Source organism: Leptinotarsa decemlineata, unplaced genomic scaffold (genome assembly GCF_025532065.1).
Source record: "Leptinotarsa decemlineata unplaced genomic scaffold, Ldec_3_MD MMD2_tig00002082_RagTag_RagTag, whole genome shotgun sequence".
Classification (NCBI taxonomy): domain Eukaryota; kingdom Metazoa; phylum Arthropoda; class Insecta; order Coleoptera; family Chrysomelidae; genus Leptinotarsa; species Leptinotarsa decemlineata.
This window is the reverse complement of record NW_027412573.1, coordinates 148,117-405,697: the sequence shown is the minus strand read 5'-3', so window position 1 is coordinate 405,697 and position 257,581 is coordinate 148,117. Positions and strand designations below refer to the sequence as shown.

General features: G+C 34.7%; 12 protein-coding genes, 2 long non-coding RNA genes and 2 other non-coding genes across 24 annotated transcripts; 8 read left to right on the top strand and 8 right to left on the bottom strand.

Annotated features, from left to right (window-relative positions):
- Nucleotides 1-68,507: 68,507 nt before the first annotated feature.
- TRNAH-GUG (transfer RNA histidin (anticodon GUG)) lies at nt 68,508-68,579 on the bottom strand. The gene has a single exon. It is a non-coding gene; the product is annotated as a tRNA-His (tRNA).
- Nucleotides 68,580-81,954: 13,375 nt separating this feature from the next.
- Nucleotides 81,955-86,051, bottom strand: amos (absent MD neurons and olfactory sensilla). Its single transcript, XM_074176742.1, has 2 exons — nt 85,234-86,051; nt 81,955-83,116 (listed from the first exon to the last, which is right to left on the bottom strand). The coding sequence occupies exon 2, from the start codon at nt 83,035-83,037 to the stop codon at nt 82,486-82,488; it is 552 nt and encodes a 183-aa protein (XP_074032843.1). The 5' UTR covers nt 83,038-83,116; nt 85,234-86,051; the 3' UTR covers nt 81,955-82,485.
- Nucleotides 86,052-99,098: 13,047 nt separating this feature from the next.
- TRNAG-GCC (transfer RNA glycine (anticodon GCC)) lies at nt 99,099-99,169 on the bottom strand. Its single transcript has one exon. It is a non-coding gene; the product is annotated as a tRNA-Gly (tRNA).
- A 7,781-nt stretch (nt 99,170-106,950) lies between these two features.
- On the top strand, nt 106,951-108,691 carry LOC141482866 (uncharacterized). The gene is made up of 3 exons (XM_074176741.1): nt 106,951-107,193; nt 107,253-107,474; nt 107,533-108,691. The coding sequence occupies exons 1-3, from the start codon at nt 107,023-107,025 to the stop codon at nt 108,178-108,180; spliced, it is 1,041 nt and encodes a 346-aa protein (XP_074032842.1). The 5' UTR covers nt 106,951-107,022; the 3' UTR covers nt 108,181-108,691.
- A 5,649-nt stretch (nt 108,692-114,340) lies between these two features.
- On the top strand, nt 114,341-138,251 carry CAH1 (Carbonic anhydrase 1). Of its 3 annotated transcripts, none has more exons than XM_074176750.1 (7): nt 114,341-114,499; nt 126,895-126,929; nt 129,126-129,317; nt 131,434-131,552; nt 131,971-132,066; nt 136,810-137,031; nt 137,528-138,251. In XM_074176750.1, exons 2-7 carry the CDS (start codon nt 126,896-126,898, stop codon nt 137,663-137,665), a joined length of 801 nt encoding a protein of 266 aa, XP_074032851.1. In that variant the 5' UTR covers nt 114,341-114,499; nt 126,895; the 3' UTR covers nt 137,666-138,251. The 3 variants fall into 3 exon arrangements, with proteins under 3 accessions (XP_074032851.1, XP_074032852.1, XP_074032853.1); XM_074176751.1 differs by lacking the exon at nt 114,341-114,499 and adding an exon at nt 123,127-123,147; XM_074176752.1 differs by lacking the exon at nt 114,341-114,499 and adding an exon at nt 124,733-124,755.
- Nucleotides 131,975-172,096, bottom strand: LOC111509117 (facilitated trehalose transporter Tret1). 3 transcript variants are annotated; one of them, XM_074176749.1, is made up of 4 exons: nt 171,860-172,096; nt 141,383-142,288; nt 139,740-140,151; nt 131,975-132,097 (listed from the first exon to the last, which is right to left on the bottom strand). In XM_074176749.1, the coding sequence occupies exons 2-4, from the start codon at nt 142,281-142,283 to the stop codon at nt 132,079-132,081; spliced, it is 1,332 nt and encodes a 443-aa protein (XP_074032850.1). In that variant the 5' UTR covers nt 142,284-142,288; nt 171,860-172,096; the 3' UTR covers nt 131,975-132,078. The 3 variants fall into 3 exon arrangements, with proteins under 3 accessions (XP_074032850.1, XP_074032848.1, XP_074032849.1); XM_074176747.1 differs by lacking the exon at nt 171,860-172,096 and adding an exon at nt 145,162-145,370; XM_074176748.1 differs by lacking the exons at nt 131,975-132,097; nt 171,860-172,096 and adding exons at nt 137,907-138,411; nt 145,162-145,369.
- On the top strand, nt 146,247-156,924 carry LOC111509118 (facilitated trehalose transporter Tret1). The gene is made up of 4 exons (XM_074176746.1): nt 146,247-146,421; nt 148,247-148,567; nt 153,344-153,730; nt 155,693-156,924. Exons 1-4 carry the CDS (start codon nt 146,346-146,348, stop codon nt 156,337-156,339), a joined length of 1,431 nt encoding a protein of 476 aa, XP_074032847.1. The 5' UTR covers nt 146,247-146,345; the 3' UTR covers nt 156,340-156,924.
- On the top strand, nt 159,109-166,372 carry LOC111509123 (facilitated trehalose transporter Tret1). The gene is given in 4 exon segments (XM_023164817.2): nt 159,109-159,451; nt 161,947-161,988; nt 161,991-162,308; nt 165,148-166,372. Coding segments are annotated over 4 exon segments (1,398 nt in total). The 5' UTR covers nt 159,109-159,384; the 3' UTR covers nt 166,119-166,372.
- A 1,263-nt stretch (nt 172,097-173,359) lies between the features above and the next one.
- On the top strand, nt 173,360-199,612 carry LOC111509119 (uncharacterized). The gene is given in 8 exon segments (XM_074176705.1): nt 173,360-173,726; nt 179,445-180,808; nt 189,805-189,850; nt 191,830-192,112; nt 193,332-193,477; nt 194,669-194,965; nt 197,888-198,079; nt 198,082-199,612. Coding segments are annotated over 8 exon segments (2,850 nt in total). The 5' UTR covers nt 173,360-173,650; the 3' UTR covers nt 198,528-199,612.
- Nucleotides 199,613-200,695: 1,083 nt separating this feature from the next.
- LeuRS-m (Leucyl-tRNA synthetase, mitochondrial) lies at nt 200,696-209,489 on the bottom strand. The gene is given in 10 exon segments (XM_074176734.1): nt 200,696-200,946; nt 201,872-202,102; nt 203,498-203,730; nt 203,799-203,990; nt 204,793-204,870; nt 204,873-205,493; nt 207,073-207,587; nt 208,346-208,569; nt 208,679-208,891; nt 209,257-209,489. Coding segments are annotated over 10 exon segments (2,622 nt in total). The 5' UTR covers nt 209,344-209,489; the 3' UTR covers nt 200,696-200,718.
- Nucleotides 209,490-210,079: 590 nt separating this feature from the next.
- Nucleotides 210,080-213,660, top strand: Usp39 (Ubiquitin specific protease 39). The gene is made up of 7 exons (XM_023164819.2): nt 210,080-210,417; nt 210,504-210,758; nt 210,813-210,988; nt 212,130-212,355; nt 212,487-212,773; nt 213,134-213,324; nt 213,381-213,660. Exons 1-7 carry the CDS (start codon nt 210,396-210,398, stop codon nt 213,622-213,624), a joined length of 1,401 nt encoding a protein of 466 aa, XP_023020587.2. The 5' UTR covers nt 210,080-210,395; the 3' UTR covers nt 213,625-213,660.
- A 1,129-nt stretch (nt 213,661-214,789) lies between these two features.
- LOC141482865 (uncharacterized) lies at nt 214,790-215,427 on the top strand. The gene is made up of 2 exons (XR_012465766.1): nt 214,790-214,911; nt 214,997-215,427. It is a non-coding gene; the product is annotated as an uncharacterized lncRNA (long non-coding RNA).
- On the bottom strand, nt 214,900-236,915 carry Tbh (Tyramine beta hydroxylase). Of its 4 annotated transcripts, none has more exons than XM_074176736.1 (10): nt 236,819-236,915; nt 223,325-223,539; nt 223,062-223,208; nt 222,719-222,985; nt 222,155-222,352; nt 218,544-218,628; nt 218,317-218,483; nt 216,329-216,514; nt 216,079-216,266; nt 214,900-215,313 (listed from the first exon to the last, which is right to left on the bottom strand). In XM_074176736.1, exons 2-10 carry the CDS (start codon nt 223,427-223,429, stop codon nt 215,082-215,084), a joined length of 1,575 nt encoding a protein of 524 aa, XP_074032837.1. In that variant the 5' UTR covers nt 223,430-223,539; nt 236,819-236,915; the 3' UTR covers nt 214,900-215,081. The 4 variants fall into 4 exon arrangements, 3 of the variants coding, with proteins under 3 accessions (XP_074032837.1, XP_074032836.1, XP_074032838.1); XM_074176735.1 differs by lacking the exon at nt 236,819-236,915 and adding an exon at nt 224,067-227,470; XM_074176737.1 differs by lacking the exon at nt 236,819-236,915 and adding an exon at nt 224,854-227,470.
- LOC111509128 (casein kinase II subunit alpha) lies at nt 229,530-233,700 on the top strand. 2 transcript variants are annotated; one of them, XM_074176739.1, is made up of 4 exons: nt 229,530-229,752; nt 230,872-231,282; nt 231,398-231,744; nt 233,241-233,700. In XM_074176739.1, the coding sequence occupies exons 1-4, from the start codon at nt 229,730-229,732 to the stop codon at nt 233,531-233,533; spliced, it is 1,074 nt and encodes a 357-aa protein (XP_074032840.1). In that variant the 5' UTR covers nt 229,530-229,729; the 3' UTR covers nt 233,534-233,700. The 2 variants fall into 2 exon arrangements, with proteins under 2 accessions (XP_074032840.1, XP_074032839.1); XM_074176738.1 differs by lacking the exon at nt 229,530-229,752 and adding an exon at nt 230,626-230,788.
- LOC111509127 (ribonuclease H) lies at nt 236,774-240,256 on the bottom strand (the record flags this gene model as incomplete). The annotated part of the gene is made up of 5 exons (XM_023164820.2): nt 236,774-236,918; nt 237,065-237,240; nt 238,773-238,864; nt 239,131-239,388; nt 240,093-240,256. Coding segments are annotated over 5 exons (786 nt in total), but the record flags the coding sequence as incomplete, so codon positions are not given.
- Nucleotides 240,257-250,806: 10,550 nt separating this feature from the next.
- Nucleotides 250,807-251,590, bottom strand: LOC141482859 (uncharacterized). The gene is made up of 3 exons (XR_012465760.1): nt 251,115-251,590; nt 250,959-251,051; nt 250,807-250,902 (listed from the first exon to the last, which is right to left on the bottom strand). It is a non-coding gene; the product is annotated as an uncharacterized lncRNA (long non-coding RNA).
- Between the last annotated feature and the right edge of the window lie 5,991 nt (nt 251,591-257,581).

The window sequence follows — 257,581 nt, the reverse complement described above, 5'->3', positions numbered from 1 at the left end:
TCATTAAGAAAATTTCAAATCCCATGAATTTCAAAAATAGCGTTAAAAGCATTCTCTACAAAAATGCCTTTTATTCACTTGATGAATATTTTCAAACTGATCTGGTTGCTTGACATCACTATTGTTTGCTTGTTTACTATTCTACTGTTTATACTATGCACACACATCGGAAAAGTCTAGGGATATTTTTAAAAATGGCTTAATGGATTATTAAACGAATGTAACTTACAACAAAATTTATTAAATGGTCAAAAATACTGAGTGCGCATATAAGCAAAACTAAAAAAAATATGGCTCTTCTTTGGCACCCCGAAAAAACATCATAATACAAAAAAAATTGGAATCAGTACAAAGTATGGCCTCCACGCTGGTTTATTACGGCCCTACATTTATCGTGCATCGACAAAATGAGATTGTCAATGTCTTGTTGAGATACATTTGCCCATTCAGCGATTAAAAGCTCTGTTCCCCATATGCGGAGTAATCCTTCGTTGAAGCATGTCCCACACATGCTCGATGGGATTCAGGTCCGGTGATTGTGCTGGCCATGGCAATACATCAACTCCTTCGTTGGTGAGCCAGTCAGTCACTAGACGCGCGACATGTGGACGAGCATTATCGTGCATTAGGTGGAAGTTTTCACCAACAGCACCAGCAAACGGACGGACGATAGGTAGAGGAATGGTGTCGAGGTACTGTCGATCTGTGAGGGAGCGATTTGGAAAAACGAGATCGGTTCTGCCGCCGATCATGATTCCGCCCCATAGCATTACTGTACCACCTCTGTATGTGTGGACTTCCTGGACGTGTCTCAAACGTTCATTATTTCCAGGTTGCCTCCACAGCCTTACTCGACGAGAATCTGGATGAAATCCAAATCTGGATTCGTCTGTAAACTGTGGCCCAATCATTTGCATCCCAGTTTTGATGCTCTTGACACCACTCTAATCTTCTACCGCGATTGCCTCTCGACAAAGGTGGACATCTAAGTGGCCTTCTGTTGTGGAGATCTGCTTCATGCAGTCGATTTCTGACAGTATCACGACCAATGGTTACCTGGTGCGTCTGCTGCAACACGTTAACCAACTCAGGTGCTGTGATTGTCGGTTGTCTTCTTGCGGTTAAGACCAAAAATCGGTCTTGAACTGCAGTTGTAGCGCGTCCTCGCCCTGGATGTTGTTCGGCTGGACTGCCAGTTTCACGGAAACGCCGCCACAATCGACTGATAACACTTTGGGAGACCCCCAAACGAAGAGCTACATCATTTTGTCGCATGCCACCTTGAAGAAGCCCTACAGCTCTATTCATCTCAGCCGATGGTAAGTGATGGCGTTCCATGTTAAAGCACAATATTTCCAGTTTAATTGCTGAGCAAGAACTGCATAGAATGTACAAACTCGACACTTTCAGATTATTCATTTTAGCCGAAAACCTACAGTTTGTAAAAAATTTGATAAAAGATTAGTTACCGATTTTGCAGGCTTTGTTCAACCCATAGAAATCTACAGGGTGGTCAAGTGTACCAATTCAATCGAAATTAAACGACCTCATGCATTTATTTTTATGATATTTAGTGTGTTATAAAAATATCCCTAGACTTTTCCGATGTGTCTATTTTTTAATTGCTTTATATAATTATCTGCTACATCTGCTATTGATTCAAATTTTTTCATGTATATTCCATATTTTATCACTTGATACTTTTTAACTACAATCTTTACTGTGTACGTGACGATTTCCATGCTAGTAAAAATAAAGTATTGTATTGTATTAGTGTTTTTTTCCTACAAACATAGGATCACGCGAAGGAAAAAATTTTTAGAAAGATTTTTATCTTGTTTCGCCCAAGAAGTTTAACTTCTTACGGACGTACAGAAGTAGGTACAAACACAAAATTTTTCGTAAATTACTACGCCGACTAGATGGAATACGTCTTCAATTTTCAATTCATTGAATTTTTCACCAACGGAGCTTATATCAGGTTGAAAATATGAAAAAAATCAAGCCCTTTCAATGAGTATACCTCCCGCCTATATCCATAATTGATGATGACTTTATGAAATCAGACTTCACGTGCACTCTTATGAATCACTTCTTCTTGTGTAATTTCTAATCAATGTTTTTCCGCTTTGATATCATCAGTGTTTCGAATCTGTTCTTTAATGAGTAAAGCGTGATATTCCAGAGAAGCTGTTCCTCAGATGAATAATATGAGCTTTTAATTAATGTTTTGTGTAGGATTTGAGCGATGAAGATGGCATGTAAGGTATGGACATGCAAACAAATATAATTCGTGTACTGATTTGAGAAAAGTTCATGACGCTTCAATAGAAGATAAACAGTGCGGTTCAGGAGTAGAGGATACATTCATTTCTACGTAATTCTACATATACATTGTGAAAAACACCAATTTTTGTTTCGAATATGACGTTTTTGGACCATAACTTTACACCTTCCCTTTCAAACCTCTTGAAGTGAGAGCATTCAAAACGTTTAAATACAATGAGGATGCGAGTAATAATCTATTCGAAACGAATTTTATTTTCATTACAGGCTCTATATTAGTTTCACCTGTATGTATGTATGTTTGTTTGTTTGTAACTCTCAAGCTCGGGATCTGTATTTGACAGAATTATCGACATTATTGCTTGATCTATTCGCGGGCAGATGGCGCAAGTTTCGACTTCTGAGAATTGTCGTTCGTAGGGGTGCGATAGCTGGTTAACGGAAAAACAGATTTTATCATACTATATGTTGAGAAAACTTACAAAGCGTACAAATAGTATTCAAACAAATCAAAGAGAAGTTCACTTTCTAAATTATTCACATTATTATAATTATTATAAAATATTGGTTCTGAATTGGATGAGAACTTACCTCGAGAGTCCTATTATCGATAGTTGCTGATTTTGCCGCGATATCGTAAATTGGCATGCAAAACGGTGTCTGTTTGCACGTCGGCGTATAAAATTATGTTTTCATGTCAATTGTCGATAATTTCTAGTATGTGTCTACTACTTTCTCTGCGTTATTACAAATGAACCGTTTCGTTCTCGAACAACAATCGGATTTGAAAAGTTTTCGCTTCTGGCTGTATGTCATTGGAACTGTTATCATTATCATTCGGCTTCACGTTTCGGTTTTGATGTAAGGCTGCTCTGAAAGAAACGACACGACGCAGGAAATGCTTGAAATGTACAATTTTCTTGATTTTGGAATCTTCATAAGTAATATTGGCTGATGCTCCATCTACAGGAGGTTTAGAGAGGTGCAATACACTATTTTATGTATCTCTGTACGTGGCAAACTGGTAATGTAGTCATTTAATCGTTTTTTAAATTCATTTTGGTTTTTTGAGCTTTTCATTTGATTGGGTAGTGAATAAAAAAATTTGGGGCTGAGGTAGCTGTAGCTTTTTTGTCCTACAACTTTATTCATAAACGGCATTTTGAAGTTAAGTTGTTTTGTTCGAGTGTTGTATTCGTGTTCTATCATCGGGTTTTTTTTGTTTTGAATTGGTAGGTAATACGTTTTGCTGAAATTTATTGTGAGGAGTTTATGTGAAAACCATTTTCTGATATATCCGAGATCAACCTCTACTTTATTTTTCAGGTGGTGTCCTCATAAAAACTGGCTGTGTCATCAGCATATGTGAAAATTTTTCCGATTGTTGGAACTATAGTTTCCTTTTTTGGTAAAGTCATTGATATAAAGCTAAAAACCAATTTGTACTCGTATTTCGAAAAAAACAATCATTGCTTTAGTAGATCCCTGTTTGGGTTTCGGCAAAATCGTTCCACACTGGATGCTATCTTGAAAATTGTAACTAATGTAGTTGAGTGCTCAATCCCATGGTAATCACATTCTGTAATCTCTCGAAAGCTTTCGATTGTGTCTCTAATGATATATTGATAGAAAAGTTGTATAAAATAGTGGGAGCCTTGAAAGAAGACCAAAGTATGTTTCCAATGATAGGAAGAAATGGTGGCAAACTTTCAGCTGGGAAAAACACAACAAAAAATCGCTCTTGATTGAAAATAATTACATAATTTGCTGGAGAAGACGTAGCCTAAGGAAGATAAGAGAGTGTCGACGTGAGAATAATTGACGTTTAGGAAACAGACATAAACGTTAGTTTGTTTCGAGGTTATTAATAGATGTGTATACCCACCAGGCAACATACCAACTCATCCCCATTCACTAGATAACCTTGATTTACAAATAAATACTTCTCTTTCGAAACTTTTCACAAATAGTTAGTAGGAATACTGGCTATAAACCATAATATGTAAAATGGACTGACACCTTTCAGAAAACAACTACTCCCCTGACTAGTACTATCCGACCTTATAGATTATATAACTTCAATATGAAATAATCAACATTAAATATTCAACCACCACTTCATAAAAGTTACTGAAGTAGAGCTAATTTTCCAAAGAATGCATGTATCGGAACCCAATATTCATCCACCCATATACGAAGTGTCAGCGTGTGTCGAGAGAATAAAGGAATTATTAATAATATAAACCCCACACAACCATATGGGACAGCCGGGATCGTTTTCATACCAACCGCTTGTTTGTAAACAGGGTAACAGTTGTTATTGTATTATCATGAGTATCGTTTTCAAAAGGGAAGTAAATTGCAATGGTGTTTGTTGTCAGGTAGATATAACTTTCAGTTGAGGGGTTTGCATGAGAGGGTAGTTGGAAGAAAAATTGGGATTTCCTCTTTGAAGGTATATATTTTTCTTTCATAAAGGCTCTGTAAACTTTTTTGGAAAGTAGTTTCTCTATTAATTCAACTTTGAATCTGTTTTTTACTGCAATTTGTTGAATTATATTGAGTTTTTTTATCGAACTTATCTATTGATAGAGGAATACCGACTAATCTGTGAATCATGCTATTATAAGATGCTATTTTGTGTTGATACAGATGGGTAGAATCCTAATGAATTGAAGAATCACGTTTGTTGTTCATTGTACTAATTGTTAAGTCAAAGAAATTGATTGACTTTGAATTGTCTGACTTTACTTCAATCAATCAGAGATGATTCTGATTACCAAATAAAAGTTGAAGACTTCAGGATGTCTGATTATTATGCTCAAGTCATAAATTCAAAGATATAAAAAAGCAAATAATAATGTTTGAAACGTTCGGCGTTTTTTTTTCAGAAGAAAACATTAGAAACTTCAAGCCTGTCCTACAGTCGTGGGATGACGTCTATAAGGAAATATACCCAAACAAAGCATATGAAAGTTTCAACAATATTCTTCAATATTATATTAATTGATTTTCCCGGTGAAACGTTTCTGAAAACAGAGAAAAAAGCATAATTTTGATATTTTCACTCCGGAACTTCACGAACTGAAACACCAAGTAAACCTCTATTCAGAATGTGCTAAAGTTGATAATAATTTACGGAGATATACAGCGTGACTCACGGTCGATGGTAGGTTAGACGTTTCTGGAAAACGCAAAGCATGATTTTTCTGAAAATTTCACCTTTCACATTTCCTTACCTGTTCTATCGATCTAAAATATTTTCAGCATTGCGGCGTTGCCACTTCTATCAAAAAGTCCTAGCAATTCTATTTTTTTAAATGGAACACCCCGTATATTGATACATTTTTGGAATTGCTCTAGTATTTTAATACTTTTTTGTTAATAATGTCCTATACCTATCTCTATCCGTTTTTGAGATAAAAAATAAATTGTGCTAAATATGGTCCAAAACATAGTACATCAGTACTCTCAATTCATGAAAAGTTGATATTTTGATGATAGTTTGTACAAACTCGAAATATTCAAATATCACCAAGAAATCAACTCCATATCATACAGGGCGTGCTAAAATTACTATTATTTCCATTGTGCATAAAAGTAGTCAAAAGTTCATTTTTTCAAATGAAACCCCCTGTATATTACTCGGTAAATTGAAAGATGGTGAAAAATGCTTCAAGATAATATGTCATGTCCCTATACCTAAATCGTCAAGTTTTCTCAATAAAGTCGCTTCTTCTAGAAACATTATTTTTTTTTAGAATTTGGATTTAGGTAGCAGTGGAATTATCAAGCTCATAGCAGTGCGATTACTTTTATAAGTAATTTACAAAGAGTTATCGACGGTGTTTCGAATCATCTTCCAAAATGAATGCAAATATCGATTATTCAAACGAAGTTCTTATGAAATTATTTATAATACACATGAACAAAGTAATCAAATCATTGTCAGAACGTGTAAAAAATTGAACCAAATGTATCCTGAATTAACACCAATGAACGAGAGGAAGTTTGTAAGGGTACAAAATAATTTCCTTAACTATGGCTCAAAGTTTCCAGGGAACAACTGTACCAAAAATCGGTCATTTCTAGGTAAAAAGTAAGATTTTGTGGGCTACAACATGTGAAAGTACAGACAATAACAGAATAGGATGATTCAAAATAACAAAATTGTAAACAAAATATCATTTTCACAATAAATGCTGAAAATGTTGTCCATTACATTCTAAACACTTTAAAATGTTTTTTTGTACGCGACTTGTAGTGGCTTTTTCAATTTCCTGGGGATCTAGATCTTCAATACTCCGAACTATTTGTCGTCGCAATTCTTCTTTGGTAGGCACTGGAGTACTGTATACCCTTTCTTTTAAAACACCCCATAAAAGTGGCGTGAGATCGGGTGATCTCGGTGGCCAATCCCACGGCCCTAAACACCTAAACCAACAATCGTCGAAGAGTTTGTCAAGTTTCCTGGAAACTTCCTGGGTGGAATGAGCTGGCGCTCCGTCCAGTTGAAACCACGAATTCCTATATTCCTCTAAAGGCAAATTTTCAAGAAAATCGGTTACAGTCGTCCTTAATATTTGGAAATATCTCTCTGTATTCCGTGTGTCTTCATAAATAAAAAAGCTAATTTTATTGTTCTTCAGAATACATAAAACATTCAGGTCAAATTTTTCTTGAAAACTCATTCCTTTTGTAACATGAGGATTATGGTCAGCCCAAAAATGTTTATTCCTTCTATTGAAAATAATCCCTCGTAAATTTTGATTCGTCGCTTCAAATTATTTTTGACAAAAAATCCCGATATTCCTGTGTATGAATCAAAAGGGATTCACAAAAATGCATTCTACGTTCGAAGTCTTCTGCTTTCAGAGCTTGAACTTTGGTAAATTTATACGGATGCATTCCGTGATTTTTCTAAATTCGTTGTACTGAAGCATGTGATACACCTAAATCTTTTTCTGCACTGCGAATGGAAGCTTCTGGATATGCATAAATGCCAAAATGTTAACAGTATTGTCCTCATTTGAAGTAACATATTTTGGTAATGTTGACGGCGCTTTCAACATGGAGCCATAGTTAAGGAAATTATTTTGTAATCTCACAAACTTCCTCTCGTTCATTGGTGTTAATTCAGGATACAGTTGGTTGAATTTTCCACAAGTTCTGGCAATGATTTGATCACACTGTCCGTGTATAATAAATAATTTCATAAGAACTTCGTTTGAATAATCAATATGTGCATTCATTTTTGGCGATTTTTTGAAACACCGTCAATAACCATTTATCAATTACTTATAAAAGTCACCAAACTGTCATAAGCTTGATATTTCCACGGCTACCTAGAAATCAAATTCTTTAAAAAATATTTTTTGTACAACTGTTATTGAAAATCTCTTTGATAGAAAAAAAAACTTCAATCAGAACACCTACCAAAAAATCATTTAGAAAAGTTCACACATGCAGTTCGAGCTATTGGTAATATTAAATACCTGTGAAGTTACTGACGATGACGAAGTAGTATTCAGTCCAACTGTAGAAAGTCCTTCATGACTAACCAATAATCCTCCTTAAAATAACGTGAGTTGGCGTATGTAGTTGTAACATATGCCTTGTAATCCAAAGATGGTGTGTTCAAATCCCATGGACCTTATAATTTTTTTTATTATCAGCAGTAACGTTATACAAAAAAAATTTGTATGATACATTTGTTAAAAGTGATTTTATAATCCCCACTCACAAAATAAAATGCCACTTTCAACACTTGTAGGTAAAACGTGAATAACTATTTTTCCACAAAAACGGCTTTATTAAGAAAACTTGACGATTTAGGTATAGGGACATGTATATTATCTTGAAGCATTTTTCACCATCTTTCAATTTACTGAGTAATATACAGGGGGTTTCATTAGAAAAAATGAACTTTTGACTACTTTTATGCACAATGGAAATAATAGTAATTTTAGCACGCCCTGTATGATATGGAGTCGATTTCTTGGTGTTATTTGAATATTTCGAGTTTGTCCAAACTATCATCAAAATATCAACTGTTCATGAATTGAGAGTACTGATGTACTTAATTTCAATTAAGGCTACGTTTTGGACCATATTTAGCACAATTTATTTTTTACCTCGAAAACAGATAGAGATAGGTATAGGACATTATTAACAAAAAAGTATTAGAATACTAGAGCAATTCCAAAAATGTATTAATATATGGGTTGTTCCATTTAAAAAAATATAATTGCTAGGACTTTTTGATAGAAGTGGCCGCAACGCTGAAAATATTTTAGATCTATAGAACAGGTGAGGAAATGGTAGAGGTAAAATTTTCAGAAAAATCATGCTTTGCGTTTTCCAGAAACGTCTAACCTACCATTGACCGTGAGTCACGCTGTATATTGTACTAAATCGTCATGGGAAGCTGTGAAAGAAATATGCATGAAAACTAATGAAAGCAATGCCATAAAAACTATTAAAATGAATGAACAGGATAAAAAAATAAAAACTGCTTTCAATTCAGGAGTACCAAAAATGAATTTAAAATGGAATATTCTCAGAAAAACTGAGTTTTTGGGTAGAAAACCCAACTTCTGCATCATAAAAAAACAGCATTTGAAAAACTTCCTCAGCGAAGAATAAAAATTTAAAAAACTTTTTTTACCCAAGCACCAAAGATGAATAATAGAAGACGTGTCGTTTCTTATCTAAAAGTTAGTCCTTCTGTTGTCGCCAACGATGGCGACATGAAACGTCTTTACGATTTCATTCATATGTCTCTCACTTTCGAACAATAGCTATAAAAATGATTTAATCCCTGTCGGATCGCAAGTAACATGTGTTTCAGACGCACACCTCGAATTTTCGACAACAATCATCCAGATAAGGACAAATTTCGTCAATTTGTTATGCAAATCCGACCGATAAAATAATATTATTAAACAATACGGCCGTAAAGATCGACATAAAATTAAATGTTACACGACTATTTAGTGGAGATCAATTATCGACGTGTTGAAAAAACAATAAATAAAAACATTTGATGTGTGAAGGTGGCAATAGAACTATCGATTCCAACATTACGCCATAAATTAACACCTCCGCGATTCCTCCACGTCAAAGTTATCGAAATTAACAATTTGACTGTATTGAAAATCGTCGATACTTCATGAACTCTCGGAGTTTGGAGCACCCAGTATTAATAAAAATGAAAATGACTTGTCAGATTTTGAAAAACGAATTGTCAGAAAGTTTTTGAGATTTTTTCATGTCGTTCATTATCGTACTGACATTTTTTGTCATTTTTATCAACAAACAATAACTTAACAAACCTCATCGGGTTGTTGGAATTGCCATTTGGCACATAAAAATGAATTTTTCTAGAAATATCGATATTAATGTGTTTGTCTTCAGGAAATTATTAAGTGTTCCGCCATTTTGTAGTAGGTGAAGATATTTACTTCATATTCTAGGGTTGTGAAATATTCGTGATATATTCGCCATCTTGCAAGTTTCATCTGTCAATTTTACTTCAAAATAAAGTAGTCATGCATTAATTTCATTATCCCAAATTTTAATTATTTGTGTTGACCTGTTTACGAGTATGTAGTCATTTGAACTTTGCGTTTATCGTATGAAGTCCGCATATACTATTTACCAACAAGAAATTGAATGTGTTCAAAATTAATTATTCAAGTTTAAATTTATTCGAATTCATTCACGTATTACATATACAAAAAAAATATTACATTTTTTTTATAAAATGGGGTTAGATTTGCTCTCTGAGTAAAACATACCTAGGCATAATTGCCTGTGTGTGTGTGTTTTATCCAAGGCTTCTCTAAAACAAAACTATTAGTATTGTACATAAAATTATCTTTAAAATTTTGGCTTGCAAAGATTTACAAAATAAAAAATAAAAAAAAAATAAGGAAGGTAATTAACTCTAATGTAAAGCATAACTTCAAAACACCTGTATATTTAATGTGTGCACGTATTTTTACCAAAATTCTGAAAGACATTCAACGATTTGTAGAGGACAGGAACAATTCGTGGAACAATTGACAATTTGACAGTCTCTCCACGGTCCTCCTCACGGTCCTGGATTACTGTAGATCGACCACCTCGGGGCTTATCTTGGAGGCTAAAATCTCCAGAAAGAAATTTCCCAAACCAACGTCGAACAGTGCGTTTATTAACAATATCATTATTGAAAGCTGATAAGCTGAAAAGAGGTAAAATATTGAAATTTACAGTAGGTACAAATTTTTTAATCGATCAGTATAAACCACGACACAGTAGAATACCAAAAAGGAGCAATAAATTGTATTGCAAAGCAAACTTGTGCACAACAAATTTCTCAATAACTCCAAAGGCGACGACGACTCCTATCGCGATGGAAAATCGATTCATATATTTCAAGATCAACTCGCTGCTTTTTTATGAACGACTCTGCGAAGAGTCATATTGCAGGCATACAAATGAAGATTTTGAATTCTTCAAATTTCAATTGTGAAATTAATTGCCGTTCGCGATGTTCACAATCTCGAAGGTATGCCAACGCTTGTTGAAAAACGGTGGTTGTATTGACATGCTTGGAGTGTGTTTGTAGATTATTTTTCTGGTTTGCGCGGTTTTTTTGAAAATTTTCTTCGATAAATCTTGCCGAGATGAAATATTGAATGCTTCCTGTTCAAGTACAGGAATTTGCTCAGAAGAATGAGAAAATTGTGTTGAAATTTATGATTAAATCACTTCAAAATAAGATAATAATAATTTTTCATTCAAGTATTAATCTGGTAATCATTTTAGAAATATTCATAACTCATTGATTGCCATAAAATACCAATCGTGTATTTCTTTCTTCCATAGAATTGTCATGTGAATCTTGTCCAATGTTTATATAGGGCAAAGTGGAGAAACATTTAAGTAACGCATGAAAGAACATCGAAACAGGTATCATTAATTTCATCTGTCTTTTTTTAAACTCAGTAAATTATGGTCATTCAGGCAGTTGAATGAATCAATCATTTGATGAGATTTTAGATTAATGAGATTTAGTAATCGAATATGGAAATTTCAGCACCGAGTAGGTAATGGTGTTTCGCAAGGGAGAAAAAATGTATCATCAATATTCAGGAGAATTCGAAGTCACCTCTCAAGAAATAAAGGTGCGTGTTACAAAATCTTTGACGAACGAAAACAGATTTTCTTGTTTTTCTCGTAGGTCTTTCGAGCGAAGAATGTGATAAATTACACCAACATTGAGCACGTATAGGCGATACTTTTTTTTCCGAAACAATCAAACATATCTCAACAATTTAGAAATTCGAACCGTGAGTCTTGTAAAGCTCGGCCATCTTGAGGTGGAATGGGAATATTTTATCTAAATAAAGGTGTTACAAGTGGCTTCGCAGAATGTCCGCTTCTGAAGAAAACACAATTAAAGTTATTAAACTTGCCACGCTGGATTTTTTCCTCGATTATACACAGAACGCCTCGAATCAATTTTAATGAAACAATTACCTGTATGATATAATAACAATCTGAAGAGTGCGTTGTTCGGGGTCGGAAGAAACTTGTTCGGAAACGTTTAACGGGACACCTCTCTGTTTACTGAAGATAGTAGACATAAAATAACCAGTAGTACCTATTCCGTATCAGTTGAGTTTCTGGTATCTTTATTATAGTCACAAACTTTTTCTTGCCTCCTGAATGGACGTCACGTATTCACTATCAAGAGTTGTCACGTTCGGGAATATTTATATCAATCGTTAAAAAGTATTTTCCGCGGAAGGTTTCAAGAATCTGAACTTTCTGATACTGTGTAGGTGTAAATTTCAGTTGTTCAATTGACGACCTATTCATTTCGTAGAAATATCAATACCAATACTACAATAAGTAATTAAATAGAACTGGCTGATACTTTATGAAAATCCATATTAAAAACCTAATTAATACATTTTATTGTATGATTTTCACTATGAAGGGCATAAAGTTTATGCTTGAGAAAGCTATTGTATAGCAAAACACGTTTCGCGGTTTTTGTAAAACCCTTCAAACTGTGGTAATTAGTTTTTTTATTTTTTCAAAAACTACACCTCACGATTTAATCTCCACAAACTTTATTTGAAAAATATAATCACATGTTTCACTAGCACAGTAGCTTTGTCAAGTGATTTAAATAATTCAAGTTGTTCCTTACACTAATATTTATATACTACAGGTAACCATAATTGAGATTACCTTCAAAAATTACCTAATGATAATAATAGTAATTTATTTCCTTAAGACAGTTACAAACCATATGGAAAAAGTCATTTGTTTACATTTAAAATACAATAATACTAATACTTATACTAAAGATATCTTAACCTCTACCTAAGGTACCTGCTCAATTATGATCACCTGAAGCATATTACTTCATATCTACATCAATTATCATAATTCTTTCTCGGTTTATAAGAAAACAAGTTCAATGATGGTGATCTATTCAAATCTAGTTGGTCATTTATTAGAATGTTTGAATTTTTAAGTTTATTAATTTCCATTGCTTTCAAATGATTCAGTTTCAAAAGTTTCATGGCATACTACGATATTTTTTCTTAGTCGAAAATCGGGATTTTTTATTAGCGATTTTTTTATTGTAAAAATCACTACTCCACCGGATTCAGAGTGCCTCTAAACAGGTGTGACCAAAAATTCACGAAAAAAATATTCATTATTAACAAAGTTATGACAACTCAAAAATTCGAAAACTCACACAGCTAACACACCCTATATCAACAGATATAGCCATGAGAATATTTTTTTTCATAATTTCAACAATAAAGTGCCGCCAGATAAAAAAAAACAAATAGCATAAATATTTTTAATGAAAATAACGGAATAACATTCAAGTTTTCACGCAAATTAACTAAAACTAAGACCTAATATTTCAATTTAGATCTTAGTTGCCATGGAAATGATATTACAGTTTGATACTTGTGAAAGATTTAAGTGTACTATTGTCAACAATATTCACCTCACAGTTCTTCGAATTATTTTGTGTCATGGCTGCTAGATTGAGCGTAAAAGAGAAAATTGAAATTGTACGCCTTTCGGGAAATGACGTTAGAAGTGCTAGAGAGGTTTGTAGAGTATTTAATGAGAGACATCCAGGTCGTCTTCGTATTAGCTGCGGTACGGTAAATAAAATAAATAAAATATTCAATGAAACTGGTGCAGTATCAAAAATGATGGTAAAAAGTAATTCTGTACAAAGACGAAACAGGAATGACAGGAATGATCAAATCATTTTAGATTATTTCGGAAATGATCCCAATGCCAGTATAAGGAATGCTACTTTAGATTTGAATATTCCACGAGAAACTATTCGGAGATGTCTCAAGGCGAAGAATAATAAACCTTTCAAGCCAAAATTTTTACACACACTTCAAGAAGGCGACGAAGCAAGACGCCTGGAATATTCTTTATGGGCCCAAGGGGAATATTTAAACAATAGAAATTTCCTAAAAAATATTTTATATACCGACGAAGCCACTTTCACTACAAATGGAGTAGTGTCATCATAGAATTGTCGCTATTGGGCAGCGGATAATCCTAACTGGGTAATAAACTGTAAAAGCCAGTATTCCCAAAAAATCAACGTCTGGTGTGGGATACTGAACGAACGAATTATTGGTCCTTTCTTTTTTGAGGAAAACATTAATGCGCAGAGGTTTCTAGAATTTTTAAACACAGAGTTTTATGATGCTATTCACGAGCTGCCAATCAATGAACGATCAAATTAATTTGTCCAGTTAGATGAGTGTTCACTTCATTATGCCAGAGCTGTGAGGCAATGGTTTAACGAACATTTTCCAAACCGATGGATAGGCCGTGGTAGTCCGTTTATAGAGTGGCCACCCAGATCTCTAGACCTCACAGTTTTGGACTTTTTTCTCTGGGGACTTCTCATACAAAAGGTTTACAAAAACCGCTCAAGAGATAGAAATGAACTTTGTGCAAGAATTCGACAGGTATGTGCAGATATTCGCCCTCAAGAACTAAGGAACGTAATCAGAAACATTCGTAAGCGCTACGACACATGTATCGAAATACGTGGTGGATTAGTAGAGGCTACTAGAATATGAGTTAGAATTAATTGTTGCACTGAATCGAAACATTTCAATAATTAGTAATTAATTACGTTTATTAAAATTTTTTTGCTTCATTGTTAGTTGAATTGTGTGAATGTAATTCCGTTATTTTCATTAAAAATATTTATGCTATTTGTTTTTTTTTTCATCTGGCGGCACTCTATAGTTGAAATCATAAAAAAATGATATATTGTGACTGTTAGCTGTGTGAGTTTTCGAATTACTCAAATAACTTTGTTAATAATGAATATTTTTTCATGAAATTTTGGTCACACTGAATCCAGTGTCGTAGTGATTTTTTTCAAAAAAAAAAATCGCTAATAAAAAATCCCGATTTTCGACTAAGAATAAAATATCGTAGTATGCCCTGAAACTTTAATAAACATTTCAAATTTTGTCCCAAGGTATACCTTTTAGTACTTGACATTAAAAAAAAAAATATTAAAATCGATTTACAACTTCAAATTTTAGGGGCGTGTTTCCATTAAAAATGGGTCACACTGTATATTCTAGAGTACGTTCGACACTTCAATTTATATACTCCTGATTTCTCGAATTTGGATGAATTGTCTTTATTATTTTTAACTAACTTTCCCAACGTATTACTTGTTCTATATGCAATTTGAATATCACTTTTCCTCAAAAATGAAGCCCCTTTTTCCGTTGGTTGTCCAAAATACGTTGAAGCTCTATAATTTTAATTATCTACCTTATCAATAGGAAAGACGTCTCTAATTGCTTTTGCGTAGACTTTCTTGGCAAGTATTTTGTCAATTAATTCGGCTTTAAACCCATTGTTAACCGCAATTTGCTTGATGATATTGAGTTCTTTATCAAAATTATCTATTGAAAGAGGAACATTGACTAATATGTGAATCATGCTATTATAATCTGCTACTTTGTGTTGTTAAGGATGGGTAGAATCGTAATGTATAGTAATATCCGCGTATAGGACGGTTTATGATAAATTGAAAAATCACGTTTGTTGTTCCATCTACTAATTTTTAAGTCCAAGAAATTAATTGAGTTGTCTGCTTCTATTTCAATAGTGAATTCAATGTTTTCATGAATTTTGTTAATATCCCTATGAAAAGTGTCTAATTGCCTCTTAGTACCTGTAAAACATACCAAAACGTCATCCACATGTCTATGCCAATACAAGAAATTCTTAATCAAAGGATGTTTGAAGATCGACTTCTCTAGATTATTCTTGAAAGTTTTTGCAAGTAAGGGGCTTAATGAATTTCCCGTAATTAAACCTTTTGAGGGGGTATAAATTGAATTGAAAATAATTTTGTTTGGGCCATAACGACAGAAGGTCAATTATTTTCCGTTTTATGACTGGGTTCACTCTATTTTTATCTAATAATTCTATTACTAAAGTAATAGTATCATCAGGAAGTATGCTAGAAAATAGATTCTGCACATCAAAGGATAGTAATTTTGCATTGTCTGGTAGAGGTATGTTCTCTATTTCATTGATTAATTCATATGAATTCCGTAGACTGAATTTTGGTTGGAAGTTACAATGGTTCAAGTTCAAGATGATATTGATTAGCGTTTCTGATAATTTCACTGATGGTGTAGTGACAAAGGAAACCACTAGATTTTTTAATAACTAATTATCTTCTAAAATATATCACTATTACCAACTGTTGAATGGATCCTAAACTAGTAAAATTCACAAATTCATTGTGCGTTTTGAAATTAGGGTTTTTGTACATTTCATTTATTTCCAATGCTCCGTTCCTACTACTGCTAATATTATAGGTTCGAAGAGTTTCATAAGAAGATGAGTATCTGTATCTATTATGCAGATTTGGCGAATTATTAGTGTAGTTAGTAGCGATTAATGTTTCAAGTCTAGTGTCTAACAAGTTCCAAGTGTGAATTAAATACAACTTCACGATTGCTCATTTTTAATGATATCGTTCACTGCTGGATCATAAAATAGACGCTAAAGGAATTTATGGTTATATTTAAAAGGCATTACATTAAAAACAAAATTCTTTCAGCGAATAGAGATATCTAATTAATAGACCAGTTGAATATCGCGAAAATAAAAATTAGCATAATGTGTTTGTATTGATCTCTCTGGGGATTTACATCTTCAGTCATTCAAAAACAATCACCAAAAGTGCAATACTCTTGACGTCTTCAGAAGGAAAAACCATCACAGGAGCTAACTACGCATCATCACTTGACAAGCTGAAGGCCGAACTTGCGGGAAAACGACCACATTTGTAGAAAAAAATCCTGTTTCAGCAAGACAACGCATCGTCTTACACCTCTGCGTTTGCCATGGCGAAAATCCACGAATAACGCTTCGAACTGCTTGACCATCCACCTCACTTACCAGATCTAGCCCCAAGCGACTTTCTTTTGTTCACTCATTCAATAATTGCGCTCGGAGGATAGAGATTTTCGTGAAAAGAAGAGGCAATCACCTTCGTGAACAATTATTTTGCAGGAAAAAACGACGAATACTTTTTGGACGGGTTATAGAGATGAGAGCAAGGGCGTCACCAACGGAGGGCAGGGGGGGCAGTTGCCCCCCACCTAGAGATCAAAACCAGTTAGCCGCAAAGCTACCAAAAGTGCGAGCAATTGACTTCCTTACTTATTAATAAATTCCGCATCGCCCGACAAAACCTAAATGAATACAGAAGGTATCGGAATATTCAGAATAACATTAAGATTTTTACATCCGTTTTTGGAATCGCCGCCATTATCATCACGACTATCAGATTTGCCATTAAACAGTTTTGAGGAGGAAGTTGATACCTGATATTTCCAGACTTTGCGAGACAAGATGGAGTGAGAAACACAAAACCATCAGAGTTTTTTAAAAAAATCTTCCAATAATCCTGGAAGCTTTACAAACATTATCTGAGGAAAGAAATAGTGCAATTCGGAAAAGTGCCTTCCAATTCCAATTTCAGAAATTCTTTCATTCTCGGGACAAACATAATGAAAGTTGTCTAGAAATGAATGAACTAGACTTAACGGGCTTTTGCGAGGAAGGAGTCCTTGAATGTTGTGGTATTACATTAAAAAAATCTAGTACCGTTTGTGTGTGTATTTATAGACCTCCATCAGGTAATCTGAAACATTTTTCAAATCTTTTCATGGGAATTCTAACTCTGGTGAGTCAAAACTATGATACCATTATCATAGGTGGTGACTTCAACATAAACTTCTCGATTGCCAGTAGGGAACTCGACCTCTTTCGTGACCAATTAGCAAGTTTTAATCTCAAATATACTGTTGATGAACCAACAAGGATAACTGCTAACTCAAGTACTTGCCTAGATATTTTTATAATCAATGAAAATATTGACTAAGAAGTGACAATCGAGAACTACAATCTGTCTGATCACTTTACCCAAACTATTCGAATTCCGACTATAAGAAGTGAAAAACAGGTAAAAAATGTTTCAAGCTACGGTAGAGTGTTTTCGGAAAATAATATAAATAATTTCAAACTCTCCTTGAAAAATGAGTAATGGGAGGATATCTACAACGAAATCTGCCCAAACAAAGCCTATGAAATTTTCCATAATATAGTTCAACATTACATTGAAGTTGCCTTTCCTCTGAAATCACTCCACAAACAAATGAAAAAATTCCACACCAGCTTACTAACACCAGAACTTCCAGAATTGAAAAACTTAGTGTCCCTAGACTGCGCAAGAGTTGATGAGCGTTATGTAGACATTAGTAGGTAAATAACGCAGACTTATAGAGAAAAACTTAAAAATAATTATAAACAAAGTGTAGATGATAGAATAACCAATTCGAACAGTGAATCGAAAACAATGTGGCAAATTGTTAACCAAATCCAGAAAAAAGCAAACAATTTTCACCATGATAATTCATGATGGTGATAAAACTGTCCCTGAAATTGAAATGACCAACAACTTCAATAAACATTTTTCCGTAGCTCATAAACAAGAAGCAATTGACTTGAATTTTTTGAAAAGTAACAATAAAGTATGCCAAAACTCCATTTTCTCACATCCTATAACTAGGCATGACATTGTAGACCTTGTAAAAATATTGAAAAATTCCAACGCACGTGGTCACGACGAAATCTCAGATAACCTTTTGAAAAAATGTGTTTTTCAGGTATTTCAATATTTAAAAAAGGAGATACTGATCTGTATGATAATTATAGAGGAATAAGCTTGCTTCCAAGCATTTCAAAGATTTTCGAGCTGCATATTAAAAAACAATTACTATAATTGTTTTAATGCTAATGAACAATTTTCCCCAAATCAACATGGTTTCACCCAGAACAAAAGTACTGAAACGGCACTGTATGAATTCCACGATCATGTCATAAATGCTCTTGATGACAAACTAAGTATCTGTGGTTTATTTATTGACTTCTCCAGAGCCTTCCATAATGTAAATCACATATTTTTACTTTATAAAATGGAACGATATGGCGTGACGGGAACCGCATTGAAATTAATGAAGTCTTATTTGCATGGCAGGACCCAAAAAGTAGTGATACGGAAAACTGTAAGTCAGTCAGCAACCATTGAACAGGGTGTTCCACAAGGCTCAATTCTTGGCCCCTTACTGTTTCTTATATATGCGAATGACTTGTTGCAGTTCATGAATAGTCTCACAGAAATATATGTGATTGCTTACGCAGACGACACCAACTTCCTCATAAAGGAGAGCAATGCAATAGCACTTGTAGAGAAAACAGAGAATGTCCATGAGCAGGTAGTAACATGGGCAAAATAAAGCAACTATCACTGAACATCACGAAAACATCATTAATGAAATTCTCGCTGAATTCTGCTCACGTCAATTTCAGCATTTATGTGAACGAGGAGTTCTCATAGAAAAACACTACTACACTATTGAGAAATTTTAGGTTACAGTTTTTTTTTGTCTTCTTTAACGTTCTTGTCACTATTTGACATTACCATTATTTTAAACTTTTTAATTATAACCATGACCATCAATTTTACTGTTGTAGTATTTCGCTACTTTCATGTGTCTACATATATTTGTCATCTTTTTATCTCAATTCTTTTAAAATATTTACATAAATACTTGAGTTTGAACATATGTATATGAAAAGCACAGATTCTTATGACGTTTTCCTTGTTATTCTACTGATAGAATTATCCACTGTTATGTACTTTTTAACAAGCGAAATAAAGGAATTATTATTATTAATATGTTGGTATCCAAATACTCGGCTTCGATGGAACTCGTTGTCAACGTACTCCAATTTTGACGTGGTCAAAGCCTTGGAACACATTAAAAGGATTCTACTTGTAATTGAAAACCACCGTGAAAATCCGGAAAAGTGACAGACGAAATTGTAAAGGAAGCTACTGCTGTTGCGGAGAAAGTCGGACTAGAGGAGGATATTACATCAATGCCCGCGTTTTACCCAGTTTTATGATTTACCGATAAGCCGATAGGCTTAATCTAACAAATCTTACAGTTGTTGATGTCCTAAAAGAAACAAATTCCTTCTTTCCCGAAACGGAAAAATCATTGAAAATTTTGATTGCTTTACCATGCACGACCTGAACAGTAGAGTGATCCTTTAGCAGCCTCAGAAGACTGAAAACATGGATAAGAAGCAACATGGCAGAAGATCGCCTTAATGGTCTGTCCATGATGAGTGTACACAGAGCTGTAATGAATAAAAATCTAAGTTTAATGATAAAGTGGTTGAAAGTTTTGCAAAAAGTCCCCGCAGGTTATGTTTCAATTAAATATTATTTTTGTTAAAGTAAATGTTTAAAAGTTTGATTTAGTTATTGTGCTGTCGAGGGCTTGTGAAGTTTTATACATTGATATCAGAACCGTTCTCATTACAATCGTCATCGAGGCAAAGACTTCCGAAATGTAACGCTTCATGCTTTCGACTGTACCAGGCGTTCATATTTTTCATCCTTCATAATATTGCCCTATTGCCCCCCCTCAGTGAGGGGGGCGACGCCCTTGGATAAGAACATCGCTGGGAGAAGAGTTGAACGGTGACTGTTTTGGAAAAAAATCTGAAGAAATGTCATGTATCTTTGTTGGGTCGGAAACTTTTCAAACAACCCTCGTATGTTCACATGCAAAAGTAACAAAATGAATACTGAAAAAAGCCACAGTTTTTTTTGCTGATGTTGGCATACAACATATATTTGGCAATACCCACGTTAAAAGATTACCGAGAAGTTACACAAATAACCGGAGAAATAACAGTTCTCTATACTTGTATTGATTTTTTTCGTATTCATCAGCACTTTCAATGATATATGGACAATATCGTGTAATTAGAAAATTATATAATTATACTTGAGTCGGTTGCAGAGCGAAATCAGTGAATAAACAAAACATCAATCACCTTTTTATAAAAAAAACCCGAATACTTATAATAGCCATGTTTCATAAAACTGTCTTTATCCATCTTCTCTTTGTGCTTGGTAAAAAATAATAGATTGGCTCGGTACAAAAGTTCACAAACGTTAATAAAGAGAAGCAGCGATTAATATAGAAATAAAAAGGAACTTTTATTGCACCGGCGTGTATTTGAAGCCGTCTACAAACGGCGATAAAATTAAGAGCTGATTGAAATCAATCAGTATCTATATACAATAGGTGTTGATTTATTGAAGCACTTTCGAGATATTTTCTTTTCCTTTCCTGGGAAAATTTTAATGTTCGTATCAGTCAACAAAAAACAAGTACGAAGCTGAAAAGCCAAAGGGCTGTAAAAATACGAATAAAAATTGATATGCCAGATCTTCAACTTCTGGAATGGATCTGCTCTTTCGCGAATTCAATGTTTTTGTAACAAAGACAACGAAACAATCCCTTTAAATGGTCTAATACAAAGTGTTTTACGCCTAAAAACATTTTTTTTCTGTCGCTGTGGGCATTATTTCATCGGGTATCAGGAGGTGAAAACAATGAGCAAAAATATGAGGGCGATTATCAAAGTAGTTGAATATTTTTGGGAAAAACATACTTCAAGTACATTTCTCGGGAAAAACAACACTTTTTCGCCTTTTCAATAAAAAACGACAAACAGAATGACCGAAAAATATATTGATTGTATTGAAATCTGATCATTTTGACAATGATCCATATTAGAAAATTCAATAGAGGATTTCTTTCATGTTTTGTTATGTGTTAATTAAGTCGAATTATTCTTCAGTCATCTGTAAAACTAAATTTTTCCCCTAAACTTTTATCCACACTTTTTAATGCGATTGAAGATGGTATAACTTTTTCTCTCAACCATATCCAACAATCCAATGAAGTGCCATCTGAAAACTTTATCGATCTCGATGAAATTACAATTTCCAATCATTTTATGAAATAAACTCGAGTACCGCTAAAAGGTTGAATATCTAAATTGCACCGACAGTATTTGCTGATTGAGGCAAATACTCAGCTGAATAAAATAGCGCACCAGTTGTAAAGCGCTAAGATCGATTCCTACAGTTTTTACAGTAGAAATGCCAACAGATTAGTTAGATTAGCTTATGACATTTTAATAGATGACGTTCACGGTTACATGTGATACGGAATAAAATAAAAGCCATTGAAACTGTCTTGCTGTTTCTATGAAACTTTTCAGAATGGCATTCCCCAAAGCTCCATAGTTGATCCTCTGTTATTCATAACACAACACAACAAAAAAATATTTTTTGAATGTTTCCCACACTAAATTAGTCAATTTCTACTAATTTTGGGGTGATAAAAACGAAAATAACAATGAAAAATTTTTATTCGCTCTGGTTTTTGAGATACACAGTACTTAATCTTAAAGAGTAGTTATACTATACGTGAAAAGTGAAAGTACATAAAACAATATTGTTATGTTTCTTTCAGAATATTTTAAGTACAAAATTAATAAAAAAAACCATTATTCTTAGTGTTTTGACAAATAAAAGAAGTTTGTACCACCAAATTTCAATTAAGTCCATCCGATTCATTGTAAGATCGCTGTCGTTTAGCTTGTCTTTTATAAAACACTTCTGGAGCATCCCTACACACAGACCAGCAGTAGTCTGCAAGCATTGCTTCATTCCAACGGCCCTGATATCTCTGTTCCATTAAGGCAATGTCTTGATGGAATCTTTCTCCATGTTCGTCACTCACAGCTCCACAGTTTTGTGGGAAGAAATTAAGATGAGAGTGAAGAAAATGAATTTTTAAGGACATGTTGCATCCAAGTTGGTGGTAAGCTTGAAGAAGCTCTTTAACCAATGCTGTGAAGTTACCATCTCTTTTGTTACCTAAAAACCCATGTACAACCCCCTTAAAGGCTTCCCAGGCTCTTTTTTCATTTCCTGTTAAAATCATGTCAAAAGCAGGATCATTTACGATTTCACGGATTTGAGGCCCAATAAAGATGCCTTCCTTGACTTTAGCATCACTCAACCTGGGAAACTTTGCTCTCAAGTACTTAAAAGCTTGTCCTTCCTGGTCCATGGCCTCCACAAAGTTATTCATTAGTCCCAACTTAATATGTAATGGGAGAAGGAGAACATCCTTAGGATCTACAAGAGGCTCGTAAACTACATTTTTCTCATTAGGGTTTAGGTCTCGTGTAGGCCAGTTCATTTTTTTATAGTGAGATTTTCTATCCCGACTGTCCCACAGACACAAAAAACAACAGTACTTGGTGAACCCTAATTGCATTCCTAGGAGTTTAGCAATGACTTTCAGATCACCACAGATGTGCCACTTGTGTTGTTCATATTTGATTGATTGGAGAAGTGTTTTCATATTTATATACGTTTCCTTCATGTGAACTGCATGACCTATAGGAATAGAGGGTAGCTGATTTCCATTATGCAGAAGTACAGCTTTTAAGCTTAGTTTTGAAGAGTCTATAAACAGTCTCCATTCAGATGGAGTGTGATCCAAATTCAAGCAGTCCATCAAACCATTAACATCAGAACAAACTACGAGGTTTTCTTTTTTCTCAAAAAAAGAAAGCAAATTTTTTTGACGCTGTCTGTACTGAGATATTTTCACATCATATTTTAGAAGATTCCACTGTTGTAGTCTTGACCCTAACAGCTCAGCCTTTACCTTAGACAAGCGAAGATCTCTTATAAGGTCACTCAACTCTGCTTGACTAATTCTGTGCGGATCACTAGACCTATTGCTTACCTCAAAATCAGGGTCATAGGATGTAGAAGGATGGGTTGCTCCTTCTAAACAGTCTTCATCACCTTCCTCTGAAATTTCATAGTTTTGGGGTGGAGAAGGGACTGGCAAATTGTCTGAGTGTGGTACAGGCCGAAGAGCAGATGGGAGATTAGGGTATTTAACCGTTCCTCTTTTCTTCATAGATAAACCTTGCTTAATGGGAGGAGTTAAGCAGAAATAACAGTCGTCTGTATGATTGGTAGGCTCACGCCAAACCATAGGTACTGCAAAAGCCATTGCCCGGTTTTTATTTTTCAGCCACTCTCGCAATATGACGGAACAAGAATTACAACATATATGAGGAGCCCATGATTTATCTTGGTCCCCAACTTTCACACCAAAATAATGTTCATAGGCTGTCTTAACGATAGGTGTCATTTTACGTTTCTGAGCCTTAAATGTTATTTCACCACATATATAGCAAAAGCTATCGACAGAATTCACACACTTTCGAGGCATTTCAGATCAGCACTTAAATTAATTTAAAAATCAACTTCACACGATAATTTCAATAGCAACCACGTGCGTACAATTGACAAACTCACATAGGTTATGTTTACTACTTAAGAACAGCTGATGAGAGGGGTGTTATGTAAACAAACATGTGTACCAACTGTTGGTGATGAAATTTTTCATTTGTTGAAAACTCAATAAACATATATATAATATAATGATACTATATCTTGAAAACTAGAGCTAATATATAATTTTTATGGTCACTTTCGGTTTTAACACGTGGAAATACATTAAAATCATCTAATTTCAACCCCGAAACAAAAACTTTGTTGTGTTGTGTAATCTATAAATTTCAATATGGGTCCCAGCGGCTGGCGCCCCAGTTGGAATATTCAAAATCCCTTTTTATTATACATGTACAACATAAAAAGAACCTGCATACAAAATTTCAGACATAAAAAATATAGCGGTACGGAGAAGCAGTAAACGCCCCCTTTTTACCCCCAGGAGGGATCCCCAGGCACCGCTCCTGTAGCGCCTAAAGGATTTTCCTGTAGTGCTTGTGTAGTGTCCTTAAAAAAAATATTTGAAAAATCTTTCTCAGTGCGTATCTAAGACCTAAGTACGTTCTCAGCAACTTGTGTAAGCGCCCTAGGAGCTAAGTAATATGAATCGATATTGAAAATTGTAAATATCTCGAAAACGATCACCTCCGGCGTTGTTGAGGACGTGTACCTTTTTTTACTTGTAAAAGCTGTGAGAATCTGGTTTTTCCATGAAAAGTACCAAAAGTTCACTGTCAAAAAAGTAAAGGGAATTTGAAATGAAAATTAATAATAACATGAAAATTAATACGAAATTATGCTTTCCTACGTTAAAAAAACCCCAGGTACTAAATTTCCTGAAAATAACTTATGTTATGCCAAACAGATTCAAAACAGAACAGATTTTGAACATATTCATTTCATATGTGTACCTTTAGACTATAGTATCGATATGCTTTTGTGACCTGCGATGTGAAATAAACTGCTTACTTACTCACTGTTATAATTAAATTCCTGAACATTTTTTTTAACTCTCCGACCAGAGCATCTTCATAATTCTGCCACTATTGAAAAGAGATAAACCCAAGAACCAAACACCTCTTACGTGATGTTTGCTTTACAAGAAAATGCTTTAAAAGCTTTTCAGACGTCCCATAATTAATTAATTCGCGTTTCTCAGCAATAGTGGAGATTTATAAGGCTACCAGTTCTTACAGACTTGGTGGTATATTAGTGATGGCAAACGAAATTTATGAGGAAGACACTACGATACCGAAAGAGAGCCCAACGAACATGCAACTTCACCGGCGATTACACAAATTACAGACATCTTCGTGTTCGTACACTGTACTTTGAGGTTTCTTTTCATAGTTGCAAACCACAACGGTTTAACGTCAAATTCAAAACACGTGCGCTCAATGCATCTGTCGACAATTGGCGGTAATGAAAAGAACTTGCTTCGAAAGCTTCCGTGAACCGGACAAAATAGGAAAAAGAGACTGAGAATGGACATCTGATTACTAATACGAAAAATGCTCAAAATTTCTTGTCTACAAGACTTCACAATTTTCAATACAAAAAAGTGAAATTAATAACAAACTCACTTCTTAATCGTTTTCAGATTTTTCTCTCCTTTTGTCGGCACTAGACTTGAATGTGATTTGAGGTTTTGCAAACATTCCAGATTTTTGGAATTGGGGAACATCTTTATTTCTGTTTCTGAATGAGATATGCTAATTAAAATACAACATGTAAAATCCATTAATGATAATATAACGCTACGCTCACTAAATGATCTGAGAATATCCGGCACTATTGATGAATGTTTTTGTCAGCTTTTGATTGGTTCGGAATTCGATTTTTTAAATGGTGTACGAATATATGTATAAGACGAGGAAATGAATAACTCATCATGTTGGTGCTTAGAGACCATTTGTTTCCACAACCATCATTGATGTCATCATTGATGTCATCATTGAATACGAAATAGAAAACAAAACTGAGTTTTCAACAAAAATCCGTTCCTGAGTCACATTATTTAAGGTGATATCGTAACGCAAAAGGTTCTTTCACACAATATTTTTTACTCAATAATATACAATCAAAACAGACAAATTCACTGTTTTATGAAGAACACTCAAAATAAGTTAATGATCCCATCAGAAACTTTCCAGCATAACTTTTTTTGTTAGTTTGCTTTCCGCTGTCTGCCCCTATGTATGCTTAGATCTTTAAAACAACGCAACTGATTTTGATGCGGGTATTTTGTTAGATAGAGCCATTCAAGAGGAAGGTTTATATGTACATAAAATGCATAATATAATAGAGAAAAACTGATAATCTTAAAGGTTTCCAATGTGATTTCGTTGCTCTATGAGATAGATCAAAATACTGTACACCTCAAAAAAGTCTACGATGGTATATATCTATAACCGACAATAACCATTATGTATCCTTTATTTTTTCACGCAGAGATTTTAAACAATACAGCATCAATTCTTATCTAATTAAGTACTTTGAATGCATTATGCATTTAATATAGATCAATATGACCCTTTACAGCATGTAATTTGGAAGAATTTTTTCAAAGATATTACAGATTTGAAATGCGGTTGCGGTGGTACCGGCCGAGAGTAAGGCAGCTCATGCCTATAAATAGCGCGTCAAAGGCCGCGCTTAGCCCTAAAACACTTAATGATTAGCAGCGATTGCACGTGTTTATATGTATAGTTAGTATCAGCATTGCAGCCGTGCGGAGCTGGGACGGTTCGCTAGTAATGACTATTTGTTATGATGTAATATTTCCTTGATTTATAGCTGTATTTATTAACGTTTCAATGACTTGAAAAAGGGGTTTTATTAGACTGCAGATCATGGACAACAAGCCCTTATAGAAGCTTTGATACAATTTAAATAACTTCAAATTTTAGGAGCCCTGAAACGGAACCTTGTGGTTTCTACCTGTGTTAATCTCATAGATATTTGAACGCGACCCAAGTTTAATTACGTAATATTTTCTTTGGCTGCATTTAGACAGTCACAAGTTTTTCAGCTCGTAGAAACGGACACAAGAGTATAATAAGGATTTAATTGTATATGAACCCGATGCCTGAAATCGAAGAGCACTTGGGAAGTGAACAGTCCCTGCTGAAGAAATTCATCATGAAGTCAAAGAGAACCTTTTCAGAAGAGAAACGATCAACTTTTCTGCGTGACAATGTACCTTGTTCAGTATCGACAATGAGTATGTCGGTGGTATTCGACATGTAGACGAAGATAATCTCTAGAAATTGTTACGAGCTACAAATTGCCACCGCCATGTGCCCGTATTCAAGTATTTTCGAATTAGATGAATATCATTCACAATAACGGTACAAGAACACTTTGCTAAAGACCTGTTGTTGCGTTCAACATTTTTGATATTATCGTCAAGTTGTTGTTATTAAGCGTTGACAATTAATTCTGCCATGGCCATGAGCAACAGTTAATGCAACTTTTCATCGGAAAAATAACAATAAAAGACCACCATGTCTATTGCTGATAAATTATCGATACGTTCCAGTGGCGGCTTCATTCGCCTCGAGGGTATTATTGTTGATTTGACTTTCGAAATATTGCGAAATATTTTTAGCGATTCTCACAGAAAATGTTATTTTCAGTAGCTACTAATTTTCGAACCAGAAAGTTGAATATTCCATACACATGTGCTTAACTACACACAAGTACACCACCACACCTTGTATATGTCAAGAATGGTGACTCAATTATGGTTACTCAATTTTTTAATATCAAATGACCTGGATATCTGTCAAAATTATTCAATTCTGTTCAAAACTATCATTTACATGTAAACGTAATCATTGACGAATTTCACTGGTTCGGACTTCCATTGTCTACTATATAAAATGATTTGAAATCCCTGAAACAATTAAAAAAAGAAAAATTTATTAAATAAAAATAAAGGAATGAAAAAAGAAAATAATGAAAAGTTGCAAGTCAGAATTCTGAGATACAAGTCAGAATTCTGACTCACAAGTCAGAATTCTGAGTTGAAAGTCAGAATTATACAAATCGAAAAAAATATTTTTGTGTGGCCCTTCTTGTATAATTCTGACTTGTATCTCAGAATTCTGACTTGTAAGTCTGACTTGCAAGTCAGAATTCTGAGATCCAAGTCAGAATTTTGACTTGCAAGTCAGAATTCTGAGATGAAAGTCAGAATTATACAAATCGAAAAAAATATTTTTGGCTTGTAAGTCTGACTTGCAAGTCAGAATTCTGAGATCCAAGTCAGAATTTTGACTTGCAAGTCAGAATTCTGAGATGAAAGTCAGAATTATACAAATCGAAAAAAATATTTTTGTGTGGCCCTTCTTGTATAATTCTGACTTGCAACTCAGAATTCTGAGATGAAAGTCAGAATGAAACAAATCGAAAAACATTTTTTATCGACCTTTTTTTGGGTAATTGTTACCTTCCACAATCTGAAAAAATATAAAAATTATAATGGAGAACTTTTTACAAGTGTAGAAGGGCAAACTTTTTAGTTCACCCCGATAAGTTACTGCGTAAAAATCAAAGTATTTTTCACAAAGAAAAATCTTCTATTTATCAGTAACTTGTCGTATTTCACAATTTTGCCTATAAAAAATATTATTAAGAAATAATACTTATCTTTCACGTTTTGGAGGCCAAAATCTGCCTCCGTCTTCAGAAATTGATATATATTGAATTTTATATATATATATTCAAATTTTTTGTCAATTTCTGAAGACGGAGTCAGATTTTGGCCTCCGAAACTTGAAAAATAAGTATTATTTCTTAATAATTTTTTTTGATAGGCAAAATTGTTAAATACGACAAGTTACTGATGAATAGAAGATTTTTCTTTGTGAAAAATACTTTGATTTTTACGCAGTAACTTATCGGGGTAAACTAAAAAGTTTGCCCTTCTACACTTGTATAAAGTTCTCCATTATAATTTTTATATTTTTTCAGATTGTGAAAGGTAACAATTACCCAAAAAAAAGTCGATAAAAAACTGATTTTTTCCTCCACAAAAAATGACTTTCGTTGAATATCGAAAAAAATATTTTTGTGCCCTTCAACGCTTTTGTAGTTATTAGGTATGATTTTGTTGTTGAATTTTTCAGTGTCGAATCTAATTTAAACCTACTAATACAGTTTACTGTGAATTTGAATATAATTTTCATTTAATATCTCCTGGTTCCATTCGTTCGATTTGTAAAAAACATACTGTAAAATGATGTTCAATTCGACGTACCTACACTTAGTCTACATTAAACAAACTTTCTCTTGTGCCGCCAATGGTATCGATACAACTCATAATATTGTGATTGGTTGCATTAACGGTTATCATAATTCACCCAGAGGGTGTTCAAATATTAATAAACATTGTAGACGACCGAAGTTCTCTAACATGTCGTTTATACATCAATGACAGTATGCAACTAGCTTTTAATTTGTTAATTATAGCAAATTCTTCGATTATCGTATGCAATCTATCATTACGGTATGGTTATCAATAAGCACAGTAACGTACAGAAGATTTCGCGGAATATCTTGCACCGTTGTATTGCAGATGTAATCTGTATTCCTCAATCGGAGGCGAAAAGTTTTGTGCTTCAATGCAATACACGGAAGAAAACGATAGAAACAACAATTTCTAAATTTGAGACCGTATTTATTGGAATTTCACTAGTTCGGACTTCCGAATCACCTTCAAACAAACGTATTTATTGGTATTCTAGTCTTCTTTCCGAAGACCTACCAATTTCTTAACATCTTCCTTTATAGAAAATAATTAGTATGAAACCAAGTTGCATTCATGGCCTTTAGCGACGAACATATTAAAAAAAGCGTTCTTTAGACCACACGACTGAAGTAAAACTTCAATTAAATGAATGTCCTACAAATATTTCAATTAATTATGAGTTTTCATTTATGAATCAACATTTTTGAATAGATTTTTAATTTTTATTTATTATTTTCATTATCGGATACATCAGTAATTACTATGGTTGATTGTAAGACCGAGACAATATGCTTATTTGTTTGAAGGTGGTTTTGAAGATGGGGACCTGAAAGATAGAACAAACTTACCGATACAAGTAATCATGGAATTACTGAGATGCTGTGTACGAAACTGTTACTTCCAACTGAAGGACGAATGCTTTACTGCCAATGGGATCGCCACTTTCACCTGTTATAGCCAATATATATATATATATATATATATATATATATATATATATATATATATATATATATATATATATATATATATATATATATATGGAGTGGCTTGAAACTCTAGCCATTGAAGAAGCCCACAAGAAGCTCCGAGATACGTAGACGACACCTTCATAATATGGAACCATGGAAATGCAGAACTAGACACTTTCCTGAAGCACATCAACAACGTAAGTCCTTCCATCACTTTCACAATGGAGAAGGAAGCGCACAACGAATTGCCTTTCTTAGACGTATTGGTGAAGAGGACACTAAATGGGAAACATCTGTATGTAGAAAACACACTCACACAGAACAGTACCTGAACCAGAAATTCAACCACCATCAATCAACTAAGAGAGGAATCATCGAGACTCTACTAGACCGTGCTTTTGGGCTCTGTAATACAAAGGAAGGTCTCGAAAACGAACTAGACATCATCAAAAATGACCTCCAGCGGAATGGTTACTCCAGAGTGATGGTAGAACAGGCCTTAGCTAGAAGACAGCAATAACTCCACAAAGAAGGGAAGCCGCCACAACCAGTTCTTGTACTTCCCTACATCAGAGGATTATCGGAAAGGATGAGAAGTATTGGGTCCAAGTATAACATCAGGACCTGCTTCAGATCTGGAAACACCATCCGTAGCAGCCTCACGAAAACCAGGCCACCAAACGCGGACTGCGATTCCAAGAATTGCATTTACTGGATCCTCTGCGAGTGCGGAGAATCATACATCGGTGAAACTAAGAGGCCATTGAAAGTTCGCATTGCTGAACACAAGAAACACACAGAGCGAGGAGAAACCAGCAAATCCGGAATAGCAGAGCATGTTTGGACTCATCAACATAACATCAAGTGGGCTCAAGCTGAAATCATCCACAAAAAGGAACACTGGTTTAGGAGAAAATTCAAAGAAGCCGCGTATATGTTGTCCAACAACGCATTTAGTCAAGCTAGCGTAGAGATACGTAACATATGGAAACCTCTAATCAAGCGAAAAACGACCAACTCCCGCCAAACGGTCATCTCCCGCTAAAACCAATGAAGCGGAGAGAGGGAAGAGGGGGTAGGTGAAAGCACTCGAATGACCTATAAATAGGCAGATTTTGGAGGAATAAGTCCAGTTATCACCCGAAGACGATTGTGGATACTAGCAATCGAAACTTCGTGACACAACTTGGTTTGAAATCTTATTTTTCTCTTTTGTTAATATTTTTTTATTTTTTTAATTTGCAGCTTCTACTAATATTTCTATTTTTTATTTGTTTGGTTATTACTTGTATGTTATTTCTTTGTTATTTCAGGTTTTTTTAATAAAATTGTTATTTTCGGTTAATTTTTTTAATTTTTTTTCAGGGATTTCAAATCTTTTTTATATTAAATTAAACAATGGAAGTCCGAACTGTAGAAATACAATATGCGAATGGTATGAAAAATGAGATATCTAGAGAAAACGGCATCGATTGTTGTTCCATGTCTTATGGTAGGCTAATTTCGCTTATTATTAATTTGTAGTAGTAATTTATCTGGTAGATAGTTTACCAATAGTTGTCCATCTTCGAACGCGGAATTAACATTGAAATCTGCTAAAATTAGGGCCAACGTATGATAGTTTTTCCTAATTCTTCAAAGCCTACTCGACCATTGATGTGTGTTCGTACCTCTCTCCTCTACTGCAATATACGAAACGTAACTCTCTCTCTCTTTCTATCTTCATTAGCTTATACCTCCCTCTCAACTTCCGTTCGCCTCGCACGATCACACTTTCCGTAACGCCCTCGTCACGCATTCACCAGCTTACTTCCCAAGTCCAATCTATTTTGTTGGGAATATTGCATCTAAATGTTGCTGAACTGTATTTCACGACGAATGTTCGCTGGTAATTCATATAAGAAGCCATCAAACTCATTGGATAAAAAAGGAAAAACCACTTATTCTGGACCTTTCCTAGAGATTGGTTTTTTTATGTAGATGCGGAAACGGAATTTCAAATCTAACTTTGAAAAAATATCGAAGATTTTCTAAGATACCATGTGGACTAGAAGTCTGGGGCCTAACACATAGATGGCGCGCTTATTGCATTCATCACTTTTTCAGTTATTACTAACCTTCATCGTCGATGATGCAGAACGCAGTAGATGTTTGTGAATGAAGCCAATTTTGAACAAAACGAAACGCGTTTCAGTCCCGGAATTTTTCAACCCAGGTGTTATTTGTTCAAATATTCCGTTGTATTTTGGACCGATTCCATAAACTTAGAACCATAATGGAAACCATAAGAGATCTACTAGGTTAATTTGTGTTATAGTTGATGAAGTAGTTGTTCGAGTATCTCAAATTTTTTCATCTGAAATTTTCGCCAAACATGAATAGTAACCTTTGGAAAGAGCGCTAAAAGTTCTCAAGGCTCATCGTTTCGCTCGGAAAATGTCGGACACCAACAATTCGTGCAGAGATGAAATTCATTAGATACCTTTATATGTTGTCGAGAAGCAATAATTACATATCATTACCGTTAAGAAACACAACTGGAAGCTGAATGCGAGTCGTATGGACACAAGCGCGTTGTAATATTGATTTCGACCGACGAATCACGACATCGGGGGGGCGTTCAGGAATCCCAAAATACGCCACTGGAAATGCAAGGCATGCAAATACGAAATTATTGATGACTGCCCGCCGAAGGTAATCAAACCGTGTAGGTAGTCATCGTGTATTCTATGTTAGCCAAAAGGGTTACAGGAACTAAGTATACGATCTGAACGTATCATCAGGGGCAAAGAAAACCTCCGGAGAACGGTATGGCTGATGTACGGCACTCTATAACCACAACATATTTGATAATGTTCTGTTATCATCGATCGGAAAGCAATTGCTATTCATAACGCTGTGTAGTGGAGCGAGGAGCTATTGAATTATCACAAAAATAATTATTTTTCAAGATTTTTGTACACATTATCGATGTGTCGGGACTGGTGTTTACAAATAATTGAATTTATTAATAACACCAAGACAACGGCAAACAGAAAAATACAGTGTAACCTCGTGGCAAGGTTAGAAAATTAGGATCAAAATGCCTCTGCTAAAAATGTAACTGCGTAAAAATAAGAAGAAAAGAATTAACATAAAAAAACCCTAGCAGATGAATATTTTGTACGACTGCTCGATAATGAGTAATGAAAAGTTGATTTCCTGACAAGAATTTATAATACAAAAATAAAAATCAATAAAGAAATGAGTTTTATCTTGCCAATTAATGTTGAATGTGTGCCTGAGTTTGGAAACAAATCAATAAAAATTAAAGCAAGACAAGATGAAGATCTTATGAATGAAATTATCTGAGCTTTTGTATGTATATCAGTTGATTACCAGTTTCCACATTCGAAAAAATATTCAGTAACAGGGAGTTTTTCAATTTCATTTGGTCATTCAGTAAATGACCTGAATTCTCAAATCTATTTATTTCTAAACATTCTGAGATATTGAGTTTCAAACTTTCCTCTTCTAAATTTAAGACGTTATAGTAACGATTACTTACAGATGCTATGCAAATGTGAAATTGGTCTTTCCATTCAAGAAACTACTCCTATTCTCTTTAATTCTTTGGGAAAATGTTCTTCCTGTTTGGCCAATATAAATATATATCATGACCTGGAATAACACATAAGGTAACGCGGGAAAAACAGCGAGAAACAGCTAGTATTGTATAAATGGGTATCTATTGATTGACTGACACTCTTATATTAACGTACTGTCGAATCAACTGAACCTAGAATCTTGAAATATGCAGGTAGGTTCTTTGTATAGCGTAAATAAGCATCAAGAAAAGGAATCAGTGTAAATGACAAAGTTTATGCATCTTAAATACTTGAAACGACAATTATATCAATGTTTATAAGAATTTGACAGACATTCTGAAATGTGCGTTGTAAAAGAAATATCCAATTAAATTGTATTTATGTATTATGGCTCCGTATTTTGCATAAGTGGCTACCACATAAGAATTATATATAAGCTAGCGCGGACTTTTATTTAGAACTATCCAAGATAAACAATCTTACGGTACATTATCTGCATGAAACTCCAACGGTATACGCAGCGCAGGCCAAAATAGCTCTCATGGAGCAAGAGTTTTTTTGTCTTAGTTGAAACTTTTCATTATACACTGCGGTCCATATGAATGGAATGAATTCATTTTTACCGTTATTATGTATTATGTGAAAAAACCTAAAACAGGTCGATTTTTATTCTTAAATTGACAATTTATAGTATGAAAATATTATCCCCCTCCAGCACCTCTTCTGAATTATAAGCACCCCCACGAAAATTTCAAATTGCAAAGGTTGCCACACGACCCCCTAATACACTAATAATCACAAGAGCTCAATCTCAAGAGAAGTAAGTATGCATTCTTCAGTCTGAGCAAAATTAATCTCGAAGCAAAACTGTTTTGGGTTTTGAAAGAATGATATGTTTACTTGAAAAATTATTTGAATGTCTCCGTACTAGAAATTAATTGTTTTCCTTTGAAGAGAAGCATTTTTCATTGAAATGCTTCATTTGTATAAATCAAATAAACTAATTTACTTCATCAAAGATGAACTTATGCTTCTGTTTATAAACTGTCCCTCTCATTTGGATGTATTTAGTTACTTGAATCAAAAGTATCTCATCTGTAATATGAACAGCTATAAGTGATAAGGTAAGAAACTAAATAATACATTACATAGTAATTGACTGGTTTATTTGAAGCAATTGCATATCATAAATATTATCCTGAAAAAGCATGTGATACAAAACAAAACGTAATAGAGAACTAAATTTTCTTTGCCAATCTTTGCTTAAATATATTCCAACCGCATACTTTTGAGAGATCATATAGTTATACAAATAATATATCAAATCAAATCAAAATATGCTTTATTATCCAAGATATAAACATCTTATTGGCAAAGTCTAGTAAAGTAAAACATGTATAAGGGACAATTAACAAATATAAACTATAAAATAATGCTTAAACACCGGAGCAGAGTATATGGACAGAACAATATTAAGTCCAGCTGAACAGCTACAAATATAAGTACATGAATTTATGTATACTAAGTAAACGTAAATATATAATTCTACATAATGAACATTGATAGCCATTTTGTGTTGGTTTCAATAACTTGTTTACAGAAAGCTACATGTCAATTATTCGATAGAGCCTTGGTAGAATTCGTCCACACTTTATAATAGGGCCTCCGTATTCTTTCACTTTCTTTCTGAATTTCTTTCCATTATATATTCGCCTTAAATTAATGGGAAGGTGGTTAAATAACTTCTTGCTATTGAAAATAGCAATAAGAAAACATATATAAAAAAGGGACATATTCTTGACAAATTGCAATTTAACAAATAAAATGAAATCGAAGCCTATAAACAACATTACAACTCAGACAAGAAAATGAATTAATTTATGAGTAATTTTACACAAATGAAGTTTTTAAAACTAGATACCATTCTGGTAAATAACATTGAAAAATCACTATTGTCGATCAAGTTCTGCATTCTGCTTTTGTTTATCCACAATTGCCGGAACATCACTTGGATTCTGAAACGAAAGAAGAAATCAGCACATCATCTTTAGCCACTATTTCAAATATAGAAAGGTTAAAATATGAAAACAGCTGCCACTTAATAAAAAAAAATTCAATAAAACACTGTTTAAGTGGGTTTATTCCGTTAACGAACCCAATTGTTGTTCGCATGGGAATAACAACCCTCAAAATTTTAAACTTGTCTGAGGTCTTATTATTTAACATACGATTCCTAGCAAGTTGAAAGGTGCTTAAACATTATTTGATCAGAAATAAATAATCAATTCAAAAGACGTACCTCAAATCTCTTTGAAGTGGACAGAAGTCCATACACAAAAATTGCCTTTCAAAATAATAATTTTGGAACTGTTATAGGAATTCAAAGTGCCGGGTGAGTATTATTAGAGGATTAATGAAAAATATAAAATGTTTCATTAAAAAAATGTAACCCATGATCATACAAACAAACTTAAAGGAATATGATTCGCTATTTAAATAACTGCATTCACTGTTTTCACTTTTTTGGAAATACATATTTCGTCTCTAGTGAGTTTGGTAATATTTCTATCTATTTCTTACATAACTAAAGGAAATCTATCAAAGAATTTCAAGCTGAGAAGCTCAGAAAGCAAAGACGTTTCGGAATTCAACAAATATTTACATAATCAGAAAGTGGCTGTCACATATAGAAGCTTTTTATACCTACTGGTGCCTATTTTGGAATTTTTTGTATTATAATTTATTGTCGAAACTATAAGTACCTATATCTTTCAATAAAAATTGAATTCAGTCTAAGAGAAAATAACATTCTATTTAGAGAAAATGCTCTTATTTGAAACAAGATAAAATGTATGTTCAAAACAAGAGATTGGCAAATTTGAATCAACTTGGGGGATTTTTCAGTTTAAATTAATATACACTTGCAGAGCTCGGCAAATGTAATAATGCATGTGTTAAAAATTACGGAGCGGTATAATTTTCGCAAAATGCGGGCAAAATTAAGAGTTGCCGTAAAAGTTTACCACTTTCTCTTCGGTACTACGTATACAACGTAGTACTTACTGATATAGCGGAGTTTTATCCAATTATAATACTCACCCATGAAAATATCTTTCAACTGTGCAAGACCCCAGTCTTGTAAAATCTGTTCAATTATGGTAGATACAAAATAATCGGAAAGGAATTGCACTGCCTACAGACACATAAAACACTTCCTCCTCAAAATCGCAACACACCAACATCACTTTCCAACACATACTGGCGCGTACGCGATGCTTACAACGGAATTCCCCGCTTCCCTCTCACGTAAGAGGGTCATAGAAAAACCAGAGCACCACAGATTTTTTCAAACTGAAATGAATGAAATACGTCTTCAAAGGAAACCCTGTTCATTCTATACAAACTTCCTGTTATTATCAGTCGATCATAATATAGTTTTGTATGTAGATTCACAAAACTCTCGTTATAAACGAAATGAGTCTTTTGAAAGGATACAGGGAACAAACATTATGTGTTCAGATCAAGTTGATATTGCTCTCCATTTGAAACAGTTTAATTTTCCCTTCAAATAGGTGGTGGATTTTGAGATGATATTATATTTTCTTGATTCAAAATAGTTCATCTTCGCAATGGTATAATCAACCGAATGTTGTCGTTGAAAGGCCAAGAAATTTGATTTCTTTGTAGAACATGGTAGAACATGGCGATGTTGGCATAAAGTAATAGTGTTTCCAATAGAGATAAAAATTTCAAAGCAACCTATGATCTTCTTTTAAATAAATACTTTTTATGCTGTGATCATCTTCAAAGAGGAAAATTGTTTTAATCTTCCTCTTTGAAGATGATCACTTGGGGATCGAAACACGTGTCGAGGTGTTAAAAATAACGATTTGATGTTGAGAAAAAACTCCAGTAATATTTATTACTACACCAAAGGTTCCAAACAGTGCATCATGAGTCCATCAAAGATGGTTTTTCTATATGCTGCTTTCACTACAAGATTGCAAAGAAACTATACTGAAAACTTTCCATCCCTTGACATCTCATATTTTTCTTTTGCCCAGTTGAAAAACCAAGCTATTCGGAAGATCAGTTACTATTGATACTCTTAAGTTGCCTCAATTGCTAGTTTTAATTTGTTTTAGTTTTGTTTTGTGCTTGTGCTTGTTTTTTATATTGTTTATATGCCATTTGGAATTGTATGTGATTTTGTAGATTTAAATGTGACCGATATTTTTCAGAAACCATGTTCACCGGCTCGTCTGTTCTTCGTCAGAATAGGCAGGTACCCGTCACTCGCTCTTCTAACGATAATCCAGGCCCAACACATACATCCGGTAAGTCCCTGCAGTACCACCTCATGTGATAATTAATAAGTACATAATAACTTCATAATAAGCAGTAATAACACGTTGAACGCTGATTAGCGTATCAATCACTCGCTAACGTCCTATTACGAGGCGAAGCTATAGCCCCGGGGAGACTACTCTTTTTTCCTCGAATTATCTCCATTCTTCGCGGTCGTTCTAACAGTTACCGGCTGAAAGATTTCGTCTTCGAACGGAAATTGAAGGATGAGTGCGGATCGCCGGGGTCAAGGCATGTCTTCAATCTTTGACGAGATTGGAAACAATGGGAATTCGTTTGCTGGACGTGAAAGGTGTACTCTCGATGAGAGAAAGATCTGTGCGCAGTTTTGCGGAAAACATTTCCGCCTGTCACATCTATCAGCTTTGTAACAAACAAGTTAGATTGGAGTGCGGCTTTTACTATGTAAACAACATACCTGGAAAGAGCATGATTATTCTTTTCATTCACAATGAAATCTCAATTGCTTACATCACAGGGAAATCCCCCGAGTTTTTTCTGTTGGTTGAAGATTCTCGTTTCCATTGTCTAAAGGTTTTTTGGATCTGTATTTTTAATGTGGGGCACAGTCGAGATTTCTCTCGCAGTCTGGGTATCCCTCTTGATGGGATGATTTCCTGATGATGTGATGTATGGCCTCGAGATTTGTTATAATCTCACCCCGTAGCGAGGCCTTTGAGGCGTTTTTAGTTCGTCTTGGTGGGAGGGGTGTTTACCGTCAGCATAGTTTGCAGGACGGGGTAGTCCGTTAGCAGTGGCTTCAGCTGGTCGAAGAACGTACATAGTCCGTCTACCGAACTGGGGTCGCTGCTTTTAGTAGTTTTTACGACCCTCGCATATGAGACTCCGTTTTTGACTCTACTTGGTCCTGTCGGCCTTTTCGGTTGGACTGGCAGGTCTCTGGGTTTGTTGTTGCCCTTTTTGTTTTTCGGATGATCCGGGCATCCTTGGAAATTAGCTGGGTGTTCCCCTTTACAGTTGAAGCATTTTGCCGGGGCTTGCTTTGACTTCTTACACTCAGGCGTCATGTGGCGACCGGCACATCTTAGGCACGCAGGTATTGCCTTGTAATTTCTTTGCGAATGGCCGAACTTTTGACAGCGGTAGCACTGTTCCACTGCTGTTCAGGGTTGTTGTGGTTCACTTTTGACTTGAACGTTTAATATTTCCCTAACCTCGTAAATGTAGCTCTGCTTTCCGGAAACTAGAACCAGTACGAGTGGAAGTGGCTTTTTATTTTGCTTCTTTAGCCTGGCTATCGAGATGATGTTGAAGCCCTTGGCTTTCAGGACGTCTTTTATTGATTCGGTCTCGAGGTATTCGGGGACGCCTCGAAACACTATTCTTAATGGTTTTGCTTCCTGCATGGTATACGTATGGTGCGGGATTTTTTCTCTGTCAAGCATCTTGACTATTTTACGAAAGTCGTTCGGGCTGGCAGGCTGAACTTCAACGCCATCGTTGGTGTTTACCGCTTCCTTGAAGTGTATTTTCTCTTTAGCGGCTATATCGTTAAATTTCGACCACTTACCTTTCTGCCTGATAGTGATCAGTGGTGGTTTTTTTGCTTTCGGGCCGGTTGCCTGAGTTGTATTTGACATCGCGGCCTCGTCGTCATGTGCCTCAGTTTCCATATCTTCAGGAGTATGGGTTTCCTCTAGTTTTGGGGCCTCATTGACTTCCTGGACATCTACGTTTCAGGGGTATTTGTCCTGAGTTTTTTAGGTTTTCTCAACGGTATTTCCGTCTCCTCGGTTTTTGGTGCATCACTTTGTGACTTGGTCTTATGATTTGCTTTGGATTTTTTGGGAGGCCGTTTTTTATTTGAAATCGCCTCTTCTTCAAGGCTCTCTTCAGTTTAGTAGCCTAAACCATTTGTTCATTTGATCATCCATATCAGGGCAGGCTCTTCTCTGTTCTATTTCCTGTCTCTTTTTCCGCATCATGATATGTGTGGTAAAGGTCTAGCAACTTGGAAATCATTGCTAGTACCATTTCTCTTTTTCCATTACTGGCATTGAGTACAAATGCATCAATAATCTCGTCCATCTTAGCATGTTACTCTAGTTGCTCAAGTGCACCTCTTTCGACGTGATACTGTATTGTATACTCACTCGTATGTTCCTAGTTTACCTTGCGTAGGTTCTTCCTACAAGGACTTCCGAACTTGATAACGGCCATCCTGTTAAAGCTACATCTGTCAAGTTGTTTGTTTGAGGGTGATTGACAATGTTTCATGATAAATTTCTTTAGTTGGTACTTCCATTTCCACTTCACCGGTTTAGTAGGAGATGACCGTTTTGGCGGGAGTTGGCCATTTTTCGTTTGAATATGGGTTTCCATATCTTGCGTATCTCTATGCCAGCTTGGCTGAATACATTGCTGGTCAACATGTATGCAGCTTCTTTGAATTTCCTCCTAAACTAGTGATCCTCTCTGGGTATGATCTCAGCTTGGGACCACTCGATGTTATGTTGATAGGTCCAAACATGCTCTGCTATTCCTGATTTGTTGTGTATGTTCCTTGTGCTCCGCAATGCGAACATTCAATGGCCTCTTAGTTTCACCGATATAAGATTTTCTACACTCACAGGGTATCCGGTAAATGCAATTCTTGGAATCGCAGTCCGCGTTTGGTGGCCTGGTTTTCGTGAGGCTGCTACGGATAGTGTTACCGGATGTGAAGCAAGTTCTGATGTTGTACTTGGAACCAATTCTTCTTATCCTCTCCGATAATCCTCTGATGTAGGGAAGTGCAAGCACTGGTTGTGACGGCTTCTCTTCCTTGAGAGGCTCCTGCTGTCTTTTAGCCAAAGTCTGTTCCACCATCGCTTTGGAATAGCCATTCAGTTGAAGATCATTTTCGATGATGTCCAGTTCCTTCTCGAGACCTTCCTTCGTATTGCAGATCCCGAATGCAGGGTCTAATGTCTAATAGAGTCTTGATGATTCCTTTTTCGGTCAATTGATAGTGATTGGATTCGTGGTTCAGATACTGTCCTACATACAGATGTTTCCCATTTAGTGTCAGTCCTCTTCACCAATACGTCTAAGAATGGCAATTCGTTGTGAACTTCCTTCTTCATTGTAAAAGTGATGGAAGGTCTTACGCCTGAATTGGTCTGAATTAGGTGATCTGAACACCAACGACGTGTGGTTTCAACAAGACGGCGCTACGTGCCATACAGCACATGCTACTTTGAAGATTCTGCAAGAGCGATTTGAGGGCATATGGTCAACTCACGTGTAGATGATGTGAACTGTCCACCGAGATCGTGTGATTTGACCCCGCTCAATGAAAGACCCTATAGAAACATCCAGAAACATTCAAATACGGAAAGTTTCTAGGCTGATGTTGCTATTGAAAAAGTAGGTGCAATGGATGTCAGGTAGGTAATTGTTATTTTTAGCTGAAAAACATTATTCAAACCACAAGATATGGACTACCATTCGCAGTCCAGAAAAATCTGAAATAGTTTCGACTGTTATCAATAGAAAAAGCGCAGAACAAGCCCTGTCTTTGATTTTGATACGTCGATATTTCTGTAGTATCTCCGCAGACTCTACACATTCAATTTCCAGAATCACCTTCCTGAAATTTCTACGTTTCACTATGAAAATACATTTGTTTCTTATTCAAACTATCTCTATCTGTCTCTAATAGCTTGTCCGATGGCAAAGTTTTTATCACTGAACTCTATGTCATGAAGATCACCAATGCCTTTGACTTCCTACAAATATATTCAGTTCCGCAAGTATAAGAATGAAATATTAATATTACAAGAATTCACCTATTTAGCTCTTTCTTTCAAACCTTTCAGATACAATTATTTTTAAAACACAGTTGTTCGGACTTGTCAGTCCTACTGTGGATTCCTTTGATTTAAAGTGGAAATGAACCAGGAATCAAACGTTTCAAATCAATATCCATATTTTATAACTTTTCTAAATCATTGTCGATGTCAGAATCGTCGTTTTTTATAAACAAACCAATTATTTCAACATACTAAGTGTACAAAACTAATTCGAAGCAGCAACAACATGATCAATATGATGATTTTCAGTTTGATTTTATTTTGTGATGCAGTGTTTGGAACCTTTGGTGTAGTTATAAAGATAACTGGAGTTTTTCCCAACACCAAACCGTTATTTTAACACCTCGACACGTGTTTGGATCACAAAATGATCATCTTCAAGAGGAAGATAAAACTGATCTTTTGATCTTCATCTTGAAGATGATCACTTGGTGATCGAAACACGTGTCGAGGTGTTAAAAATAACGGTTTGGTGTTAGGAAAAACTCTAGTTATATTCATTTATTGATTTCATTTGACTTTATGAACATTGAAGCGCTAACAAAGGGAAAACAAATAGCGACGCATAAGAATAAATATCGCTGATGAAAATGATAGAATAAAAGGTTTTTTTTTGTTTTTTTAAGCAGTTGTAATAACGGTAGGTATGCGATTCAATCCAATTTTTCTCGTACGTTAGTTTTTTATTATTTCGTAAATGTATCACACCAGCTGACCCAGCGAAGATTTGATGAATGTCGTGTTATTAGCTGAGTTATAATAACTTTTTGATTTAGTGTTTTTGAAGCACGATGTCGAGCTATACTAACACGGTCAGTGCTGGGGGTGTTACTCGGTAGTTCACCCTGTATATTAAATAATTATTTTTTGAATGAATCAAGATCAAAAACCGACCTGTTTCTGGTAGTTTTTTCATTCGGATCTTTATGAATTTCTCCGTTATTTCATGAAAGCACTGTATAGCAGATAAATTGGGACATGTTCAAGAGACATTATTATTAAAAGAATGTACCTGAAAAACCATACGAATATACCTACAAAGGTGGGACACTAAAACAATTATCAATATTCTGAAAAACGTCTACGAAATAATTATAGTTTCTTATTTGGTTACGTCTCAATGAACTCATGAATATTAAAATTTCGCCGATGTTCCATAATATCCATGAAAACCACCAATTTAAACAATTCCGCTGTAACATACATTTTGCAGAATAAGTTTTGCGTATCGCTGCATCAATATTGTGAGCACCGTCATTTTCCATGTAAATTTAATACATACGACGAAGACGACATAAGATCGTCAATTATCAATAAACCATCAGATAACCATCGTTTTCTTTAATTGCTGCAAAAAGTTTATCGAACTTGTTTGAAAACGCCTGATGCTTACACCAGAACTTGAATTACGTTGTCTATCTTTAACAAGGTACTGCTTCGCCACTGGCGTAGAAGAAATTGAACAAGTTTTCGAAAAAACTTTCAAATCAACAATTTCTGTGAAGGACACCGATAATCGGTTATACCAACGCCATTTGAACTCTCACACACACACACAAGGACACCGTTCGGTTTTTAGGTTATGTTAGGTTTGGTTTAGATTGAGGTTATGACATTTGTGCTTGTGCGCTCGTGAATAATTATTATGTCATAATAAAAGCAAAGTCAGCAATACCAATCACAGTGACATTTATAATACCGCAAGCGAAACGTTCTAATCTGTTGCAAGCCATAACGCAATAAGACTTCGATACATTGCGAATCAATCCACTGCAGATGAAGAAGAAATCACAAGAGAGTATCACCGTTTGCTTTGTTGCCAAGTCCACTGTTTTTGTAGAAGATCTGTTTTGGAAACTTATTTGGGACAACCCACTATGAATTTTTTTTATCTCATGAAAAATAAATGTGTATGTGTGGCGTATAAAAACCAATGGAATAACTTGTACGTACAGATTTAAATTTGGTGGATTTATAAGTTCCGGTTCATATCTGATGTTTTACATAGATCAAACTTGAAGAACATTCAAAACACGCGTAAAATACCATATTAACAGTTTCCAGGATGGAAAAATTAATTTTACGTATGACACTCACCTTTTTAAGGAGGGACTTGAAATCAAACATAAATTCAATACTCTTCATTTCCAGGAAAAAATATTTGAAACCTAATTTTTTGGAAAGTAAGGACATTATTGAATTCAAAACTTTCGAATATTTAACGAAAGATAGAAATGATTTGAACAGCTCTCTTCTGTTGATCGTTATTTCTCGGGGTGATCATACTCAGTCCACTAAAATAATGATTTTGAAATAATCACTGATTTATTTTTATTCGCTCAGAATTGTTTAGCCTAGAATTAATCATCTGACTGAAACATAGCTAATAGCTAATGATTCTAGAACACAATGATTATGATTAAAGAGTTATTCACAGTTCTACCTGATAATAATGATAATAATAGTTTAAGATACAAAATATAAATAAATAGCACCATCTAGCAGACGCTTTTTTGTCATGTTGCCAACTATCAACTAGCAAATTATAAAGAAAGTCATACAGAAGGAAATCAATCAATTTAGTCTTATAACATAATAAAATACCTCAATTTTTACATAGATTTCGTCAATTAAGGATTCTATTATTGATACTATCGTTCAAATTCAGATTGTTTACTATTTTATGACGCTCTTCATCAACGAGAATCAGTTCTGTTTCGTTTACATTCAATACAAAATCATGAGCCCTAGCAACCATCGTCATGGTCTTCAAATCGTCGTGAGTCTCTGCCTGAAACCTCTGTTAATGAATAAAAATGTTGTGTATCATCTGCGTACTGATATACTTTGAAATGGTTCATTTGGGAATGAAAATCAGCTGTATATAGCGAAAATAGTGAGGGTCCCAGAACGCTCCCTTGTGGAACGCCTCTTTCGGTGACTTCAACACTTGAAATTGGTCAGCAATTATCACTCTCCGTTTTGTGTTCGATAAATAGCTCTTTAGGAAAGAAAAGGTTATCATATTTTCATAATGAAAATCACAATAAACTATATCAGTAAGTGACATATTCAAAGTTCATGTTATCACCAAATGCAACAAATAATTTCAATGCGAAATTTTCTATTCGTCCTTTTCAGAAACTATTTGGCGTGTTGGAGCACTTCTGTTCTGAATAATCCGAGTTTTCTGTAGCAAATTAGTGGCTTATCAGTAGTATTCCCCATCAAGATTGCCCTCATGGAGATTCCATACACTTGATTCTCTTCTAAGTATGATTCCGGTCGCTCATTAGTCTGGGTGAATTAACTGATAATTATTATATGAGTGAATAAAAACAAATTGGTACTTATTTTGCAATATTTGTCTATCTGCCGGAGGAGCGTATAAAATATTTATGTCTTTTTGATAGGATTATTTCGAAGACCGAATTCAGAGACGGACTCGCAATCAGTCCATGAAATGATAGAGACACAAATTTGAAGAGAGAGCATTTTCAGGTGATTTTAATTTTCGGAAAAAAGCGTTTTGGCTATGTCCACATGAAAGTAGTGGTTCCAAGAACTTCTTTTTTTCGTATAATTCAATGTTCATATGGATATAGTCGTTTCCTTCCAGTTTGTATCTAAAAGAAATTTCTGTGTGTGTGACAAGAACAGAAATGCAAATATTTATTGAAAATCTCAAAACTTGCTGAAAGTCAAGCTGAAAAATGGTTCAATGCAAATCTTCTCAAACTTAATATGGGGAAAACCCAGAGCCTGATATTTTCTTCCAATTACATGCTTTTGGAAGGTAAAACAGCCCAATTACTGTATAACTTTGGACGACTCCCTAAATTGGACATGTCATACTGATGAATTAAATACGAAATTATCCAAATATCTGTTTTTGTTGAGGCAATTGAGAGAATTTGTTTCTATTGACACTCTTCTTGCTCTCTACTATACCTTTTCCCAGCTACGGGATACTTCTTTGTGGTAAATCTACTTCTGCTGGAAAGATATTTGTAACACAAAAAGCAATAAGGATAATTTCTAATGCGGAATATCGGGGCACATATCGTCCATTGTTCAAAAAATTTGGAATCATGCCTCTTCCTTCGATTTTCATTTTTCAGTCACTGCTGGAGGTACATAAAATTAAGGGCACTCTATTAACTAACTCCCACTTTCATAACTATGAAACACGTGGTGCTAATCTTATACGACCTGCTAAATTCAATCTACAGAAATCTTCCAAGAATTCCTTAGAGGTTATTCTATACAATATCTTGCCAACGACAGTCAAGAACTTATCAGACACGTTTTAAAAAGGACATAAAAAATGTCTCATTGATGAAGGCATTCATAGTATAGATGAATATATGGCTGCTTCCATGGTAATGCCCGGATTTATCTTTTAAGCGGAAGGGCGTGTAATAATATCTTTAAAAATGTATTGTACTTTGTTATACAGTACTGCTTGTAATAATGCATTTGAAAAATAATATTGTACCCCCTTTGGGTGCTTTTTGTTTTCGTTATACTGTAGTGTGAATGTTTTTTATTTCATTTAGGTATTATTCAATTTGAAATGCTTGACTCATCACCTGACGTGCTACAAATGTTCATTACATATACGTAGTCAAATAAACTATCCGTCTATCTATCTATACCCATTATTCGTCACCAGTTATGACATTTTCAAGCAAATCTGGATTGCCATTGACGTCATTCAATATTCATCACAGTTAAACATAGTGCAATATAAAAATTAAAACACTGTCTCTCAATCCTCTACACCTTGTAAAATGTTTGGGCTAATCCGTTCCTGTCGGCGATTGTGTCGATTTTCCTGCAACTGCTAAAGATAAAACTGCAGTTCACGCATAGAAACTTATAGTTTTATAGGAGATTCGACTTTTTCCCGTTCGTTTTGAAGATAATCCTTTGCCACTTAGTATATTAAAACACTATAAAGTTGTTGAAGCTTGAATCTCTTGGCTTCATCAAATTGAATATGAACTCATTCTACATTTTATGTAAAGGATATTCAGATTATTTGATCGGAGAGGAATAAAATCCACATTCCTTATCGACTTGGCAAAGGAGAGATTATTAAATTTATAGTTGGAGATGTGAGGAAAAATCTACTGCTTCTTTTTCGCATAGCTTCAGGTTGAAATTGTTCATCGTTTTGGTTTGTGTCACCAGTTTAGACTTCCATTGGCTAAAAAAGTTAACATACTTGAAATGAAATGTTGAATGAGTTGAAACAGAAAAAAAATGCAAAAAATAAATAAGCCGTATGTATGGACCCATAAATCCGACAACAAATAATTGAAAAACTAGTGAATAATTGAAAAACTAGTGAAAAAAGGCTCAATGAATTCCTTATTGCTCATAAAATTATCAAAGAAAATCAATTCGGATTTCAGGCTAAAAAGAACACCCAAGATGCAATTTTTTCCTTCCTGTCTGAGGTATATTCAGATATAAATACCGGAGATGTAGCTGCAGCAGTATTTTGTGACCTAAAAAAGGCTTTTGCAAAATACTTTTGCGGAAACTACATCACTACGGCTGTGAGGGAGTTACTTGGATTGGTTCGTAAAAAGTGATATAACTTCAAAATATATTAATATAGATTATGGAGTGCCACAAGGATCGGTTTTGAGACCCACTCTTTTTCTTGTATATATTTACTGTGTATAAACACTTCTGGAAAAATTACTTTATTTGCTGACGACACCACCATTTTATGGCATAGTAAAACTGTTGAAGATCTGAATAATAAGATAATCAGAGATATTAATGTAATCAAGTCTTGGTGCGACTCGAATCTTCTCTATTTTAATATAAAAAAAACAAATATAATAACATTCAAATGTACTTTTGAAGATATGCCTCTAGAAAATGAGAAGATTGAAAATAAAGACTGCACAAAATTTTTGGGCCTATATATCGACAGTAAATTGAAGTTTGAAGCACACGTCAACCAATTGAAGAATAAAATATCCTCAGGGTGCTATGCAATGGAAATTATTTCAAAGGAACTTGGTACCGCGACGGCTAAGAACGCATATTATGCATTGATTGAATCTCAACTGAGATATGCCATTCCTTTCTGGAGGTTATGTAACTCTAATCTGCTAGATTCAGTACTTAAACTGCAAAAGAGAGCCATTAGATATGTGTTCAAACTAGGACAGTGTTGACAATGACTTCAAAAGTTGCATTTATTGGATACCACGTAAATGTTTCATATTGAAGCAGTTCAAATTATTAAAAGGAAGATTGTCAAAGACGAGAATTTTGCAGATGGAACAAGGTTACCAATTACTAGGAAGCTGTTTCAGGAAGTGTTTCTACTACTTGAGGGACGAATTCTTATCACAATGGTATCGTCAGTATGACTGGTAGTTAGCCAACATGGAATGGTTTGGAATACTGGCTATTGAGGAAGTCCCGTGTCTCTTTTGAGATCCGGTGACGACATTTCCACAGTTTGGAACCATGAAGTCAGAGAACTGGACACTCAACAGCTTCAGAGTTTACATATTATTTACAATAGAAAAGGATGTTCACCACGTATAGCTATTTTCAGACAAAATCGTGAACAGGACCAACAACAAGTGGGAAGCATCTACAAACCAAAATCCAAAACATGCGCAGCAGTGTCCGAATTACAAAATCCAACAATCAAACACAAGAGGAACAATCATGGCCCTGATTGATTGCAGTCAGGCTCTGCCAAACGAAGAAAAGATCTGTTTTAAAAATCTATTTTTCCGTTAATCAGCTGCCGCTCTCAACTCTCAGAAGTTGAGAAACTTGTGCGAGCTAAGGACTAACGAGGTCTTACCTTTTAACGTGTGATTCCTAACACGGTAAAAGCACTAGTTTACAGAGTGGTGCAAATCCTCTATCGGTGAAATCAAGAGGCCATTGAAAACGAGCACAAGAAAAATACCCAGCGAGGCATACAGCAAATCTGGAATGGCGCAACATACCAACATAACATCAAGCTGTCAGAAACTGAAATCATTCACAGAATGGAACACTGGTTTAAGATGAAGTTCAAAGAAGCTCCGTACATATTGAACGGCGATGCTAGTATGGACATAGGCACGATATGGACACTACTTATAAAAGGGGAAACGTTTTTTTGATTGTTCATTCATTTCCTACGACTATTTCTATTAAAAATAACCCATCCGAATATTTCGATCCGGAATTCTTTCAATATTTCTATATTATTTGTGCTTCCATTGATTTTAAATATTCATAACCTTTTTTAGACAGTGGAAGTTAAAACTTTTAATTATTTACCATGAATTTATTTTTCTTGGTCAGTTTTTTGGCTTGCCTACTCTTATTGGTCCTGATATTTGGATCGTATTACATTCACTTGATGGTCCAACTCTTCTTCTAATATAATAATTATTAACAAATCAATCATCTCACTTTCCCAGACCACATGATGTGCGTTGTAACCTATTAAATGGTGTTAAAATACTTCCCAAATAATTATAGACTAACGATGAGCCAGATTGATGAACCGAAAAGTATATATGTAAAACGTTTGATTTCTCGCTTATAAATCAAAAGCATTTTTTGTTTGAGATCTCATGAAGAGGTGGGCAAGGTTTTTTGGTTTTTTTACCATCTTGTTATAATTTCAACAACTCACCTAAGTAAATTACGTCTTTTTGGTGCGTAAAATTGTTGGACGATTGCTTGATAGTTGTGTCAAAACTGTTTTTTAGCCGTACTCTGCAGGTTTCGCCTACGACTGCGGTGGACATTATCAAAGGCGACGAGGCAACAGACGAAGTGTTCTGGTTGTCCTCAAAGCAGAGTTGATTCCGTTGATGATAGGCGTGGCATCGTTCCTATTGGTTGAATTGAATGACCTGAAACAAGTACAGGCAGCTATATTTTAATAATGTTAATTCCCTCTTCGTTCGGTGGGAATTATTTTTGTGCTTCTGAATTTCTTTCGGGACACGAAGTCTTGGATAGTAACTCTTACTTCTGTCGAGAATTTAAATGCGTTCAAATTCGATAACGTGGGTACCTTTTCTGGTTGAAGAAGGATGGAAAAATATTACAATATTCCCATATTATTGCTACCCAATATGAGATTTGCTTTTTCCACAGTTCCCGTAACTAACTATTTCACATAATATAATGTTATGCAAAACGCCATATGTGATTCTCATCTTTTTATGCAAAGTACTTATGCTATCGAGTGACCATGCATAAACTGACCCGAGTGAGCATTGGTGGAGATGAAGATAAATAGATATGCGGAGTTGAATTCATCATCTATAAATGAATTTCAAACATAGTATTTCATTTACCTACAGAAATGACACTGTCACCCTCTATGTTTTCACTAAAAATTGTTTTCACCAACTTTTATGAAGATTTTCACCTTCTACATCATGAAAAAATATGAATTGTTTATGACGACTATCTGAAAAAATAACACGAACTGGAAATAGATATGATGTCAGAACTTCTCACAAAAAAATACACTGAAACTATCTTGAAAAGGGAAAAACCAGCAACAGCGATTATTACATAGCGTTATTGGAGCGTTTGATGGACGGAATAGGGGAAAAACGTCCCCATTTGAAGAAAAAAGAAGTGCTGTTCTATTAAGACAATTGGCACCGTGTAACAAATCAAAGAAAATGATGGCAATATTGCATGAATTGGACTTTGAATTGCTTCTGCATCCACCGTATTCTCCAGATCTGGCCCCTATCAATTTTTTTCTGTTCTCAGACCTCAAGAGAATGCTCGCTGGAAAGAAATTGAATAACAAAACCAAATTTTATCAAAATTTTTTTTCTATGTTAGCCTACGAACATTTCAGACCAACTGTAAATACGGATATACACAGTAATTTATCGGGATAAACTTGAAAGTTCGTCCATTATAATTCTTATTTTATTCATATTGTAAAAGTTGTAAATCTCTCGAAAAGTCAATAAAAAACTCAAATATCTTGGCTGATTTTGGAAAATATCGTATACAATAATAGTAATAATGATTTATTAAAAATGATTACGACTATATAAATCAAGAGATAGCTATAATTTGGCGAAAAACAGAAATGAATACTTCAGGAACTGAAAAATTTTGTTCAATGCAAGTCTCGCATCAATGAACTAGCGAACTTTAATTTATTTTTTAGACAAAACACAAGCACTACAGAAAAAATCCTCAAGGAGTTCTAAGAGCAGTGTCTGAACTTGAACAACTCCTGTAAAAGTATCTATGCGAGTGATGTTTCTGTCTCCAATCAGGCAGATAGCTCTTTTCTGGATAGAAACTACCACCAGCTTCAGGATATGCTTAGGGGCGGAGCTCAATACATGAGAATAATACTCCAAAGAAGGTCTGATCTGAGTTTTAGAATGCATCAGAAGTTGCTGAGGAGTTATAGTTTTCTGGTTTGGAACAGTGTTCCATACTTTTGAAAGGGAATCTTTGCAATTTCAGTGACATGATTGTGCCAAGACATGTTGGTGTCCATTTTAGCCCCAACAAACTTATCGAAGCAGAAAGTAGTATTGTCTGATCTAACATTATTATATCCGGTTCGGAGGCATTTATCTTCTTGGAGAAAACCGATGCCTGGGTTTTTGTGGCTGAAGCTGGTTACTTCCACCCCAATTCGAAATCACCGATCCTCATTGAGATATAACGGGTGATTTTTTGAAAGGTATAGGATTTGATTTTCAAAACGACACAAAAAATTTGAAAAAATTGATGATATCTTTATTGGAATCGATAGAACGATCAATATAATTTAATGTTTGAAGATGATTTCATGCAAATGTTGAACCGCGGCTCCGCTTTAGATGGCCCATGCGCAAGGTCCAATTTTGACACACTCTCGCTAACATATCGACCGGTATTTCAGAGTGTCAGTCGTTGCTGGTTTATCCCTGTAGACATGATCCTTAACTTGACCCCAAAAGAAATAATCCAAACGTGTTAAATCACACGATCTAGGCGCCCAATTGACGGGTCCCAAACATGAGATAAACTGTTCACCAAAGGCGGCTCTTAATTGAGCCATTGATTCGCATACCGTGTGGCACCGTCTTGTTGAAACCACATGTCAGGCATGTCCAATTCTTCCATTTTGGGCAACAAAAAGTAACGTTCCGGCCATTGTCGTCTTTTATGAAGTAGGCCTGATGATGCCACCGACCCATAATCCACACTAAACAATGACTTCAGTTTTCACACTAGCTTTATCTTATAAGGTTTTACACCCAAATCCTTTCCCAAAATTTACCACGTAGTGGAGTAACAGAGGCCCAATTGCTGCGAACGGCGGCGAATCGATATTTCACGGTCATCACGAACACTGACGGTTACAACCGCAATATTTTCTTCGGACTTCACTTTACGTATGCGTGTTGGTGGTTCAATGTCCAATAATGTAAACTAGGTTCGAAATTTAGTCAAAAGCGCTTCCGAATAGCTCCCTCAGCAGGCCGACGAAACTGCCCATAAAATGGAAGAAATGCACGATGCACATTCTTCACCGAGCATGAATTTTGATAATAAAAGTCAATAATTTGCAAGCGTTGTTCATTCGTAGGTCGATTCGTGGGTAAATTATAGACCAAACTGAACAAGTTTGACAATGACACAAGACACAAGAGATCTGTCAAAAACAGTGTTGCCAAAAAGATACCAGCAAAAAAAAACAATCATTACAACCTCCAGCTGCTGTGAATTTGCAGCCGAGATCTTGGAATCCAAATGGAATGACGAGGCAAATATGCTGTCATCAGCAAAGCTATATATTGGATTCTTGGTTTTTTCCAATAAGTCGTTGATATACAATAAAAAGGGGGTGGGAGGCAATATGGATCCCTGGGGAACACCAGCGTTGATGGTGAAAGTATTCGGCCACTTGCAAGAAACGTTTTTTCAGGAAGCTGGAGAGCCATACACAAAAATGAATCGATAAGCCATAGAATCAAAGTTTTCTTTAAAATACGTTTTAATCTCATATATATTCCAGGATATGTCGAAAGTAAACAGGTTTTGACAACTAAATGAAAAGTTGAGTATTGTAATCTTTTATGTTATCTTTATAATCTCATAATAGTTTGTTTTATATTATTTTTGTGTCTATTGTAATTGTTATTGTTATAGGTAGTCTTTCTTACTGTATGCTTATTTTTTTTCCTAATTATGGGACGGGTGGAAGATAGCCTCCGGCTAACCCTTTTCCCTTTGTGTATAAAACCTGTTTTTGCACAATAAACATTATTATTATTATTATTATTATTATTATTATTATTATTATTATTATTATTTTATTATTTCATTGGCAAAGCTCAACAGTAACTTTTCGGGGTAACTTTTCCAAATTATTCTTGTTATCCTCACTCAAATTCTGTATCGATCCCGATTCATTTATTTCGATCCGTAGGAGGTTAAATTCACAAAAAACAAACTATGAAAAAATAATATTTCCCTCATTTTGTGGTACACGCCAATGTTATCAACGATCTCCATCTCGGTTCATAGAAAAATTATTGAAATGATATCAGAGCTTGTGCAAAAGTCATGTCTCCCTTCTTTTTATTGTCTTTATGGCGTTTGTAAAATCGCCTAATGAACAGAACGATGTCGTCTTACGTTTCAACACTTTATTGTTTATTCGGGCCATAGCAGGCACCATCCCGGTACAGATGCGATATTACGATATGCAAATTTAATGGGACTGACTGCAATCACATGCTCTCAGACAATTTCAATTGGAGTACGACTACCTCCTCATCCCATAAAAATGATATACTAATTTCCAAGAGACGACGATTTGATGCAGAACTAGACTCTTGTTCAAGACTTGAGCTGACCGATTTTTTTCGGAAGAAGCTGGCTACACGACTAATGATCAGGGATTGAGTAGTCTGAGAATTCTTCAAATTGATATACATTTATCCAATACATGTTATAGACAAAGTCTAAAAATACAAACAGTAGTACGAGTTGAAATATATGAATAAAATAGAACACTTATAAATATACTAAGCGAGAAAATATTAGTTTTTGAGTGTATCAGGAGACGAAAGTATCATCAAAATACTCCTGAACTGAGTAACAGACCAGAAGCATTTTGAATTTATTGTAAACATTGATTTCTTTTACTTGCACCGGCAGGGCATTTGTCAACTCAATTCAGGATGTAGACTTGTTTGTATATAAAGTAGTCAATAAAGGTATGTATCTATCTATTTCTCTATAGAGTCTTTCGCGGAATTGAATCTGCTCATATTCGAACAATTCATCGAAGCAACCCGGAGAGACGTTAATGCCGATTCCGTCATTATCCCATAAATCAAGCTAATGAAAACGAGAAATAACTACATATTTCGCACATTAAACATTAAATTCGCGATATGATAGGCTGTTTTGCAGCAGGTATGTGAGCATACATCAAATAACATCTACAACTTCTGTCTGCGTACAACGCGACTAAAAAAAGTGAGAAATCTGAAAATCTTCGAGACGTGTATACAAGTGCCTGCTTGGATTCCGACATTAGTTTTACTACTTCTTAGCCGTCGAGGACGATTGTCGGATTTTATTTCGCGTCTCGCAGAACACGATGGGAACAGACAGCCATTTAGTGTTCTACGAGGATTTTCTGCTGAATCTACTGAAACCAAACGAAGAAAATTCGAGTTATTGCAGAGACTGAGCTAGACATAGAGCAGTACAATAAACTTCTTCTTCTCAACCAAACGAAACTTTTGTATTGATCTGGCATTTTCCATTCTATTATTCACGTTAAATAGTATTCCTCTTTTTCTATGATTTTTCCAGTTAATTCAATAGTTGATTAAACAATTCTAGGTTAATTTTCTGCCTTTACTCGATGAAGATCCACAGTAATTCACAACACAACAAAAAAATATTTTTTGAATGTTTCCTACACTAAATTCGTCAATTTCTACTAATTTTGGGGTGATAAAAACGAAAATAACAATGAAAAATTTTTATTAGCTCTGGTTTTTGAGATACACAGTACTTAATCTTAAAGAGTAGTTATACTATACGTGAAAAGTGAAAGTACATAAAACAATATTGTTATGTTTCTTTTAGAATATTTTAAGTACAAAATTAATAAAAAAAAACATTATTCTTAGTGTTTTGACAAATAAAAGAAGTTTGTACCACCAAATTTCAAGTCCATCCGATTCATTGTAAGATCGCTGTCGTTTAGCTTGTCTTTTATAAAACACTTCTGGAGCATCCCTACACACAGACCAGCAGTAGTCTGCAAGCATTGCTTCATTCCAACGGCCCTGATATCTCTGTTCCATTAAGGCAATGTCTTGATGGAATCTTTCTCCATGTTCGTCACTCACAGCTCCACAGTTTTGTGGGAAGAAATTAAGATGAGAGTGAAGAAAATGAATTTTCAAGGACATGTTGCATCCAAGTTGGTGGTAAGCTTGAAGAAGCTCTTTAACCAATGCTGTGAAGTTATCATCTCTTTTGTTACCTAAAAACCCATGTACAACCCCCTTAAAGGCTTCCCAGGCTCTTTTTTCATTTCCTGTTAAAATCATGTCAAAAGCAGGATCATTTACGATTTCACGGATTTGAGGCCCAATAAAGATGCCTTCCTTGACTTTAGCATCACTCAACCTGGGAAACTTTGCTCTCAAGTACTTAAAAGCTTGTCCTTCCTGGTCCATGGCCTTCACAAAGTTTTTCATTAGTCCCAACTTAATATGTAATGGGGGAAGGAGAACATCCTTAGAATCTACAAGAGGCTCGTAAACTACATTTTTCTCATTAGGGTTTAGGTCTCGTGTAGGCCAGTTCATTTTTTTATAGTGAGATTTTCTATCCCGACTGTCCCACAGACACAAAAAACAACAGTACTTGGTGAACCCTAATTGCATTCCTAGGAGTATAGCAATGACTTTCAGATCACCACAGATGTGCCACTTGTGTTGTTCATATTTGATTGATTGGAGAAGTGTTTTCATATTTATATACGTTTCCTTCATGTGAACTGCATGACCTATAGGAATAGAGGGTAGCTGATTTCCATTATGCAAAAGTACAGCTTTTAAGCTTAGTTTTGAAGAGTCTATAAACAGTCTCCATTCAGATGGAGTGTGATCCAAATTCAAGCAGTCCATCAAACCATTAACATCAGAACAAACTACGAGGTTTTCTTTTTTCTCAAAAAAAGGAAGCAAATCTTTTTGACGCTGTCTGTACTGAGATATTTTCACATCATGTTTTAGAAGATTCCACTGTTGTAGTCTTGACCCTAACAGCTCAGCCTTTTCCTTAGACAAGCGAAGATCTCTTATAAGGTCACTCAACTCTGCTTGACAAATTCTGTGCGGATCACTAGACCTATCGCTTACCTCAAAATCAGGGTCATAGGATGTAGAAGGATGGGTTGCTCCTTCTAAACAGTCTTCATTACCTTCCTCTAAAATTTCATAGTTTTGGGGTGGAGAAGGGACTGGCAAATTGTCTGAGTGTGGTACAGGCCGAAGAGCAGATGGGAGATTAGGGTATTTAACCGTTCCTCTTTTCTTCATAGATAAACCTTGCTTAATGGGAGGAGTTAAGCAGAAATAACAGTCGTCTGTATGATTGGTAGGCTCACGCCAAACCATAGGTACTGCAAAAGCCATTGCCCGGTTTTTATTTTTCAGCCACTCTCGCAATATGACGGAACAAGAATTACAACATATATGAGGAGCCCATGATTTATCTTGGTCCCCAACTTTCACACCAAAATAATGTTCATAGGCTGTCTTAACGATAGGTGTCATTTTACGTTTCTGAGCCTTAAATGTTATTTCACCACATATACAGCAAAAGCTATCGACAGAATTCACACACTTTCGAGGCATTTCAGATCAGCACTTAAATTAATTTAAAAATCAACTTCACACGATAATTTCAATAGCAACCACGTGCGTACAATTGACAAACTCACATAGGTTATGTTTACTACTTAAGAACAGCTGATGAGAGGGGTGTTATGTAAACAAACATGTGTACCAACTGTTGGTGATGAAATATTTCATTTGTTGAAAACTCAATATACATATATATATAATATAATGATACTATATCTTGAAAACAAGAGCTAATATATAATTTTTATGGTCACTTTCGGTTTTAACACGTGGAAATACATTAAAATCATCTAATTTCAACCCCGAAACAAAAACTTTGTTGTGTTGTGATAAACTACATCTCACAATTCGATTTTCACAAACTTTATTTTCAAAAAATATGTCACGACATGTTTCGCTATCACAGAAGGGAAACATGTGATACATTTTTAAAACGCGAAACTTTTCACATATAGTAATTGGGCATACTTGTAGACTGGCTATAAATCAAATCATCTAAAGGAAAAATTCGTCAAGGCCAGTGTCAACTACACTGTAGGTTAATGTACTAACACCTATCAGAAAACAATTATTCCCCTGGTTAATACTACGAAAGGCGTTGGATTATATCTGACAGGTGTCAGTCCAGGATTCTTCACTGAAGTTTTTACTGCATATTCCGTTTTGCGATACAATTGTCTTAATAGATTTTCAATTATTGGAACACACTTGCAGACCGGTTTCGGGCTGTTTAGCCACTCGTCAGTGCAAGTTAGTGTCTATCATCAACATAAGGCCAAATTTCCCATAATTGAAAATCGAATTGTTTCCTCGAACTAGGTTGAAGCGAACAACAAACAACTGGTTTGTCATCGCCCCATCTGCCGGTGAATGGGGTAACCAACCGCATATCCGAAATTTGACCAATAGTACAGTCAACCGCGTACATGAGATAAAAGATCTTGGTATAACATACGACAGTAAATTAACATTCACAACACATAATAAGGAAAATGACTGCTGATGCAAATGGGATGCTTGGATTCATTTACAGAAATGGCAAAAACTTCAGAAGTATTGCCACCTTGCGTATGCCAGATCTAAGTTAGAGTATGGCTCTATGTTATGGAATCCAGTTTACGACTACCAAAAAACATCAATTGAGAGCGATTTGATATGACATCTTTGGAAAATAGGAGAGTTATACTTGGTTTAAACTTACTGCATAAATTACTTAACAACATAATTGACAGTACGGTTCTTTTCCCCGAAATCAATTTCTTAGTACCAAGAAGTGAATGTCGACACAATCTGAAATTATATTACGAAGCATCACGCATAAATGTTATGCTACGATCACCATTGAATTTTATGTGCAGTAGCTTCAATAAAATCTATGAAGATTGCGATATTCAGTTGAACTCTGTGAATGCCTTGGTATTAAGTATCCACAATCACTTTTAATAATACTTTAAATGATATTTGTGTCAGTACTGCTACATTGCATGATTTGTAACTTTTTGTGTTATATACTCAAGTTTTCATTCCTCTTTTTTCTTTAAACACAGACAGCTGTCAAGTTGACAAGTTGACTAATTTTCGTTGTGGTAATTTCGAAGTGTAGCATCTATCTTTCGAGATGGGACAAGTTATAAAAACGATTTTCAATTTTACGAAAGTTCATAAAAAGCCAACAGAAGCAGGTCTGGCTATAATATCAACTATTATAGAATACTATGAAATAAGTAGTACCGAACTAGTGGAAGCATATAAATCATTTGCAAAGAGAATGGACTTGAATTTGAGAAACAAAAAACCTCTAATTCATCGTCTTATCGACTCCGACTCTGACATCAGCGATCTGGACAGCGACGATTTTATGTCGGGCGAAGAAAGCCTAACGGCAAAGGCCCCAAAAAAAAGGAAAAACGAGCCAGAAACGGCTCAACAAATCAAACAGTTAAAACCCGGTTTTTCCCAGACTAAATGGACCAATAAGCCAAAATCAAATAAAACCACACCCGCCTTATCACAAAAGGCGGGCGTGACACTGGAAGATCAAATTCAAAAGCCCACTCAGAAAACTGCGTCGGCAAATACAGAGGAAACAGAAGTCCCGCCACCTGACTCAATGGAAGTAGGCGACGAAGAACTAGTAACAGACGCCTCGAAAAATGACCGGGCAGAAACACGCAAAAAAGCGGATAAGCCTCCACCCATAACCATCCGCGCAAAAGAAAAGTGGAAAGCTTTTAACACAATTGCTGCTGCGCAAAACATCTCCATATTGCGGGCGGTGAACACAACAGATGGAATTAAAGTCTACCTTAAAAATACAGATGATTATAGGAGAATTACTCGGATCCTCGATCAAGAGGATGAAATGAAAAGCGAAAAACCACTCAGGGTAGTTTTTCGCGGGGTCCTGGAATCCATAGAGTGTGATTCCAGGGCAAAGGATTTGAGATCCTTTCCGTAGCCCGCCTGAGGCAAGCTAACAAGGTACCGATACCGTTCGTGCTTGTTTTGGTCCCAAGGAGCCAAAATAAAATATATGAGATCACCGAAATTCAAAACGTGCGTGTAAGCGCCGAAACACAGAAGCCGAGAAACCGAGCAGGGCAATCTTACAGATGCCAAACGTTCGGTCACACGCAACGCAACTGTAAAGCAGTTCCAGCCTGCGTTAGATGTGCCGAACGGCACATGACCAAAGAATGCAAAAGACCAAAAAACTCGCCCTTGCGATGCTTTAACTGCAAGGGAGAACACCCAGCGAGCTTCCATGGGTGTCCAGAACGCCCTGAAAATAAAAGGGCCTCAGATAGGCCGAACGAAAACAGACAGACCACAAACCCAAGGCCTGTCGGAAGAAACTCAATCAGCAGCGACGTCTCGTATACGAGGGCCCTTTCATCGTCAGAGAACGCCTGCAGCTCTCCCGAAGGTCTCCCAACGGCCTTACGGTAGCTGCAGGCGCTTCTAGTAAAGTTTCCGGTACTGCAATCCATGCTTGTCGGAAAATAAAACAAGAAACAGTGCCTAAACGGCCGCAAAGTCAAAGAAGTACGCTGCGAACTCTACACACAGGGCAAAGAGCCAAAAGAAGACGACAGAGGACCATGCAAGAAAAACTCAAACAGCCGAAAGGATAAGGGGCCCTAGGCCCATAAATATGACTTAAACAAGATAACGAACATTCCTCTTTTAAAATTCTACGTATATGAATATTTTATATATACTTTGTTTTAGCATTTAGTTTAATACATTTCTATATTCCATTATTTTCAATATTTATTTCATATATACTCTGTGATAATAGCATTTCCTGTAACTGGGTACTCCTGTTGGAAATAAATCGCTTTTTTTATAAGGAAAAAAAACTTTTCACATATAGTCAGTGGGGTGCTACATATTCAGTGTTATAAATACTTGGGTTAGGAGCTTTTTGTCAGATTGGAGCCATAATAAAAATATAATTTAAAACAGTCCACGCTTTTTTACAACAAACTTATTTTTTTGTAAATAGATTTATTCTGATTTCAGACTCATCAAAAGTCATTAGTTACATCAAGCCATAGGACTTATCATAGATGTTGAACACAATCTTTAAATTAGTTTCGAATTATGTTTTAGTTTGTGTTGCTATTAAAGCGTGATTTTTTGATTTTCAAACTATTATTCATTTGAAAATAGAGTTTGTGAAAATCGAATCCTAAGGTGTAGTTCTAGGTTAAGTTGAAAAACACGTTGCACAGTGACACTTAACCTTGTCGCGTTTAAAATCTGTTAGAAAAGTGAAAAAAAAGTCGTTTTATCATTATATACTTCTGTCGTCTACTATAATGATTTTGCGAATTATGTAAATTTGTAGGTACAAAGAAACCGTCACGTCGCGTCGAGACAAACTCAATCATCCGAAATCCACCGCTAATGCTGCTGCGTCATCTGGGACGGCCTTCTCGAAAATCGAAAGGACCAGTTGGTCTGACCCGTGGACCCGTCATTATCCAATTAACCCTCCATCCGTTGACCATCGACCGCACCCCGGCCCGGTATCGGATGGGCACACACGAGACCATCGGAGCGTGCCAAATGGGCACTCCAGAAAGAGTCATCTGGGTGCTTTACGGTTCGCTCTCTGCAGAAGCACGATATCGATGTCGAGATCTCGATGTCGCACCGAGGGACACGCGTCTTCTTCACTTGGCCGGTCGAGTGGAACCGTCGAAGACGACGGGGACAGAGGAGGGTGATTCGAGACCAGCGATATGATGGTCTAATACCATCTCAAGATTTGCATACAAGTTGAAATATACGTTATTGAACTTCTGTAGAAAATTGAAGTACCACTCAGATTTTTCTCGATAATATTCATTTATTAGTAACATACTGTGTAGAATGGGCCAAATTGGACACTACTAAAGGAAAACTACTGTTTTCAAACTAGAGGGATGAAAACTGGCAACAAACCTAATGGTGAAAGCCGCATATCGGTGTATCACACTTGTTTCGCTAGACTCATCTTTGAAATACAGAGCTTTTAGGTGTTTTTATGTAGACTTTGGAAGGCACACTTTGAACTTTATTTATTTTTCAGTTTTTAGTCCGATCTATTGTCAAATTTTTTTTAAAGTTCTAGTCACTAGTATTATAAATCTTCAACAGACGGCGTACGAATGTAAAATTCCTCTCAAACAACATGATAAAGTTTGAGGTCTCAAATTCTATAGGAATACTGAGGTGCAGTAAGTCTCCAACAGAGGGCGGACAGTTGTAAAATTTGTTTCGAAGTAAAGAGAAAATTTGCAGTAATAATTTCAAAAAACAATTCAGTCTTATATGACTTATAATTCTTGAAATATGTTTTTTATTTTGATTTTCTTTTGAACAACCTATCAAAGGACGTTACGTATAGCGGCATCTGCCCGCGAATAGCTCAAGCAATAATTGATAGTTACGTACAGCGCCATCTGCCCGCGAATAGATCAAGAAAAATCAATGAGGTTACGTACAGCGTCATCTGCCCGCGAATAGATCAAGCAATAATGCCGATAATTATGTCAATAGAGATCCCGATTACAAACAAACATACATAGAAACAAACATACATACAAACAAACATATATACATAAGTACAGGTGAAGCTAATATAAAGCGTGTAAAAAATAACAATAAATTAAGTGGTTCAGTTCTTGAGAAACGCCTAAACAAAGCTTGTGTTGCGTATTTTCCTAGATCTGGACAGAACCATGAATGTAAGTAAGAAAAAAATACTATTATGCCTTTCAGTAAGAAATGAGAATTAATAGAAATCAATGATGAACCTCCAAGAGGATTAGACCAGACCATCAGGCGAAAGGGAGGCAGGTCTGAGTGACATAAAAAATCAAACACTTGAAATAGAATAGAAATGTATTTATACTGAACAACAAACAGAATGGTTTCCACTTACATGATGTACAGTTTTTTCGAAAGTTCCTTACATATAGTATTCATTGAATACCATTGATACAGTTAAAATCTATATAAAATATTACAATATAAAACAGTAAATAATAAAATGGCCGTAAAAATATTCAGACGCATTTGAGCATTCGGAGGAATTGTCCCTCTGTAATACTGAATATATCCAGTTCACAGTTCCTCGCCATTTTGTTAAATGTTTCGAGACATTGTTGAAGAAGTGACAAATTGTTTGAGATACGAAATAGATTGTCTCTTCTTCTCAGTCTTACGTCAGGTACAATAAAATCAATATTATAGAGAATTTCAGGTACTTTCAGTTCTCTGAGAATGTTAAAAACAAAAATTACTTCCGAGGACTCACGGCGGTCTTCCACTGGTTGCATGTTGAATTATTGGCTAGAATATGATATAAATAAAGGCCAAACATTGTGTTTTCTGAAAGGAAGATTCTGCCAGAAGTCCATAAATCTTCTTGCCATCCAGGTGTTCAATCTTTGTTTGGCAAAGCCTAAAGCTATGCCAATGACAGGTTCTGGTCCAATGAAGCCGCTTCCAGCACCCTCTTTTGCAAGAGATTCAGCAGCTTCATTGTCTTCCAGGCCAGTTTGGCCAGGAATCCAGACCAGAGACAATCTGTTAAGTCTTTCTATCGAGAAGAGTCGTTTTTGGCAGTTTCCTACCAATTTAGACGTTGCTCGGTAGGAGCCAAGAGCTTCCAACGCCGCTTGACTGTCCGAGAATATTTTTATTGACTTGTGTGTGAGGTTGGATGTATCCAATCTCTCCACACATGATTCAGCAGCGTAAATTTCCGCTTGAAATACAGTCGCATAAGTTCCTAGGCAGGTAGATAACTCTGTCCTGGGTCTGCGACTGAAAACACCAGAAGTGGAAGGTGTTTTTGATCCATCTATGAATCAACAACTATTTGTTGTTAATATTTCCTTCTCCCGAAGAATTCAGTCCTCTCTACTCAACCAACAGTCTGTTGCACTCTGCATTGAATTGATTTGTGCAATTGGCAATGTGCACAAGTCTGTATGCAGTCCATCTAACTTCTCTCTCCAGAAAAATGTGGAGTGGAGGTAGATCTAGAAGGATCTTCATGGCATCTGATAGTGTAGTACTGATGGCACCATTGATAGCCAGACAAGCCTGTCTCTGTAAGTCAGAGAGCCTCGCTTGGGCCGTTTTCTGTAAAGCCTTCGGCCACCAAGCAATTGCGCCATAAGTGATCATTGGTCTGACAGTCATCACATAAATCCAATGGATTTGTTTGGGACTTAAACCCCAAGTTTTACCGAAAGTCCTTCGACATGTCCATAGAGACACTCTGACTTTGTGTTAAACTTTTTCCAAGTGAGCGTTCCAGGTGAGTTGTTTATCAAGAAATTTCACCTCCGTTCCAAATGGAATGACCACACCATTGAGGGAAAGTGGTATTAGATCGTCCAATTTTCTTCTCTTGGTGAAGGGGATAAACACAGTTTTGCTGGGGTTGACAGACATCTGCTTCCTCAGGTACCAACTGTGAACAACAAGCTACCCTTTCCGACGTGGACCTTGCCAGAATGACAAGGTCATCTGCATAAGCTTGCAGATCAACTGTTCTTCTGTCGAGGGCATCAAGCAGACTATCCACCAGGAGCGACCACAGAAGGGGAGATTGTACCCCACCTTGAGGGCAGCCCCTGCTGACCCTGAACCTGATAGCCTCGCCTTGAAGAGTGGTAGTTGCAGTTCTGTTTACTAGCATGGCATAGATGCAGCCAGTTATGGTGGATTCTATACCCTTTCTAGCCAGAGACAATCCTATAGACTTAGGTAGTGCATTGTCAATTACTCCTTCAATATCAAGAAATACAGTAACCGTAATCTCCTTGTTGTTAATGAGATTGCGGTTGTATGTATGCGTGTGTATGATGTGTGTGTATTATTTGTACCTGAACTAATAGAGCGTAAGCATTGAACTTTTCAAGTGAAATGTGTTTCATCTCTCTTCAGTTATGTTGATTATGTCACCTTCCACCCTCAATTCTCCTGCATATTCTTTGTTTTTAGTCTGTCTTGGAAATGTCGAGGTAACACCAATTCAATCACAATATTTTCATGTATTTTTGAATTATACCAGTTTTCACTACAGAAACACTTGATTCGTGACAAACCCCTGCAAAAACTACCAAGGACGTCTTCGACTCTAAAACCGGCCTGACTAGGAAATCTCGGGTTTCCTTTTGAGCCGAGATCCGGAATGATGAAACGCCACCGGACTCGAAAAATCACGGGCGAGTTAAATGGGTTCCCTAGTTGAATGTATCTTCGGCTATGCCTACTCTTTTTTCAGTAAATACTTACACAAGGTCCGTCGTGTTCAAAGCAAATTGATAAATAACTGTAGCTGTGACATGTGCAAATAGTAGTTGATGTACGGCGGTACACCTCGCTGACTATGAATATGTATGAGGTGTTCAAAAATTTCTATGACGTTCATTTTTCATTTATGAATAATTCACGGACGTGTCGGCTCACTGAAAATCTCTATTGGTTTCAGAACATTCTATAATTACACTAGTATAACAATAGAATGTGTTTATCAAAAGATGTACAAGGTGGCTCTCTATTACAGGAAAATGATTTTTCAAAGAGCTGTTGAGACATTTGTTATTGAAAAAGCTATGAATAAACTTTCAAAGTTCATGAAATATGAATGAAATGTGCATTTCATTAGTTCGGACTTCCATTGTCTAATATGATATAAATTGATTTGAAATCCCTGAAAGAATCTATGAAAATTACAAACGATTAGCTAAAAAATAACAATTATATCAAGCAAGAAAACTGCAAGCAAATATTGAACTAATAACATGAAATGAAATTTAAAAATGAAACATATATGAAATATATATATATATATATATATATATATATATATATATATATATATATATATATATATATATATATATATATATATATATATATATATATATATATATATATATATATATATAGATACAGAGATATATATATTATTGAGTGTGTATGATCTAAATCAAAAGGAGGAAATCGTGGACATGACACTCAAGAAATATGGAGGCAAACCGCGGACACGTGTTTCTGGCTATTGGCCTCATCAGCGCGGTGCAGCCAATTGCAAAGGTGTACAACAACTGGTTACCAAAAATGGAAAAAAAAAAACATCACATATACACGGTGTCACCAACAGGAGCCAACCGCACATTTGTGGTTTCAATTAGAAGACCCAGCATTCCCGGGCATCATCTAACATCACCACGTAGGCAGCTATAGCTACCTGCGTGACTTCCGGGTCCAGGATATAGATACAGAGATATATATATTATTGAGTGTGTATGATATAAATCAAAAGGAGGAAATCGTGGACATGACACTCAAGAAATATGGAGGCAAACCGCGGACACGTGTTTCTGGCTATTGGCCTCATCAGCGCGGTGCAGCCAATTGCAAAGGTGGACAACAACTGGTTACCAAAAATGGAAAAAAAAACATCACATATACACGGTGTAACCAACAGGAGCCAACCGCACATTTGTGGTTTCAATTAGAAGACCCAGCATTCCCAGGCATCATCTAACATCACCACGTAGGCAGCTATAGCTACCTGCGTGACTTCCGGGTCCAGGATATAGATACAGAGATATATATATTATTGAGTGTGTATGATATAAATCAAAAGGAGGAAATCGTGGACATGACACTCAAGAAATATGGAGGCAAACCGCGGACACGTGTTTCTGGCTATTGGCCTCATCAGCGCGGTGCAGCCAATTGCAAAGGTGGACAACAACTGGTTACCAAAAATGGAAAAAAAAACATCACATATACACGGTGTAACCAACAGGAGCCAACCGCACATTTGTGGTTTCAATTAGAAGACCCAGCATTCCCAGGCATCATCTAACATCACCACGTAGGCAGCTATAGCTACCTGCGTGACTTCCGGGTCCAGGATATAGATACAGAGATATATATATTATTGAGTGTGTATGATATAAATCAAAAGGAGGAAATCGTGGACATGACACTCAAGAAATATGGAGGCAAACCGCAGACACGTGTTTCTGGCTATTGGCCTCATCAGCGCGGTGCAGCCAATTGCAAAGGTGGACAACAACTGGTTACCAAAAATGGAAAAAAAAACATCACATATACACGGTGTCACCAACAGGAGCCAACCGCACATTTGTGGTTTCAATTAGAAGACCCAGCATTCCCAGGCATCATCTAACATCACCACGTAGGCAGCTATAGCTACCTGCGTGACTTCCGGGTCCAGGATATAGATACAGAGATATATATATTATTGAGTGTGTATGATATAAATCAAAAGGAGGAAATCGTGGACATGACACTCAAGAAATATGGAGGCAAACCGCGGACACGTGTTTCTGGCTATTGGCCTCATCAGCGCGGTGCAGCCAATTGCAAAGGTGGACAACAACTGGTTACCAAATTCATTCAGATGGCAGTAACTCGTCTTGATAATGCCATCTGAGATGATGGCGAAACGTCGACTATCGAATAGTACACAACAGATGAACACCCGGAAGAACAACACATCATATTCTACCATCCGTGAAAACCTACATTGTAATATATATATATATATATATATATATATATATATATATATATATATATATATATATATATATATATATATATATATATATAAATCCTTTATTTAGTCGAAGACTAATAATTATTAGTCTTATAATACAGTTCAGTAAGTAATCAATAAAATCTAAAAATAAAATTGATTTGTTGTCACTTGTAGATTGTCGTGAAGCAATAAAATATATATATACATACATATACACACATACATACAAAATTGTTAATTACTAATTTACATTAAGTCTCAAATATATTAGCATTAAATCTTGCGAATACATAAAAAATATAAAAATAAAATTAACGTCGTCATATAGAAAAAGTAAAATATATATAAAAAGTTTCTAAACTGGAAGTTTACGTCACACAACAAATATAGATACTGTGTGTTTATAAAATAAACGTCAAGTCTCATTACGTTTTTCCATCATACAATTTTTAATAACTTTTTGAAAAGGTCAATAGAGTATATATCCTTCAATTCTGGGGTTGAATCATTGAAAACTTTGAGTCCTTTAACAATGAAAGAATTTTGAGAAGTCTTTGTCCTTATTAGAGGTAAGTAAAAGCAATTTCTTGATCTCGTTAGGTATTGGTGCAGTTCGAAATTGTAACTTATTTTATCAATTAAGTATTTAGGTCTTGTTTTGATTTTAGAAATGAAAATAAGTGTCTGGTATAACAGATAATCTTTAATTGCTAACCATCCTAAACTGTCCAACATGGTTTTTAAGAGAGTGCGTCTGCTACATGACAAAATGATACGCAACGACAAAGAAAGACATGTGAAAATACCAGATTCCAAAACACATATTGACAAAACTTTTGTTGTAATTCGGCAAGAAAACCTGACTTCAACAAAAGGCATTTGAATATACCAAGCAATTCAAATAAATTGAAATCTTTCAATATTAGCAATTGCTAGCATTTTCATATAAATATTAATGTAAATAAGAATTAGAATGTTTCTGTTATTACCTATATTCTGTTTGAATTACAATATTCAATAGAAATAAGAATTAAAATATTTGAAATTTTGTTGTACAAAAAAATATAATGAGGAAATGTGTCTCATTGATTTGTTATTCTATACGGTTGTCAAAAAAATTGTGTACGCAACACATCCAAAAACAGTTTTTTGTACCAGCAGACTTCGATGACTCTCCTACAGCTCGTTTTTTCTACTCACTAAAAAACGAATTTTCCGGGATTGAATTTTTTGGGTATGTATTGTATTTTTCGATCATTTATTTACAAATCTTTCACAAAAAATATTTGTACATTATGAGTTATGTAAAAAAAATAAAAAAAAGCCTCCTCCGTGACAATGACTTGACATTGCCGTGACCAGGATTCGAACCTGGGTTACCACGGCCACAACGTGGGGTCCTAACCACTAGACGATCACGGCTATTGGAGACGATGATAATTGTTAGCGGCTAGCAGATTATCAGATGCGCGTAACCAGTCAACTATATCTGTAGAAATTTTATTATTTAATAAGGCTTATACAAATGGAATATGTACGTTGAAAAAGAAAATAAGTAGAAGTGATTATTTATTTGACAAGTTGAAGCAAGAAACTTGGTTGTTCCTTTCTTCGACAATTGTCTATTTTACGCCCATATGGAATACTATTACTTTTTGAAAAATTTTTGATACCTTGGTTATATTATTTCAAATGTCATAGGAATGTCTAATTTTCTAAAAATAATATACTCATAAAGGCTTCTTCTTTTCTATAAGCAAAATCATTTTTGAAACCGGTTAGTAGGTATAGTTAAATAACTATTTAACTTATCTGTTACAAACAAAAAATCTTATTTTAATGATAATAGAATTTGAATATTCGTCGTGGTATTAGTATCGGAAGTAATTGTTTTCTGGCAGACTTTTGGAAATCTTTTGATGTCTATTTACAATAAAAATTTAAAGGAGAATGTTTTTAAAAACACGTTTCTATTTCTCCATCAATATAGTTATACAGGTATATTGGAGTGTTTGGGGAACTCCCAAAGGATATAAGAATAACATTAAATGGATTTGCTCTTCAACATATTTCAAAATTATTGCTATTTTTGTAGTGTAGTAGCGGGTCCAATGAACCCGCATGCTTATGTGACCGCGATATTGAAAAAGAATTCAATCGTCATAACATATGGATATCACTGTCGCGATACTCATCTATGAAGAAGATCGAGATATTTATAATTGTTCCAGAAGTCCATAAGCGATTTTCTCGAAACATCCGTCGAACAGATTCCTCACATTCATTCGGCCATATTTGCGAGCCAGACGGAAAATAAACTCATTGATTGACTCGCCTAATTAACTATTATCTAAAGCGACTTTGTCTCTCTTGGAATACTCATTACCACTTGCCAACGCGACTTCCATAACAAGATGAAAAATATTGATTTCGGACGAGCGACAATGAAATTCGTTTCATTTTTACGGTAGGATCACATGGTAGACCAAATATTTTGCTCGATCCTCTTTGCTAAACGATGAATTTGAATCAACAGAAGAACACCAAAGTACCACCATATTAGCATGATATTAGCATGACGAGTAAATGACTCATCACCTGATGATGCTAACTTTATATGTGTATAAGTTATAGAAAGTGAACGTTTTGTGTTTGGTAAGTAATTTGAATCAACAGAAAACATAAGAACCCTAAAATACAATACCAAAATGTGTGGTTGTGGAAGTGGAAGTAGGACAAAATCCACATTTCCATCACCAACACAATCGGATGGTTCAATTTCCAACAGCAGCCATAGGAAAAGCAATCTACTAGCTGAACAATTTGCGTCCCACTCCATAGTTGATTTTCTGACAAAGGCACCACCCATGCACTATTCCTATCCTAGAATCCACAATGCTCATTCCAAGCTCAATATCAACAAGGCGTCTGGTCATGATGAAGTGCCCATCATCATTCTCAAAAAGTGCGCAAATGAACTCTCACCAGTATTTTGCAGACCTTTCAACCTGTCTTACAAGGAAGGGGGTTTTCCTTCTTGTTCCCAAAAGAGCAAGAAAAATCTTCCAAATAACAATAGACCAGTCGGTTTGCTATCCGTGATATCAAAAATCGTGGAGAAAATTGTAAACCTTCAAACCTCCAGCAAGAAGTTGTATATCTTAATGAGGATCTAGAAGTGATTTCGAATTGGAGTGAAATTAACCAGGTTATTAAGAAGAAAGAATTAAAGAAGAAGAAGCCAACTTCACGGTGTCGGTTTTTCGTGACGGTGTGTGCACGTATCGTGAAATTCAATCTAATGATTTTTCCCAGCGCACAGAAAGAATTATAACTCCCAACTCTTAAAGCTTTTCCGCTCATACTTAACTGAACGTATCCTATTCGTAGATTATAGGAGTCACAAGTCGTTCCAATTCATTGTAAACAGTGGTGCCCCTCAAGGAAGCAATTTAGCACCTCTTTTATTCTCACTCTTCATTAACGACATAGGAAATACTCTCTCTAGCAATTTCTTACTCTTTGCATATGATTTGAAAATCTTTCGGCCCATTACATCACAGGAGGACGGCTTAATCTTACAAAAAGACCTTGACTTTTTGTACATTTGTTGTACCGAAAATAATCTTCCCCTCAATACAAAAAAATGTAAATACTCAAAATACACCCTTAAACATAATGTTATTTCTCATGATTACTGCATAAATAACACACCTTTTCAAATAAGCACTCATCAAAGGGATCTTGGTGTCATATTTGACCCTAAACTGAGTTCCTCCATCCACTATGACACAATAACATGCTCAGCCAAACGGATGCTAGGGCTCATTTATCGTAACTTTAAGAACTTTCGTAGCAGAGACAGTTTTTTAACTCTTTTCAATGCATACGTCAAATCTCGGCTGGAATATGCCTCCCTTACATGGTCACCCATATACAGTGCTTTTCAGATAAAAGTATCCACCTTTAATAACTTTTGTAACACTGGTATTTAGGAAAAATCCAAAAACACGTCAATTTATGTTGGAAGGGGCAAGCATTATGGCTTATTTAAACTTACTGGAAAAGCCACCCCCTCAACCCTAGCATCATCCCTTTTTTTAAATTACTTCTCATATTTTTTATGTAAAATTTGGATACTCCTCTTTGAGCTGATTTCAAAAATGTATAATACTTGTAGGTTAAAGTGGTTAGTTCATGAGATAAACAATTTTTCTTTCAATAGCACAAATTTTACTTATTTTTTACTTTCACCTTATTTGCCTGTAATGAAATGGGTTGTACAACAGTTCAAACTCTTTAATCTTTTTAACTGTGCTATTTATTATGAAGTTACAATAAGTGTTCAAAATGAGTACCATTCACTTCCATACAATGGTATAATCTATTTTGAAATGCCTCTCTGACATTGCTTAATACGGCTAGATTCAATTGTCGACATTCATTTTCTATCCTCTCTCGTAAATCATCCAGAGATTCTGGTTGGGTAGCATAAACTTTTGTTTTTAAATACCCCCATAAAAAGAAGTCTAGGGGTGTTAAATCCGGTAACCTTGGTGGCCACTCCATCATCTGCCCTCTTCTACCTATCCAACGAGCGAGGAATGTTTCGTTTAAAAATTGTCGGACAGGCATAGCATAGTGTGGGGGAGCTCCGTCTTGTTGAAATACCAGTAAATCTTCGGAAAGGTTATCATCATTTTCTATTATTGTTGTAATACGTAGGTCAACCCCTTCCCAACTCAAGATATGATTCACCATTTAAATTTCCGTTGATGAAGAAAGGTTCGACAATGTGGTCACCTAGGATACCACACCAAACGTTCAACTTTTGGGGATGTTGTGTATGGAATTCACGCATAATATGTGGATCACTTTCAGCCCAATATCTACAATTATGCCTATTTACTAAGCCATTTAATGAAAATGAGCATTCATCAGAAAAGCAAATATTGTTTAACAATTGTGGATTGTTATTGATAAATTGCGTCATTGATTCGCAAAACTTTAGACGACGATCAAAATCATCTTCATTCAACTCGTGCACCAACTTAACTTTGTATGGGTGGTACTTGAATTTATGTAGAACTCGGAAAACTGTAGAAGATGAAACACCGATCGCTCTACTTATTGTTGACAACGATTGGGGTTGTTGAGCCTCTAAGCTGACTTGCCTTAAAATTGCCACTTGGATTGCTTCGTTATTTACGAGTCTCTCTCGCTTATGCACTTTATTGCAAACAGACCCTGTTGTGGTAAATTTCTCCATCAGTTGAATTACATACTTATGAGTTGCATGTCTTCCGTCATGTAATTCGTTAAATAATCTAGCAGCAGCTCTTGCACAATTATTATTTTGGTAGTATAAATCTACAATTTCAATTCTTTCTTGCAAAGAGTAAACCATTTCAGCGAAACAAAATAAATAATGTATCAAAGTACACTATCAATAGTGACTACAAATTCTAGTTGACAGTGTCAAACTTTAATAAAAAGTAGAGTTTTTTGTTGTTTGGATTTTTGAAGTAGAATAAATAGCACAGTTAAACAGATTAAAGAGTTTGAACTGTTGTACAACCTATTTTAGTACAGGCAAATAAGGTGAAAGTAAAAAATAAGAAAAATTTGTGCTATTAAAAGAAAAATTGTTTATCTCATAAACTAACCACTTAAACCTACAAGTATTATACATTTTTGAAATTAGCTCAAAGAGGAGTATCCAAATTTTACATAGAAAATATGAGGAGTAATTTAAAAAAAGGGGATGATGCTAGGGGTGAGGGGGTGGCTTTTCCAGTAAGTTTAAATAAGCCATAATGCTTGCCCCTTTCAACATAAATTGACGTGTTTTTGGATTTTTCCTAAATACCAGTATTACAAAAGTTATTAAAGGTGGATACTTTTATCTGAAAAGTACTGTATAATGTCCACATAAACAAAATCGAATCTATACAAAGAGGTTCTATGAAATATATTACTTACAAGCTAGAAGGAGTTTACCCCGAACAAGGCATCGACAACATTATACTACTGAATAAATTTAATTTAATATCCCTTCAAAACCGAAGAACCTGCTACTCTATAATTTTCATTTATAAACTAGTTAATATTCTGATTGACTGTCCCGAACTACTCTCCCACTTCAACTTTCATGTTCCACGAATCAATTCTACAAATGAACTGACTTTTTATCTACCAAATTCTAGAACCAACATATTACTCAAGTCACCAGTTGTTGCAATGAGCAAACTTTACAATCAACTCTGTGAAAATCTCGACATTTATTATGAACCTATTGGTCAAGTTAAGAACCACAGGCAGATATAAACTGTAACATGTTTATTAATAATATTAATATGTCTTGTTATTGGGATTTATTCCTGTTTAGACATTAAACAGTTTTTTTATTACTTCAAAAAATTAGAAACGGATTTGTTAAGAATATTAATATGACTTTTCCATTTCAAATAATTGTATAGACAGTGGTTACTTTATACATTCAGGGAAATACTATTTGCCAATTAGTGTCTATAATATTAGTTTTTTTTCTATAAATTTCATCAGAATAGAAGTCGCTGAGTAGACATGTCGAGATTAATTCTCTAATTTTCATGAGGCTACTTTTCCAACATCGTCTCAATTTTTGTGAGGCGAAATAAAAAAAGAATCAAACAGGCACGAACTGTTTTGAAACAGAGTTCATTAATTCTAGAGGTGTCAATAATTCCTATTGACAGGCATGCCAAGACGGGAGCTCGTGCTCATGTTATTTGTAGTCATTGTTGAGTACCACGAATGACACTCGACAGACCATCAAGTGCTCGGCACCACTAGAAAATAACCAATATTTCGAGTGTATGCACTCGAGTTATTAACAGTGCACGTTGGTTCGGATCCTGAATAGAGACTGGCTCGTCTTCAGAATGTCGAATGGCTCATAAATATTTATGATATGTGTTTTGTTAGTGAATAAGTTACAGATGAGGCAATACCACGGAAAATATCACGCTGGTGTCTAATTATATAAATGATACAGACGCAAGAGTGTCCAGTGACACTAATTGTTCGTTTCCCAAACGAACCGAACATTACGTGCAGAAGTACTCGACAAACAAAGAAAACGCAAACAGCTCTATACTTTCCCAGCGACGCGACGTTCAATAAGTTTGATACCGTTCTTAGAATAAGAACTGTATTACTTCAAATTTTTAAAGATTCTATAGATTTCTACTGTGCCGCAGTTTTCTCACAGCCCCTCATCAAGACTCTTGAGAAATGATCCCTCATAGCCCCTTGACAACTGTGAGAGATGTATTTTGACCTGGCAGGACATATTACCTTATGTCCCTCTGGATGCTCTGGTCTGCCAGGTCAAAATACATATCTCAGAGTCATTAGGGGGCTATGAGGGATCATTTCTCAAGAGTCTTAGACATCTATAGTCCGTTCATAATTTGTTGACAGCTCACTGCAAGTTTGACCCTCATTAGAGAACTGAAATACAGAGAGGACAGCTAATATGATATAATAACAAAAACCAAACTAAAACTGGCAGTTTAAGATGTTTTCGACTAACCCACCTTGTATCTGAAGAAATACAATACAGCTATAAAACTTTTAATCCGATTATGTAGGTATTTTGAGTGGAAATGAGTGACCAGTGTCGTAGAGTATATGATTAAAACATTAGTTACTTTAAATAAATAAATATATTAATATTCTTAAACTGTAGGTACTGTAAACTGTATTTTTATTTTAAAAAATTTCTTTATTTTATTCAAGAATAATAAGTTACTTGCAATTTGTAAAAGATACATTTATTTAATTAATACCTATTTTTGAATGATATAAACTACGATTACTTACAAAACTATTCAAATTCAAAATAAACAGGATCATCTTCGGAATCCGAGTCGTCTTGCAGGTTAATAATTAGCGGTTGTGTCTCTACAGTCGCATCAATTATATTGTCAAGATCCCACATTTTTTGTTCTTCTTCTATTGCATGTCTTACTGCATCTCGCCAATTTTGTTCTGTAATATGTTGTAAAGACTCATATAACAATTCACGTACAGCTTGTATTTTATATGACGTATTTTTTCTAGCCACATAGCTTTTCATTTGTGCCCAAATAAGTTCAATTGGATTTAATTCGCAGTGGTAGGGTGGAAGTCTAAGGACTGTGATGTTTCGTCTTTCCGCCATTTTGTCAACTACGTATTTCTTGAACTTAGATTTGTGTTGCCGGGCAATTTTTAAAAGTTCTGCTTCAACCATTCCATCTTCGTAAGGCAGGGACTCATTCCGCAGCCAGTCAATGATATCCTGTTTCTTCCACGCAGTCTTTGGAAGTCTTTCAACTAGTCGTGAATGATAAGGTGCATTATCTAATACTATAATTGAGTTTGGTGGTATATGTTCAATCATCTGCTCAAAATACTCTTCGAAAACATCAGCTGTCATCTCCTCGTGATAGTCTTTTGTGCTTTTGGATTCAAATTCCAACAAACCATGCTTAGCAAATCCTTTTTCACTGCCAATGTGAGAAACTATTAATCTACTGCCTTTACCAGAGGGTGGGGAAATACCAGTAGACCAACCTTCCATAAAGGCTTGCCTGGAGCTTGATATATTTTTATCTGTCCAAATTTTTGTGAGAGTATGACCTGCGTTTACCCACGTTTCGTCCTGATAGTAAATTGGCCTTCCTTCAGCCCGAAATTTCCGTATAGATCTTAGATACTTTCTTCTCCAACATATTATCTCTTCCCGGTCAATCAAAAGTGATTTTCGGTCTGATTTCTCCCACCGGAAATTTAATTCTTTTAAAACTTGCCACAATTTGGTTCGTCCGACATGAGGCAAATCCGGGTCGTCTCTAACTTCTTGTAAAATTTTGTTTAAGTTGGGTATTTCTTTTTTGTAAAAAAATTCGTGAATTTTCCTTCGAATACCATTTTTGGCAAATTCATCAATTTCAATAGGTTTTCTCCCCCTCTTTAAGTATTCGTTTGTATTTGGGTTAGCTATACCTTTTTTTTTTTCTTTCTGATAGGAACCTATATATTGTTGACTCCCCTACGCCCGTCATGTTGGCACAACTCTTGATTATGTTCTGAACAGTGTTTGTGGGATTCTGAGAAACCAGAGCATCGTGAACGTTGAAAACAATAGTCTTCTCTCTTGGTGAATAGACAGACTTACTGACTGTACGCAACAGTACCGGTGTAAAACTTGATGATGTTGATGATGATGACGAAGCCATCGCAAGCAATCAAACAAAACAAGCAGGAACGAAAGGTACGTATATGTTTGTAGGAATATGAAAAAAAGTTACTCACGCACTGCACAAAATTCACAAAATAAATATTAGAGACGTTAATTACTGCCGTAGACGCCGAAACACCAACGAGCCGTAAATTAAATGCGATTAAAAAATGTACTAAACCAAAAATTATTTTCGTTCGTAACAACTTCACCCTTTCAAGGCAAGTTTCGAATATAAACTGAAGCTTTATATTTAATGAATAAACACCTCAGGAACCTCCACCTATGATTTTACGAGTTTTACGACCGTTTTATGACTTGTGCTATCGACAAATTATGAACGGACTATAGTCGACATCTTTACATTCTGTTACAGTTAAGAAGAGTTTGCTGATCAGAATTGTATAACATTAGAATTTTTTTGATATATTACAGTATTTCAACTTCAGTGTAACATAGAGTAGTGTATTTTGAGTCCAATCGCTCGTGAGAACACCGGCCACTATGAATTATGTTGAAATAATGTAATAAGGACGGAAGGATTGAAATTTTTTTCGAAAAAAAATTATAAATTCAATAAACACTTAAATTTAAGACGGCAACGCTTTCCTTTTATTGAATTTTGAAGATAAATAAATCAAATTTGGATACTGTCTTCAAATTACCTCATCAAAAGTTTGTTGTTATCTTAAATTGATTATACAGCAACTACTCTCAAGTGCGAATAATACTTGAACATGTACTCGCTATACAAATGAATATCTCAGGAATAATCTTCCTTTCGCAAATGAGCATCCAGGCAAGTGCTTGATTGACGTCATTACAATTACAGTAAATCAGAGCTAACAATGCCGAAGTATATACATTTTCGTGATTATCAATTAGGTTTGATTTAACACCGCGTGATTTACCAGTAGCATCGAATATGTATAATCAAGCTCACTTTTAATTCCGTCTATTTGCGCAGATCCTTTGTGGGGACTAATGAAGAGAATAAATGAGGGCATACATCACAGATAATCATAGAGAAGATCTAGTTTTCGCTAGAGCAACTGAGAAAATCACCGAAAGCCATATGTTTCGAAAAGGCTAATATTCCAAAGAGGACACGGTATAATCAGCAGCTACCAACTGAAGTGTCAGTTCAAGTTAGTTGATTTATGATCGATTCTTCAAGCGGAAAATTTATTGAACAAAAAAATGTTATTACGATTTTAGTTTTTTTATTAAATGATACAGTTTCTGACAGTTACCTTTCACATTTTTTTCAGTCGAGAACTGCATCAGAAACTATTCAGAACTATTCAATACCTTTGAAACACAAATACTGAAGTTTGTCGCAAATCACACACTATCAAATGGTGGCACTGTTAAACTTCTTGGAATAACCTTGGACAACACAGCTCTGCAAGAATTTTTTTTTGTGTTGCACTGGATATTTTTGCAGATTTTTATGTTTTCAAGTGCCTAAATCACGAATATATTTATGAAAGTACTGAATGTGTTCTAATTTTTATGATTTTTACGTATCTTGTATTTTTAATAATAATCGACTTGTTAGTAAAAAAAAATATTTTCTCAGTCATGATTAGGCTCCTTGCTCTGCAAAACAGCTGAGAACTCAGTTATTTGATAATATTGAAGTACTAACACGGAAATCTGGATAAGTTGTTATATGTTAATATTTTGTTTCAGTTGTTGAGTGTCCGTTCTAATATATACACATCGGAAAAGTCTAGGGATATTTTTATAACATACTAAATATCATAAAAATAAATGCATGAGGTCGTTTAATTTCGATTAAATTGGTACACTCGACCACCCTGTAGATTTCTATGGGTTGAACAAAGCCTGCAAAAACGGTAACTAATCTTTTATCAAGTTTTTTTACAAACTGCAGGTTTTCGGCTAAAATGAATAATCTGAAAGTGTCGAGTTTGTACATTCTATGCAGTTCTTGCTCAGCAATTAAACTGGAAATATTGTGCTTTAACATGGAACGCCATCACTTACCATTGGCTGAGATGAATAGAGCTGTAGGGCTTCTTCAAGGTGGCATGCGACAAAATGATGTAGCTCTTCGTTTGGGGGTCTCCCAAAGTGTTATCAGTCGATTGTGGCGGTGTTTCCGTGAAACTGGCAGTCCAGCCCAACAACATCCAGGGCGAGGACGCGCTACAACTGCAGTTCAAGACCGATTTTTGGTCTTAACCGCAAAAAGACAACCGACAACCACAGCACCTGAGTTGGTTAACGTGTTGCAGCAGACGCACCAGGTTACCATTGTCGTGATACTGTCAGAAATCGACTGCATGAAGTAGATCTCCACAACAGAAGGCCACTTAGATGTCCACCTTTGTCGAGAGGTAATCGCGGTAGAAGATTAGAGTGGTGTCAAGAACATCAAAACTGGGATGCAAATGATTGGGCCACAGTTTTGTTTACAGACGAATCCAGATTTGGATTTCATCCAGATTCTCGTCGAGTAAGACTGTGGAGACGACCTGGAAATAATGAACGTTTGAGACACGTCCAGGAAGTCCACACATACAGAAGTATTTGTAATACCACTTGTATTTGTAACTATCGTTACTGCAGTTCCATCCTGTATGGACATTTTCAAGCTAATACAATAAAGTCTATTTTTGTATTACTTAGTTACAAATAAAGTAGTAAAAAACATAGAAAGTTCTATTTCTCATTTTTCATGTTAATCGTCTACCACGTAGTAACGGCTATGTCCACCAATTTATTTTCAGTGTTTCTCTAATAGACTATTGTGGATACCTAATTAGCGATTTCTTTGAATTCGACTATGTCAATTTCTCAGATTTATTAAACAGTATATTTTCTTGTTCGTATGTATCTCTCCTCGATAGTTTTCAGATACGTTTTTGATACTCTCTGACATATATTATTAGGAATCAATAAAGCATAACTCTGATAAAATCATACTTCACAAACTCGAACCTCAGGTGTACCTCATCTTTTAAAAAAATGCCTAGTTCTATTTTTCAATCGGTTAATTGTTCTTTCTAAAGAATTTCTATAAATATAAAAAGGAATGTCTATGCATGAACATTCCATTAAAACATAATAATAATTCTCGCATAGCTAATGAAACATTTATCAATATTCAGTATTTTCGAGAAACCGGTCGATCTATACAAGAACATAAAAAGTCGCTAATTAACATTGAAAACCAGGTCCGCATACCAAAAACTTTCATGACAGATCCGTAGAACTTTAAGTTACAATATTCATCTTCAAAGAAGTCATTAAAACACTACAAAACATCGTAAAACATTTTATTAAAAAAATATTGCACATGGTGAGATACATTTGGTAAAAATATATTACAAAAGGAACATAGTATATTTAGAAACAAAAAACTTTGTGTTAAAACGTAACTGGAAGTATTAATTTAATGCTTGTTTCGTGAACATATACACCATTTGGAAAATAAATAAATCATTCAAAATAAATAACAGCCCTGATAAAATATATATGTATGTACACTAAACCCATTTTCAATCTTCCATTAACAAAGACTTGCATTCCACCTCATTCCCCTTGCACCTTTTAATTTTTTGATAATTTTCCTGCCTTCTTCCAAGTCTATAAAATTACAAAATTCACAAAAACAACACAAAATGTGACACAGCAAGAAAATCTTTGTTTCTGTTACATGTAGTTTTCACTACTATTGATCTAAAGCATAATACTCATTAGAAAATGTTACTGAATTGGTAATCATGACATACATACATTAATATTAATTATATTTTCTGTGTTAACATGTCACGCTCTTTAAAACTCAAATGTTCTCTATAATTTAGAGTAAAGGAATTTAAACAGAAGTTGAACATAATTCCCCAATTTATTCAGATTCCCACGATTCTGGTACTATTTGTATGCATAATTCAGCAATAACAAATGAAATGAGTGATTTAAAACAGGTGAGAAAATAATTTATTTGAAAACAATTTATTTGAAGAACTAACTGCCACCAAATATCTGAGCTGTGGGAAAATCAGATAAAAAATATGTTTCAATACTATACTAAATAAAATCTAAACAAAACAGGATCTGTGAAGCGCATCATTGAACAATGTACAAATATTCTATACAAAAATACATCCATCGATTTAAATCGTTGGCCAAAACTCAAGTCATAGACATTTGAGAAGAGCCAGGTATATAAAAAACCATATCTAAAATTGAAAATATCAACATTAAAATATTGCACATAATATTCTTAATGATTACTAATATTGCACATAAAAGTCTGTCCCGACCTGACGGGAATAACTGTTGGTTATTTCCAATAAATAATATAAATAAATAAATAACGTCGAGGAAAAAAGTTGTTCGAGGTTTCAGAAATATTCCAGAAATTTCAAAATATTCAATCATAACATGTGATTTTATTGCATTATATGATAGTTGAAAATCAGTGTTAGTGGTACGTTGAGAGGTAAGACCTCGTTAATCCTCAGCTCGCACAAGTTTTAACTTTTGAGGATTATCGTGAGGGGGTAGCAGATTATTTTAAACAGATGTTTCTCTGGCAGTAAGTCAAAGGAGTAATTTTATGGAAAAAATAATTCTGAGGTTGAAATAAACGATACCGGTTAATTTTTGAATATTTGATTTTCAATTTCAATTCATTCAAAATAACTTTCAGTATTCAGATGTCACATACTGTATATTATTTACATAAAATACCTGGCGCAATGTAATAAATGGAAAAGTAGTGGTAAAGAATTTGATTTATAAATATTGTAGTCAATGTCGAAATAGATTTCAGGATTCTGAGTAAAAATCCCCGCAATATTTCAGATATTTTGAAGGAAGATTCAAAATATCCGTGTGTGTGATTTTCAAATATTCGACAGTGTTCAGTTATAATGAAAGTTTAAAATACTGACATTTATATAATAAAACGTATTCATCACTATCAAATTGAATTTATGAATTCATTTCAATCCCAACCAGTTTATTATTAAGTGAGTTATTGTGAGAATATTAATGATAATGGTTTCACTGGAAAACTAACGATATTATTTTGCTTTTACTGAAAGAAAAATCATTTGTTGAAAAAAACGGCACTTCTCATCTGCTTCTATAAATTAACAAGTTGAAAAGTCGAAAGTAAAAAGAGCATAAAGAAAAAAATCTGTTGCTTCTTTCTTGAACAAAACTTCTCTAAAAATATTAGGAAGCTACTGAAGAATTTTAGTCAATATTCGAAAAATAATCCGGAATCATGTTTTGAAATCGCCTTTTTCATCAACAGTAATACCACGAGACCCCAAAATATTATGGATAAGTTTCCAGTTTTAACGAAAACATTGTTATTTAGCATTACCATAAAAGCAAAAATCATGATAAAACCACTTGTCCTACGAATTCGTGATTTTATTTATTGCTAGTTGTCCAATATTGCTCAAAAATAACAAATTCTCAGTTTGAAAAAATGGACATCGATTTTTTAATAACGAGAAATTTCAGCTAGAATCTATGTATCTACAATGTTTGTACAGATTCCGTGAATAACCAAAAACCCGTATTTAACAGCATTATCCGACCTACTTGACGCGTCTAGATATATCACCAATACGTCGCGTATTCTTTTCGAATTAAAATCAAAAATTCCTTAATATACTAACAAATTTATATTATGATCTTCAGATATCTGTATATCATGTATATAAATTGTTAGTATTCGATGAGGAGTTTGGATTGAAGAATTGTTCTCCTATTTTCGTGAGATTATAGGCGTTTTCTGGCGTTGAAACGATGACGTCACATCAACTATGATTTGAAACGTATTCATGACGATTCACAACTAGCGCGAGGTTGGTTTTGAAACGGAATTTGACGTTAAATTACGTCAGTTGTCAGTTCATGCTTTATTTTAAATCGTTATAGTTTATAAAGTGCTGAAAACTTTTTATCAATGAAGTTGTAAGGATGTACGAAATAAAGCCGGGAAATTATTACTTGCATAAATCTGTTTTGTAATGGAATATTTCTGAACCTCTTAAAAAACTCCCTCTAATCCCTCTGCAAGAGCTCGTGTAACGCCGATATGTACGTCTGTGCCATCTGCAGAGTCTCAAACTTGGACAATTTCCTATCGTTTCCTAGCGAGGGTACAACGTCCCTCAATCTATCGAAAGCGTCATTCAAACTGTTCATCCTCCTTCTCTCTCTGGCGTTTGCCGCCAACCTCCTCTTCTTCATAACCTCCTGCCCCCCAGAGTGGGGTAGCTGACCGCTGCCTCTTCTACTGCCGTCCTCCTTCTTGTACCTGGTGTCGCTGTAGTAGTCCTCGTTGGAGTAGGAGGCCACCGCCCCCGAAGAACCCACCCCGTGTGACTTGTATTTGCAGTCATACTTGTTGTAGATGTTGTTGTTCTCCCCGTAGTTGCCCCAGTCCTGTCTGGAGTAGTAGTTTGGGGTGTAGGGCTGCGAAGACATGCCCGGGTCCGATGCCGTCGATCTGGGGCTGGACGCCGTTAGAGCGTAGTGGCTGTCAGGGGTTGACACCCTGGGTGACGTGCACCCGTCGGAGGTTGATTCTGCCGAGTGGTGCTGCAGGTACATGGTGCACGGCTTAGCATAGCTGAGCGGTTTCAGGAGCTTCCGATTCGGAGTTCGTGGAGGCTCTTGTGATAACTGTGACCTGTCCAACAACACACAGTTAACTTTACAAGAAACAGTAGCGAAAGAAGTAGTAGGTGCCAATAACCAGAAGATATATTTCAGAATATCGCAGAGAGCACAATAGGAATGTCAATAAGAGATAAAATGACCCTGGATTGAGGAAAATAATGACAAGGAACAGTTTAAATTATCAATTGTACTATAGACTTTGGGTTTTAGGAGTTGTATTGAGGAAAGTTGAACAGGATAATAAATATAACTGAGTATGACGTATGCGAATATCAATAAGATGATGGGACTATAACTTAAGCGAGTAAATAAGATGAAAGTAAGTTTATCAATTGTCCAGTTGCTTAAGAATTCAGGAAAAATCAAGAAATTTACGTCTAAGTACTGAAGATTAGGGTGAAAACATCATCGATGATGAAGATTTCCTCAAGTTATTGAAGGAATATGAATTTGTTGACCATTTCCGATAACTACCTTTCAATTTCCAGGAAAACCATTGATTTGATATCAGATTTATATCGAAAGTTCTCCGCTGAAACGGTGTTTAAATTTTTTTCTAATAATTTCGCTTCCAGAAGGTTCAGAATTGAGATTTTGAAGCTTTACGGGCACAGATTTTTGAAAAAATTATAAATCAATAATCTGCATAATCCACAGTGACAAACTGTTTACGTCAAATGTATGGATTTTCTAAGAATCGCGTCATTTTCGTCAAAAGAATAGAGAAAACTTTGAAGAAAGATCCGCTACTAATAAGAATCGGTAGATAGTAACGATTCCTCTCGAAAAAAACTGAAGTCCAACAAAAATAATTTTTCCACACACCAGAACTATGACACTGTTCTAAACATGTATTTCGTCAACCAAGTTGCCGTTATTCGGAGTTGAGCAAAATTGTTCAGTGCTGAGCAACTCTTAAATGCCGTAAAAAAATTTCTACCGAATTCATTTTATATTTTATCCTTACATAAACCATGAAATCCAAGTAAAAGGTCATTTGGATTGTGGAAAAGTTGATTTATAATGTTGTCTCAAGAATATAAACGAAAGGGATGCAAGTAGGAAATCAAACGTGAGATGTACAATAGGCACAATTTGTCAATTGGGTCCTGAAACGCGATAAAACACTGCAATACAAATAATAACGGAGAAAATGTATGCAATCCAGCGATGACAGTGTACATGGAGGTCAGTAGTACGAAATATAGCCATAAAGAATAACATACATCATAAACAATAAGTTTGAGACCAAAAATCAGAGATGTAAACCAGATTTATTACATTCCAATTAAGGAAAAGCAACGGAATCGAGGCAAGATAACAGGTGACGACAAAAATTCAGGAATAATTGAAAATGAATATTAGAATTCGAAATGTAGCAAATATAAAAAATAGATAGACATAGCTAAGAAAAAATTACGAGCAGACTTTAAATATGAAGAGGAAAGAAAATAATGAATTGAATTGATCTTTTTCGAATTTGAAATGAGCAAGAGTTATTTTTTACTTTCATGACATAAGTCAAATATAAAAGACAAATTTACGCACTTATTATAACTTTTTAGTTTATTTTGAAACAAAACGATTATATTTTACAATTTTGATTTGAAGACGAACGAAATTTGAGAAAGGATTTTGGAGTTTGAATTAAAATTGATATGGTTTTTCAAGCCGCTAAATTTAATAATTTGTCTTTCATTTTTGATTTATTTCAAAACCTGATTTGATTTTAGTGAAATGGAAATTAATAAATGTAGAAGAAGAAAATGAAATATAAATTAAAAAAGTTTCAAAATATATTACATAATGATTATGTATTTAATTCTAAATTTTTTAAAAAATAAAAAAGGAAAAAGAAGTGGATGAATAAATTTCGAATAAATACAGATGTTTCAAGAACTTAGAGAGAAAAAATAACGATTTAAGATATTTATACAGCGGATATCTGGAAAGTACTTTAAGGAAACATTCAGTGTTGAAAACAAGATAAAAAAACTCAGTTAGTAGAGATAAAGAATATTAAAAGATAAACACGTGCAACTACATTATGTAAAAGAAAATCAAAAGTAGCAAGTATGTTGAACCCTTCAAAGACATGTATACATTTCAGAACCAACTGTTTTTTACCTTTTGGATGGTTTCTACTATAAACTTTTTCGGAAAATCTTGATAGCAGGTTCAACAATTCATAGAACGGTCAATGCCATGCTTCCATGCTTCCAGGAGGTGGTATTTTCACATACGACCTCCTCCTTTTCTTCTACAAATCAGAAATACCAACTTTCTCGAGGTCCATCCAAGTTCCTATAGAGCCAGTGCTACCGAATCAACTTTCAGAAGAATTTACACTAGTTGTGGTGATTCTTCCAACTCGTCCCTTAAGGTTGTCCAGTTAGAGTCCAGAACCGGAAGTATCAAGCATCAATTCCGTTGAAGAGCTGCAGGAACGTCTTCATTTCGATCCTGGGCCGAGCAGGAACCACCTAGACATTCGAGAACCTGTCACCTTTCGCGTGTACAGGAAGTGAAAGGCACTGTTAATCAAAGCGCACTAGATCAAAGAAGTCGCGTGCTGGTCTCGTGAGTGAAGCATTCGCGCGTGTTCTAATCAGATTCCACCTGCGTGTCTTCGTCTCGTCGACCGCTGAGGATGACTGGACCGGAGTGTGCTTGGCTGGTGTCGAAGTTAAATCAAAGAAGTGGTAGCGACGTGCGTGATGGCCTCGGTCTTACTCTTCCGCCGCAACCGCTGTCGAGGTGACGACGGAAGATCACTTCTTGGACGGACGGGTCACTGGTGAGGACGCGCAAGGTGGTAGGATTCGCAGATTGGAGGACGATATCGCACGGGCCAGACTCGAGGAGAGCGGCGAGGATGACAGTTTAGTCCATTGAAAAGTTATATTTAGGGTTGCGTTTTTTGGATTTTTTGATTTTTTTATGTGAAGGAGGGGGGTTAGTATAAGCTGAAGTTGAGGTTTATGGGGTCGCAACCCTTGTCCCCCGGCAGCCATCTTGAAAAAAGGGATGCGGAGGGTTTTCGCGCTGTATCGCGTAAACTAGCAACCCTACAGAAAATTTTATGAAACACTATCTGTAGCAAATTGGATTGTCTACAACTTTACTACTATTACTTTTTGTAGTAAAATGGGAAATGAAAAAATTATCAACAAACATAACTGGAAACTTTTAAACAAATTTTCTATAGGCCGCTATAACTTTTTTTGTTAAATCATCTGAAAATGGAACTTTTAACAGGTGATGGTCGACTGTATTGCCAAATATGAGTCAAACTAACTGACGTTCATAAGGAAGCAAGTATAGCTAAGGCTCCAGTTAAATAATAATAATAATAATAATAATAATAATAATAATAATAATAACCTTAGGGATTACGTATCCTATCTTCGGCGGCAGGGCTATATAGCTCCTTTCCAGCCTGCTAACGAAGTGGTGGAAGTGGCAGTTCTACCACCCGTTGGCACGGCTGGAGAGGGGACCAGCACCATACCACCAATGGAGACGACAATCAGAACACGCAGGGCGCTCCACAGGATTAAGCCCCTGAAGCCACAAGAACTGGCTCGTTTGGATGCGGAGGTTCATAGTGTTCTAACAGAAGAGGCTGACATCTGGCAAATCAACACCGCCGTGTATAACGTCGTCCAATCGCTTTCCGAATCGGAAGGACGAAATCCCGGCCTTGCGGTTCGGAAGATTGAACGGCGTATACACAAGATGGAGGCTAAAATCACGTCGGCGAGACAACACGCGTCTCGTATCCAATGTGTAATGGACTACAGGGCGGCCAATAGGCCTTTCACGCCCGCAGTGCGGCGAATAGCCGCCAATCTACGACGTATCCATCACACTTTAAGCCAAGGCGTGCATCTGACCACCAAACAGCATTGCCTTGATAGGATACGAATGCTAGTGGCGGCTAAGAAGTCACTAGTGAGGCGAGCGAGAAGTATCGCGGAAAACCTTAGGTTCCGCGAGAAACCTTCTCGCTTATTCCAAGAGCCTCCACGTGTTGTGGATAATCCGCCGACCGCTGATCAGGTGGAATCCTTCTGGAAGAATATCTATGAACACCCGCAGCCACTCAACTTAGACACTCCAGCCCTAGCGCAGTTCGAAGCTTTCAACAGAGAGCTTCGACAGCCTGAGCCCAATGAACTGCGCAACCCGATAACCCCGGATGACGTTCGAAGGGCCCTCGTTGGTTCCAAGAACTTTGCTGCTCCAGGCCCAGATGGGCTGAACACTTATTGGTGGAAAAAACTACCAAGTACCCACCGCCATCTGGCCAGAGTTTTCAACTCATGGCTGGATGGAGAGCAGCCGATTCTGGATTGGTTTGTCGAGGGGCGGACCGTTCTTATCCCCAAAAGCGGAGATTTGTCGATTCCTAAGAATTACAGACCGATAACATGCTTAAATTCGTGTTATAAGTTGTTTACAAGCATCTTATACACACGAATACTTACCGCAGTTGACCGAGTGTTCGAACGGATATACGAGCAGAGAGGGTCGAAGAGAGGAGTCGCTGGATGTAAAGAGAACCTGCTCATCGATAGATATGTAACGCAGGACTGGATACAATATAAGTGTAACCTCTCTATGACCTGGATCGATTACCGTAAGGCATTTGATACAATTTCGCATGAGCTCATCTTGCATTTGCTCAGATGCCTTGCGGTACCCGATAACATAGTGAGATGCATTGAACAACTGATACCACTTTGGCGAACTCGCTTCACCATAACATCTGGTCAAGCAAGAGTCCAAACAGGGTGGGTCACTTTCAGAAGGGGGGAAGAAAGAAGGATCTCTATCAGTCCTTGAGGGTGGTGGAAGAGTACACGCATGCTATCGGTATGAAATTCGGGATACACAAATGTGCAATGGTTCATCTCAAAAGAAGACGATGCGGGGACTACGGAGAGGATGTGCAGCTCGTAGATGGAAGCATCTTACACCATCTGGATGCCGGTGAGACGTATACTTACCTCGGGGTGGAACAACGCCACTCACAAGAGGTAACTGCAGTCAAAAACTCTCTCCGCGGCAAGTATCAGCACAAACTTCGACAGATCTGGTCATCGGAGTTGTCGGGGAAGAACAAAGTTGCTGCAACAAATATGCTTGCCGTTCCAATCTTACTCTACTCGTTTGGAGTAGTGAAGTGGACTCGGGAGGAGCTGTATCAACTCGACGTAAAGACCCGAAAAATGATGCATCTCTATAGGAGTTTGCATCCCAAATCGTCCGTTCCACGGTTGTACTTCCCCCGACAACAGGGAGGTCGTGGACTTTTGAGTTTGGAGTGTCTACATGACAGAATGGTACTGGATACAGCCTGTAAAGTCGTCAGGAGTTCGGATCCCCTTCTCTGCATGGTCCGTGACCATGAGAGAGCAGGAATTGGAGCATTTCTCCTTAGGGCAGCTGCTTGAGCAGATGATGAACTCGGTATAGTTTTCGACTCTGAAGGAGGTGACTACAACTCTGTCACCGAGTTGGAAACCGTTCAGCAAAAAGCTTAGATAAAAGCCGCAGAGATCACCTTACTTCTGCGGAGACACAGGGATAAGCCAATGCATGGGGTCTTCTTCAATGACATTGAAGACCTTGGCTTATCAAAGCGCCTAACCTTCGCTTTTCTCAGGTCGAGTGGGCTGAAGTCGGAAAGTGAGGAGTTCATCATGGCTTGCCAGGATAGTGTCTTCAACACCTGAGTTTACCGCAGTCGCGTGATGGGTATAGAGGTTCTTGACACAAGGTGCAGGGCCTGCCGCGAGGCGCCCGAGATCCTAATGCACTTGCTGTCAGCATGTCCAGCATATGCGGTCTCGGCCTATATCCATCGACATAACGCGGCCCTAAGAGTGCTATATTTGCATCTACGGCACTCTTACGGTATTGACGAAACACCGGTGTTGCCCTACATTCCGGGGGATATTGAATCCGTTGTGGGGAACGAGAAGTACTGAATTTATCGGAACTATTAGTTCCCCACCCTCAGGCTCATACACGCTAATAAGCCTGATGTAGTCGTTCTCGACCACCAGACCAAAACGATATTTGTCGTGGAGTTTTCAGCTCCTGGCGAGACGAATATCGTCAGAAAAGAGGAGGAAAAACGGATAAAATATCGAGATTTTCTCTTCGAACTCCGCAGACTGTATCCAGATCACTCTGTCAAGATGGTTGTTCTGATTATTGGAGTCCTTGGTGGAATGATGTCATCTCTACTCTCGAATCTTAAAAGCATACCGGCTTGCCGCACTAAGGCAGAAATCTTAGCCGCACAGATGCAGAAGGCTGTCATTCTTGGGTCACTGCGCTTGCTCAGGGCACATGATTCTCGGACCCAATGATCACTTACCCCACGGTGTGGGGAGTGGTCATTGGTTGATAATGCTGGCGCGCCCTCCCGAATGTATCGGGGCTTCGGGGGATATGGCCTGACCAGCGCACACTACGGTGGAAATAATAATAATAATAATAATAATAATAATATTTTCTTTGGTTGAAAAGTACAGTTGACAGAAATCAATGCACCATAAACAAAGAAATTGTCGATTTTTAAAGTGAAAGTAAATGTAAAAACATATAAATGCAAATAACTACATGTAACCATATTATAAAAGTCAGTCCAAATGATATGTAACCAGGGCCGTAGCGAAAAGAAAAATCAGGGAGAAGGAATCCAAATTTTCCTAACCCCACCAGCAAAATTTCCCAACTTTCGAAGAAATGAAAGCCGAGGGATTAGTGTTAGTACTATAATATATTAATTTTTTCACTTAGCTATCCAAAGATTGGCTGAATGCGTATGCCCTTTTTTTTTAATTTCCAATTATTAGCACTATATTCAGAGGTTTGAAAAATCACAATATTAAGTTCTACTATGTAAGAAATTAACAAAAAATAAATAATAATTGCACAAAGAAACTTTCCTTCGGTTATCTTAAAAGGTGCGATTTTGTTCCATCCTTTACATAAAAGAGGACGTATGCTTCTCCACTCACAAGGACTTTGGTGAAATTGGTGACACGTGTGAATCGTTGTATTTGTGCCACGCGCTAGTATACGGGTGTCTGCAGTATGCTGTATAATGTCCTCTGTTAGTAGTCCCACTGTGATTTAAAAGTGCATATAGATTATAACAAGTAGCCACATTTTCTCCTGCAAAATTGTCCATATCCAATCCTTCTAGAGGAAATTCGACGACATCATTCAATTTGCCTCTACTTTCCGTTGGAGAGAATCTTTTTGAATGTATTACTGAAATATAGGGAAACTTGTGGATTGATAGGGACTTTATGCATTTTCTCCTTTCCTTGCATTTCGAACACGTTGGTTTCCATATGGAACTTTTCTTCCTTTTTCGATTTGACTTATATGAATATTTTCAACCGGATACTACATTTTGAATAAGAACTTATATTCTTTTACAGAAAACGTCAATAAATTTTACAAATATATCTACTTTCCTCTTGAACCGCTTCATCCATGGATGAAAATTGTGTGAAAATCCATTTGGTACTGATTGGTTTATTCAATAAGATTATTTTTAACTCAACTGAAACTGAACTCAATCATTATTGGAGGAGTTGTGTTGAACTTAAAGACTGTGTTGGTTAGTTATAATCAAAGAATTATTAAACTGAAATCAAACTGAGCAGAAATAGTTCGATTAGTAATGAGTTAATTAATTTTAACACCCACGTGACAATCTTATACTTGTCTTGATTAAGGACACATTTTTTGTTTGTAAAACAGATCCATAAATTGTTCTCTTGAATCGATCATTATTATGAATTAGTTGGTAGTTAATTAGAACAACAGGTGTCCTATGTTTTGAATTGAAATGTTTCAGCGTTATAAGAATTTTTATAGTTCCAAATGTGACAACAGAAAGAACATAAAAGAAATTTATAATGATGTTTTTGTCTTAATCAAATATGTACGAGGGTTATACTAGAAGTTTGTAGGAAGTCAATTCACAGAAATAATGTGCATTAAAATGTTGTGAACTCATAATATTGTTCCAAAGTCTCACTGAAAAAAAAATATTAGTTTTGTAAAATGGCTTCGGTGTGAAATTGAAAGCACAAATTATGCGCAAAACAAGAACATTCCGAAATTGGCCCGGTATAATTAAAATTAAGTACTTCCAATCCCACGGATTTGGCGACAGTAATGAAATAATAAATCATATCAATTTATGGCTGAACTACGGATAATATACTGGATATTATAAAGTACTAACTACGAAATTTAATTGATACTAAAACGGATAATTTATATTCGAGGAATTTTGGCAATAAAAATTTTGTGCCACTCTTCGAGCCGATAAAACAATAATATATTGCCCATATTTCTATGAAATCGATGATATCTCACTGAACTCCGCTAACTATTTAATCACAATATTTTTTGTGAATACCAGCAAATAGCTATTTCATATCTAATATTTCATACTTTCGCGTCTTCCCAACAATTCCTTATAATGCAAATAAGCAATAAATATTTTTTGATCCACGTATTGCCGATAAATAAAAAAACGGATCACTGGTTTTTTTCAGCTCGTTAGATCGAATGACCATCGAACGATATACAATAGAAATCTCCAAGAATTTCACGGTTAGTCCTAATAGTGTAGGAGATTATGTTTCGGAATAAATTATTATCAACGCGCTTCATTAACAAATTCATTATTAATATTTATAACTCTATAACAGAAGTAAATCCAGGTTAATTATTGTTTTTCAGCCACGGAAAATAACCTGAATGATATTTTCCTTATTTATGGGCCATATTCCATTTTAATTTGAAAGGTAGTTTGATCGAATCGATTGAAAAAATCTCTGTGTGAATTTTGATATTCCGAAATTGACGAGCACGTAGAAATCGTTAAGAAACAGTTATATGTGCGTGAAAAATGAGATCTAACTAATGAAGAAAAATAAAAGTGGGAACCTACACTTCTTTTTCACCACGCTTCATATTAGCTCCACCTGTAAGTATGTATGTTTGTTTGTAACTCTTCTTTTCATTTCATATTGGAATTTGTATTTGACAGAATTATCGACATTATAGCTTGCTCTTTTCGCGGGCAGATGGCGCTGTACGTAATTTCCTTGATATAATTCGAACTCACTTCATTTGAAAAAAGTATTTTTTTTTATTAACACGCGCACCTGCTGCCTTATTTGTAACTCTCCTCTGCGCGTCTGCTCCTTGGGCTTGATAGCCGATTTTTAGGCTCCCTCTCCGGAATCGGAACAGATGAGTGGTCATTTTTTCTAAACAATATACGGCTGTTTGTTCCCAAAGTTTAGATAAAATGAATATAGTTGGAAAAGACTAAAAAATACGCTTCTATAGCATACGAAACTCAAAAATTTAAAATAAATATACTTTAAAAAACAAAAAAACACGCTTTTAAAGAACATCGCAGTAAAAACTTTAAAATATTTTTTAAATAAGCTTAAAACAATATCGAATGAATAATACAAGTAGGTATTTTTCGTTTTCGTTATTGTTTTAAGCTTATTAAAAAAATATTTTCTTAGTTCGATATTCTTTAAAAGCGCATTTTTTAGTTGAACTATATCTATTTCGATTGTATTTCAAATATTTTCAGTATGTCCTCTGATGTGTTCCTCAATCGTCAGCTTTCTGTAACTGGTTAGCGATTTTTGGTTTTTCTTTGTCTAGTTCTTTCTTTGTCATGTTTTCTCTCAATCGAAATAATGAGTAGTTGAGATGAAATTACTTCGGCGATTTCAGGAAATCAAACATCCGAAATGATATTGAGAAAATTAAAGCACTTTTTTCATAAGATTCTCAAGACTAGCTTGAAAGAATCTTTCAAAAAAGTATAGAAAGTGAATAGGCCACAATTACGGACGATAGAAAGAATAAGAGATGAAAGAATGGAAACGGATTTTAATGTATGGCAGAAAATAAAAAGCACGACTGAAATAAAAGAAAATTAGTTCCATCTGTATGTATTTCAACATATGTATAATGTACACGTGTACATACATACAGTGTAACCCATTTTTATTGGAAACACCCCCCTAAAATTTGAAGTTGTAAATCGATTTTAATATTTTTTTTTAATGTCAAGTACTAAAAGGTCTACCTTGGGACAAAATTTGAAATGTTTATTAAAGTTTCAGAGCATACTACGATTTTTTCTTAGTCGAAAATCGGAATTTTTTATTAGCGATTTTTTTATTGTAAAAATCACTACGCCACTGGATTCAGAGTACCTCTAAACAGGTGTAACCAAAATTTCATGAAAAAATATTCATTATTAACAAAGTTATGACAACTCAAAAATTGGAAAACTCACACAGCTAACAGTCACAATATATCATTTTTTTTATGATTTCAACAATAAAGAGCCGCCAGATGGAAAAAAAACAAATAGCGTAAATATTTTTAATGAAAATAACGGAATTACATTCACAAAACTAACAATGAAGCAAAAAATTTTAATAAACGTAACTAATAACTAATTATTGAAATGTTTCGATTCAGTGTAACAATTAATTCTAACTCATATTCTAGTAGCCTCTACTCATCTACCACGTATTTCGATACATGTGTCGTAGCGCTTACGAATGTTACGTGCCTTAGTTCTTGAGGGCTAATATCTGCACATACCTGTCGAATTCTTGCACAAAGTTCATTTCTATCTCTTGAGCGGTTTTTGTAAACCTTTCGTGTGAGAAATCCCCAGAGAAAAAAGTCCAAAACTGTGAGGTCTGGAGATCTGGGTGGCCACTCTATAAACGGACTACCACGGCCTATCCATCGGTTTGGAAAATGTTCGTTTAGCCATTGCCTCACAGCTCTGGTATAATGAACTGAACACCCATCTAACTGGACAATTAAATTTGATCGTTCATTGATTGGCAGCTCGTGAATAGCATCCCAAAACTTTGTGTTTAAAAATTCTAGAAACCTCTGTGCATTAATGTTTTCCTCAAAAAAGAAAGAACCAATAATTCTTTCGTTCAGTATCCCACACGAGACGTTGATTTTTGGGAATACTGGCTTTTACAGTTTATTACCCAGTTAGGATTATCCGCTGCCCAATAGCGACAATTCTGTGATGACACTACTCCATTTGAAGTGAAAGTAGCTTCGTCGGTATATAAAATATTTTTTAGGAAATTTCTATTGTTTAAATATTCCCCTTGGGCCCATAAACAATATTCTAAGCGTCTTGCTTCGTCGCCTTCTTGAAGTGTGTGCAAAAATTTTGGTTCAAAAGGTTTAATATTCTTCGCCTTGATACATCTCCGAATAATTTCTCGTGGAATATTCAAATCCTTATTCTTATTCCTTATTCTGGCATTAGGATTATTTCCGAAATAATCTAAAATGATTTTATCAATCCTGTCATTCCTGTTTCGTCTTTGTACAGGATAACTTTTTAACATCATTTTTGATACTGCACCAGTTTCATTGAATATTTTATTTACCGTACCGCAGCTAATACGAGGACGATCTGGATGTCTCTCATTAAATACTCTACAAACCTCTCTAGCACTTCTAAAGTCATCTCCCGAAAGGCGTACAATTTCAATTTTCTCTCTTACGCTCAATCTTGCAGCCATGACACAAAATAATTCGAAGAACTGTAAGGTGAATATTGTTAACAATAGTTTACTTAAATCTTTCACAAGTGTCAAACTGTAATATAATTTCCATGGCAACTAAGATTTAAATTGAAATATTAGGTCTTAGTTTTAGTTAATTTGCGTGAAAACTTGAATGTAATTCCGTTATTTTCATTAAAAATATTTACGCTATTTGTTTTTTTTTCATCTGGTGGCACTTTATTGTTGAAAGCCTAAAACATATTCTCATGGCTATATCTGTTGATATAGGGTGTTTTTTGTGACTGTTAGCTGTGCGAGTTTTCGAATTTTTGAGTTGTCATAAGTTTGTTAATAATGAATATTTTTTCATGAAATTTTGGTCACACCTGTTTAGTGGCACTCTGAATCCAGTGGCGTAGTGATTTTTTTCAATAAAAATATCGCTAATAAAAAATCCCGATTTTCGACTAAGAAAAAATATCGAAGTATGCCCTGAAACTTTAATAAACATTTTAAATTTTGTCCCAAGGTAGACCTATTAGTACTTGACATTTAAAAAAAATTTATTAAAATCGGTTTACAACTTCAAATTTTAGGGGGGTATTTCCATTAAAAATGGGTCACACTGTATATGAATTTCCTACAAATATACAAATATTCAAATCTATTATGGGGTTTCATTGATAAATTAACATATTTGAATAGATTTTTTATTTTTATTCATCATTTTCATTTTCATTATTTTTATTATCGGATACATCAGCAATTATTGTGGTTGATTGTGAGACCGAAACAATAGGCTAATGGTATGACAAATAAGATACATGTTTTTGAACGAAAATTAGAAAAATATCTAGAGAAAAATATATCGATTGTTGTTCCGTGTCTTGAGGTAGGCTCATTTCGGTTATTATTCATTCATTTGTAGTTCTAATTTATCTTATAGAAAGTTTACCAAGAGTCGACAATTTTCGGTCGCGAAATTAACATTGAATTCTCCTGCTGAAATTAGTTGCAACGTATCATCGTTTTCTATCTTCACTAGCTAATACCTCACTCTCAACTTCCGTAGATTGGCCCTATCGTGGATTAGTCACCATTTTTCAAAACAGCTCTACTTGAAACAACCCGTTCCATAATTTGGTGAAGGTTCTGCGCGTCCAACTTTTGGTGGGAGACCGTTCAAAACATTTATTCTGTTGTGTTTGGCTACATCCATCAATTTATTGAAAGAAGCAAACGTTGACATATTTCACAGTTTTAAACTTAATAGATGTAGCCGTTAACTACGTGGTAGTAGTCAAATGAATACAATATTGGTTTCGTTAGATGTCCCTGTAAGTACATGATAATGCGACAAATATTTAATATGAAGAATGAAATCAGAACTCCGTTGACATCTGTCAACGAAGTTTACAAATAAACAGAATAGCGAAGAAAAAACTGTTGATATACTTTGATATTTTCCGACTCTAAAGACGGTGGCAGATTTTAACCTCCGAAATTGTACAATTTCTTAGCTCTTTTTTCGACAGGCAAAAGTATTAAATACGAAAAGTTACTGATAAATGGATCATTATTCTCACTCACACAGTAGTGTGAGTGAGCTAAACAGTTCTGCATTACAATGTTCATATTGTTGAAGGTGAAAATGCCCAAAGAAGGTCGATAAAAAACTGTTCGTGTATTCACGAATTTCAAATAATTATGTTGCAAGACAAGGACCAACTGGATATCATTATACAAATAAAATAATGTTATTGACGGTAATTGAAAAAAAACAAATTAATAGAGAATCGATAGATAGGACGGTTACATATACGATCACTCTTCTGTTCATTCGTTAGTGAATTTTTAAGCAAAAGAAACATACTCGAGATACTAACGTCAGCACAAACGGTGGCAATCTTTCATCCTTAAAGGAAAATTACTGAATTCCCCCGACAACAAACCAGATCCGATCTCGAAATTTACCGATTATCGTGAGAAATCAGAAATATCAATCCAAGCGTGACGTATAACAGCTAAATCAAATAGGAAGATAGGTTTTTATCGATGATTTACTGCCCGCCAGATGAAATATCTCCGAGATCGTTACAAGATCCATTTAGCACAATCCGACTTTTTCCCCTGCTAATAGAATAATAAAATAAAAAAGACGGCTCGTAAAATTTATAACGACGTCTACAGTTATTGGTAAATGTATGAGGCGAGCAATACGTAGTAATTGTATAAAAGTACCGTGTAACTTTACGGAAGCGACTGCTGGAACCCGGTATATCTTTGAAATCGCTCAGTAGCGGCACGACGACACAGATTAGCAATGTTCATGTTGCATATATATCTAAAACCTCGTCATCCAAAAACATGAAAATTTTTTTCCAAGTTAGCAGAAATCCTTCTTACTTATGGTATCTTAGCGTGGGGCTCTACTTTGAAAAGTAATTTATTTAACTTAGGAATTCTTCGGGAATATATTTACCATAATCCAAAACCAAATTTTTATGAACGTATCTGAAAAGAAAAATGAATTAATTGCAATCTATTGATTTATTACATTTATATGATATGAAACTTGTCTCGACATTTACCTCTGAATTTAAGAGTGGTGAGATACGAGTTTTTGTTGGTCGTTCAAAAGGAAATTTGATTGAAAACGTTCATGAATCTCCAGAGATTCCAGACGTTTCAATTTGTGTTCTTTATTTTATATATAGGGTATGTCGTAGTTAATGTCGAAGTCTTAGCTGTTTTCCAACAGATGGCATGCTAGGTTGAATTGGTTTCCTTCAGTTTCAAACTTCTTATGTGTTCGAAGATTCTGGTTTCGAAATTTCTACATGGTCTTTCAATATAAACTCCTGGGCACGTGCTACATTTATTCAGTTTGTAGACACCCGATTTGTTGTCCTTGTCGATGTTGGATTTGTTGTTTTTTATATATCTACTCTTATATGCTATGTCGATTTTCTGTTCAGGTTCAGTACATGGATAACTTATCTACTCTGATATTTTGAAAGAGTTTGTATTTTTGATGTGAAAGTTTACTTGCTCAACAACTTGTTTGAATAGTGGAACAAGTCTATCCTCACATTTGATAAATGTTTGCCAAAAACCAACTTCTTTGCCGGCTAATACCACGACTGATATCAAATTATAGCGACATTAATGCTTCTCCTCTCTGAAGAAATTTTTGCAGACGCTTCTTTCGTCCAGGAATATTAATAAAAACAAATCATCAAGTCGTTTCTTTCGAAAATGTCCGCTACTGATTCAGCAAAAACCTATCATCCTATCAAATAACAGGCAGCAAGTAATAATATCATCTAAGAGTAATTGTCCGTTTTCTTTGTCGGCATCGGGAATATAATAATACAATCAAATCGAGAAATCCCGATAAAAACTTGCAGAATGATGGATTTGCTGTTTTGAGCGATTTATATATCTGGATTTGAAGAGTCGCTCATTTATTTTGAGTGCGTAATGATAAATAAAAAATTCAGTAGGGAAGAGGCCTAAGTGATTTTTGGAAAACTTGTCTGTCCTGAAGTTTGGGAATGTTAACAACTCTATAATCAAAGTATTGACTCTCGAAATTATTTTCACTGACCGACTCAGCAATAATTAATCCGTTGGCTTTTTGAAAAATTTGTGGATCCAGTTATTAATATTCATATCTGGTGTCCCAAAATTGTAAAGAGAAATAAATTAAATGGTGAATATCAGATTTGACCTTGATAATTACCCCGATACTCATATCAAGGTCAAGGTTCAAACGGAAACCAGTTTTGGAAAGTGTGGAACATTTCACATCAGGATATTATCTTGGCTTCTACACGGTTACGACCCTGGAAGGTGTTACGACCTTGATATAGCTATCGGGATGATAGTCAAGGTCAAATTTGATTCACACCATTTAATAGCCGGGGAAAAGTTTTTCTGAATTTTTTTTCCAAAATACATTTCTTGAAAATTCGGTTCCGTATTTTTGGAACATCCGTCAAGCATTAATGTTCTTGAATGCTTTATTATGATTCTTAACTGAGGAAAGTTTTGACTGAATACATACAAAGCAAAGAATTCTGCTTGTAGATTATTATTATTACAGAGTTACGCATTATAGGTACAAATGACGGTATTTGGCTTTCTTCTTCGCCGTCTTTATTCAAAAAATGCTGGATACCTTTTTTTCACTATACGACATATTCTCATACCTACCGAACATGCACAAAAAAAATCATAAAGATCGATCGAGCCCTTTAGGAGGATTACGTCCACAAACAAGATATAGGAGATTTTTGTTAGTATATTGAACTTAATACTATTTGACAGTGAATAAATGATTGAATATAAAAAAATTGCATCGGCCGGGAATCGAACCCGGGCCGCCCGCGTGGCAGGCGAGCATTCTACCACTGAACCACCGATGCTTATACAAGGATTTGACATTTGTAAAAATATGTACATGAATATTTTGAAATCCTCTGTCATTGTATGTACAGTAGTCCTATATACAATTCAAGGTAGGACGTATTTAACACATCACTATGACAAAATTCATTGGTGAAACTATCTTAGATAAATGAATCTAACTAAATAGGTAGACATTTTCAAAATCATTTCACGATATTCATCATGAACATTTATCAGATATTCATATAGTTATATAAACACTTTTCTGTAGTTCTTATATATGAAATTCACGTTTTTCAACGGGTATTGCAATTATTGATCATTTGGAATAAAAAATGTACTTACTATTTGAATCAATCTCAGAGACATCTAGTTTTCAATATCTCAAGTAACATCTGTGAGCAATTACAAGAAGAGTCAAATACTAGGATTCTGTTTGTTATAGAATCTTTATATGTTGATACAGAAGTACAAACAACTCATACCAGATATCTTTTATACAAACCAGTCGGAATTTTGATTGAATTCAATTTTGGCGACTTCGATATGATCCTACCGACTGGTTGAAAGTTGAAACCTACATTAAATTCTGACATCGTACTGCTATCGCCCTCTGGTGGTCAGAGTAAGTACTAAAAACTCTAGGGTACACGAAAATGTCAGTTCTGAGCTTCTATGGGCTTTGTTTTTACGGAAGCGCAGAAGGACAACATTACTACTTTGAATCATTGGTCTACTGCGCCGTAAGGGTAGCAAATACCATTAAAAAAAAGAGAAGAAGACTTTGAATCTCGTAATTTCAACTTTAATTTCGTGATTTTGAATTTAAAGTCGTAATTTCGAGTTGAAAAGTCTTAATTTCCAAGGAACAAATAATAAAAATAAATTGGAAATTTCTATTCATTTCTAAATTGTATATAGCTGAAATATCATTTTTACTCAATTGATTCTCGATTGTACTTAAAATGATTTAGTATTTGTTCAGGGTATTCACAAAAAAAGTCTTAATATTCGATTAATTAAAATTTCACTGAAACAGAAGTAACAGTTTCAATGAGGCCACCACGAAGGTGCAAGATTCCATCAACTTAATAATAAATAAACCTGCACAGCCCTGACTGACTTGGTGTGGTCCGCGAAACAGGAAAGTAAAAACTTTTGATATCAAAATTTACCGCTATTCGACCACCATTACTTCGGTATCAACCTCGAAATCCAAAACAAGACGCAGTAACGAGATGTGCAACGAAAAAATCGGGTTGGTTTACTGTCCGTTAAATCAAGCGAAGAACGTAAGAGAGCAGTTATTTTCGAGCAAACCGGAATAAAGACTCGTATTTATGATTCGTGATTGCATCTTCATCTTTTCTCTGTCGGTGGAGTAATTTTTCGTTTTGACATCTTAATCAGATCCTTGCCTCTAATTGAAAATCGTGACAAAGTTCAACATGAAGTATTTTTCAGCTTGTGAACAAAAATTCAATGATACTGTGGAGGTTCGGAATTGTTCAGTTACAATCAAGATTTAATGATGAAACTCGAAAAATTCTCCTTGGAAAATATGATTATTTTGTGCCCGTATCGTACTTGGAAATGGAAATTCATTCATGAATTAAGATTTTTAATGTCACGGAATAAGCTTGATTAGAATGTATGATGAATTGTGTGTATTTTCTATAATGTTATCCAATTTGGTACTGAAGAGCCTTAGGACAAATGTCTTAAGGCGAAACATCGATGTATACCAGTGAGGATGACAGTGTTCCATGTAAGTGCAATTTGTTACCGTTCATTTAAAGTAGAACCCATGTGAATGATTGAATGATATCTGATTGTTATCCCACAACGAATGTTTGAAATACAAACTGAGTAGAGAAAAGTATCTTCTGTATAATTCTGTGTTCATTTAGAAGTATTTGTTTCGAAAGTTTTTTTCTTTAGTGTGATTCAATGTTTATATGAAAGTAGCTGTTTCAGGAGGACTTTCTTTCAGTTTGTATCTGAAAGATTCTTCTTTGCATGATCTACACATCCATGTCTAAGTTACTTATTTTTCAAATTGCTTACTTCCTTCCTTTCTTTGGAAGATTCCCTCATTATTTTTTGTATCAAGATGGAGTAGTAGAAAGCCAAAAACTTTCTTTCCCAAAAATTAATCACTCCTAAAAATATAACCCCTTCAATTCATATATTTATATACTTCCGATGGAAGTCCGAACTAGTGAAATTCATAATCTATACTACTAACAGTTTCATGCTTGCCTAAAGTTCCGATTCTTGTCGGTTCATTAAAAAGAGATATCAATCCATAGTCTGGAACATCGAAGAAAGGTTAGAGATTTGTCTCTGTTCCACACATATTTTCATGGAAAGTATTCAAGTGGCTTGGCACATTTGATTCCACCAAGAACGGTACATATCAGAAATACGCGACGGATTGTGGCTGCTCATCGTTTTAAGGTTCAGCTCAGTACACCACGAACTTCACTGTTCAAGAACTCTTTCATTTGGAGAACTGTGTTTTTGTGGAATGAACTTCCTGAGAACGTTTTCCCAAATGGATTTATTCTCCAGCGATTCAAATCCAATGTGAATCGCTACTTTCGTACAGACACCGCTCTCAGAGCAACTCAAGGATGAATCATTGAAATGTATCTCCATCGCACACAGATTCCAAACTTTAATGTTTTTTTTGTCAAACTGTATAATTGTAACTGTCGTATTTGTTTGTGTAATTCGCGGTTCAACTTTTATCTCCTGAAGATCGAGGTTTTGCATCACGTGTGAATTAAAGAGATTAGATAGACACGTCATTCACTCGAATGTAACTGAAATGTCTCGTGACAAGATGTTATCGCGCCTAATTGAATTAATTGTGGGTCGCTAAACACTATCATGCTTTAGTGCCGTAATTTGGACAAACAGTTGATCGGTAGATCGGTCATAATTGCTCCAGGAAGCAACAGGGACAGCTATTCTCTTCAATCAGTTGTATATTCAGCTAGCGATCGTCACACGGGTGCAATTTACACTTGTGGATTTCATTATGAAACGTAGTTATTACTCGTCGTTACTATTGAACGAAAAGTCTGATTCGAACTACTTATATATGGACATAACTTTACAACACAATCGCATCCCTTAGACGGTCCTATGACGTCCCACAAAGAACGACGGGATGTCCCTGTGACAGTCACCTACGGGTCCTGGTACATTCTAGGGACATTCCATCGGCATCATCGTTCCACAAAAAAAGACATCCAGAGGACGTTGTTTTAGATACGTCCAAAGGATGTCTTACCTTATTTATCCCAAGGACATTCCTTTAATCTTCCATTTTATGGAAAGTATGTCCAAAAAATGCCTCAAAGATATATCATATCGATTCCAGGGGTATACGCTCAGTGTATCACTAAAAAAACGATCTGCAGGGTTTCTACATTGAGTTTTTAACACTCGCATCGGTTGGGCTGATCGGGAGATTTTCAAATTCTTTTGTCAACTATTTAGCGATATTATACGAAGGCGTATAATAATAATAACTCTCTCAAAATAATCGCCCAACCGATGCAAGTGTTAAAAAAAAACTCACAAGACTTCATAGAGGAAATAGAAGATATTAAATTAGGAGAAGGCGAATTATTGGTATCGTTCGATGTGAGTTCCTTATTTCCAAGCGTCCTAATATCACAAGCTCTAGAGTGTTTGAGGGATCTTCTGAAATCGAACAACTTAGCAAATGAAGCTGTTGAAGAATGCATTCAACTCACCAAGCTTTGCATGGATCAAAATTGTTTTCAATATAATGGCTCATATTATGAACAGCGTGAAGGAACGGCTATGGGTAACCCATTGTCTCCATTTATAGCGAACCTATTCATGGGTGAGTTTGAGACGGAAGCTGGGAAAGAACTCAGTTACTTCCCTAGGGTCTAGATCAGGTATGTTGATGACATATTCGCTGTAGTGGATATAAGGATAACCAGAATCGAGAATGTCCTTTCAGCACTAAACAACAGGTGTAAGAGTATAAAATTCACATATGAAGTAAAAAAAGAACGAAAGTTGCCGTTTTTAGATGTATTGGTCATAAGGAACAAACAGAACGAAATAGAGACATTTACAGATACATTCCCAATGACTCGAATCATTGTCCACAACACAAAATGGCGGCACTGCAATTTTTGGTACACAGGTTTAAAACTTTTCCTTTAAAGAAAGATAAGTACGACAATGAAAAGAGAGTGATTCGGTATGTAGCTGAAGCAAACGGTTTTAACCCAGATATAGTTGACAAGATAATTAGAAAATGCAAGTTTAGTGAAGCACTTCGTAAATCTTCGACTTTTCAAAAAGATGAGAGTAATAACAAGTTTATAGTATATGAACCCCAATACTCGAGAGGGCTTCAACAGATATTCGATAAAGTAAATATGAAAGTTGCATATAAAACTTCTTATAAATTGCAACAGCTTCTTGGTAATCCAAAAGATAGACTAGAAAACACAGAAAGTTCGGGGATTTACGAAATCAGTTGTCAAGATTGCAACAGCAAATACATCGGCCAGAGCCGACGAGCGATTAAAACCCGCTTCAAGGAGCATTGTGCACACATGAAATACGGAAGGATAGAAAAATCCAGTGTCGCCCAATATGCTCTAGACAAGGACCACAGAATTGGTGAAAACAATCTGAAACTGATTAAGCATGTGCATGACACCAGGCTGCTCGATGCATGTGAGAGTCTAGAAATAGCAAAATGTAAGGACAGCATGTATGGCGATAAGGGACCCATTCCGTTTAGCCAGCTTTTTAATCTTCTTTTAGGAAGGAAATAATTACTAAGAACTTGCAGGTAGTTAATTACCGAGAAATTCCATATTGGGCTTCAGGTATACAACCTCAGGTAACAAATTTTAGTATATAAGGATTAACCAGACTAGACTAGGTATCAATTTTCTTCTCCTGAGGATGCTAACTTTGTTGGCGAAACGCGCGTTGAGTGCAAAAATATCACTTTGATGATAGGGCAATTGATCTCGAAAAAAGTTATTCAACTTTCACACCAAAGGTTTCAATCTCATCGTTATTTACTGTAATTGTTTAAAAAGGCTCTTATAGGACGAAACTGCAGTAACATTAGCTACGAATGAAAGTGGTAAAAACATAGAAAGTTATTTCTCATTTTTCATGATCATCCCCATTTGTGATACTTCAGGTATTATTTTAATTTTCGCAGGGTTCTAAAAATACAGCCAATATTACTGGCCGATAATGTAGCTTTTCACTCACACTTGAAATCCAGCAGTAATTGTTAACCGAATATATCTTATTTGTTACTTGCTTCCCACGCTTTGGAAAGTATTTTTACTGATTACAATTATCATCATTCATTTCCGTTGAACATTATCAGTTTTGTACGTGACTAACTATAATTTTGACCCGCTGAAGTAATATTCTTGCCAAAACGACGGTCCCAAGTTTTTTTTGACATTGGCATTCTGAATCTTAATTTCGATAACACATTCAATTGGAATTTTCCTCCCTCGTTGATATATCTAGCAAATTACTTACATCGTAAGAAGTCTGCTGTTTCATCTGAACCTTTGAAAAGCATACTATCAATAGTATCAACTCACGTGTAACTTTCAAAAAACTGATCCTTCATACCGTTCAGCAGTTCTTAGTGTTTCGGTAACCGACTGTGAAGGCCGAAACAATTTTTGACAAACCGCAGAATCGTGTCAAACGACTAAGTGTGAACGGCACCAGCCAAGGTGAACCATTCTGTAACCTTGCCCCATTGCACTTGACCTAACAAGTAAATACAGGTGTCCATGAGCGCAGATTTGCCCGTTTGGAATGAACATCCGAGAAATGAGAAATTTCGAAAATCCACATTCACGAATTGTATTCAATGTTCAATTATTGAGAACCAAATGAGTATTTTGGGGAACACCGTTTGCGTCAGTGCATAACTACAAAATCGTTAAGACGGACATTAAGTTGATTGTTATGGTCGGGCATCACCATAAGGGGACTTGAATCAATTCAAATTTAATTTCACGGCGATGTCAATTGAATAAACATTTAGTTTGTGCCAGAGACTTAAACAAATTACAAAGAAAGCATGCTCAGTAGAGTTATTTAATGAACAGCAGGATTCTCGATTTTGCTATCGAGTAATATAGAATTATGCTTATTGTTTTATATACGCGGTTGGAAAAAATCATTAAGAAGAAATGAAAATTCAAAATTGAAAGATCCCAAGCCAAGTTACTTCACGACGTTTGGATTATTAGTATACACAATCGTTTTCGGGTGAACGATATTCTAAAATGTGCATTGTAAAAAATGTATCCAATTTAATTGTTTATATGGCACAGTATTTGACATATAGTGGCTACCACATAAAAGATAGATAAATTATATCGCAGACTATTATTTAGAACTATTTAAGATAAACAATCTTACGGTACATTATCTGCATGCAACTCCAACGGTATACTTAATACTTATCGTTATATCATGACCAACATTACAGAAAACCTTTGTGACTTGTAGCCTATATGTTATTCTGATGTATAAGGTGTATTTATGTAAAGTTTCGTCTAAATCCGTTCAGTCGTTCAGGCGTAGATTTCACACGAATAACATCATTAGGTCTTTCAAAAGAATAAAAAATGTCGATGATTTCTCACAAACACTTTGTTTTACTCAATTTAAAGATGAGAAATGCTTAATGAAAGACTCTATATATGTAAACACCTACCTTTTTTTTATTTGCATAATATTAATGTAGTATTATTCATAAAGAAATGTGTACTTTTGAAAAAAAAAACATTATTTATTTTGGAATCAGCTTTTCTCGACAGACTGACTGGCCTATACATGAAGATAATATAATAAACAGTTTTCAAAACCAAAGTTTCAAACTTCAGTACATAATTTTCTCAAACGGAAATGAAATGAGTCTCAGGGGCACTTCCTGAATAATAATAATATAGATTTAATGCCGTTTCTAAACGAGACTCTTCTTGATATTCATAATGGCGAAAAAATTGCCTCATTAAAAATTCTATACAAATCGCTGTCTGTAAATTTCCTACGACAATTGACTTGTTATTATTGAATTCATGTTTAATTCTACGTGTATCACCACGAAAACTTTTGGCTGCCCCTCAAAAATAATCATCATCAATTTAAAAATGTTTCGCATGCGTTGAAGTGTAATTTCTTCGTACAAAACAAAAACATTTCAAGGATGGGGTTTTGAAAATACAAATGGCAGGAGTAGAAATCTCATCACCGCAGTACCGTATTTTCAATATTTTTGTCGAAGAGTCTAATGTTCTTCCAAGAAGTATTGCGTGACACATTTTTTATCAGAAGTACAAATTTGTAAAATTGTTAACAAAGAAAAAACGAAGGAAACTAGTTAATTCCTTAATTTTGAGTAGAAATGTCATTTCAATCAGTTCCTATCTTTGAAAAATGAGAGCCTAAGAAGTAACATTAATAGTTATTTATGTATCAAGGGAATTAGGAGGGCCTTAATTACCGATGGCAAAGTTTGCGTCCCGAGGGCCTCTGGCCCGAGGGACAGCAATTGCCTGAGGTTATTAAGGCTCATTAATTCCCTTGGTACATAGATAATTTTATTTCTGACCGATTTCAATAAAATTTTGTTCATTTTTGAAACGGAAAAATGTACCAATTCATTACCTTCCCGGTATATTTGAATCAGGTACCGTTGATTATAGTAGAGTTTTCTTGTTGCTATAGGTTATTGCTATGTTACTTGTTTATAAACAGAACTTTGTTATCAAGCTGTGTTTGCGGTGAAAACGTGTTTTCTACCCCAAATATAATGGAGGATATTTTGAAAAAAGCTGAACAAGCAAGAGAATCATTAATTCCATCGAAAAGTGAAGCCGTATACCAAAAAGAATACAAGATATATCTGGACTGGCTGACACGGAAAAATGTTATGCCAAAAGATGTCACTGAAACTGTATTTCTGGCATATTTTCAAGAACTGGTAAGGAATTTTCTATGTTTTTCGGTAGATTTGGTAGTAATTGTGTTTATTCGTTTCAGTCAGAAACGTATAGTCCGAATTCTTTATGGACTAAATGGTCAATGCTAAAATCGATGGTGACTATACATGAGAAACGAGATATCACCAAGTTCAATGAACTACATGCTTTTTTGAAACGGAAGAGTAAGAGTTATAAGCCGAAAAAGTCTGCTGTTTTATCTCCTAAAGATGTTATCAGATTCCTAAAGGACGCTCCTAATGATATTCATTTATTGCATAAGGTAATTTTTTTCTTATTTTCCTTTTTGTGTGTATTTATTTCCTTTTTTTTTGTTATAGGTTGTTTTGATTATGGGTTATTTTGGAGGATGCAGAAGTCAGGAACTTTTGAATATGAAGATATCGGATATAGAGGACCGGGATTCCGTTATGGTAGTGATCGTACCGGAAAGTAAAACTGGTGTATCGAAGAAATTTACAGTTGTGGATGAAAAAGAGTTCTCCGCTTTGCCTTTATTAAGACTTTATATGTCTTTGCGTCCTAAAGGTGCTGAACGATTTTTTTTGAGCTTCCGACAAAATAAATGTACATCTCAGCCAATTGGAAAAAACATGTTTGGGAAAATCCCCAGCAAAATCGCAATGTATTTAGGATTGCCAAACTCATCTTCCTATACGGGACATTGCCTTCGTCGCACTTCTGCTACTGCTCTAGCCAATGCAGGAGCAACTATGACTAACTTAAAAAGACACGGAGGTTGGAAAAGTTCCACCGTGGCGGAGGGGTATTTGGAGGATAGCATCGAATTGAGAAATAAAACGGCGCGTATGTTGTCTACTTTGTCATCAGAAGAGGCAGGTACCTCGACTGTAGTGAGCAGAAGCTCCAGCCATACAAAAGAAGAAATTGTTTCCAGTGGCGAAAGTAATTTTCAGGGAACATTTCAAAATTGTACATTTATTATTTGTAATGACGTGAATAAATAAAATATGGTTCAGTTTTCATTTCTATTTATTTTTACTTGTGAAAGGTAGAGGGAATTATAAAATCTATAATGTCCCAAGGGAGTTATGACCCTCTTTATTGATAGCGTAACTATGACGATATAAGCTTATAATATCCCGGTCAGAAATAAAAGTCTTAAAGCTGACCCAACAAAATGAAAGCAGTTTACGAAAAGTATAATCTTTTGTCAGCCCCTATAGAAGACAGATGAACCAACTCGACTGTTTGGTACTTATTCAATCGAAAAGAAAACCGAGAATCTAATCACATGGAAAAGTTGAATTCAAGAGCTGTCAATTAATGTTGTGGACATCTATGAAACTTGACCTTGATGGAGCCAAAATATCCATTTCTTCAAAGAATGAGTTATAATCTGAACTACCACTTAATCTGCTGCAAACCACCTGCTGACCTTGACATAATTATTGAGGCGAATTCACAGAATCCACGTAATGAACCACTATTTCAGCTGGATACAGGGTTGATAAAAAATGATACTTCACGTGCCCCCGTAAAAATTGTGCAAGGCGGTGCACGCCTGAAGAAGTAGTAAAACAGGTATTGTGGTTATGTAAACTGATGGGAAAATCTCACAATGAAGTGTCAATTAAATACTATACAGATTTTTAGCAGGTCCAGCTAATTTCATCAAATACAATTTGAGGCCTCAACGAAATGAGTGAATTAATATTCTTTTAGACAACCAGGGTGCACTTGGGATGTTGATGAAAAAATTACAAGCACCAAAATACCTGACGAGAGAGAGACACGAATAATCAGACCCATATATAAGCCTATGAGCCCTTGACTAGGTGTGTGGGAGTAAATTCTTGGGTACGAGATTAGATCAAGAAATGAGACGAAAAGAGACAGTAGGTACCACGAAAATACATCTGGAAACAAACAAGTGGAATAAACAAAACAGTCAATCTTCGGAAGTTGTTTTATTGTAGCATTTGAAATCAGAATTCTTTTGAAGGGCAAACATGAAAATTTATATTTCATCAGTTCGGACTTTCATTGTCTAATATATTATAAATTGATTTGAAATCCCTGAAAAAGATTAAAAAGATTAACCGAAAATAATAATTTTATTATAAAAAATAACAATTTTATTAATGAAATTGTTATTTTCGGTTAATCTTTTTAATAGTTTTCAGGGATTTCAAATCAATCATCAGTCCGAACTAATGAAATACATCACGAAACATTGTCCACCACCTTCAAACAAACGATGAATATTTATACTGTTTAAACAATACGTAGTTCTGATGAATTGAAGGGGTTATGTTTAGGAGTGATTAGTTTTTAGGAAAGAAAGTTTTTGGCTTTCTACTACTCCATCTTGATACAAAAAAAGGATGAGGGAATCTTCCAAAGAAAGGAAGGAAGTAATCAATTTGAAAAATAAGTAACTCTATACATGAATGTGTAGATCATGCAAAGAAGTAACTTTCAGACACAAACTGAAAGAAAATCCTCCTGAAACAGCTATTTTCATATAAACATTGAATTACACGAAAGAAAAAAATTCTTTCGAAACAAATACTTCTTTATGAACACTGAATTATACAAAAGACACTTTTCTCTACACAGTTTGTATTTCAAACATTCGTCGTGGAATAAAAATCAGATATCATTCACATGAGTTCTACTTTAAATAAATGGTAATGAATTGCACTTACATGGAACACTGTCATCCTCACTGGCATACAGCGAGGTTTCGCTTTAAGATACTTGCCCTAAGGCTCTTCAGTACCAAATTGGATAACATTATAGAAAATACACACACTTCATTAATGAATTACGATTTTCAATGTCATGATATCTGATTTTTATTTCACAACGAATGTTTGAAATACAAACTGAGTAGAGAAAAGTATCTTCCTTTTGATTCAGTGTTCATATAGAAGTATTTGTTTCGAAATATTTTTTCTTTCGTGTAAGTCAATGTTTATATGAAAATAGCTGTTTCAGGAGGATTTTCTTTCAGTTTGTGTCTGAAAGTTACTTATTTGCATGAATTACACATCCATGTAAAGAGTTACTTATTTTCTTCCTTCCTTTACTTCCTTCCTTTCTTTGGAAGATTCCTTCATCCTTTTTTATAGTATCAAGATGGAATAGTAGAAATCCAAAAACTGTCTTTCCCAAAAAGTAGTTATGATATTTAGATAAAGAACTTGGTTTTGTGTGGCGTTAATTCAGAAACTTTCGTCATATATTAATTTGCATAACCAGAACATCACATATTCACTTAATATGGTACCAATGTTGTAATTGTTTTTGATGAATATAATAATGATGGAATAATAGAGCATTATTTTTCGGGCCAGAACCTGTCATTGGGATCGCTTTGGGCTTTACCAAACAAACACTGAACACCTGGATGGCAAGAAGATTTATGGACTTCTGGCAGAATCTTCCAGGACTCCAAGACGTTTATTGACCCTTCAAAACTTGATACCAAACAGTTGTTGGACTACAGTAGGGATGAATTACGATGCCTAACCTAACCTAACCTCATTCGTGAATGATTAAACTATGCTGTAGTAGCTCGACATAGATTGAAATTAATTATCTTGAATACCTGTGCCTTTATAGGGTAAATATAATCCGACTTCATTTGCAAATGGTCTCACGAAAATTCATTTTAATCCCAATGAAGTACCGAATTGCTGGTTTCATTATTCATGATGAAATTGTCGAATCTGTAAACTCTGAAAACTCTTAATACCCTTATTCTTCGAAGTTAATGCCTGAAATGCATTTCAAGGTTTAGGCACTTTTGGCACTTCACATTGTGAGAATATCATAGATAGTTTCATTCTTCATTTGGATCTTTCTGAAAAATTACTACGAATTTCAATTAATTGAATCAACCAGTTGAAAGTAATTATGACTCAACTTCAGGTATATGAATATCAAGTACCCGGTGAACTTTGTACCGTCTCAGATTTGATAAATGTTCTGGTAAGTTTATAATTCAAAAAGTGGTTGCCTCACGATTTGAACGACAAACAGAAAATGTCACATTTCGAAGCCTGTTCTTCGGTTATTTCAAAAGTTTTGTCTGTTTCTTTGGATCTACTTCGAATGGTAATATCTCTATTAAAGTCTAATAAATCCGTCAGTATACAAATTTCCTGATCCTGATTGGCAAAGGTTCTACCGGTGAAAAAGATATCAGAGTGCTTGAAAAATTGTAATCAGGTGGCGGAAGGTCTGGAGAGAATGGTGGGTGAGGCAGAACTTCGACGCTCAATTCGTTTAATTTTCGGACGGTGCGATGTCGTGGAAAACTGAAAAGTGACAGAAAATTACAATTTGGAGAAAAATGAACCAGGGTACAAATTTCTCAATCAAGTATACACACTACGACACAGTAAAATACATATTAACTGAGATATGGAGCTATAAAAACCCATGACATTAAAAAGAACACTACTTTTGATACAACCTAATCTTGACTGAGTTTTTTTTATACAGTGTGTAACAACGAAAACTTAACAGAGTCGTTTTTGAATATAAACAATAAGATTTTTAAAAAAAGCTCGGACACGTCGATTTCTAATTAAAGGGGGACACCTTTCAGACTAATCAGATTTTTTGTAGTACGCACCCCCTCGGAGGGGTGCGTCCGACGACCCTTATTTAGATAGGGAAAGTAGGTCGAGTGGTACCTTGTTTTAAAGGTCTTTCGAATACCTTTACAACTCTGTCAAAAGAAAATTTTTGTAACGATTAGTTTTCGAAATAATTTGAAGTTAAAATTGCCATGTTAATAATACATTAGACAGACCACTTGGTAACTTGTATGCCCAATTAAAAAAAATTTCGAGCAGTTCTTCTTATCAGTTTTTTTGTTAAATAAAATCCCTTTTTAAAATCAATACCCACTCCTCTTCTTCCAGTTTTCATTAGTACATCTTCGATTGTTTTGTTTAAACGGGTCGTGTATTGTTATTTGTTAAAAAATGCCTTAAACTACTGCTGTAAGGGTTTCAGTTTTTGCTTTACTTTTTGGCAACGACCAAAATGCTAATAGAACATCAATTTTATTTAACGAGCAAAACCCTGGTAAACACCTAAGCACTAATCACGTTCTGGATTTGGTCACAAAATTCAGAGAGACAGGTTCGGTTTTAAATTAGAAAAGAAATGTTCAGAAAAGGGTAGTGAATGACGATAATGCGATTGGAGTGATTGGTCAAGTCATGGCGAATCCCAGGTTAAGTACCAGAGGTTTATCAGCAATGGCCGAGCGCATGGAGAATCCTTAAAAACCACAAATTTCATCCTTACAAAATTAAACTTGTTCATGAACTCAATGAGGATGATTTTGACCGAAGACAGGAGTTTTGTGAGGGCATGAGTGAGAGATTAATGCAAAATCCCGAGCTGCTTTATAACATCTGTTTTTCAGACGAAAGCTCATTTTATTTAAATGGTTGCGTGAACCGTCACAATTGCCGTTATTGGTCGGATGAAAACCCAAGACAATACGCAGAAATACATACTCAACATCCCCAAAAGTTGAATGTCTGGGCCGAAATATTAGGCAATCATATTATAGGTCCATTTTTCATTGATGGAAATTCAATCGGTGATTCTTATTTACAACTTCTTGAAGAGGCAATACAACCTCGTATAGTTGAAATAATTGAACAGGATCCAAGATGCCAAGATGAGTTTATCCATTTTCAACAAGACGGTGCACCACCCCATTATGCCCAGCAGGTTCGAAATTTTTTGAATAATCATTTTGAAGGACAATGGATTGGCAGAAGAGGTCCAATTGAATGGCCAGCACGATCACCAGTTTTAACACCACTGGACTACTTTTTGTGGGGATATTTGAAGTCTAAAGTTTATGCTACATAGCCAGCCAATTTGGATGAATTACGTCGTAGAATTATTGATGAATGCCGAGCTATAACTCCTGAGATGTTGAATAATGTAAGAGCAAAATTCGAACAAAATCTCTATTGTTGCATGGAGCAAATTGGCGCACATTTTGCGCTATGTGAGTTACCCTTATTAGGTGTTACTTTTTTGTGTGTGCTTTAAAAACAATAATTATTGGGATTTATTAACCCTAAAACAGTTTTTTAAACTTTTCTGTGTCATCAGCATTCAAGGAAATCAGCAGGTTGTATTCGTTGTGTAGGTAAGTTTTTAGTATGATTAACTTTTTCATCAGAAGCATAAAATATCCACGTCAAAAGGCAACCTTCATAAGGAGGTGCCACTCAATTTACCTAAAATGTAAGGGTGGTAACCAACCCCATCCCCCGAAAAAATCTCGTAATAAATAAATAATTCTTACTTTTTTACGAAATCAAATGGACACGTATTAGCAGGTTGTCATAAAAAGCAAAAATATATTTTTTTATGAAAGTTCTGAACGTAAATTGTACCTTAAAAACAATTTGATTTATTTTAAAAAGAGTTGAACTCAATAAAGATACCTTTAAATCTTCAAATTATCTCAAAACTAATCGTTATAAAAATTTTCTTGTAACAGAGATGTAAAGGAATTCGAAAGTCCTTTAAAACAAGGTGTCACTCGACCCACTTTCCCTATCTAAATAAGGGTCGTCGGACGCACCCCTCTGAGGGGGTGCGTACTACAAAAAATCTAATTAGTCTGAAAGAAGTCCCTTCTTAATTAGAAATCGACATTTCTGAGCTTTTTTTAAAAATCCTACTTTTTATATTCAAAAAGGGTTCTGTTAAGTTTTCGTTGTTACACACTGTATTGTTTTTCTGAAGTACGACGAAATCGGGCCATACAAATACGGCCAGTGTTGCCAAGTCATCTTCTTGATCAATAGAATTTGTATAAAAAAACAGTAGATTGAAAGAAAATATATTTTAATACTACATACGTAGTGATTTTCACAGTCATTTACTGATTATTATTCATATGTAAGGCGTTTTAATTCGTCAAGTACGGATTTAATGTAGAAAAGTGATAGTTTACGGATGGATTTCTGTCGAGAATACGGTCGAGGAGACTGCAGCGCAAAATATCGATGAGCCCTCGTATCTCGTCCATCCTGCGTGTTTACCAATCTCGGCAACCTCTCCATGGGCGAAGACCAGGAGAGACGTGCGGCAGGAGGGGGGGAATTATTCGGTCAGTTCGGTAACACAACACACTTTCGAGCCGCTGATCCAGAGGATTATTGCCCGCTTCTTATTGCTCGCGACGAGACGACGACGGTTTTGAAAGTGTCCCGACACCTGTTACGTGTTTTTTCCGTTTTCATTTTTGGTTTTACGGTTTCCAAAAAGGTAAGGCTTCAATCGAGTGTGATTTGTTTGAAATACTATCTTTTCTTTTCGAGGAGAAAATTTAAAACAATGCTTTTATTCACCACAAAACCGGCAAACATGTTGACAATTTTTGTGAATTTTAAAAATAATCTGGAAAATAAAAGACGCCGCGATCACTAATTCACATTGAAGCAATTTTCACGACAATTTTCTGAACTTTAACAAGGTTTTTGCTAAGCAATGATCTCAAAATAAAACGTTAAATGAGTTCTAGTAGAAATGTTCTGAACTCAACTATTTGAGTTCACAATTTATTTCCAGCCGAAAACCAATGAAAATCTTTCATTAACAAAAAGAATCTATAAATAATCAGATATTCTGTAGTTTAGAACTCAAATAACAAGGACTTTATTATTTACCATATATGAATATTCAAATAATGTTATTAATATCATATAAAAAAGTTCACTTTTGTATAAATAACCAGAAATAGTGTATCTTAGAAAACTAGCCTGACTCACCCTGTTTTGATAAAATACTCCTGATGTCAGAATAACTTTCTCTTTCCAGAAAAACAACCAATGTGGAACTTGAAAGTGAAATGAAAATTACTATTATCATTTTCATTTCTTGAAATCAAAACTTATTTATTCCGAATGAGTCTTTTTGGAAATTCTTTCCAGTAAAAGTCATCGAAATATTTCAACCAATTATTTTTACAATCACTTATCAATAGCTTAAGCTGAAGTTTAGGTAACAATCTCTTACTTATAGTGACATACGAATACCTGCACCTTATTAACTGACCATAATCTCTTTAAAATCTGAAGAAAAATAAAGTTGAACATTTTCTTTCAGCTCAGAAATGGAAATTCAATTATCTTGATACGCATTGAATTAAAATATAATTATACGGATATGAAAAATCAACCAAGAACATATTCATACGGTATGCAGCCCTCATATCTGCTAAAAATAACTATTTATTTATTTATTTATTCAACGGGTAGTCCCAATTACAATTTGTTATATAAAAAAAATAATTTGTGAAATCTTAACTAAATTAAAGATAATAAATACAATAAATACATAATCCAATATAAAACGCAATACAATAATATAGTGATAAAATCACAGTACAATTTTGTCATGGATAAAAAAGAAAAAAAAGTTTGTAAAATCTTGAATTGAACTAAAGATAATAAATACTTAGCACAATAATTATATGATATATAGTATAAAAAGAAAACAACTAGATATAAATATATTGTAATAGAGTTTATTAGATGAAGCTTCAAATAATCGATTTGTTATTTTTGTTCGGAAATTGTCCTTTCAGAGGGACGTTCTATCGTTTTTTAAAAAATCTATAAGAGTTCAATGAAAGGCCTGCTAAATTTGTTCAAAAACATGTCATTGTGAAATTCTTCTATCAATCTTCAGGAACATACTAAAACTATACTACAAAATAATGAAATTAGTTAAATATCAAAAACACATGTCAATCAGGCAATAAATAATTGGAAATATCTCTAATGAAATAGTAAGTTTATAAATCTGGGATTATTCTGTAAATTGTTTATGTTTAAATCTCGTAATAACCTGTTTTTTCCAATACGGATTTTCTCGATATTTTAATAGAGAATAGGAAGTTAAGACAATAAAACAAAGTATTTTTTGCCATTGTTAATGATTGTTTTTTCAGCACATTGTTCAAATATCTGATGGGCCATGAAAAATATTGATTTTCGGAAGAAACTAATCAAAAATTCGAGTATTATGAAACAAGCAAATTCACACTTATGGTTTCTTTCCTAGTGTATTTTTAAAGGCATATTAACGTGATATCCAAAAGATTTTTTTCAAAATGTTTTAAATATAATGAAGTAATTACACAAGAGACGATAATCCTTATTGAAATATCTGGAAGAAAATGTTGAAGATCTTACATTGAGCAATGTTTGTTTGAAGGTGATTGACAATGTTTCGTGATGAATTTCACTAGTTCGGACTTCCATTGTCTACTATATAAAATGATTTGAAATCCCTGAAACAAGTAAAAAAGAATAATTAAAAAAAAATAGTTGAAAATAACAATTATATTAAGCAACAATAAACCTGAAATGAAATGATAGTGAAATAACCCACAAGTAAAAATATAATAATTGAATAAATAAAAATTGAACGAATGAAAAAATAAAATAATAAAAAATAAAAAAGTGTAGAGATTCCAAGTCACGTTAGTTCACGACGTTTCGATTGTTGGTATCTACAATCGTCTTCGGGTGATGACTGGACTGATTCCTCCGAGAGATGACTATTTTATAGGTCGTTGAAATACTTTCACTTTCTCTACTTTCCATTTTCCGCTTCACTGATTCCGTGAGAGATGACCGTTTTGGCGGGAGTTGGTAATTTTTCGTTTGATGATGGGTTTCCATATGTTTCGTATATCTACGCTGGCCTGGCTGAATACGTTGTTGGACAACATGTATGCGGCTTCCTTAAATTTTCTCCTGAACCAATGTTCCTCTCTGTGCAAGATCTCAGCTTGGGACCACTCGATGTTGTGTTGATGGGTCCAAACATGGTCTGCTATTCCTGATTTGCTGGTTTCTCCTCGCTGTGTGTGCTTCTTATGCTCGGCAATGCGAACATTCAATGGCCTCTTAGTTTCACCAATATAGGATTTTCCGCACTCACAGGGTATCCGGTAAATGCAATTCTTGGAATCGCAGTCCGCGTTTGGAGGCCTGGTTTTCGTGAGGCTGCTACGGATAGTGTTACCGGATCTGAAACAGGTTTTAATGTTGTACTTGGAACCAATTCTTCTTATCCTCTCCGATAATCCTCTGATGTAGGGAAGTGAAAGCACTGGTTGTGACGGCTTCTCTTCCTTGCGAGGCTCCTGCTGTCTTTTAGCCAAAGTATTTTCTACCATCGCTTTGGAGTATCCATTCCGCTGAAGATCATTTTTGATGATGTCTAGTTCCTTCTCGAGACCTTCCTTTGTATTACAGAGCCCAAAAGCACGGTCTAATAGAGTCTTGATGATTCCTCTTTTTGTCGATTGATGGTGGTTGGATTCGTGGTTCAGATACTGTCCCGTATGAGTGGGTTTTCGGTATACAGATGTTTCCCACTTAGTGTCGGTCCTCTTCACCAAAACGTCTAAGAATGGCAATTCGTTGTGGATTTCCTTCTCCATTGTGAAATTGATGGAAGGTCTCACGCTGTTGATGTGTTTCAGGAAGGCGTCTAGTTCAGTATTTCCATGGTTCCATATTATGAAGGTGTCGTCAACATATCTCAACCAGACTCGAGGTTTCTTGTGGGCTTCTTCAATGGCCAGAGTTTCAAACCACTCCATATATATGTTGGCTATGACTGGTGAAAGTGGCGATCCCATTTACACAAGATGAGTGACTGCCATTTTTCATTCGTTTAATTTTTATTTATTCAATTATTATATTTTTACTTGTGGGTTATTTCACTATCATTTCATTTCAGGTTTATTGTTGCTTAATATAATTGTTATTTTCAACTATTCTTTTTTAATTATTCTTTTTTACTTGTTTCAGGGATTTCAAATCATTTTATATAGTAGACAATGGAAGTCCGAACTAGTGAAATTACATTGAGCAAGTTATTACATGGCCTAATTATTTTCAATTTATACATTTTTTTTCAATCTAATATATAAAACAAAGTTGCAATATCGTGTTAGTTACACCATTCATTACCCAAGAAAGTCTGGATCGATTTTCATGGTTTAGACAAAGTCATTCAGCTCATCCAGAATAGACCTAGTTCTATCACTATGGGGTTAAAAATTTGATCACCCACACTTTTGAAAAACAACTGAGGACCTGACAATAATTACAACATATCACACGCATACTTTTTTTGCGAATTGATTATGAAGTCGATCCGTAACAGTAACACGTGAGTTTTCTGCGTTTTCGTGGTTTCAAGTTATCTGAATAATCATTACTTTCAATTTCTGCTGCGGTTTTTGGAATATCGTAGTACACGAAAGAATCGAACAACAATTAAAATTCCTATTTATGGTATAATCAGTAACTATAATAATTTTACTGCATGAAAAGTCTATAGAGACTGAAATATCCCTTTTTTTGAAAATTTTTCCAGGTCCGACGTGAAACCGTTTCCCGATTTTTTTTTTAATCGAAAGCAGGGGTTTAATGTTGACCTTCGAAGGAAGAAAAGAATGTAGTTTTGGGGGTGTGTCAAATTAACTGAACTTATGGAAAACGAACAAATTGTAAATGTTTCTTCGGTAATTCCGACAAAAAATCAGCAACATATTGTGTATTGTCGACCTTATTTTCTAATCTCACAGGTCAAGAACCATGTTGAATGAATGAATAATTAGAATTCATTATTCAAAAAAGTTTGTTTGTAATAAAATCAATGACGTTGTAAACATCAACAACAGAACCAAATATTTTTTTGAATGATAAATTCTAAAACAGTGTTGAACGTAATTTCTCGTAACCTTTTTTCCCAATCATTTCTATTTGTACTATGGAAAAAAATGTTATGTGCGTTTACGACCGGTTCCATTTATAATGAGGACAATAATCACAGAAATTATTTATCGGCTCCAATTAAGACGCGTGATTTATATTATAATTACGTATTTTAAATCCCGTTTACGACAGAAATATATTAGTGCAGTCTACTGTGATTATTGTGAGAATATAATTTCGAAACAACACTGTTTATCAAGGTTTAGGCGAAAATAAACCATCACAAAATTAAATATGAATTCTCCAACTCATTGGTTCTGCTATTCATTATTTTATTTCTGGAGTTACTTTGATGGCAGTCTATTATTAATATTTTACAGCTATTTCGACCACACGCCATCGAAATTTCACATGAAATGAATAGGTAAATATCGTTGAAGCCATCTTAGATATAATTTTTTTGGGTGTTTGAATTTGAAATCTTTTTATTCATCCATTTCAACGGACATATCCGTTACAGATAATTTTACATTTGTATATAATATCTCAGAATTGAATACATCATATATTTACAATAGCTTCTTTTAGAGGCCAGAGTAATAATGATCTGCTGATTTTAAAATATTAGAAATAACCTGATTTTGACCATAATTGGTTTCCCAAATAGGGATTTTGAAAATATCACTATTTATGTTTCTAGTAGAATTCATAGAAAATGCATGAAACTTGACTGTTTCCAAGCAATTAATTTACTTAGCCATGAAATCTGTTTCTAGTCATTTATGAGATAAATTATTCACGTCTAATGTGCTCAGAATGTTCAAATATTGAACCCTTATTCAAAATATTCTGTCAACGTCTCTCTAAAAATCAATATCAATATTAAAATGAGACGACCACATAGTATAGTTGGTCTCACTATGGCTCAACACTTACGTCTCTAGCAGAACGAAATTGAAGCCCAACAATTTACGGGCTGGAGATGATTTTTCCATTATAAGATGATACTTGGAAGGACATTTTCGAATAAAAGATTCATAGTTCTTCATAGTTTCCTTTGATTTTATTTGAAATGAATTATTGAACTACCGGTCTTCAAGAAGGTGAATTTCTAACATTTATTTTGATTTAACTGTAACAAATTGACACTACACTATTCTTTTAATTCACTGTGTAGTAATGAATATTACTATAGTCCGTTCATAATTTGTCGATAGCACAAAATGAGGGCCCAAGTCATAAAACGGTCGTAAAACTCGTAAAATCATAGGCGGAGGTTCCTGAGGTGTTTATTCATTAAATATAAAGCTTCAGTTTATATTCGAAACTTGCCTTGAAAGGGTGAAGTTGTTACGAACGAAAATAATTTTTGGTTTAGTACATTTTTTAATCGCATTTAATTTACGGCTCGTTGGTGTTTCGGCGTCTACGGCAGTAATTAACGTCTCTAATATTTATTTTGTGAATTTTGTGCAGTGCGTGAGTAACTTTTTTTCATATTCCTACAAACATATACGTACCTTTCGTTCCTGCTTCTTTGTTTGATTGCTTGCGATGGCTTCGTCATCATCATCAACATCATCAAGTTTTACACCGGTACTGTTGCGTACAGTCAGTAAGTCTGTCTATTCACCAAGAGAGAAGACTATTGTTTTGAACGTTCACGATGCTCTGGTTTCTCAGAATCCCACAAACACTGTTCGGAACATAATCAAGAGTTGTGCCAACATGACGGGCGTAGGGGAGTCAACAATATATAATTTCCTATCAGAAAGAAAAAAAAAAGGTATAGCTAACCCAAATACAAACGAATACTTAAAGAGGGGGAGAAAACCTATTGAAATTGATGAATTTGCCAAAAATGGTATTCGAAGGAAAATTCACGAATTTTTTTACAAAAAAGAAATACCCAACTTAAACAAAATTTTACAAGAAGTTACAGACGACCCGGATTTGCCTCATGTCGGACGAACCAAATTGTGGCAAGTTTTAAAAGAATTAAATTTCCGGTGGGAGAAATCAGACCGAAAATCACTTTTGATTGACCGGGAAGAGATAATATGTTGGAGAAGGAAGTATCTAAGATCTATACGAAAATTTCGGGCTGAAGGAAGGCCAATTTACTATCAGGACGAAACGTGGGTAAACGCAGGTCATACTCTCACAAAAAATTGGACAGATAAAAATATATCAAGCTCCAGGCAAGCCTTTATGGAAGGTTGGTCTACTGGTATTTCCCCACCCTCTGGTAAAGGCACTAGATTAATAGTTTCTCACATTGGCAGTGAAAAAGGATTTGCTAAGCATGGTTTGTTGGAATTTGAATCCAAAAGCACAAAATACTATCACGAGGAGATGACAGCTGATGTTTTCGAAGAGTATTTTGAGCAGATGATTGAACATATACCACCAAACTCAATTATAGTATTAGATAATGCACCTTATCATTCACGACTAGTTGAAAGACTTCCAACGACTGCGTGGAAGAAACAGGATATCATTGACTGGCTGCGGAATAAGTCCCTGCCTTACGAAGATGGAATGGTTAAAGCAGAACTTTTAAAAATTGCCCGGCAACACAAATCTAAGTTCAAAAAATACGTAGGTGACAAAATGGCGGAAAGACGAAACATCACAGTCCTTAGACTTCCACCCTACCACTGCGAATTAAATCCAATTGAACTCATTTGGGCACAAATGAAAAGCTATGTGACTAGAAAAAATACGTCATATAAAATACAAGCTTTACGTGAATTGTTATATGAGTATTTACAACATATTACAGAACAAAATTGGCGAGATGCAGTAAGACATGCAATAGAAGAAGAACAAAAAATATGGGATCTTGACAATATAATTGATGCGACTGTAGAGACACAACCGCTAATTATTAACCTGCAAGACGACTCGGATTCCGAAGATGATCCTGTTTATTTTGAATTTGAATAATTTTGTAAGTAATCGTAGTTTATATCATTTAAAAATAGGTATTAATTAAATAAATGTAACTTTTACAAATTGCAAGTAACTTATTATTTTTGAATAAAATAAAGACATTTTTTTAAAATAAAAATACAGTTTACAGTACCTACAGTTTAAGAATATTAATATATTTATTTATTTAAAGTAACTAATGTTTAAATCATATACTCTACGACACTGGTCACTCATTTCCACTCAAAATACCTACATAATCGGATTAAAAGTTTTATAGCTGTATTGTATTTCTTCAGAAACAAGGTGGGTTAGTCGAAAACATCTTAAACTGCCAGTTTTAGTTTGGTTTTTGTTATTATATCAAATTAGCTGTCCTCTCTGTATTTCAGTTCTCTAATGAGGGTCAAACTTGCAGTGAGCTATCAACAAATTATGAACGGACTATAGAATTTTATCCCAACACAAAACCGTTATGTTAAACACCTCGAAACGTGTTTCGATCACCAATTGATCATCTTCAGTTCAATCTTCCTCTTGAAGTCGAGGTACTGACTTGTCATGTTTGGCATGCAAAGTCAACTCTGTATCCAATGAAAGAAATGTTCTTCTATATCCACTGATTTGAGCTTGAAGATAAGTGAGTCATGATTAAATTGTTGAAGACTTCGGAGAAATCGGTATACATATATTCAACGGTTTTCCTTGAATAATGAATTGATAGCAGTCAATTTTTCTGTGGTGAAGCCACAATACTGAGAATTATTTTTGTATCGTTATATTTTATTGCAAGCTCCAAATTTTGTAAAGCCTCAAAGGCTTTACAAATTCACAAAAAGTCTCTATAATTTCTAATTTTCCTTTTACCTAAATCTCGTGTCAACTCCACCACTTATAAGAGCAAAGAACATCATTCCCGATTCCGGGATATCACAAGACCCAACTATTTGCTTATTCGTTTACTGTCAAGTTGCTAACAAGCTACGACAAATTCGTTTCGTAAGTTTCGAATGAAAAGATATTCGTTCTCCTAAACGAAGTCGTTGACTGCATATATTTTTATTTTTGTTTCAGTGCGACTGGAATGTTAAGAGCTTATTTTAGGCTTGTTGTTTCACTCTGCTATTTTCAGCTGGGCTTTTGTTTCAATTACGGTTTGATTCAACAGCTATCTGTTCGATTTCCACTGAAATATTTTTTGCCATTCGGTGGTTGATGAAACTACTCAATAAGTAATAGGTAAATAAACTGTTTTTCTTTTAGTTTCATTATAGGTATGAATTGAAAATAACTTATTTGATTTAAGACTTTCGGATGTTGATCATTCACTAGTTTAATTAACTAACTGACAAACAATCATATACTAGCTGCAGGAAAATTCAGTAAAATCTACGTTCTTTGTCCTGATTATTTCATCATAAGAAGGTTTTCATTATTTTAGATTTCATTATTCTGGATATATTCTTCTTGTGCTAAATTTTATATTTGCCAAACCGGAAGAATTTTCTCCAAAAGAATAAATGGGTTCCCAAGTGAAAAATAGTATCCATAGATGCTTCTTTTTGAAGGCAAACTAGGGCACAGACCACAGACGTTCTTTATTTAGATAGTAATGATATGAAACTAACATAATTTCGCTTAAATTGGTTTCTGGAAACCTAAGCCTCCAGAACCATGTCATTGAAAATAATATGTGCACCCAATTCTTGGGATTATGGATTGATAATACCCTGAAGTTTGATGACCACGTAAAATATCTCAACAAAAAACTTGCATCTGGCTACTACGCTATCAGGGTCATCACCAAGAAGTTGGGAATAGTTGCAGGAAAAACATCACGGTATGATATGAAATTGTACCTATTAATTTATAACTACAAATTAGTCCAAGAAACACCTTTTTAATTATACCGTTTGGCATTTGCAAAATCACCTGACGTTATGAAATGTTTTGATTTTTTTTTAGTTTTCAGCACAACTAAATAGAAATCAGGAAAGCAATGAATTTATCATGTAGAAATTTGTCAGGTAATAATAGTCATAATGATTCAAATGACTATAAAAGCATGACACAGAATTTCCTTTGGTCATTTTTGTACTCTATAATAGAGCCGTCGTCGTGAACGGAGCTTATTTATTCATTTATTTATTTATTCATAACATCCAGCATTTTATTTATTTATAGGTGTATACAATTAGAATTATGAATAATTATACATATAGTAAGATCAATTTTGAATGAAACGGGGAATCTTTCTTTTGAATTGGTTGAAAGTTAGAAAAAATATATCTACACTGTTAACATTATTAACACTTCTAGATATAGTAGTTATGGGATAATGAAAATGATGCGGTATGCATTGGAAACCAGAATATGAAATGTGCTACAAAATCTGGATGAAATACGCGGTCCACTGAATAGCGTTTGAGACAATAAAGCCGAGCGAGCACTCTATTTGCTTATGTATTATTTTATTTGCAAATCTCGTAGTGTTCAATAAAGAATAAATATTTTTTTTACGACTAGATATATTTGGTATCACCCTCGTATTCCTCGACTCTTCATTAAAACTGTATCGACACAGGAAGAAGGCCTAATTGTTGGTATTAATACCGTTTTTGTTTTTATTCGTTATTACTTGACTCAGTATAGTCTGCCGAGCATCAACACATGTTTCTGTTTATGTATTGCTACTGACATCAGTTTCTTTGAAGATTCCGTTGCGTATTAATATAATTAGCTAATTTACATGTATTCAAGGGGAATCGTTATTAGTTCAGTAATATAAAAATGCTGATTAAAAAAATATAAGTGAAATTTTGATATTCTGTATATTTTACTTCCTAGGTGAGTTTGAATAGATAAGACATTCCAAAGTAACAAGACTGATGATAATAATAATTTTACCATTATAGAGAAAAGCTAGCTTACATAACTTACATAACGGGTAGGCATTATTGTCAACTAAAAATAACTGGAATCGCTTGAAAGTGTGTTGAAAAAGTCACACCGTAGTTGAATCAATTTATTTTCGAGCACAGTTCAATAAAGCAATTATTTGTTTGGTCAAATGAGAAACTTTGTTCCACGCCACCTTTCAACGATTGGCAGTAAAATTTTTTGCGACTAATAAGCAAAAAGCACCGGAAAATCGTCAGTCACAAGTGAGCCATTAAACTTAGAATGTTTACGGTTTGAAGCCATTGTTGAGTAACAATCACGTGTCGATCCATTAAAATTCAAGGGCGAAAGCGCAAGAGATATGCTTGAATTCTGATTAGAACATTAGATATGCCGAAGCTACTGGAATACGATTTTACCAAATAGAAAATTTTATTCTATAAACTTCTGTTTATGTTGTATATATCTCCATAGTTTTTATTGAATCACCAGTAGTTTTGTTCTTCCTTTTTTTGGAAGTTTCCAACATATTTTGTTCAATGATTGAAAAACAGAAACACAAAAATCTTTATTCCTAGATGTATTACACTTCTTTGAGTGTATTCAAGGAACACTCAACACATGTTTCGCTATATAATAGTTTCTTCAGGCGTAATATTCATAATTCAATGAAAAGATTAAGCTCTCTTGTGGAAATTAAAAAAAATAATAATCTCGAAAACAACTGAAAAAAATGAGACATTTTAATTGAAAAAATTAGATATTATATTGAAAACGACTACGGAAACAATCATTTCAACCTTCAACGTCAAGGGTCATTAGAGATTCTATATAATTTTTACCTTCAAAATCACGAAGTACCTGCTATTAAAACATATGCATATACGCCTTCGCCATATTGTAGAATATAAGAAACAAAAAATTCCTATCACCCCATGCCGTAGCGAAAGAAAAACCAGTGGGGGGGAGGGAATCCAAATTTTCTCAACCCCATCAGCAAAATTTACCAACTTTCGTAAACATGAAAATGAAGTTGGGAATTTTGTAAAATTGTCACTTCAAAATTCCAGGACTGTTCTCCTACTTGGGAGAAATTAAACTTTTTTGAATATTCCAACTAACTCAGAATTATCTCCAAGTTATGCGTATTGGGAAATCCCAACCTTCTCCTGGTTCTTTCTCTTTTCTTATTGCCTCTCCCTTTCTTTTTTCTCATTTTTATTTTTTTGATTTTTATTCATTTTTTTACTATTATTGTTTTCTATCTTCACGACCTAAAATTTCCCAAATTTTCCCGAATCGAAAAAGCAGGGAGGGGGGCTCCCCCGTCCCCCTGCATGCTCTTGTTTAGACTGCTGCTTGTTTAGGGAAACTTTGTAGGGTAATTGCCACTTTTTTCATTAGAAAAAGAATATTGGCATGTAATTTCGTATATATTGGTAAAACAATTCTCTGCTTCAGAAAACAGCTTTAGAGAAGTAGTTCAGAGAAACTTGGAGTGACGTCATCAGATATATGAAGTAGGATAGCTGTAGTTTTGGACGTTTTTCTGTAAGCGATGTGGAAGTGTGGTTATTATTTAGTGGTTTGTATTCATCTGCCAATGTAATGGAAGTATGGACCCCCAAAAAAGTGCATATTTGTATTTATTTAAGTCGAAATGCAGCAAACAAACTGTAGCTGTTACAAAAGATGAATTTCTTTCTGTGGGGAAATTTTGAAGGTAAAAACATCACATTCCCATTGCTGCAAAAAATTTTAATTCAGAAACTCTCTCGATTATTATTGAATTTAATGAAAGATTCATTGCATAATTTCAATAAAATCTTGAAGAAGCCCCATTAGTGGTAAATTAGTTGTAACTTAATGAAACTATTCCAGATGGTCAACAGTGACAAATTCCGTTCGATTGAAAACTGAACTGTGGTGTTTATTTTATAAGTCGCTTTGGTGTCGAGAGGTCATTATAATCTTTACGAATAAAAATAAAACTTCGTTGTAATTAACAGATATTTTTTCAGATAACAATGATCCTAAACAATCCATTTCGACTGATTGAAATATATTAATATATTTTTTTTACAGAATGGCTTTGGATTGGGGATACGGACCAACGAATGGTGAGTCAAATTCAACAATAATAGCAATTGTTTTATTGTAAAGAAGTTGCACTTTAAACTTCTTCCAGAATATTTTTCATTCTCAAATAGTTTATCAATTTTCCATCAATTCGAAAGTAAAAACTATAAAATAATACTACAAGAGAGATCGATGTTCACAACAGTGCTGATTGATCCATCCTCAATTATCTGAATGAGGAAATGAAAATTTCGTTGCGTGCAGCACATTCTTAATTGTCTCTCTTGATTACGTTTATAACATTCGGATGTTATTAAACTATATACAGTGTCTCTCTCAGGATTATACAGTGTGTGACACCGAAAATGGAACAGATCGAATATCTTCAAGAAAAAATGAAGAAACAGGTCGAATTTCAATTCCAAAGGAAAATTTGTTTGTGATAACTTCAACTGTCTTATCTCTTCCCTCGCCTCTAGTGTGGATGACCAACACGCTTAGAATTCAAATAGGGAAATACTAGTTGTGACACATTATTAAAAAAGTAATTTCTTAAGGAATCCATTCATGTGACAAGTAGGTTTCAATAGAGCTGAGAAATGTATTGAAGTTCAGAATTTCGCTAAAAACTATGAAAAGCACTAGGAAAATTAGAGATATATTATTACGTACATTTGGTATTTTTGGATTTCAATTTAGAGCAAAATCAATAACTTGTACTCTTGCCAATTCAGTATATTTATAGAAACAGGAAATATATATTTATGTTATTAAACAAGTTAAAATGTGAGATATCATCCATTTGTCAAATAGTTCAAAATTCAATAAAAAATAAATATAATTTAAAAATTACTCTAGTAGAACTCGTGCTGGTAACGTCTTTAAATGAGAAAATTACAAAGAACATCCCACCAAAGAATCATAATCGCCATAATATTTTTTTTATCTGAATGTCTCAAAATTATTTTGTTTTTCGTTTTCCAACAGCAATAAACCTTGTAATCAACAAGTTAGCTGTTCACCCTCAATCTTGGGTCACAAATATTTCCAAAAATAACTGCTAAGATAATATAATCACATACTGTACATAATTGACAGCACTATTATCTTAATTTTGCGTTTACTGGATATTGTCAATAATCAACTAGTACTTAATGAATTGTTTTTGAAATGATTGAGACAATAATATGTTTACTACTGAATATTTTTAAAATCCTGATAACAACAATTTTTTAAATTACAAACAGACATAGTTCTGAACCATTAGTTCATATACTATCATGTCAACAGATGTCGCTAAGAGCAATTCTCTCAATGGATTTCTAAGAATAAAAAATCTGTCTAATCTCATTTCAATTCAAACTCAAGAGACAATTGAGAAATATCCTGTTTATAGTTATTCAGTAAAGCAATTTTCAGTATTATTGTAACACGACAAAATCGATTTCTACGTAAAACACTTAACTTGTTCTACGAGAGACAAAACTATGACGAACAATTTAAATATAAACGAACTCGATTCAAACTTAGACATTGCAAATAAATTAAATAACTGCCTTTGGAAAGGTAAAACAGACCGTATTTGTGTCTGCTTAATATTTTGACGATCATAAAACACATTTAATTCACTGAAAGAACTATGGATTGAAGTGATGTAACATCTAGAAATGTTTTGTTTCGCTTTTGTCATGAATAAAATATATGTTTACAAATTCACTAGGAAAGTGTAGGCGAAAAGAAAGGCAGAGCTTTATAGAGATGAATTATGTAGATCAAAATTACATAAGATGTTTGTAGAATTGTCACGCATCTACCAACATAATATATCCACAAATTGGTCTCTCTCATGAAATCAGTATCGATAATGGGTGTTTTTTTAATAGAACACACTCACCTTTGGAGACAAGTTAAAAAAAATATTGTCTAGCATTAAACCCATGCTAAAGAAGAATTTACTGAAAAATTATTCATAAACTATCACAGAATAAAGCTTTAATATCATTGTAATAGATAATAAGTAGTTCGAAATCATTAACGAATTAAAACAATAGTTTCGAACCCTGACCATGAAGACTGATTCCACTTTTCAAAAATCAAATTCCAAATAGTTATGGAAATGGAAAATAGTTCCATTTCTGCAATCGTACTTTTTGAACCCATGATAAAACATATATTCTGTTTATGTTTGGCAAATATTCCGTTGAACTGAAAAATTAATTGAAAATGTTTATTTTTAGGGCCAAACACATGGCCTCAATGCTACCCAGAAGCTGCTGGTCAGAAACAGAGTCCCATCGACATCAATCCCGTTGACCTGAAGACGCTCAACGCCAATAAGAAGTTGGAATGGAAATACGTTCCAGAAAATACAGACGACGTTAGCAATCCTGGATATGGTTGGAAAGTTCACGTACATGGACACGGCTCAGGTAAATGTTATAAAAGATTGGTCTTTGCCACTTGAAACATGTATTTGTTTAAGAAAAAGTGGTGAGATATACTTCTACGAAAACGCCATCTATGGGATTGACGGAGAACTCAGTTCTCGGATATCAAAGATGAACGAGGCAACTAGATCAAACAAGAGTTCAAAAATGAAGCATTACTGATCCATCACCAGACAGCGATGTTTAGACTCGCCGTAGTGGTGTTTTTTTTTGGATTGCGAATGCTTTGTTCATAGGCCCTGGTATTAACTATAGATGTCTCGCAGTGAGAAATGTTCTATCGATCCCATAGCTTGCATCTTCGTAATAGTCCAGTCATCTTAGTAAGTTCACCTCGGAATTTGAAATACTCAGCTATAAACTCGTAAAAACTTGTATTTTGACACCCTTAAAGTTGTTTCAGAACCTACATATGGTACGCAAAATTAAAATATATGGTCAAATGTCACAAAAATCCAATTTTTGCACATTTTTTGCAAATATCCCGTTTCCTATGGGTTTTACGCTATTTGTATTGGATATCAATATTGTAGAGGATTTTATTCCCTACAACTTTTGTTTCAAAAATTTTTTCATACGTTGAATCGCTTTTAAGATAAAGGGCGGAGAGCCCGCGGTTAGAGCATCATTAAAGGTCAACCGGTAGCCCCGGTCAAAAACACGCCGTATAAAGTTTATCAATTATTGTTGAATGCGTTATTAACAATTACATTATATTTAATAAGTTTTGTAATTAATTAAATGTCTATGCATTCAATAATAATGGTTGTTCCAATTACGCAAGAAAAAATCCTATAAAATCCAAATAAGGTAGGGGAGACCGGGGCAAGATGAAGTTCGGGGCAGCACGGGAAGTAAGCTTGTGTGCGTGAATAGTAATCGTGTTCGGAGCGGCGACAGCGCCATTTGCAAGAACTTCACTCTCCGCTAGTGTGTCCAAGCAGAGCGAACAGGTTAGAACTCGTTTTTGCGCTGCAGAGAGAAAAAAAGTGATATTGCAAGTGTTTTTACGCGATATTTGATTCGAAAAACTGATGTACAGACATGTAAGTACCTGTGTTAATGTATTATTTCAATTCCGAGCTTATTATAGTAGTCCAAAACATTAAATTCAAACCAGATTTTTTCGCCGGTAAAGGGATACTATCCCGTTTTGCCCCGCCCTTGTCATTAAAATAACAATTTCTATGTACTGATAATTAAGTGACTGAAAAAGGTAAAAAACAAATAAAGAAACCTGGAAAAAAGACTGCAAAGAAGATTAAAAAGACAACTGACAAGGAAAACCTGCAGAAAAAGCGTCAAACCAGAAGGTGCAAAAAAGAAACTGAATCGGAAGATAGTTCATCCCAAGGAGAGGATGATGACTGTGCTTGCATCTATTGTAGGTACTTATACTCAGATTCAACCGAAGGTAGGGTCATCTGCGGCATGTGCCACGGTTGGGCGCATAATTCATATGCCGGAGTAGCTGAGGAAGATGAAGAGGCACACATTTGTGAACGCTGTCTACCCGATTAAAAAGGCTACTCGTTTTGCCCCACAGTGTTTCCCATCTAACCCCAGTTATGGGGCAAAACGGGAAATTTGCGAGTTTATTTTTTCATTATTTGCCAAAAAAAGTTCTGTGATTTTGCATGCTACAACGTTTAATTACAAGAGAGAAATGTATAATGGTTACCTCTTTTGTTAAAGAATGTTATTAAAGAGTTTAATTTTTATTGTATAACGAGTTTTGTCGTAGCTATCTCATCTTGCCCCAGTCTCCCCTACTAGTTTTCCGCCGAATGTCCAAAATACGTTTATAACATATGTACACAAAAAAAATATGAAAACCAGTTTAACATAAGATGCAACAAAGAAGAACCCCAAAATTTGGATGAAACTATCACTTCCAATTCTTCGTGAACTGTTAGTGTTGGATTGCGAATGTTTATTTTCGAGTTGTTCTGCTCTCAAATATCCTGGTCCACTTGAAACTATTATCGAAAAAATACTCCTAGCAACTTTGAGATGTCAAATAGATACGATTGTCACATTTTGAAGTTGAAGTGACCATATATTTCACAACTAATATAAAAAATAATTTCGTTTGTAGAATTAACCGGTGGACCACTTGAAGGAAAATACATTTTGGAACAATTCCACTGTCATTGGGGAGAGTCTAACGACAAAGGCTCAGAGCACACAATTAATGGACAAACATTCGCAGGAGAGGTAAGGAAAATGATCAACGTTGAATGAATATACTGGTTGCTAAAAGTTCCATTGGAAATAAAATAATATACCTATTTTTCAAGGATGTACTCGAATTGAAGGATCAATGATAGTCGAAAGTAATATAGGCCAGAGCTTTGTTTTGGTATTTCAATGTTCAAGAAACTGCAGTAACGATAGTTACAAACACAAGTGGTGTAAAACATAGACAGTTTTATTTCTCATTTTTCATAATACGATATATTCTAAGACGATAAAGAATATTTGCTTATCGTCGTAAATAAAAAAGTAACTTTGACTATTACGAATCATCTTTGCATTAATACATCTACCGAAAGTAAATATCAGGTTGCCAAAAACATCTGTACTATGTTTACTCCAAGTACTGATTGTGAATTTCTTTCATTTTCTGTTTCAGCTTCATTTGGTTCATTGGAACTCAACAAAATATCAATCGTTCGGAGAGGCTGCCCAGCATCCTGACGGATTATGTGTTTTAGGCGTTTTCTTGAAAGTGAGTTCACGTTCAATACTTCCCCAAATTTCTGAAACATGAAACGAAACATTTGTTTATCTGTGTTTATAGACAATAGCCCTTAGGCGCGAGATATCGGCAAGCGACATCCCTCAGAACAGGTTTATTATCACCAAGAAACTTTTATAAAGATACGAGGGATTTACAATAAATAGGGTTGAAGACGGACCTATTAATTGACAATATTCACGAAGAAATAGTTGAACATGTTTCAAGCGTTTCATGATTAGCAACTCTGATGTAATATTGAGGAGAAGACGTGATATTATTGTAATTGTACATCGTAATTTGTATCGAAGTTTCGATTGTTTTCCAACAGATGGCATGTAAAGGTTGAATTGGTTTTCTTCAATTCAAAACTTCTTATGTGTTCGGAGATTGTGGTTTTGATATTTTTCGATGTCTTTCCAATATTAACTTCTGGTCACGAGCTACATTGCAGTCGATGATCACCAAGTGATCATCTTCAAACTGGTTTGATCTTCCTCTTGGAGATGATCACTTGGTGATCGAAACACGTGTCGAAGTGTTGAAATAACGCTGTTGGAAAAAAACCCCAATAATATTCAAATGGAAACTAATTTGACAGATGTAGCTTCAACGAGTATGTGAATCATACTGCAGGCTGCTGTTTTATGTTGGAAAGAGTGCTCAGAATGGTTGTTGATAGTTGTGTTTGTTTGGGCTGGTTAATGGTAGATTGCTAAATCATGTTTGTTGTTAATTTTTGTGATGGTCAGGTCCAACACGTTTATCGAATTATTGTTCTGAAGTTCTATTGTGAATTCTATACAGGGCTTTTCATGATGAGCGTTAATTAGCCGTTTCTGGCAAACTATTCAACGGATCAACCTGAAAATTCCACAGTATGCATAAGTCAATATGACCTACACCCATAAAGTATTTTAAACGAAGCGGTGTTGTCGCTTCTACTATAAAGTAGCGGCTTCTTTGATTTTTCAAATGGAACACCCCGTATATAATATTATATTATGATTCAGTATTACTTTGTCAACAAATTCATATACTATTTCCCTATACCTATCTATTACCGTTTAGAAGATATAAATTAATTTCGATATTTTTTTTACCAAACATGAACTTTTATAAATGCTGATAATCTTGAACTCTCTTGCACTAAAACGATCAAATTTGAAATGGAGTGGAGTGATACTATGAGGATCTTCATTCCGAGTCATATTTTCATTTGCCTCATACAGGGTCTTCAAAAAATGCAGATACTTTGATCTCATGAAAAAATGAGTGGAACTCAATTGTTTCAAATGGAACACCCTGTATATTTCAACATTTTTGAGCTCTACATCCAATTTTAGATTAACTTTGTTCAGATAATACTATTTCTATTTTGAACCGTTTTCGAGATAAACTGTTTCAAACGGAAACTGACGTGGTTTTCTTGCTCGTTTCTTTGAATTCATCACTTATTTTGGATATTCAACGACACTTCATTTTAGATCTATCTGCCACCTAATGCTCGATATTTTTAATTTTTTAAGGTTTCCAGCTATTTTGAAAACTACATTTTTTCTGAAATCCTCTCTACAAAGTATGGCGGGTAGAGATACTGAAAAGATTAAATATTTTCGAGGTCAGCGCCTTGTATAACTCGTTGTTACAGGAAAGACTGTTGAAACAACTTTCGTGTTAACTCAAAGAATGATTTCTCATCCTCAATAATAACAAAGATGAACCCACGGTGGGTTAAAAAGGTGAATCTACATATTGAAAACCTGTTCATATCAGAGCGTAGAAAAAAAAATCTCATGATATATGGTGATGCCATCTACTGATGACGAATGTAATAAATTTTTGATCGTTGCACTATCTAGTATTCAAAGATGAAAGTAAATTCTTTCCATGTCGTGGCGCCATCTAGTATTGAAAGACGAAATTAAGGGGGGGTATTGTGGCGCCATCTAGTATTCGAAGGCAAAAATAAATTTCCGATCGCATTGCCATCTATCACTCAAAAACTGAACAATTTTTCGACGGCAGCGCCATCTATTATTCAAAGACGAAAGTAAAGCCATTTCATGTCGTGGCGCCATCTATTATTGGAAGATGAAGGTAAGTGGGGTTTTCATTGTGGCGCCATCTAGTATTCGATAACAAAAATAAATTCCGATCGTATTGCCATCTTGCACTCAAAAATGGAACTATTTTCGATGGTACCGCCATCTCTAGTAAGTTTTTTGAAGTTTTGTGTCATTATTTTCGGATTGTTGCGCCATCTGTTATTGAAAAAACGACACTCCATTTCAAATTCTGCTGCCACCTATTGCTCGATATTTTTTATTTTTTAAGGTAGTTTCGGCTGTTTTGAAAACTACTATTTTTCTGAAATCCTCTACGAAGTATGGAGGGTAGAGATTCTAAGAAGATTCATGTAATGAAACAAACATGTAATCTCTTCAAAAGATTGTCATGTGTAGCGCTTCTGGTCAAGTCTGAGGTCAAACTATTGAAAGCAGTTGTAACTCTCGATTTCAAATCTTCCATTGTTGTTATTGGAGTAGAGTAAACCATATTTTTAATGAAACCCCACACGAAATAATCTAATGGATTGCCATCTGGTGTTCTAGGAAGCTAACGAAAAGGTCCATTATTACCAATCCATCTGTCTTCGAAAATTTCGGTTAAAACTTCGCTGACTGAATGAAAATTATGGGGTGGAGCACCATCCATTTGGTACCATACACGTTCTCTTCCTGGTCTATTAATTAAAATCATTTGAGTTCCATTCCTCAGTAAATTTTCATATATTGATGCATTCAAATTATCATCATAAAACTCGATATAAAAAATTGACTCATTCTTTATGGCACAAAATACATTGAAGCGCCATCTTTCTTGAAAACCCCTTTGGCGGACAACATGGGGATTTTCTGTTGTGTCTATTGAAAACTCCATTTTTTGTGAACTTGGCCTCATCTGTCCATATGATATTGTCAAGGAAATGTTCATCCTCTTGAGTCTTGACAAGTAACCATTCAAAGAATTCCACTCTACGAGGTAAATCAGTCTCTTTCAAATGTTGGACACAGTAGAACTTATAGGGATGCCATTTATGCTTACTAAGAATTCGTGCAGAGAAGCATTTGGAAATGCATGAAAGTATCCCAAAACTGTTATACCATTGTCATCATCATCCACTTTAGTCTTCTTACGAATGATTTTTGGACGGAAGGTTCCAATCAACGTACAGTTTTTTAGTAGTCGATTTATCACATTATTATTCGGCTTCGGAAGTTATGGATATCTTTCATGAAATACTCGGCATGTTCTACTTGCAATTCTATTGCACTCACCATAAATTATTAATAAATTCAAGAAATCTTCATTACTGTAACCTAATCTTGACATTATTCTATTATAATTGGTAGCTATCACAATCATTCAAAACCACCAACGACGTTAAATAATTGGTTTATTTATTTTTCTAAAGCACACTATTGAAAAATATTGATGTTTACTGTTGTACGTTAGAGACCAATACCTCAATGTATACAAATTGTAACTTTTTCTAAGGTAGGTACATACCAATTTCGAATTGACTGATCTGAGACAGTTAAAAAACTGGATCAAAAAGAAATATTATTAAGTATAAAGAAAATGTTGAATATCCAAAATAAGTGATGAATTCAAAGAAACGAGCAAGAAAACCACGTCAGTTTCCGTTTGAAACAGTTTATCTCGAAATCGGTTCAAAATAGAAATAGTATTATCTGAACAAAGTTAATCTAAAATTGGATGTAGAGCTCAAAAATGTTGAAATATACAGGGTGTTCCATTTGAAAAAATTGAGTTCCACTCATTTTTTCATGAGATCAAAGTATCTGCATTTTTTGAAGACCTTGTATGAGGCAAATGAAAATATGACTCGGAGTGAAGAGCCTCATAGTATCACTCCACTCCATTTCAAATTTGATCGTTTTAGTGCGAGAGAGTTCAAGATTATCAGCATTTATAAAAGTTCATGTTTAAAATATCGAAATTAATTTATATCTTCTAAACGGTAATAGAGGTATAGGGAAATAGTATATGAATTTGTTGACAAAGTAATACTGAATCATAATATGATATTATATACGGGGTGTTCCTTTTGAAAAATCAAAGAAGTCGCTACTTTATAGTAGAAGCGACAACGCCGCTTCGTCTTTAATATTTTAGGCGTGTAAGTCATATTGATTTATGTATACTGTGAAATTTTCAGGTTGATCCGTTAAATAGTTTGTCAGAAACGGCTAATTAACGCTCATCATGAAAAGCCCTGTATTTTGCTGTATGGAATTGATGTATTGAAAAAATAATGACTAACTGTCAATATGTTCCTGAAAAACAGGCTAAAACGTCGTCTACATATTTGTACCAACCGTCTTTTCTGGAGGACATTTTCAAAACGACTGAATTTTTATCAAGCATACTCAATATGGGTAGAATTCAAAAGCAAAAATCTTTTTTTATTAAAATGAACTATTTACATGCCTACATTTCATAAGTACCCCTACCTTAAGGGTAGAATTGGAACCTCTAGAGCAAATCAATTTATTGAAAACACTTTTTTCGCATCAGAACAAAAATCCTTAATCTCGACGTGCATTTCGGTAATCAAGTTAACATCATCAAGGTATGATGCAATCTTGGGAAAAGAGTTTTCAGTAGATACACTCAGTATGATTTACTTATTGAAAATTTTCACAGCCAGGAAAGAAGCACGACGAGATAGAGAAGGTCGTCGCACAATTGGAAAAAATCGAATTCAAAGGCGAAAGTACCAAAATATTCGGTCCGCTGAATCCGGCCTTGCTTCTTCCAGAGAATAGTGGATACTACACTTACCAAGGATCTTTAACCACGCCGCCTTGTTCTGAATGTGTCGTTTGGATCGTTTTCAAGGAGCCGATCGAAGTCTCCAACGAACAGGTGATTTTCTTGTTCTATTTTTAATTTTTTAAATATTTTTCGTCCCGGTCACCAGTAAAATTAATGAGTATAGACGTCTAAAAATATTGACGATGAAATTTACTCATTTTTCACTGAATACGTGGCTTACATAAATATTAACATGAAAATAATCAGCACAAAATAAACTGGGCAATGAATGATATACTACAGTTTCTTTCACGTATAGTCAATGGGCATACTTGAAGACTGGCTATAAATCAAATCATCTAAAAGAACAATTCGTTCAGGCCAGTCTGTCGGATATAATCCAACGCCCTTCGTGGTATTAGCCAGGGGAGTAGTTGTTTTCTGATAGGTGTCAGTCCATTAACCTACTGTGTAGGGTGTTGAGACTGGCCTGAACGAATTGTTCTTTTAGATGATTTGTACTACAGTTTCATTTTCCATTACCTTGTGATTGTACGAAGAAATTCTAATCGATAAAACTGTTATCTAAAACGATTACATGTTACAGCTGACAGCCTTCAGGAACTTGAAATCTTACTGCAAAGAAGACAGCTGCCCCTGCGACGAATTCAAAGGGTACGTCAAAAGCAACTTTCGACCAACTCTACCAGTGGGACAGAGAGAAGTCAAAGAATGCAGACAATGAGTGTTGGAGAAAATATGAACGAGAGCGATATACTTATGAAACAGATGCAGCTAGGATATCTAACCAGCCTTCAAGCATGAGATTATTGGTTTACTGAGGAAAATTGAGAACTATGCATACATTCTTGGTTTTTGCATCAACCTAGACATGTATTCTTCATAAATTGTTTTTTTTTTGGAAATTTTAACCCATTGAAAAATAAGAATCTCTGCAACTAACTATAAGTTTTTCCAGGTTCCAATTTTGTGATGATGCAACAAGAATAAATAGAAAATAATATTTACCATAGATCAATAACATGACAACCTCATACATTGTTCATGCTTTTATCAAAAATTCATTATGGAATTTTCTCCTGTAGAGAAAAACTAATGTGAATTAGGGTAAGATGCAATATTGCAATGACTTTTTATTGTAGAGTTAGGAGTTAGTACTTAATTGTAGTGAAACATATATTATGTTGCTGATTGATGTAAATATATATATATTTGATAGACATTTGCTTGTAAATCTCCTACACCTAACAAATTTAAATGAAGCAAACTTCAACTTTGTCATTATTGAAAATAAAAAATCATTTATCATCTTTTGAGTTGATTTGAAAGTTGTCTAACAGTCTTTCCTGTAAAACAACAAGTTATACAAAGCGCTAGTCTCGAAATTATTGAATCTTCTTAGAATCTCCACCCTCCATACTTCGTAGAGGATTTCAGAAAAATAATAGTTTTCAAAACAGCCGGAACTACCTTAAAAAATAAAAAATATCGAGCATTAGGTGGCAGCAGAATTTGAAATGGAGTGTCGTTTTTTCAATAACAGATGGCGCAACAATCGGAAAATAATGACACAAAACTTCAAAAAACTTACTAGAGATGGCGTTACCATCGAAAAATAGTTCCGTTTTTGAGTGATAGATGGCAATACGATCGGAATTTATTTTTGTCTTTGAATACTAGATGGCGCCACAATGAAAACCCCACTTACTTTCGTCTTTCAATACTAGATGGCGCCACGACATAAAAGGGCTTAACTTTCGTCTATAAATACTAGATGGCGCTGCCGTCGAAAAAATAGTTCCGTTTATGAGTGATAGATGGCAATGCGATCGGAAATTTATTTCTGTCTTCAAATACTAGATAGCGCCACAATCAAAACGGCACTTACTTTCGTCTTTTGATACTAGATGGCGCCACGACATGAAATATATTTACTTTCGTCTTTGAATACTAGATAGTGCCACGATTTAAAAAAAAAAAGTGTAACACTTGTCATCACTAGATGGCGCCACCATATATCATGAGATTTTTTTCTTACGCTGATATGTTTTTTCAATATGTAGATTCACCTTTTTAACTCGCCGTGAGTCTCTAGCCCTCACAGTCATCTAAGTTCGTTTTTGTTGATAAAACGATAGAAGTTTGAGTCTTTTGAGTCCTTTGAGGTAAATATATTCGTCTCAGTGTGAGTTAATTTATCAAAAGTAGTTATATCTGAACTACCACCAGAAAATTGAAAAAAATATAAAACGAGGTTCCATTATTATTGTAGTTTTCACCTATACGGTTATCCTAATATCAGTTAAAAGGTTACTTTTGTATTTCCAGCAGAATGGAGTGTCAAAATTTGATTGTCTTGTTCTTTGATAAAGGACTGTACTGTAATAAGGTTATTCGAAGAATGACATTCATAGGCAACGCTATGATGATGTGAACATCCTTCAAGAGAAAATAATAGAAATGATTTGATGAAAGGTAACCAAGAAAGAATTCAACGATTTTTTATATATTAATTTCAACAAATAGCTTGAAGTTATCCTTTACTAATTTTTATTATTTTTACCTCTCAATAAGCTAATAGTTTGTCAATTAGAACGAATTTTTATTTACAATAAGACGAGTGGAGCGCACTGTATATAAAAACTCAACAATAAAGCTATAAATGAGTTTCTATGAAATTAAAACGAAACATCAATCAGTGACAGGTCGTACAAACTAACTGAAGTTGTAACATAAAATTAATCAGTAGGTATTTATTGTAAGATAAGTTCTAGTTTCGTAAACAAGTTTGAACTCACTTGGCACTAGCATCACCTCGTACTTCCGCTTGTATCTCTTCCAAAGTCTTCTTCTTGGTCTCCGGGAGAAAAACGGTAACCAAAACGAAAGCGACGATACAAATACAACCAAAACAGTATAAAGAGATGAATATTCCGAAAGAGTCTTTCGCCCAGCCAAAAAATTGCAGAACTGCGATCGTGGTCAAGCTATAACCAATGTTTATGATGCAAAATCCAATGACTCTCATTTTAGACGGAAGAATTTCGCTAGCTATTATATTCGGAACCGTATTCAGCCCGCACCCATAAAACACCGTGTATACGACTATGGAAAACAACTGTACGAAGTCGAATCCTGAAGTATCTATGTTTGTAGCGGCTTTGATGTAGAGATATGTCCCTTCAAGAAACACCATCAAGGCAACCATACCTGTGAAATTTGAAAACTTTCTAGACTGGTGTATCGAAAAGGAAATAGTTTCAGTTTAAGTGTCCAAAGAAATGAAGAAAGAAAATGACTAAAATGAAAATTCCCAATAAATATATATCAAACACACACAGAAGTTGAGATACATTCGTTATAGAATTGAAACCCTACACAACGTGATGAAAAAGTATTGATAAAAAGTGTCACTTACATGGAACATCATCATTCTCGAAGGTGTATTTCGAAGATTGGGGACAAGACACCTGTCTTATAAACACTTTTTTTGCCTACATTACATTACAAGTTATTCGTTTCTTCCGTTACACTACGACTTTGTCTTGTCCATAACGTAAAGTAAATTTGGTAGCAATATTGTTGAAATGGATGATATGAAGACATAGGAAAAAGGAGGGAATAAACCCCCACGAGGCTACAATTTTTCAAATGGTACCTAAATATCAATGAAATGCTTACTGTAAAACTGACCTCTTTATCTCACTTCATATCACTGATTTCGGGTAGGAATTTGTGGTAAATCTTCTAATGAGAGTTTTCGTTAATTTCAACGTAGTAATTCATGAAAAGATATAGTATGGACTGTTCCAAACGGGATCTTTGTCACTGTTCACAGTTCTCATACCACATTTTGCTATTTCCAGAGTTTCAAAAGCATCAAAAATTCAATTCGGACAGTTTTCAGACAATTTCAGACAGTTTTCATTGATCTATGGCTATTCTCTGAGCGATACTAGGTTTTTCTGGTCTTAGAAACTGGAAATGTGCTGCTTGTTCTTTGAAACTAATTTCAATGCATCATTTAGTCTGACCTATATAATTTTTCTCACAGTCCTCACAGCTCATTTCATATATTCCCGACTTTTCAACTCTCAACGTCCTGCCTAACAAATGATGAAGGGAGTGAGACGTTTTGAAGGCTACTTTCACGTTCAATATAAAAAAAAATTATCTGATCCGTTAGTGTAACTTGGTTCATAAGGAAAGGCAAATTCTGAATCTGCTTCATTTTAAAAAGTCGAAGATTCACGAAGATTTCTCTAAATTCACGTTTCCTAAATATTTGAAGAAAATATGATTTGGGAACAGTTTCAGAATTTGGAATTAGTTTTCTTCATCTCCTCAAGACGCTAACTTGGTTGGTGAAAGAGTGTTACGGTTCTTGTTATTGGAAAAGGTGATTGTTTTAGATCCAACAAAAAAAGTGCACGATACGTACCGAGAGACACCAGCATCAAAGGCCTTCTACCACTGTAATCGACGACCATTTGGGAAAACAAAGACGAGACGAAGAACGTGACGAAATAGATGATGGTGGCGACATCTGCCGATAGAAAACTTCTGCTTTCCTCGAATATGGTCGTGGCGTACGACTGAATGGCCATGGAACCGCTCAAAAACTGCGACAGACACACCATCAGCGCTATGAGGAAACTCTTTCTGTAAGTCTTGTTGCAGAACAAATCTCCCAGAGTTTCTTTGTCGTCCCCCTCCTCCATGATCCCCTTGGAGATTCGGTACAGCTCTTCGACAACTTCACCTCTGCCGTTAAACTTCTGGAGACTTGCCTTGGCGGCCAGAACATCCTTATTCATCAAGTAAAAGTAGGGGCTTTCCGGCAGAAACGGAAGAAACAACAACGTCATTAGGCTGATCAGAGCTCCTATAACGGTCACAGAGGTCAAAGACCCGAAAAAGAAAAAGGTGTTTATCAGCAGCATCCCCAGCACCATGGACAACGAGTATGTCGACCCCAAAAAGCCCCTGATCTCTGGCTCGGCGATTTCTGCCAAGTAGGGAGGGAAAGCCGTGAAGAACACGCCATCTGCTATTCCCGCCAGAAATCTTCCGACGAACATGAAGGCTGCTGATGGAGCAAAGGCCATCAATATCCACGAGATGCACAAGGGTAAAGTCGCGATGATGACGAATCTATTGTGGCCGACCTTGTGAAGGGTTGCGGCAGTGATGACGTCTCCCAATAGCGCACCCAAAGGCATTACCGATACTAGAGAATAGCCTTCGGAATTAGTTATTTCGAAGGAATAGTTTCCGCTCGTCAGGATCGGCAAGGCTCTAGATGACCATCCTTGATGCATTCCCAGCGATATCATGCCCATATTCCCTGAAAACATGTCGGGAAATAATAAAAAGATACAACGATTTTGAAAGTATCAATATTATCAAATTATCGTTGACGTCTCAAAATTGATTGTCATTATGAGGTTAGGACTTGATCAATGCCAATGATTGAAGTTGATGACTTGATCAAACAGAAAACTCTTTCTAAGAATTGAGTCAACCAAATTCGAATGAGTTCAATGAGTTTTGGTTATAGGAGCAGCGAAATCACCTTAGGAAATATCACTGAATTGAATTGTCTTTAGATTGTAGAAAATAGCTATAGTCCGTTCATAATTTGTTGATAGCTCACTGCAAGTTTGACCCTCATTAGAGAACTGAAATACAGAGAGGACAGCTAATATGATATAATAACAAAAACCAAACTAAAACTGGCAGTTTAAGATGTTTTCGACTAACCCACCTTGTATCTGAAGAAATACAATACAGCTATAAAACTTTTAATCCGATTATGTAGGTATTTTGAGTGGAAATGAGTGACCAGTGTCGTAGAGTATATGATTAAAACATATATAAATATATATATATATATATAAAATAAATAAATATATTAATATTCTTAAACTGTAGGTACTGTAAACTGTATTTTTATTTAAAAAATTTGCAATTTGTAAAAGATACATTTATTTAATTAATACCTATTTTTAAATGATATAAACTACGATTACTTACAAAACTATTCAAATTCAAAATGAACAGGATCATCTTCGGAATCCGAGTCGTCTTGCAGGTTAATAATTAGCGGTTGTGTCTCTACAGTCGCATCAATTATATTGACAAGATCCCACATTTTTTGTTCTTCTTCTATTGCATGTCTTACTGCATCTCGCCAATTTTGTTCTGTAATATGTTGTAAAGACTCATATAACGATTCACGTACAGCTTGTATTTTATATGACGTATTTTTTCTAGTCACATAGCTTTTCATTTGTGCCCAAATGAGTTTAATTGGATTTAATTCGCAGTGGTAGGGTGGAAGTCTAAGGACTGTGATGTTTCGTCTTTCCGCCATTTTGTCAACTACGTATTTCTTGAACTTAGATTTGTGTTGCCGGGCAATTTTTAAAAGTTCTGCTTTAACCATTCCATCTTCGTAAGGCAGGGACTTATTCCGCAGCCAGTCAATGATATCCTGTTTCTTCCACGCAGTCGTTGGAAGTCTTTCAACTAGTCGTGAATGATAAGGTGCATTATCTAATACTATAATTGAGTTTGGTGGTACATGTTCAATCATCTGCTCAAAATACTCTTCGAAAACATCAGCTGTCGTCTCCTCGTGATAGTCTTTTGTGCTTTTGGATTCAAATTCCAACAAACCATGCTTAGCAAATCCTTTTTCATTGCCGATGTGAGAAACTATTAATCTACTGCCTTAACCGGAGGGTGGGGGAATACCAGTAGACCAACCTTCCATAAAGGCTTGCCTGGAGCTTGATATATTTTTATCTGTCCAAATTTTTGTGAGAGTATGACCTGCGTTTACCCACGTTTCGTCCTGATAGTAAATTGGCCTTCCTTCAGCCCGAAATTTTCGTATAGATCTTAGATACTTTCTTCTCCAACATATTATCTCTTCCCGGTCAATCAAAAGTGATTTTCGGTCTGATTTCTCCCACCGGAAATTTAATTCTTTTAAAACTTGCCACAATTTGGTTCGTCCGACATGAGGCAAATCCGGGTCGTCTCTAACTTCTTGTAAAATTTTGTTTAAGTTGGGTATTTCTTTTTTGTAAAAAAATTCGTGAATTTTCCTTCGAATACCATTTTTGGCAAATTCATCAATTTCAATAGGTTTTCTCCCCCTCTTTAAGTATTCCTCTGTATTTGGGTTAGCTATACCTTTTTTTTTTTTCTGATAGGAACCTATATATTGTTGACTCCCCTACGCCCGTCATGTTGGCACAACTCTTGATTATGTTCTGAACAGTGTTTGTGGGATTCTGAGAAACCAGAGCATCGTGAACGTTCAAAACAATAGTCTTATCTCTTGGTGAATAGACAGACTTACTGACTGTACGCAACAGTACCGGTGTAAAACTTGATGATGTTGATGATGATGACGAAGCCATCGCAAGCAATCAAACAAAACAAGCAGGAACGAAAGGTACGTATATGTTTGTAGGAATATGAAAAAAAGTTACTCACGCACTGCACAAAATTCGCAAAATAAATATTAGAGACGTTAATTACTGCCGTAGACGCCGAAACACCAACGAGCCGTAAATTAAATGCGATTAAAAAATGTACTAAACCAAAAATTATTTTCGTTCGTAACAACTTCACCCTTTCAAGGCAAGTTTCGAATATAAACTGAAGCTTTATATTTAATGAATAAACACCTCAGGAACCTCCGCCTATGATTTTACGAGTTTTACGACCGTTTTATGACTTGGGCCCTCATTTTGTGCTATCGACAAATTATGAACGGACTATAAATGTGTCGTCATTTACATTCCAGTTCGATCTTGGGTTTTGCAGTGGTGCTCTTTGTTTCTTTTTACATGAATACGGTTCTATATGGTTTCTCAATCATTTCTCAAAACCAAAATGAAGTCATCAGGAAAACATGATCAGAATTTTCAATCATGTATCTTCGAAAAAATCCATCGGTGGCTTCTTCATTTGATTCATATTTTTCATTGTAAAATTATTCCAAGTTCAATGTTACTTTATAGCCACGAAAATTTCCAAAATTATTACCAGCCGTCAAGCATTCAAGGCAAGGTCAAAACTGATATAGTCATTTCCAAAACTTTTTTTAAAGATTAGGTCTTTAACATCGCCGACACACTCTGGAGCACTATCCTAAATCTTTGCTATTCAATTGACTAAATATGAGTGGCAAACTCAACTTACCTCCGATAGCCGCAAAATATTGAAATATCCTGAAATTGAACTTTGAACAATCGAATATTTTCTTCATTTTGGTCGTGTGGTCAATGCTCAACTCATATCGATAACAGAATTAGTGTACGTGTGGAAAAGTGAACAAGTTACCCGAAAACAACAATGAAGGTGAAATGACACACTTGTTATTTGTAGCTCAGGTATTCAGTATCGGTTTATCGCTTGAATATTTTCAGCGGCATGGATAAGACTCCAGTTATTATCGTAAACTGGTAGAAAGTAAAAATGTTTCATTTACTCAACATAAATACATCTGGATTTTACTGGCTGTTAAGATCTGCTAGATCTTCAAATCTAAACGGTCGGTTAAACCACGAAAAAGTTGAGTGTTTTAAAAGTCAATCAAACGATGTACTGAAATCGTAAAAGCGTCAAGCATTTTCAAGATATATTCGAAGAGTTTACTTTCTTGATCCAAAGCTCTTATTTTTCACAAAAGATAAAAAACGGAAGAGGATTTTTCTAGATATTTCATATACACTGTTCTGCCATGTATCACACTTGATGAATTATCGGCCGTTTCAGTCCACGACGACCATCATCATTGTTCGACCAATGTAATACTTAATAATAAAATATAGACCTGATTTTAAATTTCTTGTTTTGAGTAATAAGAACACGCGTCGAACCCGTGAAATGTCCAAGAATGTTTTGATTGGTACCTATATTGGATTGAATTTTCATAAGCCCATACCGTTTTGAGAAGAGTTTTAATAAAGATACAAATTTTTATTTTCTATATTATCAACATGACACATTTTGTGATGTGTTTTTATTTTTGTCTTCCTTTCTTCGAAAGCAGTTTTAAAAATGATAATTTCAGCTGTCATTTCATATAACATTGCCTGTCCAATAATATAAAAATGAATTTGGCTAACGTACTAACGATTATATACTCTATTTCTAATAGTTGTGGAAGTAACACTCTTTGATTTTCTGGCTCAGCTGAAAAATATTCCTCATTTGGCATCTTCCCGAACAATTGAGCAAATTGATCACTTCGACTCCATGTTAACACACAATTTAAATGGTTAATGAATGTAATCAGTTAGCGCTTCGTTAATAGATCGGACAGTAGTCCATATGTCTGCGATCCCAACAAAGTTTTGATAAATTAGTGATTTGCTCTCGTAATGGGTGTACTGGCAAGTGTTAACACGAAAAAATCTTCTGGAAGTCGAATCTACCAATACATCGCCGCTATAACTGGTGAGATCTAGCTTTTTAGATAAATTTTTATATTTAATCAACCAATAAATACCAAACAATTACAATACCATTTGGTTGACTTCTGCTTCGTTATTGAACCGTTTCAATCGTTTAGAAGAAACCCTCAAATCTCTGAAATATGTTATAAGGTTCTCATGTTATAATAATGAAACACCCATTTGATTGAAGTTGTTTTGTTATTTTAGTAATAAATTGATGGATGTAGCCGTTACTACGTGGTAGGAAACCATAATGAAAAGAAAAATGAAAATATCTATGTTTTTTACCACTTTTATTTGTAATCAACGTTTCTGCAGTTTCGTCCTATACGGACATTTTTAAACTTATATTGTATAAGTATGAATTTTCGAAAAATTGAACTAGAAAATGGCTGTCAAGTGTTGGGCAACTCAAAAAATAAGACCACAGAAAAGAAAAGTGTGGGATTCATGAAATAAACTGTGTAGATTGCAATAATTAGTATGTTGGTTACTGAAAACGGCGTCTCGAAGTGGTGATTTGAGTTTTGGAAAAAGAAAAAAATCGGCAGGTGAATATGCTGGTTGTTTGATAAGATTTATTGAGTTTTTCGCTAGATATTCGTTCATAATGATAGCCTTACCAGATGGTGCGAAATCCATGAGTTTTCTTTTAGCATAACTGGTCTCTTTCGACGAATTTGCTGTCTCAAATGTCGCATAACGCACAGGTAATATTCATTATTTACTGCTTCACCTTCTTCGCCGATCTTTACACGATCAAGTTTCTGCAGAAATTTCAGGTTTTTTGGCACTAGAGTAGCAAGGCGTTTCTTGCGATTTTAAGTTCTCTTAGATTGGTAGATAATTTATTTCACTACGTTACGTAATAAAATGTTTGTATCAAGTCAAAAAAGTAATGGTCAGTCGAACAATTGAAATAGTATAAAAACAAACAAGAATCACAAATACAAAAATATAAAACAAAATTGAGTATGTTGACATCATAAACATTTGAAATGATTCACGTGCTCTTTGACAGAATTGAAGCAAAAGCTCAAAAGATAATTTTTTATTGTTTTTGAATTTGGACATACTAAGAATTTTAAAATTATCTGGAAGATAGTTGTAGAGGTTGAAATTCAGAGTGTTCTTTTGTGATTTACCCAAAACGATAGCGGTTTGTTCAAATTTTGTTACCATGTTTGGTATCATACTCATGCAGGTCTGATTGCTGAATTATTGAAGTTGATTTTTTATGAATTTCTATGATAACGTTGTACAAAAATAATGAAGGTAACGGCATTATTCTCAATTTCCAAAACCAAGGTCTCCATAACTAGAATTAGTTATTATTCTGAGAGTTTTTTCTGCAATTTAAAAAGTTTGAATGCCCCAGTTGAGTTATCCCCAGAGTATAACATCATAGCTAATGTGAGAATGTTACGGATGTTGATGGCTCAGAAGAGTGAAAGACAATCTTTCACCACATCTAAATAACGGATGACACTCAAACTCCGCGTTGAGTATAGAGAGTTGTGCCAACCTGGCTACAAAAATAATTTCGACAATCCTTTCAAGCGAGTTTTTTGAATGATGGTTGTACTGTGGGGCCGAACAGACTTAAATCCCTTCAAACCGAACTTAACCCATTTGCCGTAATTTTTCGAATATTTGCACAAGTAAACTTTGGCAAGTGAACGTCGTATTTTTGTTAAAGTATGTTAGCTTGTACTTGCTCATAAGTTTTCGAAAATAGACTCTATTTTTGACACTAATTTCCATATTGTTAATTTCAATAATTAAATAAACCGCCACAAGATTTTGAATTTTCTTTCTATTTTCAGCAAACTTGGGCATAATATGCAGCGAGATGCACTACGGCTGGCCTTCACCCTTCGTTCCCACCCTGCAAAGCGGACAATACCATTTCCAGATAAGCAGCGAAGAAGGGTCGTGGCTAGTCGTGGCCCCGTTGGTGGGCGCCATCTTCGGAGCCTTTGTCACTGCCTTGATCGTCGATAGATTCGGCAGGAAGAGACTGATCATCTTTTCTTCGCTACCCTTCGTGACGTCGTGGTTGCTGATCGGCTTCGCGGATTCCTCCACGTTGATGTTTGTAGGGAGGGTGTTGGCAGGAGCTGCGGATGGCTTGTCGTTTACAGCAGGTTAGGCATTTGTTCCGTTTAAGTTACTCATGCTCTATTTCCTAATGGTGAAAAGTAATTAACGCTCATTATAAATGCATGGATCATTCTTCTATCAAATGGTATGTTTGTTTTGGAAGCCACTCAATGATATAAGCTTTTCTTCTTACAATAAATAGTTGGTATTCCTTTCCAGAAAGATAATTTACAATATTCATCAAAATTACAGAGTTAGGTGAAATGAGGTATAACATTTGCCAGAATATTCTTCAAACACATTGTCGTTCTTGTCTTCATGCATTGATTGATGCAAACATTAATAAACCACCCTCAACAAAACCATCAACACTTCCAATGTGGGTAATAATCAGTCGTTTTCTGGTAGACCAGCCTACTGAAAATGCTTGACATGAACTTGTAACTGTCTTGCCACATTTTCACAATGATATATCCTTCGTTAAGCCAAATATCGTCCGAATAAAAAATCGTTCCATTATTATGTTGACACTCTTTTAATAAATGTTTCCTCCGGCAAATAATTTCTGTTGAAATCTATTTTCTGTTTTGTTTTTCCGAACTGAAATTTGATTCTTTCAAAGTTTTCCACATAATTTCTTTCTGCCTACCATTGGAGACATACTTTGTCTTCTTTCAAGGCTCCCATTATTTTGTCGCGGGTCGGTATTTCTTACTTAAAATAAAAGTACTATACTGTTATTCTAATTGAAAGTTTGCAGTTTACATCAGCAAGCACAGTTTTTCTTCATAAAGATGATTTTGGTGACTCCACAGCCTAATTTTTTCTCTCATTCTTGAATTTGTATATCAATGATTTTGAAATTCTCGTCCCTTGCATTTTCACCAGAGTATCAACGGTATAGGTACGAAGGATTTTAGTGTATAAGAGCGTCATAAGAATAATAGTTTTTTTATTAACTGAAAAAGCACATTTGCTCATTCGTTTTGCCGGAGAGAAAACTGAAGTAGCCATTTTAATGCACAAACTAAGTATAATTTACTGATAACAACATTGATCAAGACGCAAAGGTTTCATCATTAATAAATATTCTTCAGGTAATAAAGTACCTAGTTAAAGCACTATTAGATCGGACCGAATCATGACGTCATCCTCTTTTCCAGCGAATATTAAAAATCTCGGGTATGCCTGATTTAATCAGGTGAGCTCTGCAGGTATGTGATACTTGAACAATGCGCTATGAAACAGCGATTTATTTATGATTTACTGCGACTCGCTCCGGCTCCGCACGAGTGCAATGCTGATACTTAATATATAACGTTCACAGCTTTTTTTGTTAGTAGACAATATAAACATGTTTTTTTTTGAGGTTACTCTTGAAAGAGTAATATACAGGGTGTCCCTGGACTTCCTCTTTTCCTCTCGGGAATGTATAGATGGGGTCAAAATATCACCAGTACTTCATACAACTTTTTTTCCTAAAATCCTTCGTTACCAAGTAACGGGACAAATGTTTTTCTTTGATAACTTTTCAAGTGAATATTCAAAATCATCCAAATTTTGGTAATTGACTAAACAAATGAATTCCTTCGATGAGCTTTCATGCAAGAGTCAGTTGTTTTGCTACAAAGTCAGGAACGGACTACCCCCGATGGTCCACACCCCAAAACTTTGAAATGACAGATATTTTTCAATATCTTTCAACAAATTAAGGTTACTTGGACAATTTTATGAATAAAAGTACTCGTGTGGAAAGTCGATCGGAGCAACGAGTCTTGATAAAAATGTCGTTTCACTCGACGACATCAAACCCGCTCGTCCACCATTATTTGAAATGAATAATTATCAAAGCAGAAATAATAATGATAACGTTAATTCAACAACATTTATCCTGAGATGTCTACCATTATTCGAAAGTATTAGTTTTTAAGGAAAATAGAAATGATAGGTAAAATGTTCATAACGAATTTTTATAATGCAAACACGTTTAACTAACGAAACTCAAGAGCCTCAAGAGCAAACAGAAATGAAAAATCCGCTACAGAAACTGCTCGATATGACCACCTTCTCTCTCTATACATTTTCTTAGTCTGCGAAGACACCCTCTCTGTACTTGAAATAGCATTCCAGGGTCGTTTCGTATGGCTTCACAATGTAATGTTATTCTATTCAACAATGCATCTCTTGTGGGAATAGGTGTAGCGTAAACAAGGCTTTTTAGATGCCCCCACAGAAAGAAATCCAATGGATTTAAATCCGGAGACCGCGATGGCCATGAATATGGCCCACCTCTACCAATCCATCTATTGTGGAAAATATGGTTCAGATGGTCTCGAACAATCAAACTGAAATGAGGAGGAGCGACATCATGCATAAACCACATATCTCTTCGGGTTTGCAATGGAACATGTTCCAAAAGTCCATTCAAATCGTTCTGAATGAACTCCAAATAACGTTCTCCATTCAATCGGTCCTGTAGAACGAATGGTCCTATAAGATGGTTTCCTATGATACCAGCCCAAACATTCACGTTGAATTTCCGTTGGTGTTTGGTTTGCAATATCCCATGGGGATTTTCTTCGGCCCATATATGGAGATTATGAGAGTTGATAACTCCATCTCTACTGAAACCTGCTTCATCAGTGAATAAAACTCGATTAATAAAAGTCATATCCTCTCTTTGCCTATCCATGAACCAATTGGCATATTCCAGTCGTGCTGGAAAATCTTGAGGTGTCATGGCATGTACCTTCTGGATGTGAAATGGGTGGAGCAGTTGTTCCCTAATTATTCTAGGAATAGTGGACTTGGATGTATGGAACTGTTCTGATAGATTTCTGATGCTCATTGAAGGATTATCAGCGACGACTTCCAAAATATTTTCCTCCAATACAACGGTACGTACAGTCCTAGGAGCGCCCTCACCACCTCATTTTGGCAAAACTGTACCTACAATAATATCGAAATAAAACAACGTGCTCAAATTAATTATTAATTATTACATACCTGTCTCCCTCAAGCTGCGATCGACACGCTCGAATGTTTCTCTTGACGGTACCGTTCGATTGGGAAAATGCTCGGAATACAGACGACGAGCTTCTGCAGCATTACAAAATGCTCGTCCATAAAATACATGCATATCTGCATATTCTTTGAATGTAAATTGTTCGGCCATATCAAAAAAATTCAAAATATTCTCTAGAATATTGACAATACAATGATAGTCATATGACAACGCACCACTCAACAAAACAAAATCGCATTCCAGTTTCTCATTTTTTATCAAAACTTTCTAAAAGGTTTTTTTGTCAACATCTGTGAAAGAAATGGAACATAATTATTCCCTGGATATTTTTCACCTGATCATGTGCAGCCGTTTTTGTAGTTCATTCGTTTGTTTTTTATTAGTATAGTAAATATTTTTTCCGATGTGCGTTTTTTCAGCTAAATTTAGATTCGTGTTAAAGAATTTCTCCCATAAAATTATAATTATCAATGAAACTCCTCAACAGTTTAGCTGTGAAGAAGAATTTGAAACATTCGAATGTTGAGTTTCATGAGATTCAGATAACTGATCAACACGAAACGTGATTATTCCACACGTATTATGTACATACAAAATATGGAATGAATTCGATATTTCATAGTAGAGTAGCTTGTTAGTTTAAAAACACCACGAATCTACAGAACTTGATATTTCTTTTGAAAAAATATCTGCTATCACAATTGTGACTTAAACTTCCATATAGGTACTGTACTTTTTGTTTACGACTTCATTTTAGCATACTTTGTATTATTCCTGTTATAAATGTTGTTGAATTAACGTTATCATTATTATTTCTGCTTTGATAATTATTCATTTCAAATAATGGTGGACGAGCGGGTTTGATGTCGTTGCTCGTTGCTCCGATCGACTTTCCACACGAGTACTTTTATTCATAAAATTGTCCAAGTAACCTTATTTTGTTGAAAAATATTGAAAAATATCTGTCATTTCAAAGTTTTGGGGTGTGGACCATCGAGGGTAGTCCGTTCCTGACTTTGTAGCAAAACAACTGACTTCCTGCATGAAAGCTCATCGACGGAATTCATTTGTTTAGTCAATTACCAAAATTTGGATGAATTTGAATATTCACTTGAAAAGTTATCAAAGAAAAACATTTTTCATTTTGTAACTTCGAGGGCCCGTAACTTGGTTACGAAGACTTTTAGGAAAAAAGTTATATGAAGTACTGGTGATATTTTGACCCCATCTATACATTCCCGAGAGGAAAAGAGGAAGTCCAGGGACACCCTGTATAATTGCCGCCTCAACCTCTGTATTTTAAATCTGTAGTAGGTATCTTCGAAAATATTCATTCAAATTTCATGCTGTAAGGGGCCATATTGATCACATTATGCGCAGATTAGATAAAGGATATATTAAAAATAATTTTATAAACACGCCTTTTTCCTCGCGGTTGGCGTCTTACTTGAAATATTTGAAAAAATTTTTTTATTGCACATCCAGAACATAAAACGGACCTACATACATAATTTCAGCCTCCGAAAATATGGCAGTACGGAGAAACCGTGATGGAAAGGTAATTTTCAGTAGGAATATAAGACCTGAGAAGCACCTATATACCAAATTTTAGCTTTCTAGGACTTACCACTTACGGAGAAACAGAGGTGCATGAATGAGTGTTAAGTGAGTGAGTTTCGCATTTTTAAGTACAGATTACTCTGCTGTCTAAGGAAATAGACTGTAATATTTTTTCTTTCTATTTGAATAGTTTGCCGTTTGCTCAAAACAAACCATTCACCTAAAAATATTTCAGTTCCCATGTACCTGGGCGAGATTGCCGACCCAAAAATCAGAGGCCTGCTAGCATCATTGTGCCCAGTCTGCATCGTTTTCGGGATACTATTGATAAACATCTTCGGGGCCTATCTAGCTCTGGACACCGTCGCCTACATCGGCACAATCTTCCCGATACTGCTTCTGGTCACTTTCAGCTGGATGCCGGAGAGTCCGTACTATCTTTTGATGCATGATAGGACTGCAGAAGCGAGGAAGAGTCTTCAAACTTTCCGGGGTGTAGAGGAGGTCACAGAGGAGCTGACGAGGATTTCGGGAGCTATCCAGGAACAGGCGGACAATCGGGGGTCCGTTTTCGATTTGGTCACTGTAAAGGGCAACCGTAAAGGATTGTTTACTACCTTAGGTGAGATTCAGTTTTTCGAAATTATAGGAAAAGTTACCGAATCACAAACATTTTTTAATTTCTCTTGCCCGCAGTTTGGATACATACACAATACATGTAATTTAGTTCAATTTATTCATTCGTTCATTTTATAAAATCGGTACAAAAACACCATGATATGATATTGGATATATGGGTTACACCTAGGCACATAAATTCCAGTACTGTGCTTTTCTATACTAACAGTGGAATATTGTAACAAAACATTATATGCAACCAAATTTCATATTCGAAACAGAAGCAAATTTAACGTATTCCAAAAACACTTTATTGTGAGATTTTCACTAAATTGTTTTACAAAAACGCAACACGTGTTTCGCCATACAATGGCTTCATCTGGCGTGTCTTTCAACTAATTCTACACATTCAATACTAAATATATATATATATAGTTTATGGAGTACCTGAAATCAAAGTATCTGTAAACGAAGTACCTGAATTTTAAGTAGCTGATATTTTACCTGAGTTTCTAACGAATTAAATTACCTGCACTTATATTCCATTTTCACATTTGAAAAAATATATTCAGTAACGGAGAGTTATTGAGTTCTAATTGATCATTCAGTAAATTACCCGAATTCCTGAATCTATTGATTTCTAAACATTCTAGAAGATTAAGTTTCAAACTCTTCTCTTCTAAATGTAACACCTCGTACTCATGATTGAACTCATGTCCTTCTGCTAAAAGATGGTTTGCAAATGTGGAATTGGTCTTTCTATTTACAAAACTACTCCTATGTTCTTTAATTCGTTGGAAAAATGTTCTTCCTGTTTGGCCAATATACAGTTTTGGACAAGAGCCACAAGTCAGCTTATATACTCCTGATCTATCCGACACCAAAGTTTTGTCCTTATTGTTTTTAGTACGTGGGTGAAATGAAGAACCCAATAAAGCAAAAATGTATAACAAAGGTAAGATATCATACAAACCAAAGAATGTTGGATTTTTTGTTTGAACTTGTTTTCAAGTGGTTTTAAAATTTTCTCACACTTGTAATCATTTTAAGGTCGACGGGTAGAATATTGCAGAACTTTAAGGTCGGAGTTGAAAGTTCAATTCAGAACCTAACTTGTCGAAAAGACAAGTTAGGTGGTAATTCACAAAAGAAAGAAAAAAAAGGAAAAGATTGATTGTGATATTGGACAAATCAGATTTCAATGAAAGAATTGATAATTTAAGTGAAAACGGTTCATGTAACAAATTTTCAAAATAATACATGATACATTTTTTATGTTGAAAAATCTGGGGAACCCATAGCCTGCGCAAAGGAAGTCTTGGGAATAGCTTGTTAACTATGAAGTAGTGTTTGGAACCCAAGAATGTGAAATATTCATATCCAATAGTGTTCTGTAAACAAATGGCTATCACTAGAGATTTCTTCAAATAGTTGGTTGACACATAACATTTTCCTCTCATTGATAGATGGCGTCCCAGGCATGTGAATACTTATTTACTAATTACTGAAATACTAATTCCCCTATTTTACAACATTAATCAAAGTATCTATGAGACTGATAAACACACTAAATACTCATACATAATATTGAGTAATAATAATAATTCTATATGGAAGACTGAAGATATTTTGCAAATATAGAATGAGAATTCCTCCTTTATGTATCCATTTATGAAATGGGGATAACTAACAAAGGAGATAACAAAGGGGATAACAAAGCCCATAGAAGCTCAGGACAGTTGTGCCAACCTAGCACAAAAGTGATTTCGGAAACCCCTTCATGCGGGCTTTTTGAATAATCGATTCACGGTATTTCATTGACAGAATGTACGAGTGTATGCATTGATTATTGATCTAATAAACTGTTGGATATTTCCAACTTGGAATGTAGTGAATATACAGAATATCAACTCAGCAACCTAAAACTGGAAAACTGGAGAAATGATAATTTTTGACTTCTTCACAGGTCTCAGAGGAATCCAACAGCTCAGCGGCACCACAGCTATAATATTCTACTGCAAAACGATATTCAAAGAGGCCGAAGGTTTCATCTCCTCCAGCCTAGCCACGATAATATACTTCTCGGTGCAGCTTTTCCTCTCGGCGCTGACATCTTTCGTGGTCGACATCTCCGGCAGAAGGCCGCTGCTGATCGTCTCGACTACGGGCACGGCTTTGACGCTGCTTCTCAACGGCGTCTTCCTCTACCTGAAGAACTGCACCGAGGTCGACACCAGCAGCTTCGATTTCGTCCCGCTGGTCGCCCTCCTCTGCTTCGTCGTCGTCTTCAGCGTCGGTCTACAAACGATTCCTCTCCTGGTGATGGGAGAGATCTACCCGACTAGTGTTAAGGCTATTGCTCTCTGTTTCATGGACATTTTCTACAGCGTCATCGTGATCCTTATATCGAAATTCTTCCACTGGTCAAATGATACTTACGGAATGCATGTGCCGTTCTTTACCTTCAGCTGCTGCTGCCTACTCGGGCTGGTTTTCATCGTTTTTTACGTTCCCGAAACCAAGGGGAAGACTCTGGAAGACATCCAAGCCGAACTCCGAGGTCAGAAACAAAAAGCTGCTGTCAGATACGTTGAGGGAGAGAAATTTTATTGAAGCATCTGTATCGAGTTTGGTTGTGCATTTGACACACATCGACCCGACTCATTGTTGAAATACACACATCGGAAAAGTCTAGGGATATTTTTAAAAATGGCAATAATTTTTTTTTAGATCGCTTTAGGGAAAAAAAAGTTGACGGGTGATTATAAAACGAATGTAACTTACAACAAAATTTATTAAATGGTCAAAAATACTGAGTGCGCATATAAGCAAAACTAAAAAAAAAATATGGTTCTTCTTTGGCACCCCGAAAAAAAATCATAATACAAAAAAAAATTGGAATCAGTACAAAGTATGGCCTCCACGCTGGTTTATTACGGCCCTACATCTATCGTGCATCGACAAAATGAGATTGTCAATGTCTTGTTGAGGTAGATTTGCCCATTCAGCGATTGAAAGCTCTCTCAATTGAAACGTTGTGTGAATGTTCCCCATATGCGGAGTAATTCTTCGTTGAAGCATGTCCCACACATGCTCGATGGGATTCAGGTCCGGTGATTGTGCTGGCCATGGCAATACATCAACTCCTTCGTTGGTGAGCCAGTCAGTCACTAGACGCGCGACATGTGGACGAGCATTACCGTGCATTAGGTGGAAGTTTTCACCAACAGGACCAGCAAACGAACGGACGATAGGTAGAAGAATGGTGTCGAGGTACTGTCGAGCTGTGAGGGAGCGATTTGGACAAACGAGATCTGTTCTGCCGCCGATCATGATTCCGCCCCATAGTATTACTGTACCACCTCTGTATGTGTGGACTTCCTGGACATGTCTCAAACGTTCATTATTTCCAGGTCGTCTCCACAGTCTTACTCGACGAGAATCTGGATGAAATCTAAATCTGGATTCGTCTGTAAACAAAACTGTGGCCCAATCATTTGCATCCCAGTTTTGATGTTCTTGACACCACTCTGATCTTCTACCGCGATTGCCTCTCGACAAAGGTGGACATCTTAGTGGCCTTCTGTTGTGGAGATCTGCTTCATGCAGTCGATTTCTGACAGTATCACGACCAATGGTTACCTGGTGCGTCTGCTGCAACACGTTAACCAACTCAGGTGCTGTGATTGTCGGTTGTCTTCTTGCGGTTAAGACCAAAAATCGGTCTTGAACTGCAGTTGTAGCGCATCCTCGCCCTGGATGTTGTTTGGCTGGACTGCCAGTTTCACGGAAACGCCGCCACAATCGACTGATAACACTTTGGGAGACCCCCAAACGAAGAGCTACATCATTTTGTCGCATGCCACCTTGAAGAAGCCCTACAGCTCTATTCATCTCAGCCAATGGTAAGTGATGGCGTTCCATGTTAAAGCACAATATTTCCAGTTTAATTGCTGAGCAAGAACTGCATAGAATGTACAAACTCGACACTTTCAGATTATTCATTTTAGCCGAAAACCTACATATTGTAAAAAACTTGATAAAAGATTAGTTACCGTTTTTGCAGGCTTTGTTCAACCCATAGAAATCTACAGGGTGGTCGAGTGTACCAATTTAATCGAAATTAAACGACCTCATGCATGCTATTTAGTATGTTATAGAAATATCCCTAGACTTTTCCGATGTGTGTACTTACCTATTCAACAAATCACAGCAAAGCAACAAGCCGTTACTTTCGATGAATTGTAGAAAAATAAATTGAATTGTCATCAAAATTTGTTTTTGCTTAGTCATGTATCTATGAATTTTTCAAATCATTTTCACCTTTCAATAACTTCAACGTTTCGAAAAACTTTGATTTTGCCATTTTTTTTCATTTCATTTCATTTTCATTTCTATCTAAATTGTTTTCATTAAAAATTGTTCAATTTTCCACGTACCATGTACAGATATTTTACTGATTGGGCATCTTTTTGTTAGTAGCGAAACCCCAGATGTAATATTTTGAAAATAATTATTTTCTAAACCAGAAACTTGATATGCTCTCTACCTACCTCCAAACATTAGACCGGATAACTTATATTTGTGAAAATAATCTCCTGTTGATGCCAAAACGGTGAATGAAACTGTCTCGAAAAAATATTTCACAATAATGAAGTTGAAGAAATGGAAACACTAAGAGAATAGGTCATTTTGATATTTCTAATATTTCCATCAAAGTCATTCTCCCAATTTGAAGTTTCATAATCAATTGTGAATGTGCAAATTTCTGTAAAATTTTCAATAATATCCAAATGATCATTGTACATATTTCAAAAAATAAAGGCGAGCACATTTATTCACTTTTATATGAACTTCTACAAAAATCAAAATAAGTTATTAACTTTACAGTTGAAATAAGATAGTGGTCTCTTAGTATTTATGAATGATTTCCCGAACATTTTACTAGATAAGTATATTTTGTTGAGATGTTGCCACAACTTCAGTTTATAGTTCTTTCCAGATTTTCATACTGCAAAACTTTCTCAACAGGCAGCGCTATTTCAATCCTTCAGACAAGACAAAAACTATTATGAATTGTATAATTTTTTGAGTAAAACCAGGCCAAACTTTGTTATCCGAAATCAAAAATTCATGGATGACAGTTCTTAAAAGTTTGGGAGATGATGAAAATTAAAAAGTGGAAATTTACAAGTTTCAAGATTTTTCTGAAATATTTTTGTCAAACGATTTTATTCCAAGTTATTCTTGGAAAACACTGTATGTACATGCCCATATCTATTATTTTCTCCCAGTATTACAATCCATTGATAGATTAATAACACACAATAAGAAAGAGAAGAAAGAGTTACAGTTGGTAGAAGAAAAGATCTTTCTCTAACTTCTCGTCCGACCGGTATATAAACACCTAGAAAAAAGCCAGAAAAACTCTCCAATATTCCCGCACATCCGACTCATTGGCAAGCACAATCACTGCTTTACTTTAATCGAAATGTTGCGATAAGCTGTACCTGCGAGCACGATTTCGATGGTCATCGGAACAATCAGCATTCTTTGTTCGGGCGAAATGACTGATTAAACGCATATACCTATGCATCATAGAAAATTCTCCCATATTCCAGCATTCGTTAGTGAGGTGCATCCGTCTCCGAAAAAAACATGAAGAGGAACCTTTTGAGCCGTCTGTTCGGGAACAGGATATATCAGTATTTGGCAGCTGTCACAGGTAATTCACATTTTGAAATCAGATTCACTTTTCACATGCGTCAATCTTCTTTTGGAATTATTACGGTTGTAAACTTTGGGAACGTTTGAAATGGATAATTGCGTTCAAGTTGAAGATAAACATGTCAAGTGAGTATCTGATGATTTACATGTTTTGACCAGATTCAACGAGTACATTGAAGAATTACTGATTTAGTTGAATTTAAAAAAGCAATTGATGTAAAATCTTCAGAAACACAATGTTTTACTATTATTATCTCAATATATCCTTTGACTGAACCTGTTTGCTTCTGAAATTGTTACAGATACTGACGAAACTACAGAATCAACTATAACTGATATTGACATTGATAGAATTTAGTGTTTTTTTTTTGTTATTCATCCCTGGAAATAAACAAGGCGTGAACAAGGGGGATTATAAGCTAAAACCCCCAGATCAGATATTTGGGTAGAACCTGCAGAAGTTCTTAAATGTATTCAACGAAAGTCATTTTTTGTGGAGGAAAAAATCAGTTTTTTCATCGACCTTTTTTGGGTAATTGTTACCTTCCACAATCTGAAAAAATATAAAAATTATAATGGAGAACTTTTTACAAGTGTAGAAGGGCAAACTTTTTAGTTTACCCCGATAAGTTACTTTTACTGCGTAAAAATCAAAGTATTTTTCAAAAGAAAAATCTTCTATTTATCAGTAACTTGTCATATTTAACAATTCTTAAATGTCTTCATGACAGTCTTTATTAAAACAATCACCTCAATATTTATAGAAAAAAAATGTCTGCTTTCTGATGAAGTTACAGATCTATCACAAATTTAAATATATCATTCTACAACTAGAAGAAATCCGTAGTTAATTCTTTATATTCGAGACTGAAACGGACGGATTAATTTTTAAAAAGTATAACTTTTTTTGGTGTTGATTGATTTCACGAGTTGGACTTATATTTACGTCGAAGAAAATAATTCTAAACAGTTTTTGGAGCTCATTAATGAGTCTACCAACAAGGAGAGGTCGCAACGAAATGCTATCAACCACCACTGAAGATTACCATTGTTGTTATGGGCGAAACCAGCACGGATAAGTAAAATAGGGGTAAATTTTCGTTATGTGGACACCCGGCGATTTTGAAAAAATTTTTGACTGTACTTACGTATTTTGATGCGTAGATTACGAATCCGAAAGAAAAAAGCGGCGCTCTCCCTTATTTAAAAAGTTACGGCCCTTCAAAGTTCAGAAAAGGGCAACTTTTCAGCCTTCTTTTTCACTAAATAAACTATTTAAAAACACAAGCATTTATTCACTAGGTCACCTTTACACCTTATTCCTCCTTCTTTAACACTTTTCACTTCAATAATCAACATTTTTCTTATAAAAATGTTAAAAAATGTACGGAGCTGCTTTTTGGTTACATATCAGTGAATTTTACGTTTTTAAGGTTGATGATATGGTTGGTACGACTGATGCAGTCCATATTCCTGAAGTAATTCAAATGTTTTTTACCTTCATTCTTTAGATCGTAAATTGGTTTTTGGTGGTGTATTACGAATTTGAAATAGTAGGCAACGGCAAATACCAACCGCTTTTTTCTGAAATGTCACTAGTACTAACCTAAAAATAGAATAATGTCACCAGGAGAAACATTCGTTTTTAAATTGAGTTTTTTATAAGAAAAATGTTGATTATTGAAGTGAAAAGTGTTAAAGAAGGAGGAATGAAGTGTAAAGATGATCTAGTGAATAAATGCTTGAGTTTTTAAATAGTTTATTTAGTGAAAAAGGAGGCTGAAAAGTTGCCCTTTTCCGAACTTTGAAGGGCCGTATAACGAAAATTTACCCAAAATTCGATCAATTCCGTCAGCATAACAATTGAACACTCGCGATTCGATGAAGTCGACGAAGGCCATTTTTGCCTGGTTCTGATTGGCGAAAGCTCTACCGATAAGAACGTTATCGAAGTGCTTGAAATGATGGTAGTCGGTTGGAGAAAAGTCTGTGGAGTACGGTGGGTAAAGCAGAACTTCCAGTCTCAATTCTTTTAATTTTCGGACGGTGATTTGTGAAACGTGCTAAAAACACAGTGCACAGTTAGTATCATAATATTTTTGGTCAGATTCCATTCATAACGTGTTTTTTATATTTACTGCACCAAATTTGGAAACGTACAGAGCGTTAGAAAAAGACATCGATTAGCTTTCGAATGGAATATAGCTTGATTCCTAAATGGAAGATGAAAATATGCTTGACTAAATCAGACCTTCAAAATTATTAACGTTTATTAATCCAAAAAAACACATACAATATTTATATTTATTTATTAACAAATGAATATTATATATAAATCGAACTTATTAAAAGAAACATGGATATTGAAAATAAAAGAAAAGAAATTGAAAAGTAGGCTGTTGAATATATATTTTTTCGTGTTTTTGAATACGGTCAAGGTAGTCGTTGATTCAATTATGGTAGACACTTTACACCAGTTCCAATTTTTTTCAGCCACTTTGTGCATCCTTTCGTCAGAAATGCACTTCGGTTGGAGCTCCCCTCCATTCCGGCCCTCACGAAGGGCACCTACAAATTTCAGATAAGCAGCAACGACGCTTCCTGGTTGGCCGTCACCCTGCTTCCAGGAACCGTCTTGGGCGCCGTCATCGCGGGTACCCTTACCGGGGTCTTGGGGAGGAGGAAGGTCATCCTGTTCACCTCCGTGCCCCTCTTGACGGGGTGGATCATGATAGGGCTGGCTAGGAACGTCGCGACGCTCTACGTGGCCAGATTCGTCGCCGGGATATCCAGCGGGCTCTCCTTTTCGACGGTGCCGATGTACCTGGGGGAGATCGCCGAACCGCAGATTAGAGGTGAGTAGAACCGGGTTTCCTATTTTATCGCCGTTGACTGTTGCGTTTCATTTCCTCGTTGTAACTGCTATTTGAGGATTTCTCCTAGATTAACGTATTCAAAAAACGCACTTTAATGTGAGATTTCCACTTCCACGAAACCACGATAGAATCTTTTGGCGTCACAATGTATCTCAATATATGTAATGGAATGAGTACGCCTGAGGAAGCTATAATATAGCGAAACAAGTTTTGTAAACTGTTCAGTTTACATTGAGGTGTTAATTGAATAAGTTGCAACTAACATACAAACATCGCAAGACGAAAATAAAAGATCCTTGCAACAAACGGGAATTTATCCCAAATTTAATATTGTATCAGCTACCTCCATCTCCACTTCATGCACCACGTCCTCCATTTTTTTGTCGCACATTATTTCGTGCGTTTATCCAGTTTTTTTATGCAGAAATGAAAATTTTGGCAATGCAAACCCATATGAAACCATAAAAGTATATATATACCGGGTGTCCCATATTTTATGTGACAGGCAATATCTGGTTTGTTGAAGGAGATACACAAAAATGTTTGATACAAAAGTTTTAGGAGTTCATGAGAGCTATATTTTGATATAATTTTTAAATATACAGGGTGTTTGGTGTAGGTGCTACAGACCAAAATTCCATTTTTTAAAATAGAACGCCCTGTATATCATTACATATTCAGATGCTACGTTAAATTCTGATATCATTTCATGTTTGGTTTTTGAAATTCGGTTACGTCGTCGTTGACTTATTGCACTTTTCCTTAAATATAAAGTTTCAAAAAAACTTATTTACTCGTACACGAATCCAGTCTATATCTTTTATTGAATTGAACTAGACTACTACTGAATACAAACCATTATTCTCACCTCTACGATACGATATCGATATCAGTTGAATATAATATTGAAATTCTTGAGAATGTGACTAACTTGAGGGTGAATTGCTTTATATTGCACAATTTCATCAAGTAGCTTATGCTTGTTGATGCCATAGTAACAAATGTTGTTGAATTGTATCTACTTGTCAGTTCGATTCAGTGATTCTTTGCAAAACAGTAACTGTGTTCTTTGTGCGAAAACTCCAGTATGCCTTTCGCGATTAGTCCAAGTGATTGCATTGATATGTTATTAATTTTTGGGGAATGTCAGAAAAACTGCCGTCAAGCATAACGTCTATACCAAGAACGTTTTCCAGACAGACCCATTCCGTCACGAATGACTTTTTCGAGAGTTGTAGAAAAATTGCGAACTGGGTCATTTCCTTCTACTATAAAGCATCGTCATCATACGAGATCTGTTAGAGCTGAAGATTTAGAGATCAATGTGTTGGCTTATATTATTATTCATCCACATGTTTCTATCCGTACTCTTGCAGAAGAAGTCGGTGTGAGTAAATCTAATGTACAGAAAATTCTGAAAAAAATAAATACCACCCATTCAAAATTCAGTTGGAAAAGGTTTGAAACCCACGGACTTTGAACGACGACTTGAATTCATTGCTTGTATTCAGGTAATATTACATACATATTCAGTCAAATTTTGTGGAGCGATGAATCGCGATTCCAGATTAATGGAGTTGTGAATTGACATAACAATCACTATCGGTCTCAAGAAAATCCCCACTGGGTCCGCGAAAGTAATTTTCAAACTACTTGGGGTATTAATGTATTTTCTAGAAAATAATTTGATCCAGTTGATGGAAGATATTCCCATAGCAGAACGACAAGGAATTTGGTGGCAACACGATGGTGCTCCTCCTCACAATTCACAGGTTGTTACTGAATATCTGGATAGAACGTACCCAAATAGATGGATTGGTAATAAGGGTCCAATTCGGTAGCCGGCTCGTTCCCCAGATTTATCACCGCTTGATTTTTTCCTATGGCGTTATTTAAAAGATATTGTTTTCACTACTCCCCATTTGAATGTGGATGATCTGAAAATGAAAATTCGACTAGCGTGCAGTGATATTACGCCTGATATTATAAGAGCGACTTGTACGAGAGAAGTGATTCGACGTTTCGAAGCCTGTATAATATCTAATGGGCATCACTTTGAACAATTTTTATGACTTATTTCTAGTACCTACCATTCTTATGAAATGATTTATCAAGTTATATTATTTACATTGTTATTAATTGAAGATTTGTTTTCGAATACACCTCTTTCAATTTCGCAATTGTTTCATATTCAAAATGATTCCTGACTGAATTCCACAACTCAAAATTGAAACCATTACTTCGAACACCCAAAATTTTGACTAATTTTCATGTGATCTGATGCAGAGAGAATAATTGTATGAGATATTTTTAAAAATAATAGTCGTTCTCAAGACTTTACATTTTAAGCAATAACTCAACAACGCCGTAACCGAATTTCAAAAACCAAACATGAAATGATATCAGAATTTAACGTAGCATCTGAATATGTAATGACATACAGGGCGTTCTATTTTAAAAAATGGAATTTTGGTCTGTAGCACCTACACCAAACACCCTGTATATTTAAAAATTATATCAAAATATCGCTCTCATGAACTCCTAAAACTTTTGTATGAAACATTTTTGTGTATTTCCTTCAACAAACCAGATATTGCCTGTCACATAAAATGTGGGACACCCGGTATATATACTATTATTTCAACTGAAAATAAACGTATACATGCGTTACTTACAACAGTATATTCCATTATTTTCAGTATTTCAATCGTAATTAACCTTGTATACCTGTATCTTTCCCCTACTACATTTTTTTGGCTGCAGTGTTAGTTAAATATATCTTCACATCAAATGTTAGAAACTGATTTTTCTTTCGCAGGTATGTTGGCCTCCCTCTGTCCGGTCTTCGTCGTCTTGGGCATCCTCATCGTCAACATCTTGGGCAACTTCTTAGCAATCGACACGGCCGCGTTCGTCGCCTGCATCTTCCCCTTGCTCCTCTTCGTAACCTTCGTCTGGATGCCGGAGAGCCCCTCCTTCTTGTTGCAGCACAACCGCATCGGGGAGGCCAGAGCCACTCTGGAGATGCTGCGAGGAGAGGAAGAAGCAGTCAAAGAGATGGAGACGCTCACCAAGAACGTCATCGAGGAGTCGAAGGACAAGGGCCTCATCAACTACTTCTTCCTGGATAGGGTCAACAGGAGATGCGCCTTCGTGGCATACGGTTTGAGGTCCATCCAGCAGTTCTGCGGGACCACTGCCATTACGTTCTATTGCAAGACGATCTTCGAGGATGAAGAAGATTTTCTTCCTGCGAACGTCACGACCATTCTGTACTTTAGTTTGCAGCTGAGCGTGGCGTTCGTAGCCATTTTCGTCGTAGACTATTTCGGGCGCAAGCCGCTCCTGATTGTCTCCATCATAGGGTCTTGTTCAACCCTTTTTCTCATGGGCGTTTACGAGTTTCTAAAAGCTAGCACCGATATCGACACTGACCCTTTCAATTACGCTCCCTTATTGATACTCTTCGCGAACATCATCTTCGTGAGTATCGGGGTGAGGAACATACCACTTCTTATGATGGGGGAGGTCTTCTCCCCGAGGGTAAAACCATTGGCGCTTTGCTTCGGCACCATCTACTACAGCTTGATGGCCATGCTTTCCGCCAAAATTTTTTATTTGACAAAGGAGGCCTTCGGAATGTACGTGCCCTTCATGGTATTCGGAACACTCACGTTTTTGAGTTTGTTCTTCGTCATATTCTATGTTCCGGAAACCAAGGGGATGAGGCTGGAAGACATACAAATAAAGTTGGGCAAAGAGAGGGGCATCCAAGTAACTAAATTTTAAGCTCAATCGTTATATATTTTTATTACGTGACAAATTGTATACAGTACGCGATATTTTTACAAGCAAATTTCGAGTGAAATGAATTTTCAGCAATGTGGAATGTTAATAATGATTTCGTGAGATATTTAGCAAAAAATATTTCGGCAACTGAGTATTCAACTGGGAAAGAAACGTTCTGTGATATAAAAAAAATTGTTTTGATAAACATTGTATGAAATATTTTAATTAATAAACAAAAAAACTGAAAGGTCAAACTTCAATCCTTAAGTGGGAAAATTTAAACCACTAAGTTTTTATAACTTTCAACACAAAATGTTCTATAGTCCGTTCATAATTTGTCGATAGCACAAAATGAGGGCCCAAGTCATAATACGGTCGTAAAACTCGTAAAATCATAGGCGGAGGTTCCTGAGGTGTTTATTCATTAAATATAAAGCTTCAGTTTATATTCGAAACTTGCCTTGAAAGGGTGAAGTTGTTACGAACGAAAATAATTTTTGGTTTAGTACATTTTTTAATCGCATTTAATTTACGGCTCGTTGGTGTTTCGGCGTCTACGGCAGTAATTAACGTCTCTAATATTTATTTTGCGAATTTTGTGCAGTGCGTGAGTAACTTTTTTTCATATTCCTACAAACATACACGTACCTTTCGTTCCTGCTTGTTTTGTTTGATTGCTTGCGATGGCTTCGTCATCATCATCAACATCATCAAGTTTTACACCGGTACTGTTGCGTACAGTCAGTAAGTCTGTCTATTCACCAAGAGAGAAGACTATTGTTTTGAACGTTCACGATGCTCTGGTTTCTCAGAATCCCACAAACACTGTTCAGAACATAATCAAGAGTTGTGCCAACATGACGGGCGTAGGGGAGTCAACAATATATAGGTTCCTATCAGAAAAAAAAAAAGGTATAGCTAACCCAAATACAAACGAATACTTAAAGAGGGGGAGAAAAACTATTGAAATTGATGAATTTGCCAAAAATGGTATTCGAAGGAAAATTCACGAATTTTTTTACAAAAAAGAAATACCCAACTTAAACAAAATTTTACAAGAGGTTAGAGACGACACGGATTTGCCTCATGTCGGACGAACCAAATTGTGGCAAGTTTTAAAAAGAATTAAATTTCCGGTGGGAGAAATCAGACCGAAAATCACTTTTGATTGACCGGGAAGAGATAATATGTTGGAGAAGAAAGTATCTAAGATCTATACGAAAATTTCGGGCTGAAGGAAGGCCAATTTACTATCAGGACGAAACGTGGGTAAACGCAGGTCATACTCTCACAAAAATTTGGACAGATAAAAATATATCAAGCTCCAGGCAAGCCTTTATGGAAGGTTGGTCTACTGGTATTTCCCCACCCTCTGGTAAAGGCAGTAGATTAATAGTTTCTCACATTGGCAGTGAAAAAGGATTTGCTAAGCATGGTTTGTTGGAATTTGAATCCAAAAGCACAAAAGACTATCACGAGGAGATGACAGCTGATGTTTTCGAAGAGTATTTTGAGCAGATGATTGAACATATACCACCAAACTCAATTATAGTATTAGATAATGCACCTTATCATTCACGACTAGTTGAAAGACTTCCAACGACTGCGTGGAAGAAACAGGATATCATTGACTGGCTGCGGAATAAGTCCCTGCCTTACGAAGATGGAATGGTTAAAGCAGAACTTTTAAAAATTGCCCGGCAACACAAATCTAAGTTCAAGAAATACGTAGTTGACAAAATGGCGGAAAGACGAAACATCACAGTCCTTAGACTTCCACCCTACCACTGCGAATTAAATCCAATTGAACTCATTTGGGCACAAAATAAAAGCTATGTGGCTAGAAAAAATACGTCATATAAAATACAAGCTGTACGTGAATTGTTATATGAGTCTTTACAGCATATTACAGAACAAAATTGGCGAGATGCAGTAAGACATGCAATAGAAGAAGAACAAAAAAAGTGGGATCTTGAAAATATAATTGATGCGACTGTAGAGACACAACCGCTAATTATTAACCTGCAAGACGACTCGGATTCCGAAGATGATCCTGTTTATTTTGAATTTGAATAGTTTTGTAAGTAATCGTAGTTTATATCATTTAAAAATAGGTATTAATTAAATAAATGTATCTTTTACAAATTGCAAGTAACTTTTTTTAAAATAAAAATACAGTTTACAGTACCTACAGTTTAAGAATATTAATATATTTATTTATTTAAAGTAACTAATGTTTTAATCATATACTCTACGACACTGGTCACTCATTTCCACTCAAAATACCTACATAATCGGATTAAAAGTTTTATAGCTGTATTGTATTTCTTCAGATACAAGGTGTGTTAGTCGAAAAACTGCCAGTTTTAGTTTGATTTTTGTTATTATATCATATTAGCTGTCCTCTCTGTATTTCAGTTCTCTAATGAGGTTCAACCTTGCAGTGAGCTATCAACAAATTATGAACGGACTATAGTTTTATATGAACTTTGATTTACATGTATAGTTCAATGCTCATATTAAGTAGTTGTTTCGAATGCAAAACAAACTACGTTGCGATAGTCAGACTTTGATACAAATACTTTGGTCAAACTTGCAGTGAGCTATCAACAAATTATGAACGGACTATAGATTGAAAACATTAAAAACAATTGAATGAAGATGTCAATTCGAAAAAGTGGTCTCTATTAATATTATTAGATATCCTATATTCGACATTTATTTTATTTTCAGTAGCAAGTTTCAAGATATATTTTTAGCCTCAGCGTTTCAATTCTCAAGAACGGTAAATGTTAATTTCAGAATTGAAAATATTAAAATGATCCATATACCGAAAGAACTACGACAAACTCTCAGTGACACTTGTAATATTGAAAATCTTATGTCATTCTTGACAAGTTTCAATATTTATCATTTAATTTGAATACAATAATTATGTAATGTAAAATGTAACATAGCGCTAATAACCCTAGTGGTTGATGCGCTAATCTTCAAATAAAAAAAAGATCCATATGGCACATTATTTCGAGGATCTTATAATTCTCGTTCCTGTGGTAGGTATGTTAATTTATGAATTTTGTAATAATAATAATAATAATAAATATGCTTTATTGTCTTAAGGGCAACTTGTTGACAAAGCTTGAGCAATAGGACAATTCATATAACTTATTAATATAAGTAAAATCGCAGGTCATAGAAGATAATAAAGAAATTTTGTTTAACTAGTAAAATACGAACAAAAGCTTAAGCAATAAGGACAATTAAATATAACTAATCTGTTTAAAATCTGTTTTTCCGTTAACCAGCTGTCGCACCCCTACGAACGATAACCCTCAAAAGTCGAAACTTGTGCGAGCTAAGGATTAACGAGGTCTTACCTTTTAACGTGTGATTCCTAACATAAATAATAAAACATAAATAATAAATAATAAAATAAAAATCAAGTTAAAAAGATAATAAAAAAAGTAGCGAATAAACTTAAAAAATGATCAAGTTATGATATAACTTTTCGTCTAAAATCCACACATGATACATGGTCATACCGTAAAATATACAATAAACATGCTAAAAGGTGTCTACAAAGTATTCTTTTAGACTGTAATAGGGCTTATCTACTAAAAATTTCTTTACAGCCTTTCTAAAACGTTTGCCTGTCAAATTAGAGGACCTTACATCGACTGGCAGATGATTGTAAATTTTAGCACCATTGTAAAATATTGAATCCATGACTGAGTTAGAGGTGGGAATTGGGAGCCTGAGGCTAAACTCCGTATTTCGAATTGAATAGGGTAAGGTCGCTACATTATATCTTGATTTGTGTTCATTCACCAAGCATACTGTCTCCAAGATGAGAAATACAATGACAGTTAATATTTGATTATCAATAAAGAGTTCTCTGCAAGAGTCTCTTGGTTTTACCTTACAGAGGTATCTTACAGGTCTTTTCTGAATAATCAATATAGAAGACAAGAGGGTTGGACAACATGCTCCCCAAAAAGGTATCCCATATTGAACTGGGAGTCAATTAATGCATAGTAGGCCGTTTTTGTAGTACTGAAATTCAACTCCTTAGAAACTACCCTCACTGCATAACACCCAGAGGAAATTTTACTTCCGAGTTGTCGGACGTGTTCATCAAACTTAAGCCTATGGTCAATCAATACACCCAAAAATTTTGTGTTAGATTTGCAGGACACCACCGTTCACAGGAAGTTCGTCAAGCACGCATTTGAATGATATTATATTTGTTTCAGTAACATTCAGAGAAAGCAAATTAGCGTCACACCATATTTTAATTTTTTCCAAGTCAGAAGTTATTATTTTATGTAGTTCGATTTCATTTTTCTCTTTCCACAAGATGGTGGTGTCATCTGCGAAAAGTGTAAAGCTGCCCGATATGTTGATCTTCGTCCAATCATTTGCATATAATAGAAAGAGAACAGGTCCCAGCACGGATCCCTGTGGTACCCTGTGGCCCTTCTTTCTGAGATTTCTGTTGTTCGGACCATTTGATCTCGTCCTGTGAGGTATGATTCAAACCATTGATAAGTTGTACCCTTGAACCCATAACTATTGAGTTTTCTAAGCAGTATATTGTGATTGACGCAATCGAATGCTTTAGAGAGATCGAAGAAAACAGCTACGGCTGCAACACCAGCATTTATTTCTGAATAAAGATCGTACAGAAAAGAAAAAAATGCATCATGAGTGGTTTTTTCGGCCTGGAACCCAAATTTTTGACAATCAGTTTCTGAAAAATCGCTTTTGATAGTTACAGAAGTAATTAGACTTCACCTATAATTATTTGAAAATCATTGTCTGAAAAACTTTTATACACATTTTTTTTCAAATAAAATAATTACAAGGAAAAAAATTACCTTCCAGAACTTTGAAACAATTTCGTAGTAATTTCGATGGTAATTAATTTTCCTTATTGATCGGTTATTTTTCAATTCTCATCTGTAAGTAACAGATTTGACAATCTGTTGAGGGCTCCTAAGAAACATTATTATGTCTTTACAACTTGCTATTCGTAAAACCAACAACTGCACTTTACAAAACCCGGAAATCTGCTGTTCAGAACAAAGAAAAATATTTTCATTCATTTGACAAAGTATAAATGTATACATTCAAACATATCTTATACCGTTAATTCTGATTTCCATGACTATACCTCACAAGAGAATCGAACTAAAAACTTCCAAAGGAAGGATGAAATCTTTTTCACCCAAAAAATTAATTTCTCCTTATAATGATTTCTTTTCAATTTGATTAATAACCAGTTACTTCCCCAATCTTAAGTTTCAATAGCACCCATGAACTCGGTTTAACTGACAGTAATGTTGGCGTTTTTTTGTTTCAAGGTACAACAACATCAACTTATAAGAAAAGTTTAGTTGAACAAACAGATTTAGAACTTTGGAGGTGAGCCAAACGCAGCGGTATTTCCACCAGAAGTGTTTTATAGCCGGAAGGAATATGAACCATACTGAATTTACATGATATTCCGTGAAACCCAAATATATGTGATGAATCAAGAACATATTTTAAAATCGTTTTGTAGTGGCTTTGTCAACATATCAATCATCAACTAGATATTTTACTAGAAACATTTAACAATTCAAATATCAGGAGTGTAACGTACATCTGTTTTAAAATCTGTTTTTCCGTTAACCAGCTGTCCAACCTTACTACCTAACAACTCTCAAAAGTCGAAACTTGTGCGACTAACGAGAACTTACCTTTTAACGTGTGATTCCTAACACGGGTTGGACGATAGCAAGTGAAAATCGATCGTTCAGCCTGGGGCTTAAACCAACGACCAACACGGAGGTCGATTTGAGTGAATGAACAAAGCACCCACGTCGACCCGACCGGCTATCGCACGCTCCACAACAATTCCTGACACCTTAAACAATTTTTTTATTAAAATCAGGCGATCTTCCAACTGTATTTTTAACTGACATATTGTTCAATTGTTATCTACCCCTCTTGGATATAAAAAAAATTGTATGTAAGAAATTTATGATGTTTTTTTGTTTTTCCAAGTGCTACGTTTGTAAATGAATAAACCACTTTTCATGTCATGACATGCAATGAAATATGAATAAATCTAATTCTTCCTTATCGGTTACATAGTCGCTCCAGGCGTCCAATTTAGTGCAAAAAATGAATCGAATTTAAATTTCTCTTTGGGTTGCGTTTCACAAAAATGTCGACGAACAATTATTGCTATGATAATAATTGTAAGTTATTTGAAGATGAAAACCAGACTAACTTTTTTTGACATTAATTCAGTCAGTAGTTGCATCATCATCGTGACATGAACTATTTTTTACAAAATAAATATTTGAATTTGGTTGAAAGAGATGTTGCTACCGGTGGGGTATTCGAATAAATATTGACTGTTATCAAATGACACCCGATTATAGCTACTATTTTTAGATCGAAAACAACTGAAATTAATTTAGCAACGACCGCGAACAATAGGACGCGGAATTTTTACATAATTTATGAGTCAATTTTATATTTTCTTTCAGACATTTGTTGAATTTAGCGGTAAATTGTATGTCGTTTACTATCAAAAATGAAACAACGGCTAATTTTTTCAAATCATTTCTTGATGGTGAAAAAATTGTGAGTCATCACGGGACGCCTGGCAGATGTGAAACATCAATAATAATACTATTTTGTGATCCCTGTGATGATTGTTGGTTACTAAAATATTATTAAAAAATATATAATATGGAAAAATTTTAATATGGCTTCAATATACTAGTAAACTCAAGAATCTCAGCTAGTTATTGCAATATATTAGTAAAGATCAATATCAATAATAAATGTCTCAATATAAATTCCACGATCATTAAAAAATTTATTAAATAATTAATTTTTGTATATTCCTGTCATGGAATTTATTCCTCGAGTGTTTTAGGGCATTATTTTTCATAACAATAAAATTGAAATTAATTATTGAATGATTTAAAAATATGCTACGAATATTAACTTTCTGATGACTTGATAGTGTGTCATAGTATGATTTTGCTTTCACACGTGTTAAGTCTAGACATCCCTTTGAAAATCTTCCAGAAAAAACATATTTTCCTCAAAATGGTGTAATCTATCGCAAATATTCACTTAAAAATCGGCAACAGTACACTATTGGTTGGTGATGGCGAATCCCATCGTAAATAGAAGCGAATTACATACACTTTGGCATATCAGTGGAATGGCAAATTTCGCGGTAACGCCAAGAATAAGCTATGTTTGCCAGTCGATTCGTTGTTTTGCCTGCGAACAGTATTTAAGCGGTCATACACATGTTGGCAGTTCATTCAAATAACCACAAAGGCACGCAATGTGTACTTCAATTAGAATAAATTAATCGAAAATTAACTGTGCGAACTCTCAAAACTAAGTCTAGTGATATCGTGATGTGAAAATATCGATCGGCGAAAGACGCGATTCTGTTTTTGTTTCATTTTTTATTTTTATAGGTATTATTTTTCCGGGCATTTAGAAACTATATTATAATGAAGATCTCTACAGGTTCCAGTCTGAAGATCCAGCAAGGCAAGGCTTCTTTCCAATATTTCGCAGCGTACAGTGGTAAGTTTCAGTTTCCCATAGTATTGAGCTCCCAGAAAATAATTTTATTTTTATTGTAATAACTGGTTATAAAAAAGCATTGGAACATGGGAACACTCTATAAGTCTAAGATACCGAAAAATGGAATCATTCAAATGAAAAACAGTTACGAAACAAAACTATTATTGAAAATTGGAATATAATTTTGAGTTGTCGTTGTGAAAGGTATACATTTTTCAGAAAAATTAGTATTTGGGAAAAAAGCTTGTTGGCACTTCTTAAACATTAAAAATTCCAATTTAAGGAAGAAAGCAATTAAGTTGTTTGATGGTATTAGATGTTTTCGAGTAACGCTTCTATTGAAATACCCACTGTCCAGTTCCAGATTAATATCTACAACGATTTGTAGATAATGCATAGAAGTTACTATCAGGTGGAGGTGATTTCGAATTAGGGTGAAAGTAAGCAGGTTCAATTCAGTGCCACGAAAACCCAGGCATCGGTTTTCACCAAACAGATAAATGTCTCCGAATCGGATATAATGTCAGGACAGACGATTCAGCTTTCTGCTTCGATCAGTTTGTTGGGGGTTAAAATGGACACCAATATATGTCTTGGCACAATCACTTCGCTGGAAGAAGTGAAGAACGCTGAAGAAACAGAAAATTTTGATGCTTTATAAAGCACAGATCAGACCGTCTTTGGGGTATTGTTCTCCGTCCTTCAGAATACTTTGAAGCTGCTGGATTTCATCCAGAAAAGAACCATCCGCCTAATTGGAGACGCGAATATCACTTGCAACCTTGATAGCCCGGAACATCAAAGAAAGGTTGGAGATTTGTCTCTCATTTACAGATACTTTCACGGGAGGTATTCAAGTGACTTGGCAAATTTGATTCCACCAAGAGCGGTACACATCAGAAATACGCGACGGACTGTGGCTGCTCATCGTATTTAGGTTCAACTCAGTTCACCTCAAACTTCACTGTTTGAGAACTCTTTCATTTGGGAATTGCATTTATGTGGAATGAACTTTCTGAAAACGTTTTTCCAAATAAAGTTAATCGTCACCGATTCAGATCTAACGTGAATCGGCACTTTCGCGAAGGCACCGCTCTTAGAACACCTTGAGGATTTTCCTGTAGTGCTTGTGTTTTGTCCTTGAAGAAAAATTAATTGGATGAAAAAGCCCTTCCGAAAGAACAACTATAGTCCGTTCATAATTTGTCGATAGCACAAAATGAGGGCCCAAGTCATAAAACGGTCGTAAAGCTCGTAAAATCATAGGCGGAGGTTCCTGAGGTGTTTATTCATTAAATATAAAGCTTCAGTTTATATTAGAAACTTGCCTTGAAAGGGTGAAGTTGTTACGAACGAAAATAATTTTTGGTTTAGTACATTTTTTAATCGCATTTAATTTACGGCTCGTTGGTGTTTCGGCGTCTACGGCAGTAATTAACGTCTCTAATATTTATTTTGCGAATTTTGTGCAGTGCGTGAGTAACTTTTTTTCATTTTCCTACAAACATATACGTACCTTTCGTTCCTGCTTGTTTTGTTTGATTGCTTGCGATGGCTTCGTCATCATCATCAACATCATCAAGTTTTACACCGGTACTGTTGCGTACAGTCAGTAAGTCTGTCTATTCACCAAGAGAGAAGACTATTGTTTTGAACGTTCACGATGCTCTGGTTTCTCAGAATCCCACAAACACTGTTCAGAACATAATCAAGAGTTGTGCCAACATGACGGGCGTAGGGGAGTCAACAATATATAGGTTCCTATCAGAAAAAAAAAAAGGTATAGCTAACCCAAATACAAACGAATACTTAAAGAGGGGGAGAAAACCTATTGAAATTGATGAATTTGCCAAAAATGGTATTCGAAGAAAAATTCACGAAATTTTTTACAAAAAAGAAATACCCAACTTAAACAAAATTTTACAAGAAGTTAGAGACGACCCGGATTTGCCTCATGTCGGACGAACCAAATTGTGGCAAGTTTCAAAAGAATTAAATTTCCGGTGGGAGAAATCAGACCGAAAATCACTTTTGATTGACCGGGAAGAGATAATATGTTGGAGAAGAAAGTATCTAAGATCTATACGAAAATTTCGGGCTGAAGGAAGGCCAATTTACTATCAGGACGAAACGTGGGTAAACGCAGGTCATACTCTCACAAAAATTTGGACAGATAAAAATATATCAAGCTCCAGGCAAGTCTTTATGGAAGGTTGGTCTACTGGTATTTCCCCACCCTCTGGTAAAGGCAGTAGATTAATAGTTTCTCACATTGGCAGTGAAAAAGGATTTGCTAAGCATGGTTTGTTGGAATTTGAATCCAAAAGCACAAAAGACTATCACGAGGAGATGACAGCTGATGTTTTCGAAGAGTATTTTGAGCAGATGATTGAACATATACCACCAAACTCAATTATAGTATTAGATAATGCACCTTATCATTCACGACTAGTTGAAAGACTTCCAACGACTGCGTGGAAGAAACAGGATATCATTGACTGGCTGCGGAATAAGTCCCTGCCTTACGAAGATGGAATGGTTGAAGCAGAACTTTTAAAAATTGCCCGGAAACACAAATCTAAGTTCAAGAAATACGTAGTTGACAAAATGGCGGAAAGACGAAACATCACATTCCTTAGACTTCCACCCTACCACTGCGAATTAAATCCAATTGAACTCATTTGGGCACAAATGAAAAGCTATGTGGCTAGAAAAAATACGTCATATAGAATACAAGCTGTACGTGAATTGTTATATGAGTCTTTACAACATATTACAGAACAAAATTGGCGAGATGCAGTAAGACATGCCATAGAAGAAGAACAAAAAATGTGGATCTTGACAATATAATTGATGCGACTGTAGAGACACAACCGCTAATTATTAACCTGCAAGACAACTCGGATTCCGAAGATGATCCTGTTTATTTTGAATTTGAATAGTTCTGTAAGTAATCATAGTTTATATCATTTAAAAATAGGTATTAATTAAATAAATGTATCTTTTACAAATTGCAAGTAACTTATTATTTTTGAATGAAATAAAGAAATTTTTTAAAATAAAAATACAGTTTACAGTACCTACAGTTTAAGAATATTAATATATTTATTTATTTAAAGTAACTAATGTTTTAATCATATACTCTACGACACTGGTCACTCATTTCCACTCAAAATACCTACATAATCGGATTAAAAGTTTTATAGCTGTATTGTATTTCTTCAGATACAAGGTGGGTTAGTCGAAAACATCTTAAACTGCCAGTTTTAGTTTGGTTTTTGTTATTATATCATATTAGCTGTCCTCTCTGTATTTCAGTTCTCTAATGAGGGTCAACCTTGCAGTGAGCTATCAACAAATTATGAACGGACTATAGTTTTATATGAACTTTGATTTACATGTATAGTTCAATGCTCATATTAAGTAGTTGTTTCGAATGCAAAACAAACTACGTTGCGATAGTCAGACTTTGATACAAATACTTTGGTCAAGTTAAAATTCAAACAAATTTTCTGTATCTATCCAAAAATTCTATTGTAAATAATAATAATGATAAATTTTGTACAGTCTCGAGTAAAGTAAAATGTAAGATTATCCAAGTTTCATGTAAACTTTCTCTAATACTACCAGTGTAACATCAAATCTATGAAAAAGCTTGCGGGCGATCGTCAAACTGATGGAATTTCCCCACAATTAATAATAATTAATAACATTTGGGAGAGTTCTATATTCGCGTCACAAGCGACACCCTTTTGAACATGTTTGCATATATTCTGGTCTGATGAGTTTTATATTATTTGCCAGAGCAAAAACATGCAACTCTACATCATTCGTCAGGATAATAGGGCTATTGATTAACAAATGACGCAAAAACAACTTATTAGAAATACGTTACATTACCATCCTCGAAGATACGTTTGAATTTTAGCCACTTTGGCAGAAGCAATAGAACCTGAGGTGAGGGAGAAACATACTGTGCGAGTCAGGTGGCAGTGTATGATCGGAAAATGAATTTAGTGAGAAATGTGAATGTGAATTCAAAATGAAGCCGTCTGAAAAAAGTATTGAAGAACGGCTTCGACAAAGCAGAGATACGGTCCATTCAAAGCAAACCTGAAAAAAATAAGGCTGTACAACGACGAGTGCTTCCTAGATCCCAAAAGATGAACAATTCATCATTACATATTATTAAAAAAATTCAGTAATTTTGCCTGTCTCTCTAAGCGTGATAAACTCAATAACTATCGAACGGATTTCCTCACAGTATTCGCCAATAGCTGTAGTGATTCAAAACAAACGTTCATGTCTATATTTAATAATATTAAGTGTAGAATATTCTACAGTATGAACTTGTGTGTACAGAATATCGCAAAAAATATTAATTGAACACGTAAAATACCTAAAACTTACACAACTCTTATCAGTTGAATATTAATTTTGTGGGAACAGAAAAGATAAAAATAATTCAGTTAAAATTTAATTATAGGCACATACTGTAGGTAGAAAAATTACGATAGCAATATCCATTTAGATTAAGGAAAAATGACAATTTCATTTTCGAAACTTTCGATTCAATATGGAAATTTCTCAAGTCAAAGTTATGGAAAAGGTAATTGAAATTAGCAGTATAGAAAATGAAACATTTAAGAAGTTCAAAAACTCCCGTGAAAGTGCCAAATGATTTGTGGAAATATTTCCAAATATAAAATTTTAATAATTTTAAAACTACATGTTTACGATTGTAACGAAAACACCAAAATACAAATTTACATGGTTTTGTCAGTTGATAGTCTTGCCTTATCAAGTTACAAATTTAGTCAGTAGTATTAACTAAACTTGATTATTTTGTTTTTATCAAAGTACCCTGTTAAAAACGCTTCATATTTATCTATACTAATATAAATGTGAACGTTTGTGAGGATGGATGTATGTATATATGGCGGGAACCCAAAGCAGGAACCCAAACCAATGACGTATTATCTGCTGTGAGGACATCTAAAAAGATCTGTCTGTTGCCTCATTAGACTTCGATAATGTATTCCGCTGTCGTAGACGAAACCTCAAGTATACAAATAGATTTGACTCTGAGTTGTATAAGTTATTTCCACTGTAAAGAATGTATTTCTGTTCAAAATTGATTCGAAGACTGGGAAATCTCAAGGAGGGTTGTGTTCTAGAACGACATTCATAATACTGAGAGATGGGTTTTTTCTTTCAGTAACAAACTTCTAAAGGCTCACCTGGGGACTTGATAGTAGTGATACTGTTGATGATATCTGGAGAACAAACTGTATAGGAAAAAGTGATTTCTATGTAATTTAATGTTCATATTTTGAAAGTACCTAGATTTTTTATTCCAGTTTGTATCTGAATGAAACGCATCTTTGTACAGAGTTTGTATTAAAGTTGATTATAATCTTCAGAAGTTTCTCGTATTTTGTATATATCACATGATGAAGAAGTAGAAAGCCAAAAAGAGTTTCTAATACAATATCCATTTATTGTATTACCGTTATCTAAAACGTCAAAATTTCAATTCTATCTTTTACATTTCTCAATAAGTCGCGTTAGTTGTTCAAGACAAATTTTTTACCGTTTTGAAAAATCGGGATTAGCTGGGCGATTTTTACTTGACAGTATACCTGTCTCATGTATTTTTTGCGCAAAATTGATGATAACTTTTGTATCGTCCCTTTTGACATTCAATTTCTTTTGCAGCCACTTTAACCATCATAACGAGCGGCATGCACTATGGTTGGCCGTCACCCTCTCTCCCAAAACTCCTGCACGAGAACTCGACGATCCCGGTCTCCAATGACGAAGGCTCCTGGATGGCAGTGATGCCCCTTCTGGGGGCCATCATCGGCTCTCTCATCGTAGCAGTAACGGTCGACGTCCTCGGAAGGAAGAGGACGATCCTGCTGTCGTCGTTCCCGTTCTTCGCCTCCTGGATCATGGTCGCCTTCTCCACGTCCGTGACACTGCTCTACACGTCGAGGTTCATTGCGGGCGTGGCCGACGGCTTGGTCTTCTCGGCCGTACCCATGTACATCGGAGAGATCGCAGACGCGAAGATCAGGGGGCTGCTGGGGACGGCCGTTTCGGTCACGTGGATCTTCGGCATCCTTCTCATCAACGTCGTGGGGTCGTATCTAACCATAACAGTGGCTGCGCTTGTGTCCAGCATCCTGCCGATCGTCTCGTTCCTCACCTTCGTATGGATGCCCGAGTCCCCTTATTTTCTACTCATGAGAGGGAACCAGGCGGAAGCAACTAAGAGCTTGCAGACATTCAGGGGACTGCAAGATGTCGATTCGGAGCTTAACCGCATCGGCTGCGCCATCAAGGCTCAAATGTTGAACACCGGTAAATTCCTGGATCTGTTCACCGTGGAAAGTAACAGAAAAGCCGTCTACATAATGCTGATTCTCAGGGCAGCGCAGCAGTTGAGTGGAACCACAGCTATAACCTTCTATACACAGCTCATCTTCGAAGAGTCCGGCACCAAGATCTCTTCGGAAGTGGCCACCATCATCTACTTTTCGGTTCAGCTGGTGCTCGGGATGTTCTCCTCGAGCATTGTGGACAGGGCCGGGAGGAGGCCTCTGCTGATCGCTTCCAGTATCGGGACGTTCCTGGCTCTTTTCGCAGAGGCCGTCTACTTCTATCTCAAGACATCTACCGATTTGGACTTGTCCGGCTTTTTCGCTGTCCCTGTCGTCGCTCTCATAGTTTTCGTGATAGTGTTCAGCGCGGGTCTGCAGACTATTCCTCTGCTGATGATCAGCGAGATGTTCCCCGCCAACGTGAAAGCGTTCGCGTTTGGTCTCGCAGACATCTACTTCGCCATATTGGCGTCCATCGTGTCAAAATTTTTTCAGATTATGAAAGACTCTTTCGGAATGAGCGTGCCTTTTTTCGGATTCGCGATTTGTAGCATAGTAGGGCTGATAGTGATTGTGATATTCGTTCCGGAGACGAAGGGCAAAACTCTGGAGGACATTCAAATATATTTCAGAGGCGAAACACAGACTGATACAGAACAAAGGAAAAATAGCGCGATTGATTTTGATGTGAAAGAGTAACTGACGTAGAGTAAAAAAAATCACTATACCGTAATTTGCAAATTACCTGCAAGTAGAGAGTGACAGATTTTCAATGTATTTTTTTCGTGAGTTCAAGAAAGTTTAAAAAAAATCAATATCGGGATTGTGGCCAAATTTTCATTTGATAATGAAATTACTGCATTTTTAAAACATCGTCATAACAAGAGTACTCCTCATACAGGCTGATTCACGGTGGATGGCACATTAGACGTTTCTGGTGAACCAGACAACGGATCACTTTGAAAATTTAATGGAGGGCATATTCGGACATTCTCTAGCCAACTAAAATATTTTCGACAATGCGGTGTTGCCGCTTCTATTAGAAAGCAATAGCAACTTTGATTTTTCAAATGGAACACTCTGTATATAATATTATTTTTGGAATCTCCAACAATTGCCCGACAACTTTTCTTGATATTTCCCTATACCTATCTGTTACCGTTTTCGAAATAAAAATTAATTTCAATTTTTTTCTTCGAAAATCATGACTTCTAAAAATGCCGATATCTTTTAGTTAAGAAGTACTATGATATCGAAATTTGGTTTGGAGTTAGGTGATACTTGGACACTTCCCACACTTCAGCCTAATCTCCGTTACTTCAATACAGGGTGGTAAAAAAATACAGTTTTTTCGTTTGCTTGAAAAAGTTGCTGAAATTTGATTATTTTAAATGGAACACCCTGTATATTATTGAAAATTCGGAAAACTGCTGACATTTGCTTTCTTTCTATGTATATCATACCTATACCTAACTAGTCAAGTTTCGGACTTATGAACATTTATTTGTGAAAATGTCCCTTCAGAATGGTATTTCCATTCGGTATTTGGTAAGCAGGCCATGATTACTATTTGACAGTAGCGTTGTGACATTCTCCTAATAATATCGACATTTTCGTCACTTCAGAAGTTGCAAATACCTTCAAAACGATGGAACAAAACTATTCAAACGAAGTTCTTATGAATTTGTTTATTATTTTTGGACAGTGTGACAAAATTATCAGCAGAACATGTAGAAAGTTGAATGAAATGTATCCGAATCTACCGCCAATGAACCTCAAGAAATTTATACGAATTCAGAACAATTTCAATGCATTTGGATCAACTTTAAAAGCACCAAGAAACTTGCCTCGACCCGTAACTTTCGAAGACAACCAGATTAATGTCTTAGCATATTTTCACGCATTTCCCGAGTCATCGATAAGAAGTGCTGAAGAAAATTTGGGTATAAAATATTCATCGGTTCAAAGAATCTTGCGAAGACATAAAATGCATGATTATAAATTCACCAAAATTCAAGCAATGAAGCCTCAAGATCCTCAACAGAGAGTAGAATTTTGTGAAATGTTGTTGACACGCATTCAAGAAGATCCACTTTTTTTAAATAAAATTATTTGGACTGATGAATCGAAATTTTCGAGAGAAGGGATTTTCAATAGAAAAAATCGTCATTATTGGTCCAGTGAAAATCCTCACGTCACAAAAAAAGCCGGATTTCAAGAAAAATTTAGTTTTAATGTCTTCTGCATGTTGATGGACAACAAATTGAGGTACGTGATATACGAGGAGTCATTAACATCCAGAAGCTACCTGAATATTTTGGAGAATACTGTAGACAGTTTCGTGGATAATCTGCCACTCGAAGATTATCGAAACTGTTGGTACCAACTAGACGGAGCTCCTGCACATTGCACAAGAGAAGTGAGCGCAGAACTGGATAGACTATTTGACGATCGGTGGATGAGGCGCTTGGGACCATGGAATTGGCCAGCGAGATCACCCGATCTTAATCCATTACATTTTTATTTGTGGGGAATGTTTAAAGAAAAAGTTCACAAAATACCCGTGCGTTCGAGAGATGAATTGTTAGAAAGGATTGCCCAAACATTTGAAGATTTGGATCCCAATGAAATCAGATCTGCCACCACGAAAGCAGTCAACACCTGCATTTTAAAGTGCTTGGAAGTGAACGGCCAGCGATTCGAACATATTTTGAAATATTCCACATGATTGTTTTACTTTTTTATAATTATTCATATCAATATTTCCAATTTCAAGTTTATTGGTGCTTTTTTATAGTTTATCCAAACATATTGAAATTGTTCTGAATTCGTATAAATTTCTTGAGGTTCATTGGCGGTAGATTCGGATACATTTCATTCAACTTTCTACATGTTCTGCTGATAATTTTGTCACACTGTCCAAAAATAATAAACAAATTCATAAGAACTTCGTTTGAATAGTTTTGTTCCATCGTTTTGAAGGTATTTGCAACTTCTGAAGTGACGAAAATGTCGATATTATTAGGAGAATGTCACAACGCTACTGTCAAATAGTAATCATGGCCTGCTTACCAAATACCGAATGGAAATACCATTCTGAAGGGACATTTTCACAAATAAATGTTCATAAGTCCGAAACTTGACTAGTTAGGTATAGGTATGATATACATAAAAAGAAAGCAAATTTCAGCAGCTTTCCGAATTTTCAATAATATACAGGGTGTTCCATTTAAAATAATCAAATTTCAGCAACTTTTTCAAGCAAACGAAAAAACTGTATTCTTTTACTACCCTGTATTGAAGTAACGGAGATTAGGCTGACGTGTGGGAAGTGTCCAAGTATCACCTAACTCCAAACCAAATTTCGATATCATAGTACTTCTTAACTAAAAGATTTCGGCATTTTTAGAAGTCATGATTTTCGAGGAAAAAAATTGAAATTAATTTTTATTTCGAAAACGGTAACAGATAGGTATAGGGAAATATCAAGAAAAGTTGTCGGGCAATTGTTGGAGATTCCAAAAATAATATTATATACAGAGTGTTTCATTTGAAAAATCAAAGTTGCTACTGCTTTCTAATAGAAGCGGCAACACCGCATTGTCGAAAATATTTTAGTTGGCTAGAGAATGTCCGAATATGCCCTCCATTAAATTTTCAAAGTGATCCGTTGTCTGGTTCACCAGAAACGTCTAATGTGCCATGTACCGTGAATCAGCCTGTATATTTTTCGATAATTTCACATCTCAAAATTATAATAGAAGCTCGGTGTGGTACACCCTGTATGTATACTCTTAATACTAAATAACAAATGTATGAATGAGGCATGATAAACCAGATTTTTTTCCTTGTTCTACTCAATCTGAAATTAAGATGCAGAATTAACGATAAAAAATATTTTGAAATCAGGTGTATTTCATTGAAGGTTATTTTTAGTAGAACTTATGGAGGTGCTGATGCGGTATTTTGTCCCGCAACAGTATTTATGCACTTCATTTCGACAAATACTATTCCCTTGAATAACTGTTTGATATTTTAGTTTTTTCCTTAAATGTAATTTGAAAGTATTCAGGTAGGTATGTGATATTAGACAATTCTATTTATTTTTTTAAATTCAATATTAGATAAGACATTTTTATAAAAGTATTCATAACAAAAATACATTTTACACAGAAAATTAAGATGTTTTATTTATTTTTCTTGTTTAGTTGAAAAACTTGTATTCTCAAATAAACTATTCCCAAGAAATAATAAGAAAATGCAGAATATATCATAATTATTATTTATATCAGAGGATAGAAAGTAATGATGGGAATTGAAACATTTCAATATTATTAACAAGAAATACTTCAGTATAATTGGAACTAATCAAAATGTTGGCACAAACATAAAACAGAATTCCGTTAATGAAACGATCGAGTGGAGTATTTATTTGCCAAAACCGTGTTTTCAGATTATACTTATGAGAAAAAAAGAATTTACATTGTTGTCACTGACTTGACTATCAATGTATCACGTAAGCTTGTTTATTAAAATTAGCAAAAAATATATCATTCGGAAAAGTTTCTGTTTGATATGTGAGGAAATTGGTGGATACTTCATAAAAATCCATGCAAGTAACACTTCGTTGTGAGATTTTCACTATTAATCAGTTTCACAAAAACGCAACACGCGTTTCACTATACGATAGCTTCCTCAGGCGTGGAAACTGATCTGTGAAAATCTCACAATGAAGTGTTTGTTATTTGACTACATTTGTCTTTTGATCAACATTTGAAAGTGGACGGGAAAGAAAAGAACACCTTGCCTATATTTATCATTCGGGCCAAAAGTGCATTCTAAACAACAAACCTAAATGCGACGGAAGTGACCCCAAATGGGAACAAATGAATTGCTCAGACTAACTGGATCCAGCCAAAAATAAAAACCGTTCTTGGCAACATCCAACATCGGAGTTCAACATCTATTTCGACTTGGCAAAAGGCTAAGCAGAAATATGATTACAACGAATCACTTTTCAATGTTTTTCATTAGAATGGGTATTATTTTGTACAACGGAATTGAATAAGAAACTATAAACATTACTAATACAGTTTACTTCACGAACTTCACCATAAAAGGTTTACAAAACCGGGTCAGGTGAAATACCGAATTAGTCTTACCCCATAACTTTTTTATCTTTCCCGGTATCAATATGGAATTTTGGTGGTTCGAATGGTTTCATAATTTGGATTGATTGGATCAAAAATCTTTTTTGCATAATTTCGATTTTTACAGGAAATTATCCCAAATTTGGGAATTCCAAACGGAACACCCTTAGGGTTCATTTCCGCAATCGCTCTTTCCACTCGATTTTTTTAATGAGCCCAAAAGAAGAAATCGAGCGGTGTTAAATCCAATGATTTTGCAATCCACCTCATTGGCCCATTTTTTCCCATCCACCTCTATTGAGATTTTTTGGGAAAGAAAGTTTTTGGCTTTCTACTACTCCATCTGATACAAAAAAAAAATGGAGATGGAGTAGTAGAAAGCCAAAAACTTTCTTTCCCAAAAAATTAATCACTCCTAAAAATATAACCCCTTCAATTCTATTGAGATATTATACCACACGTCTGGTCTGGCATAATAATGTAAATGCTACAAATAATAGTTTCGATTCAATCAATCCGAAATGTGATACCGTTCGAACAACCAAGATTCCACATTGATACCAAGATCCCGGAAAAAGTCATCATATCTCAAAAACTTCATGAACAGTTATAAGTTTTAAAGAATCATTTAAAAGCGATTCTAACCGCAAAGGTGATATCGAATCATTTTTATAATCGAATGACGAATTTGGCAAAGTCTCGCTCCAATACGCCCCAGCAACAACCATGCCAAAATATTGCAACAAGCAATAGTGGTTTCTAGTATATTTCCATCGAGGTAATGAATTGCGTCAGCATGGAAGACACCTACAGTTGAAACACAAATTCATCAATCTACGAATATAGACGTATTCAATTACAATAATCGAATAGAACTAGCCGATACTTGAAAATCCATATCAAAACTCATTAATACCGTTTATTGTATGATTTTCACTATAAAGGGTTTTACAAAAACCGCGACACGTGTTTCGCTATACCATAGCTTCCTCAGGCGTTAATTAACGCTTCAGAAAGCTATTGTATACAGAAAATCATACAATAAACTGTATTGCGTTTAGAACTATCATCTCATATAAATTGTTTAGGAAAATTGTCAAAGAGGCTCTTCAGAAAAAAGTCATCACCACTGCAGCGTACTTGTACTGTTATAGGTACATTTTATATTTTTCTTTTTTACATTGTCAATAAGTTAATTACAAAACGGTTTGTATTTTTTCAATGTAATTTCAACAAATTACTTTCTACCCATTCAACTCATTCTATAGTTTATTTTATATTGTTTAGTAAATATCAATGTAGATATTTCATCATAAAGTATGTTACTTGGTAATTGTCCCAATATTTTTTATAGATTTCCCTCCTAAAAATTTCCACCAAATCCCTCTTTTTCCGAATAATATCCTGTCCTTGCTTGCGATTCAACTGCAGGATGGAAATTTTATTCAGACGGATTTCAGACGCCAAACGAGACGGAGGTCGAGGGTACGGATCAATATTATTAGTATACAGAGAAAGCACATGTACGTTTATTAATATCCTTTTATTTATCCTGCTATCGAAAATTGAAGTTTCTATATAAACTGTACCCGTTATTTTCGTTTATCTTTTCCCAGGATTGTCATTACGCACGAATTTTTAGGTGAGTGTTTGTTGTTTTTGGTTTTATTTGGACATTTTGAGCGTCTATCGTAATGTTTTTTTCAACGCGGTCGCGTTCAAAATATTAACAAGTCCACATAATATAAATGTTTTATCTTCTTCGAAACACCTTTGAAAAATAAATAATTATGTACATGCGAGAGTCGATAAAATTTGTAGAAATTGCACGAACTACACAAAAATAGAACATAGACAAAAAAATGTAAAAATAAATATTTTTGCTTGGTAATTCTAGAGTTGAATGTTCGCAGATGTTTGAATCAGTTATAAATGATGTTCTTTGAAGGTCCTTGAATCAACGCCAGTGATTTCGTACTGGTGTTGACTGTATTGCAGTCTGGAAAAGTTTCACATTGATTTCTTCATTTCTTTTTTAATTTTTAGCTTTTATGTTATTACCAGTTGAAGGTCATAAAATGAGAACACGTTGCTTTTTCAAAATATACCACAAAAATAACAAGATTTGAAATTGTTGGGAACAAATATTTTAAAATATTTCATAGTTTCTTTCAGATCAGTTGGACATTCTTTATGATCTATAAGTCATCAATAGTGTCATTTCGTCCTTTGCAGTCTACTTGGAAGTGTACAACTAGGTAGTACGAAAGAAATAAGTATTATATTTCATATGCATATACCCAAAAATATTTATAGTTACAACAAATTGATAAAACCATCAATAAAAAAAATACTGTCTTTCGAGTATATAACCTTGGACAATTTGACGTGTGTCAAAGGAAATATAGCTGTTTGCAATAGAGGAGTTGTTCACAAGTGATTTCTTTGATATTTCCGAAACGTCAACCACCTGAAGAAAACAAAGTATTGAAATTTTATTTTTCCACGGATTATTCAATTAGTAGGTGAAATCTATATGTACTCTCTACTCTAATACACAGTATATAGGGAAATACAAAGGTTGTGATTTATTTTCTTGAGGATGTTATAATAAATATAAACTATGACTTTAGATGAAGTTATTTTGATTATTCAAACTTCTCAGTTTGCTCTCTATTACATTTTAGCAGATCCAACTTTGATTTACCTTTGTTTATTTTTCACATTGTTAATGGTTAAACACCCAAAAACAGTAAGAAACAATAACTACTACTTTCGAAATATCGAGACATAAAAATCTAATTAATGAAGAGAAATAACCCCTTTTGAAGAACAAGCTTTACATGCACTGTAAAGAAAAATCCCTGAACTGAGTTCCAGAAGAAATGGAAGTAATTCAAAGATCAGTCATGTTCTAATATCGAGATTTTTCATGATTACTATTATCATAGGTATTCAACGAGTACAGGCCTTGCTTCCACGAGATTTTTCATTAGGAACAAATTGCTGCCAATATTTTATTTAAATGATTATCAAAAATTCCCAATTTGACGTCAAAATTCACGGATGTAGCAAAGCACGGGTATTATCCATTGACTTATTTTACGTTTACTCCATGAATGTTTATTTTTGATACATTCTTTATACATTACTGGAGTTTTATCCCAACATGAAACCGTTATTTTTAAGATCTTGACACTGTTTTAATCACCAAGTGAACCTCTTCATGAGGAAAATTAATCTTCCTCTTGAACATGATCACTTGGTGAATAAAACTCCAGCAATATTCATTACTACACCAAAGGTTGCAAAAAGTGCATTACAAGTTCTTTATATATTTGTATAATGGGTTGCCTGCCACAGCGATCCTCGGTCTGTCAAAAAACCTCACGCCTTTCGGAATGCAGAGAAAAACCGCCACCGTTTTTATATCGGAAACTGTATTATTGGATTGCTCCATATTATACGAGTAGTAGTTTTTCTTCACCACCCACGAAAAACCCTGAGAGAGAGGTCTGTTTCATTACACGAATGAGGCTGATATCAATGAGTGACTTAGACAAAAAAACATACAATTCAATGAAAGGATATGGTTGAAAAAACTATTGTCCACAGTAGATTCGAATGAAGCTCATTTCACGGAATATGTAATCGACAAGATGGCACAGAAACGACATTTGTGTCTGCCCCCTTATCATGCGAACTTAATCCCATTGAACTCGTTTGGGTTTAAGTAAAGGTTTCGTTTCAAGAAGAAACAAGACCTTCAAAATGAAAGATTACAAAATACTCTTCAAGAATTTAGACCATTCAGTTGAGGAAATTGCAGAAAGTTATATTATTCAACGAAGATTCATGAGAGATGAAAACACATCATAATTTCTGTTTATTTTATTTATTTTACTCATTTATTCATTATTATGTATAATGATTTTAAATAAAAATTTCATAACCATATTAATTGTATATAGATAGATGAACATAGTTATTAGTTTTAATTTCGATAAAATACCTAATCGCATGCCACTGCAGGTGGAAAACGACCCGAACGCTCATACACATTTTTGTTTGCGAGCCATTTGCGATGGGATGGACCTACTGAAGTATCATAAAACCGCCCAATCAGCTGTGGCAGATCACAAAATTTTGTTTGAGTACTCTGTTAGTGTTTAGCATTCATAATGAGCTTTTATTACTTTTCACTATTAGGAAACAGTATACCACCGAAAACTCTTTTCTGGAATTAGAGTAATCCTTCGAATTGGTAATTCGTTTTACACCAAGGGGGTTGACGACGTCCGATAATTGTTCACAGAGTGACTTGATCACGATCTCCGATCGGCCAGATAGATCGTGACTTCAACCGAGAACGGATCTGAATATTCAAGACAAGCTATCGAAACCGCAAAATTACCAACCTGTTCGTTACGTCGTTATTTATAAAGCCTGAGGCGGTTGTGTTTGATTTCAGAACAGCTGATCGCGGCGGAATATTTTTCGTGCACACCGAACTTTGGATGAAGAATTGAAATGGGAACAAAGGAAACAACGGCAGGACCTATTCTCCAGTATCTGGCGGCGGCTTCTGGTAAGTTTTCGCTATTTTTTTTCGACGATACCGCAAACTGTAATTATTATACAGTCAATCGCTTTCAGTAATGAGGAGTCAGCAAATTCGGTGTGTTTTCTTGAAAAACTTTCCGTTTCTTTTGTGCACATTTTGAATCTGTACAAAAGTACTTCCTTCTCTTCAACGAAGTTTTATTATTTTTGTTTCGAAATGTTACATTATGGCAAGTGTTCTAATAATTTTAATGTGTTTTTAGACCGAAAAGTAACTTCATTAAGTACCTACATCAAGGAAACCAAACTTATGTTATCGTGATGCTTCATTTAATTTCATTGGTTTCGTAATTAATGTTGTGGTTACTCAAAAAAGATTATCTTTTGCTACAAAACAAATTTTCTTTTCCATAGCATATATCATACAGAACCTTCAACTATTCCTAATAAAAAACCATAACTGGTTTCAACGTTCAACTTTATTGGTTTGTAAAGATTCAGTTAGGCCTTCAACAAAGTTATTTTTCCAAAGTTTTGAGTGAAAATATTCACCATGGAAGTGGAGGACGACAAAATAGTTAGATTTTTTAAGGTATTGGAAGAAATGACACTTTAATATCACAGTTTCAACGGAAATCGACGTCGGTATTTAAACAAAGAATTGCAATCTCCAGGCAGGTCAAATAATAGAGACTTTTTCAAAGAGATTTAAAACATCTAGAAAAACTTTTTGATGGGAAGGGATGTACGAAACAATATACGTTGGAGGATTTAAACATCAGTTGTATTCTTTAATTTTCTTTCTACATTAAAAACTTGAATTTATGTATCATTTTCTATGAAGATTTTTATTTTTATATTGTTCCACAAAAATGATCAACATCACGTGTAAATATAATTTCTGAGAAATATTGCAATCTATACTACCGATTGTTGGTCAACAAGCCAAAAACGACAAAAGCCCTCGACTATTTTATAAACTGTCTATGATTTGGTGCGACAAACTCAACACGTTATTTATGTTCTTTATAATGTTCAATCTTTGATAAATAAAAGAGAAAACGTTTAATTTCAAAATAACTCTGGAGGTGAAAAGTAACTATAAAATAACGAAGAAGATGACAATTTTCTCGCAGCACTTCCTAGGCGTTAACTGTCGCTGTTTGACTAATATTGCTAACCTACCTATAATTATATTTCAGAAAAATAAGGATGACAACGCGTGCTTTCCTGTTGAGTAGAATGCCAATATTTTGTGCGCTTTCCGAAAATAAATCACAACATTCCAAACAAAAACACAGCTGTTTCAAGTGTTTACAAAAATATACCTATTGAAAAACAGTAAAAAGAGATCAACATAAAATAATTTTGGGAGATTGGTGTTGGTTTTTTTTATTCAGATGAAGCTTATCATCATAAATGCTAACCCTTTACCTACATAACAATGTCCAATGTATAAAAATAAGTTTCGATATCTCATTTAGTTACTATTGTTTTGGTACATATACAAACAATTAATATGAAATATCCCTGTTTCAGCCTGAACTATAGATAAAGGGTAACGTTTCTCCTACGAAATGTAAAACACTTTCACATATCGACCATTCCAATAAATAAAACGTTGTTTACGGTACTATATGATCGTCATTACATACGTTTCCATCAGATGTAATGCTATTTACATGCGCTAATTTACCTAGTTTTACGAGGTCAACGCGTTTTGCGAGGCTGGCATATTTCGATGTATTCGAATTTACATACCTACCAACATTTCGCAATTCCCATTGAATTCTGCAAGCTGATTTAATTTCATCTTCAGATATTTGGTTGTTTCGTTAAAAAGACGTTCTCCTATATTTCAACAAATACGCTGTTGTTTCTAAAAAAAATCCCTTTTTTGCTTCTCTTGTAAAAAAACATTATTCATATCAAAAATTCCAATAACTTTCCTGACAGACTAAAAGACGTTTCCCAAAATGCAGAAAAAATAAATTGTCGTTCCAGGTAACCTGGCCATCGTCTCCGATGGCATGCACTATGGCTGGCCCTCGCCGACGCTGCCCCAAATCCTCAACAACACCAACTCGACGCTGTGCATTAGCAACGAAGAGGGGTTGTGGATGGCGGTGATGCCGCTCATCGGCGCCGTCACGGGCGCCCTCGCTGCCGCCAACATCGTCGACTACTTCGGCAGGAAAGTGACGATCCTCGCGACGGCGGTGCCTTTCTTCGCCGCCTGGATGATGGTCGCTGCGGCAACGAGTACCCTGTGGTTACATATAGCCAGGTGAGTAGTACCGCTAACCATTGATGATGAAATAATCGGTCTCAAGAAACAAAATACAATATTCAAATTTTCATCAACTTCAATCACACAATCTGAAGTGACAAAGGAGAAATTGTAACCAACCCATTTAGCTTATTTTCTAGAAATTCTCTTATATTTTTCCAAGTGTATATTTGTATGAATATGAATACTGATGAATTTCACTTCACATACAATATTTTTCAAGTTGTACTGATGTCAATCTATTTAACTGTTATTGACATTGAAAATTTTGAACACAAAATATAGAAAATGTTCGAATAAAAATCATTATTTACTAACAAATCTTGGACGATTCAATCATTTAGCTAAAGACGGCAGATAAAAAATATCATATGTTAACCTAATATTTGTACAAATTTATTATAATTCGTTTATGGATATATAAAACATTAAGCTGATTTATATAAAGGATTTGTTCGTGGAAAAATTGAGTTGATTCATTACATGAAAAGTTTAACATATAGGATTGCAGATTAGAATTTTTATATGGTGTTTAGTAAACACATTTTATTTTCACAGTTATTTTGTTTCATTTGATTTCGTTTATGGCTTTCTCTCAGGTTAAAAATTTCTTCATCTCATTTCTCCACTATTCTCTCAACCTTTCCAGTTTTCTCATTCCTATCATTTTTGTTTTTATCACTCTCAGAATATGCCAGTTCATTCTTTAATGCTGATTGTTGTTCTTTTGCAACTCTTCTAATGATTGATCTGCCTCAATATTTTATCTTACCTTTTTTAAACTGTTCCACCTTAGTTATTGTATCATATTTTACTTCGATATTTTTAAGTACCTTAGAAATGTTCTTTCATTTTTGTTCATATCCACATATACCTACTTTTCAAAAAGAAATGTTACATTTTATAACCGTTCTCTATGAATGTATTCCTAAGATCTTAGTCATTTTTCCATTCTTCAAAAAGAATTTGTCCTCACTTTCAGTTAGCCTTTATTTTTGCAAAATCTATCAAAAATCTCATTTTCCAAAATATTGCTGATGAAGGATAAAATTGTGTTTACACAAAACGCTATACGAGTCCTATTTAAGAGTAAAACCGACACAAAATTATTTGATTTTCATATCAAAACTAGCTAATCTGGCTAACTTCGTATCGCCTAAAAATAATTAAATTAGTTAAATTATATTAATGTATTGAATGTGTCTCACTTTTCCAGATTCATTGCTGGAGCAGCAGATGGAGTGACATTCACAGTGGTACCAATGTACATTGGAGAAATTTCTGATGCCAAAGTTCGGGGCATGTTGGGATCCAGTTGTTCAGTGATGTGGATTGCCGGATTCTTGATAATCAATATAATAGGTTCGTATATACAAACATCATTATATAGTTTAGAGTTTGAAAATCATTTACATGGATTTATGTTGACACCCGTAAAGAACCTACAACTCCATCCCCCAACCTTGAGGTCTCAAGTTGCTGACCCTATAGAACCTCATGGTCTAAATACCTATATTTATTTATTTTTTATTATTTGTTCAATTACAATGAAGTAAAATGCCCAGATGAGCGTAGAACATGTCAGTGTAATAAATATACAGTTAAAAACATTTAAAAATTAAAATCAATTAAATGTGGGACATTTTAGCAGGTAAAATCTGAAGGGATGGTATCTTTAAAATATTCATCAGTTGAGTAGTATGCTCTATTTAGAAGAAAGTTTTTAAGTTTATTTTTGAGTGTTGTTTTAGAGAGGCTTTTTAGTGCATTTGGAAGTTTGTTATAGATTTTTATTAGAGTATACGGTATATTTTTCTGAATAAAAGTAAAATTAGGAATATTAGTAACCAAATCTGCTTTATTTCTTGTTGGGTAGATGTGTGCTTTATCAAAGTCGTTAAAAAGCTTTGGATTGCTTTTAATAAACATTATGCTGTCAAGAATATACTGACTGTATAGGGTCAGTACTTTCTTTTCTATGAATAAAGGTTTACAGCTATTAGTTTGTTTGGATTTATGAATAATTCTAAGGCAACGTTTTTGAAGTGGAAAAATTTTTTAACGTTCACAGATGCACCCCAAAAAATTAAGCCGTATTTAAGTCTTGAGTGGACTTGTGCATAATAGACAGACATTGACGCTTGAACATTTATTGTTTTAGTGATGACTCTTAGGGCATAGCAATGCCTTGCAACATTTTCTGACAAAGTATCCAGATGAGATTTCCAATCTAGTCTAAAATTTAGATCAATTCCCAGGAATTTTGAACTTTTACTAGTTGTTATTGTTGATTTACCATCCGAAAAAGTATAATCGTTTCCAGCTGACTGTGAGAATTTGATTGCCTGTGTTTTATTAGGGTTCAGCTTTGAAATGTATCCACTTCCTCTCTGATAAACATTTTTTTCTTTCTTATTTCTGATTTCGAATGAAAAAATAAAACAATCCATTCAAATAAATTGATTTCTACAACAGCTGGAAACATATGTTTGGGCAATAATATCATTTGAATTAATACTTATTAACTTATGTCTGTACCCTCATTTCTACCAGGTTCCTACCTCAGCATAACCAATACTGCCCTTGTGTCTTCTGTCGTACCTGTGCTGGCGTTCGTAACTTTCATGTGGATGCCGGAAAGTCCTTACTACTTGATAATGAAGAATAGGATAGTGGATGCGAAGGAAAGTTTGAGCAAATTCAGGAGAGCTGACGTCGTTGACGAAGAGCTCCAGAGAATGAGAATCTCCATACAAAGCAAAACCAACACCAAAAACACTGCCAGATTTTTAGATTTATTTTTGGTCCGGTCTAATAGAAAAGCTGTGTTCATCGTAGCAGGACTGAGGGGTGAGAGATATTCATAATTTTTATTTTCCACCTGACATTATTTATTTTAATCAGTTGGGATGTATTTGAACTGAGGAAACACTAGAAAGACAAATATAAATCTCTGTTATGAATACACTGTCTCGATGAAAATTAATAACACTATCTATGATAATAATTATAGAATTTTCCCAATAAATTTTAATTAAGACACGTTTCACTACATGGTAGCCTCATCAGTTACTAGTACATAGAACTATTCTACAATATATTTTATATAACAGTAGGCAAAGGCAAAACTTATTAGATAAATGATTAAATCTGATAAATCAGGTAGATTTTGAAAAAACAATTACAATGCAATATTACTTGTTTTAATAAAATGCAAAAATTAACATATTTATAAACTACCTGTTTTCCTGAAAGTAATCATGCATTTCAATTGTTTTTACAAAATCTAATTGTTTTACAAGAATTAATTCACTGAATTAAATATTCCTGAAAATACTTATTATTAAGACAATGATAAAAATAAAATAAATACAACAATAAAAATTAATTGGCGCTCCGGGGCGACTTCATTGATTCCAGTGGCGCATTTGCTTTTTCAGCTGCAGGAAAACCCGGAGAAACCTGCAGCACCACATCATCTGAAGATCTTGATCCAACAATGTCCTCTCTCTCATAAAACAAGAATTAATAATTTATATAATTGAGTTTTGTAAATACTTTTATATAAACGACATTGAGGAATAGTGTTATGAACCATTTCAACTGATGAAACTACTGTGTAGAGAAAAGCGTCTTGAATAAAATTTACTGTATGAAAATAGTGTAATTATTATCATTGATCCTATGCGTTTTTCCAATTTTTTTCTATCGAGGAATGAGCAAGTCTGCCTAGTGCACAAATGAAAGATCATTTTCATCTGGAAAATTCTGAAATCTCCCAAAACTTATAAAATAAAACTTTTATTAAAGATCTGAAATGTTTTTAAGACTGATTCTCGAAACAACAATGAAATTATAGGAATATTCAGATATGATTCATAATTTCCTTTCATGGGTGGAAGTTAATGAAATTTGTTACGGGAAAATTCCATACCCAAATTATGATGGCATTCAGCTGGTCTAAGCAGTTTTATCAGGCCTTCGAGTTTCTTGTCAATAACACTCAACAACACATGTTTGTTTTTCATATTTGGTTCTTGAATATCCAAGGTCAGAATTTGAGAACTGAATGACAGTTATTAATCATTTAAAATGTTGCAGCTGAACTTTTTGTTTATGGTTGTTGAATCAGCAATAAATAGAAATAGGTTCTCGAGTTTCTTGTAGAGGCTTACTATATTAATTCATTGTTTATACATGATTCATCTTTATTTGTTCAGAATTCATTGGAAACTACTAAAAAGGTAAATTATCAACTTTTGACAGGAGATCTAGTCGTGAACTATTTCTCACCGACAAGTGCGTCCTTCAATTTGTTAAAGGGTGTGCCCATAGATTATTTTTAGAAACTTTGAGTATGAAATCTTTTGATATACTTAAATTTTGGGTTTAAAAACTAAAAAACTGCCCACATTTTGATCCACTGAGCTTCATTTATAAGAAATATAGTTTGAGATTATCTACATGGAAGGAAAAGATTAGGGTGAAATTATTCAGTTGTGAAAATCATAATTACGAGTCAAAAATATTTATGTTCTCAGCAGTTGTCATGAGAACTCCGGAAAAGCCGACTACCTTTCAACTTTCCCGTAAGTTTGAAGGAAACAATTTCCTAAATACTACCCGAGACTCCTTGGCTTGATATATTGTATTTTCATAAGGTTCATAATTAGATTAATTTTACGCTTTTGCGTAAAATTGGTTTCAATTCTACCAATCACAAAAGTAGTTGTATCTCAGAAATGTTTTCTTACACCATGTTTTCAAAATGAACTCTGCATATTTTTATTGATATCCTTAAATTTTCTTTCTTTCTCCAAAAGTCCTTCATTCTTAATATGTTAATTCTAGATTAGGATTCCAAAAAAGTTTTTTTGCCATAAAATTTGGGTAGTTTCCTCAATCATACTGAGTAGTTTGAATTTCTTCGTTATTTGTACAAGGCCAAAGCAAGGGATCACTGTAGACCACTATTCATCAAGCATCAAATTCTTACGCTTACATGCCTTTTCATTATGGAGACTGTATGCTTGATTCACAACCGACATTTATCGAATGATAACCCATTAAATCCCAGGCACACCAGAAATAACTGCCATATCTCCCTGCCAATAACTAGATCGACTCAAATTAAAAATTCAATAATATACGAAAGCAAAAAAATGTACAATCATTTGCCTGAACATTTTAAAGCAATCGGAAATAAAAAAAAAATACAGGAAGGAGATAAAAGCATTTCTCATTTCAAAAGCGTATTACGACCTGCAGGAATATTACAATGACCATTTTTAATAATTTATATTTGCATAAAGATATAAATATCAACTTCATGTCTAGATATTGTTTTGTAATTAGTTTCGAATATATGTGAGTGAATGTCATCATTCTATTTGTCATGGTTGTGTTTATTTATATGGACATTTTATTTATACATATGTGTGTGTATATGTATGTGTGTATATAATATATATATATATATGTATGTATATATTATATATATATATATATATATATATATATATATATATATATACATATGTGTATATATATAATTATTCATCTTTACATTTTATATTTTCATATTTTTGTCTCTCATATGTATTGGACACAGTGGATATCCACTTCATTGTTATCTACTCACTTTGTCAATAAGAATAATTATTCTTGGACAATAAAGTACAGTTTGATTGATTGATTGATTGATCTTATAAGGATCAATCGATACACATACTTATTTATAACCTTAATTTGATGTTTCTCATTATTTTCCAGGATTTCAACAGTTCAGTGGAACAACTGCTATAACTTTTTACGCTCAACCAATATTTAAAGAAGCCGGTGACGACATTTCCCCTCATCACGCATCAATGATCTACTTCTCGGTTCAACTTCTTGTTACAATAGTGTCCTCCAGTATCGTAGACAAAGCTGGGAGAAAGCCTCTACTCCTCATATCGATGGCCGGTCCGCTCTAGCTCTGTTTCTAGAAGGAGTGTACTTTTTCATGAAGAACCAAACAGACATTGACATCTCTTCCTTTTCTTGGGTTCCAGTTGCTGTTCTCATCGCCTTCGTTATCATCTTCAGCTTGGGCATGCAGAGCATTCCTATCCTCATGCTAGGGGAACTGTTCCCGACCACTGTTAAAGCGTACGCGTTGTGTTTGGCCGATGTCTACTACAGCATAGTAGCAACCATCGCCTCGAAGTTTCTACAAGTGATGAAGGACACCTACGGAATGCATGTTGCCTTTTTTGGATTCTCTATTTTTTCTGTCCTTGGACTGGTTTTTATCGCGTTTTGCGTTCCTGAGACAAAGGGAAAAAATTTAGAGGAAATTCAAGAGTTTCTCAAGGGACGCAGCACACATGATCACAGCAAATGCGATAAGGAAGAGTGTGTCAAAGTTTAATGTGATATTTTTAGAGAAAATTATTATATGGTATGAACTGCTTATAGAATTCAATTCACTTTGGAAAGTAGTTTTTTCTATGCACTCAAAAATATTAGGTGGTCTTTTGAGATATATTTAAACAGTATCGAACAAAATTATTTGCTAGGTTTTCAAAACATATTGAAAGCTACTATTACTGAATCTCCAAACTTTAAACAACATTAAGTGTTCTTCAGTCACTTAGATTTTGCTGTTTATGAAGAATATTCAGTGTTTTGATATAAGGCCAAACCATAGACGCGTGTTTCGGGCTTTTGGTCCATCATCAGTATGGTGCAGCCAAGTACAAGAATGGCCAAAATACGTACAAATGCACGGAACCATTAATAGAAGCCAGTCGCACATTTGTTATTTCAGTTGATAGATCTTGTGAATACCACTAAAGTCACCACGGAGGCAGCTATAGCTACCTGCGTGACATCCGGGTTCAGGAAATCATATAGATATGAAAATTATCGAGTGTCTTGATATAGATCCAAGAGTTCTATGTCCGATAAAATTATCTCTTGGATTTATATCGAGATACTCGATATTTCCTGATTACCTGGACCCGGATGTCACGCAGGCAGCTATAGCTGCCTCCGTGGTAGAATAAGTATTTTGAATAGTCCAAAAGTTATTTTCTAGATTTATTACAATAGAATTTTTGTTGTATTCAATTTTATTTCCTGAATATTTTCATCATTTCAAAGATTCACCACCAGAAAAGACACAAACCTTGTAAAATTTAATAAAATAAAATTCATTCTAGTAGCAGTTTATATTGAAGTAACTATTATTTATTGGTCTATGTGATATCTCTCTAGCATTTTATTTAGATGTTTCCTCATCATTTGTGAACTTAAAATTAGGACTTTTTAAGTGTTAATTGTTCATGATAAAGTGCCTATTAGAGTACCATCCCAGTGATTTTCTGTGAGAAAAGTAGTTATCATTATAGTTTTCAAATTGTGTGCCTTCTTGAGCTATGGCAGTATTATGTTTTTATAGGAATGAATATATATCAAAATTATTTTATACAATAAATATAAATATTAGCAGTAGCATTTTATTTATTTAATATAAAACCTCGTAATCTCATTTGAATGAATATGGGTAATAGGGTCGTTTAGTTATTTCTAATTTTATGGAAAACATTTCAAATGGATATGGAAACACGTAAATTCAAAACTGCGTGATATATTTGAGGTTTAGGCCTCCAGGTTTATTCCATTGGTGGTGGGGTTGGCTTTATTCCTATTTGTTACATTCAATGAACATGTGCAATTTAGTTCAGGTAGTCAGACCTCATTTATGTTAATTCCTTCTTTCTTTTAGTTAAAACTGTTTGTGTTTCTGTGTCCGGCCCTCTCAAGTAAATATTTGATAACCTACGCACCTAGACAGGTATCAAAATAAAAAATTCAGACACGACAATAGAGGAGGACTCGACGCAACTATGAACTTAACTGTCTGCCAGAGGAACTTTTTTCCCTAAAAAATGCCTCAAACAAAATTGGTATAGCACAGTCAAATTCGAGCTAGTAATATGACATAGAAAAAGAGAATGTCAAAGTTACTAGAAATAAGTCTGTCAATGAAAAAGGTTTCCCGTCCTATGTAATGAATGTTATGTACCGGATTGGAACAGTTCTGGAGAAGCACAGAATGATGTCGATTTTCAAGCCAACAAAACACCGGGTGTTTACCGAATCCTTTATAGCTGTGGATCAGTTTACATTGAACCCAGGACGTGGGTTCAATGTAAAGGTTAAAAATAAACTTTTTCGTAAAAATTACTTAGCAATTCTATTTTAACTATTTTGAATTGATGTTCCTGATATTTTTCACTTACAATTCAATTTTCAGGTGTTTTATTGAGCTTGCTATAAGAAAGTAGTTGAACAGTTTGAGAATTTATGTAATGCCATCATACAAAATTAATATATGTTGATAACGAATGTAAATGATGATACAAAAACATGAGGCAATATCATTTTAGTAGGTGGAAACATTTTGTCACAAACTCCACATCACGTGGGTTTTCCAGAACCTCACAATTAGGCAATTGCTCCACCACTAATTTTGCTGAAAAAGTAAATTCATTTTTCCAGATTCATTCCATTTGACATCTAATTGTGCTCACGTTGTACTCTCCTTGAAAGCCCATTCAATTAGCTTTCTGTGCCTTCACTTTAGGAGGCGGATGATCAGTCAATATATTCACGACCCCCTCGCAACCATCGTACATTGTATAACATATGTCTAGAACATTCCTTGTCGTCAAAGTATTCTGTACTTCTTTCTGGCTCAGCGCAATTCTGATGGCTTCATCTTTAGACAACTTGTCCAAGTCTCTTCTTGGTATTTTAACAACGGAATTCTCAAAGCCGTTTACCTTAAAAAAAAAGTGATATTAGACAATTGTGTTTTGACCCCTTAATAAAAAATTGTTTTTTTTTCCCTAAAAATTGTACATTAATTAATTGAGTTTTCATAACTATGGTTATCATGGCAAAATAGCCATTTACAATGTAAATTTATTGCAATTCATGCACTGTAACACATTTAAACACTCAGAATATGACATAAAAATGTTTTCGGGTTTATTGGCCGTGGTCTGCAGGTTTTTATACCTGACGTTTCATCTGTTACTGCGGCAGACATTATCAAAAGCGATGCGGCAATGGTCAAAGGAATCTAACTTGCATTACTGCGATGCGAAAACTTTTATGTCAATATTGATTAAAAAAAAATTGACTCCTGTTTTTTTGTAACGATTACACTAATTAAACCTTAGAAATTATTTCATTTGTATACCACAGTATCACCTCTAAATTTGAAAGTTGTTTTTTATTTTTACCTCAGATTATTTCATTTGAAATTTTATCCTTACCCAATCATTCATCATGTTCAAATAGAATTAAAATCATATTTTAATTATATTATTCAATTATTATGAATTGGCCTTGGCTATTCCCTTTATGTGTAAAAATGCTTTTGTATTTTATGCATAATGAAGGTATTATTATGTTCTCAATGAGTGAACTGAAAGAAGATGATTGTGGATACTATTAATTGAAACGTCGTGAAGTAGCTTGATTTGTAATCTTTTTAATTTTATTTTTAATCATTCAATTTTTAATTTGTTGCTTATTTTTATTATATTGCTTAATATTATTGACATTTTCAGTTATTTATTTCAATTTTATTTGTTATTTCAGAGATTTCTAATCATAGTAGATAGTGGAAGTCCGAGCTAGTAAAATTCGCCATGAAACATCGTCAACAACTTTCAAACAAAAATAAAAGAGTTTTCTCACCTGACACACCAAATCCAACTTGTAGTCCAAATCAATCTGTGGCCATTTCTGATCAAAAACCCCCTTCTCCCACTGGATCTCCTCTGAATGATTCAACCTATTCGGAGCTGAAACGAATCCGCTCCAAAGTTCTGAAGCAAAATGGGGTGCCATGGGCGCCAGTAGAATTATTTGAGAGGCCAGAGCTCTTTCAAACTGTGAACTGTGACCGAAAACGGCTGGCGGGACTTTCTGAAATTACATGTTTTTTTCTATTTTCAACATATATAATGACATTTTTATAATTTATTGCGTTTATAAATTGTTACTGGCGGTAACAAATTATGAATTTTTTTTACCTTTACGAAAACTTTATTGTTAATTTCCTCACAAAATATACACTTGATAATAGGAAAAGTAATAAAAGAATATTTCAGCAATAGAAAAAAACATGTATGGGACACGTCAGCAAATTTCATTTTATGTAACTAATGATAATTTGCTTTTGTTGAAAGAAATTTAAAAAGAATTGAGGCATTTCTTAGAAAAAATTTGGAACTTGTGATGCACTGTTTGGAACCTTTGGTGTAGTAATAAATATAACTTAAGTTTTTTCCCAACACCAATCCGTTATTTCAACACCTCGACACGTGTTTCGATCACCAACTGATCATCTTCAAGAGGAAGATCTTCCTCTTGGAGATGATCACTTGGTAATCGAAACACGTATCGAGGTGTTAAATTAACAATTTTGGATTTGAACAAGTCAGCTGTGGCAGAACACGCACTGAGTGAAGGAGACCACAGAACACAGAACTAATTGCCCCCAACCAGGGATACCATAGCTGACTGGTACGGGAGGCAATAGAGATCCTCAAACACACGGATAATTTTAAAAGAAAAGAAGAAGCGGTGAACCTCAATCAAATATGGAACTTCATTTTAAGGAATTCGAGAATAACGAACAGGACAACAGGCAGCAAGATTGTTAATGTTCCAGGTTCAAGTGTAGGTACAAATGCAGGTACAAATACAGGTACAAATGCAGGTACATAAATACGATTTACGAAGCCTAAAAGGTAGTCATCGGACAGCAAGCCATGATGGTTAAACCTCTGAAGAAGCTAGCCACTCGCGCCAGCGAAACGTCAGGAAGAAATTCCAAAAATCCACGGCTTTCAACTTCGAAAAGTAATGACACTGAAAACCTCAGCCGTGAAAGTCTAAACCATTTTGTCGTAACGATTTGGTGTTGAGAAATAACTCCAGTAATATTAAAAATTTTTGAAGTTTAAGAAAGGGGATACTGCTTTCTGAAACGTTAATAATTTGTAAAGACAAAGTAACTTATACATGAAAATTGATCTTCCTCTTGAAGATGATGCTACCTAATAGCAAAACGTGGCTAAAATATAGTTTTTTTTTTTTGAAAATTATATAATTTTTATCATGGTTAATGAATTGCACCTGAATGAAAGTAAAACTCAAACTTGAGTTGTTTAGGTTCGTTACATATCTGATGAAATAATGTGGTAAATTTCTTCTTGGCATATATTTAGATAATAATCTGTCTTGGCCACCTCAATTCGATTATATATGTAGCAGACTGTCAAAAACAGTGTTTTTTATATGTAGAATATCACCCACCCTGAGACTGTTTGTTAATCCTTGCTGTTTGGAAACTGCCACGCTGAGCTGCTGCGACACCAAATAATTAAAAGTGACTCCTTTAATGTAGAAATTCCTCGAATCGAACATGTACTCGTCGTGTGGTTTGAACTGCCCCTCGGGGAGCATTGCCGGTAAGGAAGTCCTGTGCGCCAGAAATTCTCTTATGGTGAGCCACAACCTTCTCTGCCAGTTGAGAATGCCAGGGAACGCTATCAATGCAAATTATCTAATAATTAGTGAAAGAAAATGTTGACAGTGGTCGGACACATGAACTTACTGTTGGAGTTCCAGTTTCTGTGACTTGTAGGTGCTACGTCGGCCAATATAAGTAATCTGGTAGTATCTGTGCCGTACGCCGTGAACATGTCTTGCGGATCTACTCCATTGTGTTTGGACTTGCTCATCTTCTCCCAAGAAATCACTACCTGCTCCCCGGTACCCTTTTTCTCGGCCTTGTTCCTCTTCAAATCTGATAAAAAACTAATAATCTCAGCTTCAACATTTACCCATAATTTTCTAGAAAGTTTTATTGATCGATGTGTTGAATAGATTGATTTAAAAAAAAAATAGTATAGATTACTGAATCAATATATTAATTTTATATATTTGTTAATTTACAGATACCTCTGAAATTTCGCCCTGTATCAAAGGGAGTTAGAATATCCCTGCCGGGCAAAGTGTCACTTGTGAAAGGAAGGATCCATCAAAATGACACTTATCCTATCGAGCTACTAGTGATTTTTTAAAGTTTGCTGAATCAAAAACTCGACAAGGTGACGGCATTTAGGAGCCAATGTTTCTGGGGGATCACAGGGCAGAGATTAACAACCTTTTTGCTGAGGACTTCAGTTCCATCTGCCAGAGGTTTGATGGTCAGGTTGTTGAAAATGGTGAGCAGAAACCCAACAAATGAAAGCACCCTTATATTTTTCGTATATTTTAAGCACAAAACAGCTGTGATATCAAGAATTACGGACCAGTTTGTATACAATCTGCAATCGTCAAAGTCAAGAAAATAATTTTATTGGATCATAATATTTTGCATATTCAAGTATAACTTTATTGTGAGATTTTCACTGAATAGTTTATGAAACCGCAACATGTGTTTCTGTATACAACAGCTCAATTAGATGTAGGAGAAATGTTAAGTTCACCTGATTATATTGCTTGCAAACCTTATCCTACAAAGTCAATTATGTTATTCAAACTCTCAAATTTATATCTCTACCAACGGCTCTTTTGAAAATGTTTTGAAATTGCCCAATACTCACCTAAAATGGTGACGCTGTCTTCATGCAGATACTCCCCTGTTCCTTTTACCCTGTAACTTCTTCCCATCACCATTCCTGCACCAAGAGCCTTTTGAAAGGCTCCCTTTCTGGTAGTAACCCTAGAGAATAAAGGAAATGTGACACAAACCTAGCATAATACATGTGCAGCACGGCGTGTTCTTTGCCTCCGATATACAGATCCACGGGGCTGAATTTGCGAGCCTTCTCCTTGGAGAATATCTCATTTTCGTTTTTGTGATCTAGAAACCGCAAATAGTACCAAGAGCTGTCCACGAACGTATCCATCGTGTCTGTTTCTCTCTTTGCTGCCCCTTCACATTTGGGACAAATCGTGTTCACCCAATCTTGGATTTCTGCCAAGGGAGAGACACCTCTAAGCGTGATATGAGCCAGCTTGGGTAGAACCACCGGTAACTCTCTTCTCGGAACAGGCTGGATGCCGCATTTTTGACAGTGAATGATGGGAATGGGCGTTCCCCAATACCGTTGACGGGAGATGAGCCAATCGCGCAGCTTCGCGCTGGTCCAGTAGCCGCCGACGTTTAACTTTTTGGCTCTATTGCAAATTTCTTGACGTTTCCATTCAAGTTCCTCGCCCGATGAAAATTCTTTAACGGTTTCAAATGTAATGTTGTGATGTGAAGCAAATTTTGTGGCTTCAGAAAAAACATCAGGGATTCCTGAAAAATATTGCATGACTATTTTTGAAGAATCATTAGCAAAAATGTTTCTCAATTCACTTTTCAACATTATATACAATAATTATATTTTCTGATAACCTGAAATACTCAGAGAAATTGGAAAAATGGTACCATAACTCACACAAAAACTACTCACAAGATAGCTTAAACAACAATCAGTGAACAATACTAATATTCATAAGAAACCTGTTGAACAATTTGAAATTATCATATGTATTTCAATGTCATGGTACATATAAACACATCTCTGGATAATCTCTGAGGTGGTTTATGAGTTTTTGGATAAATATGTGTAAATGATAGGTTTTATGGTTTACCAATGATAACAGTGAAAATCTATTTAACAAGATATCATTGTTAATCTGGATAAACTTCATTAATTTTGTAAGTTATATTTCTAAAAATTTTGTTGGGCAGTTTTAAAAGCTAAGTCAATCATCTCAGGCCAAGTGTTCAGATACACAAAATATGTCACAATTATTGTCTTCTATTATTGTCTCACAGTATAGCCTCCCGAAGATAGTTTTTTGTATAATTGTTCTGTATGGTTGTCAAATTTCAGACCTCTATACCCCAATTGAAATAAAAAGACAGAATTACTACGATAAGTCAATACATGGTTTTTTCATCTTGAGCACCAGTAGATTAGCCTTAACAATTTTTTCAATATCTCAATATCAGAGTATACAATATACCAAAAATGTAGAGAGCATTACTAATACAACTATTACTACATTTTACCTGTGGGTTTGACAATAATTGCCTACACTGTACAATTAAATTAAATAATTAAATAGAATTGGCTGATACTTGATGAAAATCCATATTAAAAAACTAATCAATACAGTTTATTGTATGATTTTCACTATAAAGGGTTTTACAAAAACCGCGACACGCTATACAATAGCTTCCTCAAGCATAAATTTGAGGAAGCTATTGTATAGCGAAACACGTGTCGCAGTTTTTGTAAAACCCTTTATAATGAGAATCATACATTTTCTGATTGATTCGGCTGTTACTTGATGAAAATCCATAGTAATTTCAAAAATTACACCTCACAATTTGATCCCCACAAACTTTATTTGAAAAATATATCACAACATGTTTCGCTAAGACATTAGCTGAGGTGTAGTTTTTGAAAAGAAAATCATGCAATAAACTGTATTGATTAGTTTTTTAATTAAATTAAACTTTATTCCACTGCTACACTGACAATACAACACAAAATATTTAACTGAACTCAAGACTAAAATTGATATGTCTATCGCCTTAATAGCTCACTTCATACTGCACTTTCAACTACAGTATCATTAATAGTTTCTGCCTTTTTGACAGATTAAATACTTTGATATTCAATTGTCGAAAAAATAGTTAATTTTATTTTTTCAGTTCTCCTTTTAACTCTTATTACTTTATATCATCAAGATATTCTGAATCATGTCTGTCTATGTGATCTAAATTGAATAGTTAGAGTCAAAATGGTCTCAACTTTGAAAAGCAACTAAATAAATTCATCATTTTATAATTTATGAGATATACCGCAAGTTTATATTCTTACCCAAATAGGAGTCTGTAAATGGAAGAAAATCTATTTCACTGGTAACATAAACCGGCACTGATTCACCATTGATTGGATTCTTCAATTGCACCCTCAACTTGACTGTTTGTTCACAGTTCTGAATTCCCTCATGTTTGGCTAGAATATTATCAGTGGTGACAGCAACAAATTTCGCATGTTCCACATATTCAGGTTTGGAAGTCCAAAGAGGCAAGAAATCTCTTCCACCAGAGTCATTTTTTATTTGGAAATCGAAAGAAACTCCATTGCATTCTCCAATCCAGTGCTTCTGGAGTTTAGTGATATCCTTCCAGTCCTGCAATACTGGGTCATCTAAACCGTCTAGTAAGTCTTTGGCGAATTTTGTGGTACGAATGAACCACTGCCTGAGGAGTTTTTTCTCTACTTTTGCTCCCGAACGCCAAGAATTTCCATTCTCGTCCACTTGCTCATCTGCTAAAACAGTCTTGTCCTCCGGATCCCAGTTCACAAGAGCTTCCTTTTGATAAACTAATCTGAAAGACAAAAATTACTTGTCTTTTTTGGTGTGAAAACAAAAAATGCATATTCTATCTCATCTTCTTTGTCCACCAACATATATTTTTCATTAGCAAATAATGCTCTTCATAGTACAGTCAATCACTTATAAAATACAAAACAAAAAAAAAATAGGGACAAGTCGCATTTTAAAAACAAGAAACTAGAAAACAAGACGAATTATTGATGACTGTCGATGCTATTCGAAAGCATTTTTATAATAACTAAATTCCATTAAATGAGTGCTTCATAAAATAAACAATTTGAATCATTTGACCCCCTACCTACTTGATGACTAATAATTTTAACTGTCAAGTATTAACTAATTCAAGGTTTAGATATCGTAAAAGGAAGTTTTGCCAACTTATTAAATCAACATGTAACAACCTAATTACCAAATTCCACATCAGAAAACAGATTTAGAAGAGAGAAATAACTCAATTCCATTTAGTAATTCTGTAAATTTTCAGAAATCTCAAATCAATTAATTTCTAAGCATTCCAAAAGATGGAGTTTCAAACCGTTCTCTACCAAATGTTATACCAAATTTGGGTATAGACATCTCAGAATGAACCAAGACTAAAACAAGACATATATATCCAGCTTCTGTTGATTCTTAAATATATTTTCTCTAGTGATGCAAACATTTATTTATTAACAAATATTTTTCATAATTTCTCTAGTGAATTGTAAAAGGTAGTCTTTCTAAAGATATACTTGGTCCAAGTCACCTTACCCTGCATCATATAATTTCAGAAACAAATCTTGCGTCCACCTGTAGTACTGGGGGTCACACGTTGAAAACTCTCTTTCCCACTCGAAATCGCAACCCAATTCTATAAGCTGTTTTTTCATGTGGGTTATATTTTGACTAGTCCATTCACCAGGAGGAATTTTTCTATCTATTGCAGCGTTTTCAGCAGGTAATCCAAATGCATCCCATCCGATCGGGTGAAGAACCTGGCAGAACAAAATCATTATGCATAGTATGCAAAATAATAATATTTGAAAATTCTCTAACTTATATGTGAAAATTATGAAAATTAAAAACTTTGTACAGTACACTAACATTTTTCCCGTTCATTCTCTGAAATCTTGCTACCGTGTCACTGATGGTGTACACACGAACATGTCCCATGTGCAAGAATCCTGAAGGATAGGGGAACATAGGAAGCACATAATACTTTTCTCTTGTTGAGTCATTATCCACATTTTTATTTCTTATCCTGCCTCTCCAATGATTCTCTATCTTGTGTTTCACTTCAGTTGATATATCATCATTCTAAAAAGAGACAATGATTTATAATGAAAGGTATCACAGGAACCTCTGGCTTAATGGAATTGGGCGATAACTGATGCCAATCCATAATTCATTCCAAGTAAAAGTTTATTGTGAGATTTCCACTGGACAATTTACAAAACTGTAGCACGTGTTATACTTCAAGCTTTTTTTGTATGGGTTACACCAAACACCAGAAGTACAACACTCTTCTCGATATGAAGTACAGTTGTGTACTTTGTCTCCAAGACGCCAACCTGGTTGGTAAAACGCGTGTCGAGAAGAGTGTTGTATTTCTGGCGTTTGGGAACAGTACTCCTTCTGGAGAATCAATTATATGTAGGTAAATTCAAAATTGGTATTATTACCCATAAATTAATGCCTGAAATAGTTCTCATTAAAAGTGAATGATGTTTCGCAGTTTGTTTCAGGATTCGCGATTTCTTGATGATCATATTTTGACTTATGCCTCTAAATTACCAAAAGTTTTATATCGAAAACGAAAACCATGTATGTGTTTTGATAAAAATGAGACATGACATAACCTCTTCTACTGAAATTGAAAAGAAGAAATTCAACTCGCTAAAAGATGGCGCTGCACTTCTTTGAAAGAAAAAATATAAAATCTCTTGTGCCATCTAACGATGACGTTGCATTACTACCGATACGTGAAGCACAAAATACTAAATTTCAGTTATTCGCCGAATGATAGCGCAGTACTGTCTCTATAAACAAACTTTTTATATAGACTATATACACAAATTCATAATTCATCTTACAGTCACAGAATATTCCAAGTCATTACAACGGAGTGGCCTTCACTCCATTTTTACCGTTATTTAAAGATTTATCCTCAAACAACATTTTGGAAGTACGTCACAGCATAGAAGAACGTGCCTGAGATAAAATCACTAGTAATATGGGTTGCAACTTTTTATTTTCAATAAAAATATATGAAACAAAGTCGTGTTAGTTACACCATTCATAACTAAAGAACAGCTAGACCAATTTTTATCATTTTTGTGTTTTTGGATTTGTTTTCGTCGGGAATAGGATAAATATAGTGGCCTGTTATAATAAAACGCAACTGACAGCTTCACATTGATTCTGACAACTCAGATTCATTGTTCATCTGTTATAACAAAACGCAACTGACAGGTCACGAAATGCCTATGTCGTTTGTTTTAAATTATCACAAAGTTAACCGGTAATGTATTTGTTTTGTGCAAGAATTATTATAATATAAATCTTATTGTGACGATATTATTATTAACAATGATCTTTCCCGACCAATAAATAAAGAAGAAGAAGATGTTAGATTACAAACTTAACCTCATTCCTTCAGAGTAGAAAATATACTATTGTCGTTAAAGTAAAGTACCATAGAGAGTTAAATAAATACTGAGTATTAGTTTATATAAACAGTTATGAATGAGGATCAAAGGGACATGCCAGCAAAAAACCTAAACTAGAAGATTCGCCTTCAGAGGCTACAGCAAAATCAGAAATGAAGAACATTTCCCCCAACAGTGAGTTTCATATATTTTCCTAAGTATAGTAACTACACTCAGAAATTTCTACACCTGGGTAATATGAAAAACTCTTAATTTTTTAGGTAATAGAACTCCAAGATTATGTCCTTATTTAGACACAATAAATAGACAATATCTTGACTTTGATTTCGAAAAGTTGTGTTCTGTATCTTTAACAAGAATCAATGTGTATGCTTGTTTGGTTTGCGGAAAATACTTTCAGGGAAGAGGAACCAACACTCATGCCTACACACACTCAGTGGCTGAGGGACATCATGTATTTCTCAATTTACAGACCCTCAGGTTTTATTGCTTGCCAGATAATTATGAAATAATAGGTAATTGCGGGAAATGAGTCATATTTTATAAGAGTAGACAAATATTTTTTCCAGATTCGTCACTGGATGACATTAAATACGTTTTGAATCCAACTTTCTCCGAGGAACATATCAAAAATTTAGATGAGAGTACAAAACTGTCGAGAGCTATTGACGGTTCACTTTATACACCAGGTATAGTGGGATTGAACAATATAAAAGCTAACGACTATTGCAATGTTGTGTTGCAGGTAAATACTTTACAAATATTTCTTTAACAGAGTTATAAATATATATATAATAAAGTACCTTGTTTTTGCAAACATAGAGAGACAAGTTGACATAACATATATAAACATAATTGAAAATGAATAAACAATACTGGATATTCACTGATTAATCACCAGCAAACTGTAGTAGTATGAAACTAATGTTACTGTTTATAATTGTGTATAGGATGCATACTAACATAGAGTTGAGTTGATGTTTCATCCAGAACGAAAATCATATAAATGTTACTTTTCGTTGCTAAATTTGATTTTACCCCTTAAGTTTATTGGCAATGCATACTCCTAATGTTTTTTTGGAATACTATTTTGTAAAGTTCAACTGATTTGTTTGCTTTCAATGAGATTACTGTCATCATCAATTATGCCATTTACTTTTGAAGATAAAAAAAAATTGAAATTGTCTTTAATATTCAATATGACCGAAAATATTGAAAGGAAATAATAGTTTTATTAGAGTAAAAATATAATAATTCATAACTGACTTATGATATGTCACAATTACATCAATAACTTTTGTAAATCAAAAGATTTTCAGGAAAAATAATCGTACAAAGTGACCCATTATTCGGACATTCCTCCCCCCACATTTTGAATTCACTTTCGTCAACCTGAATACAGGTCTACTAAATATAATAATGATAATAATAATAAGATAGTAACATGAAGTTTGTCCACATCTTCATACAATAAATCTTTGCTGAAATATTAGTTTTTATAGATTTCCATAGAAAACATTTCGATTCTTTCGAACATTTCTTCGATATTACCTAGAAATGCTATTTTGTGCATCCTAAATTGTAGTAGAATTTCATAAAAAATCAAAAAATGAGATAAAACTAAAACAAAAACCACAAGACGTGACATGTATAATAGCTTCTTTGAGTCAAAATGATATATCATTTTTACAGTGAATTTTATAAGTTGCTGTTATTATGGATTTTCATTAAGTATCGGCCAGTTCTATTCAATTTTTGAAACTAAAAGATGGTTAGAAAACAACTGTAAACAGTGATACATATTATTAATTTCGAAGAGTTAAAAAATAACTAACAATATTCATCTTTGTTGCCTGAAAAATTTCAATTTTGCAATTATTTCCAAGGGGCTCTCTCATGTCACACCTTTGAGAAATTATTTTCTCATGGAAGAAAACTACAGCAAAGTGAAAAGACCTCCTGGCGATTCGGCTTATTTACTCGTTCAAAGATTTGGGGAACTAATGAGAAAGTTATGGAATCCAAGGAATTTCAAAGCACATGTTTCTCCACACGAAATGTTACAGGCTGTTGTTTTGTGGAGTAAAAAGCAATTTCAATTCACACAACAAGGTAATGAAATACAAGACAATGATGGTAATGTTTTTTTTTGATTCTCTCAATATTTTTGTTTGTTTCTTGGATGTTGAAAACTTTCCAAGAACTACTTCCTACTACTCTACTACACGTGTTGGTAATTTCAGGGGACCCCATAGATTTTCTGTCATGGTTCCTGAATGCTCTGCATAGGGCTCTGAATGGAACAAAGAAAAAAGGGAGTTCGATAATATATAAATCATTTTTGGGTAACATGAGAATTTACACAAGGAAAATCCCTTCCACCGATCTAAGTGATAAGGAAAAAAAAACATTGTTAGCCACACCTGAATACCAAGAAGTTATAACGGAGTCTCCATTTCTCTATTTGACATGTGATCTACCTCCACCACCCCTCTTCATTGACGAGTTCAGGGAGAACATTATACCACAGGTAATTAATGAAGTCAGTCAATCAGCAGAGTTTATTCAGTTGAGAAAAAGACAGTGATTGGCAGATACTTCATTATATTCAATTTGTTTGTTTGTCTGTTTATTACATGTAAGAGACATTTACAGACACATATGTACACATACACTAAAAGTATATTTAAAAATATGCCCAATCTGTTTTTGATAATAAAAATAACTTCCTGATTCAGATCTTCAGATGTGTTGAGGAAATCGAAAGCATTTTGTTTTGCTGTAATGTTCTTTGCGAGAACTTGATTATCAGTTACTGTGCTTTCAATGGAATTATTTCTACCACATTTTTTTAATATACGACAACATTCATTTTATTATACATTTTTAGGTGAATCTGTATCAATTATTGACAAAATTCAATGGTCAAACTGAAAAAGAATATAAAACATACAAAGAAAATTTCATGAAGAGATTCGAAATAACCCAACTGCCTCCCTACCTGATATTGTACATTAAAAGATTTACCAAAAACACGTTCTATGTGGAGAAAAACATAACTATTGTCAATTTTCCTGTCAAGTGAGTAAAAGAAAACTTTTCCTAGTTCTTGATTATATGAGCACATTATTTTTCAGAAACGTGGATTTTGCCGAATTTCTAACCCCCGAAGTAAAAGATAAGCACAAAAACACAATTTACGATCTGGTCGCAAATATTGTACACGACGGGGAACCAAACAAGGGAACGTACAGAGTACACATCTTACAAAAATCAACTGGGCAATGGCACGAAATGCAAGATTTACATGTAACCGATATTTTACCACAAATGATAACTCTGACAGAAGCCTATATACAAATATATGAACTTAGATCATAGAGCAGTACCTTTTATAAACGTTTTCTCATTTTCAAATTTATTTATATCTGGCGCTGGAATAATTTTTTAAGCTTATATTTATTTCGTTAAGAAAAATCAGTGGTTGAAATTGAATTCAAGATAAAAAATTAAACTTCAGCTGAAATTTAGTTTCGGTCAATCTACTGGACGAAAGTTATACTTTCAGGAAGAAAAAGGTTTCGGTCTTTTATTTCTACAATGTGGGAAACTTCCAAAAAAAGTTATGAATACTTTGACCCGTTACTTGATGAAAATTAATAGCACTACCCATGATAATGACTGTTCAATTTTCTCACCGTAAATTTTATTCACGACTCGTTTCGCTACCAGGTAGTTTAATCGGTTGAACTGATTCATAAACTATACCAGAATGTTTTTCATATAGTAGCAGGTACTACCAAACTTAATTATATAAATAACTAATTTTGATAAAAAAGGTAAATTTGAACTTGATCTGGGTAATATAATAAAAGTGGTTCAACTACAGCTTGTCAAATCTAGGAAGAGACTTGGAAATTCTCTCTCTCTCGCTCTCATAGTCTTCTAACGAACGCACATCTAGTTGGCGGGACCATAACGGAATTCAGAAAGCTCTTCCTACATTTGACAAGCTGTACATAATACCAGGGTTACATCAATGAAGTATGAAAACAATATGATATCATCTTTTAATTGTATCTCTGACAAGGATGGACAAAGTCGTGTTAGTTACACCATTCATAACTAAAGAACAGCTGGACCAATTTTTATGATTTTTGTGTTTTTGGATTTGTTTTCGTTGGGAATAGGATAAATATAGTGGCCTGTTATAATGAAACGCAACTGACAGCTTCACATTGATTCTGACAACTCACGTTCATTGTTCATTTCTTATAACAAAACGCAACTGACAGGTCACGAAATGTCTATGTCGTTTGTTTTAAATTATCACAAAGATGACCGGTAATGTGTTTGTTTTGTGCAAGAATTATTATAATATAAATCTTATTGTGACGATATTATTATTAACAATGATCTTTCCTGGCCAATAAAGAAATAAGAAGAAGAAGAAGATGTTAGATCATAAACTTAACCTCATTCCTTCAGAGTAGAAAATATACTATTATCGTTAAAGTACTATAGAGAGTTAAATAAATACTGAGTATTAGTTTATATAACCAGTTATGAATGAGGATCAAAGGGACATGCCAGCAAAAAAACCTAAACTAGAAGATTCGCCTTCAGAGGCTACAGCAAAATCAGAAATGAAGAACATTTCCTCCAATAGTTAGTTTCATATATTTTCCTAAGTATAGTAACTACACACAGAAATTTCTACACCTGGGTAATATGAAAAACTCTAAATTTTTAGGTAATAGAACTCTAAGATTATGTCCTTATGTTATTATGTCCTTATGTATTATGTTTTATTGGTATTGAGTTATTGATCCTCAAATTCAGATTATGTCACATTTTCTTGATGGAGGCGGTAATGGCATCAATATCGGTGGTATATGAGCATTCTCCCAGTAACCTGGAAATCTGTCGCCACTTGACATGTTACACTGCATACTCAGCGGAGCTTCGTCATACACTTCAGTCAATAGTTGTACCCTCATCTTGTTCCATTCTATGGATTTGTAGTTGTCGGAAACACCCTTTTCTGGAGAAGTAGTCTGGCCTTCCCATCTAAGAAAAACATAATTTGTTGATCATTCTTAAAACTACTAGTTTACTTTCATTTCCTTGTGCACAGATTAAAAGTGTATTTTATGTATACATCATGAATTTTTGGAAAGAAAAGTTTTGGCTTTCTACTTCTATCTTCATACAAAAAGTATGTGAATCTTCCAAAGGAAGAACGCAATGCATTTCATAATAAACTCTTTACAAAGATATATAGACGATGCAAGAAGTAATTTTCAGACACAAACTGGAAGGAAAAGCCCTCTCAAAACAACTACGTTCGTATAAAAAAAACTTTCGAAACGACTACTTTCATATGAACATTGAATTATACAAAAAACTCTTTTTCCTATTCAGTTTGTACTCCAATAATTCTATAATGGAATTCAACTGCTATTGCCGGAATTACAAAAGTGTAAGATATGGTGTTTGATGAAAGTTGAAAGTATTTTTTTGCTTGCCACAGTAAAAGTAAATAATAATGTTGAATGTTTGTTCTCTGAATAGTAAAAAAAAATGTAGAACTTTTATTTCAAGGAAATGATTAAAATTTATGTAAAAAACTGCTACATGGGTATGGAACTTAGTTATTCAATACTAGGTATCCTAACTATAGTATATTAACTGTACTAGTCTAAATTTGGACCTACTGCCTTAACAAAATTTTTAAAACTACACCTTTTTTAGGTAAAAAAAATACCGTAGGGAATGGTCGTTTTGATACTAATATTTGAAGCCATGTAATTGACGAAATGAACGAATACTTACTCATTCATATATCTGAAATAAGTTTTCAAAGCTTGGTCGCTTATAGAGCTTTTGCAAACCTCCAAATCTGTGTGAGGAAAATAGTGGACGTAGTTCACACACATTTCGTCACTGATGCTGAATCCGCCGAATGTCACGTTTTCCAAATATTTTGTACTGTAGTCGCATTGAGTGATCAAACTGTGACCCTAAAACATCGTTCTTCATGTTCAAAGTAATGGAAACTGACTCAAACAGCTTTATTACTTACGGGCAGGACTTTCACAGGATTTTTCAGACGTCTGATTTCTTGGAAGTGTGTGCTGTAGTGATTATCCCTGTTCAGTTCTGGTAACTCCCTTCCATATTCGTCAATATGCCTTGTGAACACTCTAATGCCGGTCAGGTGAGTGTGAAGTTGGGATCCGAAGATGGTTATACCTTTGGGTGGCAAACTCTGAAAGATGTTGAAGTCTCGTTCTTTACATAATCTTTTTGTTGGTAATTATTTATAAGGTCTCTGCCTTTCCGTTTAAAAGTAATGATGCTCTAAAAAAATTGGGAATAGACTGACTTGTTACTTGATAAAAACTAATCATTCTATCCAAGACAATAATGAAACAATTTTCAGACATTTTTTCGCTAACACCGTAGCTTCCTTGGTAGCTATTGCGAAACGCGTCTTGAAAAGTGTTTGTTTCAAGAAAAATATACTCAAAACTTACTCCAGTTCGTTGCTGCAAATGTTTGAAATGTTCACCATTCACGTCCCTGACAATAATGAGTTTTGTTTACAAATTCATTTTTAAGATCATGGAATGTTTCTGGGGTAATATCGTTACGAGCAACTCATGAGCTCTAGAATAGACTGCGTTTGTGTAGTATACTTTAGATTGTACGAGTCCCCACCAAAAATCTAAGGACTTCATATCAGGTAATCTACCGGGTCATTCTGAGGGAGCACGTTTGGATAATTGTCATCCATCCACTTTTAAACCAGCCTGTCATCATAATGAGGTACCTTATCTTGCTCATATAATTGAAAACTCATTTGGGTTTGTCAATTATCTAAACCAGTAGAGAAGCAGTTGTATTCCGTTAGAAAAGCTCACCAGAACACCTGATATGACGCCTCTACATATTTTTGGAGGAATACGTGACATCTGAAGTCTAGAGTACACAACCGCAATTCATTTCAGAACTTGTGGATAGAAAAAGATTTGTTTGCAATGAAATTAACCCAGGCACATTTAAATTGCTGAATGTAGGACATTTTCAAACGTATACATTAAATGTATAATGTGAATATGTCCTTATAAGAAGAAACTGCAGTAACTTTAGTTACAAATAAAAGTGGTAAAAAACATAGAAAGTTTCAATTCTCTTTTCTTCCAGGGACATTTCATAATGTAGGAAATGAATTGGTATACACACTTCATAAAAGTCAGGCAGCTAATAGTAAACATTGAATGAAGTTTGCAGATCCTTTAAATGAATATAAAACTGCTTATTAGTCAGGGACAGTTTATCCGATTTCTAAAAATAAAAAGTGTTGGATAAAGAATTGAAATGCCTATCAAAAAAGTTAACATAAGACCTCATTTCTATTGAAACAAGTTGATAGTTCTTTCTCGGCGAGAGTGACGCAACACTATCTTCTCTTGGAAAATGAGAAATAAATCTTTCAAATAAAATTTTCAAACAATTACCATAATTGTTTGAAAATGTCCTCACAGGACGAAATTGCAGTAATATTAGTTACAAAATAAAATTTCTCATTTTTAATGATGATCTACAACGTAATAACAGCTACATCCATCAATTTACTAAATTCTCTCTTATCAAAAAAGTACCTACTAAAATGAAATGTTTTTACAAAAATTTTCTTCAATCTTCATAAATTGTCGCGTTGAAATGTTCCGCACTTTATAATAACTAAAAGCAATTCAACATGGAAAAAAAAATAATTGAAAATTCATTGAATCATCTCTTTCTAAGAAACCTGTCAAACAGTCAGTTGGTCGAACAGTCAATTGGTCAAGAGTCAATTGTTGAAACAAATTACCAGCCATTTCCACTAATGTTTATAAAGTGTCTTTTGTGTCATATATTATCCCACTTTTGATAACACATAGTTTATTGAAGACATTAGTAAACATTGCATTTCAGGTAAGGTATTCATAGAAAATTATGAGATAAAAAAAATTCGCGAAAATAATAAATGCAATTGCTTTTTAGAGATTTTAATAAACTACTCACCATAGCCGTACAGGCACTTGTGCAATAGCCGATTAACGAAAATGACTCCTGTCCTGGTGGAATAGCCATTTTGTCTGTGTATTCCAATCCCAGTTCAATCACGCCTGCATCCATTTGTTTTAATTCTTTAGAGACATGGAACCGAATGCCAGAACTGTCTATCAAATCTAGAGAACGAAATGGTTAGGGATTTTTTTTTCGTAAATATTTTGATTTCTATAATTTACCTCCTCTTCTTTCTGGATTATTATAGTGCACCTCCAACATTATATGTGGATTGAAATTATCACCTCCTATAGGAAGAGCTGCTTCCTGAAATATTTCAAGAAATTCATAAAATAACATAGACTATTTATAAATGTGTAAAGTTCACAATCTTGCAATCGCATTAAAAATGGTATCGATTTTACAGCAGTAATGATATAATCTTTATAGAAACGACACTTTATGGATTCTTTAATCATGTGTTGAATGCACTCGACATAAATTCCATATTTGTGAATTGTTCATAGATTGTACAAAATCACGAATTGCTCTAGAACTGATGAAATCTTATTCGGAAAATAGAGGACAAGTGTCAGAGTTGAAAATACTGTCAGTTAGTAACCATTAAGCAGGGTATTACTCAGGGTTCAATATTGGGTCCTTCATTATTTTTGATATACGCGCTAATAATCTGATGGAATATTTTCAAGGACTTCCAACCTTTTAAACAGAAGCATATGCAGATGACACGAATTTCATATTCGGAGAACTTAACGTAACGATGCTCAAGGAAGAAACTCAAGAAGTATATGAACAAATGAACACATTGGCGAAAATAAAATCACTTGACACTCAACACATCTAAAACAGGATTGATGAACTTCTCAATTAGAAACCGAACATTTTGTTATCTACGACAACAAGGATCTGCAAGTCAAAACTTGTATTTCTACTGAAATGTTGAGCCTCATATTGGATCAGAAGCTCACATGGACTCCTCATATTGAGAGAATGTGTAGTAAATTGAGAAACAACTGCTATACATTATAGTTGATTTTTCTAAGCTGTCACTTGCGATATGGAAAAAATGCAATAAGAATCCTTGCCAGTATTGGGCGGAGAAATACATGTAGAGATGCATTCAAAAATCTTGAGGTTTCAACTGTCGCTGATCTCTTTATTTAAGAAGTATGTTTACCCAGCAACATCATTATACAACTCGTTCTAGAGATAAACTAATGCCCAATATTCATAGGACAACTTTTTACCAAAAAAGCTCTCATTATCAATATATCACCAAATTTGAACATTTTCAAATCAAGATTCAGAAAAGCCCTTATTGAAAAAACCTGCTTCACACTCGATGAATTTCAAAGTATGTGAAAAAAATTCCATATTTTTTATATTTTTTTACATATCCTAACCATCAGAAATATGTATACCGGGTGTCCCACATTTTATGTGACAGGCAATATCTGGTTTGTTGAAGGAGATACACAAAAATGTTTCATACAAAAGTTTTAGGAGTTCATGAGAGCTATATTTTGATAAAAATTTTAAATATACAGGGTGTTTGGTGTAGGTGCTACAGACCAAAATTCCATTTTTTTAAATAAAACGCCCTGTATATCATTACATATTCAGATGCTACGTTAAATTCTGATATCATTTCATGTTTGGTTTTTGAAATTCGGTTACGGCGTTGTTGACTTATTGCTTAAAATGTAAAGTCTTGAGAACGACTATTATTTTTTAAAATATCTCATACAATTATTCTCTCTGCATCAGATCACATGAAAATTAGTCAAAATGTTGGGCGTTCGAAGTAATGGTTTCAATTTTGAGTTGTGGAATTCAGTCAGGAATCATTTTGAATATGAAACAATTGCGAAATTGACAGAGGTGTATTCGAAAACAAATCTTTAATTAATAACAATGTAAATAATATAACTTGATAAATCATTTCATAAGAATGGTAGGTACCTAGAAATAAGTCATAAAAATTGTTCAAAGTGATGCCCATTAGATATTATGCAGGCTTCGAAACGTCGAATCACTTCTCTCGTACAAGTCGCTCTTATAATATCAGGCGTAATATCACTGCACGCTAGTCGAATTTTCATTTTCAGATCATTCACATTCAAAGGGGGAGTAGTGAAAACAATATCTTTCAAATAACCCCATAGGAAAAAAATCAAGCGGTGATAAATCTGGGGAACGAGCCGGCCACCGAATTGGACCCTTATTACCAATCCATCTATTTGGGTACGTTCTATCCAGATATTCAGTAACAACCTGTGAATTGTGAGGAGGAGCACCATCTTGTTGCCACCAAATTCCTTGTCGTTCTGCTATGGGAATATCTTCCATCAACTGGATCAAATCTTTCTAGAAAATGTAAATATCGCAATCCATTGAGATTCTCATTGAAAAAGTAAGGTCCTATGATGCGGCCATTGAACAATCCACACCATACATTAATACCCCAAGTAGTTTGAAAATTACTTTCGCGGACCCAGTGGGGATTTTCTTGAGGCCAATAGTGACTGTTATGTCGATTCACAACTCCATTATTGTGGAATCGCGATTCATCGCTCCACAAAATTTGACTGAATATGTTAGGACTTTCATGTAATATTACCTGAATACAAGCAATGAATTCAAGTCGTCGTTCAAAGTCCGTGGGTTTCAAACCTTGTACCAACTGAATTTTGAATGAGTGGTAATTATTTTCTTTCAGAATTCTCTGTACATTAGATTTACTCACACCGACTTCTTCTGCAAGAGTACGGATAGAAACATGTGGATGAATAATAATATAAGCCAACACATTGCTCTCTAAATCTTCAGTTCTAACAGATCTCGTATGATGACGCTTTATAGTAGAAGGAAATGACCCAGTTCGCAATTTCTCTACAACTCTCGAAAAATTAATTCGTGACGGAATGGGTCTGTCTGGAAAACGTTCTTGGTATAGACGTTGTGCTTGACGGCAGTTTTTCTGACATTCCCCAAAAATTAATAACATATCAATGCAATCACTTGGACTAAACGCAAAAGGCATACTGGAGTTTTCGCACAAAGAACACAGTTACTGTTTTGCAAAGAATCACTGAATCGAACTGACAAGTAGATACAATTCAACAACATTTGTAACTATGGCATCAACAAGCATAAGCTACTTGATGAAATTGTGCAATATAAAGCAATTCACCCTCAAGTTAGTCACATTCTCAAGAATTTCAATATTATATTCAACTGATATCGATATCGTATCGTAGAGGTGAGAATAATGGTTTGTATTCAGTAGTAGTCTAGTTCAATTTAATAAAAGATATAGACTGGATTCGTGTACGAGTAAATACGTTTTTTTGAAACTTTATATTTAAGGAAAAGTGCAATAAGTCAACAACGCCGTAACCGAATTTCAAAAACCAAACATGAAATGATATCAGAATTTAACGTAGCATCTGAATATATAATGATATACAGGGCGTTCTATTTTAAAAAATGGAATTTTGGTCTGTAGCACCTACACCAAACACCCTGTATATTTAAAAATTATATCAAAATATAGCTCTCATGAACTCCTAAAACTTTTGTATCAAACATTTTTGTGTATCTCCTTCAACAAACCAGATATTGCCTGTCACATAAAATGTGGGACACCCGGTATATGTTTTATATTCAGGTATTTAAACTTCAATACTCATAACTATGAGTGTTATTTTACAATAATTTTGTTTTATAACTGTTTTTACTCCCAGACGACTTCTTTCTCACTGTACATATATTGAAATGTTATACTTCTAACTTCGTACTATTTAACGAGAATAAAAATTATTATTATTACCTCAGGGTAGATAAATGGAGGTGCACCCATAGCCCATGCAGCCAAGACTCTTTTACAAACTTGTGTTTTGGGTGGCCTGTCTTTGGCGAAACAATTTCCTACATATAATGGAATATCTTCATTTGCGGCAGCTTCACAGTGAAATACTTCCATGTGGTGAACTGTTCCTTGACTTGATTCTTGAATGTTGGATTCATACTGAAATATATTTTTATTATTGCGACAGTTCTTCAGTTTCGCAAGAAATTAATGATATCTCTGTTTTTATTCATCAATTTAAAATATTTCTGTTGTGAAAAACTATTTTAGCAACTATTTTTGCATAGAGGTTATATGTGATGGAATTGGCCGATACTTGATGAATATCCATGACGTGTTCAAGAAACACTTTATTGCTATTGTATAGTTAAACTTGTGGTTTTATAATCCGTTCAGTGAAAATCTCACAATAAAGTGTTAGTTGAATAAGTTATAATAAATACATTTTTCAAAATAGCAAATGTACTGAAATGTTTCAGAATGTAGGTTTGAAAAAGGAATGAAAAACACTGAAATGGGGCATACTTGATATATATGGTGTTTATCCTTATATTCATCCGGGAGTCTATAAACATGGCACCAGTATGTTGTTTCTTCGTTAGGTACTTTAACTTTGTCAGTAACAATATCCATAATCTTCACGTGAGATGGGAGATCCGTGCTCACATCATCATTTTTCAACAGGTGTACCCTAACCATTCCATGATCTTCTGTAGAAGAACTTATGTTCAAACCGTTCACTTGATACAATTTGTGCTGTCCTCTTGACCATACTACGTGGGTTGTTCCATCCTAAAGAAAAAGTGAAATTTAGTTTTTCTTCATATTTGATTCCAACAAATAATCGACAGAATTACTTATTGATTACCTCAATGATGTAATCCATTCTATCGCATGTATCAAATTTTCTTTCGAAAGTGAATTTAGTTGTGCCACCTCTTCTTTTGATCCGGAATCTGTTACAGTCTTGTTGTTTGTCCAAATGTACCACACCATCGTCTTTTGAGAATATGTCCTGAAAAGTACAGGATTATATTCTTAAATATCTTACAAAAAATACTATATATTAGAAAAAAATCATTGAGCTACTTAATACTTTCTATTATTATTATTAATTCAAACCATTCTGACCTGAAACGATAATTTTCCTTGTAAATTTTCCCACAGCAAACAGTAATCTGCTGGAAACATTTCGCCTCTATCAGAAAATCCAAGAGCAAACCATCCATAACCCATCGGAAGGTGAATTTCAAAAATTATAGTTTCTCTACCATAATCCAAGGTCCAGTGTAAAGTTATGGAATTGTCTTCTTTCAAAGAGACGTGATATATTTTATCACTTCTTTCTACAAACAAAGTCAACCGCTAAAATTTCGAATTTCATAAATTTGGAATACCTACATTGAAACACTTTCAAGTTGTATAAAAAAAAATTATTGAAATTTCATTCTACTCAGTTGTTTGAATTCAATTTCATTATTGCACATATACACCACTTGAAGAAGATAAAAAAAATATGAGAGAGTACTTTGTACAGACTTTTATTGATGATGTAACTACACATTTCTTCAGAATAATTGAAACTACTTTTTTTCGTTTAGTCATTCGAAATCAAATTAATCAGCAAATGTCTCATTACAAATATTTCATTTCCAAAATAAAATATTATTTTCATTTTGCATGTACGTCTAGAACTAAAGAAAATATAGCGGAAAGAAGTAATTGCTTTTGTTGTTGGACATTAAAGTTGTTTCGGTCTTTGTTTAAAAAAAATTGCAGTTTCTGAAGAATAAACTGAATTTATAATAATGAAAATTTTCAATACAAAATCAAGTAATAATGTTTTTTGTCTATAGCAATATCTGGCACATACCTGTAATACAAAATCTTGCTGAAATAACCCATAAGATGCAACATATTAATCGAGTTCGGATCATCCTTCGCACGATATTTGTCGCGCTATGAGAACTGGTCCGCGTTCATTTTAATTTTCCTTTAATATCGAGAAATACGCGCAGACTCTAGATGACGAATTTGTTGAGGAGCTTTCCCTGAAAACAGGAATACTTCTTCGCGGTTCCCGGTAATTAGCAATTCTCATATCTTATGAAATTGGCCGATACTTGATGAATACATATAACGTATGTAATAAACCACTATCGAAATTCTGTTGTTTATATCCAGTTCGGAAATGTTAAGTTTAATTGTGAATTGGTAGGTATATCTTTGGGAAAAATATATTCATGCGATTATTTTATGTGCTTTTATTCCAAACCAACGGAGGGATAGATTCACGTGTGCCATTGAAGAAAGGTAGGCAGTTTCCTTATTAATTGATTACTTGAAATCAAATGCCTTTGAGCATATGATCTTTGAGAAACACCTCTGTTTGATCTCCCTCCTGAAGATGATCGAAACACGTGTCGAGGTGTTAAAAGAACGATTTGGTGTTGGGAACAAACTCCAGAGTAATATTCATTACTACACCAAAGATTCCAAACATGTGTTCATACAAATATTATATATGCTTTTCTTACACGTATTCAAGTGGTGGGGAATTTCGTTGATGTGTGTGAATGGAATTAACAAATGCGACAAACTTGCCCAACTGCATGCCTGTACCAGTAAAACAAATTAAGATATTATCTACGTATATGTACCAGTATAAGAAAGTGTTAGTCAACCACCTTCAAACAAAAGTCAACTGATTATTATGAATTTCATTTTCAAGGATGTACACGAAAATTTCAGTTAGCAAAAGACGGGTTTCCCATTATTAGCTGTCCGTTGCAGGAATGAAACTTTTATCACATTGAAAATAATTTTGACATTGACAAGTTTTATAGGTTTCAGATTTTACACATATAATGTAGATTATTTGCACACGCTTTTTCAATGATTACCTATTGATATTATCCTGCGGGATATGTGCACATTCATAAGAAAACCCTAAGATGGAACCTTGAACTATACCTTAATGAAACTATCTTAATATTAATACTATTTGGAATTATTCACTTTTATCTGATATTTACTATTATTAACATAACAATAACCTCTTTCATACTATACCTATTTCGTTAATATTTCCTAAAGTGGCTGTGTACCACGTCAAAATCATTATTTAAATAATTACAAACAAGTAACTTTTTTTTATTACCCGTTTCACCGATAAAAATATTCTATTATTATTTTTCAAGATACCTATAGTAATTGGTATTACAAAGTTTTGTCAAATCATTTATACCATTTGTCATATAACCAATATTCCTCCAATAAATCTGGCTGTTATTATTATAGTTTAGTTTTTATTTTTTCAACGCATCGACAGAAATGTGTAAAATCATTATATGTGTTCTTAGTATTCGAAAATCAAAACCCAAGTCTTATAATCATCAACACGAATTTGAATATTTCAGGATGCTGCAACTGATTAAATTGAAATTTATTGTAAATTGAAATGATAACATAGCTTCCAGGATTAATTTGGCTTCGCCGCTAGGTACTGATTAAATTAGACAGGAAACGTTATCATCAAGCTTAGGTATATACAATTTTGATATAGAAATTTGTTTAGTGCCTAACTAAAATTCCATAATAATATGTCTGAAATATAGCGGTTAAATGATGAATATACCGATCAAATCAATCAATTTCAAAATAACCTGCAAATTAGGAAATAACGATACATTTATTGAAACTGACATAGTTTGAGAGTTGTATTTGATGAATTTTCAATATTAACATGCCATTTTCTAACGTATTCCAAAAACACTTTATTGTGAGATTTTCACTAAATTGTTTTACAAAAACGCAACACGTGTTTCGCCATACAATGGCTTCATCTGGCGTGTCTTTCAACTAATTCTACACATTCAATACTAAATATATATATAGTTTATGGAGTACCTGAAATCAAAGTACCTGTAAACGAAGTACCTGAATTTTAAGTAGCTGATATTTTACCTGAGTTTCTAACGAATTAAATTACCTGCACTTATGTTCCATTTTCACATTTGAAAAAATATATTCAGTAACGGAGAGTTATTGAGTTCTAATTGATCATTCAGTAAATTACCCGAATTCCTGAATCTATTGATTTCTAAACATTCTAGAAGATTAAGTTTCAAACTCTTCTCTTCTAAATGTAACACCTCGTACTCATGATTGAACTCATGTCCTTCTGCTAAAAGATGGTTTGCAAATGTGGAATTGGTCTTTCTATTTACAAAACTACTCCTATGTTCTTTAATTCGTTGGAAAAATGTTCTTCCTGTTTGGCCAATATACAGTTTTGGACAAGAGCCACAAGTCAACTCAATGTTTTCATTTACAACTTCAATTAAATCAAATGAAACTTGCTCATACTTGTCTACTTTTGATAACGTTCCTAATTTTTTTCTCAAGAAAGACACAAACACGGTTTGGTTTTTATACTATTATTCAAATATAGTAGGTAGCTACTTCTGAAGCAGGCCAGATTTGTTGGTATAAGCAGAAATGTACATGATGAAAATATTATAAAACTGCCTCGAGAGAACATTAAAAATTTATTACCATGGAAGTTGCTTACAAAAGTGAAGATGAGAACAAAAAATATATATCCCTCGCGAGGAATGCAATTTAGGTGGATCACGCTCGACCTCCATTCATTTATAGTTGGAGATGGAATTCAACAATGGAATAAGTTCCACTTCATTAAATTCCTTTCCGGCCAATATTTCGCCAAATACGAGGGCATCCCGGTAGATGAAATTGATGTTGAAATTAAGACGATGTGAGTGGAGAGGGGGATACAAGTTTTTATTTTCGCATCAATTATTTGTTTGTTGCAAACATGAATTCTCAAACTCGTGATACACTTTTCGAAAATATATTCCTAACTAAATCATTGTTTATTCGAAATAATGGAAAAACACTAACGATCTTCCAACATATGTTCAATGGGAAACGTTTTTTACTTACTGGGAGAATATTGCAAAATAATTTGTTTTTTAAACAGTTTTCTTTAGCTTGCCCTGTTTTTTTTGTTTGTTTATTTGTTTGGATCGAATTTAGTAATTGAAGTTTGACCCCTTCCTGTTGACAGATTGATCTGATATTTGGTACACACATTTAGTTTTGATGACAATACAATTTAATAAATTCTGTATCATTGTAAATCCAAAACGGCCGCAGCTACGAAATGGCGGATTTCATATTGTTTCACAACTATCACAATATGGGTATCAAATGACAGTGCCTTGCTAGTATAATAGTAGTACACTTTAAAAAAGATGCAAAGAGGCACTAGATGAACTAAACAGAATGAGAAGAATTGAGTACCTAACAAAAATAGAAACTAAAAACTTGAAAATAAAATAAAGAAAAAAATATATTAAACGTTTTTATTGAAAAAAAAATATATAAAGATGTGGATAATGTAGTAAAAATTAAAAAATAATTCGGAAGGTTTTAGGTAGCAGTCATTACGCCACTCTCCTCAGCAATCTACGGTATTGATCAGATGTAAAAAAAACTTAAACTAATCTAAGTTGAACTATTCAATATTGAAATTGTTTAACTTAAGAAAATTTTAGGTTATAACCTTCTTAAAAGTTTATGTATATTATTATGATAATGTGAGGCAAGGTTATTTATTAATGAAATATTTTATTGATTATTTTATGTATGTATATATATTATAGCTACCATAAGCCAATTTTTACTTTTGTAGAATTAAATAATGATAATAATAAAGTACCCACACAAAATTAGTATTATTTTTCAGCTATGTTTCACATAATAAAAGAATATTACGTTAGATGCTGGTTAGATTTTTATAATGTTCATAAACATTATTTAGGTATACATAGAGAGAGAGGAGAGTTTACTTTCATTCACCGACTTTTTCAGCGTTAAAAACAGTTTTTCAGGTGTAATTACAGGATTTACAAAAATAACAGGTTCCAGATTTCTTCTTATGTTATTTAAAATATAATCAAATGTGTAAACCCATTCTTGTATAGTGGTAAATTTTTTTTGGATGACACTTTAGCTTGTAATAATGGGTAGAAAATCCCCAAAATTACTTCTTCCGTCATTTACTGAATGAACACCATATCTAGTTAATAATAACTTCCCATTAGTAGACTTTCGTGCCCACGCGAGCGGGATACTTCTCCGTCACGATAGAGAGAGGAGAAAGGGAAGCCAGACATACTGCTGCATTATGTTACAAAACGGTTACCCTCCCATATAAGAAGTGATCACTTCAATATCACTGACACTAAAGCTTTGAGTCGAGATTACTTCTTATAAATTAAAGTTTGTCATAAATCAGGAAAACCCACTGCATTAACATTTAAAACTTTTACATGAAACATTTTTTGATAATTTAACTCAATCACAAACTTCTAATGCAAGCTCAATTTGACACACACTGTATAAGTTATTGCCAGCTCCATTACAATATCAATAATGTGTGTACAGTTCAACTTTCAACAAAAAAATTCACAGTGTAACCTAAAAATTTGATGGTTTCAAAAATCGTATACTATTTCTAGATTCTAGAAATGCTAGAGGAACACTATTTGAGTAAAAATCCATAACAACTGTCTTTCTCTACCATACAAATTGCAGTATTAAAAATATTGATTGGACACCAACAAAGTTTTTCGAAAATTTACCGCGAATCATCCGCTTGGACAAGCTCAGAATGTCCGTTTGTAGTTGAGGCCGTCCATTAATCACGTGATGTTTTTTAGCATTTATTAACCCCTTTCCCTTTGGTGGTACGTGGCAAGGTTTGAGACTGACCCCCCTCCCACACCCAATTCACATGTATTTTCAAGTACCTACAAAGAATCTCGAAATTTTTCCTTTCTTTTACTCTGCAAATAGGTCTTTATACGATCTCCTAGTTTCTACATTATTTTCATGAAAAACGTACGAAGTAATGGTGTATGCATGTATTCGGCGAGAAATAACAGAATATATCTATGTATATCTGGTGACTGGGAGCCGAGCCGGGCCGCCTTCGTGGTGCGTGGGGACTTGGTGTCTAGCAACGGCGGTTTAGAAATCGCGCGTTTCACGAAAAAATAAATACATGTAGGTAATATCTTACTACACCTCTCAGTTGTGATATTTCATGATTTTTGCTAAATCCCCTTTCAAGCCTCACGTGATTAATGGACGGCCCTTGTTTAATATACAACCGTTATCCTCTTTTTTTAATTTATTTGCAACTTGTATTTCAACAAGTACCAAGGTAAATGTTTCAATCAGCTCACTGCTCGATTTCTGAGAGCATTAAACAAACAAAATCACCATACCGGTATTTACCACTTTTGTTTTGGTTTTAGGTTAAGAACAAGTAAAGGATCTTGAAGTTTTTAATTTGTGATAATTTAATGTAATCACGAAGTGCACCATTCCAAAATGTTTCGAAATATTTAGGTTATTTTTTTAGATAATCAAAGTGTCATTGAAACTGTTCAAAATTGAATTCGAGTGTCTTGTCAAAAAAGTTAGTTCTCACGATTTTTTTGACAAATGGAAAATTATGATGAATTTTCGTAAGTATCATTGAAATTAATGTATCAAATCGAATATTTTTATTGAATTGTAATTTTTAAATGACGTTTTCTATCAAATTTCAACTAGAAATTTTTAATATAATTTTTTTTACTGTTTTAATGTTATCTTGCATTATAATATCAATTTGGCAGTTTTGACATGGGCTCAATTTATGTATTTTATTGGTATTTAACGTAATTTTGGTAATTTAATGATTACATGAAAAAGTTTTTGGCTTTCCACTACTCCAAATTGATACAAAAAATGTGAGAATCTTCCAAAGAAAGGAAGGAAGTAATCAATTTGAAAATAAGTAACTTTATACATGGATGTGTAGATCATGCAAAGAAGCAACTTTCAGACCCAAACTGGAAGAAAGCCCTCCTGAAACAGCTACTTTCATATAAACATTGAATGACACGAAAGAAAAAAATCTTTCGAAACAAATACTTTCATATGAACACTGAATTATACAGAAGATACAAACTGAGTAAAGAAAAGTATATTTTCTTTACTCAGTTTGTGTAATTCAATGTTTATATGAAAATAGCTGTTTCAGGAGGGCTTTCTTCCAGTTTGTGTCTGAAACTTGCTTCTTTGCATGATCTACACATCCATGTATAAAGTTACTTATTTTCAAATTGATTACTTCCTTCCTTTCTTTGGAAGATTCCCACAATTTTTTGTATCAAGATGGAGTAGTAGAAAGCCAAAAAACATTCTTTCCCAAAAATTAATCACTCCTAAAAATATAACCCCTTCAATTGGAAAAGTTATTTTGCTTTTTTGAATTATTGATGCAAATAGTTGTCAATCCCTAAAAATATAGTCAGAAGTTTAATAAAACACCCATGTTTGTCTTATCAATCTTATCTTATCTAAGAATAAAAATTTCTATTTCATTCTAAATAAAGTTATGATAGGTATCCACTTGATCAAGTTTGTTCACACTTTATAAATACTCATGTACCTGCTCAATTTACACCAAACAAAACTCCCTACAACCAGTGATATCCCGGAAATTATTTTTTTGAGGTAAAAGCTATAACTAAGATTGCTTTCAGATGGAGGTCCTTGAATGTTGAAATGTATATTTAAATAGTCTTACTAATTTTTAGAGATTCCAAAAGTAATCAAGTAAAAACTGTCTCCAAGGTATATGCAGATGTCTTATCCAACAAGCTGAGTTCTTACTATGAGTATGACAAATACGTACCCGAATATGAAGACGTCAATGATTACTCACTTATTCGAAAGCTGGGACACGGCAAGTACAGCATCGTTTTTGAAGGCTCGCATGAACCAAAAAATGAAAGAGTCGTCATAAAAATGTTGAAACCGGTAAGGAAGAGAAAAGTTAAACGGGAAATAAAAATTCTGGACTGCCTCAAAGGAGGACCCAACATCGTGAAGCTCTTGGCAGTGGTGAACATGCCCAACATCGACCAGACTGCCTTGGTATTCGAGCAGCTGGTTCATAACGAAGATTTCAAGAATATCTATTTGAAACTCAGCGAGTCAGATTCTAGGTCTTATAATTTTCTCAGTCCGAATAGTTTGTATACCTTTTTTTTTTTGTTCTTTCGCAAGGAGGAGAACTTATTGTGAAAATATATTTTTAGTTTGACTTGAAATTTCTTTTAGGTACTATCTATATGAAGTGCTAAAAGCTCTAGATTATTGCCACAGCAGGGGCATAATGCATCGTGATGTGAAACCACACAATATCGTGATAGATCAGGAGAACCGCAAGATACGTTTGATTGACTGGGGTTTGGCAGAATTTTATCATCCCGGACAAGAGTACAATGTCAGGGTAGCTTCTCGGTACTTCAAAGGGCCTGAATTGCTGGTCGACTATGGCTACTATGACTATTCCTTGGATATGTGGTCTCTGGGATGCATGTTCGCTTCTATGCTGTTCAGGAAAGAACCATTTTTCCATGGGATGGACAACTATGACCAGTTGGTTAGAATCGTTAAAGTATTGGGTAATAGTCATGTTCACTTATTGCTCATCATTCCTTTCAAAAATAATATATTACCAATTTATTTGAGAGTATCATACCATAAAAGTGAAATAGAATGTAAAGGTCTTTAGTGATATAAACTATGGAAGATAAAAAAATCAGACTTTTGTGCTTGTATGCCATCTCTATCTACTTCAAAAGCAAGTAAAGATTATTATAGTTTTTTTTTTTTGTTTGAGGAAAAATTATGATAATAATATCAAAATATCATGCAGATACCTTATATGAAAAATAAAAGATGGGAGTTCAAACTAACATTATTAACCAATTTTATTTGAAATATAAATGGGAAGCAAACTTATTATTTTATTATGTATGTATTTTTTCCATGTAATTTGGTGTGTGTGTATGTGAAGAGACATGGTGACTAATATTAATGTTATATTTTAATAGACAAAATAAAGATGTCTACGTGAACAACAAACAATTGGTAAAAAAAGACATTATCAATGATAACAATTATATAATTTTCACTATAAATTTTATTTGAGAAATGTTTCGAGTGTTTCGATACACAGTAGCTTCATCAGTTTGGTACATCAAACTATTCTAAGTATTTTATATAACAATAGGTGATTACAACAGTTGATTAGATAAATGATTAATTTTAAAAACAAACAAATTATTAGAATTCAATTACAAAATTCAATACGTTGATTATTAGCATAAAATACCTAGAAGTAAATTGTATTGCAATTGTTTCAACAGAAATAATAATTAGATTATCAAGTTTTGTAATTATCTACTGTTATAAGGAGAACATTGTAGAATAGTCTGATGTACAGTCCAACTTATGAAGCTACCGTTTTGAGAAACCTGTCATAAATAATATATATAGTGCGAAAAATGTATGATTATTATCATGGGTAGCGTTATTAATTTATATCAAGTAACAGAGCCAAAAAGAAAAAAAATAAACATTATATTAGCATCTCTGTCCGTGAACACACTAGTTTCTATTTATAAATATTTTGTATCGATTTGGTAATTTATTGTACAGTTCAATGCATATATATTTGGTACAGTTTATATATATATATATATATATATATATATAATATATATATATATATATATATTATATATATATATATATATAATAATTATTATAATATATTATAATTACTTTATAATTTTCACAATGAATTTTATTCAAGATATATTTCGCTACACAGTAGCTTCATCAGTTGAACTGATGTCCAAAATGGTGTGAAAATTGTTTAATTATTATCCTGGATAGTGTTATTGATTTTCATCAAGTAACAAGTAAGTTACATAATGGTTTTATCTCTATTGCTTCCATAAAATTATGTGTATTATGATTATTTTAATATCATACGTTTGATTAATAATGTAGAGTATGTATATCCTCATGGATGGATAACTATGTACTGAAAACCACATCCAAATCTATTAAACCATTTCACAATTGAATTCTTTGAATTGAACAATTTCAGGAACTATCGAACTCCACGCATACCTGAAAAAATACAACATTGCAATCGAAGCAAAACTGCAGTCTCTCATAGGGACTCATACAAGGAAATCTTGGCAACGTTTCGTCCACACCGAACACGAGTACCTGATCACCGACCAAGCCATCAATCTGCTCGAGTCACTCCTCAAGATCGACCACATGGAGCGAATCACCGCCAGAGAGGCGTTGAACCACAAGTACTTCTCGCCAGTCAGACGGAAAATATACGGAAGATCGCCTTCTGGATTGACGGCGACGGAAGACGCTCAGTAAGAGGCTGTTTGCAGTTTAGAATTCTGTTTATGAAAGTTTTGAGTTGTCGGGCTCTTCGATAGGTACCTCTGTTTCTTGAAGTTTCCATTTTTTTTTGACTATTTTTCGACTGCAAACCTGTTTGATAAATTTTGGAAAGTATTGATGTAATATATTTTGTTCCTATATTTTGTGAAGTGTTTGACCTTGAGTTTTAAACTATTTCAGAGAATTATTTCAATATTGAGCCAAATAAATAATATCCCATTTATTTGAATGTGTGTGTGTCAAGACACCAACAAACAAATTTTTGAAAATTGTGAGTTATATATATACCGGGTGTCCACCATTTTATGTGACAGGCAATATCTGGTTTGTTGAAGGAGATACACAAAAATGTTTCATACAAAAGTTTTAGGAGTTCATGAGAGCTATATTTTGATATAATTTTTAAATATACAGGGTGTTTGGTGTAGGTGCTACAGACCAAAATTCCATTTTTTAAAATAGAACGCCCTGTATATCATTACATATTCAGATGCTACGTTAAATTCTGATATCAGTTCATGTTTGGTTTTTGAAATTCGGTTACGGCGTTGTTGACTTATTGCACTTTTCCTTAAATATAAAGCTTATTTACTCGTACACGAATCCAGTCTATATCTTTTATTAAATTGAACTAGACTACTACTGAATTCAAACCATTATTCTCACCTCTACGATACGATATCGATATCAGTTGAATATCATATTGAAATTCTTGAGAATGTGACTAACTTGAGGGTGAATTGCTTTATATTGCACAATTTCATCAAGTAGCTTATGCTTGTTGATGCCATAGTAACAAATGTTGTTGAATTGTATCTACTTGTCAGTTCGATTCAGTGATTCTTTGCAAAACAGTAACTGTGTTCTTTGTGCGAAAACTCCAGTATGCCTTTTGCGTTTAGTCCAAGTGATTGCATTGATATGTTATTAATTTTTGGGGAATGTCAGAAAAACTGCCGTCAAGCACAACGTCTATACCAAGAACGTTTTCCAGACAGACCCATTCCGTCACGAATGACTTTTTCGAGAGTTGTAGAAAAATTGCGAACTGGGTCATTTCCTTCTACTATAAAGCATCGTCATCATACGAGATCTGTTAGAACTGAAGATTTAGAGATCAATGTGCTCATATTATTATTCATCCACATGTTTCTATCCGTACTCTTGCAGAAGAAGTCGGTGTGAGTAAATCTAATGTACAGAGAATTCTGAAAGAAAATAAATACCACCCATTCAAAATTCAGTTGGTACAAGGTTTGAAACCCACGGACTTTGAACGACGACTTGAATTCATTGCTTGTATTCAGGTAATATTACATGAAAGTCCTAACATATTCAGTCAAATTTTGTGGAGCGATGAATCGCGATTCCACAATAATGGAGTTGTGAATCGACATAACAGTCACTATTGGTCTCAAGAAAATCCCCACTGAATCCACGAAAGTAATTTTCAAACTACTTGGGGTATTAATGTATGGTGTGGATTGTTCAATGGCCGCATCATAGGACCTTACTTTTTCAATGAAAATCTCAATGGATTGCGATATTTACATTTTCTAGAAAATGATTTGATCCAGTTGATGGAAGATATTCCCATAGCAGAACGACAAGGAATTTGGTGGCAACAAGATGGTGCTCCGCCTCACAATTCACAGGTTGTTACTGAATATCTGGATAGAACGTACCCAAATAGATGGATTGGTAATAAGGGTCCAATTCGGTAGCCGGCTCGTTCCCCAGATTTATCACCGCTTGATTTTTTCCTATGGGGTTATTTAAAAGATATTGTTTTCACTACTCCCCCTTTGAATGTGGATGATCTGAAGATGAAAATTCGACTAGCGTGCAGTGATATTACGCCTGATATTATAAGAGCGACTTGTACGAGAGAAGTGATTCGACGTTTCGAAGCCTGTATAATATCTAATGGGCATCACTTTGAAATTTTTATGACTTATTTCTAGGTACCTACCATTCTTATGAAATGATTTATCAAGTTATATTATTTACATTATTATTAATTAAAGATTTGTTTTCGAATACACCTCTTTCAATTTCGCAATTGTTTCATCTTCAAAATGATTCCTGACTGAATTCCACAACTCAAAATTGAAACCATTACTTCGAACACCCAAAATTTTGACTAATTTTCATGTGATCTGATGCAGAGAGAATAATTGTATGAGATATTTTTAAAAATAATAGTCGTTCTCAAGACTTTACATTTTAAGCAATAACTCAACAACGCCGTAACCGAATTTCAAAAACCAAACATGAAATGATATCAGAATTTAACGTAGCATCTGAATATGTAATGATATACAGGGCGTTCTATTTTAAAAAATGGAATTTTGGTCTGTAGCACTTACACCAAACACCCTGTATATTTAAAAATTATATCAAAATATAGCTCTCATGAACTCCTAAAACTTTTGTATGAAACATTTTTGTGTATCTCCTTCAACAAACCAGATATTGCCTATCACATAAAATGTGGGACACCGGTTATATATATATATATATATATATATATATATATATATATAATATAAGATTTGTTTTCGAATACACCTCTTTCAATTTCGCAATTGTTTCATATTTAAAATGATTCCTGACTGAATTCCACAACTCAAAATTGAAACCATTACTTCGAACACCCAAAATTTTGACTAATTTTCATGTGATCTGATGCAGAGAGAATAATTGTATGAGATATTTTAAAAAATAATAGTCGTTCTCAAGACTTTACATTTTAAGCAATAAGTCAACAACGCCGTAACCGAATTTCAAAAACCAAACATGAAATGATATTAGAATTTAACGTAGCATCTGAATATGTAATGATATACAGGGCGTTCTATTTTAAAAAATGGAATTTTGGTCTGTAGCACCTACACCAAACACCCTGTATATTTAAAAATTATATCAAAATATATCTCTCATGAACTCCTAAAACTTTTGTATGAAACATTTTTGTGTATCTCCTTCAACAAACCAGATATTGCCTGTCACATAAAATGTGGGACACCCGGTATATATATATATATATATATATATATATATTATATATATATATATATATATATATATATATATATATATATATATATATATATATATATATATATATATATATCATTTTATAGTCAATCAAATTCGATATAACTTATGTTGATAAAACAGTTGAAATAAATCAGAAAACATGATCACGAAAACGTTCTAAATGTTTTTAATAAATGCTTAAAGATACATATTTACATTTTCACTTTCGAGTGGCTCGATACGAAAGTGCACCGTTCCTTGCCAACTTGTCAGCTTCCTCGTTTCCTTTAATGCCTTGGTGGCCAGCGACATGATGCTGAAATTAGGACAAAAATAATTTGGCTGTTTCAAATCTATATGAGTACTGTTATTTCGAATTGAAAAGTTGTGAAAAAGATTATCTTCAACTTCAACATTTTCAGTTCCATAATTCTTTCCGAAGTTATGTTTAAATAATCTTACCCATTTAACATCTGAAAAACTTTTGATTATTTCGTCCAACTTTTGAAGATCCTCTTTATTTTTGACAGCACCACCTGAAGCAGTCTTCCAATTATTTCGTTTCCAGTTGTTAATCCATTTTGTTATGCAGTTTATTGTGAACTGTGAGTCAGTTATTATCTTCACCTTTTTTTCACCTGCAAATTGAGATCATAATATTCAGCTGTGTTAAACCCCCAACAACTCAAAAAACATTTAAGAATTAAAAAATGTTTTAAAATCTGTTTTCCATTAACCAGCTAGACAACGACAACCTCCAAAAGTCGAAACTGAGTCTGAGGATTAACGAGGTCGTACGTTTTAACGTACGCTTCCTAGCACGGGTTGGAGTCAACATATAATCACTATATCCAATTTTGAAATACAAATTTTTGAAACTTGTATTGAGTTTGAGTTATTTGGAAAATATGTTATCAAATGTCAAAGTTCTATTGATACTGCTCATATACAAAATATGACAAACCGTATTCTGGTTCGGTGAATAATTAATGGTAACTTGCTGAAACCACCGTAAAGAAGTTGAATTTGGTCATAATTTTGATTACAAAGTTGAAGGTCGACTCTTTCAGTTATATTGCCAATTGCATATGCAGGAAATTTTCTGTGAAGATTCCTGCACTGACGCCTGTCGGATATAATCCAACGCCCTTCGTGGTATTAGCCAGGGGAGTAGTTGTTTTCTGATAGGCGTCAGTCCATTTAACCTACTGTGTAGGTATATCGAGACTGGCTTGAACATTTAAAGTTCATTTGCTTTAGATTTGTTTACTGCCAGTCTTGAAGCATAGCCCACTGACTAATAAGAAAATTCTATAGGTATTTCTATTTTTGAATTTTTATCTATACAGATTTGTCAGAAATTCAAATACCAAATTCAGTAGTTATTTCAGAAATCTCATCAAGAAAATCTTTTCAAAACACCAAAAATAAAGGGAATGTTTATTAGTGACACTTTATTGAAAATGACGCTTTATTTTTGAATTTTTCAATAGTGGAAATAATATTTCAATTTTCAAATATGATCAGTTATTAAAACCGGATTTTGTGTTAATATAGAGAAAAAATATTAAGTTAAAAATATTTCAGGTTTTCTTATTATTTTCACAATCAACACTACCGAATAAAATATATCAAAATTCATATTGCCTACATTTTCGTCAAACATGTCTGCATAACTTGGTTAATCTCAAAGAAACCATTAGGGTTAATTTATGTATAGTCTACTCAACTCATGATGATTTAACCTAGATTTAGGCATATAGGAAAGAGGGGCTTCCTGCAATACGAGTGAAGAATGACACTAAATTTGGTAAATGATTCTCTCGAGGATAAGTTCGTATAAGACCTTTGAAAGGGTTCAGTATTATACAAAGTATATGAAGGAGCAACCATTAATGAGCTGTTCGAGATATCATTGAAAAAATGAGTCTGCAGTAGTTTTTTCAAAAGTACAATTTCATAAACTTCAATTAAGAAGTTGTTTCTTATTTCTACCCCAACACAGTACAGAAAGAAGCAGACAAGTTAATAAATAAGAACCAAAGAATACGGGTTGAGGGGGAAATGTGAAGGAAATGTTCATATTATGAAATAACAATTAAAAAATAATAGATAGTATTACAATTTACACATGATTCTTCAGTGAAAGTGAATAGGACCTATTGTTTACCTTGATCCCTCAATTGGTGGAGTGCTTGAATACATGCTTGTATCTCGGCTGTATTATTGGTGGCTTTTCCTTCGACCGGCTTTGAAATATTCCTGAAACAAAATATTGTACAGTGTGTAGCCATTAATACAAAGACCCAGCATATTTGCGTTAGTTGAAAGAATACAAATTTCAATTTTAGCCAAGATATACAAACAGTGGGTCAAGATACTCAACTGAAATTCAAACTTTGAACTCTGATTACTACGAATTCAGAAATATAGCAAATTCTCAATATTTATATATAGCTTGTCTGATCCGTAAATGCGAGATACTATAAATAAATACTTTTTATATTGGACAAAATGAATTCTCTTACAGGGGATGGTTATCTCCAAACCACACTCCGATACCAGCTTTAGCATTAGATTTGCCATTGTTTTCACATGATCCATCGGTATAAACTATTACATGGTCTCCTTCTTTATTGAATGATGCTTTGAGTTTTTTTCTTGCTGCTGGACCAGTGAAAGTTGAACTTTCAACGAATGAACTACCTGAGGACTCCGCAACAGCAGGACCATCCGTCTCTGTCGTAGAGGAGCCTGGAAGTGGATCGATTAGAATGACTGATCGCCTGAAAAAATGTATATTAATATGATTATGAAAGGAACATTTTTTATTGATTAGTTTTGGAAAAACCTTTCGGCTTTCAATTTCCAGGGGGACTAATTAAAGATTTCAAGTGGAGACAGTAGTCTTCAACTCCTCATTAGCACCTTTTTGGATAATTCCCTAACATAATAATCTTTGAAAAAGTTTTCATTTTGTCAATAGGAGAGATAGCTGCTCCATTACCGTGACAGTTATTATAAATAGGGTTGCGAATCAACCCACTGCAGATGAAGAAATCATGCGAAAGAAGCGCCGTGTTCATTGTTGCCAGGTCTACTGCTTTCACTGAAGATATTCCTTTTTGGCTCTCCGCATACTGTTGTACTGTTTGAGAATTGAAATCTATTCATAACTCAGTTTACTATTTATAATATTAATCAGATAAATGTAAATATTGGAAATTACCATGTATGTAGGTGGTATGTAGCTATAAAATATATTTTCTATTGTTTTTTGTATCAGTTTACTGTTTTTCTGTCACAAAATCAACTGCTAAACATGCAAATGTTCTGGCAACACTGGTCGTGATAGTATGGTTCGACTTCCTGCTTCTCAAAAACAGTAAAAAATTATTAATATGAATCAGCTAATTACTTAATATAAAATTTATTAATTCTAAGGTGGTACGAAGTTCGCTGAAATGAAAGAATTTGTATTATAACTTACCTGGTTCCAACTCTTTGTCCTATATTAATATTAATAATATTTTTTTGGTTCTGTTCAGTTGCAATACTATTGTGCAAGGAAGCTATCTCTTGTCGAATACTTTTTACTTCTAATTTAAGCAATTTAGCTCGTCGCTCCGCTTCAGAAAGTCTTTTTAAAGAATATCAATTTGTCCAATACTAGAAAAGATTTACAACTTAGTATATTTGAAAGATTAAAAGAAAAATGTTACTTTTCCATTATTCTTGGTAAAAGTTGTATTGGCCTCAGTGACAGTTGGTAATGGAATACACCAATAACTGAACCTACAAATGGAAAGAAATATCTCATGTATCACTGCATTTAAAACTAATTGAAAATACAAAATTCAGTTAAAGCTAAAACATTTTTAAAAATAGACCATAACCAAAGATTGACATAAACAGAGTAAATATAAAAAGTTTTCTACAGTGTTGCCAATGGAAATCGTACAAAACACTCAATTCGGATGAGGACAAGTTAGATGGGTAAAATTTTCGTTATGTGGACACCCGGCGATTTTGAAAAAATGTTTGACTGTACTTACGTATTTTGATGCGTAGATTACGAATCCGAAAAAAAAAAGCGGCGTCTCCCTTATTCAAAAAGTTACGGCCCTTCAAAGTTCAGAAAAGGGCAACTTTTCAGCCTTCTTTTTCACTAAATAAACTATTTAAAAACACAAGCATTTATTCACTAGGTCACCTTTACACCTTATTCCTCCTTCTTTAACACTTTTCACTTCAATAATCAACATTTTTCTTATAAAAATGTTAAAAAATGTACGGAGCTGCTTTTTGCTTTGCTTTTTTCAAAATCGCCGGGCGTCCACATAACGAAAATTTACCAAAAAGATTATTGACTCTGAATTTTTACAAAACTGTAATTTGGAATTTTTATTATTGAAAAATTGTTATATCAACCGTTAAAGAATGAAGTTTATCAAATATATTTTCAATTGGGAGAGGGGGGAGAGAGGGGATGAAGAGGAGGGGAGGAGATCGGGTTAGGTTAGGTTAGGTCGGGTTAGGTTAGGTCGGGTCAGGTTAGGTTAGGTCAGGTTAGGTTAGGTCTGGTTAGGCCACGAGGGAGACACACACATATAAGCTTAGTTATTAAGATAGGGACAAATAACTTATCAGAGACTAGATTTTTGATGCTTGATCTATTATCTCAACAAAGATTTATGTTCTTCAAACCTGCCCAAAAGGGGAAGAATATTAGTGTAGGATATATGCTTTTATGCCTATGTAGATGAATTCATTCTCTCGACCTACTGTAAGCTGGCGATATAGCTATAAAGGGGTGTTGGTGAGGAAACTTTTTTGCAGTTTGAGTCGAACTGCAGTTCATCGAGCAATACATGAAGTATCAATTCGAATAGTTGAAGTGATGGGTGCAGAATGTATAGTATTCCCTCAGAATATTCGGGAAAGGAATGTATTGAAAATGGCTTTCATGGAGAAATGGAGAGGACAATTTGCTGTAGAAGGAATGAGGGTTAGAGATAGAATTGTCTAGCAGTATTACCTGTTGTAATTTGTAGGAAATCGAACTGTAAACTCTACTGAACCAGGTTTTAATCATGAATATACAAACGATACATTTTATATGTATTAACAATGACATTAAAACTCATTCAATCAACAACGATTTCCAAGGAATCATAAAAACAACAAGATCAATCGAAATGAAGTGAACATGGATTACTTCAACACTCCCACTCTTTGTTCACTTCGAAGACGTTACCCACAGACCTTGTCGATTTGTTGAAAATTTTTCTCGTGGTAAGGGTTTGGTTAAAATATCTGCCAACTGGTTTTCTGATTGGGTGTAAACAACAGTGATATTTTTTTCGTTTGTGATGATCATTATAGCTCATCAAGTTTATAGCACTTCTATTATCAACAAAAAGTTCCGTTGGATTCGAAACGTCAACATCAATTTCTTTAAGCAACCTTCTCAACCATATTATTTCTCGTGCGGCATCCCAAGCTGCAATATATTCAGATTCTGTCGTGGATGTTGCAACACTTTTGTCGTTGAGATGTCCATGTAACTGGACAACCTGATAATAAAGTAACATAGCCAGTTGTTGAATATCTAGTATCAATGTCTCCTGCAAAATCTGCATCTGAATACCCTTTTAAATATTCGTTGCTCCCACCATTGTATAGAATTCCATAACTTTTAGTACCCTTTATATCTGAAAATACGTTTGACTGCTTTCCAGTGCTGCTTTCCTATATTTTCCAAATATCTGCTAACTCTGCTCACTGAGAATGATATATCTGGACGAGTGACAACCGCTAAAAACATGCTTCTCTGTACGGAATATTTTTCATATATTATTTTTCTTCCTCGTTTTGGGGGCTTTGAGCCGCATTCAGAATAACATTCATTGTGGAAGTCCATTTTGTGTCTTTATGTGGTGGTTCCACATCATCTCTCTGGGGCATAGTCTTTGATGTTGACGGTTGGTTTATGTTCTTCAAACCTGCCCAAAAGGGGAAGAATATTAGTGTAGGATATATGCTTTTATGCCTATTTAGACGAATTCATTCTCTCAACCTACTGTAAGCTGGCGATATAGCTATATCAAAGGTAAAGTATAACTTCAAAACAGCGACGTCTCAAGTATCGAAGAGACATCCTCCTTTTTTCCTTGGGGAGCCTGGGTTCATTAAAGTCCCCTTAGAATTGAAACATTTGTGCTATAGGTGTAATATAATTTATATCTTATGAACATTTTGGTATTGTTTACAATTAGAAAAGTGAAATCTTCTCACATTTGAAACTTTGTGGCCTCAGGAGCTCAAGGCTCCCTGCCCTGCCAGTATTATAGGGGGAGTCCTATAATAACGGTTGAATAAAATTTATAAACTGACAGATAAATCAAGGGATTTGTTAACAAATTTGGAATCAACTGAGAAAGGTGTAGATGTTAGGGAAAGGAATTATGGATATTTTAACTGGATTCGAGTTTGATTCGATCGGTTACCGTTTACAGTTAATTTCCCGTTTTTGCAAACAACTATACAAGGATATATTCGAACGCATTAATTATATTCGAACACATATTCGAATCCCTTTAAGGATTCCGTGCTCCGACGGAACACGGAACGGTGAATTGACGACTTTGGTTCCGTGAATGTCTTGCCGCCGAAATTCAAAATTTGTTGTGATACTTTTGGTAGCCATTTGCTAATTTTCGAGTTTATGTCTAAACTTCTCGATTTTTCGGATTAATCAAGTATGATCATCTTTTATAAGAATAGGAAATTTTTATTCTTGGCATTTGGATGCTGGTAAAACATTCAACTCACTTGTTGGATTCAATTGCTTATGGAGAACAGAATCTTACTGATTTGAATTTTGGCTTCTTGGGACAAAAGTAAACCTATAGGCCACACGACACTACAGGCGAGTTGATATTTATCAACGAGACAACTCATATATTCAGAGAATGAGCTTGATCATTCTGTCCAGACTCCAGACGTATCGTCCGGACATCACTTCCAGTGAACCGTTTCCATCTAATGTGAATTGTTTCATTTTAGGCTTTCTTTCATCTGAATACCGCTTCCTCGTTGTTAGTATTGCTATAAGACTAGACATCCTTGCATGAATGCCTAATACAGTAGTAGCAGTAGTTAGTAGTTAACCGCTGTTGTACCGATCACAATTGTTGTACGGACAGAGCACTGCAGACCTAAGTTTGTAACTCTAAAACCACACACATATAAGCTTAGTTATTAAGATAGGGACAAATAACTTATCAGAGACTAGATTTTTGATGCTTGATCTATTATCTCAACAAAGATTTATGTTCTTCAAACCTGCCCAAAAGGGGAAGAATATTAGCGTAGGATATATGCTTTTATGCCTATGTAGATGAATTCATTCTCTCGACCTACTGTGAGCTGGCGATATAGCTATAAAGGGGTGTTGGTGAGGAACTTTTTTGCAGTTTGAGTCGAACTGCAGTTCATCGAGCAATACATGAAGTATCAATTCGAATAGTTGAAGTGATGGGTGCAGAATGTATAGTATTCCCTCAGAATATTCGGGAAAGGAATGTATTGAAAATGGCTTTCATGGAGAAATGGAGAGGACAATTTGCTGTAGAAGGAATGAGGGTTAGAGATAGAATCGTCTAGCAGTATTACCTGTTGTAATTTGTAGGAAATCGAACTGTAAACTCTACTGAACCAGGTTTTAATCATGAATATACAAACGATACATTTTATATGTATTAACAATGACATTAAAACTCATTCAATCAACAACGATTTCCAAGGAATCATAAAAACAAGATCAATCGAAATGAAGCGAACATGGATTACTTCAACACTCCCACTCTTTGTTCACTTCGAAGACGTTACCCACAGACCTTGTCGATTTGTTGAAAATTTTTCTCGTGGTAAGGGTTTGGTTAAAATATCTGCCAACTGGTTTTCTGATTGGGGTGTAAACAACAGTGATATTTTTTTCGTTTGTGATGATCATTATAGCTCATCAAGTTTATAGCACTTCTATTATCAACAAAAAGTTCCGTTGGATTTGAAACGTCAACATCAATTTCTTTAAGCAACCTTCTCAACCATATTATTTCTCGTGCGGCATCCCAAGCTGCAATATATTCAGATTCTGTCGTGGATGTTGCAACACTTTTGTCGTTGAGATGTCCATGTAACTGGACAACCTGATAATAAAGTAACGTAGCCAGTTGTTGAATATCTAGTATCAATGTCTCCTGCAAAATCTGCATCTGAATACGCTTTTAAATATTCGTTGCTCCCACCATTGTATAGAATTCCATAACTTTTAGTACCCTTTAGGTATCTGAAAATACGTTTGACTGCTTTCCAGTGCTGCTTTCCTGGATTTTCCAAATATCTGCTAACTCTGCTCACTGAGAATGATATATCTGGACGAGTGACAACCGCTAAAAACATGCTTCTCTGTACGGAATATTTTTCATATATTATTTTTCTTCCTCGTTTTGGGGGCTTTGAGCCGCATTCAGAATAACATTCATTGTGGAAGTCCATTTTGTGTCTCTTATGTGGTGGTTCCACATCATCTCTCTGGGGCATAGTCTTTGATGTTGACGGTTGGTTTATGTTCTTCAAACCTGCCCAAAAGGGGAAGAATATTAGTGTAGGATATATGCTTTTATGCCTATGTAGATGAATTCATTCTCTCAACCTACTGTAAGCTGGCGATATAGCTATATCAAAGGTAAAGTATAACTTCAAAACAGCGACGTCTCAAGTATCGAAGAGACATCCTTTTTTTTTCCTTGGGGAGCCTGGGTTCATTAAAGTCCCCTTAGAATTGAAACATTTGTGCTATAGGTGTAATATAATTTATATCTTATGAACATTTTGGTATTGTTTACAATTAGAAAAGTGAAATCTTCTCACATTTGACAATTTTGTGGCCTCAGGAGCTCAAGGCTCCCTGCCCTGCCAGTATTATAGGGGGGTCCTATAATAACGGTTGAATAAAATTTATAAACTGACAGATTAATCAAGGGATTTGTTAACAAATTTGGAATCAACTGAGAAAGGTGTAGATGTTAGGGAAAGGAATTATGAATATTTTAACTGGATTCGAGTTTGATTCGATCGGTTACCGTTTAGAGTTAATTTCCCGTTTTTGTTTCGTATGCTATATGAGCTCCAGGGTTGATCAAGCGGGTGGCGCTCTACCCTCCATCTTATCCACGCCCTTCTTCACTGTTAAACAGCTGGCGGCCTACCCTGGGAGCTATGATCTCTCTCTATCTAGTCTAAATTTTATTTTGTTAAAAGTGAAGTTCACGCGGACGCCACCTAGTGTTCACTAGCTGAACTTATTGGAATACGGATCCAATAGAAATGTAGAAATTTTTCTGGCTATGGAATGTTTCATTGTCGGGGTTATATAGTTCGTACCCTCACAAACAGACGGCAAAAAAGGTGCCAAATCAATTTTTTTCTTTCCGTGATTTCGTTTTTGGAAATTACATCCGATTACATTACTCAAAGCATTGGGTATCATTATGAAACTATACTGTGACGCAACTCCCTCTCCTAACCCTTGAATTTTTTTAGTACAGAAGAGTCATTGTAGAAACCGAGTATTCCTATCGAGTATTCTAATTGGTTCGTTTACGAAATGATATGCTATTTAACGGCTTGTATTATCGTTCATTTCTGAAACAGATAGATATCAAGTTGACAATGTTATTGAATTTTAAAATAAGATTCGTTGATAGAAAAGTTTACGCGGACGCCACCTAGAGTTGACTAGCAGAACTTACTGGAATGAAGATCCAATGGAAATGTAGAAATTTTTTGTGCCTATGGAATGTTTTCATGTCGAGGTTATATAGTTCACGCCTTCACAGATAGATGGCAAAGGAGGTCCAATAGCAATATAAAATAGCTCATTTTAATTTTTTTCTCAATCTATTTTGATACCAGATCAATGTAAATGGGTTCACATGACTATATACTTTATAAATTTTGAATAGTTCATAATTGAACTACATACATACAACAGAAGTACATCTATGTTGATTCTCTTCTTTTACTTGTATGAGACTGAAGCTTTACTTTTCATAAAGTTATTTTGTCTGAACTCGGACGTAATTTTACAAAACCCACAAAAAATCATGATTACTTCCATAATCGATAATGATCCCATGTTATTCAAAGTCTAAAGTCAGAAAACCGAGATTGAAGTCATTGAATAAAATGAAGAAATCAAAATCATTGTGAAATGATATACAACAAAATAAATGTCAGGAATAATTCTCAGATGATGTGGTGCTGCAGGTTTCTCGGGTTTTCCTGCAGCTGAAAAAGCAAATGCGCCACTGGAATCAATGAAGTCGCCCCCGGAGCGCCAATTAATTTTTATTGTTGTATTTATTTTATTTTTATCGTTGTTTTAACACATTGTAATAATTCTGTAATCAAATATTCCAGTCATTCTCCCCAAAATATGGTAGATCGGTGACCAGAGCCGAGTTTAAACTGTGATGTGATCTAAGTTTCAACTGTCTCAGGAGCCAAGTTTCGACTGTGAAGGATGACGGGTTTCAATTTTGACGGGGGCTCAGTTTCAACTGAGGAAAAAGACCAGTTTGAACTGTTGCAGGAGTCGTGTTTCAACTGTGGCGGGTGCTGGCTGACGGGTCCCAAATGATATGCTATTCACTGGCTCGTATCACCGTTTATTCCTGAAAGAGATGGATATTGAATCATTAATAAATTGGTGGATGTAGCCGTCACTACGTGGTAGGAAATCATAATGAAAAAAAGAGAAATGAAACTCTTTATGTTTTTACCGCTTTTATTTGTAACTGACGTTACTGCAGTTTCATCCTATACGGTGTTACGGTTTCATTTTGTCATTTATTCTGTTTTGAGGTCGACGACTATCTAAACCTGAAATGAATACTTCCTTGAAAGTTTTGGGATATTTTAATACCTCGTCATTCGTTTAGTTCTCATTCACTGACAAACAACTATACAAGGATATATTCGAACGCATTAATTATATTCGAACACATATTCGAATCCTTTAAGGATTCCGTGCTCCGACGGAACACGGAACGGTGAATTGACGACTTTGGTTCCGTGAATGTCTTGCCGCCGAAATTCAAAATTTGTTGTGATACTTTTGGTAGCCATTTGCTAATTTTCGAGTTTATGTCTAAACTTCTCGATTTTTCGGATTAATCAAGTATGATCATCTTTTATAAGAATAGGAAATTTTTATTCTTGGCATTTGGATGCTGGTAAAACATTCAACTCACTTGTTGGATTCAATTGCTTATGGAGAACAGAATCTTACTGATTTGAATTTTGGCTTCTTGGGACAAAGTAAACCTATAGGCCACACGACACTACAGGCGAGTTGATATTTATCAACGAGACAACTCATATATTCAGAGAATGAGCTTGATCATTCTGTCCAGACTCCAGACGTATCGTCCCGGACATCACTTCCAGTGAACCGTTTCCATCTAATGTGAATTGTTTCATTTTAGGCTTTCTTTCATCTGAATACCGCTTCCTCGTTGTTAGTATTGCTATAAGACTAGACATCCTTGCATGAATGCCTAATACAGTAGTAGCAGTAGTTAGTAGTTAACCGCTGTTGTACCGATCACAATTGTTGTACGGACAGAGCACTGCAGACCTAAGTTTGTAACTCTAAAACCACACACATATAACACACACATATAAGCTTAGTTATTAAGATAGGGACAAATAACTTATCAGAGACTAGATTTTTGATGCTTGATCTATTATCTCAACAAAGATTTATGTTCTTCAAACCTGCCCAAAAGGGGAAGAATATTAGTGTAGGATATATGCTTTTATGCCTATGTAGATGAATTCATTCTCTCGACCTACTGTAAGCTGGCGATATAGCTATAAAGGGGTGTTGGTGAGGAAACTTTTTTGCAGTTTGAGTCGAACTGCAGTTCATCGAGCAATACATGAAGTATCAATTCGAATAGTTGAAGTGATGGGTGCAGAATGTATAGTATTCCCTCAGAATATTCGGGAAAGGAATGTATTGAAAATGGCTTTCATGGAGAAATGGAGAGGACAATTTGCTGTAGAAGGAATGAGGGTTAGAGATAGAATTGTCTAGCAGTATTACCTGTTGTAATTTGTAGGAAATCGAACTGTAAACTCTACTGAACCAGTTTTTAATCATGAATATACAAACGATACATTTTATATGTATTAACAATGACATTAAAACTCATTCAATCAACAACGATTTCCAAGGAATCATAAAAACAAGATCAATCGAAATGAAGTGAACATGGATTACTTCAACACTCCCACTCTTTGTTCACTTCGAAGACGTTACCCACAGACCTTGTCGATTTGTTGAAAATTTTTCATGTGGTAAGGGTTTGGTTAAAATATCTGCCAACTGGTTTTCTGATTGGGTGTAAACAACAGTGATATTTTTTTCGTTTGTGACGATCATTATGCTCATCAAGTTTATAGCACTTCTATTATCAACAAAAAGTTCCGTTGGATTTGAAACGTCAACATCAATTTCTTTAAGCAACCTCCTCAACCATATTATTTCTCGTGCGGCATCCCAAGCTGCAATATATTCAGATTCTGTCGTGGATGTTGCAACACTTTTGTCGTTGAGATGTCCATGTAACTGGACAACTGATAATAAAGTAACTTAGCCAGTTGTTGAATATCTAGTATCAATGTCTCCTGCAAAATCTGCATCTGAATACGCTTTTAAATATTCGTTGCTCCCACCATTGTATAGAATTCCATAACTTTTAGTACCCTTTAGGTATCTGAAAATACGTTTGACTGCTTTCCAGTGCTGCTTTCCTGGATTTTCCAAATATCTGCTAACTCTGCTCACTGAGAATGATATATCTGGACGAGTGACAACCGCTAAAAACATGCTTCTCTGTACGGAATATTTTTCATATATTATTTTTCTTCCTCGTTTTGGGGGCTTTGAGCTGCATTCAGAATAACATTCATTGTGGAAGTCCATTTTGTGTCTCTTATGTGGTGGTTCCACATCATCTCTCTGGGGCATAGTCTTTGATGTTGACGGTTGTTTATGTTCTTCAAACCTGCCCAAAAGGGGAAGAATATTAGTGTAGGATATATACTTTTATGCCTATGTAGATGAATTCATTCTCTCAACCTACTGTAAGCTGGCGATATAGCTATATCAAAGGTAAAGTATAACTTCAAAACAGCGACGTCTCAAGTATCGAAGAGACATCCTTTTTTTTTCCTTGGGGAGCCTGGGTTCATTAAAGTCCCTTAGAATTGAAACATTTGTGCTATAGGTGTAATATAATTTATATCTTATGAAATTTTGGTATTGTTTCAGTGTTACCAATGTCAAATATAAAAATTATCCCACTAGTATCATGAAATTATCCGCAATTCTCCCCCTAGTAGAATGACATTATCCGCAAATATCCCTTCAACTTTTCCCAAATAAAACGCGCCAATTTCGAAAATTGTGCCTATCTATAGGTTCTTTTGATTGCTTCAAGGTGTAGTGTGGTAACCTGAGGTGTTCTGTGGTGAGGTGTAGTGTAATTCACACCAGATTTTGAATCAACTGCAGATTAGTGCAGATACAACAAAGGATGGCTCATGGTATATTGGACAAATTTAGCGATCATTTGACATCACCACTGTAACCTGTCACCAGGCCTGTCTATACTTTTTGACAGCGGTTTTCTTCCTGTTGGTGAAATTTTTTGTCGTGCCTGTATTTGGTGAATAATTTGACTTTCCGTTCAATGCTTTTCTAGTGCCATCATAGAAAAATGGACCATCTTTCTAGTGCATAATCGTTGAATCCAATCAGCATTCGAATACCACAATCGAGTGTAATTTACACCACGTGTAGGAAAATGCTACACTTAGTACACTTCGATGCAATCGAAAGAACCGTATATTCATGTAAATAAAAGTGTACGAAATACGTAAATAAAAACTTCTTTATAAGTTTCAACTTGAAATAAATCTTTTAATATCACTTTGGTTTTAGCAAACGAAAAATAATTCTTAACTAAGAAATAAAAACAAAAATTCAGCCAGTCTTAAACTCAAAATAGATACATTTTAACGCAGATAGTAACAAATTTACTTACAACAGGACAAAACAAAATTTTGTCAATCTTCAACTTAAAATATGTAATAGTTAATATTATAAACTCTGAATCGGAGTCGTAAGATGATGATGCAGATGATGTGTTCTTGTTCTTAGTCTATAAAACATTTCAGTTTAATACGTTTAAACTTTTTATAGCCTTTACCTTCTTACATTCATCTCTTGTCTATTACCATCACCATCAGGATCTTCTTGAGAAGTGATTGTTTGTATTTGGTCTAGATCATTATATTTCTTCGAATCAGACTGAAATATGCAAAAACAAAAAGGCTGGATATTTTTAAAATTAATTTGCAAAGTAAAATCTACCTTATGCAGCCACCTATCCATTATATTTTGACTTCAATCAAACACAGTTTCAGTGATATTCACCTATAACGAGCTCCTTTGAAACAATTCAATCTATAAGGAACTAGGAGTTCGATTTTATTAAGATTGATCCAAAATTCACAATAAATTAACTTACTTCAATTTATTTAAAAGTAGACAACATATTTTCCCGCCTTTCGGTATTTATTTTACAGATCGACAGTTGGACTAGTTGGAGTGAGATGAGTTAGGTTAGATCACAAAACAGTCAAAACACAGAACATTTAGTAATTTTCACGGTGCTCCTCGGCGCGCTAGACAAATTTTAAAAAGCTCATGCGCGCATGTGAAGTTGCTCTGAATGCGTTCAGGATTAGTTCCGCGACTACGAAAATGTCCGAAAATTATCCGCAAAATTTCAGGATCCCCAAGTACTCGAAATTATCCGCAAATCGGACAATTATCCCCTCATTGGCAACACTGTATTGTTTACAATTAGAAAAGTGAAATCTTCTCACATTTGAAACTTTGTGGCCTCAGGAGCTCAAGGCTCCCTGCCCTGCCAGTATTATAGGGGGAGTCCTATAATAACGGTTGAATAAAATTTATAAACTGACAGATTAATCAAGGGATTTGTTAACAAATTTGGAATCAACTGAGAAAGGTGTAGATGTTAGGGAAAGGAATTATGAATATTTCAACTGGATTCGAGTTTGATTCGATCGGTTACCGTTTACAGTTAATTTCCCGTTTTTGCAAACAACTATACAAGGATATATTCGAACGCATTAATTATATTCGAACACATATTCGAATCCCTTTAAGGATTCCGTGCTCCGACGGAACACGGAACGGTGAATTGACGACTTTGGTTCCGTGAATGTCTTGCCGCCGAAATTCAAAATTTGTTGTGATACTTTTGGTAGCCATTTGCTAATTTTCGAGTTTATGTCTAAACTTCTCGATTTTTCGGATTAATCAAGTATGATCATCTTTTATAAGAATAGGAAATTTTTATTCTTGGCATTTGGATGCTGGTAAAACATTCAACTCACTTGTTGGATTCAATTGCTTATGGAGAACAGAATCTTACTGATTTGAATTTTGGCTTCTTGGGGACAAAAGTAAACCTATAGGCCACACGACACTACAGGCGAGTTGATATTTATCAACGAGACAACTCATATATTCAGAGAATGAGCTTGATCATTCTGTCCAGACTCCAGACGTATCGTCCGGACATCACTTCCAGTGAACCGTTTCCATCTAATGTGAATTGTTTCATTTTAGGCTTTCTTTCATCTGAATACCGCTTCTCGTGTTAGTATTGCTATAAGACTAGACATCCTTGCATGAATGCCTAATACAGTAGTAGCAGTAGTTAGTAGTTAACCGCTGTTGTACCGATCACAATTGTTGTACGGACAGAGCACTGCAGACCTAAGTTTGTAACTCTAAAACCACACACATATAACACACACATATAAGCTTAGTTATTAAGATAGGGACAAAATAACTTATCAGAGACTAGATTTTTGATGCTTGATCTATTATCTCAACAAAGATTTATGTTCTTCAAACCTGCCCAAAAGGGGAAGAATATTAGTGTAGGATATATGCTTTTATGCCTATGTAGATGAATTCATTCTCTCGACCTACTGTGAGCTGGCGATATAGCTATAAAGGGGTGTTGGTGAGGAAACTTTTTTGCAGTTTGAGTCGAACTGCAGTTCATCGAGCAATACATGAAGTATCAATTCGAATAGTTGAAGTGATGGGTGCAGAATGTATAGTATTCCCTCAGAATATTCGGGAAAGGAATGTATTGAAAATGGCTTTCATGGAGAAATGGAGAGGACAATTTGCTGTAGAAGGAATGAGGGTTAGAGATAGAATCGTCTAGCAGTATTACCTGTTGTAATTTGTAGGAAATCGAACTGTAAACTCTACTGAACCAGGTTTTAATCATGAATATACAAAACGATACATTTTATATGTATTAACAATGACATTAAAACTCATTCAATCAACAACGATTTCCAAGGAATCATAAAAACAAGATCAATCGAAATGAAGCGAACATGGATTACTTCAACACTCCCACTCTTTGTTCACTTCGAAGACGTTACCCACAGACCTTGTCGATTTGTTGAAAATTTTTCTCGTGGTAAGGGTTTGGTTAAAATATCTGCCAACTGGTTTTCTGATTGGGTGTAAACAACAGTGATATTTTTTTCGTTTGTGATGATCATTATAGCTCATCAAGTTTATAGCACTTCTATTATCAACAAAAAGTTCCGTTGGATTTGAAACGTCAACATCAATTTCTTTAAGCAACCTTCTCAACCATATTATTTCTCGTGCGGCATCCCAAGCTGCAATATATTCAGATTCTGTCGTGGATGTTGCAAACTTTTGTCGTTGAGATGTCCATGTAACTGGACAACCTGATAATAAAGTAACGTAGCAGTTGTTGAATATCTAGTATCAATGTTCCTGCAAAATCTGCATCTGAATACGCTTTTAAATATTCGTTGCTCCCACCATTGTATAGAATTCCATAACTTTTAGTACCCTTTAGGTATCTGAAAATACGTTTGACTGCTTTCCAGTGCTGCTTTCCTGGATTTTCCAAATATCTGCTAACTCTGCTCACTGAGAATGATATATCTGGACGAGTGACAACGCTAAAAACATGCTTCTCTGTACGGAATATTTTTCATATATTATTTTTCTTCCTCGTTTTGGGGGCTTTGAGCTGCATTCAGAATAACATTCATTGTGGAAGTCCATTTTGTGTCTCTTATGTGGTGGTTCCACATCATCTCTCTGGGGCATAGTCTTTGATGTTGACGGTTGGTTTATGTTCTTCAAACCTGCCCAAAAGGGGAAGAATATTAGTGTAGGATATATGCTTTTATGCCTATGTAGATGAATTCATTCTCTCAACCTACTGTAAGCTGGCGATATAGCTATATCAAAGGTAAAGTATAACTTCAAAACAGCGACGTCTCAAGTATCGAAGAGACATCTTTTTTTTTTCCTTGGGGAGCCTGGGTTCATTAAAGTCCCCTTAGAATTGAAACATTTGTGCTATAGGTGTAATATAATTTATATCTTATGAACATTTTGGTATTGTTTACAATTAGAAAAGTGAAATCTTCTCACATTTGACAATTTTGTGGCCTCAGGAGCTCAAGGCTCCCTGCCCTGCCAGTATTATAGGGGGAGTCCTATAATAACGGTTGAATAAAATTTATAAACTGACAGATTAATCAAGGGATTTGTTAACAAATTTGGAATCAACTGAGAAAGGTGTAGATGTTAGGGAAAGGAATTATGAATATTTTAACTGGATTCGAGTTTGATTCGATCGGTTACCGTTTAGAGTTAATTTCCCGTTTTTGTTTCGTATGCTATATGAGCTCCAGGGTTGATCAAGGGGTGGCGCTCTACCCTCCATCTTATCCACGCCCTTCTTCACTGTTAAACAGCTGGCGGCCTACCTGGGAGCTATGATCTCTCTCTATCTAGTCTAAATTTTTATTTTGTTAAAAGTGAAGTTCACGCGGACGCCACCTAGTGTTCACTAGCTGAACTTATTGGAATACGGATCCAATAGAAATGTAGAAATTTTTCTGGCTATGGAATGTTTCATTGTCGGGGTATATAGTTCGTACCCTCACAAACAGACGGCAAAAAAGGTGCCAAATCAATTTTTTTCTTTCCGTGATTTCGTTTTTGGAAATTACATCCGATTACATTACTCAAAGCATTGGGTATCATTATGAAACTATACTGTGACGCAACTCCCTCTCCTAACCCTTGAATTTTTTTAGTACAGAAGAGTCATTGTAGAAACCGAGTATTCCTATCGAGTATTCTAATTGGTTCGTTTACGAAATGATATGCTATTTAACGGCTTGTATTATCGTTCATTTCTGAAACAGATAGATATCAAGTTGACAATGTTATTGAATTTTTAAAATAAGATTCGTTGATAGAAAAGTTTACGCGGACGCCACCTAGAGTTGACTAGCAGAACTTACTGGAATGAAGATCCAATGGAAATGTAGAAATTTTTGTGCCTATGGAATGTTTTCATGTCGAGGTTATATAGTTCACGCCTTCACAGATAGATGGCAAAGGAGGTCCAATAGCAATATAAAATAGCTCATTTTAATTTTTTTCTCAATCTATTTTGATACCAGATCAATGTAAATGGGTTCACATGACTATATACTTTATAAAATTTTGAATAGTTCATAATTGAACTACATACATACAACAGAAGTACATCTATGTTGATTCTCTTCTTTTACTTGTATGAGACTGAAGCTTTACTTTTCATAAAGTTATTTTGTCTGAACTCGGACGTAATTTTACAAAACCCACAAAAAATCATGATTACTTCCATAATCGATAATGATCCCATGTTATTCAAAGTCTAAAGTCAGAAAAACGAGAATTGAAGTCATTGAATAAAATGAAGAAATCAAATCATTGTGAAATGATATACAACAAAATAAATGTCAGGAATAATTCTCAGATGATGTGGTGCTGCAGGTTTCTCCGGGTTTTCCTGCAGCTGAAAAAGCAAATGCGCCACTGGAATCAATGAAGTCGCCCCGGAGCGCCAATTAATTTTTATTGTTGTATTTATTTTATTTTTATCGTTGTTTTAACACATTGTAATAATTCTGTAATCAAATATTCCAGTCATTCTCCCCAAAATATGGTAGATCGGTGACCAGAGCCGAGTTTAAACTGTGATGTGATCTAAGTTTCAACTGTCTCAGGAGCCAAGTTTCGACTGTGAAGGATGACGGGTTTCAATTTTGACGGGGGCTCAGTTTCAACTGAGGAAAAAGACCAGTTTGAACTGTTGCAGGAGTCGTGTTTCAACTGTGGCGGGTGCTGGCTGACGGGTCCCAAATGATATGCTATTCACTGGCTCGTATCACCGTTTATTCCTGAAAGAGATGAATTGACGACTTTGGTTCCGTGAATGTCTTGCCGCCGAAATTCAAAATTTGTTGTGATACTTTTGGTAGCCATTTGTAATTTTCGAGTTTATGTCTAAATTCTCGATTTTTCGGATTAATCAAGTATGATCATCTTTTATAAGAATAGGAAATTTTTATTCTTGGCATTTGGATGCTGGTAAAACATTCAACTCACTTGTTGGATTCAATTGCTTATGGAGAACAGAATCTTACTGATTTGAATTTTGGCTTCTTGGGACAAAAGTAAACTTAGGCCACACGACACTACAGGCGAGTTGATATTTATCAACGAGACAATCTCATATATTCAGAGAATGAGCTTGTGATCATTCTGTCCAGACTCCAGACGTATCGTCCCGGACATCACTTCCAGTGAACCGTTTCCATCTAATGTGAATTGTTTCATTTTAGGCTTTCTTTCATCTGAATACCGCTTCCTCGTTGTTAGTATTGCTATAAGACTAGACATCCTTGCATGAATGCCTAATACAGTAGGTAGCAGTAGGTTGTAGTTAACGCTGTTGTACGATCACAATTGTTGTACGGACAGAGCACTGCAGACCTAAGTTTGTAATCTAAAACCATTCTTGTTCTGCAAGCCACCTTGAGGGAGACTCACAACATATAAGCTTAGTTATTAAGATAGGGACAAATAACTTATCAGAGACTAGATTTTTGATGCTTGATCTATTATCTCAACAAAGATTTATGTTCTTAAAACCTGCCCAAAAGGGAAGAATATTAGTGTAGGATATATGTTTTATGCTATGTAGATGAATTCATTCTCTCGACCTACTGTAAGCTGGCGATATAGCTATAAAGGGGTGTTGGTGAGGAAACTTTTTTGCAGTTTGAGTCGAACTTGCAGTTCATCGAGCAATACATGAAGTATCAATTCGAATAGTTGAAGTGATGGGTGCAGAATGTATAGTATTCCCTCAGAATATTCGGGAAAGGAATGTATTGAAAATGGCTTTCATGGGAGAAATGGAGAGGACAATTTGCTGTAGAAGGAATGAGGGTTAGAGATAGAATTGTTAGCAGTATTACCTGTTGTATTTGTAGGGAAAATCGAACTGTAAACTCTACTGAACCAGGTTTTATCATGAATATACAAACGATACATTTTATATGTATTAACATGACATTAAAACTCATTCAATCAACAGCGATTTCCAAGGAATCATAAAAACAAGATCAATCGAAATGAAGTGAACATGGATTACTTCAACACTCCCACTCTTTGTTCACTTCGAAGACGTTACCACAGACCTTGTCGATTTGTTGAAAATTTTTTCATGTGGTAAGGGTTTGGTTTAAAATATCTGCAACTGGTTTTCTGTTTGGGTGTAAACAACAGTGATATTTTTTTCGTTTGTGACGATCATTATAGCCTCATCAAGTTTATAGCACTTCTATTATCAACAAAAAGTTCCGTTGGATTTGAAACGTAAATCAATT

Excerpts from the sequence above, each read along its gene's own strand:
- LOC111509117 (XM_074176747.1), bottom strand. The coding sequence starts at position 145,228 with ATGAAGAAAATATTCGATTGTTCAAAGTTCAATTTCAGGATATTTCAA. Across the intron at positions 142,289-145,161 it reads ATATTTTGCGGCTATCGGAG|GGAATATGGGCATGATATCG; the intron begins GTAAGTTGAGTT and ends ACATGTTTTCAG. Across the intron at positions 140,152-141,382 it reads TTTGATGCTGGTGTCTCTCG|GTATGGTTGCCTTGATGGTG; the intron begins GTACGTATCGTG and ends CAAATTTCACAG.
- LOC111509128 (XM_074176738.1), top strand. The coding sequence starts at position 230,718 with ATGTACCTGCTCAATTTACACCAAACAAAACTCCCTACAACCAGTGAT. Across the intron at positions 231,283-231,397 it reads CTCAGCGAGTCAGATTCTAG|GTACTATCTATATGAAGTGC; the intron begins GTCTTATAATTT and ends AATTTCTTTTAG. Across the intron at positions 231,745-233,240 it reads TAGAATCGTTAAAGTATTGG|GAACTATCGAACTCCACGCA; the intron begins GTAATAGTCATG and ends GAACAATTTCAG.
- amos (XM_074176742.1), bottom strand. The coding sequence starts at position 83,037 with ATGTACCTGCAGCACCACTCGGCAGAATCAACCTCCGACGGGTGCACG.
- Tbh (XM_074176735.1), bottom strand. The coding sequence starts at position 224,130 with ATGATCCGAACTCGATTAATATGTTGCATCTTATGGGTTATTTCAGCA. Across the intron at positions 222,353-222,718 it reads ATAAACACCATATATATCAA|TATGAATCCAACATTCAAGA; the intron begins GTATGCCCCATT and ends AATATATTTCAG. Across the intron at positions 216,267-216,328 it reads ATCCTGTGAAAGTCCTGCCC|GGTCACAGTTTGATCACTCA; the intron begins GTAAGTAATAAA and ends ACGATGTTTTAG.
- LOC141482866 (XM_074176741.1), top strand. The coding sequence starts at position 107,023 with ATGGAGGATATTTTGAAAAAAGCTGAACAAGCAAGAGAATCATTAATT. Across the intron at positions 107,194-107,252 it reads TGGCATATTTTCAAGAACTG|TCAGAAACGTATAGTCCGAA; the intron begins GTAAGGAATTTT and ends TATTCGTTTCAG. Across the intron at positions 107,475-107,532 it reads ATATTCATTTATTGCATAAG|GTTGTTTTGATTATGGGTTA; the intron begins GTAATTTTTTTC and ends TTTTTGTTATAG.
- Usp39 (XM_023164819.2), top strand. The coding sequence starts at position 210,396 with ATGAAGAACATTTCCCCCAACA. Across the intron at positions 210,418-210,503 it reads GAAGAACATTTCCCCCAACA|GTAATAGAACTCCAAGATTA; the intron begins GTGAGTTTCATA and ends TTAATTTTTTAG. Across the intron at positions 210,989-212,129 it reads ATTGCAATGTTGTGTTGCAG|GGGCTCTCTCATGTCACACC; the intron begins GTAAATACTTTA and ends ATTATTTCCAAG.
- CAH1 (XM_074176750.1), top strand. The coding sequence starts at position 126,896 with ATGGCTTTGGATTGGGGATACGGACCAACGAATG. Across the intron at positions 129,318-131,433 it reads CGTACATGGACACGGCTCAG|AATTAACCGGTGGACCACTT; the intron begins GTAAATGTTATA and ends TTTCGTTTGTAG. Across the intron at positions 131,553-131,970 it reads GACAAACATTCGCAGGAGAG|CTTCATTTGGTTCATTGGAA; the intron begins GTAAGGAAAATG and ends TTTCTGTTTCAG.
- LOC111509118 (XM_074176746.1), top strand. The coding sequence starts at position 146,346 with ATGGGTGTACTGGCAAGTGTTAACACGAAAAAATCTTCTGGAAGTCGA. Across the intron at positions 146,422-148,246 it reads ATACATCGCCGCTATAACTG|CAAACTTGGGCATAATATGC; the intron begins GTGAGATCTAGC and ends TTCTATTTTCAG. Across the intron at positions 148,568-153,343 it reads TGGCTTGTCGTTTACAGCAG|TTCCCATGTACCTGGGCGAG; the intron begins GTTAGGCATTTG and ends AAAATATTTCAG.